The following is a 232,686-nucleotide window of genomic DNA, read 5'->3' on the forward strand; positions in this document are numbered from 1 at the left end:
TCTGTTGGTGCCTCATTAGGGGGTGTTGGTTGAATGAATTATTTAATCTTTAGGAAAAGTGCTGGGGAATATTTTCTCTTCCTGTCTAAGTGCTGATTAAAATGAATCCCAGCACTGTGGGAGGCTTATGCAGTGGAGCCTGGGCTCTGCCCATTAGCTGGGTTCCACATTGCCCCTCATTAGCCCATTTTTACAAATAAGCTTTTATGCCCTTATTTCTAGAATTTGCTCATCAGACACTTCATACCAGCCTCATGAGCCTTGCCCAAACCTGTAGAGAGTTCCAGCCTAAGCACCTCCATGGAGATATCATATAGAACAACTCCCTGAGGATGTGTAAGGGGTAGGAAGGCGGGGACCAAGGGGCATTTCCTTTACTGATTCCCCATTAAATGGTTTCCACACAAGCCATGCTGCCTTTGTGCCCTCACCCCATCCAGTTTATGACTGTGTGGCCCAGCTGCAATCTCCACTGCACTGCAGAGGCAGGGGAAAAAGATTTTGTGCAGAATGAATGATGGCTGCCCCAACTCGTGTGAACCAAGGATGCAGGTTTGTTTCTGCAGCCTGTCAGAAGATGCTGACAGGAAGCTCCTTTCTTTTCCTGTACCCTTGCAAGAGCTTAAACTCTAATGGCATCACATTCAAAATATTAATGGTATGATCACCATATATCATTAAATTTGGGTTTTGATGAGCTGACAGGACTTGTCCCAGGATATGACTGCTGTAAGCACCCTCTTGTGAAGCAATGATACACAGCCTGGGAGGATGCACTTCTTTCGTGTAAAATGGCAGAGGTGAGTGACCTGAGACAGCTGTTAGGAGCCATCCTTTTTGGATGGATCCTGGCAAATCTTTTTTCTGAGGATGGAGGAGATCTGTTTCAAAGCTTCCAGCAGTTAATGCTGGGCTCCATCTGTTTTGCCCCTGTGAGTTCCTCTGACGGGGGTCAAAACTTGGCAAAGCCAACTGACAAATAACCATGTTTTTAGAGGCTTTGCTAAGCCCTTTTTTGAAAAATAAGTCCCCAGGGGCTGTGGATAAAAGAGCTGTATCACCCCATGGGCAGGTTGTGATCAGCCTTGCCATTTGTGTTCAGAGGGTATTGCCTTTTTAATAAACCAAGATGATTTTATGGTATTTTTTTCATATAAGGAAGAAGAAAATAAATTATTGATTCTTGACTCACAAAGAGGTTGCTTTGCAGCCTCCCTGTAATACTTGCAATGATTTTGCAATATATAATGAGTTGAAAGAAGGGACAAGGACAGTTCACCTGTGCTTGTGTCCATCCTCAGCAGCGCATTATTACTGTTGTAGGAATTACACCGTTTGCCTTACAGACCTGTGGAAGGGCTGTACAAGACAAGACAGTCAGATCTTGTGCCCTTTCCCTTCTTGGCTCTCTCCCTGACTGCCTACTGCAACCCACTGCAGCAGCTCCTGGAGCTAATGTGTTATCCACCACCAGGCAAGCCTGTAGCTGCTGTGAATCAGGCACTGGCAGCGCTGGAGGAGACAGCAACTCCAACACTGGCACCTCTGCAGTATGTACCTTCAGTTTTCATGGAACAAAACTGGATCTCAGAGGTGCCTCTCCTGGTCCTGACTCAGTGATGTCCTTCATTATGGGAACCTCTCTGCCCACGCTGGATGCAGATATGCTGCAGAGTGAGCATGTTGGGGAAGGAGGTCAGCTGGGAGGTGAGAAACAGATCTGCACTTACCTGATCAATTCAGGCATGGCCTAAGCTATTTTCCACCATCAGCCAGGAAATCTGTGAGAGGAGAAGAAATTGGATTTCAGTCTCCCTGGTATGAAGCTGGGGCCCTAATCACTAACCTATCTCAGAAATGTAAATTTTGCAGAGTAACTCCTGCAGACCTGGTTTGCAGCACTCAGCAGGAGACAGACCTCTCCCTGAGATGATTAAAATCTGATTTACAAGGCACGGTGGACAGATGGCATCTGTTTTCTGCAGTCAGTGGTCCCTACAGAATAAAAGAGGCAAACTTCAAGGCCGTAGCTCTGCAAAGACAGAGAAATTATTGCCCATATCCATGCAGGCGCCTGCACTGACACATCTGCTCCCACCACGCCAGGGCTTGAATCCACCAAGCCAGCAGGTACCTGCTTTCCCCCCTTCCCCTGCCTCACAGCACCCAAATGTTCCCTATTTCCAAGCCCTTCTCCTGCCCCACATCTCCTAAAGCTAATGTGTGGGCATGCCAAGAGGTGGGCAAAACCAATTAAAACAGAAGACAGTGCCTGGCTGCTCTGTGGAGTGTACAAGAGGCAGCTCCAGCAGGCAGGGGTTGGGAAGGGATAATGCTGCAGGCATAAAAAGGGCAGCATCTACCTAGAGTAATCAAACTGCCTCAGGAAGATGAGATTTTTTAGAAGGGCAAGTGCAAAAGCATCACGAGGTGTGAGAGGCAGGGAAGGACTGAGCAGATTTTCTTCTCTGCAGCCTGGGGTGGGGCTGGAGTGGAGCCCCAGACGTGAAGCCACATTGCTCACCCAGGGGCTGTCACCATGGAAGCATGGCTGTGCCTTTTTGGAGCTTTTTCTCCCCACCTCTTGAACCATGATCAGGCTTGAAAAGGCCATGCCCAGCTGAAGTAGAGATATCTCCCACACGTTGGTTGTTTCCCATTTCTGGAAGAGGCTGCAGCTGACATGATGCCCCCACATGGGCACCGAGTGCTACCCTCCAGTTAAGCTCTTCAGCGAATTGCTCTGGCCTCGGGTAGAAGCCTTTGATCTCTGCCTTCTTAGTTTACAACTTCAGCTCAAATGGGCAGGATGACCTCTTCCCAAACACCTAATTGTGGCTCTTGCCATGTGATGCCATGTTTCATGCTCAGGTAATAAAGCAAGAAGTGTCTGACCTAACCTGTCCATTCTGTGCATAGATGTTGTACCACCTCTCCCCTATACTTCAAACCAAGTAAAACCATGTTGAATTGCCTTAAATTTAATATAATCACCAATTCCCTTCTCTCAGACTATTTACTGTTGGCAAGGAGCAGAGCTGGCAGACCCCAGTGAACTGAACAAAAGCCATTAAAAAAGATTTGTCCCAATTGTGGCCAATCTCAGCCTCCTGGTATCTTCTTGGCACCTAGAAGCCGAAATCCACAGCTCAGCTTATTAGATCCCGTTTTTTTCCCTAAGATTGGGGAAAAAGGAGCCAAGAACTTGTTTCAGGGAAGGTCAAGGCAATAAACTTCCAATTGTTTATGTACATAATGAGCCCTGGGATGTAACATGCTCTGTTTACTCCAAGCTTTCCCAGATGCCCAGAATGGGCAATTAAAACCAAACACATGCAAAAATACAGCAACATTTACAGTGTAGCCTGCGCCACTCTATCCACTCACCTCGTCCTCAATAAAAACTCCATCCCTACTTAGATACAGCCAAACATTAAATCCAAGGGAGTAAAACTCACTCAAAAAGCAGGACTGGAAGAGGTGGTACCATACCTGCTCAAGCAGAGACCCTGGCCAGCAGCACCATGGAGTCATGCTCACCTTTTGCTAGGGAAATACCCCTGCATGGGCACATCCTGTTCCATTTCTGCAGAGTCAGGGCTCAGGTTTTCCTTGGGTCTTCCCTGTACCTGGTTTGAAATATGAATGAAGATGAATACCACTATATTCCTCTGGCTTGACTGGGGACAGGATTGAACACCACTGTCCATGGAGAATTTCTGTTTGCTTTCCCAGCACCTAGTGGGAAAAAAATCTTCACCCACTCCTTTCAGGTGCTTCCTGAAGGCATCACCACAGGCTGCCTCCTCCAGACGCCTGGGGAAAGGCCAGGCAGCCCATTTGCTGCGTTAATACCTCTGCAGACTGACATACTAGTTCCTGGCATTGGCAAGACCTCTAACAGATTGAAAGAAAAGTGCTGATGTCTCAGTCCTTGCCTCTCCTCCCCTCTCCTGCCTGGTGATGCAGAGACATCACCACCTACAGCCTCCCATCCCAAAAGGAAGTAAAATGGTGAGTCCAACTGCCTACCCTGGAACTTGGACAGGGACTGAAGAGGAGAAAAAAGCTCATGTTGTATCCAAACCCAAGACATGGTCAGAAGCTGGAGGAACATGCATTGCCTCACCACCCCTTGCATGGGGGCACAAGTGGCACCCTGCCTGTACCTGGCAGCAGGGGGTCCCAGGAGGGCCCCCAGGGTGCCAGATGCAAGAAATCCCTTTGCACCCACATCATCTCTTGATTTAGTGATGCTGGGTGTGGCCACAGGAAATAAAAACTGGCTCAGCTCAGAAAAGCAGGAAAAGTGAGACAAGTCCTTCAGTCAGGAGCAAAGCTAAAAATCCCACGGAAATGCCCAAGCACCACATGGTGATAGTGCGGGGGTAGAAAACTATTCCTGTTTGGGAGAGGCTGTTCCCATCTTTGGCTTGCCTTGCTTACAAACTTCATTTGCACAAACTGGACAAACATTTCTTACAAACTGGATTTCAAAGCCCCAGAGCATGGTTGGATTTTTGTTATCTACTCGTTGGATGCACACAGCTCTAAGAGATGCATCTTTAAAAATCCATCCCAGGGACAGCTGCAGGACCTGCTCAAAATGTCCTGAACTTTATGAGTTCTCTGGAACAGAGACAATCCTACCAAAGCAGTAGCTATCCAAAATAGCTCTAGGGAAAATCTCCTGGACTTGACCACCACTTGAGATCTTCAGTCCAAAACTCCTGTGGGTGCTGTGCACCTGGATCCATATTTGGGTCCACACTAGGATGGGAAGAGCCCTGGGTGCTGTGGCATTTTGTTCTTCAAGCAGCCACTTGCTCTGTCTTGCTCCCAGCACGGAGCAATGCTCTGCTTCCATAAATCTAGATTTTTGTTAGAAAGAGAGTAATGGGCGGGGGGAAAGGTGGAGCTGGTGAAGAGATATAAAGTACAGCTGGGCGGATTAGGCTGCAAAGGAATTAGGGATTTAATGATGCTTTAGCAGCTTGAAATCTGCCAATCCAGAGATGAAACTTTTAAGACGGTCTTGGCAAGCACTGGGAAAAGACAGCCTGTCGAGCCAATGCCACCTGCTGGAGACAGCACTCAGACACCAAGATTCATGAGACCAGTTAAATTAATGGTTTTTAGTTGTCCTTGTACCCAAAATCCCTCCTCTGAAGCTTGAAAACCTGAGCCCATGTCTGGCAGAGCAGAGACCTCAGGAGCCCATAAACATGGCCCCTCTGCCATCCCGAGGAATGTTTAGTTTCTTCCAGGTTCCTTGTCTCCTTTCTTCCATTTTCCTTAGTTTCTCCCAGGTTCCTTGTCCCCTTTCTTCCATTTGCCTTATCTGGCAGGTAATTATCCTTCCAGAGGTAATTGCTGCAAGAGCCATATGGGATCCATAAGCTGCTAATGCTGGGGGATTTTTTTTACAAAGAATCATAAGACCTGTACATTATTGTTGTTGATATTGGCATGATTACCCCTGGTGTAAAAGCAGCCAAAACTGACAAAGCAGGTTGCAGAAATGGTTACAGCAGCACAGACAGAAGACAAGGTTATCTTCTCTGAAGTCTTAGGGGTTTTTAATTGGAAGGAAATCAGATGTTCACAAGCTCAAATGAGAGAGTTACATAATAAACCCAGACCTAAAGGGGTTTGGAGCGAAGGAGGAGGGAGGTGAAGCTTTAATGTGGAGACCACCCCACTGGGATTTGAGAACCACCAACAATGCAGCAGATCCGGGGGGGCTCAGCACTTCCCTGTGTGTGTACATGGTGGTTATCTAATAAGCCATTTCTTGAGCTCCAGTGATACTGCTACTTATATCATAAATTCAATGATCTTCACTTTACTGGCCATTTATCTGCTTCTTTTCCTGACAATTTTATACTCTTTTGATAAACTGTTTGTCTAACCACATGGAAGAAACAATGTCAAGAGCTGTACCTTAGGCGTTCGCCCAGCTAATGAAGAAAATCCATCACAAGGAGAGTTTATCTTTTGCTTTTCTGGATGTAAATAAAACATCAGGCTAATTTACTTCCATTAATCTCAAAGACCATTGCTACAACAATAGTCCTATGTCAGAGCAGACTTTTTTCCCCTTTTTCGCATAAATATTTAAGTAAGTACTGAAAGCATTAATAAATAGCTTTCTAAAAGCCAGATTATTTTTATATCCAGAGATTTAACAACGAATTTGGATTTACTTGCTAGCTCTTGCCTTTCAGGCAGCAGTCAGCCCACGCTTCCCCTGTGCTGCACGGGGATGGTTGGGTGGGTTTTCCAGAACACCCTGTGGGGTCTCTAAGGGGCACCTGTGACAACCCACCCTTAAGGGGAAGGAAGCACAAGGGTGGGTCATCACGTCATATCCAAGTGCCACCCCACTGGTGTCACCCCTGGCCACTGAGTGGGTTCAGTGGTTGCTGAGGCTGCTCTGTGAGGTCCATACTGGGCTGCAGAAAAGACTACTTAATGTCCTGTGTCCTGTGTCCAGCTCAAGAAGTGCAGCAAATGTGCATTTAGTTTACAGTGGGTGAGGCCGACAAAGCACTGGAGCAGGCTGCTGGGGACCACCAGCTTTGGGGGGTTAAGATCAGACCGAACAGGAGCAGTGACGTGTGTGTGTGTGTGTGTGTGTGTGCTCGGCAGGTTGGAGCCACTCTGGCCCCTGCCTTTCAACCCCCAGCCCTATTTTCTGTCAGCTGAAAGGCTGTGCACAGCCAGACAGCTGTTAAACACGGATCACGTCACTCGAATCACTGCGGAATGAAGCAGCTCCCTCCTGGCGGAGCTCCGTGGAGGTGCGTGCCCGCAAATACTGTTCTTGGAGCACATTCCAAAGTGCCAAGGGTGAGCAGAAGGGTGCCGCAGGGATTCCCCCAGTCAAGGAGTCCTTGTCTCTCCACTGCTTCTTTTTTTTTTTTTTTTCTCTCCTTATCTGTTGCTACTGCTTTTTAAAAGACGAAGCCATCCTGCAGCCAGCTTCGGCCATTTTTTTTGCGACCACAGCCCAACACGATCCATAGTGTTGGTGATGTAGAGTAAAATTTGGTAAAACAGCATCCCTGCTCAGATGAAACCTAGTTTGTCAAGCATGGCCCCATATGAATATTTATAACTGTATAGTAGTTGTAACCATAAAAGTGAGTTTATGATAGGAAATACGACACGTTGATAGCTGGAGCAAACCAAACCCAACACAACATGGTAAAGGCAGATGCAAGCAGTCCACAGGATTCCTCGGAACAGCCATGACTGCTGTTCAGAGCCTGTACTGGCTATATAGGCAAGCCCATGGAAAAATGGACTAATTAGAGAGGAATAATGATCAGTCTCAGCAAGATCTTGGCTTTTGCTTCTCTCATTTATCCATACATGGCTCTTTGTTAAATCATGAGGGATTTTTATTCACATGTATAACTGCTTACAGATGTTCCCACATGTGTTTAGCCAGCAAACTCACATTACAACCAAAGAAATGCAAAAAAACCCCCACTACCCTGTGCAAAGTTTAGGTCGAGCAGATGCAACCAGAGGCAAGGCAAAAGCTGCTGGTCCAGCTCAGCAATGTCCACAGCTTTGACCACTGCACAGAGCCCCCACCTGTCTCTTGATTCTCGGTGAGAACTTGGTTTACATGGGAAGAAAACCTCTCCTTTAATGAAATATCTCACTTTCATGACAAAAAGCAAGACTCTGAGTGATGCTGTACATCGTAACTTACGCTCTTGTTACCTCACAGTTTTTCCCAGCACATTTTTTGGATCTAATTATGTTGCATTTAATATCCTTTACTCTTACACAGCCATGCCTGGGTGTGGATTTTCATAGGACACAGGATGAGTTATTTTGTTCTCTTTCAAGCTTACAAGCTAAGCTCACCTCCCAGTAATAAATCCCCATGATTCAGGCTTTATCAGGGTTTCCATGACTGTCATCCATCTCAAGGCACAGTAAATGGGGTGATAATTCATGGGGTGGAGAGAGTGCTCAGGAAAAGGCTCTCCCTGGCAAATTGGAGGACAGGACTCCAGGAGCAAGCTGATGGCACTTTGGATGCTGCTGTGCCTGAGATGCCAAGTGCTGATGCTTCCTGAGAGCACTCGTGCTTGCTTGTTGATTCATGTCACCACCGTCTTGCTTCATCCTCTCTTCAGCAAGAGGGAAAAGGGGAAAAAAGGTAATTGCCTGTGCTTATCAGCATGGGTGTTAAAGCATCCCCTTGGAGGCTCTCAAACTGACATTGTACTGAGAAGGATGGAGCAGGCAAGGTATCCATATCCAGCTTTTCCTCCCCCACTGCATGGGTGGCCATGTTCTCCAAAGCTATTGATATGGGACAGCTGCACCATGGTGCAGCTGGGTACCCATGCCAGTTTCACTGAGACTTTCCAAAGGCACAAGTGAACTGGAGTGCCTGAAGCATGGATGCTCTGCCTGTAACACTGGAGAAATGGAGGCCTTTACAAAGCCTTCTGGTGGAGAAGCATAAACCCACAGGCCAGGAACTGACTGCTCCAGGCAAACACTGACTGCATGCCTCAGCTGGGAAACACACTGCGGGGAAAGACAGAGCCCATCCCTGTGTCTTTTTGCCTCCTGTTCATTTTGGTTTTGAATTATCTCTCAGCCCTGAAACTTGAGGAACTGCCCAGCTGGGATGCTGCTGTTCTTCATCAGAGTGGGCTGCTGGGCAAGAGCCTGAGGGGTGACAGGAACAGGATGGGCTCTGCTGGAGGTGCCAGCTTGCTCAGAAAGCATTTTGCGCTTGACTGCCTTCTGCTAAAATAGCCTGGCATTTTTGTTAAAACTTATTTCTGCAAGCCTGGGGAAGAGTTACATGCAGTCATGCACAAGAGAGCAGCCAGGAGTGCTTTTCAGAAGTGGGGTCGTTTTGCAAGCGCTGACAGTGAAGGGAAAGAGTAAACGAGAGATTTAAATCTTCAAATCTGACACTGAGAGCATTGGCAGCAGCCTAGGCCCACCAAGGCACATGCATGGATCATGGCACATGGCACACAGCATGTGGCTCCCGGTGGGGATGGTACCATGGGCTATGTGAGGGCAGCTGCTGCCCAGTGCTGCTGGGCACCAAGGTCCTGCCTAGTCTCAGCTTCAGGCAGTGGCTCACATTCACTCTCAGGCACACATCTCGTCTGCAGGGGGAAAGGCAGAGCTGAGCTCTAGTGTCTTGTCTTTGTTTAATCCACTTAGAAAGCTACCCTCTGTTTTCCCCCTGACTCTCTGTCCAGGATGTTTTTGAATTAGTGAAAGCATCATAAAAAAGGCCAGTATAAGCCACGGAAAGGCTTCCACTGCTTCTTTAACTCTTTCCAGGGTGTCTGTCAGCTGTTCAATTGTCCAAGTCTCCCGTTTTCATAGCTGCTGTGTGTGTGTGTGTGTGAGTAAAGGCACCCAAAAACCCTCACGGATGTGCCCTTCCTTTGAAAATCCATGCCGAGACCAGAACTTGATGACTGCTGCCTTTCCCAAGCAGCTGTGGGTTGTCTTAGGAGACATCTCCTCCCTGTCTTTCCTACTCCCTGTGATTCCATCTGCTTCTCCAAGTCATCCTACAAGACGAGGGGAAACACCTCGTGGAGAGCCAAGCACCAGCACAGAGCCTCACACGGTCCATGCCGAGGGCACGAGGTACCTCCATGGTTGCTGGGACAGGCAAGGCAGGCACTGTGAGCCCGCCGGAGGTCGGTTCAGGGCGGCGACTCCTCAAACACCGTCAGGTTGTGCTGTTGGATGTGGCGGAGCAGGATTTGTGCCCGCCTGTCAATGGTGTGGAGCAGGGGTCTCAGCCCCTCGGCGCCCCCCTGGCTCTCCCAGAGCTCCCGGTCCAGGCGCAGGGAGTCCAGCAGCAGGCTCTGCAATCTGCCCGACCGCAGCGTAGCCACCGCCGCCGCTGGGAAGCTGCAGGGAGGACAGGGAGGGAAGGGCTTATCCAGGGAAAGCTGAGCACAGAGTAAGGGAGCAGCGGCGCACTCGAGCAAAGATGCTTCAAGACGAAATGCATGTCTACCCCGAGGAATGCAGGACAAGGAGCCTTCTACTTAAAACTCTACCCACGGTGAACATGTGGGATAGCTCCAGCAGACACGGACTCAGACAAATTCCAAATCAAGAGGCCTCTAGCATACCAAAATGCCTCATGGGCAATGGCGCAAGAAATGCTGAAATACCTGATTATTCATTATTTTTGTGCAGCTGCCAATTAAAGAGGGGAAATAGGCTTTGGAGCCTGCCATCAGCCACCCCGAGCAGAATAAAGAGTTAGTTTCAGGGGAGGGGCACGTGGGATGTTTTTGTGAGCCTAGCCGCCCACCCTGTTCTGGTGGGAGATGGCCCCGATTCAGTGGGATGCCCCATCAGGGAGGGAAGGAGCAGCAAGAAGGTGAGCACACACAAGGCTGCTGGCATCCCCTGTGTGCCAGCTCAGCCCTCACCTGGCACGTGCACATTCCTACCTGTCTATGCCTTGCAGGAGCCTGAAGTTGAGCTTGTCCTCAGGGTGCTGTGGCCTGCCCGCGTTGTCGATGAACACCAGGCGGGACGGCGCGCTCCTCCGGACCTGCCAGCACGAAGGGAAGGAGAAGTTCACTCAATGCAGTCACCACTGTGGGGGTTTAGGCTCCTTTTTAATGTGCAGTGAGAAAACCTGAGAGTATCTGGGGGAAAGCAGATGCCGATGTCTATGTCCCTCCATGCCTGGGCGTACCTCCCACCAGGAACCCAGCATCACCATGGGACCTACATTCCCTTTGCTACCACCTGGAAGGGCCTCCCAGGTAACCTCATGTTAGCCCCAGAACAGCCCTAGGACAGCAGGGAGACATACCAGGATGTGGACCAGGACTAGCTCTGCTGGATTCCGGCACTTGTCATGGAGCATCTCCTCCACGCAGGGCTCAGAGGGATCAGGCTGAAACCCACAGCAGTAGCGGTCTAGGCGGTCATGAACCTGCAGGAGACATTTAGGGACCTTAGCAGGGACATGTGCCTGGGATGGGGACGTCCTGCTGTGAGCTGTTCTTGCACAGAGGCAAATACAACATTTCTAGGGATCCTCAGGAGACATGCCATGGAAAACTGGTGAGTGAGAGGAATGGAAGCACACACGCAAAACCCCTTTGGCATGAAGAAGGTGATGACAAAGGTGATGGTGACAGGCTTTTCTGATGGAGTTCAGATAACTGGTACCTCCACATTCTGTATCTGCACAGAGTGAAAGGGTTGTGCTTCCAGCTGAAATGAAGGGAAGATGTACATGATGATGACTGAATTAAAAAAAAACCAACAAAGCACCCAGGGAAACGTAGAGTCTGAAACCTCAAGAAGAATTTATTTTTCCGAGTGCTGGTGTTCTGTATGATGGTTTCATCTGGTTCCTGTCACATATGCAACCTTTCGTGCATCCCTACAGTAACCTGAGCAGCTCTCAACGGAAAGATGAATGGAAAAGTATTGGCAAGGGAAAAAGCAGTCTGTGCATATGCAGGGCATGTCTGACATTTAAGTTGGGCCATGGTGACTCCTTTTAGCTACATTTGTGTTTAATCATTTGCAGGTGCTGCTAAGGCTCCACGTCATCCAGGCTGTCAAACCTCCTGCTTCCCATCCCAGTTCCCTGCAGAAACCCTGGAGCTGCTTGACAACTTCCAGTGTTTCCACACCCTTGGAGGAATGATGGGCTTTTAAAAGACATAAATCTCTGTCAGACCCAGCCTCAGTATTTATGGAGCTTCCTCAGCTCTGTCAGGAGCAGCTGGTACATCCTCTGGGGTGATTTGTGGGGCAAACAGGACCTTGTTGGTTGCCAACAGATCTCCCATGGCTGTGTTGACATGGCCCTGTAGGGGAGCCACCCCACCTCCTACCGATCTCCAGGCCTGTTTACATATATATGCTCCTTTAAATACATATGAAATATATATAAAATATAAAATAAATATACTTTCTGGTTGTAGCATGAAAATGTCGGACTTGCTGATTTGCTTGGCATTGCTGATGCCAGCCCAGGAGGCAGGGCTCAGGATGCAGAGAGGCTCCTGGAGCCACTGGGAGGGCTGGAGCAGATCTCAGGTGAGCCAGACAGGATCTACAGGTGACAATGAGACAGAAGCCAAGTGACCCACAGTGGCTGCCTATTCCCTTTACCCTGGTAATTAGCACAAGTTACCAATTACTGGCTGTGCTTTGACAGAGAGTTCAGTCTGAACCCAAACACTGACCAAGCACTGGAGAAGATGCTGCAGGGAAACACAAATTGTGATCTCCATGGCCATTCCATTAATAACTCTTTGAGAAGAAGGATTAGTCTCACACTGGAGCCCCTTAAACCTCTCTGTTTCCTGAGGTTTATTGAAGCACTCAGGTCAGTATTCCTCCATTGGGAGACACTCTGGTTAAAAAGTGCTTGAGCGTCTTGTCACAAAACACATGCAAACAGAACAAAATATCACATTTCCTCCACACATCTCCTCAGTCTGCCTACCAGAGAGCTCAGCACGCCAGTTTCTCTCACCTGCTATGTTATTTTTCAGGCTGCACAGAAGGTGAAGACAACCTGAGAGAACTTACAGAGACATTAAATAGGCTCAGAGCTCCACTCACCCGCCCACGAGCACCTGTGAAAACAAGGTGGATTGGTGCTGAACCCGCAGAGGTGTGACGTGGAGGCAGATCTGGTGTCCAAGTGGAGCCCCAGGAAAGGGACCAGATGGCTGTGGAGATGCTGAAAGTGCCCTGACATGCTGACAAGCCTTCCCTCCCCTGGCCCTCCCCTGATTTTTTGGTAATAATTTCTTGTTTCCAGAACTTAAAGAGCTCTAATTCATGGGAATCTTGGTATTATTGCAAGAACATAAATACATGAGCCACACCTCCCATCCAAGCTGAAACACTACCAGAAGCTCACCTTCAGGCCCTTTTATGCCCATCCTGAGGCATCCCCTTGATAGGTTTTCCCAATTCTCATTCAGCGTTGGGGGATGGCTTCCCTTAAGTTTCCTTGCTCTCCCTCTGACTGGCAAGAGGGTGTCCCAGGGCAGGGATGTGGCTGCAGAGTTCATTTGGTTTTGGCCCTCTTTAAAATGCAGGACAAAGTCATCAGCAGCTGCCCCTTTTCTACCAGGTTCTGCATTTTTCCCCCAGTAAAACTTTGCATGTAGTGGGGGGGTACCCTTATGGCAAATACCAAGATAAATTAACATAGAAGAAGCCAAATTTTAAGAGCAATTGAAGAAAACTACCAAGATTTCAATGACAATGTACAACAGGGCTCAAATCTCACAACTTCTTCTTCCCCAGCAAAGGTGTAAGATGCTAAAGCCATTTCTGAAAGATCTTACTCCACTTCTATAATATCCTCTTTATGTGACTTTTCTGCATGGGAGGATTCCATTAGAATTATTGAGGACAACCTGTGGTTTGCCCTTGAATTTATCATTGCACTGCTTGAGTCCTTGAGGAGGAGCTCTCCTTAGAACTAGATACTTTCTTCTGCAGTCTCAGCCTTTCCACTGCACTCAGTGGTATTTTGGCCTGGGGTGGGGAAGGGGATTGGCTAATCTTCTCATTTCTCTGGTTGTTTCAGCTAAAATATTTTCAAGCCCAGCCAGAACTGCTCCACCTCTGCCAGCTATAGTTGTAAAAAAGAGCAAGAATAAGGAAAACATATTTTAGTAGTTTGGGTTTTTTTCTTTCTTTCTTTATTTGTATTAATACTTGTCCTTTCAGGCACTTTTCTCCTGTCTGATAACCAGCCCCCAGGTGCCTAAACAGGCTTTCTTTTTCTCAACAGAAATCCCTTTTGCCTCCTCACAGCTGCCCTCCAAGACCTGATAACTCTCTGGGATACTGTTGTAATCCCTTGTAGCAGCAGGGTATGATTTTCCAGACAGAAGATTAAGTGCTATTAATGCTGAGGAGGAGGAAGGCGGCGCTGTCGAAGGCAGGGCTCCTTATTTCCAATGCCAGCAGCACATCCCTGAGTTGAATGCGATGAGGCTGATGCAAGACATGCTGCTTATCCCTAAGGGATGCCCTAGGGATGTCTCTAGGGACGTCCCAAGCCTCTGCCAGCACAAAATGAAGAGCAGAAAGCTCGCCCACATGAGGACAGACTCACCACAAGCTGCCTGTGTTTCCCCTGCAAGTCCCAAGCATGGACCATATTCAGGCCAAAGTGCTTCTGGCACGAAGTTTCTGGTGCTCCCCATCAGCTGATGAGTGAAAATACATCCCAAGAAACCACAGCCTATGTGAACCCTCAGAAGGAGACCACGGTCAGACAATACAGCTGCAGGTGCAGGGGAACCCAGGTGCCACAGCTGATGGGACAGGTGGCCTCAATCACCACAACCCTACCTGGAGAAGAAAGTCAAAGAGGGCCAGGCGGCTCCATTCACTATGTGGGATGCTGGAGCAGGGAGCATCCCTGGCCACCAGCATCGGTCTGCGTGGCTGCAGCATCTCCTGGTACTGCAGCCATCCCAGGGCACAGGAGTTCTGGTCATTGTTGGCATCCTCCAGGTGCTGGAGGTCAGGAGCCCACCAGATGATGGGCCGCAGGGCGCCGTCGGTGTAGCTGTAGGGCAGGAGGCGGCTGGAGAAGCGCCGGGCCACGGCGGGCAGGCTGCGGTTCAGCCCCAGCACCCTGTCCAGGTGGAAGGCCAGCACCTCGTACAGGTCCCCGGGCCGCTTGATGAGCCCACAGCGCCCATCCTGGCAGTCTTCTGGGCTGGCTGAGGAGACATCCCCCTTGGCATCCCCCGCAGCACGCAGCCCCACTCGCAGGACTTGCCCATGGGCAGGGACACGGGCTTTGGAGACCACCTGCCCCCTGGACAGCAGCCGCATCTTCTGGAGGTCGTCAGCAGAGAGCCATGGGGGAGCGTCCCTGTCCGTCCCCCGCCGCCTCCTGCTCCGGGCAGGGGCCTGCCGCCGCCGGTGAGTGCGGGGCACGGGGAGCCTTCTCCCGTAGGCCTGTCCTCCAGACAGCGCGGCGGCCGCCGCCCTCGGGGGTCCCGGCGGGGACGCGGCCGGCAGCGGGAGCAGGGAATGGTGCGGGGCTGGGGGCAGGTGCATGAGGGCCAGCAGGGCCAGGGCCAGCAGCACCCCGACGGCTGCCGGCGCTGGGGGCTTCATCCCCGTCCTTCGCCACGGTCGCTGGGCCTGCGGGGACAGAGAGGGGGAGTGATGCCGGAGGGTTACTGCAGGCGGAGGCCTCGGCACGGTTTGCTTCAGAGGAGCAGCCCCTCTGCTTGTGTGATCCCTGCAAGAGGCGTTCCACAGCGCTGCAGCAGGAGGGTTATGGCTGGTGCCATGATTTGTGCCAGAAATTAGCTGCAGTCCCTTCAGAAGCAGATCAGAGCAAGGGCTCAAGGGCTCACTCCCCACACAGAGGTTGCCATATCTGCAGTGCGGAGGTATAGGATGACCTTATGGGCAATTAAGTTTTCACAGTCAAATATTTCGTTTTTAAAGACTCAAGAAACAAAAAAAAAAAAAAAAAAAAAAAAAAACAAACAAAAAAAAAACAAACAAACACCAAACCAGAACAAATTCCTGTCTAGATGTGAACACTTTCCAGTTCCTAAGAGGTTTTATTTTTTGGACTCTACTCTGGGCACCCTCACTGGTTCCTATTCTGGTTGCACATTGAACCCATAACTTGGATCTCTCCATGTGTGCTGAGACAAGAACTCCGGAGCTCTGCCCATCGCTGTATCTGGCAAAAGCAAGGCAGCTCCAAGTGTCAGTAAAGACCTGTGACTGGTTATGTTTCAATAAAAGGGGTGCAAACTCCTGGAGGGCAGGAACACCTCTCCTATGAAGACAGGCTGAGAATTGGGGTTGTTCTGACTGGAGAAGGCTCTGGGGAGAACTTACAGCACCTTCCTGTGCCTAAACGGAGCTGTGCATACAAGAGAGCTGGAGAGGAATTTTTTACAAGGATGTGGAGTGACAGGACAAGGGAAAAGGACATTAAACTGAAAGAGAGGTTTGGACTGGATATTAGGAAAAAATTCTTAACTGGGAGAGTGTTGAGGCATTGGAACAGGTTGCTCAGATAAGCTGTGGAGGCCCCATCCCTGCAGTGTTCAAGGCCAGATTGGATGAAACTCAGAGCAGCCTGGTCTAGTGGAAGGTGTCCTTGCCCATGATGGGTGGGTTCAAATTACATATCTTAAAGGTTCACTCCAACCCAAACCCATCTATGAGTCCATGATACAATCTATGCTACATATGAAACCTAAAGTATTCCCAGCACTAAGGAACTGCCTTTAAACAGCTGGGGCTGCCCTAAGCACAGGACATTCACATTTAGGCTGAGGTAGAGGGCAGTGGTGCAGCAGCACTGTGACACTCTCCAAGCCAATACAGTCCCTGGACCACGCTGCATCCATGCGTCATTCACTTGGGTTTGGGCAGCCTCAGACACTTCAGGAGGCTGGAGTCACAAAAAGCACCTTGGCACCATTTCTCTGCTTTCAGCAGGCAATTCCAAGCAGCTCAAACCCACACTGGAAGTCAAGGCAATGGTCAAGTGGATACATTTTTTTCCAATTATTTATTTTGGAAGCACAAGCATATCCATGGCAGACACAGCAGGACAATATATTGCCAAAGAAGGGATAAAAGACTGTTTATAAGAGGAAAAGCTTGAAAAAAAGAGCTAAAAAGCTGGGGAGGTGAGAGCCAGCAGCCAGAATGACATCCAGAAAGCAGCTGGGCAAGCAAAAGCATTTCCAGCCCCAGGGCTTTTAGGACCACAGGCTCCCACTGACCACAGGGACCCACCACCAGCACAGCTCCTGCCCCACAAGCAGCTGTCCCAGGTGACCCCAGTGCATGAGCTTATGAGCTGACATAGCCCTATCCTGAAATCCACCAGGTTTCATGTCCTCAGCTTGGGGAGACTGCTTCAGACAGCCCCCTGGTGAGGGGCCACATCCCTTGCAAAGACACTGCATCAGCTGAGGTGGGTAAGGGGAGCCACCAACTCACTGGCCTCAACCATAGGGGTGTTCCTTCCATGCCTCCCTTTCAACAACTGAGCAGATTTAATGCAGTTTATAAATGCTATTGATGGTGCACTTGGAGTGATTCAGCTTTATAGCTCTGGCTTAATTGCTTCTCTCCCAGAAACACAATGTAGTGCAGCAAAATATATCGGCTGGGCCGAATCCATTTTTCAGACAGGGTTACACCACCTGGCAGAGGTTTACACCAGCCTCTGCCAGGAACCAGGGGCTGTCTGGTACAGGGCTTTGGGACCTGCCAGGGAACCTCTGCTTTATCTCTTCCAAGAGTGGAAAGGACCTAGCCCAGGGTGAGACTGTTCAAAGAGGGATGTCCTGTCCTAGATCACCAGCAGCTTGGCATTAACTGTACCAGGCATCAAACTACATGGCTAAATTATTGTCTTAGGTGCCTTTCTGCGGAGGGGATGAGCATGAGCACCCCTAAGCACCCTGAGGGGCAGCAGGACTTCTGTCAAGAGGCTGGTTGTGATGCATCCCCAGCTCTCTCCCACTTGGATGGGATAACGAATTGCTGTGGAACCACAGCCAATGCCAAGTGACACAGGCAACACCCAAGTTCAGCAATTCAAAACCTCCATGCCCCAGATTTCAAGCAAATTCTGCAGAGTGCAGACACACATTCTTTCCCAAACACCTGCAATCCATGTCTGGCCTCCTGAGCAAGAGTTTAGGGGAGGTGCAGTGTCTAAATCCTTGTTTAACCATAGTAAAATAACTCTGTGGCCTATAAAGGGCTGAGCCTGGTATCCTGATACCCACACTCTTTCAAGTCATCACTGTAAGTGCCTAACAATCTGTTCCTCTGGCCTCAAAGTACACTGAATTAGCAGCAGTGATACCTATGGAATCAATCCCAAACGACAGGGCTAACTGTAAATCTCAGTATTCCCATCCGAATCCAGCCAAGTCCCTTCCCAATCTGTGCTTTCTTGGGCATTTTTTCCCAGCACCTCCCCTGTCCCACCCATCTGGAGAGACACAGCCAATCCCACTTGGCCCAAAAACCCCTGTAACCCTTTTCTTCAGCACAAGGATTTTCAGGGTGAATGTTTTTGTTATCCAGCTGATAATAACCCTCTGGTTGCTTATACCATCTCTGGGTATCTAAAAAGCTTGTCTGGCAAAATTCTAGTATCCTGGGGAGAGAATGCATGTGGGAGCCACATGGAGAATCTTCAAAACACTGCAGGAAAAATCCTTTTTAACCCACAGCCGGAAAGCAGAGTATGCCAAATGGATGGCAATGATTGCTGAGGTTTTAATGTCAAGTCAGTTTACAGTCCAAGTGGTTAAGGAATCACTATTGTCCAAACCCATTTTGTCTTTCTTGTCAGTGAGCTCAGGTTTGGGCATCACAAGTTAGAGCCCCATTGCTTTCCCACCCTGAACTTGAAACCCTGGGCTGTGAAGTTGGGCAAGGGCCAGGGCAGGCTCCCTTTCCCAGAGCCTTTCAGGGTTTCCCTGCCACATCAACAACAAAAAGAAACAAAAAAGGTGCAAGAACAGCCTCTGTGTTGTTTCTGGCGGTTGATATTACAAATTTAACAATAACCTAGGTGATAAAACGTGGCATAAATAATACTGTATTTACAATCCTGTGTAAATACTTTTCCAAAGAGTCTTTCTCTGAGCCCATGCTGTAAAAAAAATGCTGCAGTTTAAGCTATGGCTTCGATTCAGCCCGAAATGCAAACCATACGTACAGCTCTGCTTTTCCAGGCTGACATACTGACAGTACAGCATGTCTTTGCCAGAAATTAGGTCCTTTTCCTAGCAGGCAAAATCCATAAAAAGGCTTAAGAGGGGTACTACTTGTTCCAGGATGCCAATAAGTAAATAATATGTATTCTCACTCATCAGAGGGACATACAGCACAGCCCAGGTTCTGAAGACACAGTGGAGAGCTGTGCAGCTTTGATGCTAGGAGATAAAACTTTCTAAGTCTAGCTGAAGGTGAGGTGGGGGAGGGTTATCCTTGACATTGTATTCCCAGGACGCTTGAACCTTGGCAGAATTTGAAGCAGAGAAGCCTGTTTTCAATTTCTTTTCAAAGTGCATCAAATTGGCTTTGTCGAGCTTGAAAGAAAAGAAAAACAAACCCCAAACTTCATTATCCAAGAATGTAAGAAACAGCCCTGAGACTAGAAAGATGCCACAGAAATACGTGGCTGTTGAAAACTGGATTGATTCCTGCTTTCCTCTGGCATTCAAGAGTCCTCTCACCCCTGCACCGGCACTGCAAGACCTCTTCAGCAGTAAATCCCACTATCCCAAAGAAGTGCCCAAAGGAGCCAGGATGGTTCAGCCATTGCCATGTCACTCTTGGCCACCTGCCTGCCCTAGACTCCCAAGCTCAGAGGACTTTGCCAAAGGCAACCTGCTGATGATGATTATCAGGTTAGAGGCAGGCTTGTGCATTTATCTGGGTGCATTCTGCATGGGGGGGTGCAACACACAGGGCTGTGCTCACCCTCCCAGCTCCGTGCTCCCTGCCCGCCCAATGAACCGCAAAACCGCCTGGGCAGCAGGAGGTGCAGCCTGCCGTGACCAATTTTAACAAAGACTGCTTGGAAAACAAGTGGGAAACCTTCTCTGCCTGCCCCCCACCTCTGGGAATGTCTCCAGAGCTTTGCACCCACACATGGTGCTCGCAGCAGCTCCCGGTGCAATGGGAGAGCGGGCATGTCAATCTGGGATTGGATCAGCCTCCTCTTTTTCATATTGTGCAGGAGGTTTTTCTGGTTTGTTAAGGGCCCAGCATGTGGGCTGGAGACCCATAACTGTAATGAGGACATGGAAGGAGAAAAAACCTCTCCATCCCCGGAGTGACTCTGGGTAAGTCTGAGCAGAAGGAAATGCTTGGCAGTGTCCGTCGCCCATCCTTCAAGTGCCTTCCTATATTATCCTGCTCAGGAAAGATAGATGGCTGGCAGAGTGGGAATTTACTAAGGACAGCTATTAAATGATGATTGCCAGTCCCAAAGGTAGTTCTGGCTCAGAGTGGCTCCCCAGGAGGACAGGTCTGCTGTGTTCCCCAGCACATGGGGACAGCTCCACCAACACTCACATCGTCATGGGGCATGAAGAATAAGACAGCCCTTCATCTGGCTCATGATCCATCAAAATAGCTGAAATTCCTAGCAGACCCACACCAGCTTTGTGTCTGGGCTTTTTCCCTCCAGAGATGAAGGGGTTTTTCCTCAAAAATGCCCTTCCAGAGCGAAGAACCATGACCCCACTATATTTTGGCACTCTGCAGACACCCTGAAGACCATCCTGCTTGGTTACAGGACAGGGATGAGGCAGGTGGGCCATGCCTGCTACCTTGTCTGCTCAAGGTGCTCCTCCAGCCACACTCTCCAGACCCAGCTCAAGCCAGGCACTGAGAAAGTGGGAAAGAGGATTGCTCCCATAAATCCTATGAAACAGAGTCACAGCAAACATTGGGTCAGCTGAAGCTGGGGAGACGGAAATGTGACACATCACCACATGGTGCCGGGTCCTTCCCTGCAGAATCAGCAAAGTCTTCAGAGCTGGCACACAAACCTCCCCACCAACATGTCCAAAACCAAACTAGAAAATGACTGACTTAAATTGCCTGGGATGAAACCTTAAAACATGCTGTACTTTGCTAAATTTTGGACAGTCTGCAAAGTTTCTGGGATCATTTATAGCCTAAGTGTGAGACAAGCATGCTTTGCACTAGCAGAGGGCAGCACTCTGGCAGCAGCATAAATGGATGGAACAGTGTTGGCACCGTTCAGTCTGAGCACTGACATTGAAGGGATGATGCCAACACACCACCTTTAACCCAAACAGTGTTGCCTTCACAATTCTTCCCAGTTATCACTACGGCCTTGGGGCAGCAAATAATAAAAACCTGGAAACCTTCAAGCTCCACAGCCTCTCTCTAGTGATAACCTGGCATGTCCTTGGTTCCAGGCCCTGCATCAGGCCCTCCAGCTTTTTGCTTCCCAGGGATGAAATGTCCTGTTTCTTCCTCTAAACGACCCACCCAGACTGACTGTTTCTGTTTTTTGGGAGGCTCCTTGCCCTGGAGATTCTTCTCTGCACATCCATAGGCCGAGTATAGCCCCTTCTCACACATCCATCATCCAAAGGACCATTTTGAACAAACTCTTTGGCCATAACTGTAAACTGCTCAGTTTAACAGCGCTATTCCCATTGCACTCTCTGCCCCCAGTTGAGTTATGTGCCAAAGAAGTACAGCAGAAACACAGGCTTGCAAACTCCTTGCCCTCTCCAGGAGTAGCTTACAAGAGCAGCAACGCTCCCAGCACCCCAGATGTCCTGTTCAGTATCTCTGAAGAAGGAAGACCTGGAGCAGGAGACAGAGGACACACCTTGAAGGAAACAGATGGCCAGCACTTGGCTGGAGGACACCACACCATGGGGTACAGCTAATGCAGTCAAGGTCAGGGCTGCTGCTTGGGGGACCCAGAGGGGACGCACACCTTGTCCTGCACCTGGTGTGGACTAAAGCCCTGCAGATTACCAGCAGGGACTTGCTTGTGATGACACCGTCCTTACCCCAAAATCATGTGATTTTCACTGAGTAAAAGGAAAGATTCATAATTCTCCTCACACCCACTATGTAAATCTCAGCTTGCAGACAGTTAATACTCAGCTCTGTGTGGGATGGACAGGGAGTTTTTCATCCTGGTGCTATATACACTGCAGCTCAGGACCACTCCGGTTTAATCCCAGAAGCCAACAAAAAGCACCACAAAAATAAACAGTCTCCAGGATGCCACACTTCTGCTTAAAGTAAGCAAACTAAAAGCTTTCAGATGCCTTATCTTTCTCCTATTTAAGTTCAGAGTCAGGGCTTTTACTGCAGATTCTTGAACTTAGCTGGATCTTCTACTTCTTGGAGACACATCTCCCAAGAGATTGATGTCATACTTTCAGGACACGTCACTGAGATGCACAGGTCTGCTGTCATTCCCATGTGCAAACATTTCCCTTACTTTTCACCACTAAAAGTGATATCGACCTGCACCCAAATCATCCAGATCACTGAGGACCTGAAACAGCATTTCATGTTCACAGTGAGGACCTGGGCAGCCCTGAATGCACGACTGTCCTGCTATCCTCACGGGACAAGGGAGGTCCTCCTCATCTTCCCTCCTCTCCCTCTGCTCACTCCCCTAACATAACCCTCACACTTACATGAGAGCAGCACAACTTAGAAATTCCTGGCAGGGATGTCAAGGAGGGAAGGTAGCACTTTTGGGAGGCTATTGCTCCCTCACTCCACCACTGCCGCGCAGGCTGCTGCCAGGTTTCCCTTTTCCCCCTCCCCTCGTCCCAGTTTCCCGGCCAGACTGTTGCACTCAGCTCTGTAAGTTTTCAGAGCAGCTTTCCCATCTGCCTGCTGAACCAGCAAGTAGGGGGCCCCTTCCCCAGTGAAACAGATGTGGCTTGCCTTTGTGAAACATCTGCGCCTCATGCCCTGCTCATTTTGAACAGTCTTGCCTTTGTTTCTGAGGGGTTGTACAGGGGATGCTTTGGAGGAGGGCAGCAGCCTGTGGCCCGTGGGCTGGACTCCTTCCCTTCAAGTCCCCCACACAAACTGCCTCCAACCCCGAGTTTCTTCTGGGGAAGAAGAATATGCTTTGTTCCTGTGGCATTCTGGAACTGACAGTCCTGCTCCTCAGCAGGTTCCAGCCACAGACCGTAGCTTCGGACCCAACTCCTTTGGGATTTCCAAACCCAGGGATGTAAGAACTGGAATGTGGGAGCCATGGACCCCTTTCCTCACAACTCCCTTCACCCTGGTAGCTTCTCTTGCTGCATCTCAGGGCTGCTCACCAGCTCTGGTTTGGCATCCCTAGAGGGCTGGGCTGTGCTGCTGCAGCTGCTCTGAGCATAACAGGCAAAGAGCAGAGGTGCTACAAAGCCATGTCCCTCTTGCATGTGTTCTGGTCTGTATTTAATATGGGGAGGAATACATTACAATAAAATCACATTTTATTTCCTCCTGCTCTTGATGAGCTTGCCAATCCTGCTTGTGAGTGCCTGGACTGCTGCTAAACTCTCACACATTTTGGCATTTGGTTCAGTTTTATTTACTTTACCAGGGGTCATGTTTTTTCTGTATTTTGGGGAGGAGGGATTTTGATCCACATATTTTCAGTTTTCATTTCTAACTGGTGGACCACCACCGGGGAACAGGAATGCTTGCTTGGTGCCCACTGGGGGCTCACAAATCCCACTTTGGGGTGTTGGCAAGGAGTAGCACTGGATTCCCTTGTTGGAGTTTCAGTGTAGGTTGCCCAAGTCAGACAGTTGGGTTTCCCTGAGCTGACTGTCAGGTTTTTCGCTTCCTGGAGTGCAGAAAAGTGCATTTGTGGGATTCCAGAGGGGAGGGAGAAGGAGGAGGACAGCGGGGCCTTTCAGCCCTGTGGGCTTTCTTCAAAACAGAATTGTTCATACCAGCCCTGGCCTCAGCTGCAGAAAGGTAACCCTATTCTCCTCCTGTTAAGCCATTACATCTGGAAGAGAAAAAAAAGAAGAAAACTGCTTGCCACTTGGCTCTGAGTGCTGCATGTGTCCCACACACCCCAATCTGGGCAAAGCCTCCTGGCAGACACCCCTGCTTCTTCTCCTAGCAAGATCCATGGGATGAGCAAGAAAAGCAAATGTGGTATGAGCACTAGTGCAGCCAGGCTCACAGGAAAGGGGCTTTTCCTTCAGGACAAGGCAAGTAGCTGCAGGTGGACTGGAGTTACTGAGCACTGGCAATGGAAGGGGTAATTGAAGCATCTGGAATCTGTGCCAGAGGATTCATACAGTGTAATCAGCCCCTTGCATTTAGGGTGCCTCATACTAGGCAAACAACAGCAACTGGAAACTACTCGCTGGCAGATTGTGAAGCCAGAAGAAAGAAGATGTTTCTGTGATGCAGTCATCCCCCAGCACTCTCTGCTGTGGCAGGTCGGGCATGTGCGGCGACCAGATCCAACAAGGAGCCGGCTGCAGGTGTGCTCTCCACACCAACAGGGGAGCTCACAGCTGGCATCCCTCTGGCTTCCTGCAAGGGGTCACCCTCCCGGTGATTTGGAAAGGAGTCAAAAATCATCTTGAGCATTTTGTTTGGGGTTTTGCTGCAAATGAAGCAACAAGATGATCAGCTGGGGGCACAGCCTGGATTTATTCCTCATGACCACCACTGCCCTGCCTACAGGTACCAAGAGCAAACCCAGACTATGGGCAAAATCAAAGCAGTCAATGCAGGAGCTCACAAAGGCGAAAGGACTGCAGAAGCAGACCTTCCCTTGCCAAGCCAAAATGGAAATCCTGGCAAAAAGTGAATACCCCACTCTCACATAGGACACTACACCAGATACCCGGCTTAGGCTGTACAGGTTTTGAAAGGCTTCATAGTGAAGAAAAATGTGCAGAAAAATGTTACTGCAGACAAAAGGCTGCTATGGGGAGAGTTGCCTTGCTTTTCCCTTTTACAGGGAGGAGTTATCTCCAAACCCCAAATGGGTAACATGAGCCCCAGTCTTGTCATTTCTTTCCTGCTGCTGAAGTTCATTAAGAAACCCATAGCAGCCTATGCAAACTGTAGGAAAGTGTAAGGCATAATACTAGTGTCTCACACACAAAAACACATACTCGGGTATAGGCTGGCACACCAGCATTGTCCCCAGAGAAGCTCTGAGTCATCAGGACACTCTTGAGGACATAAAAATGCTTCAGTAACACAAATGACCAGTTTCTGGCAGCAGCACAGGCTTCTCCTCAGCTCATCTGTCACAGATTTCCAGTGCCCAACACAAGCTTGGCAAGGGCTGAGGTGGTGAAGCAGGGACAGAGCCCCCCACCCCAGTGGGCCAGGGGGTAATGCAAACTCCCTGGCATGACACCCTCCCTTTCCTCCGGTGAGGCAGGGGTAATGGAGCATAGGGGTCTATCCCAGCTCAGCTGATGTGTGCCTGCTCAGACGGGTCTGCCAAGGGATGTTCCAAACTAGAGCACTAAAACTAGATGACATGAAACACCACCCTACGGTTTGGAATACATTACAGATGTGGATAAACCTTCTGATGCTGAGGAAGCACAACATTTCTTGGGAGGGACGTGAAGTTTTCCTTTGCCAAACTGGTCGATTTTGTGGCTTTTTGATGGAAGTGCTGTGCTTTGTCTGGAACAAATGGAAAGCAAAGAGTGGCTCTTCGTGATCTGCACTTCGCTGCCTACACCTCTCGCTGTTCCCCTGCCTGAAGCAGTGCCACCTGGCCACTTAAAAGAGGTGGGTTTTGGCTGAGAGAGTGTAATTACCCCCTTGCTGACAGCAGTGCTTTAGCTACAGCAGCCCCAGGCACTGCCTTCAGGGGCACCCTGACAATCTGCTCTGTCCATCCCTAGTGCATTCTTACAATCTGCTTGATCCATCCCTAATGTTTTTAAGGACAGAAGAGTGCTGTAGTGGTTCTCTGCCTTGCTTGCCTCACCATGCTCTGACCCTCCGAGTGGTCCCGCACAAGCTGCCCCCAGAATGGAGACACCCAGGTCACGCCGTTGCACCTCATCCCATGGGGCAAAACCAGCATTGCTTCCCACTGTCAGCTCAGCACGGAAACCCCTAAATCCTACCATGTCTCGCAGCAGCCGGCGCGCTCCTCCTCATGTGCTTCACCGCCTGTGAGGGACACGGCACACGGTCACCTCCTCAGTCGGGCGCCGGCCGCCTATGGCACTTCCAGGCGACACCAGGAACACACACAAAACACCAAAAAAAAAAAAAAAATAGCAATGAAAGAAAAAAAATTATATATATATCCAGCAACTAATCAGCCCGCTTCCTCTCCCCAGGCCATTAATCACAGCCGGGGGCTGTCACCCAGAGGTGCCCCTCCGGGCTGTGCACAGCCCCTGTTGGCCAGTTCTGCATTCCAGGGGCTGCTGGGCTCCTGTCACCACACGCCAGCGGGTGCCTCCGCTCCCCCCTGGGCGGGAGGACAACCTTCAAACTTCAGCTGTGAGTTTTCAAACTCTGGCTCATCCCAGACCCACCTCCCTGTGGGGAGGGGAGTGGAGAGGCTGGGAAGGGGGGGAATAGGCATTTGAAAAGTCTCTTTTTCACAATAAAAGCCCTTCTTGTTGCTTTTTTCCTGGTTTCTTCTTCTTCTTCTTCTTCTTTTCTTTTCTTTTCTTTTTTTTTTTTTTTCCCCATACCAAAGGCAAATTTGAGCCAGAAGGAGATGAAGATACATATGCTCCTCCCAAGCCCATTTGTTCCCGGTGCCAGCCAAGTAGAGGGACCACTAGAGCCCCAGGGGCTGCAGAGACCCAGAGCCAGGAAAGCAAACCAGAGGTCTGCTCATGACTGCCCAAGAAAATGCTCTTTGCAGGTCCTTTTTAGCATTTCTTTGCCTCTCAGTAATGGTCCAGCAAAAAGCTGTGCCACATCAGTGCCTAGAGTGGACGGAGACGTGGGAGGTTTCTTATCTGCCTAAAAGGTATTAATGCATTAAAACCACTTTTAGGGTACTGAGGCACCTGTTTTTCTGGAGCACACAAAGCCTGCAGGCAGCCAGGAGAGGGGCCCAGGGGAAGAGGACCCTCACCACACCCAGCAGCACAGACTGCAGCATGCTGAGCCCTGCAGTGACCAGTGCAGTTCCCTCATCCAGCACCTGGTGTAGGGTGCATCCTAGGTGCCATTTCCTCAGGCCTTTGGGAGAAGAAGGTCTGGAGGCATTGCTCTGGAAAGCAGTGTGTTGTTTCAAGAGCCCTTCGTGGCCAAGCAAGATACACGGGCAGCTGCCAGGCTGCAAACCATTTTTATTTCATGTAACTTTCCCCTTCCAGCCCCGGGCTTCGGCCAAGCAAAACCCATCAGCCCCTCACCATGGCAGGTGACACAGCCAACTGCTCCAGCCCTGCACTGGCTTCAGCCCCAGTCAGCCCAGCTTGGGGACAGGAGAAACCCTCTGTCTCAGGTGTGGGGGCTTTCCAGATTCCTGACCTGTCCAACTACTTCCTCTAGGAAACCGTAAAACAAGCCAGGTTGATCAGCATTGTTCTTTACTGATATTTGTAATTTTAAAAAAATATGATAAAGTACAGGTTTTTGTGAGGTATAACGAAGATATGGTGGTCTAAAAAGAGAAGAGGATGAGGCTGAGGGAAACTATGCCAAGTTACTTGACCAAGGCAGCATGGGAGGATGGTGATAGACCCAGGAGGAGTCTCGTATGTTCCCATGCCTCATTCTAGCTCACTAATCATGCACAGTCCACATTTCACCTTCATTTCACAAGGTGATGCAACACATTGGGTGTAAACAATGACGGCAACTCAGTGCTCTTGCCCAGTGTGCTCTTGTGCCAGTCCCAGTGACCCAGAGCCTTCATGAGTGCACTTGGTTCACTGAGTGCATCTTATTTTAATATGGTACATCTCCTTATCCCTTCCACTGCTACTCAAAACTATAGCTGAGAAAAGTGGTTTGAAGGGTACACACCAAAGCAGTGTGCCTGCTTTTGTCTTCAGCACACCCCACTCCATGCCATCCTTGGGCAGAGGAAGAGGTGCAGAAACCAAGCCCTGCATCCTCTCCTTGCTGCCTCCACCAATCTCACTGACTCCCTCCTGTCCTGGGCGCTGCAGCATTGAACATCCTGAAACACTTCCCTTGAGGCCAGTTCCCTGGGGGCAGAGAATAGCCTAATACTTCTAATACAATTAGCAATATGCAGTAATTAGCAATAACCTACTGTGGGCCTTGGCACAGAGATGGCCTGTCCAAAGACAGAGTGAGTGCCAGGAAAGGGATCTGCAGGGCTCCAGCGGCTGAACCCTGTGAATCACAACTCATTGGTAGCACCTCATTTCGGAAGCGTTTGCTTTCATCTCCCTTCCTTAATTTTGAAATGATTCAATTTATATGCAATTTTCTGTCAAAATGATTCCTGTCAGTGCGGCGGCACCGCAAACCTTGACTGACAGGCCGAGCGCTCCGGCTGGTCCCTCCGGATTGCCTCTCCCTGCAAATAACCGCTCAAAATGCACGCCTGACATCTGAGGAATTTGACATCACAAACAGGCTTGGATGGCTGCTGTAGGCAGGCAGACTTAAGTGATCAGTGGCCAAACCAGTAAAGTAAGCCTGGTGGGCCTTGAAATAAATGCGCCGATCTTGGCATTATGAAATTTCAAAAAATTTCCCCCGCCTTCCCCTGCTTTTTAATGACATTCACCGTGCAAAAATCAGACTTAAAAAGCAGACCTAAGAACCAAGTGCACTGTAAACCAGTTTCCTGAGGAGAACTCCCCAAATCCATAGAACTGTGACTACCTTGTACCTGAGCTGGGTAGTCCTAAGCCCAACACTGCAGCCCTCAGATCCTATGAGTAGCATCCCTGCTACTGCATTCTGGAAGATCAGTGAATATGTTAAAAACTGCTTTTCTTCTCCCCCTTTTCTCTTCTATCCCCTGACCACCAGCTTAGCCAGGAGCAAGTACTTTGAAACAGGAGAGTTGAGAGCTTTCCCTAAGGTTCTCTAAGCAGGCCAAAATCCCAGGAAACCAATGGAGAGCAAAGAAGGCCGTGGGTGCTGCTGGACCCACAACAGCATCTCTGTGCTCCCTCAAATGACTGTAGGCACTAGCAAAATCTTCTGGTATTCTGGTATAACCCTGACTCCATTTCATAGAGACTGACTTGCCTTTCCACTTGCTTGTCCTCATAAAGAAATGCCTGCTGCAGAGGGATGAAAATAGGCTAATTTTTTCTTCTTCTTCTTCTTCTTTCCCAGAAATACTTCTTTCTTTCCCTTTCTGTCCCAGTGGACCTGCATTCATTTCTCCCTTGGGAACTAAAGACAGGCAGTGGAAAGGGGACAGATTTCAAGAGCTGTCAAGGAAAGCTATTCTGCCTCTCAGAAAGTAAAGCTGAAGGGTTTTTTCTTCTTTTTAGAAAAATGTGAGGCTCTAATGGGTTTGAGGTGCTATGAATATGACTTTTCACATCTGCCAAGATAATTATAAGCTCGAATGAATTTCTGATACCCAAACCCTGTCCAGATAAATCATACCTATCAAGCACTGATTAAAAACAAGCTATTCAGAAAGCCTTCAAATTTCTCTTCCCTTCCCACTCCACTATCTCCTCTATCTGTTGGTAATGGGTCTTAGTGCTTTACTAAGGAACTCTAGAGGAAACCCTGGTACGTTACCCTTTTTCTGCAGGAAGTGTGAAAGAGATGGGAAATTAGGGTTATAGGGATCAAGCAGAATGAAGAGAGATTTGGGCTCATACTGGGTCTGGCACTGGGACACAGAAGATGCTGAGAAGCAGGTAAGGTGCAAAAGTGAGTCTTGCATCTGGTTCTGAAGTGTGGCGTGAACCCGTGCCCCACTTCTCCAATCAGTATCTCTACAGGGGACAAGCAAGAGTCCCTAACTCAGAGAAAAACCTGGACGTGGGTGATTTCTTTCAGTTCACTGTGTGAGAACAACTCGTGCATCTCAGGTTTTCCTCATTGTTCACATGGAAATAAGCCCACCCAAGTCATTTATGGAATGCACTGGATTTTCATAAATATGCTGAAGAAGCTGCACACCCCCAATGCAGCAATTAGAGTAAATTAATGCTGCTGGGATGCCTTTGTCACCACTTGTCTGACTCAAGACAAAAGGCAGAGAGGTCACATCCTGAAGGAAGAGTAATCCTTTATAAGCAGTGTTTAAGATGCCAGAGAAAACAATAACATCTGTGGAGAACCACACGTTCCCTCAGTGCACAGGCTTTATGCTTCCCACAAATACCTATTGTATCCTCCTTGTTGTCATGACTCAAGCACAAGCATATGGAGGAAGGGACAAAGAGTTATTAAGTCCTTCAGAGGTGATTACTCATTCCTCCAATTTAACATTTTAGATAAACGCTACAAACCCTGAATCGCTTGTCAGAACACAGTATTGTTTTTACAGAACATGAGCTGAGTCAAATGAGTTAGGGTTCGCTTTTCATTTTTTTAATTTCTAAGGGCTATTTTTAAAACTCTCCCGTGTTCAGCCAGAAAAAAAATCCTACCACCTCTGTTCTGTGTCCAAGATATTTGCTGTGTTATTAGAGAAGAAACTTTTTCCTAGCCTGCTCCTCCAAGAAAAGCCAACCACTCTGCATCTCTAAGGCTCTCAGCCTCCATCCACCATCAGTTTTTGGAAACAATTGAACTTCAGCCCCATGTGAAAAAAGTCACTGACAGTCCAGCCATGTTGTGGCATCCCAAGTCCATGGGAGAGGCTGAACTTTCCAGGTGGCACAACATGGGTGCCCCAGCAGGGTTCCATCCCGCTGGGTTCCATTGCTCCCAGCAGCTAGTATAACAACTTGAACTTCAGCACTGACTTTCTACCTGTATTTCACCCCAGGCTCCTCTGTCCTCTTCAGGCAGTCCTTCCGAAGGCAGGGTTCCCCCTTTTTTAAGCCTTTTCTTCCTCTCTCTTTCTCCTTTCTAGATACAAACACCAGCACTCCTATGAATCTGAAACACCATTTTTTTCTGGACTGTCACCATGTAAATCAAGAGATTCAGATCTCTGTTATTTAGTGTCCCACTAATCCTGCACCATCTGCAATCTTCACTAGCAAATAAATGCGTGTGTGTCTGTGTATCCTTAACTTGATCACTGTTTGAAAATACGGGATGTTGGATGAAGAACAATTCCACCCCAGTGCATACAAAAGCTTTAGCACTGATGTCTTATTTTGAGATCTGTTCATTGTTGAGACAGTTTCTCATCCAATATGTAAAGCAGTCCCTGGAAATTATACTGCTTGCAAAATAAAAAGGGTGTATGGTGCTGTGTCCATTGCTTTGGAGACACCCAAAGGCAGATGTGCCCTGCCAGCATAGATGCTGTGCCCTCCTCGGGAAGGTCATGAGTGTGACTGACCATGAAACCACCTTAGCTGGCAATCCTTACACTCACAGCTCCTCACTTTTTCTTAACAAAGGTTTTGCCTTTGCCGTCCACTTGTGCTGATGCCTTGAGAGGCTACCTAGAACAGTGTCAAAGGAATAAAGTAGGTACTTATTTACAAGACCTTCAAAGTATACACCTTGGGCGGTACAAGAGCCTGGCTGAGGCCGCACCCAGGATGGATGATGGGTCACACATTTTCACACTTGTGTAAGTTTTGGTCCATTTACATATTTGGGTTAATTGTCCAATTACAGCTTCAGGTTATGAAGTCCCATCCTCCCAGTTTGCTCTCCTCAATTTGCTGTTGTTTACACTTTTTGGGCCTGAAGCTGCAATGGTGTCCTTGGTTCTTAGGCTGGAAAATGACTGTTTTGTCTAACTAATCTGTGAAGAGAACTTGCTAACACTTTATATGAAGTTCGCGGTTATATAGTAATGCAGGACAGAACCTGGATAACATGAAAGCTAAAACATAAGTGCTACCACAGTGCTACCACATTTATGGAAGGTGGTCAGGAAAAGTCACTGGAAACTCTATCACCACAGAAAAATTTCCTGAAGAGTTGCAAAATTAGTGCACAAGTTAGTTGGGCTTAGAGGGGCTAAGATTTAGTATTGAGGGTTCACAGAGCTGCATGGCTTGGTGAAATACAGGTAGAAAATCAGTGTTGAAGTTCAAGTTGTTACACCAGCTGCTGGGAGCAATGGAACCCAGAGGGATGGAACCCTTAGCCTCCTGAGCAGGAGTTGTTCAAGATCATCTTACTCTGGAGGTGCCTGGGGAGAGAAAAGAAGGTGTAGTGGGGCTCTGCAGGGAGCAGCTCAGCTCATCCCTGGCTGCTCTTACACCTCACAGACAAGGTGAACACAGGTTCTCCTGCACCATCCAGAGCTCCCTGCATGGCTTAAATCTGCAGGCAGCTTTCAGAAAGCCTGAAAGGGAGCACAGACAATGCCAGATGGGAGCACAAAGCATTGCTGCCTGAGATTCATGTTAGCAGCTACTGGTGCTGCATGCCCTGCCTCCCCACAGCATATGACTGTGGCTCTCCAAGACCTTACCAGAAGTCAATCCCTACCTCTGCATGTGAACAGGCCAGATTCTGGGGGCAGAGCCTGCCCTCCTGGGTTTGCTGTGTGCCAATGTCCCAAGCCCAGGGGACATCAAGCTAGAATATGATTTCGTTTTCCTCAGAGCACACCTCATTTTCCTCAGCAAACTTCCAGCTCCAACCTGCAGGATCACACAGAAACAAGAAGAAAATGAACACAGACTGATGCATGGAACATTTTCACTCCCCTAAAAAAGAGAGAAAACAAGACAGAAGCAATCTGTTTCTTTTCCTGGAAAGAGTTCTTGGCATATGCTTGAGTTGAGACCACAAAGACACTATTGGCTGTGTACATACCTTTGCACCAGGGAAAGTCCTCTGTCACTCTGATGCCAGGACGGGGGAAAGCGTATGCATTAACACATGGAGCAATCAGGCAGTATTTAATCTGAGAGCTTTGAATTGTGGCTGCTGAAAATTGGGTCTGACCAACATATGGGCTCATGAATCTTTCCTGACAACCCTGCAGTTACAGAAGCAAGAAGTAGAGCCTCCTGGTTATAAATTGGTCATGAATAAATTTAGGCTGACAATTAGAAGGTTTCTGATAATCAGAGGATTAGGTTCTGGGAACTTTCAGACAGGAGGAGTGGGCAGTGAACCTTTGTCACTCCCACTAGAGCAGCATAAGAGAAAAGAGGAGGGAACCGAACGGCGTGGAGAATTCATCCTGTCCACGACCCCAGGGATGGCTTTGTATCAGCTACTAATGGTACAAAGCATTAGCCCTGGAGCCGAATTTCTCGAAAGTTTTGAGCAGAGTGACCAGAAAGAAAGGTCAGATTGTCAGGGTCTAGCTTGTTGGGCATGTTCTCCTTCCAAGGACCGTGAAGATACCGAATTTCCTGTTTGAGCAGTGACCACCCAGGGCTGTTTGGCAGTGCCTCTGACCCTGAGCACTCTCATCCTGTGGCACCGGGACTTTCTTCTGACCACAATCTCAAATTTTCTGTAGGATGCTAGAAATTTTTTTGCACTATGGATTGTATGGATGCTTTTCAGTCTCCTGTTGGAATAATTGTTCTGTGGCACAATTGCCTGAGCTGACATTTAAATGCAGCTGTGCCTCCCACTCTAGACCTGCTGCACTGCCAGCAGAGAGCTGGCATATCCAGTATGAACACCGTTCTTTCCAAGGTCACATTCAGGTGTCTAGGAGTTGAGGAAGCCTGTTCACATCTGGGATGAGGATCTGCATGCATCACCAGCAGCAGCAGCAGCTTGTCAGCCTCTCCCTGGACCTTGAAAATGCTTTAAGCAAGCAAAAATGATGCCACTTTCAGCTAGTCAGACTTAATTTATTTCATTATGCCGTGAACTCTGATTTTTTTGCATTATCCACAGAGATTTCCAGGATGAGCTAAGACTCACAAGTGCAATGTAAATGAGACAAGCATTAGAAATAAAAGATAAACAAGGAAGAAACCCCTCCCTGTGAAGTTATTCAGGGATTCCAGAGAGGAAGAGAAGGAAGAAAGAAAAAGCCCTCAAGCCTGTTTTCCATTTCTTCTTTAGAACATTTTTACATAGCATCTGACTGTGGCAATAACACAGCTAGCAGTGGCCTCTTCTTTTGTAAATATGAGGCTCAAACAGTGGCTATAAAAAGTCTTGACTTTTATAGTTATTGTGAAAAATATTCAGATGTTGTGCTCTCCCACTGTGCGTCCTTAGGTAAAGCTCCAGCAGATCTCAAAAATAATATTCTTTCATGCTATTTAAATATGCACACCATGACTTTTTTGAAGTATCTCTCATCTTCATCAGAGCTTCCTCATAAGATCCTGCCACATAAACCTTTACTAGGGCACAGTGCTCCAAAACACCACCCGTGGCTCCCCCAGCAGCTCAAAGCAGATGTGAGGGAAGAGCTTGGCTCTGCTGAGGGCTGTGATGAGCAGGTCAGGACCTCTCCTCACTGTGTGTGAGGAACAGTTCCAGAACTAAATAATCCTGAAAAATACCCTCCAACCAGGGATCACCAGGGAAATGTTTAAAAGTACTTCCTCTGTAACAAGAACTGGATCAAGGCACTTTAGGTAGGAAGAAGTGGCTCTGTGCTGGTGGCAATGGCGTAATTTTAGTGTTGTTGACCAACACAAATAGCTGACTGCAGGTGGAAGACTTCTCTAATTTCAATGCATATAGTGGTCTGAAAGTTTATGGGGAGGTGGAGAGTTTGCCAGAAAGGTGGAGAGTTTGCCTGGAGCCCACCCAGTTTTATCATCACTGAAAGGGAGGTGAGGAAGATATGACCAACTCTTTATCTAAAAACAAGAATATATCACAGAGACAGTTCCACAAAGTGAAGGTTGGGCCACATTCCCACTTAAGGATACCATGAAGTGAAAATTGCACAGTCCCCAGGAATTAAGCTTGTGCAGGGAAAAGGGTGTGGGTACATCACCATTACACACAGGGCCAGTGTGAAGGCAAGGGACAAGGACTGCAGGACCACCAGGGGTGTTGTGTTTAGACTGGTGAAAGCTAATCTTTCTACTTCGGTGAAGGAAATGCCAGTAAAAACTCAAAAGTACCTGAGGGTAACTCAACTTCAAACTCAAAACAATATAAAAAATCCCAAATTAGACCCCAAAAAACCAACTCAGCCCCCATCCCTCCCCCCGGAATTATAGAATGAAATAACAAAACCCTGAAAACCTGAAATGAGTAGACCACACAGTCATCCCTGTAATTTGCTCCACTTACCACTTCCTTGCAAGCTGTACTCGTATACCAATAATGCTGTGAATAGAAATTAGCACCCCTTCATCTCGATAAAAGGCAGGCACGTGGAGCTTTCAGAGACACTTTATCAGTGTGCACAGAAGAAAAGCGGAGAAGCCTTACTGGGGCTGGAAACATTTAAGGGGCACTATAATTGAAGCAAGACAAAATAAATAGAGCTATAAATTAGACCAGATTCATCACAAGATCATCAGTAAATGCAGAGATTTCTCTTTCAAGTGTATTACATCTCAATGAAAAAATTGAAACGCATTCAGATGCCAAATACAGCAACAGACATGCTGGCCAAGAGCCAAAATCATGCAAATACAGTGCTTTTTCAAGAAGAAATATGCATCACCAGCAAATCAGTTGGCCCAGAACTGTGGCTGGTTCATGGTAATAGCAGATTTTACACCTTTTAACTACAGATCATGCCAAGGAGTCCAATCCTACTCCTAGAATTGCTCACGGCTCCGAGACTTTGCAGCACAGAGATTAGGACTGAGTTTGCCAAGTACTGGTATCAGTTTAGGAAATACAGCAATTATCTGCTGATCTCAGGGTTGGGGTAAATGCCCTGCTCTGCTCCCTGCAAGCCCACTACATGTTCTGTGTGAAGTGATATGAGAAAACAAACACAGGGATTTCACCTCAAGCTCTTTCTGAACAGCAGACCCCATTCCTTTATGCTCAGCTCCAGCAAGTAAATTAAGAATCATATCCATAGTCCAGCCAAGCACACCCTAATCAACTACAAAGGCAAAATGAAGAGTTGGCTAAGCATGTCCAATGCTCTCAAGTGTTTGTGCCATCCCTTTTGTTTGGCACCATTCCCTGCATGGGGAGGCAGCACAATTACCCGGCCTCAGAAGAGCCTTCTGAAGAGCAAACGTTGCCATCGTGTGGTAACCTTCAGAAATAAACTGCACTCCTGTAGCTTCTTGTATTCCCCGTAGCTTTACAAAAAGGAAGAACCAGCCCGGAGGGCTGGACAATGCCCGTGGACTGAACGTGCACTACCCACAGTACAGACCTGCAGGTTTCAGAGAGGTTTCATGAGTTGCTGAAAGGAGCACGAAATGCTGCCGATATGGAACAGCAGGTCAGAAATGCTCAGTGCAGGTACCAAACTCCAGTCTATCCCGTTATTGCTCTTTTCTCCTCTTGGCCAAACTGCAAAAAACAGTACTTTGACAGAAGCCCTGCTTGTCAGGTGTGGTGTTAGGGAACCCAGCTTTCTTTTAAGGCACAGAACGCTCCCCCTCCCCCCACCCCCAGCAGTGCCTAAATCTTTAATGCCCTGCTCTCTTGGCGCAGTGCTAGGGCAGACACAATCCTCTACGTGTGTTTTATACCACTACCAGGTCTTCAGGACAATCCCAGCTCCCAAGGATTACCGAACACCTTCTACTGTGGAAAAGTTTCAGCTGCCTCAGCAGCTGCCGAGTGGTAGGAATGAAAACACTGGATAAATTGCAGTCACAGACAAAGATGTTGTGGGGAAGACAGTACCTTTAAAAACGAGTAAGTGGTGTAGAAAGTGTTTCTGAGCTCCTTATGATTGAAGGCACGTCTATTTTCTGTACAGGCACTTTATAACCATTTTTTCCCTCAGTCTTATATAACCAAGCTTAACAGTAGTACATAAAAAAAATCACTAACTGTAAGGGACACATCTTTCACCTTAAAGGACCTCCAGGTTGATAGAACTTTGAAGTTACTTTCAAGTTAAGAGTTTTAGAGTAGGTGGATTTTATCACTTCAAAATCCAATTTAAAATCCAGGTCTCCAGACACTTGGAACACGGAGTTTTTTACATAATCTCTGCTTTTTTTTTTTCAACCCATCAACCATGTGCTTGAACTCTATTTCGAAGGGTATATAAACAGCTCGACAACACTGTATACTTTTAAGTGCTTCGGTATGCCTAATGCTGGCTGAAGTAAGCAGCACCATGTAAATGGTTAAAGCATGTTTTTAACATAACCTTATCAGTGTATTTGGCAACATATATTTGAGTATGTATATGACAATATAAAGGTCTCACAACCTTCATTCCTTAAAATACATACTCCCTCCTCCAACTTATATTTGACTGTAAAAGTAAATTGCTTTTGAATTACCAGGTACCTCACACTTAAAAGATTTCTCCATTCAATGTGAAGAAAATGTATCTTCTGTCAAAAAACTACAGGAGGAAACACAGGAAATAACATGGATGCTGGCACTGAGATTTGTAATTATTTTATAATGCAAAAATTAAATTGAGCAGTTCGGTGTTTCAGACAAACTCATTTTTAGATCCTTTTTACCTGATGGTTTTGATTAGTGGAAATTATATGTTGCACAGTTTAAGGAACTGGGAGTTAATCTCAATTCTTGACATAATATCTTAAACTTTCCAAACAGCAAACATACTGAAACATATGCCAACAATTCCCATCTTATTAATACACCACAAATTACTGTAACTGCTTACAGGGCAACTATGATGTTTGATATCTGAAGCATCCAAGTATTTCAGGTCACTACTTAAAAAATTGTGCAAGTTTTTTAGAAAATACTGTTCTGACATTCTTGTATTCTAACCAGAACACATCCTTTCAGCATATGCCTGAATTTATACAGAACTATTCGTGTAATTATTTTCACGTATTTTACACTCAAGACTGTGCAAGTAACTTCGTACATTCCCAACCAAATCCAATAGCTGACTGCTTTTAAATGTCAGGATCTGACCTACTTCAAAAATGGGAATACTATTATTTCAGCTGGCATTGGGTATAAACTACTGGGCATAGAATGGCAAAAGCATTCCTGCAGGCTCCTGGGGAATACTAGAATACAACACTCAGACATTAAAAAATGAGACAGACAACAGCTCTTGGTCAGAAATAAAAACAAATGTATGATTACAATTTAAATCAAATGTTTGTAATTTTAAAATCAGAACAAGGACACAGAGTTATACATAATGAGAAGTTAATTTTATTTCTGTGCCTTCTGTGCCTTCGGTGCTGGTGCCTTTTCGGGCTTCTTAGCCTTGGGTGCCTTCTCTGGCTTTTTGCCCTTGGCTGCCTTTACTGGTTTCCCTGGCTTCCCTGGCTTCTTGCCTTTCTTAGAAGCCAATTTCTGGAGCTTCTTCATTTCATGCTTGATGATTCTGTTCCTCTGTAAAAAAAAAGAAAATGTTTACACTTTATCAGAATGAAAACAGCGGGAGTTCAAATACTGTGCCTTAATTCAAATTCTAAGCTTCCAGATTCTGCCTCTTTTCATTATCACCCTTTACCATGCATAATATTTGAAATGTCAAATTCCACGTAAAACTGTTCCAATCTACCAAGTGGACATTATAATTCTGGCTGGTAGCTCAGACATCTCAATATTTCATATGTAATGATTTTCATTAGAGGGTGAAATACTAACAGCAACCCATCCAGAATATTTGATTTTATCAGCAAGGCAATTCCTTCCTCAGCTGCAACTTGGGAGGACTCGCAGATGGATTATACAAATTCAAGTCTGACCAACTAAAGAAGAGAAAGTGGTGACACACAAAGAAGCATGGAAAATTCAAGGCATTCACACCCAGGGTGTCACCCCATAACCCAAGCCAGCTGTGAGAGTAAGGCTACTAATACTGGATACGTTAAAAAGTGACTCTAAAGGGAAAGCTACAACCCCACCAAGAAGCAGCACTCAAACACTTACCATTTTCTTTGCTTTCATCACCTTGTAGCGATCAAAGTCAGTCATTTTGGCTTTCTGTGTGAAAAGAATCAGTCGTTAAACTGTGATAAATACAAGTAATAAAACTCAGCATTCCAAAGCATTCAGAAGTAACTGAGTAAATGAGGCTTAGCTGCACTTCTGGAAGTAGCTCATAAGTTAAGGCCTTTGCACCATCCCAAGATGCAGTAAAAGAGCAGGCAAAGAGGCTGTTACAGAAATAACTGAACAAAACCACATTCACTGTTAAAATACAGGAAGTTTAAGCTTTTAAGCTAAAAACCTATGCCTTGTCTATCTTTAATCCTAGTTTGCTATTGAAAACATGCGCCTTTAGACTGCACCTAATTTTACAAAGCAGGAGCAGTACTTGCACTCCTCATCCAGTGAAACACTGTTACCTTTTCTCGGGCTTCAATCTTCTTTGCCCATCTTGTTGCAGACCATTTTTCATTTATATTTTCCTTCTCCCAGGCAAGTCGCACGCACTTCTGACGAGCGCTGCGTTGGAACAGTCACAAAATCACATTCACAGTCTGGATTAAAAAAAGGTTCTCCCTGATGCTGGCCTCCCAAATTTCATTCAAGGGGAGATGACTCTACTACATTACTTCAGACACCTTACTTCAAGTCAATGTCACATGCATCTCTGTGGCCTAAATAACATTCTGTTGAATAAATGCTTTGGTACAACTGACAGAATCACAGAATGGGTCAGGTTGGAAGGCATCACAGTGGGGTCACCTGCTCCAACGTCCCCTGCTCAAGCAGGGCCATCCCAGAGCAGGGCACAGGATTGTGTCCAGGGGGTTCTGGAGTACCTCCAGTCAAGGGAGACTCCATCACCTCTCTGGGCAATCTGTTCCAGTGCTCAGTCACCTGAGCTCCAGGAGATGCACATCTCTCTTGCCCTGAGGAGCCCAGAACTGGACACAGCACTCCAGCTGTGGCCTCACCAGGGCAGGATCACTTTCCTCGCCCTGCTGCCTGCACTCTCCCTAATGCCCCCAGAACACCACTGGCCTTTTTGGCCACAAGGACACTGCTGGCTCAGAGCTGCTTTCCAGCAAGCTGGCCTCAAGCCTCTACAGGTGCTCAGGATTACGGTTCCCCAGCTGCAGCATCCTGCACTTGTTGAGCTTCCAAAGTTTCCTCTCTGCCCAATTTTCTAGCCTGCTGAGATCCTTTTGATTGGCAGCACAGCACTCTGGGATATCGGCCACTCCTCCCAAATTTGTGTCATCAATGAACTTGCTGAGCAATCTGCCCCTTCATCCAAGTCACTGATGAGTAAATTAAACAATACTGGGACCAGTATTGAACCCTGGGGGACACCACAGATGACAGGCCTCCAACCAGACCCTGTGCCACTGATCATGGACCTGTGGGATCTGCTCCCAATCCACCTCACTGTTCAAATGAGCAGCTACTCCTAGCACTGCTTCAGCATCAGAAGCACTGCCCTTTTTTGATTCTAAACTACAGAAAGTCACACATTAACTGAGCTAAAAGAACAGAATGAGTTCAGCCTCCTGTAATTCCAGTGTAGTTCTGTAGGCAGGGAACCTATTTAATGCCTGAAGGTGACCTAAACAGTAGCAAAAGCAAAGCTGCAGCAGCATTTACATTGCTTTGCCTCACACCACCCACCACAGAACTACCTGTGAGATGCTTTGACTGCTGTGAGACTTCCTTTGCTCCTGATCAGCCAACACTGACAATGAAAATCTAGATATATCCAACTATGATATCAGTCTGCCAAATTTTTACTGTTAATCCACTACTATTTGAACTTTCTAGACTTACCAAGGATGAGTCATCAAGTGACAGCATGGGGATTTTTTACACAGGTCAAGAAAAATGCCAACTTACCTGTGTGGGAACTTCAGGACAAAGTCAGTCAGCTGCATGCACTTGAAGGGCATGGCCTGCCTCCTGACACCACTGCAGGGGCCATCCACCAGCGCCTGAAAAAGGGAAACAAATGTGAGGGGCTTGCAGCAGTTTTACCATTGCATTTGATCTGGACAGCTGCTTTCTAATAATGTATAAACAGTATCTTGACAACACTGATCCAAAACTGAAACACATATTATGCAGACAAAAGTGGAGATTGTTAAGTCTTGCCTGTACAACTCAAGCTTTACAGAAGGAATTTTAAAGGCCTGCCTCTGAGATAAAACCAAACTGAATAAAAAAAAAAAAAAAAAGGCACACAAAACTAAGATGTGCACAGGAAGAGTCCTCTAGCCCAAATATTCACTTTACACATGCATTAATGCCATTCCATTCTTAAGTTTTAGACTCCAACTGACATCCCTTGTCCACTTTTACACCAAGGAAACACAGCAAAGAGGGGGATGTATCACTTTATCACTTGCTGGCAGGAAAATGGGTGCTCCTAAAGGTTTCAAATACAACAGCTGTTAAATCCTATCCCTTTATCAATTACTCATTTGAAAACAAAATTTCTATTGAAGTTAATACACACAGCCTCAGCATAAAAGCTTCTGTTAAGGCAGAAAGGAGGAAATACAGGTGCAGCACTCACAACTTACCCTGTTTTGGTCAATAACATCCACGATGGCCACCAGTTTCCCAGCATGTGGCCCGAAGGAGATGAAGGCAACTCTGCCGATCTCCACGAAGCGCTTGAACACCTGGGAGAGCAGGCAGGAATGCACAGAGAGTTAGGTGAGAACACACGCAAGGCCATTTTCAGATTAAAGCTTTTAAAATAGCTCCCCCCCCAAAAAAAGAATGGTTTGGGTCAGAGAGAGAGATCCTGAAGATCCCCTAGTCCCGACTGCTCTGCCGTAGGCAGAGACATCTTCCACTTCACCAGGCTGCTCAGAGCCCCAATCCAAACAAGCCTTTAACAATTCCAGAGACGGGGCATCCACAGTTTCTCTGGACAACCTGTTCCCGTGCCTCAACACGCCCATAGTAAAGCATTTTTCCTACTATCTAATCTAAACCTACTCTCTTTCGGTTTAAGCCATTCCTCCCTGCCCCGTAACCACATGCTCCTGCGAACAGTCCTACCCCATCTTTTCTAAGTTCCCTTCAGCTCCTGGAAAGCTTTCGAACTTGCACGAAGCCCCACGCTTGAGCAAAGGGGCCACGGCCCGGCCGCGCTCCGAGCCCGGTCCTGCCCGAGCCCGCACAACACGCGGAGCGCGGCCCCGGCCGAGCGCGGCCCCGGCCCAGCGCGGGCGAGGCGGGTGAGGGGGGTGCGGGCTCCCCGCCGCCGCCGCGGGTGCGGGCGCAGGGAGGCGCGGGCGGGAGCGGCGGGGCGGCGGGCGGGAGCGGCGGGGCGGCGGGCGGGAAGCGGCGGGAGCGCGGCGGGCCCGGCGGGCCGGCGGAGCGGGGCATGGCCGCACGTACCATGATGGCGGCGGCAGCAGAGAGGGCGGGGCGGCGCCGCCGGCGCCCGGAAGTCGCCTCGGCCCCGCCGCTGCGCGTGCGCGGGGCGGGGCGGCCGCGGGGACGCGCGCCGTGGCCGTGGCTCCGCCGCGCGCACGCGCTGTGGTGTCCCGCGCGCCGCTCGCGGGCGCGTTCCCGTCCCTTCCCATTGCCGTCGGTGACCTCCTGTCCTTCTGTCGGACTCCTTGCGGCAGGAGGTCTTTTCCACAAGGATCAGTTCTTCTCTAACAACCTGCAGGTCTCACCCTGCTCCGTAAGCACTGCATTAAACTGCCCCTCTCTGGGGTCCCCCAGTGCCCACCATGAGCCCCCGTGAACTGCAAAGTGTGGGATACACCAATCTCAATGGAAATTGGCTTAAATCAGAATGGTCTTGGATGTGACACGTTGTATACTTAGTGCCGCTTTCGGCTGTTTCGGCTGAACTTTGTTCACAGTGGCTTGTGTGGGGCTGTGTTTTGGATTTGTGCTGAACACAGGGCTGATAATATATAAAAGTGTGTTTGTTATTGCTGAGCAGGGTTTGCACAGAGCCAAGGCCTTTTCTGCTTTCCACACTGCCACACTGGCAAGGAATTTGGGAGTGCATGGGAGGCTGAGAGGAGACCCAGCTGGGACAGGTGACCCAGAATGACCTAAGGCATATTCCGGCCCTTATAACATCGTAAGTGTGTAAGGTGGGATAAGGCGGAAGCAGGGGGACATTTGGAGTGATGATGTTTGTGTTCCCAAGTCACCACGACGTATCATGGATCCCTGCTCTCCTGGAGAGGGCTGAACAGCAGCCTGTCCATGGGGAACAGTGAATTAATTATTCGTTTTTATTTATTTGACTGTGTGGTTTTTACTTTTCCCTATTAAACTGTCTTCATCTTAACTCAGGAGTTTCCCAGCTTTTCCCCATCCATTCTCACCCTGATCCTGTTGGTGGGGGAGTGAGCGGGCAGCTGCCTGGAGCTTGGCTGCTGGCTTGGGTGAAACTACCACAACTTTCAGGCCTTATCAGCAGGAAAGGCGACCTTATCAGTGAACAGGCAGCTTATATAGATACATAAATAATATATTTTTTAAAAATAAGAAGGTCTGCTTCTAACCATCAGGATTTCCTTGCTGAGAATGTGGCATTCAAGAGATAATGAGTCCTGTCCACTTCAGAACCTGGATCAGTTTTGTAGTTTGCAAATTTCCACTCCCTAGAACAGCATTTCAGAAATCTCTTACCGCTCTATTAACAATAGCTTTTCTACCGGCATGAAAATACTGGTAGAGGAAGGAAAAAACATAATAAAAATAAAAAGTACACCTGGCTTAACTTTTCACAATTTTATTAATCTTCATGAGCAGGCACTGAAAAGTATAAAAAGAGAAATAACCTCTGGTTTGTACACATTCCCAAGTGTTGTCATCTTCCCTGTCTCTCCCAGAGATCCTTTCTGTTCTAGACAGCAGGACAGGGATCTGGCCTGTTGATCTGGTTCCAGCTCACACTTGGGGGAGGAGTTAGCTGTGGTCACTGAAGCTGCTTGGCTGGAAGTTAAACACCCTCAGCTTTCCCATCTGAAACTGGCAGGAGAGGTACGACTGAGCAGGTGGGTATCCTGGTGACACTAAGGGAGACTAGATACATAAGGACTAGATACATAAGCACTAAAAAGCAAAACAGGTGATTCACAGGGGGAATTTGATTCTTTGAACAGATACTAGGCCTAGCCAAGTACATCAGGAAGTCCAAATGGTTTTTGAACAAATGTAATTGTTCTTTAGCTGCCAGCTCTACAGAGACTAACTTCCAAGTGTGTTCCATTTGTGTAAAACCACATCTGAATGGCCCTGCCACTCACAAAGCAAATGTTTTGTAGGGCAAGTCAATATTCCAGAATACAATTTTCCACAGAAATTTGGCAATGAAAAAAGACATTTTAATGTTTTCTCTCATCCAATTGTCTGGAGTTTTTTTCACCCATAACTGAGCTTACACATCCATCACACAAAATACCTCACACCAGCCTCTGTAATATCCATGCACTCTGAACTAAATTTTATACTTTATAACTTTGATGGCACAGAACTCTTCATAATCTTATAATACCTTTCACCTTATTGCTACTCCAGCAGGACTGACAAGACTTAGCAGTATATCAATAGGGAAGGGAAAAAGCCCTATTGATCCGCTTGAAAAATCACTTTTTTCTTTTTTTATTTAAAAAGATATTTAGCTCCCTTCAAATCATCTGTCAGCCTGTGAAAAAACACAAAAGAAAACAAAACCCCAACCCCACAACCAAACATAAGTAAGAAGGTGATAGAGAAACAAAAGACTGAAATTAAAAACATTATTTATGGTAAAAATACTGGCCACTGTTCTCCTATCTATCCCCTAATCAATACTGGCAATAGATGAAGCTGAGATAGTCCTGTGATTTAAGGGAGTGTGAGGTTTGGTGAAGAACGCCCAGGCTTTCAAGGAAGCCAGCTTGAAGGCAGCAGCACTTGTAGGGGGAAAGCTCTGGAGTCAGTATGTTTGACAGAAGCATCTGCCAGGTGGACCCCAGTGCTGCTGGAGGACAGTGGAAAGGCTGACCAAGACACTAGAGCCACGACTGCAGCTCCAGCAGTACACTCCTGAACCACAGAGAAAAGGTGTTTTGGTGGCCTGGAGACTGGCTCCTGTTTCTCTTGGCCTTGAAAGAAGGGCTTAACATGTTAATGGAATGTTCAGATCTGAGACTCTATCCGGACAGCTGAAATAATACATACATGTCAAATCAGTACAGACTGCCACTGTCTGAGACCAACACTATGTGGGGTATACAGGTCAGGGTTTCAGTATGAGAACCTACAAAAAGCGTTTCTGTGGAAGTTAGAAAAGGACACTGAAAACTCCAGTGTTTTCTAGAGGGAACTATGAGATATTTAAATTTAAGTTCAGTTACTAAAGTGTGAAAGCATTTTGTTCCACCTCCAAAGCAAATCTTATGTACCAGACCAGAGGCATTTTGGGCTCTCCATGGTACTAAAAGATAGAGCTCTGTTTAAGACAGGCTCAAGTCCTGAGAGGTGTTGACAGTTTATTTACACCTTTTTGTGATGGGGATCAATCCATTTGGAACAGCATTAAAAACAATTCTATCACAGCCCTTCCTTTCAGTTCTTGTCACTATCCAGTCCTTGTTCCAGTTTCAGAAATTAGATTACTTCAGGGCTTTTAGTGTCAGCACTGCATACAAGGACAGCTACCATGTTCCCACCTCCCACACCTGCTACTGGCTTGTTTAGTTTTATCTTAAACAACTGCCACTGTGATCAAATCCATCACTAGTTGAGCTTACCAGTTAGCACAGAGTTAATGAACAAGAAAAATAATACATACCTGGCAGGAAAATGCAAGTAATCCGTTATAAAGCAAAGTGACATATCTGCCCATGTTTTCTCTGCTGCACACTGGACAAATTAGGTTTACAGAAACAATTACCAAAATATTTCAAAAGCATTCCAATTCACCATATCACAGATTCCTTTGTGCCTCTTCCCTATTTATGCTTCTGGTCCAGGAGTCATTTTTGCTGTCTTTATTTTTGAAAAATGGGGGGCAAATTAAAGTTCTGCTTAAAAGCACTATAAAATTTTCGTTTTGTCTTCAGCAGAGTTCATTCATTCTGGAACAAACACGTGTTCAACGTGAGGGATGTTCTTCCGGTGATGCGAAACAATGCACAGGTAGAGGAGGAAGAGGAGACACAACAGTGCCATAGCTGTGAGGAAGACGAGGAGCCCAGCAAACAGAGAAGGCTTCAGAGGTAACTGGATCAGCTTGCCTTCTGCTGGAATCATGTTTGTGAGGCTTAGCATGTAACCAAGTGACCAGGCTATACTGCTGTTACCAACCTGAAATAAAGACAGAAGAGTCCTTTTCCATGGCATTTTCAGTCAAAGGAAATAGACTCCAAAAGCTCAACTGCTGGTTAATGGCAACTGTCCTTTAATTTAGCAAGGAGAAATCTTTAGTAGAATATACAAAGAAGACACAGAACCATTTTAAAATACCCTTTTTCTGTCATTCCAGAGGATGGTAATAAAATTGGTCACTGGGCTTAAAGAAGTGAGACACAGGTATTGGATGGGTACAAAGAGGTGTGGTCTATATGCAGACAGCCAGTTATCCAATTTTCTGTACAGGAAACACATTTTAAACAAACAAATAAAAACCCCATGACTACTACGCCAATTCCTAAAATTAGCCCCTCACCTTAGCCAAATCCCAGGATGCCATTTGAGTTCAAGCAAACAAAAAAATCCCACAGAGTCTCACCAACATGGACAAAGAGGAAGCCAGGATAAAGTCCCCAAAGCAGGAACTATTTATCATCTTTTGTTCTATGTTTGGTTTTGTGCCTGCAAATGAACCAAAACTAGGCTCTTCCATTTAAAAAATAAACATAAATGAAAAACTACTTCAGAACGGGTGAAACAATAGCAAAGGGAGTATGTTTATATTTGCTCCATGGTCCTCCTGCTTTGCTGTCTTAGCCCACTTCTAGTTTGAGCAACAGAATTTACCAGTTTTCCACTGCTCTTTTCATTAAGTCATTGTCCTGGCACTTAATAAGCATGGGATCAAAAGGTAAAGTGTCCTTTGTCTCCCTCTCATCATGAGGTTTAAGACTTCTAATTTTTGCCAATCATTTAGCTCTGGATCTCACCCAGATCTTAGTATTAGGCCAAGGTTCTTTTCATTGGTTGTGTTCACTAATTAAAAGGAAATAAATACTCCTAGCATAGATAAAAATCCCATCCTCCAGTCATAGTGAGACTGTTATCTCTGGGACAGCTTAGCTGATCAGCCAACATTAGATCTTACTATTTTTGCAGGAGCAGATCTAATTAAGACAATGTAGCTTTGCCTTTTGGAGGTTCATAATTACCCTAGTGAAAAATCTAGGCAACAAAGGTATTAATTTTAAATGCGTCTTTTGGGGTTTTGTTTTGCTCAGTATTTTTATAGCCTTGGCTATAAATACAAGAAAATGTTGCTGTTTATGGCTGCTCCTATCTGCTGGGGACAATGCAATATATATTTAAATATCAAGACAAATCCACACCCACGCCCCTGCTCAGTGGAGATTTAAGATCCAGGTTTTCCTGGTGGGACAACTAAAATTTGGACACTCCTCCAGAGCTGTTAGTGATTGTCCACCAGAACAAGGCAGGAAAATCCTACTTGATTCCTTAGTGCATGAGTAATAGATATAGCTGTTCAGAAAAATACTGCTTTTGATTTCTCATTCACAGCTTGGCAGCATCCTCTGCATCTAAGGGGATTTAAAAATACACCATGAACATCTACAACCTAATCTTTTTTTCGGTTTTGCATGCAAGTGCTGAAGCATTTCCAAGCTATATGGACACTGGAAAACAGTCTGGGATAGGGTTTTAGAGGAAAGCTTTGTGCAGCAGCAGAGAGGAAAATAAATGTATCTATTACAAAGATATTGTAAGCCTTCTCTCTCTGTCAGCTGAAAGGCAATAGCCCATCAAAATGCATTCTTATTCCAGAGAGCCAGATTATGGTACAGATGGATGAGCTGGGTGAGGATGAAAACTGTCCTAGTTGCTTCATCACCACTCACTGACTACAGACTGCTTTGCCAGCTCCTCCAAGGCTCTGCCAGGAGACAGCAAAGCAGAGTTCTGCTCTCTGGCTGAGCAGGGTTAGCTCAAACTGACCTTGACTGGTGAGGTGTTTTAGGCAGATCACTGCCTAGAGCAAAATACTGGGGAAATGTTTTAAACACAAGTGTTTGATCTTTGCTTAAAGCTTTTTAAAGGAATCTATGTAGCATCTCCAAGTAATGCTGCAACCCCTGAAAACAGGCTGAGATTGCTCCCGAGGTTTGAAAAGTGGCTTTGTCTTATGCCAGACATTTGACAGTCATTTATTAAGGCTGTTCACAGCCATTCTGTTTTTGCAGGCTGCTGCATCTTCTGTCTCCTCCTCAACCTCTTTGGATTAAAATGACAGTAAAAGAAAATTACTATTACTCACCTCCTTTTGAAAATGTATCTGTGGCCAAGTTTCTGCATTGAAGTTGTAACCATGTACAAGCAAGTAATAAATGAAATTGGCTGAGAAACAGTAGGATCTAGCATATATTTCTTCAAATTTAGGCAGCATAAACTGGAGCTGAAAGCAAAAGGGTTTTTTCTAAAAAACATGATAATTATAGAAAAAGCAAATGCTTTGGGGTTTCATAACTAGAGAATATTTGGGTTCTAATTAGAAGTTAGTAACATTTTTCAGAAACACCAAGTAAAGGCGTAGACAACTAGATAGAGGAATTCATAAGAAGAAAGACTCTAAAAGTGACATAGCTTATGTAGTACACAATGAAAAAAAAACATAAAACTGCACATTGAAGATGGAGGATGTAATGGTTTCTAAAATTTCCCTGTCATCTCTACAGCATGGTTAGAACTGTGAAATGAAATTTTGAAACCTATTCCAAGTATTAAGCGTGACAGAAATACTACAGGGTTTGAAGTACAGTGGAAAACCAAATGCTAGGTTGATACAGGCCTACTGAAAGGTTCTGAACACATAGCAGTCCGTATTATTTTTATATCTCTCTTTTAGAGGTTTAAAATGGAAAAGAAAAATCCCAACAGTACCAAAATCCAACCAACCCACTTACCTGTGCCCAGCTCTGTGAACAGAAAAACCACATACTTGAATTGAAGTCATCTAGGGAAAAGTGTCCAGATAAATTCAAAGCATTCATTGTATAGTAGAATCCAGAGAAAGCCTATAGAAAAGGAGTGGATTACGGGTTACTTTCAGAACTACAGAAATCAAAAGCGAGCAAGCTCAAAAAGAAATACACCGTGTTTGCAAACCTACCACAAAATTCCCTGTAGCTTTTGGCTGATGGATTCCATTAAAAGGACAGTCCTCTCTGTCTCTGCAAGCAGTGAAGTTAAACAATAAAGAAACCATCTCCTGGCACAGACCTGGGTCTCCTGTTCCATGGAAATTCACCAGCTGGTTTGGGTGGTAATTTGCTGGTCTCAGAGACTGTGTACAAAGGCTGCCAAAGAAGTACTTCATCGTTAATGCTGTGTTATAGTTCTGAGGGTAACAGGGATTATCCACATTGGCACTGGCGTTTGATTTCTGGGGGGAAAAAGAATCAAACAAAAACAAACAAGAAACCCCAAACAATAAATACTAGTCAAAAGCAAGAAGGACCTAATCTGGCATGAACTACAGGAATCTTTTTAAACTGCAGATGCATGTATTTTTGTTCACTGACATGACTGGTCAGCACAACACTGCTGATCACTATAATTCATAGAAACTCCTTTCTCCAGAATTCATTGGCAAAACCAGCAAAATATTTATAAGGCCTTTTTGTCAAATGGCACAGAACTCTCACTAATTTTTAACAAATATGAAGTTCTTTGTATGAAACCTAAGTGTGTTTGGCCACAACAAAGCACAACTGAGCTCTTACTGGGGTCCCCAGACACCAGGAAAGGGAAGAGAAAAGGAGCCTAAGACTCTGCTCACACAGTTACTGAACACTTGCAAGAGCAACATAGCAAAGGGTCTTAAACAGACCTGGAGCAGCAATGCTAAAAACCTTTTCTCAGCTTCATCTCTCCCATAGCACTGGTAGCTGTGAGTGTAGACATTGTAGTTGTAACCATACAACTTCACTTGCAAGGTGCTATTGAAGTGCTCCTCAGGGTCCTCAGGGATAAATGAAATTTGAGTGGAAGCTCCTCCAAGGTCCAGTGCACCCATAGTCTCTTTTCTGTAAGGATGGACCCATGTCCTCCAAAGGTTTCTCTACATGTAAAATTAAAAACAAGGCAAATTAGAAATATCATCTGCTTGTTCTCCCCTCAAGCTTTTCTACTCTTTACTTCTGGAAACTTACTCCCCCTCCCTTTACCTTGCAGTCTTTAAAAAAAACCAACTAACTATGAGGAAAACATGCAGATGTTTTTACATTAGAGTGATGTACTTTCATAGAATGAAATGATCTTGAAAGATGGGAAAACAAATGCAGCATAATATTCAACTCAATAGGACAGCACAATGATCAAAGAATAAGACTAGCCATAGCAATGTCTCTCCTAGAATGCAGGGAATTGAAGTTCACATACCCATGAAAACTTGAACAAATCTGGATAGAAATAATATCAAGATTTGCTTGTTTCAAGGCAAGGAGAAATATTAAAGGACTAGAATACTAAGAGATCACAGAGACAGAGAGTGAAAAGGGAGTGAAAAGAGAGTGAAAAATGCAAAAAAAGTCAGATGAAAGCTCCATCAAAGTCAAAAAACAAGGACCCTTAATCTGCACATTTCCTCCACTGAAACTGCAGTCTGATCCATTCAGATGGCCTTTTTCCCTATTAACCAAAATATTCCTCCAATTCTGTATTTGGTTTACATAGTCACAGTGCCAAATATAGGTTTTCTATGATTATCTATGTCAATATTTACCCAATGAGCATGATGAGATGAATATATACACAAGAAGGGAAACAATGGGGTTTATGGGCTAGCAAATACACTCACAATAAAATTCTATAGTGAAAAATTCCCATAAACAATCCCTCACAGAATTTGACTCTTAGCCTGTTGTCACAAAGAAAGGTGAGAATTTCTCTCTTCTACTAGTGATATTCCACATGTATTTCTTCACAGAACTCTCTAGACTAAACTGGTTTCACAGCCTCTTGCAGTCCATTTTTATGAATTTGCCACATGGAATTTGATATCTGGATTATTAAAATTCATGTGGTAGAAGACTGACACCCCCTTGAAGTTCATGATGCCATTTTTGTTGCACAAAAGGCACACAACGAGAAAAACTCCGGCAGAGTGGGTGATTCCAATACTTGTTTTCTTAACGTTGCAAGTCAACAACACATTCTCCAAGAGCTATCACTCACAGTGCCAACAAGTAATTCCTTCTTATTTAATGGCCATGATCTGGTAGAAACCACTCAGCCAGGACAGCTAGCAATACTCAGCAGTACTGAGTGAAATTCATTCCAGCCTAGTAAGACAATCTGGCAGCAGTGCTGTTGATGCTGAGGGCAGCACAATCCTGCCACGAATGCAGATGAGTGATTGCAGATCATCTTGGTTCAGCTTTTACTCTGAATGAAATCACACTGAATACCTGTACCTAAAAAGGGATCTTCCAACTCATCTGGCTCTCTCTCTGCTATGAGGCTCCTGCCTGACCCTGTTCCAAGTCTGAGAACAGCATGGGTATGTTTATATTGGTATCACTTGGTCTGCACAAGACAGTTGGTGTTGCAGCCTACTGCTCGTAGCCTGCAGCTTTTCAGCAGTCTTGGAATGAGCTGTGTATGAATGATTTCTGCCTCAGCTGAGGCATATCTGACCACCTTCAGTGCTTCAAACAGTCTTGTCTGCTTAAGACAAGTGAGCCAACAGTGCCAAACAATTTGGAGACCCCTAAGCCAGCAGGTCCTTCACCAGTAGGGCGACAGGGACAGCAAATAAGCAGAAGAAAAGATCTTGGCACCACTCTCAAGACAATCAACACCTGTGACACTTAACATATCAATTCTTTTAAGAGTGATCTAACTTTTTGGTTTTAGGTAAGGCGCACCCAATGTCATTTAGAGAAGAGCTCTTTTTTGTGAATCAACACAATTTTACCTTTGCCATATCCCATTCCCATAACAACATACTCTTTGATTTATGCTTGCCCTATTACTGCCACAAAAAGACCGTGTTAGAGACTTCAGGGGAAAACAGAATGCAACTATGACACTTCAACAGGCATGTCCCCTCAAACGTCTCATTTATAAGAGAGAAACAGTGAAAAGAAAATCATGCAGTTTTTTCCACACACCTCTAAGAAATTGCCCATTAAATAGTTGGCTGTTATCCATCCATACACCCCTTCCTCTGGCCCAGTTATGATCTGCGCACCCCTAAATTCAAAAGGTTGGGCTCTGAAGTAGTTTTGAACGCTTGCAAGGACTTCATTGGCTGCCGATTCATTTTGCAACCTAAGCAATTCACAAAACATGAGACACTGAGCATCTGGAAAGGCAATTTCATGTTTATTGTTCACTGACTAGCAATTCAAGAAAACTTCTACAATCACCTAATAAATGAAATAGACATTGTTTCCCTAAAGGGGAAGCTTATGATAGGGAACAGCCAGTATCCAGCACTGTTTCAGCAAGCAACTCCCTCAGTGTGTACCAACCTCACTCTTTATCATGCAAGTTCATGGGTGGGTTTTCTTCCCCTTATATACACCTTTATTCTTAACGAACTGAGCATTTATATGCCAGCTTCTGGTTAAAACAGTCCTGGAATCTCTCTTCCAGCTCTGTTTAGCCACAGAACAAATACAATGAAGCTAGTTTGTGTCAGAGCTAAAGCCACAGATAGACCCCAAAAGCCACATCAGAATCAGCTCACACCCACTCTCAGAATGCAGTGTCTAGCTTCAGTCTGCCTTTGCTGCCCATGGATGTGCACAAACATTATCTGTTTACATAACACTGTATTTTGTGACAGATGTGAAAGAGAAAATCAAACCCTTGCCTTCTCCTAAATAAAGCAAATTTCTTTTCAATACAGCATAATGGAGAGGTTTTATGCAGACACACTTTCACTATCAAAAAAGTTAATTAAATTAAATTGGCTGGGCTCCATTTTCTTTTGAGATGGCCAATTTCCAGTGGGTAAAAATGCATCCAGTACATTTTTACATTTTTCCTGAAAACATTCTGTTTTCACAGACTGCTATGCTAGTATGCATACAGAGTAGTTCAAGTTTCTGCCGTACCTCAGCAGTCTCATGCCAGCTGTAGCCCCCAGATAAACAGAAGTGTTTTTATGCAGATGAACTGGTATTCTCTCCTTTACTTTATTCAGACAGTCATCAAGAGGCTTGGCAAGAGCTTCAGGGCTACTCTCATAGCTGGATATACCAGGGCCTAAAAGAGAACAAGGAGATAGATTTCATTCTGCTTTGCCAACTACAAATTAGCCCAATTAGCAAACAGGTGTTAAGAGAAAGACATTTCCCCCTTCCCCCCACCACCAGAGCTGCAAACAAGGGTGGGATGGCTGAAAACTAGGAGTGCTTATGGGATAAACAATGTGGTGCCTGTGCATTTCAAGATGCACAGAAATAAATGGCTCTTGAATTCATAGAGTAGAAGTCTGCTCTGGTGCACGAACTAGTAAACAGCTTTCTGAATTTCCAGAGCCTTCAAAGAGCAGGAATGAGAGTTACACCACGCTGCCTTGCTCAACACTCCAAGGACCATCAGGATCTCAACTTATTCAGACTCAGCTTGTGTGTAAATAAAACATTCCTTACTACAATTCCCTAGCTGAGGAAGTCGCACAGGGAGCAATCCAGGCCCTGCCATGCAGCCACTGCCTCACAGAGAACAACTGCCGGTACTTCATCTACTTCTGTAACAGCCATGTCTTGCACAACCTGGTCCCAAGCTAAACAAAAGGTGGCTCTTACTGAGTTGAAATGAAAAAATATTTATGTTCAGTCGCATTACACTGATAGAAACAGAAAAAATACATAAGCCTTTACAGATTCCACACTCCAAAACTTATTTTCTGACTGTGTGAATTTAAACATAAACATTACCATGTCATCATTAGATGTTCACAGCCCTGGTTTTGAAATAAGACTTTCTGAAAGTCTTAAGTCTAGCACAAACTGCCTGAAGCTGGAAGGAAAGCTGCCACCAGAAGAAAACAGAGCAACACCATCCTCTGCAGCTGCCATTGCCTCACACTCCTTTGGTGGCTGCAATTTCCCATTTTCCAGTTTTCAGACAGAGCAGGCCACAAGGCAATGACCATTTTTTTCTGGACAACTGCCTGTTTTACAATGCCTAGAGCCTCACCAGGACTCATTAACTGCACTGTAAAGAAAGGATCTGGATCTGAGGCTGGTTCCTACACACAAGGGCAGATGTACTTAATAAAGGTGGAAATGAAATCATAAAACCACCACAGAATTCACAGAGTAGTTGATCATTTGGCCTTCGAGTTCAATAGACATGAAAATCCGCCCCTCATTATGGCCCAGAACCATCCCCCAACTTAAATGCTTAAGACTATGGTTACACGGTCACTAAAGAAACACTGACAGATGTGTTTACCACCATCACCCACAGCTTAGCTGAGGACATCTCCCATGAACCAGCCCTCTGTCTCCTGCAATGCAGAGTTATCTAAGACTAGAAGAGTATAACCTGGTGATTTGGTACACTTAGGGATGAGGAGTACTTGTCTGACCATGGCTAAGGACGTGAACCTAGACAGTTCACAGCAATTTGGACTCCTCTGTTTTGTAATTTATTTGTATTCCGTGGAGGTAAAATCTAGACCAATTCAATCAGGTTCACAAAGCACTGTTGGGTTTTTTCCGAGACAAAGAATAATGCAGTTTCTTTGTGCATGTTTCTTTCACCAGAATTGCTAAAGGCAAACATTCCTAATGAGTCAAGACCTGAGTTAGCAGAGTGTACCCCTCACTTGGGGTACAGGTTGGCTGGCCACCATTACAGCAGTCTGTAAGGACATTTCATCATTAGAGACATGACAATGCAATACTTCTGTTCACGTTACACTTGCTTTCCTTTCCTTGCTCTAGAATTGCTAAGAATTTCCACACATATGTTTAACACTGAAGACAGAAATGCAGGTGCTGTTAAGAAACCATTGCTTTCTATTCCCTGTTACTCATGGGCCTCTGTGGTTATATCTCCAGCATCTATTTCCAGACACAAAGAGAGAAGCAAGACTTTGCAAGATCATGACTGAGAGAGAAGGAAAATATTCTCTTTGAACACCACAGTTATTATCAGAGAATGAAAAACCTGATTTCTCTCCCCTACCTGGACATCTGTCTTCACAAAATGCGTGGCATTTTCATAACTTTGAAAGCTGAATCAGATGTCACTGAAGTTGACTAAGAGTTTCTATGAAGGAATCCACAACCAGCTAACCATGCTGGAGTGTGATCAGAAGTCAGCCTAGTCTGTCTCTCTGTGAGGAATTAATTCAAATCCTCAGACAAAAGACAGGGCAGGTCGCCAGTGGTACCTGTGGGACATCTTCTAGCTGCTCATAGACACAGGTCTTCCTGAGACAGAGGCCACACCTCCACATTTGATGAAATTATGACACCCTGTCAGAAACAGTTCTGCCAATTTAGCTATTTTACCCAATAATTTTATTAGCTACTTCCTAGTTCTGTAGTGTGGAGAAGCTTAATTAACATCTAATGAGAGCTAGATTCCCATTCTTCAAAAACTCTTTTTATTCCAAGCTATTTTAAAATATATAGAATACTTTTATTCTGAAAGAAATACAAGGACTAAACATTTACAGGTCCTGGCTCTCTTTAGATTGAATTCTGTCTGCACCAATCATGCACTGCCATGGAGTAAATCAAATTTTGCTACAATTTCCTTTCTCTGGTGCAATTATTAGGACGCCTTACTGTATCAGTAGGAAAAGAGCTAATGCTGACAGATACAGATATAGTCTTGACAGCCTTGCCTCCACAGCACTGCAAAGGGAACAGAGGGAAGGGAAGGGAAGGGAAGGGAAGGGAAGGGAAGGGAAGGGAAGGGAAGGGAAGGGAAGGGAAGGGAAGGGAAGGGAAGGGAAGGGAAGGGAAGGGAAGGGAAGGGAAGGGAAGGGAAGGGAAGGGAAGGGAAGGGAAGGGAAGGGAAGGGAAGGGAAGGGAAGGGAAGGGAAGGGAAATGGTACAAGCAAGGCTTAAAACAAGTCAGGAACTTTCCTTTGAGCTCACCTTTCACATTGCACTTGAAGGTTTGGCTCACTACTCCCGTGTTGTTTTCTTTTTCTGCTGGCCACTCGTAGACATAGACTGTAGTCCTAGAGGATCCAGCATCAAGGACTATTCCATACTGAGGATTAAGAAAGAATGCATTAGATGAAGAAACAAACAATGACAGCTTAAATGCCCATATGCAGCTGCACTTTACTGCACCTCCAGACATTCAGAAAATGCATGCACAGTGTATTATTTACAAGAGAGATTAATTCGAGTGTTAGGCTCTTAGGCATGAATCCAAAAGCCAAGCACAGAATGAATCTGGCTGCAAACCAAGGAACATCCTACATATCTTCAATAATTAATTCAGTGGGGATGGAGAATGCTCATCTCCTTTCAGCATCAGGTTCAAAACCCACACTGACAAATAGATAACACTGTGTTAGGACCTGATTTTGGAGCAAGTTCATTTCCCTTTATCCCAGTCCATTCCCTGAACACTGAAGGATTTGATAGCTAAGCACAGGCTTTAGATTCAAGGATGCACAAGGGATCCATGAAGCCATAAGCAAAGAGGTAAAGTACCTAACAGTCGACAGTAAGAATGATGTAACAAGTCTGGTTCTTTCCTAATTGCCCCATAAACCTCTCCCTTTGTGTGGTTTAGTCCGCCTGAGAGTTTGCCTCTGAGAACAGGCTGTGCCAGAGTACAAGACAACAAAGAGGGAAAGAGAATCAATATTACCCCATGATTATTTATAAAATAAATGAGAGATATTTAAATTACTTGCTTCAGGTCCCTTGGACTCTGGCATTATAGCACAGGTTTCTCCATCCTAACCCAAGGCTCACCAGACCAGTCTTTCTCCCTTCCACATATTTTATGGCAGGAGAAAACTGTAGTAACTGGGAAGACAATCTCATAAAGGGAAGCAAAATGCAATTTTGGTATCCTCTTTATGATCCTTGAAAGTATGTTTAGCTCTTCCAAAATCACCTAATTGGTAGGAGTCACACAGTATAGAGTTCACTTTTCTGTCAGCTTTTTTCTTTTGAAACAGACAGATGCCCAGGAGCCTGACAATACTAAGAAATGAGAGCCTCCATCTGTCTGCAAAGAAGTGAGAGCCCCTGTAGTATCCTGGGAAATTTCATCCCACTGCCTCCCTGGAGGACCAACATGGGAAGGACCAACTGGGAAGGATCACTGCTTCAGGTGGCAAAACCATTCAGCTTCCACACATGATTATTCCCAGCTTCTAATGGAATCCTAAAAACATCTGGCCAGTACAAGTCTAGCCTGTTTCATAGAGGACTGTTAAGATAATGAAAATTTCATTTATATTTATGTAGACAATATTTACCCTGATCCACTAAACTGTTAAGAGGCTCCACAGATATTATCAAACCACTACATCATCAGGTTCAGTTTCAGTAACTACTTTAGCAAAGATAATTTGAGTCTATTTCCTCTCCTTGGAAGAGATGAGCACTCTGGAGGTACATAACACAGTAATGGTCAATCTGCTCAAGGACTACTAATTAAATCTAGTCTCTGTCAGCTTAAAGTGGCAAACATAAGCTTCTAACTTAGCTAGTTTTAGAGCTAACTATCATGCCCAAGGAGAGCTGGAAGATAATGGAAACATTTTTACCTCAGTTAACTGTGGACTTTTTGAGCTACTTCCTCCTTCTCCTGCATCTCCCAACTCCCTTCTGGGAGTAAGAGATTTCCATCCCAAAAAATAGCAGTACATTTATCTGAATCAAAGTGTGACTGGCTTTTTTTTTTTCTTTCCCTCTCCCTTAAAAGAGATGCTCTTCCTTCCTAAAAGAGATGCTCATTTTCGAAAACCCTTATCCCACGGTAGCAGCTATTAAAGAACAGAAATGCTTTTTTCTCCCTTCTTTCCTTTCTACTTCAACTGTCTTGCTGAGTATTTCCATCATCTCAAAGGCCTGGTGATTCCCTAATACCCAAGAACTGCACCATCTACTTAATGGGACTAGATTAGTCAGACAAGACAGGGAGACAACATTGACTCAGAAAAGTTTCAGAGTTCTGTTTTTTTTGTCTAGAAGAAAGGGGAGAAACAAAGTGACTTGAACGAAACAGCTTATTATGGGAATATGGCTTTGTAGGTACATCCTGAAGAGTAGTAATCCCAACAGATGAGCAAGCACAAGCCCCAGGATCAATCACCTTTTCAGCCTAAGTATCATCCCAATAGGAGGAAGTAGAGATGCACAAACCATTAAAGCAGGCACAGTTAAAGCCTTGCTTGTACTGTTTCCCTTCCAATCACTTCGGAAACTGCCAGGAGAAGCTAGCAAGCTAAACCAGTTACAGGGGAGATAGAGGTCACAAAAGTGGATTTGTGCTAGATGCGTGCTTCAGTTCAGCTCCACAGGCTTGAACAACTTTTAATCAAGTACAACATCCACAAACCATGCCAAACTTCCTAAGAGCCAAAAGAGACAGGAAAAATTTAGGTATTGAAAACTGCAGCACCTCGAGGGGCAAATTAAAGAAATAATAAAGTGGGGTTTTTTTGTTGTTGGTTTTTTTTTTTTTTTTTTTTCTCTAGGGCTCACAAAACAGCAATAGACAAACAGATTTATTTTTTGGAGCTGGTACAAAGGCTTATTATGCTATCATTGTTTACAATTACAGACTTCTCCACTGAGGACATTTGTGTTTTCTTCATCACTCTTCTCACTTCATGGTGTGTATCAGTGAGTCATGAGATTTTTCAGTGCCCCTGCCTCATGCAATGGGCAGGCCCTTCCTTCACTAATCACTGGCTTAGTTTTCAGATAATCCAACCATCAAGGATCCAAAATATTCAATTTTGCAACAACAGCTTAAAACAGCAGTGGCGTAGCATGTAATGTATTTATCTTTGTGCCACAATGGATGCTCTTGACATACATCTTGGGAAAGAGCTTTTATGCCACAGGTAACACAAACAGTAGTAACAGAAGAACAAGGCAATTTACAAAAAATAAATCTGCTTTCATCATGTTGTTACCATAATTAATTTTAATCAACCATTAAGTTCAGGACACTGTCATTTCCAGGCTCCATCATATCACCCAAGTACTGGAGGGTTTCACTGGCATACCAAGGTTCTCCTTCTACCTGTGAATTTCTTGTGAATGTAAATTACTCACTGAGGACGACTCAGTGTCTCAGGAATCAAACTCAGGGTCCTCCATATCACCTGCATTAGCAGGCTCACAGCCCAAACTCAAATCCAAAGCCAAGGCACACCCAGTAGAAGAAACACCAACCTTCCTACAGAACCAGCTGTGAAGCTGCTGTGATTCAGTAAGCAAACCTCTCCACTTAAACCAGCTCCAGATGGTCCAGCAGGTTCCAATGCTTCCTCAAAGAGTAAGGTAAACAGTTTAATCATTCTGACCGTGAAACTGAATCCATGACAAACACAAGAGGTGTGTAGGCTGTCTTTTAGATAGTGGCTTCAGCCTTGTCCTGGCTTCAGCTGGGATACGTGTCAGTCCAGTCTTGCCTTGCATGAAAATTGGTGGGATGTGAGGCTGCTGCAAGCACCCGTCTGGGGCTCAACAGAGCACATTCTTGAGGCTCTGTGGTCCCATGCACTATCCCAGCACACACCCCCTGCTACACCACACAAACACATCAAATGGGTATCAGAATTACAGATTTACCCCATTGTCTGACTCCCACGCCACCAAATGATTCAGACAAAACTAAAGGTGTTTGTAATCCCATGAAGTGCAATGAGGCATTAGCCTATTGTTATCAGTATGTGAACTATCCAGTTAAATACCCATGCAGATAGAAAGGTAGAAGGGACTGAGAAGAAAAATCTGACAAGAGGATCATGGGGAAAAAAACAGAACTCCACATGGCAGGCTGCACAGCTTCTTAGAAGGGCGTTTTCTACAGCTTTTCCTCAGCTGTGTACACCTCTCATTGAAGAACCTGGACACACATTCCACAGCAGAAGGCAAAGCTTGATCTTCAGAGTATTTCAGTTTGTCTTTTGTAGTTTGCTCTGCCCCCCTTAATGAAGTTAGTTTGCTTCTGTTAATAGCCAGCAAGTCCCAACATGTGGTAAAGGATCAAGTGCATACTTAGAGCCCAAATGCTTTTGATACACAGGATGCACAATTTGCAAAACACAATTTGCAAAGATGTCAGCATAAACTTCCCAGCTGTGCTTGGGGGCAGAATTTAAACTCTAGGTATTTCCCACATCAAAATTATTTTTAACTTACTTTCAATCTCTGGCAAAACTGAAAAAAAAAAAAAAGGGAATTACATACTCTCCCCATTTGGCCTTTCAGTCCTGAAGAAGACATTGTGCAATAGCCACCACAGAGAGGGAATCAAGAAATACTTCTCCTGCTTTGCCACTGACTCTTGACTAATTCTCCTTCTCTTTCAGCTTCAGTTTTCCCACGATGATATGATTAAACATTATTTATGGCTGTAAGCTTATTTGAATCACCCCATAAAAATTAGTTTAGAGAGGCATATTATTAAATATCAAAGTTCAAAACATTGTTCTCCTTCCTGAGGTACCCTATGACTTACCTTAAGCCCTGGGGAGAGGATCTGTTGCTGATTTATCTGAATCACTGCAATAGCAATAACAAGAACTATGCTTAGAAGAAGGAACACTTGGGCAACAACACTTGGGGTTCTGGTGAGCATCCTGAAACGAAAAATGGGAAACACTTAGGGAATTTGAAAGGATTTGGCTGTTCTCTCTTAAAGCCTAAAGCCCTGAATCAGGTGAAAATCATAAAATCTGATTTCATCAACTGGATTACCTAGTGGAAATTCCATCTCCTCCTCCAGAACTGCCTGGTGTTTTTCAACCACTAACTTTTTATTGTCTGCAAAGGCTGTGTCTGTATTGCCATGCTAACAATGCCAGATTTCACCCCCACGGTGCCCTACGTGTAAGTGCCTGCTCCCACCTCCCACACCTTTGGAAAAGCAGGCTGTTGGCAGGCAGGCTGTGGTTGGTGCTCACCCAAAGCTCCCCTGTGCTCCTACAACACAAACACAACCACGGCCATGTAGACACTTGAGGGAGGCTGCTCCACTGAGTGCAGCTGGATATTTCTGCCAGAGATGCAAGGTTGGTGTCTACAAGAGATACAGGCTTCTTCAGCAGAAAAAATAAGAAAGGAGGTTGTAAAAACATTAAAGCAGGCATCTTTCCACTAACTGCTGATGAAATGTGGGTGGGTGTGTCTGCGTATTCCTATTATTATCGTTCTGTGTTGCACATAAAATATAAAATGCACACTTTAACTCAAAGATTTTGCAATGAAAAGTTACTAAATCTACGTAAATCTAACACGGTTATGTTGGACAAACCCCAAGGTGGCATGAAACATGCAAACTAACAATAAGGCTATTTATATGTTCATATCCTCCAGAAAAGTTTCCTAGAATTCAAATGCGGTTTAGTTTTCCTGGAACTTCTGTTCATCCTTTTCCATGTCCCTGTCCAGACATCTCTTAGCCCCAAGAGGCCATTCAGTACCTCTGAATACTGACAATCCACATATCAAAAAACCTTGTGCTCCCCAGGGGTTGAGGAGGAAAGAGGCAGCTGGAGGGATACGGCAAGCTTAGAAGTGTCAGAGGAATGCAACAAGGAGAACTTGCCTGCCTTTCTCATTTCAGGAACCATTTGTTTTGGCACAGAAACACCCACATAGCCTGGTGTGATCTATCCTGAGTCACATCTCCTAATTCTTCCATACTGATCGTTGAACAATCAGCAGTGGCTGCTCAGGACTGTCCTGCTATTTCAGCAGACACCAGTTCCAACCTGTGCTGAGGACAGGAGCTTAAAGGTGGTCTCCAGTCCATGGCTGAGCACACTGGGTCAGCCCCATTGTGTCTGCAACACATGATCTTGTCCTTAGCTCCAACCAGAGCCCGAGGGCTGAGGGAGAAAGCAGAATAAATGCTTCTCACGCAGTTTTCCTTTTCTAAACCCCATGGGCTCTTCATCCTGGGTACTCATGGTCCAACATATGTTCACATTCAAAAGAGAAGAAAGAAATTTGTTTTGTTCTGGGACTAGCTTCACACTGAGCTTTGCCCACAGCTACTGTTTCCCTTCTTTGTCTTGCTATTTCTGTTGTGAAAACTGTCTCAGATTGGCTTTTAAAAACTCTTTACACATCTTACTTCCAAAATACCAATTTTTGCATTCATTAACTCCCTTTTCTAGATCCATAATCCATATAGGCTTCTTTTTTATTACCTATCTACTCTTCCAATGCCTTCTTTCTTGCTTGGTAACAGCTTTATCATCTTAATCATCAGTCAGTTTAAAGAGAAAATCAACAGCCACATTGGTGATCTATTTACTTCTCTCCATTGAGAAGGTTGAAACATTTGAGACATTGAAACATCATGCACACAGTGCACAAATGATAGAAGGAAATCTTTATTTTACAATTACAAAATATGTTAACACCTATACTGTAACCTGCAGTGCTTAGCTGAGTATCAAAACCCAGTTGCATTCAGTTATTAAGACATCATCCATGAAGCAAGAAAGAGCATTAATACATATTTTCCACACCAAGTTAATCATACTGGGTCGCACAGGAAGGATCACTTTCTTCACCTCACCTGCAAGCAAAAAGAATTCCTGCCTGCAAAGGAAAACACACTTGACTTCTCCATGCCACCAACATTTTAACTAAATTAAATGCACACCAATAAAAATGACTGGGCTGAAATTCCTTTTCCCAAGTAACCTGAAACACCAAACCACTTCTTTTAAGTACTGACCTGTGTTGTTCAAAGGGTGGGTAAGCATGCACCTTTCTTCACACAACAACCTGAGAGATACAGACACTTTCCCATTTATTTCAGACGAGGTCGACAGGTGAATGTTTTAAGTGCTGTGGGGGGAAAAAAAATTTAAAAACCCAAAACAACAACAACAAAACCTCAAACAAACAAAAAACCCCCCACGAAACAAACCCCATAGCACTAAAACCCCGAGAGCCACAGCACTTTAAACCCCATGATGAAAACCTGCGAGGAGGTTTCACACGCCTCACTTCGGATGAGAGATGAGGTGAAAACAAGCACATGGACACCAAACTGTGGGTGAAGCTTTCCCTCAGCTCACCGCCGTCCCGGATGAGAAAGCTTCACACGATGACTGCGATTTGCGAGAAAACACCAAATTATCCCCCAAAATAAGGTCGGAGAGACAGAGCGATACCCTCGCCCACCCCCGACCTCAGCCCGGCCGCGGTGCGGGATCCCGGCCCCCAGCACAGCCCGAGGTACCTCCGCCAGCCGGGCCCGGCCGCCCGCTCCCGGGATGAGGAATGCCGGCAGCCGGCTGCGCCCTCGGAGCGCCTGCGAGCGCCGCTTTCTCTCCCGGGGGGATTTGTGGGGAGTCACCGCCTTGGTGCCCGCCCTCCACTCCTCTATGTCCGAATCGATGGAAAACAAACAAGCGAAAAAAGCAACTTCTTGCAGGTTTAAAAAAAAAAAAAAAAAAAAAAAAAAAAAAAAAAAAAAAGAGAGAGAGAGAGAGAGAGAAAAGAAATCCGGGTGAACTGACTGAAGTGGAGGGAGGAGATCTGCGGCGAGCGCACGCACCCGAGGCGTCACGGCCGCGGGAGATGCGGCGGGGGCCGTGCCCGGCGCGGGATGCAGCGGGAGCGGGGCTGGGAGGCCCCGAGTGTCCGCAGCAGAACCCCCGGGCACGGCCGTGCCTCCCGCCCCCTCCCCCGGCGGCTCCCCGCCCGGGGTTTGCAGCTGGCGCGGCACGGTGTGGCTGGCCGCCCCCGAATCGCGGTCCTCAGTTCCCTCCCGAAGCGGGGGCTTTGTCTAGATGTGGGTGAAAGAATCCCTGAGTCTTCCAAAAGGAACGGGTGCTTTCTCAGGAAGGCATTCCTCAGACCCCAGAAATCAGCAGTCCCTCCGCTCTTAGGGCTGCCTTTCCATCCAGGTTTTAGCGTACAGGCACCAGTTATTTTGTAGTTTTACCGGAGTTCTTGCCTAACCTGGGCTGCTCAGTGGACCTAGCACATTCCCAGAAGCACCATCACACATCCTGCCCCGTCCAACCTGTGTGATCAGCTACAGCCAAGGATCATCCTACAGCCTGAAGGATGGGTTTGCCAGGGACACGAGCTCTGGAATCACAGCGAGACACTTCAGCTGCTCTGCCACCATTTGCTCATTGCTCTAGGATTCAGAGTCCCATAATGTAAAAACCCAAATGCACCTCTTTGATTCGTTTTCTCACAAAGATCTTGAAGAATTACGGCATGTTTGATTTTTGAATAAAGGAGAACGAGAAAACCAGCTGCAGGCTTGTGAACGATCTGTAAGCATCTTTTCATAATCTACTCGTTTTGGGAGTAGAGGCAATTTTCTCTTTTTGATGACAACACATTATTAAATCTGATTTAATGATGATCTTGGGAGATCAGTTCAGTTATTTCTAGCACATAAAGACAAAGCCTCCCATCCCTCCTGATTGCCTGTCTTTTGCATGTAATTTATTTCTTTTGTATAATTTCCATTCATGTGGCATATTTTTCTTCCCCCGTCCAAATGTATTTAAAGCCCAAATGTATTTAAGTCCAACTGACTGCATTGGTCAGCCACCTGCATCTGCTCAGGTGTCATTTTAAAAGGACAAGTGAGCTGGATTGCTTACCACATGGCAAAGCTTATTATTTTTACACAATCGAACACGAACATTTTGAAACAGAAAGTAAAATGTCAACCAGTCCTACACCAGTGACTAAAATTTAATGCTTGCAAAGACAGGAAACCCTCTCTTCTATATCATCTACTTCTATAAAAACAGACATACAAGATTGTTTTCTTTCTGCACCATTTCCAAGAGCTGGGCTGTTGCATGAGCTGCTCTTCTTGTGGCTATTACTGCCACTCTAAAATCAGGATAGAAGCACAAGTGATATATAAAATCTCCCAGCTGGCTTGAAGTTCAGGACAGTGCTCCAAAATCAAATGGAGTAGGAACAAGATTCCCCTCCAGGCATGCCCAGTGGCTGTGTTTCATTGGTTCTTCTGCTTCAACCCAGGGGACCCACCTTAGATCCACTGCTTTATCTTCTTGTTTTCCTAAGCCCTCTTCTTTGGCTTACTTCAGTTTCCTCCTCAGCCTGGTCCACCCTTTTATAGTTCTCTTCTCCTGATCCTCCATCCCTTCCTTACTCCCAAGGCATAGATTAGGCTGGGTGCCATTTTCTCAGCCTGCAGCACACACAACTCTCCATAATTTTCTTTGCTGCAGCACCTTTTCCTTCTCTCCCTTCAGATATCCTTGTTCAAATGCACTTAGTGTAACTAATCGTATTGATTTGTTTTGCTTGGACAGAATCTACCCCAGGTGTCCATTTAAAAATGACAAATGAGCTGGATTGCCAACAGTGTCAAGGAAAAATTTATTGCTTTTGCTGCCATCGAGCAGGAGTATGTGGAGTAAAAATACAATTACTGATATTGGCAGATTCATACATGAATACCAGTGTCTATGATCAATAGCAAGTCTCTAGAAACTAAAACATTATGGATATGAATAAAGTATTTGTTACAGACACATTTCTGCATTGCATTTATGGTATCATGCTTACACAGGACCCACAGCAGATTCCCTGCCCCATTTCCCTGTGGAGTGACAGCAGCAGGAGTGACTGGAGAGGAGATGGATGATTATACATCCCAAGAACTGCATCAGTTCCTTGTGTAATGCTCATCCAGCATTGGATGCTGGAATATCAAGAGGCCTCAAAGCATCCTCTGATGAGACAGCAAAGGGTGAAATGGGGAGAAATCTTAATGTAGAAAATGGAGGTAAGAAGACGTTGGTGGCTCCAATGAGAGAAGCTTGCTGTCTTGCATTGTAGTTTGCCAGTTCATAGAGATAAGATCCATCCCTCATTTCTGTGCATTCTTTGCAAGGTCCAGTAAACAGAAGGCTTCTCCTCTTCATCCTAAGCTTTTTGCACCATTTGTGTTGCTTTTTGCACATCATTTTCCACCGGTTGTGCTGTCAGCAGGTTGGTGTGATGCCCTTCAATTCAACTTATCACTTCCATCGATCTTCCTGGATACTTTCCTCCTGGGATTTTATCTCAGTGTTGACAAAGAGCCTCCATTCACAATTTCTGCTCCCAAAGACCTCCTACCTTCATGTTCACCTCTTCACCTCAGGATCATCTGTGACAAATGGCAGTGCAGGCAGAGCTGTCTAAAGAATTTGGAGCCCTCTGGGCCAGCATAAATCAGGACATTAAAATTAGGCCTTTTTTGTGACTAACATCTTATTCCAAGGCAAAAAGCATTTATTCTATTTGTTTCAGGCAAACATTCTACATATTATGCATCCAAAGCGTTGCAACAAAGCTGGTGAAGGGTCTGGAGCACGAGTACTGTGAGGAGCAGCTGGGGGATCTGGGGTTGTTTAGCCTGGAGAAAAAGAGGGTGAGACCTTATTGCTCTCTAGAACCACCTGAAATAGGAAGGTGTAGCCAGGTGGGTGTCGGTCTCTTCTCCCAAGGAACAAGTGATAGGGCAAGAGGAAATGATCTCAAGTTGTGCCAGGGGAGATTTAGATTGGATAAGAGGAAAAATTTCTTCATTGAAGGGGCTGTCAAGCACTGGAACAGGCTGCACAGGGAAGTGGTTGAGTCACCATCCCTGGAGGTATTTAAAAAACCTGTGGATGTGGTGCTTAGGGACGTGGTTTAGTGGTGGATGTGGCAGTGCTGGGTTAACAGAAGGACTCAATGATATTAAACATGTTTCCAGTCTGAGTGATTCTGTGATTATAGCAGCATACTGTGTGAATTGTCAAATTTAGGAAGATAGCTCTCCAGGCTTTCAAGCAAGGAAGTCACAAACCACATGTGGACTCTACATTTAGAAGAATGTTAGATGCAATTCTTTTCAGAGATCATGAACACAGGCTGGGTTTTTTTAGACCGTTGCAAAACTGATTTTTAATAGTCTTAAAGCATCTGCTGCCCTATAGTTTTCTATAGTACTGACAACCACCACCACCATACCCCCATAAAGATCCCGTAAAGTAAATTCATAGCTGTGGCATTAGAAATTCAGTTTGTGTAGTGCTCATACGTTCTCACACATTGCTCATGAGATATTCTCATTGTTTTGGGTAATGGCTGGATACAGACATTGCCTTGTTTCTTTCAGCATTTGACTGATGGCTTCTTTGAAGTACCTTAGACAGCTATTTTGTTGGTTTATGCTTTTATTCCTGTACTGGAGCACTAAAGCTAATGATGTGTCTGAGATTTATTTTCTCATACATATGACTCTGTACTGTAGTAACAGTTTTCTGATCCACATCATCTTGGGAGGCCTTGAAATAAATAAAAAATTTCATTCTGAGGCTGAAGCAAAATATTTTCTAATTTATTTACTTCCCTTCCCGAGGCTTAGAGCTTTATACCTTGCTTCTCTTGTCCTAAGAATCAAGAACTGCTTCAATCAGTTGAAAATCCTCAGGAACAGCCTTCATCACATGGTTATGAGCCAGCACAAGTTGTAGGCACGTAATTAGGGCAGCAGATTGCTGGGGCAGCAGAAAAAGACAGCCCCTTTGTCTGTTTTGCTGTGCCCGAGTTTTGGCAAGCCAAACGAGCTGCCGCGGCAGGAGAGGGCGTGTGCCACGCTGTGCTGCTGAAAGGAGCGCTGCTTTCCAGGAGTAACAGTGGCTGCTCCCATTCCTTTCCTCCCTGCCCTTCAACTGCAAACCAAGCTCGTGGAGCTTTTCAGCAAACTCGTCCCGGATTTTTTTAGCCATGCCTGTGAATTTATATGCTATGTCCCGACTCATCTATCTATCCCATTGTCATAAAACCAGACACAGGAATCTGACAAAGAAATACCATTCTCTTACAAGAAATTCACTATTGGACTTGAAGACATGAACCACCACCTCCAGTGAATGCGGATAAATGTACAGAATCTACTCCTTAGGATTTAATCCTTTAAAAATTGCTGCTTGGAAAACTGCTCAACTCAGAGGATATCTGTGCAGTTGACAACTCTAAATGAATGCTTCGCTTTCCATGGCTCAGAAGTAATTGCTGACAAACTGCCGGTGCAGGAGAAGAGATTCAGCCCCTATGTTTTCAAAAAGTATGTAGTCGTCCTTATAGCAATATTTCTGTCACGTTTTTGTGCTCTTCCAGGAATGGATCAAATCAGCTGAATAATTTTAAAATTCCTATATAAAATTATTTCCATTGCAACTCCATATAGGTCAGGTTATCTCTCTGACTAGATCTGTGGATGAAATAAGTTCTATTACAGCTCCTTCCAAGTTCACCTGCCAGTACTGTTATTCATGTGTTGCCTTGTTTCCCTAACTCCATGCTAATATAACAAGTTATTTTTTCGCTTTCCATTCACTAACATTAAACTGCAGTTGTTTGGGACCCTTCACAGGCTCAGAAATGCAGCTGTAGCCATTAAAGTCAGTTGTACGGAACAAGAAGCCTGTGGGAGAAAACAAGCAGCACACGGAAGAGTAGAATGATCCCTATAATAGTGATTCTAACAACCATTCCTAATTTACAGACTCACCCTTGTGTAGTTCCTGCTCGAAAATAGCCTGCACTGGACAGCTTGTTTTCTCACTAACTGAACAAATACAGAGACACTTAATTAGATGCCTGGTTTGATTCCAACAGATTGAAAAGCTTTTTCTTATCCAGTATGGTGGAAGAGAACTTCTTGCTAAATGAAGTGCAATGCTGTGTTTGGTGGAAGGCAGGAAGGGCACATTGATTGGAATGTTCCTACAACCTTGACTGTGTTTCATTATCTTTTTTCACCTTTGCAGCCACGAGTACAGTATCATCTCTTTAAGTTCATGGTAGTAATAGTAAATGCACCTGATGTGAAAAATGCCTCCAGTTTTTGGTATATCTGTGAAATTTTTTTTCATTCCTTTTGTCTCCATTCTGGTGCCCTGAGTGTTTATGATCTACAGAAGACCATTTCACACACACCATTTTCGCACTGACTGACGGCTCTGTGAACCTTCCAGGGAGCGCCTCAGGCGGGTTTGTGCCTTGACTCAGCCCTGGGCGAAAGTGAGTGCCAGAAACAATCTAACATCGAAACGACAGAGGTCCTGCCTGCAGCTCGAGTCTGTTATGGTGGTCCTGAGCAGTCAGCCCTGCCAGCCACAGGATTTGTTGTGCGTGCACAGTAAAGCCAGACATGTTAAAGGCAGCTGCTGCATTGGCCAGCCCCTCATAAGAGTCTCTGTCTCTTCAATGTCAACGCTGAAGTTTGTTGCTTGCCCATATCAGTCCTATAAGCACAAAATAAAAAGGGTGATGATTTCATATGGATGCTTTGAAAGCTGGTGTCAGTTTGCCCAGGTGTTTTTTTCTTTTCCTCCCCCAGTCAGATTTCCTAATGGTATCCTATCCTACCGTTCTCCCTCCTAAGCCAAATCCACTGTTTGGTCCCTCAGCATAGCAGTCATCCTGCACCATCTTACCTGTCTTGCTTTGATCCTTGCTCAGGCTTCTTCAGCTCTTCCCACTGGTTTTGATGTTCTGGTTTTCCTCCTCAAATGACTCACACATATAAGACCTCTCTTCAACCTACCAGTGGTAGCAGTTTCCTTTAGATAAATTCAGGATGGAAAAAAAAATCCTCTCCTTAAAAAAGCATATGCATACATATATGAATAATCTGTGCCAACAGACAGGGCACTCTCCTTTGATCTTCCTCATGTCATGGTCTGTGCAGAGAGCTCTCTGAGGGAGGGATTATCTCTAAAGTGGCAGAGGCGTGGTGCCAGGAACAGTGGAGCCCTCATTTGGCCAGGGTACAAGACTCAGCCGTGACAAAATGCATTAATCATCATAAACCTGGAATGGGGCTTCATGAAACCACACATGCTTTTAGTCCAGCTGACTTCGATTAAGATCCACGAGCACAAAAGCTGACCTCCCTGGGGTCGCTTCACATCAGTGCAAACAATTATCACTCACAGGAAAACAAATCACTTCTCTGTGGTTTCCAATCTATTTTATTTGCCAAGAACAGATTAGATTCATTTTGCACTCTATATACACAGCTTTTTACATAAACCTGTATATGCAAGGTTTTACATGTGAGAGGCTGCCAGACAGGCATTTTCATTTTGACTTCTATCTGCTGAGCAAGGTCAGCAGTATTTTAGGAGTGTGCCTCTGCTTACTTTAATACTGTATTTCCCAGTTTGCTTCTCTTTCTTCAACACAGTAATTTAACCCCACTTTCCAAGACTAATACTAAAGAACTAACAGATGTACGAGATCAGACAGAAGGTAGATGTGCCTTCTTTTTAAGGATCAGTAGGAGCAGATGTTGATGAGAAGGCTGTTGGGACAGGGCTACCACATGTGGATAATTTCTCTGAAATACCCTCTCAATTGCTGCCATCTCAGGCCTTAGAGACCGCTTGAGCCAGATGTTATATCTGGTCTAATAGCACCTCATGGACCTCTCTGCCCCTGAATGTATTTGATGGCTTTTTGAGCAAATGCTTGTGCAGCAGGCAAATTCACAAGGTGCCTGTCTGTTTCTTATGGAGCTTGAATGCCAGAAGGGATCTGATTTAACCAGCTTGGCTCTCTCAGCAAGCTCCAGATTTGCACAGAGAAACATCCAAAAATTTCTTTTTTTTTTTTTCTGTTCTCTGAGACATGCTTAATTCTTTCATAAACTTAGATGCTTATCCACTTTTTTAACTGTTGGGGCGTTTTTTAGGGTATATTTATATTTGCCTACTGCTTATGATAGGGTTATTAGTTTTAGCGTAGAGATGAAAAATGAAATCATTAATTGCCCTAATGTCACTGCTTTAAATTCTTAAGTCTGTTTGTGAGCCCAAGACTAGAAAAGTCTGTACACTAATAATTTGATATTGAACTTTAAACCACCCTCATGGATTATCTAAAGGAGCCTGGTCAGAGAACAGTGGACTCCAACAGCATCACAGACAAAATCTCAGTGTGTGTATGTGGCCTTTGCTGTGTGTGAAATGTCTTTTCATGGGGTGTATATAGCAACAAAAAGAGCTTAATGGGAGTGTGATGGGGTACAGAGGCTTTCTGCTGGCTCCCTGCACAAGCTGGATTTCATCAGTACAAAACTGTCTCATAATCAGCTTAATTACATGGATCAGTTTTACAGCTGTACCTGGGCAGAGCTTTCTTACCCAAATGTGAATTTCAAATCTAACCTCTTTTTAGGAGTCTGACTGTCAGCACTTGCCCTGGGCGTGATCTGTGACCCACATGCCACCTCCTGCAGGTCCCTCTGACCACTCCTTCATGCTTCTAGCAGACTTCAGTTCAAGACTTTTAGACAATAAAAAACATGAGAAAACCATGGGAATTAGGACCTCTCAGGACCAGAATTTAACAACCAGCAAGAGTTAAAGTCTCAACCTATGCACTCTGAGAAACATAAGATTCACTTTTGCATTAAATTATATACATTTGCATGACTCGGCACAGACTTTTAGAACAACCTGATCTTATGAGGAAATTGCATCTGTTCCTGAATACAGTTATAAGAAAAATCTAGCAGGAGAACTGGACTGTTACTGCCACCTCATCCTAGTAACAAACAAAAAAAATAGAGAAAGAAAGTTCAAACATTCAAGCAATCCCACAATCTTTCCATTCTGGTCTCCTTCAGAAAAGGAGTTTGCTGAGAAGGGTCAAATATTAAGAAACATGACACCTACTGCGGTCCTGTGTGCCTGCAGTGATCATCCACATTTAAACCACTATTCACCAAAGGTGACAGACTGGAAACTAAGGGACTGCACAAATGAGAAATGCTCTCCTGACTCACCAGGCTCCAGTGAAATACATTGAGTCAGACTCAGAGACAGCTTGGAGAAATGAGGCCAGTGTCAGCTCTCCATTGCTGACACAATGCACATGTTTACTGAAGAAGCAAGTGGGAATAGAAGTAGTACAGCATGCCCAGGGCAAAGAAAAGCATGTTTGTGCTCAGCACATCAGACAGATCACCAAATAATTGTTCTGTGAAGATATGACCTCTGTACTGCCACCAAGGGCATGGAAGCATGGTATTATGAGAGCAGCTCTCATTAAGCACCTCATATTTCTATAAGACAAAAATGACAGAAAATGCCCAGCAAATTTGTTGCCCTCAGTTATTTCAGCTGTTTTCATTCCACTTCCCAACAATACCTGTCTCATCCCTTTTACCTGGAGACATCCCAATACATTTTCCAAGTCAGTAGCAATTTCGCCTCATTTAGATCTGGGTACATGAAACAGAAAACCCAGACGTGAAAGAATGTAATATTCTCTAAAGCTTCTGTTAGGGTTGTTTACAGTTATCCCTGTTTTCCAGAGCAAATGCACTTGATTTTTAGGAACTGACAGCCCACGGACAAAATGGTCTGTTGAGATCATGGGTTATTCATTCTTTTGAAGCCAAATTATCTATTGATTCAATTCCACTGAATTCATTGAATTCTGTAGTCATAAATTTTACAAAGCTAAACTTCACAGACAAAATTCTCCCATTCTTTGCAGATTGTTTTCATACACAGAAAGCAACAGTGTGAACTAATTAGTTTATGCAACAAATTCATATAACTCTTTTTCTTTACTGATAGTTAAAGTTGCTTCTGGATACATTCTTTCCCTAAGACTGGAAATGAGAAACAAAAGAAGAATCTTATGTATTCTTTTCACTTGTAACAAAAATGACATTGATGTCTCTTCATAAAATGAAAATTTCATTACTGACTACTGACTCTGCTCTCTGCAGAGACTTTAAAAAACCTCATCACCTAAAAGTGTTTTTAGAAATCAGTCTGCTGCTAGGAGGTGAAAATTTGTCAATAGGATTGGCAATTTTTTGATCAAAATTTTCATTGCAAATCGAAAGTATCCTTTTCAGCAAAAATGACATTAAATCAGTCCACAAACACAATGGTGAAAATGCAAGAAGGGGCTGAGTCCAACAGGAAAGACTGAAAGTGCTTCCCCAACCCTCCCCTCACAATAGTTAATTGCCTGTTGGTCCCAACATTTTGTGGGAAATTGAGAGTGTGTATGTCAATCCTTACTGAAAGAGACAAGAACTAGATCTGGGTCTCTCATGCCATGGAAGAGACCTTTCAACAGACATTATTTTTGGCAAAAAGGATAAAACACCTGCCATCTGCTTAGCTTCAATGGGTGATTTTCCTTTGCCAATTCCCAAAGAAATACCTTGATACCCATTTGGAGGAAAAGAGGACAAGCCACTCATCCTGAATGGAACAAGGTGGTTCTCTGTGACACAAAGTTAGGCTCTTCCGTCCTGGAGGCAAACAGGAACTAAGACTTACTCCTCTGTATTTTCCTCTCTGTTTTCCATGGCTGTCATTTCTGAGGAGGATGTCATGGAGTTGCCTGTTTGGAGGCACTTCTCTGCCTCCATGCACAATCTAGAGAGCCACAGGGACTAGCTGATGGCTGTGCTCTTCATCACGAGATAAATGTGTGGGAGATACCTATTTTCTCTCGTAGGTGTGGACTTCTACCCTCAACCATCAACTGAGTTAAAGACAGTAAAGGTTTCACCACAGTATTTTGTCTCTGGATACAGGTAGCAAGGAAATAGCCAAGGCAAAAACCTCATTTCCTTCCCAGGGTTTGTGGTCAAGGCTCTTGGATTAGGCTGGTTTTCCCAGCTAATCCCACCCTGAAAGGCAATAAAACGTGGTCTGAGCAAAGAGGAAAAAACACTTATTTTTAAAAAAGTGAGCAAGATTTTGTCTCCTAAAAATTACAAGCATTTCTTCCCAGGGTCTTTTTATGAATGCATTAGCCTTATATCTAGACCTTCAGTACAAGACTACATGGAGCAAGGAGAGAACTGTGGCTCTGTGAACACCTGAGACCAGTTATTTCATAGTCTTTGCAAATCAGAAGAGTGTTTCCATTCTTTAAATATTTTTCCAGTTTTAAAATGGTAGCTCCAGTTTGCTTAGAATACAGCCAAGCTATCCACAACACTGCCTGCATTGTGACCTGCCAGGCTGGGGATGGAAATGGGGGAAGAAAAAATGTTTCAAAGGGGGGAAGAACAAACATAGGTTGGATGGTGATCCAAGAAACACAAAGATTTTACTTCTTTCCAGGTAGTTTCCCTGCTGGTTTTAGAATGTAATTTAGACTGAGATGTTTGGGTCAGTTTGAAAAAAAAATTCCTTCGTATGTTCCCAACAGGTGAAAGACCTGCCATGTCTTGCATCGAACCACTGGTGGACTCTAATTCACTTGGTGAAACCTGCTCTCAGGTGCACAAATACTGAGAAACTCGTGAGAGCATATTCAGATACAAAAAGGATCCCAGAACATTTTCCCACAGCTCTTGGAAGCTTCTATTAACTTCATGCCAGTAACACTCTAAAGTATAAAATCTACCCCTTCCAGGAAGAAAGAGAAGATTTAAATCAGAACAGGGCCTGTTATACAATACAACATTGCATTAGCACAGAGACAGCTACTTAAGATTTGGCAGCTTGTGATTAATACCAAGCTTAGTCCATGTCCAAGAAAGATATTTTCCAGTTGATTTCTAGGGGTTTTGGCTGAGGCCCACATTGCACATGCTGTGAATTGTTCCTCTCATCCTAGGCTCTCAGAAGTAGTAAATGAATAGGAATAAACTTAGAAGGGTCCCAGTTTTTCCCTATTTTTGCATGGATCAATTCTATGGGACTAGGTAACTTCCTGATATCCTCTAATTTGATATTTTTTTCACAGTTTTGAGAGTAGTACCATGACACATTTGAAACATTCATTCTCTCATGCCCGACCGGCTTAGAAACCATAAGTAATAACCCTGTTCCATTGAGGTGCAGTAAAAATACACAAAAGCTGCAATTTCTCTGATTACACACCACTACTGTTAAAACAGTGGAAAGACCAAAGTCTTCTGTAGAAAAAAAAAAAAAAAAGAAAAGCAGATGAATTTTAAATTTTCTATATTGCTGCTGCTTACTGAAATTTCCTTCTGACAGCAGTTCAATGGTAACAAAATAGAGCAATATGCTCCACAGGAAAAGATAACAAAGAATCGATGTCTAAACAATTTCAGAATCATCTCTGAATTTGATGTCCAGCAGATTAGTTTGTATCATAATGGTTCCTTGGTCCTATTTTAAGCATCTTAGAGAAGAACACTGTGTAACCCAGTTAAAATGTTCCTTATCAGACAGAAATCAATATCCAACAGGAAGCAATGACCTCTCCCAAATTTTATTAATGCTCACTATGGGAGCACTTAAAATATTAATCCCAGGGAATCCACTGCAAAATTGAGCAAGTTTTAGATAATCCAGGTTGGCAAAAGGAGCTTCTAACAATTCATTGAGAGAAAATAAGGTTTCTTCTTCCTGGGAAGAGCCTGGGAAAAAAAGACTGCCTGTTCTTCCTTCCTTCACACAGACTGACTAGTTCTGGGTGGCTGTGCCTGTTTGACTTGGTCTTGAGACAAGACAACTCTCAACAGCTCTTGGAAATATAAGAGAATAGTTCATATATATCTCATACATATATGCACACACACACACACATATATATGTATGTCTATTCTTCACAGACATACTTATATATATATATATATTCCTGTGTGCATTGGGTACCCTCACCTGTGTTTTTGGAGTAGGGCTCCTAGGACAGTGTTGTGCTTGATTCCACGCATGGCACATAGATCTTCATTGTAGTGACTGGACATATGAACAGTACAGCTACAGGCACATTAAACAGTGGCCAATACTGAGAAGCACATACTGACAAGCTGAGGAGTATTGCACACAGCTCTCTTGGATTGAATCATCTTTGATTTGATTTCATCCTTCATTATACTCATTCTTCTTAACATTTTGCTAAAGCCTACTTTCCTTCTACTTACAACTTTCTGATCCTCATATTGTTGACCCTCATCAGCTGGTGGTTTTTTTAATTCAGAGCAGCTCCAGTTACCTCTGTTACTCTGCAGATATGCATTCTAACTTACCTCTATTCTCATGTCTTTGGGGTTCATTCAGTGCACTCCTCTTTCCTAGCTATCCATAAGGGTAGCTGGACCTACAACACCTCAGTGAAGTTGTGTTCCTACCTTCCAGGACCTTATATCCAGTATAGCAAAACAATGTCTTTAGCTATTTGAAAAAATCCTCCCTCTCTTTTCCTGATGCACCTGAACAGGGCACCATCTGACTATCAGTCTCCTAGTCTCAGCAAAAGCCAATACAGGAAAGAAAAATGAAGGCAAACTGGAAGAGAGGGATGTGGTCTGAGTCAAGCATAAAGACGCTCACAACAGCTTGAAGAAGAATGGAAGAAATTATCTGCTTTGTTGATGTAACAGACCAAAACCTATTCATCTTGCATGGCCTTTGCACAGCGAAGTGCTCACAAGGGGAATGCTTCTCATCCCTCTCCCTCTCTCAACCGGAATGGATGGGTCATTCTCCTGCCAACATTGCAGGAATAAAAATGGGATTCTCCTGTCCTGATAGGCCAAGTACATTTTTATCTGTGGCAGCAGAAAAAATTAAGCGCTGGAAAAAGTATTGCACAAACTGCAACTTAGGGGGCTTCACAATCACTCTTGTTTATTACCAATTGTTCCAGTGGATCACTGGAATCACTGATGGAATGGGGAATAAAAGGAATGATTGTGTCACGTGCTTGAGAGAAAAAAGGTACGTAGATTTACCTACTTGATTTTCCAGGACAGGCACTGAGAAATTTTGTAGTGCCTAATTTAGAAACAGACAGACTTTGGTCTTTTTTCTCAGTTGCAAGGGTGATTAAATTCTGAGATAATTAAACTGCATAGTAATTACCTGCCTTGTTTTAATGTGTCCTCTAAAAATTGTACCACTGTATTTGTCATACTGATGAGTGCTTATAAAATACTTCCCTTTTTTTGCTGCTGCTGTTCAGAAGGAACTCCTGGGGGTTCCAACACTTGCGTCCTTTGCTGCTCAGACCCTTTTCTGCTGGGCAAAAAAGAAGCTGCAAGCACCAGTCAGGAATGGAGACACTCCCAGAAAACCTGAAGAGAAGGAAGTTAGTGACCAAATAAAATTCTCCTGTTCAGTTGATGAATCTGGAAATAGCAAGAGAAGAATGTTGTCTTCATGAGGAGGCAACTGTGTGTGTCCTGGTGGAAGGTGAGCTTGTGGCTTTGGCTGCCTGGCCCATGCAGCTGCAAGGCTCGTGTGGGATTGTTTGGATGGCTCCACTGGCTGTCACACCCTGTGCCTGGAGCAGAGTGTCTGAGCAACAAGGACCATGGCTTGTCCTTGTCCTCCCCCTTGCTATCTTTTGCCCAGGTGATGACCACAGGGCTGGGAGGGCAGAGGGGGAGAATACCAGCCACTTCCAACGCGTCACCCGCTCTCTCCTCTCACAGGGAAGTGAGTAAGAGCGTTTTCACACTCTCCCTGCTTATATCTTTGTTTGCATTTCTTCTGCAAGTCATCCCACACAAAACCAGCTCTTCCTCGGGCAACACCACCCTTCCTTCAGAGGTAGTTTGAGTGGAAACGGAGTAACAATCCACATTTGGATTATAGTTGTGGGAAAACAACTTCATCCTCACAAAAGTTTGGTTATAACCACGTTTTCATACTGGCAAGCTATTTAAAGCATAAAAGAAAATGTCTCTCTTCCGCTCAGCTGTGGTATCTTAGGCTTCCAGTCAAGGAGTGCCTGATAAAGACTCTGTATTTTTCCATTAATTAAGATGCTTTAATTAATTGGGTTAGCTAATTTGAATTAGCTCTAGGAATAAGTATAGCCCTCAAGAGAGCAAAGAACAATGACTGCAGTTAATTCAGAATAGATAAGGGAAAGCTGTGCTTTAGGAGAGGCATTCAACCCTATAGACCAAAGCATCAGTGGATGCACAGCTGGTCATTTAAATGCACCAGGTTGGTTTGTTTGGTTTTGTTTGGGTTTGTTTGAGTTTTTCACTGACAGTGCTTGCTGGTCCTTTCAGGAGTTACAGTCACTGGGATTTTCCCCATGATGTGATCACATCTAGGTTTTTGCCTGGACAAAAAAGATACTTTTGATAACCCTGTATTGCCTTCATATGACACTAGAACTAGAAAGAACACCCAGGCTGTGTCTTTCTGGTGCTGGCACACTGCATTGCCCCCAGCCCTGGGGGATGAGCAATTCTTTCCATTATTGTCTTTCTGTCATCATACTGAGGGATCACATGTGAAAAACCAACACTGATGGCACCATACCAGGGTCACCCAGCTTGTTAAAGCAGGGAGCAGGGGTGGAAGATGAGATCAGAAGCCTCTGAAGGAGAAGGAGATCCAGGGCTAATTCCGTAGATGATTCCTGATTCAGAATGGGCAAAGAGCCTTTCCAAAGAGGCAAGCTGGACTAGGCATGCAGAAAACAATCAGAGGTATTTGTTTTCTCGTTTGCACAAGCACACTTCTTTCGGGAAGAGAGGTGAGAGAGAAAAACAAAGTGCAAATTTTTATCAGCCAGTGTGATTATTTGAGCAATAGCTTTGCATTTGGCAAAGTTTTTAGCATGTTCATCACTGCAGGAAGAACTTGTTCTGCAGAACAGGTAGGTCTGTCTGCAGGTGCAATCATCTATAGATGATTGTTCTCTACACTGAAACACACCAGTAGGCTGGCCTGTAGAAGGATTTTGATGCTAGATACTAAGCAGAAAGTGTTCAGTCCAGATTGAAATGTTCTAGTAAACCAAAAACTGCCACAGCCAGGATAGAGTCCTTATCACTGGCACAGGTGTGTGAATAACAGAGGCCTCCAAGCCCAACAAAATGCCACTGTTTTAGAAACAGCAGCAACTTCTCCTCCTTGTACAAACAGCTGCAGTTGGACATTGTTGAAAAGGCCACAGCATACTTGCTTTTTTCCCACTCTGACATGAATCCTTTACATCAGATATGAAGCAGGATCCCAAGCCAATGACTTGGATTTCTTGAGACTGTGATTCTTTTTTTCCCAATACTCAATGGAAATACCAATTTGAGCTCAACAAACACATCACCCTGTCCTAAGAGAAGCATGGGTTCTGCAGGACATGCATGTAAAACATAAGACAGCAGATTAAAATCTTTCCTAAGGTTTCTGAGGATCAGCTGATCCAGTTTTCTCCAGGGAGCACATCAGAACAATAACATGAAAATGTGCTTGCAAAAGTCTCCATGGGGATAACCACCCTAGATTCAAATAAGGGCATTGCATTCCCCCTTTTTCAACCTGTAAATATTGTGGACTCCTATTAACCCTAAAGGAGGTACCTCACTTGCTACCTGAAGGACCCCAAAGAGCTGGCCAGCATCAACATGAGACTGACAGTTTTCAACAGATTTTTCAGTTCATCATTTTTCCAGAAAACTTGGATTTGTTTGGGTGTTCCTTTGCTGATGGGGGGTAGCATTTTTAGCTCTTTTGTTTAAAAATAGCAATCTATTAAAAAACCTGATTGCTGCTAAATACACCAGGAAGGCTCTTTCAAGTAAACAATTAAACAATTACAATAGGAGATATTAAAATAAGGTTTCTGCGATATGATGAGATTGATTTAAGAGGGTTACAGGAAGCTGGAGCCTGCTGTTCTGTGACAAATGATTTCCCTGAGAAAACTCAGTAAGGAAAACATAATCACATAATGGAATTGATCTTGAAATATCACTAGCTCCTGGGTTTGGAAATCAGCAGCCCCCAGTGACCTTGTATTTGACATCTTTATTCATGAACTAGGAAGAGAAAAGGTAAACACATAAAGGATAAACCAGTAGACAAGAAGGGCAATGTCAGGCTTGTTTAGTCCATGGGGAACTCAAATGGAAAGAGATCTGATTAGAGAAGTGAATTGGGATGTTACAGGCTACCTAAGAAAACAAGTCTAATGAGTCATTTAAGGGCAGGACAGAATGGAGACCTGCAGAAAGATAGAAGCCAGACAAGCAGAAGGCAAAACAGAACTTATTAAAGTGAATTTGGGTTACATCAGGAGTACACTCGGTGCCCATCTGACCTTAAGAGCTCTAGAAGCCCTTTGTTTCTCAAACACTACTGCACTCAAACATCAGCCCTGATCACCAAAACAAAACAAAACAAAACAAAACAAAAATCAAGAGTGGAAGTGCAAATTGTGCTTCCCACTCCCTTCATCTTGAAAAATGTTGTTTATGGCATACCATCACAGCCTGTCCCCTGGAGCCACTGATAATCAGTTAGCCTTTGGGACAATTCTCATAGTGGCAAGCAGGTGGGAAAATCTGCTTCTGTCCATGAAAACCAGTGTACTTGGAAGACTGGCAGTGGCTGTGGCTCCAGGAGGGATTGATTTCATTCAGGAGTGAACATGAGGACCAGGGAATGCCAGGACCCTGTTCCCTAGGACACAGAAAAGTGTGCCCACAAGATGAGCAAAATCAGGAAGGCTGTGTGGTGGAAACCTCAGGCTTGAATTCCGTGGCCAAAACTGAAGGGGCAACTCTTGCACTTAAAGCAACTACAGAATCTTTGTTCGGTGCTAAATAACTCCACAGGGTGTTCATCAGGATGTGGGCTGGAGGAAGCACCAACTTCTCCCCTGTACGGCAAAATGAGGAGATGGTCAAAGAGGCTGCAGCCTTCTCAAGCAGCAGCTTTCCGTCTCCATTCCTGCCTCCCTGTGCAAAAACGCTGCTGGCAAACAAATGTAGACCAGGGTGAGTGGTACTCACGGTTTTCCAGCATCCTCCTTACTGAAGGATGGGGAGAAGCTGCTGTCCCAGCTACGTCGAGCCGGTAGGAGAATCCAGGGACAGACACAGTGAGTGATGGTTGCCCGATTCGGCTTTTCCTGCCAACGGTGCCCAGCCCTAGAGTCTCCTCGCATTCCCCGTGGAGCCAGAGTGGCACCTGCTGGTCACATCGCCCTCGCACTAGCCAGACGGATTTTTTTATTACTATTTTTTTTTTTTTTTTTTTTTTTTTTTTAGTGTTTGGTAGAGTGAAAATGACGGAGGAGCACTCGGTGTAAAGCAGTCGCGATTAACGAGATCAGTGACAAGCGTTGGCTGCAATTAGTTCTGTTACTCATTATTTTCCAACGCCCCCTGTCATTCAAGTACAATTGTTTATGTAACACACCCACTGCACGAGCCTCCCTGCCCGCTCGTTATGCTCCTGGGAGTGGAAAGGAAGGAATGAAGACCTGTCCTAGCTTGCTGAAAACATAAAACATAATTTTTTTAATTTTTTTTTCCCCTGGCTTCTTAAAAAAAAAAAAATTCAGGGCTTTCTATGTAGGGAGAAATAAAATAAGTCTGTTTCCAATCAGCTACCAAATGCACATCCCTAGAGATTCTCAGGGCCACATGTGCCTTGAAAGAAAATATTGTTATTCTCCTTCTGTCTGTCATTGAGACATTCTGTGCCTCGGCAGGACATGACTTCTGCATATCCCTGCACACTGCAAACCCTGTGAATAATAGATGTGCTCTGAGGCAGAACTTCTGCCAAGGTTGCTCCTGACATCATTAACTTGTCTGGCAAGCTGAATTTTTGGTGCAAAAGTGCTCTGTCTGAGAGATGAACAGAAAAACGAGCCCATACAAAGCACCGAACCTAAGACAACTTGCTTCCATTGTATTCAGATCTTTTGGCCGAGTGATTTTTGTATGACTGAAGGGTGAGTGCTTCATTAGAAATCAGATTGATGGATTGTCTGTCTCTTTACTTCAGACAAACCAATTCCTATTGAAAGTTTTTATGTAGCTGAGCCCCTCTCTCTCTCCTGGGCAGTGCCTTTGTTGTCTAAGAGCAGCTTGCTCAAACTGCTGCCTTTTCCCGCTTGAGACTTATCTTTTCCCCAGCTGCATCTTTCCTAGAATTCACAGGAACACGCGGTCTCAGAGATCGGAGCCTGTCTGCAGGCTTGGTAGGAGTTGCCCAATGTGTTCAGCAGCCACCAGGATGGGCAGTGAAGGATGCATAAAGTGGTGTGGGCACACAGTGTGACAGCATGAGCTACACTTCCTTAGGAAAACAGACTACAAGACTTGGGACTGCATGAAACAAAACCCATCTCTCCATAACTGTTGTTCTGCAAAGAAATTACAACAGCAAAAATGAGGCAATTATACAGCAACTGCCACAGTATGGAAGCTGCCAGGGCTGGCTTTCCTGTGTGCCAGGGTCACCTTCCCAAGCACCATAACTGCACGCAGAGAGGGATGTCCACCTCTCTGGTGCTGCTCCAGCACAGGCAGCAACTGGAAAAAAGGTGGCTTTATGTGAACATTGCTATCCATTTTAATGAAGAGTGGGATGTGCAGGTACAGCCTGAGGATGGCTTTTTTAACATCAAAGACACTCAAGGTAACAGAAATGGTACATGATGTATCTCGGATGTATCCCAGAAGGTTCTTCTGGTGAAGAAAACAACAAAGTGCCAGTACCCTTCCCACCAGCAAGTTTCTTCTCCTGTTCTACTCCAGGGGTTACATCCCTGATGCAAGGGCAGAGGTTGTGGAAGAAGGAGCAAAATTAGGGAAGAGAGCTTGTAGGCAAAGTGCTCCATCACTGGGAATAAGTGGTATGAATATAGTCATTAAAAGGCAACAATGTAGAAGTGCAAGATGAAAAGAAAACAGCTTTGAGAGACAAAGGATTTACTGCTTCTCGTTTCTCATTGAAGTATGCCCATAAATGGCAGAGGGGCATTAATATTCTTGCCCCAATGTCTCCTGAGATACAGAACTTGCTGCTCTCTCTGTTCCACTCTTGGTTTTGCATTGTATCATAATCATCATCGAATCATAGAACAGTTTGGGTTGGACAAGACCTAAAAGATCATCTAGTTTCAATCCCCTGCCATGAACAAGGACACCTTCCTCTACAGCAAGTAGGTCCTAGCCCCATCCAACCTGGCAGTGAACAATCTCAGAGCTGGGGCATCCACAACTTCTCTAACAACCTGTTCCAGTGTTTCACCACCCTAACAGTAAAGAATTTCTTACTAATTTCTAATCTGAGCCTAACTCTAAGCCAAATCGCCCTTGTCCTGATACTACATGCTCTTGGCATAAAGTTTCTCTCCATCTTTCTTGTCAACTCTGTTCAAGTACCAAGACTTCAAGTACTACAGTAAGGTCACCCCAGACCATTCTCATCTCCAGGCTAAACAATCCCAATTCTTTCAGCATTTTTTCATACAAGGAGTGCTCTAATCATCTTAGTGGTCCATCTCTGGACTTGCTCCAACAAGTGAGGAAAGAGAGGAAAATAGTGCCAACCCCCTGACCCCAGTCAAGTTCTGTGCAGCTGAGCTGGACCAGGTCTTGTCACCAGTTCAGTGATCTGCTTACATAGAGGAGCAGAGCAATGGCAAGGCACAGCGTGAGCTCAAACTACTGTTTTCCCACCAATGCAATGCTCAGGGTCTTTTTCTGACACACAGGGATTTTTCTGGTTTAGCTTATGTCATGCTAAAATGAGTTTAAAACAAATGAAAAAACAGTGCCGCCTTTATTCCACAACAAAAGCACCCACACAGGCCACCAGCCCAGTGGAAGGACTGAATTGGATTTACCAGTAATTGTTACTTTTCTGCTCAGAATCGCTCAGTGGGGACCTGCACCGTGTTTTGTAAGGTCTGTGCAGAACTAGGAGGAACAGTACAACCAGGGCCTGTTTTGACAGCCATGTCATATGCTCCTGCAACTGTTCTAGCACTGCTCTTACAAACAGGGAAATACTACTGCCTTTCTCCATCCCAACATCTCATAGTTGCACTTTAGAGTTCAAGAAGTTCAGTGATGTTGCTTCTGGGAAAGGAGGTGGCTATGAGACACATTCCTGCATCGTGGCTGGAGCCATGTGATGTCTTCTGCAGGCTAAAGGTTTGCAGCACAGAAATTATTACAGACATGGCAGTGCAAAAGGGGAAGTATCAACTCTGTGTGAAATACACTACAGGGTTCAACTGTAAAGCCATAGGGTTAATACAGGACTGGAAAACACCATCTGGAACTGACTTTATTTTATAATTTTTCTGTGTGGGAAGAGAATAAAAGGATAAGTAAACACAAGTGCCCTCAACCTAACAGAACGTAAAAGGATGGGAATAAAGCAAATTAACATTAACCTGTAAATAATACTAAGTATTAAAGATAATTTTAAAAACCAAAACCAGAAGCACATTGTAAAAATAACACTAAATTGCAAACCTGCGGGATACAGCTTTTTCATCTGCTGGTCTGCATTTGGTAGTCATAACTTTCATGGGGAAAAAGGCTCAAGCACTTGACAGACTTGAGAGAAAACCTGTTTGGTATTTGGTGAAACACAAGTCCCTGCCAGAGGCAGATGGCAATGTGAACTGCTTCTCTGGAAGGAGCAATCACTTCTCTGGTGGGAGAAGATAATGCACCCTGAGACAACAGGACACAGAAACATCACACTGACAAATCTTCTTGACACAGCAAACTAAGAGATTTCATTATCAAGGCACTGAGAAAACCTCCCGTAACCATTTGTGTCATATCAGTAGAGAGCTGCTATCATTCAGAAGAGTTTTACAATGAGGGAAGTTAAACACTAGTTCCTAGGAAAAAAAGACTGATTTAGAATGTACTTACACACACAAAGGTGATCAGGGTCAACCTCTTTTTCTGATGCACAGGGATTTTTTCTTGTTGTTCCCACTATTAAGTTGTTCCCACTGTACATTCATACACGAGATAAAAACACTGGGTGCCAGGTACAGTCTCTGCAGTACAATGCAGCATTTTTCCTTTGAAACAAAATGTTATTTGGCAAGATTTATTAACCAGTTGCTCAAGTCACACTTGCAAGTACCTGTAGGCATCAGATGGCACCAATGACATCTCAGAACCACACCGAGTGTGCAGCAGCCAGGGAAAGCTCAGGGCTGTCCTAGCATGGGCACAAAACTCACTTTGGCATTGGGCAGAACCAAAAAACAAAATAAGGCAGGTGGCACAGACCCAGCCATTTTAATAGTTCCTCTCCTAAATGACTGCACTATTTGTGGGAACATATGAGAAACAGAATTTCAAAATGAATGATGGATATTTCTCCTGGTTATCAGTGGGGCTAAGCCACAAGATGCATGGGTTAGTGGCTATTCTGTCAAGCAGGGCAGGGAAGGAGGCTGAGTTTCTGCAGGACAGCATGGTCGCTGTATTGTAGGGAAAGAACAAGCACAGCAACATCATGACACCTTGTAAAATCATTTGCATTCATTTGCATGAACATGAAATCTCTGCAGACCCCCAGACCTTTCACACTGTATTAAGAAGCTACCACCAGCTGTAACCATCTCGCAGCAAAAAGGTATCATTTTAATGAAATACTAATTGCAGAGCACATCCTACTAAAGCTCCTCAGGGAGGAGTGAAAAGCTGTGGGGAGGACTGCACACGCACTTCATTTGCATCAGTTGTCCTTATTATTCCTCCAGGTTCTCTTTTCTTTCTTCAACATCAATTATGGCTCATGCTGTGACAACCATGGGGTGTAAAGGGAGCGATGGGGAGGCACATTGAGTGACTGGCAGACATTTCAGGTGGTTTAACTTATCCCACTGCATCTCATTTTTTCCCTAATTCCTTATTTTTCCCTAATTTCCTTTTTCTCCTCCCTAAAAACCTACGGTAGGATATGCTCAGGAATATATTGCATCTAGGCAAAAAACCTGATGGAAACTAATTCCTGCTTTCTTAGCATAAATAACCCTGTTGATCTCCTCCACAGACAATGCACAAATAGCTGTGGATATCCAGAGCTTTCGCCCATGTTTAGGAAGGTCCCGAACGGGAGGCGTATTCCTGACTGCTTACTCTGCGCCGGTTTTGTAGCGACAGGCAATGGGGAAACAATGCTCCCAAATTGTTTGGGGCTTCAAACAGGTTAACACAGGTTTCATGTCAGCTGCTCTGGAGATCACCTAGAACTGACTGAACTCCAAAAAAACCCCCAGGATTTAATTTAGCACACTCCTCTCCCAGAGAGTTAATTTTCATCTGAAAGATCATGAAGCAGAAGTATGAAATCTTGTAGCACCATCAAAGCCTGGCAGATTTCTACTCAAATTCCTACAGGAAAGGTCCTTCTCCCTGTTTTAGCTGTTGTAAACTTGGTTTCCAAGCGAGGTCTACCCATAGTGCCCAAGTATTTCCCTATACACGTAAAACCATTTGGTCGTCATTTGGACACACATCAGCAGAAAGACTTGCAAAGCTTTCACTCCAGAGCAAATTCACTTCCCTCCCATGCTGCCTTGCCATCTGACTGGCCAGCTGGGAAGAAATGGATTTTAGAAGTGCAAACTGATTGAATTGGTTTCAGAAAAATAATTACCATAGATCTAAAATTTACCTAGGTAGTTCAAATAGCACCTGAGTTAGCATCATGTTATGTCTAGACACCATGCATACCAAACCCACGCTCCTGGAAATATTGGCTCATGTTTCTTGGTAAGAGAATAGGCTTCATATTCAGTACAGACTGCAGAAAATGGAAATCTCACAAGACTTTAATTTGAAAAGGCCTTTTTGAATGATGAAATACTTGGAATTGTAAGTGGCAGTGTTTTAAACTGATTATCTTTCCAAAAATTTGATGGTAATTTTTCTAGCTGCCTTTCCTAACAGAGGCTTTCTGGTGTACACACCCAGCCATGAGATCAGGGGCTCCATCTCCTCATTTGTCAATCATCTGACTTGGCTCATAACATTGAGATCTTGATTTTAACTGCATGGAAAAGAACAAAACCTTTAGGAGAAAAGCTTCACCATGTTCCAAATCCACATGCTTTTTGACTGAAAAATTATCCCAATTGTTGTTTAAACTCTGAGTGTTGATAAAAATAATGGCTTTTTTTGAGTAGAACATCAAAAATTTTAATAACCTAGAAAGTGTTATGAAAGGCTGGTTGGGGCTTTTTTTAGAAAATAATTTTGAGATTAAAGAGTAACAATTGTTACGTGTTTCACTGCAATTCCAATATAAGATCTTTCTGTTGGTAAGAAATGTCCACCTCGGCTCACAAGGGACAGCTCATATAAAGCCCAAATATGTAGTGCAGCAAGCACAAGGCTGGAAAACCTGTTCACAAGCAGGCTTAGTCCCTTGGGCTTTACAGGCCCCTCTAGAAGCTTCCCTTGTGGGATCCCCACTGTCTCACAGCCATCCTCTTGACTCTTTCCTTGAGATCAGCAGAAACTTAGATATCTTTGAAACCCTTTGCTTTCAGGTTGAAATTAGGCAACAGTCCAAAAGCTGATGGAAGAAGAGAGAGAGACACTTCTCATGGAGCTTGCATGTCCTTAGGGAAAAGGGACTAAAAGCATATACCAGAAGCAGGTTTTCAAAAGACAGACTCAGCTACTGGTTGTTGTAAGGAGTGAGAGTGAGGGAGTTTTGCTGTTTTCCTATGACCTCTGTAATCCCTCTCACTTTAAAATACTTGGATCCTACAAAAGAAAAATAATCCCTAAAAATTGAAAGATACTAGTCAAGAAGGATCAGAATCACTTTTTATCACTTTACATGCTTCATGGTGATTCTGTCTTTCCCAACGCCTGTGTTGGGAAAACGAAAGCGGGGACTTGAATGGAGTACTGAACACATCATTGAAGGAAGGAGATGCGTTCTGTTCTATATTGCAGGATGAGGATGGCCCAGAGAGGCTGGGCACTGTGCTGCCAGGGATCCTGTGCTAAATCCTGCAGCAGCTGCCTCAGCTCAGGAAGCCAACTTGCACTGAGGGCTACTTTAACTGCATCTATGAGTGATATCTCACCATTAATGGTTACACTATTGTTAATTACAGCCTTCCATGGCGGTGTTATACATACATACATACATACATATATATATATCTTTAGCAGCCAGCAATAAGGGCTCCTCCTGTCCCATTCCAGCATTGCTTATTCAGGGAAGGAAAGGAAGTGCCTCTGTATATGGGTGTGCAGCTTCTGCCTGCCCATACCAGCATCTTCTCATCTTTTAGCTTTGCACATTCCCATCTTACTCTGCTCTGAGCCCTCCCAGCTGCTCTACTTTACTTCTCATGGAATGTATTTACAAATCGGGACTGTTTATCTCAGACGTGGCCAGGATGCTTTTTTGGGTACCAGGGGCTGCAGGCGCTGCTCACTGACGGTCTATTCCTCCCCACAGAGGATGGCCCTCAGGAAGCAGCAGAGATGCTGGAACAGGTAGGTTTTCCAGGTGTTAGTTCATGCTGTGCTACAGGTTCGGGCTTTCTCTGAGCTGCTCCTTGCAAGCTGAGGTGGATATTTCTTTCTCAATAGAAAAATCTACACGTAGGAATTATAATGAAGTGCATAGCACCTGCTACTCTTTTGTGTCAAAATGCCACTCTTCTAAAAGAAAGCCAACCAGCTTTTCCTAACACTTTCAAAATTATTGGAACTTTCGATATTCTACACACACGCAAAAAAACCAAAACAACCAAAACAAACAAACAACAGGAAAAAAAAGAAACAAAACCAAACCAAACTTAAAAAAAGCCCACCAAAACAAACAAACAAGAACCCCCCTCGTTTTTCTCAGCACCCATGTAGCTTCTGAACAAGGTGAAAGTTCTCTCTTAAAACGTGGGTTCTTTCCCACGCTGTTCAAACCGAGAGTGCAATGTTACGAGCTAAGCCAGAAGAAGGCGAGCACTGAGCCCCCGAACTCAGGGCTGGGTTCGTGCGCCTCAGCCCCGCGGCCCTGCCAGCGGCGGGGAACCCGGCTGGACGGACGGACGGATGGATGGATGGGTGGATGGGTGGATGAACGGATGGACGGATGGACTGATGGATGGGTGGAGGGCGGAGCGCTGCTCTGCCGCCACCGCCCGCCGGGAGCTCTCCCGACGCCTTCCAGAGGCGCTGCCGCCGCCCTGCGTCACGGCCCCGCTCGGCGCCGGCTCCCGCCCGGCGGCGGAAGCAGCGGGGAAGGCGGGGCGGGAGGGCGGCGTTAAAGCGGCGGCGGGGCCGTGCCGGGCCGGGCCGGGCCGATGGAGCCGGGCGGCGAGGGCGGCTGCTGGTTCCTGTACTTCGCCTACGGCAGCAACCTGCTGCGGGAGCGGCTGCTGCTGCAAAACCCCTCGGCCGCGCTGTGCGCCCCGGCGCGCCTGCAGGTGCGTGAGGGGGCGGCCGCGGGGGCGGGGGGAGCCCGGCATTCCCGCAGGGAGCACGGCTGCGTGCCCGGGGAGCTGCCCGCGGTCCGGGGCTGCAGCCCGTCCGTCCCGCCCGCGGGGGAGGGCCCAGCACGGCGCAGGCGGCGGGGTCTCGACAAGACGATGGTGGCAGGATCTGTACCGTGGTGCCCAGTGACAGGACAAGGAGCGATGGACGTAAACTAAACCGGAAGAAGTTTCACCTCAGCATGGGGAGTAACTTCTTTACCCTGAAGGAGGCAGGGCACTGAACAGGCTGCCCAGGAAGGTTGTGGAGTTTCCCTCTCTGGAGACTTTCCAAACCCACCTGGACGCGTCCCTGTGTCATGTGCTTGAGGTGACTCTGCCTTGGCGGGAGGGGTTGGACAGATGATCTCGGGAGCCCCTTCCAGCCCTGGCTGTCCTGTGCTTCTTGACCCAGGGCCCGCTGCCGGGGCTGCCCACAGCAGAAGGGATGTTTGTGGTAGTCCCACTGCTGTGGGGTTATCCGACAGGGTTTAACCTTCCAGGCTGCCTGCCATGACCCACGGCCCGGCGCGTAAAGCGCTATGGACTTTGAAACGTAACGTAGCAGGAAGAAATTCTTCACCGCGAGGGTGGTGAGGCCCTGGAACAGGTTGCCCAGAGAGGTTGTGGATGCCCCATCCCTGGTAATGTTCAAGAGCAGGTTGGATGGGGCTTTGAGCAAACCAGTCTAGTGGGAGGTGTCTCCGGTACAGGCGAGGAGCTCTCCCTGCGCTGTGTGACAGGCAGATGGGAGCTTTCACCCAGCTCTGCACGTCTGCAGTTAACGCCTTCATACACCCTACGGGGCAGTTCTCTCCCTGCCAGGGTTATTAAATGCATTTGTATCAGCTTGGCTTTAGTGTAGGCTTGGAAACCCGAGTTTGTGGCCATTAAAGCTGTTGAAATACAGATCTGTGCATCTAGAGAGAGGGATGCTTAGGGGAGCAGAGCATCAGCTGATACCACTTAAAGATGACTTGAAGTTTCCCTTGGGGTAACTGGCAGGAAATTATCTATATTAGAGTGTATGAAGAAATTCCAAAACCTTGTCATTAATAAACTCCCCATAGTCAGCTACTTGGTGCTTCTTGGGGCTGTCAACCTGGCAGCTGAGGCCTGCTCCTGTAAAGTGTGAGGAACTTGCAGCTACCCCTCCACTGAACGTGCTAAGAGCCCAGCTCCTTGCAGGATCAGACCTTGAGGGCAGGGAGAAAGGCTCTAGTAGTGTGTGCTTATCTTCTAATAGAAGCAAGCTTCAGCTCACCTGGCTCTCAGATCGATTTCCCGGTTAGTCAGTAAGCACCTCTTGCCCCACTGCAGGTTGGCTGCCTTCTCTAACTGGCCTTTGACCGATTGCTGTGTTCGCTGCCGACACCGGGTGGCTTCACTCCCTTGCTTCTAGCTGGAAAATCACTGATGCTAGGGACTAGAAAGACTGCAGGAAGGTTGGAGCTGTTTCCTATTCATTGCTCTGTGATAGGGCCAATTGGGCTTAAAAAAAGGAGAAACAGCCTGTAGTCAGAGTACTTTGGATCCTAAACTAAAGTAAAAACTTTAGTTAAACTTCAGCTAAACTTCCCTCTAATGTTACTTTTTAAAGCTTTGTTAATCTTCAGCCAAAAGCTGTTAAGAAATAGGATGTGTAACAAGCACAGAAAGAGTATTACACTGGTACTTAGAAGGACCAAAGACCAATCCCTTGACCCAAGAAAGTATCTGCTGTGTTTTTTCCCATCCTCCCAGCAGTCCCTGACGCAGTTGCACACATGGGTAACTTAGAATTTCCTGCTTCCAGAACCAGAGTGAACTGTGCTGTTTCTGTGTGATCTCTGTTGCTGGTTTTTGGGTGGTGCCTGATGAATTTATACAGCTCCTTGCAGCTATTCAGTGCAGGTCACGTCCAAGAAAATATAACTGGAGGAATAAAGTAAAAATTAAAATTGGTAGGGTTTTTTACCCTTTGTCTCTCCTTTTTTTAAGTGAGACTGCAGTGAGAGTACTTGATTCTATCCAGGTATTTCCTTGGGGCTGCCCTGCAATTACTTGTTCTTATCTGTAACTTCAGTTTATGACTTGACTGGACTATTGTGCAAATAACTTGGTGCGTTTAAGTAAACCTTTTTCTAGTGAAACTGGTTAAATAGGGGACATTTTATGGGGCAGGAAGATGACTCTGTTGATGGAGTAAACAGTGTGACTTTGCCAAGCTGATGTCACTTATGCACACACACAAAAATTGATTTGTCTTCTGATTAGTGTTGTTTTTCTGTGTGTAAGCCTCCAACTGTTTCTTTTCTTTTTTTTTTTCCCAACCTTTTTCCTACATCTATTAGGACATATTACAAGAGAGTGATGTGCCTCAGTGGGAATATTAATGTGTACATGTGTATGTTTCAAATCAAAATCATAGCTTCAAGAGGGTGGTCAGAAGAAATACACAAAGCTGTGGGGCTGCATAGGTTTGGGTTTTATTTTTGTTGTTGTTAAGCAGGTAGTCTTCCTTAAAGCTTGATGGTTTGGATTTTGAGGGGAGGGAGAGAGGGCTTGTTCCCTTCTGTACTGCTTGGGAAGAATCTACAAATTGGCTAATAAATAGGAGAGGATACTGAGTGTATTGAGTCAGGTGAGAAATTACATTGATACCATTCAATAACCCATTATTCTCTTTTTCATATATACTAATAGTTGATATTACTTGTAAGAAAAAGTGATACTTGTTTTCTAAAAGAGTGTTTTAGTTGTAAAAACCTGAATAAGGTCACTGAAGAAGACATATGCCTTGACTTAAAAATACCCAAGAATGTTCCAGTTGAGTGATGAGATGGCACAAAACATTGTAAAATAGAAGAGATGGTATTTTATAATTGGGTAGTCTTATTAGTGGCGGAGGACAAGGCCCAGAGCTCACCATCTCATAGACTTCTTTACTATTTTCCTGGATCCTGCACAGTGGCATTTAAGTCTTACCACAAAAACCTGCAAAGGATTTGGCACCAGGTAGGTGGCATCAGGTGGCACCTGTCTGTTCTTCCTTCTCCAACTGCCTACATGTACTACTGTCCTTTGGCTGCCCCTTTCATGTCAAGGACAGCCAACAGCCCTTATTTTAAGTGGAAATTGATTCTCTGCGTTGCTTTCATTTGCAGGATTTTAAGCTCGAGTTTGGCCACCATCAAGGCAGAACAAGCTCTGTCTGGCATGGAGGTACAGCTACCATTGCTCAGAGCCCTGGAGATGAAGTGTGGGGAATAGTGTGGAAAATGAACACTTGCAATTTAAGTTCGCTGGATAAGTAGGTGACTTAACTTTTGCTGTCTTCTTCTAGAGAGCAATTGAAAATTAGTTAATTTTTGGTCAAGAGCTGTGTGGAAACTATGATGTTAGAATCACGAAGATAATTTTTATTTTAATATGTGAATTCTATTTCACAGTATTGACTTCTGACACTCCTGTGATTAAAAGTGCTTTGTTTTCAAGCTAAAGCTACTTTTAGAGGTATTTTAACAATCTGTGGATCTTGGCTTGAAGTCAATAGGTCATGCTCCTTTTTCTTTTTTTTTAACCTGTCTTCCCAATGTCCTGTCTCTTATAAGATTCTAAAATCTGTATTTTGTCCTATGGTGTTTTTCCCATTACTTTAGGGAGAATTTCCTTTGAGACTGTCTTATCCATGTTTCTCTGTATACATCTGCAGACTCCAGCAGAAAAGAAAGGGATAAGGACAAGATTGCAGAAGAGAGATTTGTTAATACAGGCAAAGGGACCTTTTGAGGAAATTATTTAACATGTCTTTTCTAAGGATGTAAACTTCTGTGAGCTTGAGGAGCATCCAAGCAGAGAGCTGGGGTGTTATTGTTTCCCCATTTGAATGGGAGAGCCTGATTGCACCTTTACAGTGTGTGGGGGAGAATGTTCTACCTGTGCCTGGTAATTAAGAGACATTCAAGGAACCCTGAGCAAGTTGCTTCCAGGCTGAAGTCTAAAAGACCACCTGGTTAAATAAAGCAAGGAATAGCATGACTCCTTGCAGGGTCTAATTCAGGGCTTAGAATCTCCAAAACTTTGTCTGCTGCCATGTGGTTGTTGCAGCTTTTGAGATGTGCCTGCACATCGTGGTGCTTCTGGTACACAAGGATTGTTTGTTCAGAGCAGTTCATCACTGACAATTCCAGTAGAAATCTAGGCTGATGAAAACAAGGCAGCAGGGCATAGTAAACCCAGTGAAAGCACTACCTCAATACTGTTCTCCTGCCTCTGGTACTGTTGCAATTTCACTGTGTAAACATGTCCTTAAAACTCTGGCTGTGAAACTTGGTTCCAGTATGCTTTTTGTTGCCTAGGGTGAACCTGAAATACAATAAACTGTTGCCCTAGTTCTGTTTGCACCTTATGGTAATGGCCACTCTGAGCACTCTTGTCCTGGCTGGGAGTGTTAGCCTCAAGCAAGAGGACATGGGCCTTTAGCTGGCACACTTATGCTTGCGGACAGCTTCAAATGTACCTGCTTTTCCATCTCCTGAGCGCCTCTGCTCTTGCTTACAGTAGCACTTAAACATCCTGACCCCCTTCTGCTGACCTTGACTTTAAACTCCTGATTTACCATTCTTTCCTAAAGCATGAACTTCCTAAGTATGATGGTCCTGTCTGACAGCATCTGCCTTTGTGTTTCCCCTCCATGGGGACAGTATTTTGGACTTTGACTTCCATAAGTGTTTACACACTGTTTACAGTTGACATAGTGTAGGAATTGCAAGTCCCTGGTGTTTGTTTGATAGGGGATAAATTTCAATGCTTGCTAAGGTACTAGAGACTTGAGTGCTGGAACACTACCAGAATCTGCAGCATGGACTCTAGCACTACAGATTACTTTGACCCAGTTGCCTCAATGATGTAATGGAGGTGAACTGGAAATGGGATGTGCTCTTGGTTTTTATAATCACAGTCAACAGTGCTCCTCTAAGAATTGCTTCTAACCCACTCAAATGAGCTTGTAGGTGCTCCTGCTGAAGGTCTTGGGATCCTTTGGCTGCTTGCAAGCTCATATATTTGTAGGTTCGCCCCCAAGTTATTTCCTGAAATTACCATGTATCAAAAAAAAAAACAACAACAAAAAAAAACAAAAAACGCCCACCTTTTTTCTTTTTGTTGTTGTTGTTTTTGTTTTGTTTTTTTTACCTCTCCTAATCTGGGGTAAAGTAGCTGTGCTTTGTTATCCAGGAGCAGAGGAGGGAATGTGTAATTGAGGCTAATAAGTTGAAATACTAACAAAACAATGCAATATATAGAAAAAAAATATGGGAGGGGAACGTTTTTGCTTAGATGGCAGAAGCCTTTGGCTTCAAATTTTTTTTTTTTTTTTTTTTTGCTGTCTCATAGTCACTTCTGTGGGTTTTTTCTTTGTCCCTTGTACTTCACAAATCTGTAAGTTACAGAATAAATCATGACTTTGCCTCATAGAGTCTAGCAGTGGATGTTACTAAACAGTTTTCTGGCTCTCACACAACCATGTAACTTATTTTGTAGTCTATTGGCTTTGAATCTGCAGTTAGCTTCCAGTCTGTACTTGCACTTAACCTAGTTACTCACCTAACATGGCCCACATTATGTATGTTAAATAACTTGAAATGGTAGCAAGTCTTTGAAAAAAAGATGAGTTCTCAAATTTATACTGGACAAGCAGGGTTAAAACCATGTTATGACTCGTAGCTGAAGTACCTCTAAAGTTAATTGTGCTATAAAGTCTCCTGTATTGCTTAAGCTTCTCATGTACTTCCTACTGTTTCTTCAAATTTTTATTAGTGGCTAAATGCCAGTGGTTCAGGACAATAAATAGCCTTGGTTTTGAGTTTTTGTTTTTTGAAGCATGATTTTGCTAATTAAAAAAGTTGTGGGGTTGTTTTTTTTTTTTTTTTCTTTTTTTTTTTTTTTCCCCTCACCTAGCTCATTACTGCTCTGTATGTCTTGTGCAAGTTAAAAGGTGTCTTGGATTATTCATTGGAAAGTGCATTGCACAAGCTGTGCAAATTTCCCCTTGTTAAAATGTAACATAATGGGCAAGATAAAACTTTGCAATTGTTTCTTTATCTGGGTGGCAGTTAAGGAACATGTGTCTGGTTCATCAGTTCTGATAATCTTGCTTGTGTTTTTCTTTCAGACAACCTGTCTTCCACAGTAATTAGTTTAGGAGTATTCCCTTTCTGACTTTGCAGGTTAATCACAAGTCATCATTTCTTACAGAGCTGAAATGATAAAAGTGAATGCTGCTGGTTCTCTAGAAACATTTCTTTTAATATGAAACAAGTTTGCACAAAAAGCACTGAAATGTGTTTTGCTTTATTTGTTTTTCTTAAAGTATATTAAAGCACAGACCAGTGTCCTGTCTTGAATTCTCTTATAATACACCTGTATGTTTAATTGCATGGTTGGTTTGAAAGATGGATCAGTTAATTGACATGAAAGGAATATATGTGTTTTACAGGCAGGAGGGAGTTGAGGATGGCATTTATATCCCAATAGAAGTTAATGTCCACACTCAAGCAGGAAAGGTACTGACCTGTCGGAGCTACCAGATGAAGGACTATGTCTCTGGTCCCCCTTCTCCACAGTATAAAAAGGTAGGCGTTGCATCACTTCGATTTTGGGAGAGCATACAGAAGTTTATAATGCAGTACTTCTGTGCTATTTAATAAGTACTTTAATTACAGGGGACGGAAAGCATGACTACTGGAAAGGTATAACAGTCCTTGTGCAACATAGTGCTGTAATGATGCTCACAGGAGATTGCTAGCTCTTACAGGCCTGTTAAATCACTGTGGGGTTTTTGGTTTAGTTATACTTTACAGGAAGCCCCTATTTAACTTGTGAATTAGCTATGATTGACACAAGGCTTTCTGGAGGATGTTGTTCACATATATGCAGCACTTCTGTGTTTGAAAAATTAATGTACTCCACTGAAAGGACAGAGGGAAGCTTCTGTGGGGAAAATACAGCACCTGGCTTGTAGTTTCCAGGACGTGGATTACCCTTACTGTCTTGGGAAGTACTTGCTATCACTTAATACAGGAGTGCATGTCTCCTTTTACCAGACACATCAGCAGCACATCACAGGAGCCCAGCAGCACTGCAGAGCACTGCAGGGTTCCCCCTTGATGGCTGGTGAGGCAGAAGTGTTTCAACACTGTTCTGCAACCCTGACTCGGCAGAGACACATGATGCAGTCACGCAGCAGGCCTGACCTGCTTAGCCCCGTGAGATCTGTGCAGGCCCAGGCTGGGCTGGTGTGGCTGTGTGTCTGTCTGACACACAGTGCTGCAGCTTCGCTGCTGCTACACAGACATCACTGCAGCTGGCTTTTCCTGCCTGAAGTAAAGAAACCAGGAGTGAGCCTGTTAAATCCCAAGTGTGCTGCCTTCTCCAAACTAAGGAGCTCACTCCTGTGAGTTGACTTTCAGGAGCACAGCTAAGGCCAGCTACTGTGGGACTGCTGAAGAGAGGGCTTGCTTAGAAAGCAGGCTCTACTTTTCCACAAACCTCTTCCCTGCCAACCCACCTCGTGGCAAGGCGGGTCTTCAGGGCTTTTCAGGGAGTTAATACATAGTCTGCTGCTCTGTGTCAGCTCTCATTGGTATGCTGTAAGTGCAGACCTCTACTATTGGCAGCTTTATCATTCCCTCCTGGTCCTGTAAGGAGCAATTGTTAGTTCTGTTCTTCTCCTCTGCCCCTAGCTTTTTTTTTAAGTTAACCAGGCAGGAGAGCTAAAAATTTAAAAAGATTACTGCATCAGCACACAGTCATTTAACTACATCCATCTACTGTTATGTACTTTTTGTGGCAAAATTCATTCTTTCTAGACACCTCATCCTTGAGGTCTTTCTAGACATTTCATCCATGTTAAATGCATGAAAGCATACTTAGAATGTTCATTTCTATATGCAGGCTTGCTTGGTGTCTCCTTTAAGCTGTGTTCCTACAACTTCCTTTTTGCCTTTCATTTTGCATCTTTTCTTCTGCACCAATACTTCAATTTATTTTATGTATGAAAGGAAAGCTGCAGTAACAAACTAAGGAATCTCTTCTTTTTCACTGAGTTAAGTGTCTGTTTCTGTTATTCCTTTACCCTATCTAGGTACTTGTTGTTGTCTTTTAGACAGCTTAGTTTTAAAAATAACTGCTCTTTAAATCTTTAGCCAACTTTAGTGTCACACCTGAGTGAGAAGCAGCATATATTATTGAAGTTATCATCCTGTCTGGAAGAAAGAATGGAATAACTAGTAACAGCTTAATTACAGAGTCATGTGCGCTTCAGTAATGCATCAGAATCTCAGGGGTAGTTAAAAGCCTTTTCAGAGTAATTTTGTTCGTGCTGTTCTGGCCTTCTGTGGTCTCCCAGAAGACTTTGGCTATCCTTGGGTACAAATAGCACTATTTGAGATAAATTTTCTGGGTAACTTAAATGGTTTTTCCTACTCAAGTGATTGTTTGGAGGAGTCTGTCTTTTCTATTACTGAAGGCTCTTTTTTTTTTCCCCCTTTTAATTACAGGTTATCTGCATGGGTGCAAAACAGAATGGCTTGCCGACTGATTATCAGGAGAAATTAGAAGCTATTGAAACTAATAACTATGCAGGACTGGTGCCAATCATGGAAGAGATTGAAGCTGCTATTAAAGCAGAGAAAATAAAGTCTGCATAGAATGCCTCTGCATTTTCTTGGCCATTCACCTTGACTTAGATACCTCTCCTCACTGTGCTGATCAGCAATTTCTTTATTTATTAAGAAAAGATGAGTTTGCTATGCATCTACAGTAAACCATTAGACATAACTTGCAGTCTGAAGACACGCTGACATTGGTAACTTATTTTTGTATGTATAGCTTGGGTACATGCTGAAAGTACATTGCAGATTTAGAAATTATCCTTCTGTAATTGTCATGTAGTGCTGCATGCAAATTAGTGCTTCATGTCCAGTTTACTGATCTTTTTAAAAGCAAAAGACCATCTTCATGAGTTTTGGCACCTGTTGCCTTCTGAGGAATAAGGGCTGCAGGATCAGGTCATCTGTTTGTTAAAGTTGTATGTGTACATGACTGCATTTGTTAGATGCAAAGTAAACTCAAAACTCTAAGGCTAAACCCTTTTCTCTGCTACTTCTCTTAATGGTTTAAAGCCCAACCTATCTGATGCTATGGAGTTCCTGTTCCTGTTTTATTTTTAAGGAAAAAAAAAAGAAAAATAGCATTTTTTAAAATTCTTTCCATGTTTTAAAGCATAAGTCCAAAAGGCAGCCTGGGCCTGAAGACAACATTCAGCAAAGCATCTCATTCAAACCATCATAGCTTCCTCCTTTCAATGTCTAGTGATTGTCGTAGGTGAACTGGTTAGCTATAACCAAGAGATTTTTAAAGAATTCATTTTAATTTGATATTTCCATGGGTTTCTTTTAATTACCCTTTTGACTGGCTTGTTTGCCTATCTAGGCCTTGGTCCGGTGAAATCAGAAGGTCTCCTTTGAGCCCTAGCATATTTATTCTGTGGTTTTGTTTGTCTCTTAAACCTTAAATGAACAGACTTGACTACTTGTATTTTTTGTTTGTTTGTTTCTTCTCCCAACAGCTCTGACAATCCAATGCAAAACTGGAGGCTTTTGTAACATGCTTATTTTCATGGTACTTTGCAACGCCTGCAATTAGTCTATGGGGGAAAAATTGACAACCTGGAAGATGTCAAATCACTGAGATTTGGCTTATCTTCTCTACAGTGTATTTTTTTCTCTTGATGTACAGAGAGGTGTAAGCTACAATTGATGTCACTGTGTGACTGCTTAGGTAAACAAATGATAAAATAACAGACTCTCCATGTCTTCTCTGTATAAAAGGTTTTCTCTAAACATCTGCCAGGTACGTGTAGCTGCTGTCCTGATGTAATATGCGTGTCTCCAGAGCTGGGCACGGTGACTGCTGGAAAACACTGTACTTACTGTGTTAGCACTGTCTAGTTTGAGTAAATAAAATTGAGATTACCAAACCTCTGCCATGCCTGTTCAGTGTGCATCCCTCAAGAATATCACAGGTTGTTAAGGTTGGAAGGGACCTCTGGAGCTGATCCAGTCCAACACCGTGTCAAGGCAGGGTCACCTCGAGCAGGGGACACAGGAACACGGCCAGGTGCGTTTGGAATGTCTCTGGAGAGGGAGACTTCACGACCTCCCTCTGCAGACTGCGTTGCTTATGTAAGTAAAAACTGGTGGTGTAGAAATGCAGCTGAAGCCTCCATCGGCTGTTCGTGTTTTTTAATGGATGTAATGTCAGTGGGGGGCGCAAAACTATGCGTGAAACACTCCTCTGTATCAGCAGCACTTCTTTCGCCTTGCCCCTTTGGGCTTTTCAACCTTTAAATGAGTGAAGAAAACAGAAATAATACCCCGGCAGTATCCTTGCGCGGGGGGAGCTTGACTGAGGGAAATGGTCGCTGCCGAGGGACCCCTGGCACCTCTCGGGGGAGGAGGGATGCGTGCGGAGGAGAATGCGATGCCGCTGAATAGGAAACCTTCGGCCATTCCTGCGCGGGGAGGAGCCGCTTCCCGCTGGGGAGGAGAGATCGTGTGTGGGGCGGGAGGGGGTGAGGGAAGCGCCCGTGGGCTCCTCCCTTGGCCTCCGTCCCTCGGCCGCCGCGGTGAGTGCCGGGGAAGGGCCGGGGGGCTGCCGGGGGAGAGGGCTGCGGGTGTGAGCTCCGCTGTCTGCTTTCTGTAAAGCAAAGTTTCTGCGGTACCGCCTGAAAGGCTTGCAAGGTGGGAGGGGAAGGGCTGCGCCGCTCCTGAGCTGGAAACTTCGGCGCTCCTTCGTGTTTCCTCAGGAGGGTCCCTCCCGGCCGGCGCTGTGTGACAGGGAGCGGGCAGGGCAGCAGCGCCCGCAGCTCCTGGGCGTGGGGACAGCGCCTTCGTAGGAAACTCAGCAGTGCTGCCCGGCGTAAACCGTGTTCCAGATGCTGGCGAGGATGTGCTGTTCCTGAGGGCTGCTGGCGAAGGGCGGCGAGGTCCCGGGGAGGGAGGAAGGTGGGAGGAATGCCTCGCTCCCCTCCTGCGCTGGCGCCCGCCCGGCTGCCCCGAGAGCGGCGGTAGCGAGGTGCAGTGAGCCATTTGCTTCCCCGAAAGCCGGAGCGGAGATCCCAGTCCATGCGCGGACTCAGGCGGCACTCGCTTAGGCCCCCGTGCTTTGCTCACCTAACGCGAAAGCGGCTGGAAGAGCGGGAGGCGGGGGCGGTTCGCAGGGCGGGATGGTGCCCGTGGCCTCTGCATCAGTTTCGTGATTCCATCAGGTGCAACTTTCCAGTGTAGGATTCACTGCTGGTTGAATGTGAAAACAGTAAACACCTAAAAGCAGTTCCATGTTTATAGACAGCAGTAAATTGCCCCCTCTTCCTCTGTCTCCTAAAAAAAAATTCCTAAGATTTCTCTGGTTGGACAAAGTTTTTTTTTTGCTTTCTAGTAGTGGCTTTTATTATTTATTGATCTTTTCCCATCGGAAAGGAGTTACAAGGAAGCTGCATAAAGTCTTCTTGACAGGGGCTTCTTAATGCATCCAAACAACTATATATAAAGTTCTCTTTCTACACAAAGGAATCTGTTATGATATGTAGGAATAAAACCTGTGAGGGATGCGAATATTTCTGTCAAAGTCTGTGCCTTTTAAAGAAAAGCTTGTCATTTTACCAGATGAAGGCAGAAATAATTTCTTCTGTATTCTTTTCGATCTATTGCTCTTCAAATAACTAGGGATGCTTACAAAAGCTTATGCTACAGTCAGAAGAGAGAGAGAGAAGGGAGGGAGGAAAAAACACTGAAAGATGCTGATCTCTGTGACCCCAGAGCAATGCAAGAGGACGTGAGTTGTAATGGATTTACAGGAACATGATGTTAACATGTGGCTCCCTGGGCATTTATTGATGTATGTAGCATCAGTGATGATAGTTAGAGATTGTGAAGTGGGGTGTGATGAGTATGCTTTCATTCACACAAACAGAATAATTTAAGATCTGCACAGGGACTCTGTACAAGCTCTACCAATGCACCATTTTTGCTATAATAATAAAAGGCTATTTTTTAGCACCTTTGGGAATACACTGCATTGCTTCTCATCAAACTTGCAGACCTTTTGTGTAGCATATGTGCCCATTTGCCTCTGATTTCTGCATATTTTTTACTGTTCTTGAACTAAGTAAAATAGCTGAAGTTCTTTTAAATGTGGGAGCTGCTGTGTGGATATAGTGTTTTCTTCACTTATTATAGTCATAGACTGACTGCTGTTGCATGCATGACATAAGATGTGGAAAATCAGTCCCTTTTCTGTCTTTCCCAATGATAGCAAAAAGTCGATTTTATACTGGCCTGACAGAGTCCAGATTACCAAGCATAGCAAAGTTTCCAGTTCTCCTCTTGCTGTAATGACCGTAGTGAGGAACTGGCACTGTAAAATAGCTTTTCTCGGGAAACAAAATTGACTTGGAGAGACAAAGGGCATAGGGCACCATTTCATGTGAAATGGAGCATAGTTTTCATACAGCCACCTCTGGAAGAGTGATTGTGTTTTCAATGCTACAGACAGAAGGCTGTGCTGGTGGGGACTCCCTTAGCCCTGGGCTGGCACTCAGGTCTCTATGCTTCACTGTTGTCCTGCCAGAGCTGGCTACTAGGTGCTGTGCAAATCCTGAAGATATTCCAGCTACTGTTCGCAGGTAAACTAGGTAAGTAGCACAGAACTTTATTTCACAGGCAGTTTAGAGGAACAGTTCTTGTCAGAATAGCAAGACTGTAGAAGAAGTACTATTGACTGAGTTTTCAGCTCTTCAGAAATATTCTAGATTGGTCTCAAATCAGTTGCTTTAAGGGACAGTTCTTAATTAAGTTGCTCCTTGTATTGCCTTTACTGCCTCATCCTACACAGTGTCCTTGCGAGCAGCCAGCTCAATAAGGACTCAATTCCCTAGCTGACCCAAAAGTTGAAATGTTTTTTAGCTGTTCTGTAAGATCTTTCAGACCTTTTATCTACAGCATTTACCTTTGACAAGACCTCATTGCAATAAACCAGCTCATTCTTTGCTGCCAGGGGTCTTGCAGCCCTGGAACTGGAACAGGCACTGCAGTTTTGTTGGAAGAAAGAGCTAGGAGATCTTGGTAAAAAGAGGATGTGAGGAGGGCAGGGCCAGGAAAAGTTGCACAATGCTGAGAGTAGAGGGAACTCAGAGGAGACACTAGATAAGAGTGCCAGTGCCTTCATGCAGAAGACATTGGCACCACTGCAGCTTATTGACATGGATTGTACAAAACCTTGCTGGAAATACTGATGCTTTTACTGTACCTCTTACTATGACAAATTTCATTTCCCTTTTTCATTTCCCTCCTTATTCCTGGCCTGATCCCCATCTTGCTTCCTCTTTTTATTCTCAGTTGCACAGGTTTATGATAGCATTGCTTGCCACACTTGCTCTTGCTTCTCATATAATTTCAGTCCCCATCAACATTTCATTTGGCCAAGACCCTGTCTTCCCTTTCTTCTTGGCTTTTACAGCTGGTGGGTAAGTATTCTGCTCTCAGGTTCTTTTTAATTCTTTCTGCCTTCTTCATCTGATTAACTTTGCTGGCCTCAGAGTGGTTCATTGCATTTTTTCCCCAACATCATTGGCAACGTCTTAAGTAAGTAATTGGCTTTTTTTATTTTTCCTCTTAGGAACAAGAAGTCGATTCTGTTACCAGCTAGAAAGCTTTTCCCCATGAGTGTTTGTCCTGTTTGTCTCCCCATACCAGACTGCTACTTCACTCAGGCATCATCTGTCTTGTCTGTCTCCATTCCTTCTTAGGTGTTCTGCTGTTTCAGCTACTCTGTCAAGTTTGCAAATCTTTCACTTTTTCTTGCTCATATCTCCAAATAGATGTGTTCACAAGCTGTTGCTGTTGGAAGAGGTGATCTGTCTTGACCATAACTTGTAAGAGCCTTAAGGTGTCTTTCAGAAATACGATTTTATTCACTTTAGCCCTTTCAGAAATGGATGGCAGTACACTGAGGTGTCTCACATTAATGTATGTTTCAGTCTTTTCTAACAGCATCCCCATGACTGATGCAACATCAGTCACACAAATTGCACTGGAATTGAATCCAGCATCTGGAGGGCCCAAGATAAGGCAAAGAACACTGTATGCACTCTAGTAAGGAAGTGCTTTCAATGCCTATTTATAAGCTGCATAAGCATTTACCATTAGACATACCAGATGTGTAACCTAGCATTGTAAAACTGACAGATCCTTCCACAAGAGACATAGTAACCTTGTGTTCCCTCACTGTAAAACTCATTGAAGCACTAAGGAAGCTGGGACTCTTTCCCGAAAGAGAGGTGATGGGCTTGCAGATAAGCTGGAGGCCTCATGTTGTCACACACTGGCCTCACATTTTTAAAAACACCGCCAAAAAAACCTCAACTGTAAAAAACACCCCCACAACACAAAGCCCTAGTGAAACAGAATCGTGTGTCAAGTTTCTTCATACAGCTGGTACACTTTGCTATGAATTCATGTAGCAGGAAGTCTTTCTGTTCCAGCACCATTTAAAGTTTGAAGTGTTCAGCTCTTTATCTGGTATGGAGTTTCTTAGTCTGTGAATGGTAGAAATTTTTATTTTTCGTACTAAAAAAGACTCATGAAAAGTACTAAGTAGTACTGGATGGTGTGAGGTTTTGCATTAAATTTAATATTTTCATTGAAAATGTCACTGAGTCGCATTGCCAGTCCTGACTTCCCTGCTTGGCATTTTTGTTCTTTCTCCTTCTCTCCCTGATGTTTAGCCTCACTTTATACTCCTTTTTGCTTGGTTTCTTGTTTCTCCATTCTCCTGCAGATCACCCTGTGTGAAAGGGAACATGCTCTGTCCTGCAGCATTTGTACACACACCCCTTCCAGTAACAACCATGATTTGTGCTGACTTGGATGTACTTAGATGCAGGGCAGACATCTTTAAGACCTTCTGGTCATTCCATATTTTTCATGTTCTGTCTTGCTACTGTATTTCTTCTTCCCTTTCTTATGCTCTTTGTACATGGAACTGAAATAGTGAAGAAAATACTTCTGTTTGGTTTGTTGGTTCATTCTTATGTCTTTCTGAATATTTGCCTCAGTTCTTCTTACAAAGTATGAAGAAAGAATATGCATTAGAATAATGTGGTCCTAGAATAGCCAAAGCAAGCAGGGAATGTTGGGTGGATGCAGTATCTTGAAAGAATAGGGTTAATATTTTTATTGCATGTTTTAAGATGATGCTATCTCTTTAACTAAAGCCCACAAAGATGTAAGATTAAATTATGTTTTCAACATGCTTGGAATGAGCTTTCTTGAACAAAGAGATGTGCCAGTGTGGCTTCTAGGAAGCTGAGTGACTCAGAAATAAGCCACTTCCTTGGGTGGGTCATCTGAATGGGGTAATGAAAGGTTGATTTGTCTGAGTAGATGCAGTCACTTACTGGTGTGGTAAGAAATTCAGATCACTTGGTTACATTCCGTTTGTTTGAAACAATTTTGCCATTTGGGGAGTTGGCTGTGACCCAGAACAGTTATGCTGGGGATTTGCCAGGTCTCAGCCTTTGGAGAGCCCAATTCTTAATGCAGTTATCTGCATCCATGCAGGTCAGCAGCTGTAAGTTGGGACCTGCTGGGAAATCAGAGGAGCTAAAGCTGGTTTGCCCTGCTGGTTTGAGTGTAGATAGTTAGTATCACTAAAATGCAGTAGCATAAACTGTGTCTTTCTCCAGCATCAAGCAGGAAGAGCTTCACTGATGCAGACAGCAGCTTCTGATATAGAAAACCCATAGAAGTGAGATTGTTCCAGTAGCAGGTCACTTAGAATAATCTGTGAGCTGGCAGGGCTTGACAGTGGAGTGCTGGGGAGCATTTGAAAAAGTTTGCCATCACTGCAAATATCTTGGGAAATTATGAGAATTTTGTAGCAGCAGAGTTGGCACATTTACAGAATTGTTGAAGGGTTTTGTCTTTTGGTTTTGTTGAGATGACTGTAATCAGAATCTAAGAACATTCTTCCAGATATCCCTTGACCTGCTGGAACAAAAGTATGTTTTAACTTTTACCGGGGCTTGTCAGACATTTGTGTTGATCATGCAGATTCTCACTGTCTGTGTGGAAGTGATTCAGTCATGATGTTGGCAAAAAATTAGTTTCTTACATGGGAAATCATATGTGCAAGTTTGTACCTAAATAGTACCTGAATGAACTTACTGTTGAATTGTTATTACAGCATAACTTCATGCCTACTGTATGGTGGGCACATTAACTACAATTACAAGAAGCCCTGCTTTAGTAATACAATACTGAGCAGACTGATCCTGATTCCTCTTGCTTTATGCCTTGTAGAGAAAAATAGGAATAAGTGGACATCTAAAAAGAGCTGCCAAGAGGTGGTCTAGAGAACAAAGGCATACACTGTGCATACCTATATTTGCAGACAAAGAGAGAGCATTCAGGCTAGAGTATGGCTTCAAAATAACATTCTTCCTGGTGTAGGTGAACCTGGAGTCCTGAAGCTAAACTCTTTTCCCTAGTTTGGCTAAAACTGTCTCAGAGTTCACAAGGCCTTGCTTGCAGGAACAGGTATTATATTTGCAGCACTTTAGACAGTCTCTTGTTGTAACAATAAAAAAGCAGCATGAATTGCTACTATAAATTAATTCTTCCCACAAAATTAATTGCTATGAAGTGTAATTTTATTCCATTTATTTCCTTGTCCAGATTATGTTTGGACAGATGCCCTGCTTTGTCTACTGAAACATGAAAAGCTAATAAAAAATATTAAATTATGCACTAGGAATAGGCAGTTAATAAAGCAGATACCAGTGGTGGTGTTTGAGGTAAGCTAGAGTAAAATATTGGTACAGGAGGGAGACTGCCTTTTGTAGATATTTTATTTTTCAAAACCTGAACAAGTAAGTGGAAGTACCTGAGGAAGAAATGTTATTAAAAAGTTTGCCATATTACACAGAATTTGGGAGTATTCTGTGATGTCTAATTGAAGGATGTATGTGCATAAAATGAGGTTTAAACTGAGGTTCTGTACAATTACTTTTTGCAGGCTCAGTGATATGAAGGACAGATTTCTTGTTTGTCTGAAGTTAAATCCAAGCTGACCTGTCACTACAAATGGACAGTTTTTCAAAGATGAGGCTTGGTGGAGCAGCTTCTTGGTATCTCAACTATGGAAGGCCAGCTTTGTGCTAATATGGACATTTCTGTGAAGAAACCTCCGGGAGCAAGCCCTCAGTCCTTCATTGCTTTGCTGAAGGTTCACCGAGAGCTTCTGGTCAGTAGGATCCGAAACACACAGTGTTTGATTGATAACTTGATTAAGAATGACTACTTCTCCACTGAAGATGCAGAAATTGTTGTCCAGTTTCCTACTCAAGCAGATAAGGTATATATTTTTTCTCTCTAGCCAGTGAACCTTTTAATTACTTTCAGTTTATCACGAGATTTTAACGGTTTATCTGAAAATTTTACATCTAGTGTGTTTTCTAATCTTTGTTATTTTGGAGTTTTCCCACCCCATTGCTCCTGGATGAGTGTCTCCAGCACATCCCTTTCCAGCAGGGCTGGCACTGCTGGTTATGCCCGTTGGCAGCTATAAGAATTTAGCAGGGTGATAATTGCTGTTCTGTCCCTCCCAGCTGCAGCTTTGTCCTCTGATAAAGTGGTGGCCACATGGTTGTTAGAGTACAGCAAGAAAAATCTGCTTTAGGATACTGTGGGACAGATCATCCTGCTTTCGGAGAGACAGAAATGAAATGTTTTAGAAGTTAATGGTTGCTTGTTGTCTGCATGAACACCTTCCTTTCTCTTTAAAGACCTACGTATGTTGTAAATCTTTCTATGGAAAACTGATGTACCCTGGCATATATAAACCTGGGGTTTTAATTCATCTTTGGACATCAGTAGCAAAAATTATTTCCTTTTGTTAGGAGAAAATTAGCATGTACACAGTTGGTCTTTGCAACATAACTTGAAACAGCTGAGGAGATTGTTTCCCAGACCAACCAATCAGGCAGCTTCAGAACCCTGTCACAGTTAGGGGCAGGCAAACCATAAAAAATTCAAAGACCTTGGACTTCACCAACAGTGCAGATTTTCATAAAATAATCATTCTTGCTGGCATGTTGAAATGGTAACACAGTGCTCACACTGTGTGTAGGGTCAAAGCTGAATAAATGCATGCTGTATGATGATCTCAATTTCTTATTGTTCAGCATAATATGCTTGGTTGTTGTACCAAAGCTGAGGGGGAGGCCATGCATCAGGAGCCTAAGCAGAGACAGAGAGCAGGCCACAGTAGTGTAAGTGAAGTGGACTCTGTGGGAGCTCCTCTGGGAGGCATAAAATTGCTTTTTAGAGCATACAAATTGTCAGAAATAGCTCCGTGTGTTTGTTGTGCTGCATGTACATCACCCTGATTTAAGCTCACAAGAGATCACAGTCTCTGGAAACCCTTTGGTTTAGAACGGCATTCTTCATTCATTTCTAGCAAGAGGATCCCGACATTCAAAATGTGCCCCTGGATGATTGCTCTGTCTTGCAGAGGGTTTTGTACTTGTAAAGACTGCCTTGTACTGATGCACAGAGATCACCCTATGCTTTGCCCATGGAGGTGGCACTTTGTGCTGAACTGCTCCAGCCACTGCCTGGTAGCCATCAGTTTTGGCAATCACTGCAGGCAATGGGGCCATTGTACAGAAAGCCTGGAGAATTGAGTTGCTGGGTTGGAAGGAAAAGTTTTAGGGTTTTGGCTCAGTGTTAAGATCCAGGCAGGGATTCAACCTATTCTGCTCTGGACCTGGCTGTATCCTGAGGTAAATCCAAATGTGACTGGAGTATTTACAAAACAGAGGGTGAATTTAGGGCACTGAGAAACCACCTCTGTTTTCATTTTAAACAGCACAGGATTTAAAACACACTATCTAGCGAAGCTGAGGGAATCCTTTGGGTTCCCTCTTGAGGAGTGGTATTTATCCATTTTGTTTCTGGTTAGTGAGATTGAGCTACAGGTTCATTCCTTACCTTGTAGAACCAACTCTCTCGCAGCATTCAAACAAACAGCAGTTGAGTTTTGTGATGGCTCCAGTTCAGAACTAGATTTTCATTTCACCTTTTTGAAGCACCAGTTTTGATGTTGGCCCCCTGCTCCAGTCCAGAAAGGATCCTAAAGCGGTTGACAAGCATTACTGTGATAAAAAAATGCTGTGTACCAATCATCTTTCCTGTGGTGTCTCTTCAGGTTCGCAAAATTCTAGACTTGGTTCAAAGCAAGGGAGAAGAAGTTTCGGAATATTTCATCTATGTCCTGCAGAAAGTCACTGATGCTTACTATGAATTTCAGCCTTGGCTGGATGAAATAGGCTACAAGGCTTCAGAGAATATTTGTAGTAAACTTGTGGTAAATACAGATCCAGGTAAGGGTAAGGTCATACACCTCTATCCCTTCCCTTGGAATTTCCCTGCTATGTAGGAAGTTCCAGCCAGGTGGCAGGAGAGTAGGAGTTCAGGCAGGCACAGCCAGGGAAAATAACTGTGTGCTTGCTAGCAGTGGTAGCCAAATTAAAAGGCCCACTGTATAACACAAGGGTGATGTTGATAAATTACATCCTGTTTTGTTAAACTCAGGCTCTTTCTGCATTTGTTTGTGGGTGTGTAATACAATGGCAGAACCACCTTGTGCCAGCTCTAGTATTTTCTAGGCCTCTACTACAATTTATTAGCAACACTATGATGTTTTGGCCATGGACTAGCCAGTTTTTCATGATGAGAACAGTCAAGCAATGAGGCAGGTTGCCCAGGGAGGCTATGCACTTTCCATGCTTGGGGGTTTTCAAGATCCAACTAGACAAAGCCCTGTGTAACCACATCTGATGTCAGAAATGATCCTGTTCTCAGCAGGAGGTGAGACTAGACCTTCTGAAGTCCCTTCCAACCAGAATTATTCTGTCATCCTAAATGATGATTTTTAGCAACCCTAAAAATCAGAGTTTAAGTATTGCAGAAATTATTTCCTCTGGAGAGGTTTTTCCATACTACATAAATATAGAAATCACTTTATCCCCATCTGAAGCAAAGTTTCTGTTGAAAAACAAGCCAACATTGCACAATAACTGAGATTCTCGCTTTTTCTGTCATCTTAAAAAAATCTTCAGAGGTGCATGGCACTTGGTTTCTAAAATGCATGGCTTCTACTTGGAATAATATAAATTACCAAAGAAGTTAGAAAAGAGTAACCTCTTAACTGTTAGAACTGTGGGTAGGATGTAAGTACAGTGAAATCAGTGACCAACAACTCCAACAAGCCTTTGCAGAGTGTTAAGCAGCCTTTAACAAAGGGTCAGGGGCTTGGCTTTGAGTCTCAGGTGAAGGATAGCAGCCCCTTATACCAATGCAGCATCAGTACTGGCTTTCAGGAAGTGGTGGCTCACCTTTCTTTAGCACCTGAATTTCCCACATGAGTGATGATGGCAGCATAAATAGAATTAATCTGCCAAAGAACCCTTTTCACATTAGAATGACTTTTGTGTACTACCCTCTCTGAATTCCCAAAGAGGTGGGTCATTGTATACATGGGTTTTTAAATAACAGTTTCTTTAATAATAGTTCACTGTCTTTTTAGTTAGCAGGTATTGCCAGAAACTCAGACATGAACTGGGACGGGACTCCAAGTTTGTTATGTCGTACGCTCAGAAGGAGGAGATGCTGCTTGAAGAAATCTACTCCAACAGCATTATGGAGCTGGTCAGTTTTACCAATGAGAGTCTTGGCCAGGTGGGTCAATTAGAAACCCTTTTTGATGATGCAGTTGGGCTAATTAATGAAGATGGAGAGACTGTTTATGTCTATGGTGATGCAGGAATTGGAAAATCCATCTTGCTGCAAAAGATACAAAACCTGTGGGCCAGAAAAGAATTGGACATAGGGGCCAAGTTTTTCTTCCGTTTTCGGTGTAGGATGTTTAGCTGCTTCAAGGAAGATGAAGCCATATGTTTGAAAGACCTCCTCTTCAAATATAATTGCTACCCAGACCAGGACCCCACAGAAGTGTTCCGTCACATCTTGCAGTTCCCTCATACAGTTCTTTTCACTTTTGATGGCTTTGATGAGATCTATTCCAACTTTGATCTCAGCGGCATACCTGAGATATGCTCACCCACTGAACCCATCCACCCCCTGGCGCTGCTCGTAAGCCTTCTCAGAGGAAAGCTTCTTAAGGGATCCAAGAAAATTCTTACTGCCAGGACAGGAACTGAGATCCAAAAAAACATCATTAGGAAGAAAGTATTGCTCCGTGGTTTCTCCAGGAATAACTTGAAGGAATACACAGCTATGTTTTTCAAAGATGAGCGGCAACGAGCACTGGTATCAGACCAGTTGGAAGCTAACCCAAATCTCTGCAGTTTGTGTTCAGTGCCTTTATTTTGCTGGATTATCTTTAAAGGCTTTGAGCACTTCCATTCCATGTTTGACAGCCACGAGCTTCCAGACAGTTCTGTTACATTAACAGATGTATTTTTGCTCATGATTGAAGTCCACCTGAACCGATCTGTGAAAACAAGTTTGCTGAAGAGCAATGTCAGGAGCCAAGCAGAGATGTTCAAATCAAGAAAGGAAAGTCTTCTAGCTTTGGGCAAAATGGCATACAAAGGGATGGAGAACTCTTCCTTTATCTTTGAGCAGGAGGAAGTCTCATCGGCAAACATCTCTGAAGAAGATCTGCAATTGGGCTTTCTCAGGACAGTTAAAGGTTATAGTGGCTGTGACAGTCAAGCCACTTATGAGTTCTTGCACTTAACCCTCCAGTCTTTTTTCACAGCTTTGTTCTTAGTGATGGAGGAGAAGGTGGGTGCCAAGGAGTTACTCGAGTTTTTCAATGAATGTTCTTCCATGGACACTGCCCAGCCTACTTGCCTTCGTATCCCCTGGCTGAAGAAACAACTAGCAGGGGAGGATCCTTTCCAAAATAAAGAACACTTCAATTTTATCAACATGTTTCTTTGCGGCCTACTTTCTGGACCCAGGCAGAAGCTCTTCAGACATTTAGTTTCGCCTACTGTCATTAAGAGGAAGAGAAAAACACTCATCACATACCTTGGGAAGAGCATGAAATCCCACCTGAAAGGCTACACTCGGTCCAGGCTAAAAAGCTACAACCAGGTGCAGGTGCAGCCCAACTTTGTGTGGATGCTGAGGTGCCTGTACGAGACGCAGAGTGAACAGGTGGGGAGGATGGCAGCCCGCCGCATGCACGCCAACTACATCAAGCTGGCCTACTGCAACGCCTGCTCTGCCGACTGCAGCGCCATCTCCTTTGTTGTGCACCACTTCCAAAAGCGCCTGGCTCTGGATTTGGACAACAACAACATCAATGACTATGGAATAAAACAGCTGCAGCCTTGTTTCAGCAAGCTTGCAGTGATCAGGTAGGAGTCCCTGTGTGTAAGCACGTCCTTGCGTATTCTTCGTTTATTCCTCAAACTGGTGGGCTGAAGGAAATGACCTCGCAAGTGGAGAAAGATGAGGATTAGTGCTGCTGGAAATTAATGTTTCAGATCTTCTGAAATCTTTGTTTGTTTAGTCACAGGAGCAGACATAAGCTGTGAATTTGGAAACCAAAATGAAAAGGGTGGTAAGAAGTCCTTAGAAGCACAGACTATTTAAACCTGTAGGATTAGTCAGCTCCATCTCAAATTATTTTGTCTCAGAAGAGGATTTTTATGAGAGAAGGTGCTTAAGGGGAAAAGGAAACCTAAGAGCATCCTCCATTATCTGAAGATTGCCTGAGGCCATCTCTGCCCTTGATCATAAGGGGTAAGGGAGGATCTCCTATTCACAATAACCCTTGATCAGAAGCTCTGCATCTCTTGCTTTTGCATCCTGTCAAAATGTCTGGCTTTCATAGGACAAAAGCTATCATGTACATCCATGGAAAGATGTAGTTGATGCCTTCAGATGTGGTATTTCCCTGAGGTGATGTGAAGGGAGGGCATGGCTTGGCGTGAACAGGGGGAACTAACTCCACCTCCAGCATCACAGGCCAGATTGTTTCACCTGCAACCCTTTGAGGCTGTACCATGTACCATCTTATTTGTCCAAACATTTAGGTGCAGAAAATCAGGAACTTCATATATATCTTTTTTAAAGCTCCTTCAGCCTCATGAGATTTTTTTTTTTAACAACTGGATTTACTACTTCTGTTTGGCTGTGCCTTGCCTTGTTTTCCTCTAGGAATAAATCAAAGCCAGTGACTTGTTTTGTTTTCCCAGTTATTTGCAAATTGACTGACCTCCCAAGAGAAAGCAATAAGGAAACTCCTGGGGAAAATGCATAAGTATGTAAGACAAAACAAAGAGGAAAACGCCAGCCTTTCATTCTCTGTTTCTGTCGTGATCATGTGCCATAACACGGTGTGATCCTAACAGCATCCCCAGCACCAAAACAGTCTTTTAGGTTGCCCTTTTTTTTTTTTTTTTAATGGATCTTCAGATGCTGGAACTTTTATTTCTAATGAGCAATTTCTGCAGGTCAGGAAATGTTGTTTCCAACAGCTTAACCATCCCTTTCAAAGAAGCAGACTGTTCTGATCTGCAGAAATTGGCTGATCTCTCCTGTGTGCTGGTGGATTCCAAAGGGACCAGGTTGCTGACTAACAAAGGCTAGGAAGGCTGTTGGTGATAAGGGACTCTCAGCAGGAAAGCCTCAGCTACTGAGTTTGTGTGCAAACTAAATGTGGTTAAAATCTTTTCATAGGGACAGCTTTATCCAGAAAATGTGATTTGTGGCATTTGGAATGCTTCACTTAGACCTGTCCATTTAGTGAAGGTGAAAATGCTTGAGAAGTTATAAAAGGAAAAAAAAACCCAAAACAAACAAACAAACAAACAAACCAATAACACCCCCCCCCAAAAAAAAAAAAACCAAAACAAAAACCACCAAAAAACACCACCAAAAAACACCAACAAAACCAAAGCAACAACAACAAAACCCCCACCTCAAAACAACTGTGAGAAAAAGCCTTTTTATTCTGTGAATGACTGACATTGATTTGTTTCGTGTCTGGCTGGGACAATAAAATTAGAAACATCTAGCACACCCATGGGAGCACAGTTCTGTTTTCTGACTAGGGCTTTTCACAACCTTTATTTGGTGAAGCCTGAATGTGTTGTGACTTTCAAGATGCCTGGCTTTCACTGCATACTCAGAAGATTGCAAGACTAGTAGTTTGGACAGCTTGCTTTTGCTGGGGTGTTAAGCAGACTTTCTTCCTGAAATCACAGTAAGCACAGGAGGAGGGTGAGATGTTTATCTGATGGCTGACTTCCTACATTTTATTGTTCTCAGTTCCGTGGACAGCTTCCAGGGCATTACCTAGGAGATCTGGGGCTCTCTGATTTAATCGGTTTTGGAGTGAGCCACATGAAGCTGAGCTCACATTTCCCTTAACAGCTTTTAATATGTGGAATAAGGACCTGTTAAAATATCAAAGGAAAATGCATAGGCCTCCAGTTATTTGTTAACTCAGGGGTTATGAACATTTGTAAGATGTATTGATTCAGACTTTGCATTCCCATCTTTCCAGGCTCAGTGTCAATCAGGTCACAGATCACGGTGTAAGGATCTTGTATGAAGAACTCTCCAAGTACCAAATTGTGTCTTTCTTGGGGTATGTACCAGGTTGGGAGCAAAACACTCAGCAGTGATACTAGATAATAAAACTGATGCTGTCAGTACTGGCACAGCAGAGATGGGGTGGGAACTGCAGTTACCTCCTCATTTAAACAAAGCAGCTTTTTGTGTCAGAAATGGTTCTGTAACAGTTCACTGGGACCACAGCTTCCTCTCCCATCACACTACCTCACAGCCTCCTTCCTGTTGGCATCAAACCCTTCTGTGACAGTGTGGACCACTGTCAGGTTACTGAACTGTGTGAGCATGCTAATTTTTATACCAACATCCTTCTGCTGTGGAAGGGATAGACTGCAAGCAAGAGAGCATGTGTAGTTATAGCCTGCTGTTTTCTCTGCTGTAAACTGATTTATTTCAACTATGCAAAGCAGATACAGCTTGGTAGAGACTAGTGTCAGGAACATGCAGTTTCAAGTGTCATGTTCATGATACCAATTTCTTTCAAGAGCTTAATTAGTTCTTGATGAAGTTGAAGCTGGAAGGCATGTTAGCTTTGACTTCCTGCTCTTGGTTTAAGTAGCTACATAAAAATGACTTTTTGAAAGGTGAACATGAATACCAAGAATAGCTTTTTTCCTCCAGTGCCCTAATGTAAGTACAACTGCTCAGGTATCTGCTCTTCAGTAATATTTGCAAGGGGATTTTATGACTTTTAAAAGACCAAAAGTACATTATGGTGTTTTGTCTTTTGACTTACCTTCTGGCAATATTATTTCTGTACTAGCACAGGAATAAAGGGAAGCTTTGTTTGCTTGTGGAGAACATGTATTTAAAAAATTATATAAATATTCATGATTTGCAGTCTGGTCTCCTTATATTTTTTATCTAGCCCATCACAATATGAATTATATATCAAAACAGAAATACCAGCAACTCTGAATATGTACAAAGCCGTACAGAAAAGATAGATGCTATGTGTGCATCATAAAACATTCAGGTTGTAAATATTTAACAGCAGTAATAACCTATTTTTACCAATGTGATTTTTCTTAAAGCTTATACAACAACCAAATCACTGATGTTGGAGCCCAATATGTTGCAAAACTAATTGAAGAGTGTTCAAGCCTGGAATATGTTAAGTATGTTGGATTTTTTTTTCCTTTCTGTACTATCCTAATTAAGGTTAACCAACTTGAAAGGGGAGGAAGAGTAAAAAAAATATTAAAATTGTATTTGGAATGAAATATAATTTAGGTTGCAGTTGTATATTTATTTTGCAGGAGTCTAGCAGTGGATGGCAGCAGGTGAAACTATTGAATCTATAGTCTTTTCTGGAATATAGCAGTGAGTTAAAGGAGTGCATGAGACCTGTTCTTTACCTAAATCCAGTCTGAGCACCTGAGCAAGGCTTAAGTTGTGCATGGACCTTGCTGCTGCTTCCAGCAGGCAAATTCCCTTGGATTTAGTACCAAGCTTTTTAGTGTCTGATCTTTTATGGGCCATTGGGGTCAGGCTGTGCTGGTGTCATACCTCAACTCTGGAATTCCCCAAATTCACTTGGTGAGTTGTTCCCTTGAATTCCTGGAACTGCCCCCGATAAGAGTGTGTGGCCATGCACATTGGTTGGACATAAAGGTAGATCATTAACCAATGGTTTAATTATGACCATAGCAGAAACCAGAGGTAACTGCAGCAATGTCAGCTTTTGGAGGGAATGTAGGAACTGTCAGCCAGGGACTCCTGGGTTCTAGTCCTTGCTCTACCTCTGACTTGGTTTGGAACCCCACTCTAGCCATATCTTTCCTACTTGAAATATTTAGAAACCCAGGAGCACTCTGATTCTTTCACTGCTTTGCCAGTGCTTTGCTTATTTAATGTAGCTTTAACAAAAAAAAGCCTGTTGAAAGATGATTGCTTTCAGGCTACATAGTAACCCTAGAGATTATTTTGAGATAGAGTGAATGTTCATGTGCCGAAGTCAGCCAAACAAGACAGATTTATGTAAATGTAGTGACATGGGGGATTTGGGTTTGGTCTGTTCTTTAAATCAATCTATATGCAATTATTTCTCCCTTGAACTCCAGCCATTTGATATCCACATAGGCCAAAAATAGAAAAGCCTTTGTGTAATATGCCAGCCAGAGACTGACTGCTGCCCTGACCTATGCCACTGCCTAGAGCCTGTGCTTACAACAGAAAGACTTGAAATTATTGCAGTCTGTGCTTATGAGCTGCAGTCTCCTCTGGAAACACACAGTCAAGAAATATTCTGTTCCCTGTGGCATCATGAAACATGCTGCATGTAATTCATGAGCTCTGTAGCAATTGCTGATACTATGAATTATATTAAAAACAAGACTGGGATCCTTACCCTGAGGATCAGTTCCTAAAGCTCATTTCTAACATACTGAGCACCAAACCCAAGACTCTACTGCAATACTTCTGATTTGGAGGGCTGACATGCAAAATATGCAAAAGACAATATAAAATCACGTCTTTTAGTCAAAGGTCAAGTGCCTGCAGTATTTTTTCACTCTGGGTTTATCTTTGATAACTGCAGGTAGCCTCCAGACTTAATTAGCCTTAAGTACTTGTGTGGCTCCCTGAACTGGTGTTCTGATAGCTGCGCAGTTGTAAGGGATGCACCTCATCAATTTATGTATTTTGTGCAGAATAGGAGCAAACAAAATAACGAGTGAAGGAGGGAAGTGCCTTGCCCAGGCCATCCAGAAGAGCAAGACAATGTTTGAAATTGGGTAAGTTCAGTGCTAAGGAGCAGAACTTAGGACTTGATCTTGGTCAGGCACCTGTAAATCCCTTAGGATTTTTTTTTTTCATGCTTACCTTCTCTCTTCAACAGCAGCATTAGAACAAATAAGTGTAGAGTCACAGCCATGTTTTCCATGGAAAAGGAGGGCTGCTTAGTTTTTCTTCAGTTCACACAACATTTGTTTTGGGTTTTGGCATCTGCTTTTTTCTTTCTCACTGTTCTGACAGAACCTTAAAAGAGAAACAAATAAACAAGAGGACAGTATGTAAAGCTAGCCACTTTCTTTATGGCAGCACAGCTCCTCTAGAGATACTTGGTTATTTTTAAGTCTGTATGGTTTTATGACAATTGGCACTGCAGCTAGTTATTGAGTGTCATTGTTACAACTGTCAAACCTTCTGTATCACATCCTGATAAAGTTGTGAGCTGGGAGAAGAAAAAGGAATTCACATCATCCTTTTCTCTTAGTCTATCCCTAACTGAAGAGAGATATTATTGGAGAGAAGCCTGAATGTACTCCAAACCTCTTTCTCAGCAAAGGTGCTAGGTTTGATTTATTTTATTTATTTTTCTGCCCCCTCTGGCAGTTTTTCACTCTACAGGAGGGCACATTTCTTAAAATTTAGTACTTGAATACATGGAATTAAAATCTCTGCTTGGCCATTGTGAAAATCACAGTAGCCATGAAACATGAAAATCAGATTTGTACAATCAGATTTCTGGCCTTTAATTTTGTTGTTCCACAACATTTCACAAATACAGTGAGCAACCTGCACACGTCCATATAGCTGGGTCTGCTGTGCTGTACTTGCTGTAATTTCAGTGAAGGACTACTATTTTCTCCTGTGGAGGAAATGATCACTTCAATGGACTTAGGATAGCTTGGACAGAAATGTTTAAATAGCAAACTGCACTGGCTCTGAAGGACAAGGAAGTTCTGGGGGACTTACTGGAAGTCCATGTGTTTAGATACCACAGAGCTCAATTGATTTTAAAAGAGCTGCCAACTAATTACCCATAATCTGAGTGTGGCTCTGAATCATCAAGCCAGGAACCTGGTAAAAAAACCAAACAGTGTAGACTTCAGCAGAGGTGTTTTCAAACCTCATAATGCAGGGTGAATTTTCAAAGTGGTTAATCTGCACAGAAAGCATTTGTCCAGGTACTCCTAGTAAATGTCAGTCAGATCTCTCCAGCTTGTACCATGTTACCTTCTCTCACAAAATAACCCTTTGTGTAATCAAGGGTTCTTTTGCCATTGGAAATACTATTTCTTACCGGTGTGCAGCAAGGTGATCCCAAAAGCACTCCTGCTGCACCAGGCTGTCTCCTAGAGCTGCCTCTGTGCTGTGGCCTGAGGGTACTGGTGAGTCAGCAGAGGTTACTGATGTGATGTGCAGGGAGTGGAGCACACCTGCCTCAGTGGGGAGCGTACCTGCCAGGTTTCTCACAAGCCTGAAAGACTGTGAAGTCATCAGGAGGGAGGGAAGGGGAGAGAAACAGGGAGAATGCACTGCCACAAGTCAGTAGGGCAGCACAACTGATATCTCCTATTCTCCTCTCTTCATTAGGATGTGGGGTAACCAAGTTGGAGACGAAGGAGCAAAGGCATTTGCAGAGGCCCTGAGGAACCACCCCAAGTTAACAAACGTGAGGTAAAACACTGGCAGAGCCAAGCTCAGTGTAGGGCTGGCTTTTCCATCCTGATGTGAAGCAATGACTCTTTCTACCAAGTGTTGGCCTAGAACGTCATCTGGTATTGCAGCCTTTGCTGTGCGACCAAGAGGTCCCTGGTGCAAGCAAGAGGCCAGACTCTCTCAAAGAGCCCTGTGCAGCCTTTAGGCAAGTTAAAAATACCACAGGACTGGCATTCTTTCCTCTGTGTGCACCTCCTCCCCTCATGCTGCACACAGTTCTGGCATTTGTGAAGGCACATGGTCAGTGGATGCCATTTTGATCTGGGAGCATTAGCAGAAGGAGGCACCAGCTGTCACAGAACTGGGCTCCCAGTGAGCTCAGTATTAATAGTTTCTATTGAGAAAGTGCAGCAGCCTTTACCAAAGTACTTTTTAGGCCATAATATGCTTGGGTAGGGCTGGGACATTCTTACATTTGGGCTCATCCTGGGCTCCAGTGGAGCTACACCACCACAATATTCAGTGCTAGTGAGATGTCACCCTCACTGGAGTTCAGGGATGGATCTCAAACCAGCCTTTGGGGAGTTATAACATAGGTGAGGTTGGAAGCACAGCAGAAACCAGCAGTGTTATACAGCCCATCTCTGCTAGACTTTCAAATTCTGGCTGGATTTAAAGATGTTTTGGAGTCCTTCCACACAGCTGGAGCACTGGGTTCATGGGGACCCTTTCCATTTGTCTCTCAGTTCTACTGGCCTCCACCGTGAGGGAGCAGGCAAGGCTCCGTAGTTTCCCCACAAGGTGGCAGATGGCACTAGTTTCTTCGGAAATACTCTGGGAGTTCGGGGATCTCTGGAGAGTTTATTGCTGCCACTTCAGATCCAGGGATTTCAGAGCTGGTGCCTTGTCCTCTTTTCTGCAAGTGAGTAGTCAAGCTTAAAAATTAAAAGCTGTACAGGTGCAGTGACCTAGATATATTTAAACTTAAAAGCCATCTGAAATAGCCATCTTCCCAAAATTGCACAATCCACCCAGACGCATCAGACTTGCAGACTTGCGTTTTTCAAAAGAAAACATTTTGAACTTGAATCAGAGCTCAGGGATTCTCAGACAAGGGCAAATATGCTGAGGAATGTGGTTGCAGAAATAAAGAGGAGTAACTGTGGTGTCTTGAGCTCGGGTTTGCTGGCACTTGTGCAGGGTGAATCCTCTGCTCTGCAGTGTACTTGCTCTTGGTTTTGTTTCTTATCTCCCACTGGCTAATCCTGCTCCATGATTTGAATTCATATTAAGCACCTGTGGTAGCTCTGAGTGGAGACCAAGGGAAGATAATCCCTACTACATCAGTTTACTTTATTTGCCCTTTTTAGGCCCAGTCATGATGAACTGAGAATATCCAGTTTAAGCTGAGGCTAGGAAGGACTCATGCCGATACGTACTTGTGCCATTGCTCTGTTTGGTTTCCCTTTCTACCTTTTCTGAGGCCTTGCATTATTTTGAGGGGGGAGATACTTTTTGAATTCTGAAAGCCCAGAGCTTAACTTTAACTGGATGATTTTGCCAATGTCTATTCAAAGAATGAAGGGCAGACTAAGAAATGGTTTTGGTTTGCAGTGGAAAGCATTTACAAGCTCATCTCTCCATACACAACAGAAGATGTTGTATTTGGAAGAAGAATGAGGTCTTTAGATGCCTGAAGGACTTAAAGGACAAAGTGCCCAGTTTCTACAGGGATGATAAATGCATCTAAAAACCTGTGTACTGCTAAGCACAGCTCTTTGTCCTTGTTAAAAGCCTAACTCTGAAAGTTACTGGGTGCAACTGCTGTCAGCCCCAAGAGCAAACCTTGTGGACTGTATGACAGACCTGCACTCAGGCTGCAGCCTTTGAGCTGCTCTTACTTGTAAAACTTGTAAGGGCTCAGTGGTTTGTGAAGTAGGTGAGCCTTTGAAACACAGAAATGCTGAGCTGTACAACTGGGAAGCAGATCATCCAGGATGTTGCCTTGTATTTGGCAGTGGGAGGGCCAAGTGGTGCTGCTTCTTAGACATTTGTGTCTTTACTTCACAGTCTTGCATTCAATGGCATCACAACAGAGGGAGGCAAAAGTATTGCTGAAGCTATGCAACACAACAACTCCGTGAGGATATTCTGGTAATTGACAGTGTGGTCTCTTTCTCCTCTGCTTCCTTTTCCAGAGCAAAAAGGTGTTCTATTTCCTCCAATCCCATTGCCCTTCCTAATCTCCCCTCTTCCTTCTCTCCCTCCCCTCATCCCCTATGCTTTTACTACCAGCAAGGTACAAGATACACCTTTGGAAGAATATGGACATGAGTAATGGATCAGCAGCACCATGTCCTTTGGGATACATTCCAGTGACCCAATGTCATGCCTCGCTCTGCTCCCTCCATCTTGCTTTCCCCATCTTCTCCCCTTTCCATCATCTGAGGCCAAGTTCTTTGTCCTCAGTTTTTGCACCTCTTCAGTGATGTCTGTACCTTTTCCCACTACACCTCATCTACCTTCTAAACACTAAAGCATCATCAGAAAGCATCACTACAACATTGCTCAGAGGAAAAAAGGTCTGATACTCTTGTCTCTTTTACCTCCAGGGCTTCTCTTCAATATCTCTTTGTGTCCAGCCTTTACAAATGCTGAGGGCAGGAACAGCACATCCCCCTTTGGCTGTCTAAAGCTAAGTCACAGACAAGCCGAAAAAACAGGGGGCTGAAAAATAAAGTCAGCATCCCAAGTGAACATTTTCTCTCCCACTTAGGTTGACTAAAAATGAGCTGGATGATGAGGCAGCAATGAGTTTTGCAGAGATGCTGAAGGTCAACAAGAAACTGGTGCATTTATGGTGAGTTACATTCCACAGTGGCACACGCTCTTTGGCAGACACTACATTAAAGCTTCACCTTCCAAGTCTATGTAGGTCACAGTAACAGCTTCTGTGCATGGTCTGGATGCAGCTGACTGCTCGTAGACAGTTCTAATGGGAAGTTAATAAAGCTGCTGTCTAGCTGCTTTCATACAGGGAAAAGTTCAAACTGTTTCTGGTAACTTTCAAGCTAATGATTGATTTTATTTCTCATTAGGGGAGCAGTATCAGCCTGGAAACCAAAAGTTTGAAAAAAAAAAAACCAACCGAAAAACAAAACCCCAAGCAGACAGCTAGAATAGAATAAGGTTATTACAATTCTGTTCATCATCATGCTATGAAAGTAACTCTTCAACCAAGAACCTACATGACAGACACTTAAATACATGTCACATTTGCCCAACACTTTCTTTTCGGGCTAGCAGTACCCTGATGCAAGACATACATCTCCAAGGCATCAATCCCCAGGAAACTAGGGATTATTTCTAGCAATCACAGTGAGACCTTTTACACTTCTAAGAAAAAGCAGCATTGGCTTTTTTTAATCCAGAGATTGCCAATGGATGGGGCTGGGCAGATGTGGGCTGTAAAAAAAAAGCCATCCATTCATTTCAAGTGATCAAGGCAACATCAGACATGGAGTCTCTTTACATGCTTCACAAAGACTTGGCTGACCATACTGTAGCCACTCCCTGTATTAATCCTAGTTCCAGCCCCTTAGGAAGCATGCTGGCCGTCATGAGTGCCAAGTACTTGTAGCCTCTTTTGAAAGCAGCAGAAGCTGTGGTGCCCATCACCCTGAAAATTAAAAGGAGGTGGGGGAAGTGCTTGATTTCTTTGTGCACAGCTGCAGATCTAATTCACTGAGCAGTTTGGGTTGAATTCATAATAAAACTTAGCCCAGCCAAAGCAGGCATAGTAATCGAGATAAATGTCTTTGTCATGGCTCAGTATTGTCCAAGGGTGTCTGCCAGTGGAAAAATTTATATCCAGCTTTGTTGATTACACTAGTGGATACCTCCAAAAGGTGGTGACCTCTATAGATAGTTGAGCTTGAGGCTGAGTTTAAGTCTTCTTCCAGTACCTGAAATATTCTACTTGCATTTTGATCCCTTTGCATTTTGATTCATACACCAAGTGCAGAAACTCCTTTAATGGGAATACCTCCTTCCCTCCCTCCCTAAGAGATTGTTCAGTATACTCCAATTTTCAGCCTCATCCTGAATCCTGAGGGATTCATGCAACCAGTCACATGGGTGGTACAGCTATGGGGCTCACTATGGCACACTGAAAGGTGAGTATTGAATTAAGCTAGGCTGACGAGTATTTTTATACTCATGCAGATGAGTGGCCTTTGTTCATCTTTAGCTAGTGGTCTGCAGTGGTTAATAAGTTACCTACTGCTTCATCAGTTTCACTGCTTGAGGATATTTATGTACGCTTTTTTTTTTTCTTCCCTAAGCTCAGATGAGATATAATTTACAGCTGGTAAGTTGGCTTCACTGAGACTTGCACCTGCTTATACCAGAGTCAAGATCAGTGCTTCATTTTTCAAAGATCTTGTTGGTCTGATAAGCAAGACTAGATGATTTGGCAGCTTCTAGATCATAACTGCTAAAACACTAGGCCTACACAGGGTCTGTACTCCAGAATTTTCTGTACATCACTTAAAAGTGTCTCGCAGTCTTCTTAGTAAGAAAGCAGAACTGAGAGGTTTGTCTGTCTCAGTCCAAATACCACAATCCCATACCACTAGTGAACAGTTCATAGCAGAAATTTGTCAGCTGTGTAATTGAAATTGCTCAGTATCTCCAAGAATGCAACCACATGCAAGATTAAAAGAAAAAGATAATACTCTGAGCTCTGTTTCTGAAAGTACATGTGGGGCATTTGACCAATACTGTGTACTATTTTCACAGATAAAATCACAGTCATTTTCTTGAGGCAGACAGCTTTGCTCCTTGATGTCAAGTAGAGCATAGATTGTGCATGTGCTGCAAAATAGTTCTCATGTTAGATTGATTTGAAATGCTTTTTTTTTTTAGGCTTATCCAGAATCAAATTACAGCCAAAGGGGTGAAGTACCTCAGTGAAGCTCTCAAGGAGAACACGACTATTCAAGAAATCTGGTAAAGGTCTCTTTGTCAAAGGCTCACTTTGTAAACTTTCTTTCCCTTTAAAAACCCTACTGGCCTTACTACTTCCCAGCCTAAAAAATTCAGAGCAAGTTTATGTGAGGCAGGGGTTGTAATTCAGCTCTGGATTTCAAACCGGGAAAAAGCCACTGCCACTGAAACATTTCCTTGTGTGTTCTGAATGTCAGACAGTTTTCCTGGTTCACATCTGTCTGTACCACTGATTTGCACAACGTGTGTGTTTGAAGAATCAGGGCCTGAATTTATAGACCAAGTTTTGCTTGTTGCTTTTATTTTTAAACTTCTGCACATGTTCATACTTTTCAGGACCTAAATGCCAAACAAGCAGGAGATGGTTACCTTTAATCAGCATTGCTAGTCTGGGTCACAGAATTTGTGCTTGGATTTTTTTTGGTCTGGGCTCCAAACATACTGAAAGTGCTAAGCTACAAGGGGATTAACTTTTTGTAGGATTTGTTTGTTTTAGATTAGGTGGGCATCACATAGTCCCACGTGTATATTTAAGGCAGAAAGCCAAATACCACATTCCTTCCCTCACCTCAGGGAGCTCAGGAGTCAATAGAATTGAGCTGGTTTTAGCACTGCTGCTTTATTATTGAACATGAAATTTATTTTTAAATATAAGTATTTGTTTTAGTGAAAGGACACTGAATTTTTGCTTAGAAAGACAATGACTCAGTGTCTGACTAGCATGTTCCCTGGAGATGTGGAAGAGGTACTTTTTTGAAAAGCCACTGTCAGCTTTCGTCTTACAGAAGAGACATCAATTCCCCCTTAGATCATTCTGAATCTTCAGACTGAAATCTGTCTTTTGATTCTGGCCTGAATGTTCAGAGGCGTTCATTAACCCAAGTAGTTTCATTTATCTGAATGGTTTAATGGCTTTCAACATTTCTCAGAGCAGCACTTAACCACGCTGCTCATTTTCAGGGGTGTAAGTATCAATGTAGATTATCTTTACATAGCCAGAATTGAAAATTTTGTTCTTGGTCATTTCACAATATTAATGCCTGAGTACTTCACTGAATTTTCTTCCCATGTTGTCATGGAAGACACAAGATGCTCTGGAGACTTTAAATGTCTTTAAACCAGCCCACTGCACAGTAAGAACCTTTGTCAGCTATGTGCTGCTCGCTGAGATGCAAACAGCTGGGTTTCCAATGCCGAGTTCAATTACTGGAGCTTACTTGTGTGTTCAGGTTTTATTTCTGAGGGAGAAACCTTGTTCTTTGGATGTGCAGTGGGAACAGCAGTGCTGTATCCTAACACCCATTCCCAGTTAAGAAGCATGCAGACCACGTGGCATTGCAAACCTCTGTACCAAAGCCGTGGAAAAATAGAAGATGGGCAACACTCACTGCCTTACTTTCACTCACATCCCTTTTGTTGTGTTCCTCCAGCTTGAACGGGAACCTGATAAGCCAAGAAGAGGCCAAGGCTTTTGAAAATGAAGAGCGGATCATTTGCTTTTGAATGAGGATTTCCCATTTTGCTGAGCTGGTGTTAACAGAGGTTACTCCTACACTTGGACTGCAAAGTTTATAAAGGCATAAATCTACAGTTGCTCGTGGCAGGAGAGAGATACACAATAAGCTGCCTTTTTATGAACACAGTGCACTCCCTCAGCTCCATCCCTTACCCTGCCTGTTATTCTTAATCCTTTTGGTGAGTGGGAAGTTGCCTGGATAAATAATTAACGTTTGTTTGGTGCTTTGAAGATGAAATGCAAAGTGTTAACAGACTAAATTCACTGGCAGGTGTATGCATTTTGATAACTGAGTCTAGATCTATTCTGTACAGTGATGTAAATAATCTCTTAACTTATTTATATACATAAATAAAGACAAGTATACATATGCAGGAAAGGGTGCAAGATGCACAAACTCCACCAGCTCTGAGTATTACCTCCCTCAGAACTGAAAATGAATATATACACAGCTTTACCAGAAATGGTATCTATAGTAGTTGCTTGGTGTCAGTGTTTTGAACATTAATTCCTTCTTCCCGCCTAGAAATTAGGTCCCTATTTCTCCACTGACTACAGGCAGCATCATAGACACTGCTTTTTTTTGCTGTTGTTGGGTTTTTTTGGATGGGTAGAAATGGATGCATCGAGCTCAAATTACTTTCAGTAATCTTTTTTTCCCATATCGAAGCCAATCCATTTTCGTTCATGCAACCAGAAGTCCTTCCTGCCATCCCTGTAAAACCATAACACAGGCAGTAAAACCACTTCTGCTTCAAATTTCCAGAGGGCTGCATATAATCAATTGCCTCCTGTTTCCACAGTGTTTGTTCTGGGGAGGGGGTCTGGAGAGAAATGTGAACAATTAATCAGCAGGCTGTTCATTGCCTTGGCTCCTGGCCTAGGCACCGTGCTGGTAGCACTACACCAACATCACGTTGCCCAGCATCAGTGGGGAGAAAGGACAATTGAAAATCAACTGTGTCAAGTAGAAATCCCTTCTCCCAGGAACAGGCGAGTACACAGGAGGACTGAGATGGGCTTGGAAAGCTTTTACTCTATGCTTGAATCAGTGGACAGAGCAAGGCAAGGGGCAATAGTAATAATAAGGACCAGCAAGAAAACATTATCCTCCCCCAAAATTATTACTGTTTAGGGAGTGTAACTTCAGAGGCTTTAAAAGAAACCAGTTAGAAAAGGAGTGGGGTATTTGATTATTTTTTGTGGGAGCTTTATAAACTCAAACTCTACCCCACAGTGTAGGGGGTGGAGTTTGAGTTTATAAACCTAAAATGGAAAAGTGTGAGCCATTTTCCTTCCTTCCCCCGTATTATCACCCCCCGCACCCCAAATTCTGAGAAACAATTCTCCAGCTGCTGACTAACCCACAAAGCCTTTCTAGGTTGGAAGAAGATCTCCAGTTAAAATGCCAAACCAATGAACCCTCACCTCCTCATCTCTTATATCTGCCCCTTGAAGCAAAGAAAATCCTTGCTTTGCAGGTCAGAGCTTCTCCATTTCCTATGTGGTAGCAAACCTTTCCCAGCCTTCAATTCCGTCTACTCCCTTCAGCTACCTAACACATTTTAAAATACTCATAGGGCTTCTCACAAAACCTGCAGTTACAAAGGAAATAAAGGGGGAAAAAACCAACTTAGGTATTTTTCAGTGGCTTTTCCTCTGTGCCTGTGGTATCAACACTGATTTTTCACAGGGAGACAGATGAGGTTTTTCAACCGTGCCAGAGGGAACTCAGCTAACTTGAATGATTTCTGCACCTGAGCCATTTGTTTACTGAAGCAAAAGGGCACACACTTACAGATGAGCTGGATTTCAATTGCCAAAACATCTGCCAAAGCAAAGCCTTTAAAGACTTCTCGGTGACTTTAACAAATCAGAGACTCGTGCACCCTGTCAAAGTGTGTTTTGCCAGCCTACTCTGATGGAAGGGAGAAGGTGTAAAGGAAGGGCCTTCATCAGAGGTGTAATTTGCCTGTGTTTGAGGAAGTGTGCTCCTACTTTGCTCTAATCACAGAATTATTTGTTCATTTACCAGGTAGAAAATACGTTTAAAACTGTAGTTCCTGTCCTCATTTCACTAGTTGACTAAAACAGCTCCCCCCAAGCTTACCAGTGCAGTCACATCTGCCCCCTTTTTGGGCTTAGAGCAGCCTTTGGCATTGTTTGTAGTGACAAGCTCAGCTCTGTTGCAAATCTTGCTCCATACCTGGTTACAAGCCTGGGCATCCAGGGGGTGTTTTCAGGGACAGCAGCATTTACAGGCCTGCAGCAGCATTTACAGGGCTGCAGCAGCTAAATGCAGCCTCAGGGTAAGTGATGGCAGGATCAAGCCCAGCTCCACAGGGTTTGGCACTGAACAAGATTACAGTGCCAAACAGAGCCAGTCACAGCCACTCCTTCCAGAGGTGGTTTTGGGCAGCAAACACTTGTTTGGACTGGGCTGAAGGTCTGAGCACAGCTCACTCTGGGCTTGACAAAACCAAGGGATTTCATAGCATCCTGCTCCCAGCTCACCCAGAGCAGCAGCTCTGCTCCCACAGCTCTGGGAGTCGTGCTGGGTAAACTGGTTGCTGCTCTGGGAGCAGCCGGACATCCCTTGTTTATCTACACAGCATTTCTGGCTGAAGCTCTTCCTAGTCTTACCAGCCTCTTTGTAAGGGGCATTGGAGCAACACTTCTGCAGCTTGCAGTGAGAGCCTTGTTTACTCAGACACAACTGTAACTTTTTTAAGACTTGTTTGTAATTTGCTGAAGCCTTCTCTGTACACTGCGTCATGTTTTTCCACTCATCCACTGTGATAATAAACAGCTTTTTAAAGAACAAGCTGCCTGCAAGTGCTCGGGCTTTGCTGAAGCCCTGTCAAACAGATGCTTGGCTGGATCAAGATGGGAGAGTGACACCCCAATTAATTCTGGCTACAGATAGAGGAGTTGCCGCAGCTGGAGAAGGCCTTTCACAGCTGCCACTGCCCATGAGGGGCCCTTCCAGCAGCAGGTGCCAATCCAGTTAGGGGCGGCGAGGGAAAGCACAGTGGTGCCTCAGGGATGTGCTGCAGCCATGCTGTGCCCTGCAGTCCTCCCACCACACCGACTGCAGGAGCTCGTTGCATTTCCACCTGCTGCTGCTGGGGGCAAAGACTTGCTGGCTTGAGGTGTTACTACTTGTGTTTGGCTGGTGCAAGCTGAGTGTGTTTACTGGTGCCAGATGACACAGCAGCCCTCAAGGAAGCCCTGCCATGACACAGTGCAGTCCTGCTCTAGTCACACACTGCTGGTCCTCAGGAAAAGGTGTTTGTCTGAGCCTGGTGTCACACGTGTCTCCAGGTGCCAGGCTGCAGTTTATGACTTCCAGGGTGGACAAGCAAGGCCACACAGCCTTTGCTCTTCAACCACAGCCAGTGCAGGATCTCAATCCCACCATCCCATGCCGAGGGAGCAGTACTGATGCTGAAAGAAAGCAAGACACCCATGCCTGCTTTTCTGTGCCTTCATTCTCCTCCCTTACCTTGCTTCAGCAGACAAAAACAGGAGCTCACCACAAAGCTGTACAAATGGCTGCAGTCAGGCTGCATCAGAGCCAGGTGAACAGCAGTGAGGGATGGGTTTGCCTTGAGGAAGGAGAGGTCACTGCAGAAACCTGTCGGGCACAAAAAAGCTGCAGCTGTACACAAAAACCTGAACTGCTGCTTTAGTAGGTAGAAACAAAACAGCAGGATTGTGCTAGATGAAAATGAAGGCCAGGCTGGGAGCTGCCAGCTGCGCTCAAGGACTCCAAATTTACTCACAGGAGGAGGTTTCTCCTTGCTTGCTGGAGGTTCTCAGTTGCTCTGTGGGATAGGTCAGCCTTCTAAAAACACAGCAGAGCAACTGGGGCAAGTCCTTCCTCACTTGCTGGGGTGGGAACAAAAGGTAAGAGGATGCAGGGAGTGCCACAGGTGCTAGGAGAGCCCCTCTTTCATCCTGGGAAATTGTTGATTGGATCCCCTGTGAATCTCGACAGGGCTGAGGTCAGCCAGTATTCATTCTCCACTCCTAAAGGTAAATGAGAGCTGATGGCACAAGCTGCAGACGTTTGAAATAGCTGCCTACAGGTTCATAGGGGGACGTGAAAACAGGGATGATACTTCAGAGAAAACAGCAGCTTCAGCTTCAGGAGCATCAAGGCATGAGAGGTCACAGCAGGTGGGTTAAGGAATAAAAACTGGTCTTACTCAGCCAGAGGCAAAAACTACAGTCATTGCTTTATCCTGGGAAAGCAGGAAATGTCCTTTGCCTTTTGCAGACAGGGAGTCTGGGTGATGCACTGGAAAACAGCAGGTTTTGGGCAGTGCTGATGCCACCTCACCCACTCGATGTCAGCACCTGCAGGGCTCAAGCACCCCGTTAGGGTGGGGATCCATAAATTCCTGCCACACACGGGGCCTGCAGCTGCTGCTGGCACCAGGGCTGCTGGCAGGGGTCTCCCTGCAGTCCCAAGAGGCTGCCCATGGTGCGGTGCTGGTCTGAGAACGGTGCCAAGCTTGCCCATCCCAGCGCCCACACAGGCGGCTGGCTCAGGGGACACGGCTGAAGGGACATTTCCAACACCGCGGCCAGTGGCTGTGCCCGACAGCAAACCAGCCCTGGTGCAGAACTGTCCCCCTAGCTCCCCCGGGGCGGCTCCAGCTCCAGCAAACCCCTTGCAGACAACTAAACTCTGCCCAGCCCCTCCTGTCTGGGGATTCCCCTTACACACTGACGGCAGCAACTTAATGATCTGAAGCCGGGAGACTCGGACCTCAGAGACTGGAGCCAATGAAGCCGTCAAGCTTTCATGCTCCCATTACCTGCCAGACACTTTAATCCCGAGTTCAGCAGCTGTTAATCCTGGCCCGGGTGGCTCGTGAGGAGGAAAGCCGCTCCCCGGACAAGGGGCCGGGCCGGCGGGGGCGCGGCTGAGGCCCGCAGCCGGGCGGGAACAGCCCACGGGGGTCACGGCGCTCGGTGACAGCGCCCGGCGGGCTCGGGGCGGGCCTGGCAGCTTCCTCTGCCTTCTGCTCGGAAACAGCCAGCAGGGAAGGGAGGGGGGAGGTTCTGTTAAAATGTAAACGCACGTTCAAACAAAGCAATCTGTAAACAGGAAGGAACGAAAGTAGGGCAGAAGCTCGGCGCAAAATATGGCTGCGGAGATAACGGGCCAAACGCGGGGAGGCACAGAGCACCTGCGGCTGCCGAGGCTGTGTCCCTGCGCCTCAGGTCTGCCTCCTCTGCGCTCTTGCCCTTACGAGCCGTGAGTCATCTTGCGTCAGCTGAGGATGGGCTTTATGCAATTATTTATGTCAAACCCTCCTCCCTGCCACCATGCAGCCCTGATCTCATCCCCCTCAGAAAACACGCTTTATTACATGAGGGCTGGAAAACTCCATCTCACTTGGCTTTTGCTGAGGCTCCTTGTTTCCCAGTGGCTGGCTGGCAAGGAGACGGCAGGAATGAGCTGCACAGCACCTCACAGGCAGCGTGCTCTACGGCCTTGTTCTGCTTTTTGGACACCCGGCAGCCCTCTCCCTGCAGGGTGGGATGGAGCTGGGAGCCTCCTCTACTGAACAAACATGCTGGGGGATGTTTGCAGACAGCAGCAGGCTCCAGCCCGCATCCCCCCGGGCACAGACATTGTTCAGGTGTTGTAGCCTCAGAAGGAGAACGAGATCTTACAGGGCACTCAAAAGCCAGGGGAGGGAGTTCCCTGTTCAGCTCCTGCTGCTGCAGGGGACTCTTCCCACCTTCTTGTTGTCTTTGCTGCAGGCTGTGTGTTGTTTCCCTCTTTCTGCACAGCATCCAGAAGTGGACATGCACCACTGGCTGTACCAAACAACAGCGTGTGGTAGGGCCAGACACAAACACACACGTGTACAACATCACCTACTGCTGACAGTTCCCAGGAACACCCTGGGGCCAGCACAGCATCCCAGATCCTACAAAACTACCAAGTTGGGGCAGAGGTAGCATGTCCCTTGTCCCAACCATAAGGGAGGAAGGTAGGATGTGATACCAACAGATGTCACTAATTTAAATTTCATGCATGAAATCCTGTACCTACTGAACTGGAATGACTTCCAGCAGATTTTTCTGATTCAAAGCCAAACTCGGCTCTAACCGGTTATCAATTGCTTCCATAACACAGCTCAAGACTGAGGAGGAAAATACAGAAATAACCAGCAGTTAAGGAATTCCAGAAGGCGACTGGGAGGAGCGGCTGGGGAAGTGGGGAGGGGTGGTGGAAAATAAGTTACTCTGACAAATGATAGTAACATGTTCCTCAGTTATTACATCCAACTGTTTCTGGGTGCAGACTTGAATAATTCATGCATTAGAACTATCATCTCCCACAGAGAGAATTGTGATGGTCCAGTTGTCACTGTGCTTTAGCAATGGGTTCAGCTACGCTCAGCCACGCCAAAAGGCTTATCTCAAAAATGGAGCAAGCAAGGACGGACACACAGCTGTGGGGGAACCTGTGCCATAAATCCGTGCATCACATTCCATCAGCAGGTATTACCGGCCTGCACAAGTCCCCCTGGCTGGGAGCAGCACCAAAGGAGCATCTCCTGCCTGGAGACTGAACTCCTTTCATTTTCCCTGACATCCTCCACATAATTTCGGTGAAATGCACTTGGATTTACCCAGAGCACCCACAGTTCCACTCCCAACTGGTGTAGGGGGAGAGGTGTAAAATCACGCCTTCCCCGCAGCAGACTTACCCTGTACACTATCCAAAACCACACGGCTCATCTGTGCTCCTGTCCTCATCTCACTTTACATTCAGCACAAGAGCTGCAGCTCCCCAGCTGCTCCCAGGCCAGGCAGGAAGGTTTGGAGTCGTAACACAGCCAGCCAGATCTCTCACATGCACACCTACCTGCTGCAGGTGACCTGACTTGCAGAGCTGCAGCCACTGCCCCAGGAGGAAGTTTCCAGGCAGTCGGTCTGATCTGTCCGTGCCGGGATGCTTCACTGGAGAACAGTTTAACATCCTCAGTGGCTCTGGGCAGAAATTCCCCCCTCCAGCAACATGTCTCTGCAGGAGCCTGTGATAGTAGCCTCCTTCCAGCCGTTTAGGGACAGATGAGAGTGCTGGTAACCACTGGGGACAAAGAAATCCATACACTGCCCAGCCACAGGTATGCTGTCAGTGAATCAGTTTTAAAGAAGCAACCATGAAGTGTTTGAGGAGGAAGCTAAAGTGGTATTTGGGTTTAAGGAAACTGAAGGAAAGAGCAGTTACTGGGTTACTTTGATCCTCTGATGAAGGTTCCCAGACTCAAGATGGTGAGAATGGACTTTGCTACCATCTTCACCCCATATTCTTTTTTTTTTTTTTTTTTTTTTCTTTTCTTTTGAAACCACCCATGAGTTTCCCTACCTCCTGACCTGGCAGCTCTAATTTATGCTAACCTTGAAGGCCATCATGTCTGCTGAAGATCTACAGAGGATGCATTAACCAGAGATATCCCACGTCCAGCCTCCAGCCACCCCCACAAAACAGCAGCTACCTCAGCTCTTTTCTGATGAGACCTTCCCTGGCAGACAGATGCAAGCTTGTCACATCACTGCTTGAGGGACAGGTGAAGAGTGAGAGCGGCTCAGAGGGGCCAGAGGCTGGCCCAGAGGGTTGCACTCCCACCTACAGGACTGCAGATAGGTGAGATGTCAAGCTGCTTTTCCGGCTGCAACTCTAAAGCATGTACTGCTTTTCCTTCCTCTGCTCCAGCTCAGACTGCAGCACATACAGAATTCTGTCCCACAGCATTGCCTCTTTGATCAATACTTAAAAAATAACCTGGAAGTGTGAGGAAAACTGTGCTTCAAAAGATTTATTACATATATTTGTACATATTTTACATGAATGGAATGTTAAACATACAACCTAAAAATCAATAAAAAAATATTTTCATTCGTGATTATGTACTGGCAAACCACTGAAAAGAGTACCTTAGAACAACTTAAGTCAACTTGCAATCACACTGCTCAATTAAAAAAAAAAAAAAGAAAAAAAAAAACCAAAACAAACAAATGTTTTACATTTACATTAGACATTGCAAATTACATTCCGATTTCTGCTCCGGGTAATGAAAGAAGGTATCTTGTCCATTACCACTGCACCTACAGGTGGCATTTCAGAAGCTAGCATGGATTTCCTTCTAACTCACTGTGGGCAAGGTTAGCTCTGTAGGAAGAGGCATATAAAAAAAGGGAGTACACACTCTGCTCCCTACCAGCAGGTATCTGCCAAAGGGTAGGAAGAGCCAGGATGAGATTTGTAATCAAGGGATAAAGGTTAACGCTGGATCACCACTCATTCAGTGCCACACTGCAGCTCTTAAAATTTGTTACAAGTAGTTTTTACATAGTTCATTAAAGCATCCCCTCTGCAGCTAAGCCACCTCCCTTCTTCCTTGAAAGTTACAGTGCTTTGGCAATATCAGCCAGGGGAGAATTCTTCACTATATGGTAACGAATATTCCAGCTTCATCTGAATATATACAAGAGCACAGAATCAAGCTTTGATGTTTCTTCCTCTTAGAACTTCACACCTTGAGAGCTTGTGACCAGTCATGTTGAGAAGTGTTTACTATGAAATACAACATATCAGCAGTAAAAGGGACAGATGTAAAGGAAAACAAGAGGAACAGGATTCAGCAACAGATTATGTTCTTGCAACGTCGGGTTACTTACACTTGAAACTCTGCCAAATCGAGCAAATCCTATTTATTGTTGCAAAATCTTTGCCAAAGCACACCCAAGGGCAAAAGTCTCTCAAACAAACACATATAGATTAAAAGCTGCCAGAAAGATCAGTGAGTGGGCTGGCTGCCTTCTACTTCTTGTACACTGGCAACTTATTAGATCCAAAACAGAACCAAGGCCAGCCTTTTTCAGGTGCAGGATATTCCTATGGTGGTTAACCTGAGCAAGTCTTCAACATCTAATAATGCCCCACAGTGAGGTCATTTTACAGCTTATCCCATCATCAGCTCTGATGTACTAATTGAGACATGACTTTACAAAACACAGGCAGCTTGGGAAGCCAGCCTACAATTGTGGAGTAAGATAACCAAATGTAATTTGAGAGTATGGACTGGGTTGGGTTTTTTAACCCCCAACAGGCTAAGACATCTCCCACTTGATTTTTAGAAGCAGGTTAACTTGTGTGGAGAAACAGAAACATCACAAATTTTCCATTCAGGAAACAAATCCTGGACCATGGCTCTGTTGTGAATTTCTCGCACAGAGTCTTTTGAATAACAAAAAGTTAAGTGGTAGGAGCTGCATGAAAGAAAACCCGTGACAAGCCTTCTCTTACAGTTACAACCTCTTACATCACTCCTGCTGATGCCAATGGAAAGCCTATTCATATGGGAATACGGCCTAACATATATCTCATCTTTAGCTAGGCAGAGAAGAAATTGATACTAAAATGACTTTTATAAGCTAGAAAGGGTGGAAAGTGAATCATTAAATATAGCACTCATCAAAAAAAGAGATAATTCTTCACTGGCAAAGGTGAGCTGGAAGATCCCATGGTAGCACTTGTGCACTCCCAGGTGTGTGGTAGTCTCTCGGCAGGAAACTCCCAAGTGCACAGCAGAATTAGTACCAAATTTGCACACAAATACTGTTTCAATATAGGAAAGTGGCGAAAAGCCACAGAAATTCAGAGAGATCACTGCCTCTATCAAAACCAACATGTTTTGCCACCATTTACAAAGAGAGTAATAGTAACACTCAAGTGCCAAGTTCCTTGCTTTTGGTGGAACATGGAAGAAATGGCACAATTTTCTAAAGCCCTCACATAAAAAAGGCAGTGCACTAAAAATGTTCTTAAGCACATGTCACGTATTAGACATACCCCTCCAGAAACACCAAAGATCCATATTTCTGAATAAAAATGATCTTTCCCATATTTGCTGAGATTTCAGTCTCCTGGGAGTCTGTTTTACCAGCTCTCCAGCCTTTCAGCAAGGCTTAATTAAAAACCCAGTGTTCCTAAAATTAAGACGTAGGATAAGATAATCTTGAGATTCAGTCATAAACCTCCCTTTACATCATAAGGGGGGAAGCAGGGAAAAAACCAAGGTCACAAGTATCCACCCACACTTTTGTACATCACCTACATGTTTTCCATTCCAAATTACCCCAGTACACTTACCCTTGATTATGACAACTAACTTGACTACAAGTAATATAAGACCATCTGTTTTTGGCTTTATCCCTCCCAAAAATAAAATACCAATAATTTATGGTGTGCTTTGTATTTTTGCTTTTACATCCCACTCAACTCATTGCTGAATGTATACGCTGAAAGAAAATGAGCTACCTCCCTCCAAAGTGAAGCATTTACTTCACTTTGACTTATAAGTGACTTATAAGAGCCAGGACAAAAGGGTGTCCTGTGCTGACAGCAGTTCTGACTCCCTTGTTATTGTACAGGGTATGGTTATATACAATCCAACTCGCAGCCACCTCCACTATGAACTTCAAAACACACATGAGTTGCTACTGAAGAGACATGGGTATGCTACAAGTTCAGAAAAATCACACATTTCAAGACAGTGTCAAATCTACTCTTCCCCTGCTGGCAAGCAGCATGTTTATGGCAGACCTGAGTATGGGAATTATTTCACACCCTTACATACTTAGGGAAGATATAGGCCAGATGACAGAAAATACTCTGAAACAGCACAGAATTGGCAATCTCAAGATATTTACAGGCAAAGAAGCATATCGCACCAAAATTGAAGTTATTGCTTCTTGTGGACAAGTGTGGTGTTCCTTGTTTGAGACACAGGACTTGTTTGGTGTTTATTTTTCCCTTCTGAAGCACAGTGAGTTGACACCCCTGTGAGGATATTTTCAAAATGAAGGTGTTGTCTGTGACTGGAGCTGTGCCTACAGCATGGTCATCACCAGCTGATGGTGACAGAAAGCTTACCTAGGTGAGTTTCCACAGGTGTTTTCAAACCCAAGCATCACTCTCATGTTTCCAGGGTCATTCCAGGCTTGGTCTACGTTACAGGTATACAAAAAACCTCCCATAGTCTTTCAGAAGAGATTTATGGATCAAGAACATCAAACTAAGGCTGACCTTATATCAGTTCCTCAAATAATCCAAGGAATTGCTGCTCTACTGTGCTGATGGAAGCAGTGATGGACACTTGCCTGCAAAAGCATCACCAGTGTAATGACTTAGTGACCTGCTTTTCCAACGCTGTTCCTAAACGTGAGACAACAGTCCTAACTGCTGGGTCTTTAAATCAGCTACTTCCATCTGAACACAGAAAATGATGGGTTTTAAGAAAACAGTAAGTGAACTAGAAGTATGAACTACCAAAACTGAGCTCAAGTTGTAAACAGATTTATGTTTGTTGTTTACCTACTTAACCCTCAAGCCAAAGACTATCTATAACCTCAGAGCACAGGACATCAAAACACCAACCTACCCCCTCTTACATGACTACAGGTGAGTTTCTGTAGGCATGAAGCCAACAGCAAACATTAAATCAATGCAAATGGAAATATTTTACTTTCAGAAGATATCAGGAGTTTAAAACATTGGGAAAATGGGCCTGCAGGCAACACCACTATTTGAGTATTACAGGTGCAGTAATTCTTCATCCCCTCCCTCCCTCCCCCAAGATAATACAAGGCAACACAAATATTCTCATTGAAAAAGGACTCTGTACAGGGAATGACTGTACATTTGCTGTGACTACAGAATCAAACGTGTGACAAACTTATTCTGCTCCCACTGAAAAAGAGAACTCAACAGGGCCCCCATAGCTTACAGGTTCAGCTAAAACCAGTGATGCAAGCCCAAAAGTGTAGAAACTGCACTGGCAATTACAACAATTATCTAGTTTGGACTCCTTTAGATTTGCAGCGTAACAAAGGCATTTTACAGAGCAACATTCAAGAGAAAATGTTATCCAGGGAAAAACTGCTCTTTAAACAAGACGGGAGAGTTTAGGAACATGCACTGCACTTGTTCTCCAGATAGCAGCAGTTGCTCCTGTTCTTTGCCCTTTCTGATATAAATAACAGCAGCAACAGAGAGAAATGTGTACTGAAACAAACAAACAAACAAAAAACAAAGCCCCCAAAAAAAAGAAAAAAAAAAAAAAAAGAAAACCAAACAAAAATAACCAAAGACAAGACCAGAATTATTTATGTACAAGACAAACATTTGCAGTGTTGTGCAACTTATTTTAAGTATTGAAACTCACTAAGAATACTGTTGCTAATAAATATTCATAAACTCTTCCCTGTGTTGTAAAATTCAGAAACTACTACAATTAATTCTCGATATGAAAAGTATGCCTCTCAACCCTGATATCTTTTCCAGTTTATTGGCTCTTTTAAAAAAAAAAAAAAATAATTAACTGTGATACTTTTTGGGAACTAATACATATCCACAGTTTTACTCAGTGTACCCACCCAGAGACATCCTGTGTTCCTGTGTTTTGTGGAGCTCTGGTATACCAATATATTACAGTAAAATACTAATAAATTAAACAAATGCAGATGCACTAAAAAAAAAAAAAAAAAAAAAAAAAAAAAAAAAAAAAAAAAAGGGAAAAAAGAAAGAACCCAAACTAAATGAAAACCCACACTGTCAAATGCTGGTCTCCACACGAAGACACCAAGGGTTTAGATGCAAAGTACTACAGATCCTGCCACCAAAAAAACCATTCAAACAAGGAAACAAACTTGTGCATGTTCGAAAAATAAACACAAATCCCACCTCAATGTTCTCTCGCCCATGCCTATAAAAACTTCTCCCTGTGCCCACATTTGTAGTTATTCATTCACACCTCAGGAGGCACCCTGGAGATGAGAGTAGTACAACAAAATAATTACCTGAAACATCTTTAAAAAAATACCCGTTAAACAAATTACCTTAACTGGCAGCACTTAAAATTGGTAATTCTTTTCTTTTTCCTATTTTAAAAAAAGTTGCATAGCTGTAAGATTTTGCTTTGCTGCATTTCTTTCTGTAGTTTTGACTCACAAGCAGTAAAAGAGATGTTTTAGTTACTTAAATAGCAATACAGTGTGCAGATTTCAACAATCTCCATAGCTTGATCAATATAAATTAGTTACCTGTCTTGGTTTTACTCTTTGGACTGCATTGTGACAAAGGTTTAGTTACAAAACTCTGAAATTCCTACGCGGAGCGGTTTATGTTTTCTGTTCTTGAAAAAAGTGAAGAACGTAAAATAGGGTGTGAATTCAGTAAATTAAGGTCACACTGTTAAGATTTTATTTAGTTTGCCATTAACTGTTCTTCAGCCAACGAGAAGGTGAAAACGTTCCCACTCAAATCTGGGGCCGTCCCCCTGCGAGGGTCTCAGACAGCAGGTATCGAACGTCTCCGCTTCCACTGGAGGCAGTAGGAAACATGTCCAATAACTCGCTTCTTCACAGAACCAGAAGTTAGGCTGAAACTAGGAACTTTGGCCTTCGATACAAAATAGTGTCAGTAATGTCTCTGGGGAGTCGATTGTTACAGGATGTGCAGCATTTTCAAAATCCCTGTGTGTCCTTTGCATGAGTGTTTGGTATACTGAGCACTACTGGCAAGTAACAGTGTCTGCAATGCTTTCTCTGTGTTGCTGTCCATCTTTGCCTTTTTCAGCCACAAAGAACTAAGTCTCAAGCCAGGCACGCTGTGTTCAGCAAGGGAACCTCACATCTCCTATGTTTTCTGATCAGTGGAAGCAGCTGTTGGAAAAGCAGAAGACAAAATAAGATCATTTTAGTACAGAAACCACCCAAGCAGCATGAGCACGACCACTGAGTTTTTCTTCCCCTTTTTTCCTGAGCCCCCAGTTATCACCATCTCTGCTGTGGAAAAAGCAAATAGAATTTAACATGAGGCTGGACAGCCATGAGCATGTACAGAGACAGACATGCAGCCTTCTGCCACACCCAGAGATTGGGAGCAATATAGGAAATGTGTTTGTTTATGAATTTTGCCTAACACCGCCCTGAGGTTAAAACAATTATCTCTGTAGCAGGGCATTTTCCTTGTGGTTTTCTTTACTACCCCTACAACACAGACACATGAAACAAATGCACAAATAAATGCTAGTCATGAGTACTCCAGACATTTTCTTTTAATTTCCCTCACAACAAAACCAAACTCTCAGCTACCAGACAGAATTTCAGGTGTCTCTATTTCTCTAAGAATTATGATGATTGTTGGTGTGCTTCATAAGGCTTAGGGGCAATTGTTTAATGTAAGATAAAACTGCTGACTTAGTCAACTAAAGAATAAAACTATCCTTTAAACTTTTAACACAGGTTGCAGATCTGCAATCATTAACACAACATAAGCTGGAAAAATGTGAACTTCTGTGAGATGGGATGGATAGAAACACATCAACATTTTTTATTTATTTCTATCCTTTAAACATTCTGGAATGCATTAACATTAAAGTAGTTTTGAAAATACCTAGCTTCAACCTTTTCATATAATTCCAAAGGCCTTCTGTCAGAAATACATGCCAGTACTCATGGAACAATCCAAAATAACACAGTTTTTGTGCAATTATTTAAATTTTGTTTCATTTCTATGGAAAAGTACTCTTAGAAAGTTAATGCTAAAGGTTTCTTGACACTGAATTGCCACTTTCCAGTACTAAAACTGGAAAGACCATGCCATGCAAGGACGTAGAAATCTTTAGCCTATATTGCAATATACATCAATCCTTACTGATTAATACTGTAGTTCTGACACAGAGTAGCAAATTCACAATTGAAAAGAAACAGTACAGTTATTTCAGATAATCAAGATATTTATTGTTAGAACATAAACAAACATTACCTAAAAATATGAATCTTGTCTTAATCTGATGGATGCTCAGGGCAAGATCTATTTACTTCAAACCATTCGTCTATGCAGCTGTTGGATACAAGACAAAAAATGAAAACAACTGACATGAATGCCAGTAACATTTAGCCGTAGGATATGAATATAAATTGGCTTCTCAATTTCAATAACTTCTAGAATTTTATATTATACAAAGAAGTATATGCATATACACGCATCACTGGAAAAATTAATAACCCCAAACCACTGTAATATTTGTATTAAACACTGTTGAAAACCTAAATTTCTTAAGTGTTAAAATTTTCAAAGGAAGCATTTTACAAATTACAGATTTTATACAGGCTAATTCACTATTAACATTATCATCTTGCTTATATCATTAATTGACATTTTACTTTCTGTAAAGTACAGACACTTATAAAAGAATATGAAACAGGTTAAAAAAGCACCACTCCTTCTCCCTGCCCAACTCTATTAGCATTTGACAAAACTTAACCCCACATGACTTAAGCTCCACAGCCATGATACACATTCCTTCCCCATCCAGGTGATTTTCCAAGAATGAGAAGCTTGTAGTAGGGAAAATCAACTTCAAATACATTTGGTAGAGATGCAGAAAGATGTAATTTAAAAAACATCTTTAAGGTTGCTACTGCTGTTTCTTTGTTGGTATTAAGTGCAAAAAGCAACTAAGTTTAAGCACTTCTTTAAGCACCCTTTAAGAGTCACCCCATAAATGCTTCCTCCTGAAATTTTATATCCATCCTAAGGAATACTTGCCCTTTATGATATATGCAGAGGCAAGGCAGCCGTGCTATAGTATCTCCTTGCTGCAGGTCTTCCAGGCATATTGCACACTCCCCAGCATCTTTACTCAGCACATCCTCTGAGGAAAGAGCCCAAAGTGAAATGGTTAAGAATCAGACTACTACAAGCAAAATGTACTTCATCACGGACAGCTACAGAAGAAGGTTTGTTTTGTCCTGCAGAAAGATAAGGATCAGTGACACACCAGCTGACTGAAGAATCATGATGAGAACCCATGCTCAGTCTTCAACATGAAGGTTAAGTTCAAGCCTCAACATACCATTTCTCTGACAAGGTACTGTAGGTAAGTAACTAGGTAAAGGTTTTCCTAGCTTCTAAACACTTAGCCTATTATTTGATTTTTCTACTCTCCTACTCTGTATCTCTCTTCTTTACATCTGGCCTTCTTTGACCAGCCTTGCTGGTAACTCGTATTTCACACCTTCAACATCTTCTCACCATGCCAGCATGTTCTACATCACATCCACCTTTTTCTCAGTGTAAAGAAACTGTTAACTGTAGGAATGTGAGATTTCCATGAAGTAAAGATCACTGCTGTATGGCTTCAATGACTCCCAGAGACACTGAATTTTTTGCAGTATTACCAAGTCCCGGAACAAAGGAAGAAAAAGTAAATTACTAGGAATGCAAAGGAGTTGGCTTTCACTAAGAAGTTTCTGGGAAAACATATTATTTTTAATAAAAACCTTCTCTCTTGATCACTTCTCTTAGCCAGAATGTGGGATGTAAAATTCAGTCTTAACACGAAGCAAAACAGAAGATCACATAAGGCCCTGTCTGCCAGATGCAGATTAGAAGTCCCAGTTAGACACAACCTCACACAGTCTAAAGGGCACTCCCAACAAGAGACCACGTAGCAACTATACCAGCAGATCAGAAAGGCACACACTTGGCACAAAATAAAGTCCACATGTTCAAGTTTCCACGGTTTCATGAGAAAAGCTTCCCCTTCTTTGCATAAAGGTACCTCATGTGGTTGCTTATGGAGAGTAGCTTTTGCAGCTATGTCTGAGACACCAGCAGGTCTATGCTGTTCTCTCCTGTGGCTTCATCACCATTGGCATTCCAAACACAGAGAATGACAGACAACTAGAAAGCTACCAAGGCAGCAAGAAAGTAAAAGGAAATTAGGTCTACATTGTTTCCATTAAATGACAGCCAGCTGTCTTGAAGGTGCTTGGGTTTCTAAAGCAGTGCTTATTTCAGTCTCCACTATATTCACTGGTTAGGCTAATATAATGCCGTATGTGTAACACCTTCATGGAGATGTGAAAAATATCTAGCAGAAATTGAACTATTACAAAGAAAAATATTCAAAACAAAATAATAAACAATATACATCCACCACAAAAAAGAACATTTTAAAATTTAAACTCCAATCAGAGTTTATCAACTCAGTAAACTTCAATCAGAAGCTGTAAGCTTCTCAGAACATTAGAGATACTGAGGAGACAAGGTAATTTAAAACAATACAAAAGATTTCAAGAACTCTTACCTGTCAACTTGCCCAGAAGAGGGTGCTAAGGATAAATACTTCCTTGAGGTTGGATTTTGGTATTTGGTTGTTTGGGTTTTTGTTGGTTTTTTTTTTAATACAAAAGTATTCTAATATCTGACACCAGTAGGCAAACTCTCCAGACACTGTCCAGCTACAGAGATATCAATCTGTGTCTGACCCTGTCAGACTTCATCCTCCTGGACCACCTCTTTGCACAACTTTACAAGAACTCCTGTGAGCAGTTCTCTTCTCACAGTTAGGCTGTAGGAAGCATCATCATCAATAATTCAAGCATGTATCATACACACAGAGTATACTCAATAAAAGTAACTTTTTCCACAGAGTCCCTTTATCAGATCAGCAGCTTCTACCCAAACCAAAATGGGACTAAGATATCTCTAGTGAATTAAATCCCACATCTCACTCCCTCAAGCACTCTTGAGAGGGGAGCATTTAGTCAAGCTTTGATAACAGAAATTAAAAAGCTGTCTGATAAAAATACAGTTTATAAAAGAATGCATTCATGTGAACAGCTTTCCCATCGTTCTCTATTGTACATGTCTGGCTTATCCTGCACTCCCCAGACTGCATAATGCTTGGGTCTGAACTCCCACTGAGCAATTTAGCAAGGTTCTGCACCTTTTGGCTAACATTAGGGCATGACGCCAATTTAAACAGTTGTATCTCCCACCAGCCCTGGCGTAAGTGTCTGACACTCCTTTATTTTCCCTCCAGTATTCCTGCACTGTCCCTCTTGCCAGCACTGGCCCTACTGCACAAGTCCCTGGCAAACAGCTTGCTGCCCTCCCTGGCTTCACCCCAGGCTTCCCAACTGGCCTGAGCCACCAGGCACACACTGGGCTTTGGCCAGCCATGCCAGAGGGAGCTGGTGGGAATGACGGCTGGCACAGACTGCACCTCAGGAACAGGGAGCAGCTCTGCCACCCCTGCAGGAGACCTTCGGTTCACAGGACTCAATGCTCCTCTTCCTCTGAAATAATGAGGAATCAGCATTCCCTACTTGTGTAAACCTCATGAATCCTACCTAAGGCTCTTGTGCATAAATACTGAAGGTATGAGTACAAAAAAACAACTGCTGTAAATGCCCATGTGTAACTTGCACGTTAACATACTTCATACCCATATAATTAAGCTCATAATTAATTACACCCATAGAGCAATGACAGCAAAACCAATCCTTCACGGACTTATGACACCTTGGATCTGACTACCTTTTGACCATTTTAGTGATTCAGATCATCAATCTCAGACAAAGAAAAAGGAGTGAATAATCCTGTTAGACCTGGATCCGGTCAGATTTTGTTCTGTGTTTGTTTTATCCAGCAGTTTCCTTCAACAACATTGGCTGTATCAGATGGAAGTCAGTTTAAGAGCCATTTAACAATGACTTTTAAACATATTTCTTACAGAAAAATCTGTATGCAATTTTGCACAGAACCACTGTAGTCAAGAGGTTTTGTTTTCTTTTCCTGCAGCAGAGTGATTCAGCAGATAGATTTTATTTTATAATTTTTCCCTTTAAAAAACCCAAACAAACAAACAACAAAACATATAAACCAAAAGAAAGAGTAGAGCAGCTTAAAACTTTATCAATGCTACGATTAAAACATTTGTATCAGTGTATGACCTAAATGGAAGTGGAAAGAGGAAGTAAGCCCCATTTTTCCATTTCGCCCACATGTGGGTACATACACAAATACCACACCCCCACATCCACATACACTGCACTCAACAGGAGGTAAACATTCCTCCACCTTCCCAGCTGCTTGAACAAGTACTTACTAGCCAAAGACTGGTGTCAAAGATGAAATCTTGGAAAAGAGCATTGTATTTCCATCCTGAGTCTGCTCAAGTACTTCTTTGTCTTCTCCTCTATCCCTAGTTACTACTGTTTTTACTTTGAGTTGTCAGTAATTTTTCCTCCTAAATTTCTGCTTTTATCTTTACTGGAAAATTAATTCTACTTCATTTCTGCATTTACAGCAAAATAGGTGGTAGAGGACTAAAAACCAGGCATTCTGGCAACTTTGCACATACTTTACCAATTAAAGGTTTCTTTGACATTACAGCTGGTTTTGTGTATTCTGGCTGCCACAAGAGGAATACTCTTGATTCTCTAGGGATTATTCTTGGATGATGAGGTCAGCCATCCACTGCTGCTCAAAAGTTGAGGCAGAAAGACACTCTGAAGGAGAGATGATTCTTAGGTGCTCAGAGCTCCCAACAGAAGGAGGAACATCATTCAGTTGTCACTGCAGATGCTTATTTTGCCACTCAGCTTTCACAGCTATAGGGTCAGTCAGCAGACTGAGCAAGTCAGAGCTGAAGCCATTAGCTTCACTCATGAAGCTTGTGCCTTCACAGACAGAAGTGGAACTTCACTACCCTCAGCAGGAAACACACCTTCTGAAGAAGCAGTGGGTTCCTAACTAGAAACCTCTTTTTGCTCTAGTATAAGCCACCTCCTCTGATCAGATGTAAAAGGGAAGATATTTAACATCCAATGTTTTAACTTGTACCACAGCTAAGCAGTTTTCAGGATCCACAATGCCACAAAGTTGAGCAGGTGGGAATTCAGTATTCAGCTCCTCTGAGTAACTTTAAACCACATTCCCTTTTATGCTGCTGAAAAAGCCCAATATCCTTGTGCTGATCAAACAAGCACAGGCAGTTTTGTGGATACAATAACCCCAAACACCACTGTAGGACTCGTGGTAATACCTAGAACTTAAGCAATCCACAAATAAGTTCCCAGCCACAATATACAAAACCCAAACCTCTCTACAGCAAGCTAACAAGCTACAACAAATGTAACACTTCATCAAATACTGACAAAGTGCTTGATAAATTGCTGAGTTGGAGGTGTGGTGATGTTGTTTGGCATCTCGCTCTTCACCCCTTGCAACATGGCAGCCCATTACAATTTCTTACTCTAAGTCCAAGCATTTTCTTTGTTTTCCCCAATCCCTCTCACCTCGGTGTTGGTCCAGGACTGAGACAGCTAATCTACAAACAGATATCCATCATTAAAGACTTCCTGCACACACACATTGTCTACAGTCTTTGGTGCTCCCTCTTCTTAAAACACAAAGGTAAAGGGGAGGGAGTGCACAAAACAAAGGGAAAGTCACACAAGAAAAATATTTGCAGAATGAGGCCTAAGTAGCAATATTCGAGTCGCAACACCAGACTGAGATGGAAGGAGATGGCTGCAGAAGTTTTATGGTTTCTTAGCTAACCCACATTTGAAGAACTGGATTTAAATTTTTGTAGGACATTCTGAGCTCAGTAAATTCTGAGAAACAGCTAGATGCTTCCTGTTCAGACAGATAGCAATCGGGTTTATGGCAGAGAAAAACTACTTCTGGTTAGAGAAAGATAAAAACTGAAATAGTAGTGATAGAAATACATTTTAGGGAGCAGGAGTAAAAAGGGCTGTGTTGTGTAGTCCTAGTTTACCTAAACAGAATTGTATCCAGGTAGCTAATTAATATAGAAAGCAAAAGCATTTGCACACTGAGGAAAACTGAATTCTTTTGTAGAAAGATTTAGCTTCAGCAACAAGGGAAACCTAGCTGGAGCTATACAGGGTGCCAAAACAAGTTATGGTTCTGAGAAAAAGCAAACTAATCAAATCCCAAGTATAAATAACACAGGTTTGATACAATGTCCAATTAGGGTATCTTACTCACAAAGTCAAGTTTGCACCTCAGGGCTCCCAGTGAAAAGCTAGGCTTTGCAAAAAATGCCAAGTAGTCGGTGAAATAAAGCTCCTCACTGCCAAGTATCAACAGCCACAGTCATTCCTGCGCCACTGTTATCAGTGCACCAGCTTTCTCAGTCCATATTTACACTTCTGGCAGAAAGTGTTGGGGTGAAATAGGTATTCATATTAGATAAATTCTATTAGCCCAACTGGACATTAAATGTCTTATCCTCCCATTTTGAGATTTATTGCCAGTTACAATGCCTTTCTACAGTAATTCAAGATTTGCTCTCAATACAATTATTTGACTGACTTTAAAACTTCTGCTCGAGTCTTACGACATCTGTTTAATCAATCTGACTGCAGTTTAAGATGCCTTTGGACATTAAATAATCTCAAGATAGATAAATAACTTTCTCCTGTTGCACTGATTTCTAAAGGTAAGTTCCATTATCACATTTATAAGTACCATGTCTTTAAATTGTTAAATTTTAGTCTAGGTATGGGCCAAAGAGCTGCACCTGTTCATAAATGAACCACAAATAAACAGTCCTGTCGTCCAGAACACGATGTAAAAAGACTTTTTATCAGCCTTAGCCATCTGTACTACGTCCCCACTTCAAGTGAACTGACATATATTTGTTTTTTGAAGGACCCGAGGGGTTCCTTGTTCTTGAAGTCTTCCTTGGCATGTTATATTTTGTCCCAAGGCTTACCCCACTCCTGTCAGAAACATTGCTTCTGGGAGACAACACTTCTAAATATTGTCTTCTCAGGAGGTGATTTGGTGAAAAAGTCTTGAATGCAGCCATAGCAAACTTGTGCCTCATGTGAAATCCCACCATGAATGGGGTACCCATAGCACATGCTGTCTGAAACAAAGCTGCTCATTGCAGCACATGGAATAAGGAAGCTGCCTTCGGGCTGTTTTCTTGGTTTTTCATCAGTATTACATGACCTCCCAGGTTATCTCGTGTTAATCCTGAATGTCAGGAGTTAAAAGCAGCATGTAAAAAGGGGCAAACCCACAAGAAACAAAACAGCAGCAAAACAAGACACCTTAGGAAACAGCATAAAGAAAGAATCACTTGGGGAATACATCCTCCTTGACTCCGTGAGGTAAGGATGATTTACACTTCTCAAGGCTGAGTTTACCATCAAAAAAAATCTTACACCACAAGTATGCTACAAAGGGAGTGGTTGATTAAATGGCCAGAGGCAACCAGAATGCATTGCTGAGAGTCTGCTGCATTTGGAAGGGATAGTTTCTTACAGGGAGCTGGAGATAGAGCTGTGATGAAGGAAATTTACAGAAGCAGGGAAGAAAGAAGTGTGGGATCCACACATGCAGATCTTTTATAATTTTTGTTTCAGTTTTGCTTGTTCAGTAGTAAAGCAAAGCAAAATATTTAAGTGCTGCTTATGTGTACCCATCAATCCATACTAGTACTAAGAAACTGCTATGATAGATGAAAAATCAACTTATGTCTATTGAAAACTTGGGATTTCAATCCAGAAGGTTAAAATGTGGGTAAGCCATACAGTTTCCACTTAAGCAATGGTCAGGGTTACCAAGCAGGGTTGGCTCAAGAAAAATGAGAGACCTCAACTCCAGTTCATCTTGCATAGGAGATAACTACCAAAGGTTAAAAAAAAACAAAACAAAACAAAAACCCACAAACAAACAAACTCAAACTCAAACAAACATAAACCCAAATACACCAAAAAAACAACCACTCAACCAACTAACCAAAACAACAACCCCCTCTCCCACCACAAGCAGCCAGGCATAAAACCCCAAGAATACTTATCTATAAAAGCTTTTTCTGGTAGTAAATCACTCAGCTATCTGAGTTAATGATTTCATGAAGAAAAGCTACCACTGTGATCAGAAGAAGGGTGAAGAATTCCTTCCAGATAAAGTGCAGAGACAGGTCTCTTCCCATAACTTTACAGTAAAAAGGAAGACTTTGTTCAGGTGCTCTAAGTCTGTTAAAATGAGCAACTTTTCCAGATTAAGACTGGATGCTATCACCAACAGCGCTCTTAGAAACTTGGCAGGTAAGGCATGGATGTGGCAGGGGAAACAACAGTAGATGACTGTCTGATCAAGCTGAAGGAAAGATCTAAGTTGGATAATACCTCAAAAGTGCAGGATGTTGATGTGGCTGTTCAAAAAGATCCCCACTGAGTTTAGGAAATCCCTTTTGCTTTGTCAGCTTTTTAAAGTGACTAAATTTATTTCATCCCCAACACAAAAGAAGACCTAAAAGACTGCAGAGAACAGTTTTCCAAATAGCAAGTCTTCAACTGTTCACCATCACTGAAACTACAGCCAGAAGCCAGAGAAATTGCTTTGCAAAGATTTTCAAATCAGAGGTTTCATTCTTCATGGTCTGCAATGAGCCAGGAGTGTGATGAGGACACAGTGGCCTAATGAAATGTATGACAACTCTCACCTGACAGAAGGCAGATAAAAGAAGCACATTAGAAAACTTCACAGAAGGAAAGGGTAGAGCAGTAAGTGTCCCTGAACAACAGCGGCAGAGAGCAGGAATGAAGAGAAGCAGCTGAGATGAAGTTATCTATTCTGTTAGTCTGGACAATATGGGTTACTTTAATGGTGACTTGTTTTGAAGTTGGATGAAGGACTTGATTCCATGTTTTGTTTACTTTGTCCTTTTTCAGATTCATATTCCAGGCTTCCTACAGGTGCCCTGAGCACAATGAGTTTTGCCAAGTCTTTTTTCCAGTCTTTAAACATTGGCCAAGTAACTGACTCATTGCAAGCAGAGGAGTTTGGTTTGATCTGATGCAAAATGAGTGCACAGGGAGATGGCATGAAAGATGAAACTATGAGCCTAAGGTAAAACAGGAGCGGAGGGAGAAAAAGCAGGTGTGTGTGTGACTAAGACACTATTCTTAGGGAAGATAGGATGCATTACTAAGCAACACACAATGAAAACACTGGTGCCAAAACTCAGTGTGCATAAAGTCTGGCTTATTAACCCCAGTGCCAGGTGGTGCTAGGCCTAGAAGGTACTTTTCCCAGCAGGCTCCAGATCAGCTCTCTCCAGATTAACACAACGTCTGGTGTTAACGTGCATACATGGGACGAGGATATAAATCACCACATAATTTTTACTTGTCTGTCTTTTCTGTTCATAGCAGACAGACTGCTTTTTACAAGCTATTCCTATTTTAAATGCAATTATCCTTGTGATATAGATGGAATGCAAAACATGTCTGAATGCAAAAGGTTCTGATAATATCAGCTATTGAGTCAGGCCTTTCAAAGTTATCTCAGTTTTTCAATTCTACACTAACCCATTATCCAGTATTATAATTTATTGCACCAAGCATAGAAATACAGAATTTCTGGTGCTAACAGGTACCTACAGGTTATTACTATCCCAGTGAGATACTGAGTATGTAGGCATTGAATCGCAAGAGGAGGAAAAAAAAAAAAAAAAAAAGAAACCATCAATAAACCTTCCTTTAAATCTTAAAGTAACCAAGTGAAATAAAAACCAAGCACAATTCCAACAGTACTCAGCCATCATGACCATTCACGAACAATAACACAAAAATATTAACGTGGAAGGTGTGCTTAAAAAACCCAAAAGTCCCAAAAGACACTTCTCCAGTATTTGTTCCATGCTACATGCCCATAATCTGGCAGTATATTTCTATAGCCATATTAAAGTTTTATTTTTCTCGGTTTTTTTCAATTTAGAGGTTACCAAAACTATTGAACACCATTATGACATCATTTCAGGTAACAAAGCCATAGATAAAAATAGACTTCCTTGGAACTGGGAGAAGAAAAAAGGTAAGCGTTAATCAAACTATTCCTTCCTCCACCTCTTCGTTCCAAACAAATAAACAGTATTTATGGGCTAAAAATTAACAGTGAATACTACGTTCTTGCTTAGCTACACAGGGGCTATCAAATACCTAACACTACACACGAATAGTACCTAATGAAACCTCACAGAAGGAGAAGGGCACGAGGAACATGGTCATAATGATGAAAACTGATACGGCTTCAAATTACAGATAGCTGTTAGTGCAGGGTTAAAATGGAAGTTGAGGTTTTTATGAGGAAATTTTAACAAGGTTTCATGAGTGTTAATATAACTCAGCACTAAACACCAGTGAAGTTTCTTCTGTTTCAGCTGGGTGGTAGAACTTGGGGTTATTTCTGAAGCTGAGCAAATCTGTAGCCACATGAGATAAAGTTACACAAACTCTAGGGAGCAAGGAGGTTCCCCCAGGGAGGATGGAATAGGCAAGTCGAGTATTTTGTACCTCTATCAGTAGGTGTTTTACATCCTTGTTCTAGAATCACTGGATTTTGTTTAAAATACAAGAAACTGGTAATTTTTTCCCCTGTGTAAGCAGTGATAATAATCCCCAGTTTAAAAGTGTGAGTACTCTATCACACCAGCAGTGTTCTCAACCTAATTGTTTCTGAAGAGTTTGGCTTCTTGTATCACTGAAAAAGCTGGATTGACTTATTTTGTCCCTATTGAAGGGCTGAGTTTGCAGCTCAGAAGCACAGGACTATTTAAGTAATCAAAGAGTAGCAGGTTTTGAAGCAAGATTTTAATCTGAAGAAAAAAAAAAATTACAAATGATGTTTCAGGCAGTACTTTCAAACTGATCTGCCCTCAGGGCAGCTTCTGAGCCAGAAGAAGTGCCTCTTTTTCTTTTATACTTCTTTAGGGGAAAAAAAAAAAAAGGAGAAAGTCCTGATCTGCAAATAATCTGTATTAGTTCCTGCAAAACAGTGAGAAATTTAGGGAAGGAAATACCTTGAAATTCCTACACAGATGATTTAATCTCAGTGAGATGCATTCTGGCATCTATTTTTTAAAACCTAATGATTTCAAGTAGTTTTATTTCAAAATCCAGCAAATGAAATCAAATCCATTTTTTATGATTTGAAAAGGGATATTTTCAAGGTTTCATCTCCACAGGGCAACTAAGGGAAAAAAAAAAAAAAAAGGAAAAAAAAAAAGGCATACTGCTGCTAGCAAATGAGTAAAATCTTAAGGTTTTTAGAGGTAGCAGCTTTAAAGACTGCAGAATTACCATCCACAACCAGCAAAACTAGGAGCACTATTTCCCCCGGAGGCAGGAGTCACAAGACTGCAGCAGTTGCAGCCGAGCTTTATGCCATCCTCTGCATGACCTCTCCGAGCTGCAGATCGATTAAGCCCAGGCAGGGAAGGTGGCTGCTGTCCGCCCGCGTCACATGCCGCCGAGTCACAGCAGGGCGGGCGGGCAGCGCTGTCCCCGGCCCCGCCGCGCTGCCATGATCCAGCGGGGCCGGTCCCCTCCTCCCGGCACCTGCACACGTTCCTTGCGGCACTGGTTCACAGGTGTATCTGGCGTTTTCTAGGACAACAATTGTCATTTGGCTTCAGCGGCACTGCCAGTGCAACAGCAAGACAACGGTGGTAGCTGAGGTTAAGGAGTAGCTTATAAGCAAAAAAGGTATAGCTGTCAAAAGCTTTACTGTATTTATCCAGTGCTCCATATAAAATTTTCCCATGGCACAGGTATGGATTTAAATAAAGGCGATTCCACTTTACTAAGAAAAAAAAAAAAAAAAAGTTGTCCTGCTCTCGAGAACTGAATTAAGTAGGAGGTGACACTGACATATTTGGCCATGGCTTTGTCACAGGAAGTTCGGTCTAGTAGATCTAGACCTGGCTGAAGGTAAAGTGTGCAGAAAATACTTCTCTCCAAAAGGTCTGTTAAAAGAGAAAGTCACATGCACAACAAATCAGAAAAAAAAGTTTAAGATATTAATGGGTGTGATCTCTGCAGTGTGCCCTTCTGAGCAGGATCCAGCATGTCAACTTTATTTCATTACGGTAGAAAGAAAATCCAGCATCATCTATTGAGCATTTCCAACCTGAACCATGAAAGTGAGCTGTCATAGCTTGCTTCCTTACAAATCTATACCCCACCTTTTCCCTTGCATGAAAAGTAAAATAGTAAGCAATATTGATACTTCAACCACCACCACTACATCTCCATGAGTAAGTATATCTTGCAGAGATAAATGGGGCAGTCTGCAGTTCTGGGAATTGCTGCTCCAGACATTCAAAGTACTTCCCTGTCAGTTACCCCATGTTCCCATTTGACGAGCTTTCTTCACAGCCGTACCAGTACAAACACACAGCTTACTTTATTGGCTCCAAAGCAAAGGGTTGACAGTTTGTGGGTGTGGAGGCAAGATAAGAGACTGCAGCTTCTAAAGTGCTGCAACTCCACACTGTAAGAGACTGACCCAGTTCATCCGGTGACTGAGGCTGGAATGGGGTCACTGAAGCAGGTCCTACCTCCTCCTCCTTTAGGAGGCAGGCACAGGCTGCACAAGTTGAACTAGAGTGGTTTTATTTAGTGACATTTATCAGCGTTACTCTTGAAGATGAACAACCTCCCTTCCCAACAAACTTGAAATGTAACAGACTGCTTTCACAGTGATGCTCTTCTGTGAGGTACCCAAAACTGCTGAAGGAGAGATTTGGGATGGCGGGAAGGAAATACAGCTTTACTGAACAAAGGGAGGAAGAAATTAAGTTTGCCATTGTTCTTCTTGGCAGTCTGGTTTGGACAAGTTGCTGTCTTTGGCCTAGACTGGTGAACATAGGTAAAAGTTTGCTCTAGTTCAAACATTATCAACAATTCTTAAAGGGAGAAAATAGAAACCAGTCAATGTATTTTAATCAATCATTACTTCAAACAGAATTTCTCTTCTGAAAATGACAATTCCCTCCTCAAATTTAACAATGATTTGCAAGACAAGTTATGAAAAGTCTGGGCCAATATTATATTAATTCACAGAAGAACATCTGTGCAAATGTCTGAGATGAAAATTTTATTTACCATAATAATGCTCTACTGTCACCACATTAAACAAAACCTTAAAGTTCAACAATTCTTTATATTTTCAAGAACTACTAAAGAAAACAGTTTTAAAGCATTAGGGAAACTGAATGAACCTCCTACATACTCTGGAGGATGTTCACAAGTACACAAGATCAAAAGAAAGAGTAAATACCACTATTTTAACTGCAGGAAGGGGATAAGTGTCTTTTTATATGTTCTGTTAAACTATCTTTTAAAATATGCTCTTCTGCCCCCCCCAGCATCCCTGAGGACAGAGTACAGAGCCATCTAGGGCAGAGTAAGAAGTTAGAAACTTTTAGCCAAGAATCCTGTTAAACTTTTAAAATTATAGAATCAAGAAATCCTATGGAGAATTTTACACCTTGGATAAAGTGAAATGAAATAACTGATCTGCCTTAGCATTATTTTGTACTGCTCTGCTAAAAGTCTAGTCCTATTAAAGGATGATGACAAGGAGGAAGGCTTAAGCTTTTCCAGGCAGACTGGCAAGATGCCCTTTTGCAAGGTCTTTCAGGGTATGATCTCAGGAACCCTGGCAGAGAAATTACCTTTAAGTTAATAATTCTTTTCATTCCTGAAGTTTCGAGTGCATCAGTCAAAATGATTGAAGCATCAGCCCTGCTGAATAAATAACTCCCTTGGTGCACAGAAGTGACCAAGTAAGTCAAGTCATTGCAGTGGGCAGGACTACCAGAACATGCATTTTGGTGCTTCAAATATTAGGTTAAGGTGCATAGTTTTTCTTTTCTTCTACTGAGCAATATGAACTCAACAAGTTCTGGTGTAGGTATCTCATCCCAAAGACGCTGAAACAGGCAGCAATCAACAAAGGTTGCAACTTGTGTTATTAAAAATTAGGTCAGCTCCATTCAAAAAGAATGTTTCCAAAACATTTTTATTTAGTCCTTTAGGTGATTCATGCCAGTATTTAAATCTCTGCTCCTGATCAAAATGCATGTTTATGGTCATCATTTCAATGCTGAAAACTCCTCTAGAAGGATCATTGCTTACACAGATTCCAGCTCAAAATTCTGACACTTGCTCACCTGCCGGCCTCAGCATATGGCAGTCCCAGCAAGAAATGCATTCCTCACAGGACAAGACTTGATGCAACACCTCAAACTGATTTAGAAAAAAAATCAGTGTGTTTAAATCATGACAAACCCCTGCTTTGCATCCTTGCTCCTCTGAATCAATTGCACTGTTGTGGCCCAAGTCAACTGGAGACGGGCTCAGTTGGTCAGAGCATGGTGCTAATAACACCAAGGTTGTGGGTTCAATCCCCGTGTGCTTCATGCACTTAGGAGCTGGACTCAGTGATCCTTGTGTGCCCCTTCCAACTCAGAATATCCTATGATTCTGTGAATTTGATTAGAAAGCATGGGAACATTCCAGTATTTGTGCCTGGTGATGGACCAAACACCCCAGAAAACAAAGTACGTTGCTGGACAGGAAGAGCACATTGAGTTCCACTCCTGTTTTCCCTTCTGGTGCCCATACCTTAATTTTTAATATTCTGTCTACAACAGTTTTCCCCATAGTAACTCTCCTTTTCAAAGAAACTGGATAAACTCATAAAATCGTATCTGTAATCCCTTCTATCTGTGATGTCAGATCTCCTGCTGGTTTTAATATAGTAAGTCTAAAAAATTCATTTGTAATTTAAACAGAAAAATTACGAAGTCCTTACTTCAAGCAAGGCAAAAAAACCTTCAGCAGTTCACGCACTGGATGTCTCAACACTCTTCCTCTCTCTGAATTACACCAGTCAAAGCTTTTCCCCTTAAAACAAACCTGCGTAAATACGTTGGCCAACAGCTGGACCCACTGGCACACGTGAATTAAATGCAGAGCGCTCTGAGCGAGAGCAGCACTGATGTCAAAGCAGAACCACCCCTGAGCGAGCGACTTTGAGGAGATCGGCTTAGAAAGTTTCCAGTAGAACACCATTCCAACAGAAAGTGCTGACTTGATGAAACCCAAAATATTCCACAGGAATGTGCTAATTCAGTCAAAACTTTAGAAAGAGGACAGGCCGGCTCGCCAAGCCAGCCAACCAGTCTAGTGAGCTGACTGGCTGTCCCCAGCTCTCCAGGGTCACTGGCTTCCCCATCTGGCCAGGTGCCAGGCTGCTATCCCTGCCCTCTGAGGGGCCCTCTAACAATAATAAAAATAATGGAGTCTTACATAGTGTGCTGAGAAGCAAACAAAAGAATTTAAAAATGAAAACCAGAATCATTTCAGAGCCAACTGGAGGGTTTCATCAGAAGGAATTGGGTACATTTGTTGCAAAGCATCTAAAGTCACAATTCTCTCCTGTGTGAAACATCTTCCAGTGAAAAAGAGCTATATCAATATTGCAACAACACAAAATAAGCAATAATTATAATCAAACCCCAAACTTCACCAGGCACCTGTAATTATCAGCAAGGAGTTTAAGGTAAGTTGCTTTCAAAGCACTGAAGAAATTCACATAAATGCCAGTACCTGATCAAAACACAGGGCTACAGTGTAAGCAACACTTCACAGAGCAGCCCCTAAGTGGGCTCCCTGCTTGTCACCACGACAAATTTGAACAAGATGGTGCAAAGGGCCTCATTTAACACTCTGGAGAAGCTCAAAGGAATACGTATGGTTACACAATATTTTAGCAGTCTTTAAAAAAAACCAACCCTGTCAACTAGCAAGCAACCCACTTTCTTCAAAAACTGGCTGTTGGCAACCTGTGGTTAACCAGTGCATGGGACCTAGTCTGACTCCTCAGCAACTCAGCAAGTAACAGTAGTTGCTAATTGCTAGGAAAGGTTTTTAAAGACCACGTCACCAAACACCATGATGGTCTTTGCACAATACCATTCACTTAACCAGCTTCGTAGAAAAATGCCTAGATATTGGTTCATGTGTGAACACCACAAGTAGTTTAAAAAAATGTGGAACAAAGTTTCACAGAAAAAGCAGAAAGAGCTCTTTTTAAATGCTAAATTGAGTCAGCAATGAGATCTCTGTTGCAGGAAAGTCACATGATTTTGAAAGAATAAGGCTAATAAAATGTACTGATATATTTATATGAAAATCAGCACAACTTACAGCATAGAACTGAGACAACTTTGTGACCACTCTTTCAGAAAACACATGTAAATCAGACAGCTGCCCGAGTTTGCAGTTCACTGACCCTTTCAAATGCCAAAAGCAATGCACAAAGGTAGCTCAGAAAGCAATTAGAGATTGGCTGGGAGGACTCATTAATTTATTTAAACTTCAAATCACAGCTAAGCAGTCTTGTAACATTTTTCTGAGGAGACTGTATGCCTCAGACTCATATTTAAAAAGAAAGGTTTGTCTTCTCAGAATGACAAAATACATACACAATTTGTTCCCTGGTGTTTCTTAGAACAACTAATACATTTACAGTACCGTGAGGAAACACATCCACAACAGGAAACACAAAAGAACAGTCCCATTCAACTGCTCAATCTCTAAATATTTCTGCACCTGCAAAATCTAAGGCTCCCTTCAACCACTTGCAAGATAAACCTCAGAGACAAAAGGTGATGAGAAAAAAAAAGGAAGAAAAAAGCTATTTTTCCTTCTAGTGATAATAGGACTGGGAAATATCAGTGACCAACACAAGCAAATGATGCCTGGTTGGCTCTGTTCTAGTATATATGGCATGAGGCCAAGATAACAATGAGAAAGTAAAGCATAAAGAGCTGTCTTTCCTTTTGGAAGCAGGTATCAAAAGTTGACAGAAGCATCTTCTCTCAAACAAAACTTGAGATGCCCTTGGCCTATGGCAATAAAGCAGATTCATCACTGATCTCATGATGAAACACAGCAGAACAGACAGGGAAAAAAATGCATGCATATAGACAGTCATATGCAGGTCTGGGCCTGAAATCAGGGCAGCATTAAGTTACCAATCTGCTAGTTAATTTTCTTTCATTAGCCTCATTAAAGGGACCACAACTATAACACAAAGTAACAACTGAGCACTGCACAACTCTGAAGCCATATCCTCAATTTCTTCATGCTGCAGTAATTTAAACAGGCAGCTATAGGCCACAATTTAAGATTTAGTCCATGACTCCAGGAGCTAACCAACTGGAGCCACAAGGAGCAATGCACACTTCTCTGAAGTGTCTATGAAAATGAGACCATACTTCTAAGTATCTCTCTCAAACCAGCCTACCTCATTTGATAATATCCTTATTTCACATTTACATAACCATTTCCTAGACTCAGTTTCTGAGGCTCACTTTACAGAAGACACACTCCTAAAGCAAGATGATAATCCTGCTGTTAACTTATTTTGCAGTGCCCACATCCACTTTTGTCATGCTGCATATTATCCAGAGTGGCTTCAGGTGCCACTCACAGATTTTACTTCTGCTTGTTTGTTGACTTAAAAAACTGTACAAAGGTAACAAGATGGCCCAAAGGAGCTCCAACCAGCAGTGCATAAGCTGAGACAACGCATGAAGGAAAAAGGAGGCTGAATATGGCACCACTGTGATTCAAACAAACATCATAAATGATACTGAGAGTTTACATTAGGTAATTGCTGTCTCTTTGAACAAAAGTTAGTCAGCTGAGTGCACTCATATATAGATGTAGGGAGAAGCAGGGGAAAAGGATTTCAGTCAGTCAAATTTGTGCACACCCCATCAGATGGATTAGTGCCAGGGCTTGTTCTCTACCAGTCTGACTCCTCCTGCTCCACCCTGACTGATCCCAAGTGCATTTTCCTGCCCTTCACTGGGGTGACTAGCATGTTTTTCTTCTCTCCAGCATCCCTCAGTACACAACTTATCTTGGAAAATGCTCAGACCTGAATTTAAAAAGGAAAAGTAGAGAGAAAAAAAAGTCCTCTCTGTTAGATGAAATCAACCTTCTCCAATATGTGTGGTAACACCAGGAAGAAAAAAGAAATATTTACTTTTCTAAGTACTGTGCTTTCAAATGGATGTCACAACTCTAAGCACATGTTTTAAAATTATTTTTGCAATAAAGGACTAGTAGTATTGGATAACATTATGCTATCCAAAAAATAAGATGGGCCAAACCATTCTTCAAGACTTGTTTCAACAAAATGGTCCAGCGCAGAGATACCCTAACAGCAAGGTGCCTGGAGGGTCAAAGAGCCCATGACACTGCAGGTTATTTATGTAGGAAATAACCAGAGTTGGAAGAGACCTCTGGTGATCTTCTGGTCCAGCCCCTCACTCAAAGCATGACCAAGTTAAACTAAATTGCTCAAGGATGGAGGTTGCACAACCTCTTTGAGTGCCTTGACCCCCCTCATTATGTGACATTTCTACTTAACACTGAATCAGATTTTTCCCTGCTGTAACTTGTGAGCACCAACTTTCAGCTTCTTGCTGTTCACCTACAAAAATGTCCAGCTCCCTCTCCTCTCTACAATCCCTTTCTAACTGCATTCTGTTCTGACATCTGATGACTGGTGGGCAATAATCTCATTGAAGATTTTCTGCCAAAGCAGGCACTAAAATTTCAGTAAGATTTTCTAATTCCTGGTTTCCTCAAACCTTTTTGTGTGCTTGCCATTGAACTGTCAGCCTAAGCCACAGTGATAGAAAGGTTTGACCCCAGTGGCAAAATTCCTGTTTGCCTTGCATTAAAGCATGCCTAGAAGGAGAGCTTAGCAGTAGGGAAAAAAACCCAGTAAAACTACAGGTGATTCATTTGATATTGGCCAGTTTGATTAAAATAACAAAAACATATAACCAATCTTTATGAAGTATCACATATGGAATCAACTGAAGAAGGAGAAGTTTTTTTAGTTCCTTCCAGAAAGTGTACTTTCTTGAATAATGTGCAAATGCACAGCACGTCAAGTAACAGTCCTTAATAAAGTCCCCAGGAGACTCAATCCCATCTCAATGTCATAAGCAATGTCATACTCGATGTCATAAGATGAAAGGATGTATAAACTACACATATCTCAACTGGACAATAAACACACACACTAACCAGTGGTCAAAAAATGGAATAAACATATTTAAATAAGAATAATCTTATATTTGCAGGACACAGGACAAATTATACTGGCATGCAGTGCATAAAGATCAAATTCTTAGGAATTAATTTGAATAAATAAACTACAAGCAAAAAATCCACATAATTTCTGAGTCCACCAAACTAGTTACCAGAGTTACCAGAATATCTTATTAAGTAAAGGATTATTATCACACCGATGTTTAAAATGAATAAATAATTATCAGCTTACTTCTTTCTTACCATTGTAGGTTATCCTTGGTTTTGTCAAGCACATCACAAGATGTAAATCCATTTCGTCAGAAGATACAAATTTTGAACATACAGGGCACTTGAATCCTATGGAAAATAAAAATATGTAAGTGTGAGCATACTCAACCATGTAGCACATATATATATTCAAGCCAAAAAGCTATTCTGCACACATAAAAATAAAGAAGAAAGAAATCCTGAAGGCTTTTCAGTTTTGACCTGACATTTCTTACATAAATACGATTCCTTTGATTTCAAAAGATCTCAAAATAGACCATTGTTTCTGGAACTCATTCTGTTGACAATTGCAAACCTTGTCAGCACCTCTGGAACACAAACTTTCTCAATAACTTACGAACAGTTTAGGGCAGGAGCAAGAGGATCATATGACTCTACTAAAACAGAAATTACAAATGTGTAGAGGACATCGCCATTAAAATTTGAACTTGGGCAGGAATCTTGAATTACCATGTTCATTGTTACCAGGAATTGCACTGAAACTTTAACCAAGGATCTTGGTTTTACATCTCATCATACAAGCTGCAGCATCTTTTACCAGTCTGGGACACTGGGAAAATATTAACTCAGGGGTGTTGCCTCACCTACTGAATCACTAATACTTCCTGTAGCTCTGAATTTGTCTGACTGCTCTCATCCTAGCCAAGCACGACCTTGTTTAGCTTTTGAGGTCACTGCCTCAGGCAACATGGGGTAAAGAATAATTAAGGCAGTCTGGATTGTGATGCAACTGCATAACAGTCTATGACAAAAGTGCTTAATACCTTAATTTCTGTCATTGCCAAAGACAGCAGTCTTCCAGTTAAAGGACAAGATCAGCTGGACAACTTTTACAGTTCACAGAAGAGCCTGATTGATTTTGATCTGCTGAATAATTAACACACAAGTGAGAGACAAAAAAACCACCAACAGGGATCTCGATGCGTAATAATTGTTAAGGAGTACACCTACAGGTAAATTGTCCAATAGGACAACATTTGGCAAAAATATCTAATCTACATCCATCTCAGCACAAAGACACAACTTTTTCTCTGATGCTGTGAAGAGTAATGATGCAGGCCTGTAAAAAAGGTCACTGTACCTTCCACCAGCATGCCCATGTGGGCCCGCTCCCACATGTTTTAGTTTGTTGCCTCTTGCTTTTTACTTCTAACCTTGGGAGCCCACAATAAACTGAGTCAGTCAAGGATGACAAGCAACTTGATGCTGCGCTTTCAAATAACTGATGCCTGAGAATTTCCACCTTTACTGTTAATTATTACCCAGATGTAGATCAAGCAACTAACCTGAAGCATTAGCACTTGATACAAGTACTGCACTTCCTTTATCAAGAAAATGATTTATTTCTTACTGGCAGCTCATAGGAAGCAAGTCAAAGAGGACAGCTAGTAACAACCATAAGGAACTCAGGGCAGCAGCTGAACATGTGCTAGAAACCACTTCCTGAGATGAAGTACAGTTCTGCTTCCTCCAGTATTAGTCATATCTATTTCTTCTTTGTGTCAATCTTACACTTCAGTTTAAATATTGCTCTTCTCTCCCTAATTTTATTCCTCCTCCCCCAACCCACATTTTTACAAACAACAGATCAATAAGCATAGCACAGCCAAACATGTCTTAATACTTGAAAGCATTAATTTACTTGTTGAAAGCTTTATCAGTGACCTTTCAGCCACCATGTAGCCTCCTTCACTCAGGCTAGACCTCAACATGACTAAAAATCAGAATTAGTCTGTCCTACAAACATCCACCCAGCCATTACTGTTCTGTTACGGTTTCTTCAAAAACTGACCCAGGGTAAATTTTCTTTCCATCTTTATCACCCTTTTGCTGCTGATTACTAGGTTTTGACTAGACTTAAGACCCATACATTATTCTCATTTATATGCTTCTGTAAGGCACACTTGACAACACAGTTTGACGTGAGAAAGCCTCTAACTTGCTTATATGCTTCCTGCTGTGACAGAAAGGAGTGTTTGTATTACAGCAAGTTAACTTTTATGTTCATGGCTAGTTAAGCACTGAGACAGTCATTAACAAGTTCCCTCGACTTTCTGGACAGAACTCTTCTAGCTTACTCCCAAGAGTCATGAGCACATGTGATTGGGAGTGACAGGGGACATGGACAACAATCAACAGGTCCTTAGAACCATTGTTTAAGGTAACAGTGTTAAGAAGGTACTATCCTAGCAATTCTGGAGGAAATATTTTAAACAAAAAATCAATCAACCAACCAACCCACAAAACAAAACAAAAACAAAAACCCCGCAAAAAAACCAAAACAAACGAAAAACCCCCACAAACTCCAAAACAAAACAAAAAACCCCACCAAAAAAAAAAAAAAAAAACAAAAACAAAAAACCCCCAAAATCCAAAAAAAGAGGAGAGCTTGATTGAATAATAATGATAATTTAATAATAATAATACTGCTTTTACTTAAAACCATGGTTGAAGATAGACAGCTGTGAAAAATCTTTCAAGTTATCCACCTAGAGTATTCAGATGAATATGCTTTTACTACTATGCACCTGCCCTTCAACCTAGTAAATAATCCATGTTCTAGCAATATACTAAGTATTTTAACATTACATTTTGTTGTGGCTTGTCTTGTGTCAGGGGGGATGTGAAGGTAATGGTTAAAGGACTACAAACATCCTCCTGACACAGCAAGTCTGGGATCCCTGCCGGCTGTAGCTCTACTCAGTGTGCAGAACTGAAGAACCCAAAGAACAGAGGCCATCGCGCTTAACAAAGCTTTAAGGAACAACTTAGCTGAGAGAAGTAAAACGTGTATTTGTGGAAAATATGTTTTTCCAATAACCACAATCAGCTGTATGCCAGAGACTAGCATAATAGGAGAAAAAGAGCCTTGGGCTCACAACACTTGCTGAAACATTCCTCAAACACAAGTGAAATCCGATTTCTCATTCCTTCACAATGTCCTGGATTTAGCCATCTTCCCCAGCAGATGCACAGTCTAAGTTTTGTGTAAAGGAAATTACCATTTCCAACTCCTTTCAGAAATCCCAAAGAACAATTATTTTGAGTATAGACTAAATATTTACTTTAGTCTAAATGTATTTGAAAAATGTAAATAAGCGAACCATCTACAATGTCCACAAGCCAATTGAAGGTCCTTAAAAAAGCTCATCTTTTCCTACCTTTCCTCAAATCAGAAGGCAATAGTTTCATGACCCAGTTTGCAATTAAGTACTGGGTAAGAACAAAGACTCCACTGTACCCCTGCCCAGCAGGCTAACAACATTTTATAGCCTATGTTTGTTTTTGCCATTTTCTCAAAGAACAATTCCAATTACTTAAAGAAAGTCTCACATGACTTTAACAATCAGCAGTGGGTCAGAAATAACTTGCTCTCTACATGACTTGTTCTACTAAGTTTTGTAGATAATTCATAGACATTTGGACAAAAAAGCAGAAGCAGTTATCAGATGAGGTAGCATCACATGAAGTGTCTTCCAAAAACCTATGAAACTCAATCAACTGCTTTCTCACTCTCTTTACAAGGAGAGCACAACACAGAGATAATATACAGTTCTAGGTAAAAATCCAGCTCTTAGGAAGGTGATGATTTCACAGCATCCCTTATTTTGTCCCAGATGACAACTATCACCTCTGTATTAGACTGTCAGTACATCACTGCAAAGTTGTCCTTCCTACTCCCATAGTAGAGAACTCAGCCTTGTGACACATCCTAAATCAGCTAAAGAACCTCCTCTCACCTCATTACCTGTGTACAGAAGTACAGCACTTCTGAGTGAGCACCAAGACTGAGCAAACACACACCTCTAGCTGACTTCTACAACTGCATCCTTAGGAGGGCAGGGAGCCAAATTCTTACAGGCTCCCACCATCTAGTTTCACAACCCTGACTACAATAGTGAAAGTAACACATGACTTAAAACACAACAAAAAAAAATTACAATTACAAGAAATGGAAACAGAACAGAAAGTTGCAGTACAGCTACTAGAAAATCCCAAGGTGACACAGAAAATCTGAAATAACTAAACCTGCTTAAGTATCAGGACTTACATCAGAGGTGAATTCTGTCTCTCATTCTCTCTTTAATGTGTATTGCTTTCTTCAAGCTCTGCTACCTTTTGCAAATGAACCTCCAGTTAGCTAAGAAATCCCATCTTCTCTCACATCCATCTACCAAACTCACATTTTTCATCTCTCGCAGACTTGGGAACTACCCACAGGGACAGGTTGATTGGTGGCCACTCACTCTATGGGCACCAATTTCAACCTTTTAGGGATACCTTACTGTGTTTGCCTTGTTTTGCAAACATCAGACTGCTTAACTTGCACTTCAGTGCACAACAGAGCAAACATCAAACACCCAATGAAAAACAAATTCCCAGATTGATTTTTACAAAATCATGCCGGCCCTTTTTCTGGAATATCTACTTTGTGGTGAAAAAAAAAAAAAAAAAAAAAAAAAAAAAAAAAGAACTGCTAAGAGCTTCCAGACAACACAGCAGAGTGTCACAGAATTGCACATAAAGAAACACGTTAGACTCGCACAGAAGGGTAGATGATCCTTCCAGTCAATATTAAACAGTTGTAGCAAGAAATAAGCACAAATAAAACCTGCACCAATACAAAAGATTGAAGCAGCCTGATCAGAGTAACTTTTCAGCAGAAAACATCAACTGGAACACTGCCAAAGCTAAACTAAAAGTAGAATGGGAGCAGCTGCTCTTTTAAAGTATGCAGCAAATTACTGTTCTAAATCTTTGTATCTTCATGTTTTCAAATAAGATGGATAATGCACCTTGTTTTGCATTTAAAGAAGTCATAAGACAAACCCTTGCATCCACTGACTTTTTTTTCAGGTGAATTTCAGAATAAGATGCCTGACAAATGTTACTTACATATTCACACATGTTCTGTGGTACTTAGAAAAAGAAATACAGACAATCTGGAAACACAGCATCCAGTAAATCTGATGGTATCAGGGTGGTGTGCAAAATTACTATCACACAAAGGAAGTCTGCATAATGATGCTCAAAAGGAAACAACACAACACAAAAAAAAAAGAGTTGGTTACTTCTTACATGTTCAGTAGACATGGAAAATAGTAACTCCACTCAGTATAAAACAGAAGCAGACACTGGGAAGTGTGAGTCCTTTATTTTTTTCCCAGTCTAAAAAAACCTAGGATACTCTAATCTTTCCTCACAAGCCCTAGTACGTAAACCTTTCATTGCTCTTGTTGTCCTCTGGCCTCTCTCCAATCTTACCATAGTACACTGCCAAGAACTGGGCACAGCTTTCAGGCTAAGACTTCACAAGTCCTAAGCAGAAATTAATACTTACCTATGACATTGCTCCATCACACTAGGTGTTAGTATATATAGACCTATCTATACACAGCGATATGTCTTTGATGGGTGTATATATAGGTAAGTACATTTTAAACAAACCAACAGGTGATGGGCTCATTCCTCTCATGTCTCACAACAACCCCTATATCTTCAGCAGAACTGCTGCCACCCAAGCCTATTTTTAGTGTTGTATTTCTGCTCCCATTTATTAACTCTTATCTGTCTTTTTTTAATCCATTATTAGCACTCTTTTAACTTGTTAAAAAAATTATGAACGTAAATTTTACTCTCTATAGTGCTAATAAGTTTAGCATTTTATTTAGTTTCTTCAAGTGCCCAGCCTCCAAAAAAGAAGTTGACTGAAAAGAGACCCAAAGCAGACCACTGTGATATTTGATTTGAATTGCTTTCCTAAAGCAGCTGTAGGATTTTTTCCCCAACTACTTTTTCACCTAGACCAAATTCTCTAAGTTGGCTTATAAGAATATACATCAAAATAGCATAAATATTTTAAAGTCAAAGCATAATGCCTCTTTTTCTTCCACTTCTTCCTTTTCTGTTTAACTGTGTAGAAGACTATGAAGTGAAATTTTAAGAACAGCAGAAAAATAAATGGAAATAATTCAGCTTCTCGGTGAAGTAACATTTCTGATGAAGATAAAATTCTATTACTCCCTTCCTCTAAAACTAATTTGTAAAATTTGAAGAAGTTTAAAAAAGAAAAAATAAGCTGTCCAGTAAAGACCACATGGTCTATCACAGTTATATGGTCACAGAATTCTCTCTTCTCCTCAGACAGCTGAAATGGAAAAACAGAATGAGTAATTCTATAAGCTCAAAACCACGAAGCTTTGTACATGAAAGCATATTGCTTTAACACAGCTAACATCTTGCCTGGCAAGTTTACCCTAACCATCAAAGAGAATATGAAAATTATTTCACACTAAATTCAAGAACAAAGAACTGACATTTTAAAAAGTCTAAGTTAGAAAGCAAAAGTAAAAAAGAGCATTACCAATTCTCAGGGAACCTTCTACAGGAAAATTTCTAGGTGGTGTAGCAGACAATACAAATGGCTACTCAGAGAAAGTTTGCCATTTTATGGACATAAGTTTTTTGTTAATGAAGAAAATGTCTCAGTGAAAAATCACATCTAGTTCTGTACCTTTCATCCTTCCTTATGCTGACAATTGTCTAAGCCAGGAGAACGCAGCATCACCTGGAAAGACTTCTGGAGATGAAATACTCCCCTCACTTTGGGAGAATATGGAACCGAACAGAAATAAGGCACACAATACAAACATTCTAAACTCTGTCTTTTTTAGAAAACTGAGTCACAGTAAGAACAAAAAAGCACTTATTGATTTCAGGTTTATAATCTAGTGGGCTTTTCTTCTCCATTTTTGTGCCATAACACTTTTTGTTAAAAATAAACAAACGCATGAATTTCTTGAGGGAAATGAGGGATTTTCTCTTGTATTTTCTGATTTAAATGTCCCACAGAACTCAGTGGGAAAGAGGGATATATAAAGCGGAGGATAAAAACAAACCTGGACTATTTTAGTTAAGAGTCCACAGAATAATTAGAAAATACATGTTTGGATAATACTTTATCTCCTAAGCAAAAAGTTATGAAAGGCAGGATCTTATTACATAACTTCTTCAGGTCCCTTCATCTTCGTAAGTGGGAAAGTTAGATCTTCAGTAGCAATCGCTGAAAAATAATGCAGTACAGAATGAAGAGGAGAAATTGAACAAGACATTTTCTGACTCATAAACAAAGCCTTTATCAACTACACAACTTCAGATGTCTAATATCAACGTAAAAGTATCACGTGATGTTGATTATAATTGACAGCTTCACACTTTTAGAAACTGAAGGAACACAACCATTAAGAGAGAAAAGAAGTTCAATTTTAACATATCTTGCAAACTAGAAGATGAAATTACAGAAAGGATAGACCTATGGAAAGACTGAAATTAACTTCAAATTGAAAAATAAGAACAGCTGTTATTAGAGGAACGGCCTTTTAAGATTGACATTTCAGATCGATGCAAGCACCCAACAAAGGGAGAAGACCTTTTTAGCTCCACCTGTTCTGCAGGTCAGTGTTACCGTCCCATCATCCACAGGGATCTGTAGTTAAGCCAAATGAGAGATTGCTCGAGTCTCCATCACCCAAAGTCCTGGAGTAGCTGCACTTTCAAATAGACAAGCATATAAACAAGAACAGCTTTTCAAGTGACCTGTAAGCCATTAATGCACTCTTTAACTTACTACTTCATTACCTGCGTATCAGACACATCACACCCTTCCCATCCCGGACCTATACCACAAGTTTCTCAATGGATCTGAAGTAGCTGAACACTGACAAATGTGAATATAAACGTTGGTTGGGAGCAAGCCACAGTTTTTATAAAAAAGGCTCCACCCACACCCTAAACCCATAAGATTTTAGCTTTTGGTTTACAATGCTCTAGAAACACATTTTCAACTAGCAACCAAAAACTCCACTTAACAGTGAGACTTTGCCCAGAAGAGTATCTTTCACTTCCATTGCATTTCCCCAAGGGAGGGGGACAGGGGAGAGAACCCAAGGAAACATAGTTCTCTTTTCCATGTAGGTGTGATGACTCCCTTCCAAAATCTGACTCAAGGACAAGAAAAGAAAGACACTTTTCTTCTCCCTCATGTCCCTCCATCATCAGATCTTTGACAAGCAGAGACAAGAGCAAGGTGCCCCTCTAGCCTCACCAGCAGGGTAACATAAGGAGTATGGGAAGAACTAACTCCATCACCATTTCAGAGGCTTCTACACAAGTGGGGCCACTTGCCACTCGGGTGAAGCTTTGTGGAGCTGAGCTGTGGTCTGAATATGAAGTTCAGCCAGGGTGGACTCATTTTCGAGCCCGAATGACTACCTTCTTCAGAAAACAAGTAGCCAGAAAGCACAGTCAATAGTTCAGGGCACAAAAGTATTTTATTTACATTCAGCAGGCAAGATCAACCTGTCTAACTGGCTCAGTTATGAAGACAACTCACTGCAGGCCAGCTTGGAAGTCTGAAAACTTTTACATAAATGAAATGCCTGAAAACTCTTACTTAGAGATACCCCATACTCCCATTGCTTTTTTCTTCTTAACTCGCCTACTACACTTCAAAGAGGAAGAATTCTGTCTCATTCCCAGTCTCTCCTGAACGTATACAATTGCTTTTTTTCTTTTTTCTTGAATTTTGCTACTCCCTCAATTTTCTCTTATTGCCTGGAGCAACATTTTTCTCAAACACCTGAAAAAGGTCTTTTCACTCATCATTCTGCAATACAAGTGGAGGAAGACAGACAGGACAACTGTGTTCTGTTGACAGAGGAAGGCACTTCTTGAGCAACTGAGTAATTTGGCAAGACAACTACAAATTTTTAAGTGCAGGGAACCAGTTTGTCTACACTCCCCTGCCCTACTTCACACTGTCAATAAAGTCATTACTTTCAAAAACATACCAGGGTTAAAGAAATTTTTCCATTAGAAATCACATCATTGAGAAGAGAGTGTAGGAAGAGCTGCTCCAAGTTCAGAAAGATCAAGTCCTATTTTTTTCAAAATGCACAGGCATAAATATCTCAAAAATTTGTACTGTACAGTGCAACAAATCTGATCAAAATTACAGGAAGCACGATAACAAGAGAGGAGAGGGTGGCTTTACCATGCTGAGAATATATTTAATGATAGCTAAAAGGGAAGAGGTATGATGTGAAAATGGCTGAATAATGGTTGACGAGGACGACTAAACCGAACACTGTGAAACAGAGCATCTTGTTGGACGCAGAGGAATCTTCTGAGCAAACTGGCCAAAATGCATACGAGGTCTTATGAAAAAAAAGAAATGGGAGAGACAAAGTAAACACTGCACTTGAAACGCAGCAGACAGGAACAAAGGAGCAAGCCCCAGGAGAAGGCAGCATCTTAGAAGACGGCACAGATAATGATGCTGCTTGAAAGCATGCAGAAGACAAAGTCTCTCGGAAAATCTGAGAACTATTAGTCTACTACACAAACAAGGCGATAATGGAGACCTGAGAAAGCACAGCATTTACAGACAATTAGTCTGTTGTCTACAAAGTTTTTACCAAAGTAAGTGAGGGTAAAAAAGAAAAAAAAAAAAGTCCTCACTAAGGCAAAACTTTGTAAAGTCTGATTTGGTCGAAATACTTACCAATAACCTACGTGTTCCTGCAGAAATAGAGGTAGCAGTGACAAAAAAAAAAAAAAAAAAAAAAAAGGGAAAACCAATCAATGACAAAAAAGCCAGAGTACAAAATAAAAAGATTACATCTGGGAAGAATATATGTAAGTAAAATGTTAAGTTATTATGTGGGATGTTCCCAGGAGTTTATATATTCATTCTAAACAGAAAAATTATTCATTTTTTGACAGTAACATTAAATTATATACCAAAAGTATTTAGTATTACATTTATCACTCAGTACAACAGGAAAATTTTATCTATTACAGTTTAAAGAAAGTCAAGAACAAAGGTTTTAAAGCATACTTTTCTTGTGCTTCTCATCTATTTTTTCATCACACATACAATAATTTTTATTACTTAAGCACGACAGCAGATTATCCTGTATTATACTCTATATTTCCCCCATTATCTCTCCAAAATAGCAGTCCTCCAGAGATGACATAATTTATCAATTCAGCAGGGAAATATCTAACCAATGCCCTCATTTACTTTTATTTACTTTGAAACTGGTGAGAGTTGAGTAAATAAGGCTGGTTGGCTGGTAATTTGAATTTGTTGTGGAGATGTTGTTTGGGGGTTTGAAGGATGGCTTTTTGTGGGTTTTGTTTGTTTGGCTTGATTTTTTTCCAGTGTAGGAGTATGGCCTATGAATAAAAACAAAACTTATTGGAAAAATCTGGCTTAAAAATACTGTTCATTGTCAGAACAAAGGAATTTTCTTTTTATTCAAAAGTACCGACATTCTGTGCTTACCTTAAAACAGCCTTTTATTTTTAAACTGAACATTCAGCTAAAAGAAGTTCACTGTCCACTGACCCACCTATTCTTCCAGCTTGGAGAATATTTACTTTAAAGTACAGACTATTGGCCAGACTAGGGTGTTGGACCACAAGAAGCCAGACATTTAAGAAAACTAAAGAGAATTTTACAAAATACAGAGATGTTCAAGGGTTGGTTACAAAACACATTATTTTCAAGTGTACGCTGGAATGAGACCATTAAATTCCTCAGTATAAACATAATTAAAGTGTTTAACATGAGGAACATACAAACTTTGGGAAAATGTGTTTTGGGAAAATGTGTTGCTGAAGTTTCAATAATACATCTGTGTAGTGCAACCACTAGTTTTGCATAAGTTCCTACGTCTAAGAAGCTTTTAAGAGCATTTGGGAATGCACCATTGTGAAGAAAGCATCCAAAATGCCTAATAACAGTAAAGAAGATGCATAATTACTTCAGAAAAAGACAGAACTGAAGTCAAAAAGATATAACCCCCCTAACTATTGTCAGTAAAAAGCGAAGAAAAGCTATTGAGTTACGTGTTTTAAACATATCAGTGAGAATTTTGTCTATATTTAGTCTTTCACCTCTATTAAGAGAGTACACAGCATTCATAACATATTCTGCAAAACCTTTAAGAACATCCGTAAATCCTGAACCAACCAAACTTCCAAATGATGTTACATCACTACTACCACAGCAACTAAGGCAGAAACATAATTCTTGGTTTTTTCACAGCTAAGACATCACCATTTGAACAAACTGTTCTTATCCTCTGTATCACTCATATTTTAAATATCCCTTGGGAATAGGGGAAATGCTATTTCCTATTTTTTTTTCCTATTTCCTGAGCATTTCCTATTTTTTTTTTTTTTGCTGCTTATAACTGCTGCATTGGTCTATCAGTCAAACTGTTGAGAAATTTGATTAGTTACCCATTTTAAACATCTGTGTGTAGAAAAGAACCATCTTGTTTACATTAACCAGATCATGCTAATAAGATGCACATATGCGTGCATACGCACACAGAGCATAGACTCTAAATAAATTTTAACAGGGATCTGCAGTTGGAAAAAAATAGATTGAATGATAGTTTGACTTTTCAGCATTTTGAAAAAACAACACGGTAACTCAAATGTTTTTACTTATCTAATTACACCTTTCACACAGGGTGTTACATGCTTTCATTGCTCTACTCATCCATAAGGCTACTGAAGGTAAGAAAACCTACACCTAAACTTAAGAGATATTTTTTTTTCCTTCACTCTTCAAAGAAAATCATGACCTGTCTTTGATATACATAAGCAATACTCATTTAAAAAAAGGAGACACTGTTTTGAGTTTGAAAACTGAGAGAGCATGACACTGCTAATGAATTATACTTTAATAAGAAAGGGTTTTCTTGGTTTTTTTAATATGCAAGCGACTACAGAGAAATCATAGTCAGTAATCCTGTTTCAGGAGTGTCCTTATTAGATCAGAATCACAGCATGCCAAGCGGTAAAAATATGTTTGATCACATATATGTATTAGTCCCTCCTCCAAAGAGCTTACCCTACAAAACAGACAAGAATAAGCAATGGTTACAATGGGAGCAATGTCTCCATTATACACTCGAGAAAGACTAAAAAGAAACTAGTCTTACCTTACACAGAAAGTCAAACAAATCTCCTAAGTGTCTGGCTGTCACCTTATATAAAAATGCCTATTTGCCCACAATGACACTGACACAAGGGTCACAGAAAAAGCAAATTAGTGACAGAAATTTGCTCTGCCTTTCTGTGTAGCGCTGCCTTCTTAACCAGCACCTTACCTAATGAGTTAGCAAGGCTCTACCACAGGTCCCTAAATCCAGTGACTGCGTAGTTTAAACATAAATAATAAAATGCTCATTAAAAAAAAAAATCATGTTTTGAAAGAATTAAAAAGCTTTTTAGAACAGTTCTTGATGGCAGCATAAAAAAATGCCAGAGTTTGAGCCTGCACTCCTCCCAGCTCATTTACATATCCATCCCTTCACCTTCCTTCCCCACTGTATTAGCCAGTTTGGAGACTGACAAGACCAAAACAGCAGCCAGAGGGCAAAGACCAATAAGGTGCATCCAAATAAATCCTTCCACGACATAAAAAACTCTAAACAAACAGTTCAATAAACCCCATGCTAAAAAACTGTGGACTTGCAGAACAAGAGACAAGCTAATGAAAGAAGTGCCCCAAATGCATACTATACATATATTTTACCAGCAAACAACTTACTTACAGAAAAACATCTTCCATGACACACATTAAATAACCCAACACCTGGGATGTAATTCTCTTCAGAGAGGAACTCATAATTTATTTTTAGTGCCCTCACGCATTTTAACAGGGATCTGCAGTTGGAAAAAAACAGACTGAATGATAGTTTGACTTTTCAGCATTAAAAGCCCTGAGATAGACTAGTCTGGAAAACTATTACTACCCCAGTGTCAGAATCATTAGAGACACAGATTTGTATCTGCTTTCCCATAGTAGCCTTTCATTCTAGGTTGAAATTCCTAACTTTCCAAAATAGTCTGTGAAAGAAACAATAGTTCTCAAAAGGCACTTTTATTTAAGCAAACCATTGCCCAAGCAAGAAAGATTTCACACTGCTAAGTGTTCAGGCAGTGAACTGTCTCATCGTTAATTCTAACACTTAACATAATTTATAGGCATTTTTCTTTTTCAAATTAAATCTCCTCCTTTATCTAAGAGGAACATTAGCACCTCAAAAATACTTCTGTTTCAGTAGACAGGACATGTATTTTCAATGTCTTATGAAATAAAAACCCTATGATAGTTTTAAGTATAAATCTCTCACACTTCAACTGTTATCAATTTTTTAAAAAGCTTTCTTATTCTGGATTTTAGGAGAAGTCAAGGGAGCTGTTTCCCACATAGACACAAGTTTAAATCCACTCCTTTCATTGTGGAAGAAGCCTTCAGAAGGCAAGTGAGTCCACTGCACGCAGATGAGTGTAAGAGCAAGTGTGATGAATTTCACCGTACAGCCAGACAGAGGATAGTGAGATTAAGCCTGGTGTAAAGACAGACTTGTTCCAGTTCTTCCACAGCAAACTCTACCTGTGTTTAAGACTACTGAGAAGTAAGTGATAGGCATGTAAAGGACAGCCTCTGCCTCCAGGCTTTCTGGGTTTATCAAGTAACCTTTTTTAAAAGCTGCCTTTAACTACCCTTTTTGGGAACACTTAATAAAAGCTCCTAAGGGAAGCCTGCCATTCCTGCCAGTCACCACAAAAGCACAGTCTTCTCTCTAGAGGATGCCTTGCCATACCTGTCCTTTATAGCAGTTGTATCAAATCAGAAATCAGTAAACCAAGAGATGTGCCACTAAGAGAAACCTCTTTTTATTGGCTTTTATTTTTTTTTTTCCCCTTGAAATGAAGCAATACTCAATACAATTCCTGGCTTTCTGCAGTGCAAATGCCATTTAAACCACTTATGTCTCTTCTTTCCAGAACTGTACACACATTGTACCAATTCTATTAATCCTGTAAGCTACAAGAGCAGTTTCTGGTCTGGAAGATCTCTCTGCAGGGCAGTGGACATGCTACAGAAACTAACATGTCTCTAATCCTTCATGGAGTTCCTCCAGCTCCAGGTTGCAAAATGAGTAAATGCTGAACTTGTTCTGTGAACAGAAGACTTCAGCCTGTGCCCTCTGTCAGGTGCTTTGCCCAGAACATGGTAGGATGGACTGAAATTCTGCTTCTGGTGTAAAACTGTTGCTTAGCTAAAAACCACATCATAACAAACCAGAAACTGGCCGAAGAGGAAAAAATGGATGCAGTTCGAAGGGTTATGTCATATATACGGGAATAGAATTCTTTTATACATGAGAATACATTTCTGGGTAGAAGTCAAAACCAAGAAAATTGCCCTTCTCCAGTCCTGTGTAAATAGGACAATTCTTATTGACATCAGAGATATTCAAAACAACATTGGAAATTAAACTCTTACTTAAGGAAGGACATTCACAGCACTTAACATCTACACAATAATTTCCATAAGAAAAATAAAAACTCATTTACCACAACTCATAATTATCTCGTAACTCATCATATTGCAAGTGTCTACCTGCAATAAAATTAATATGGGTTGCACTAAATCTTGAAAGGGACTGATCTTGTTACACTGTCACCTAGTTTACTCTAGAGCCATCTTCAAGGGGAAACAGGTGATCTACGCTCAGAAAAACAAAATCAAATGTGTGTCAATTCACTGTATTACCAGCCTACATCACGGGTGGGACTATAGCTGCTGCAGGGCCTTATTGTTGTTCTTGGCCTGGCCTGGTTTGTCACAGAGTTGAGTGCAGTGCTATCCACAAAATAACACAGCAAGCCTTCCGGAATCAATTCCAAATATTTAAAGAATAATACAGTATTCTAATCTATTAGTACCTGGCAAGAACATGAGTACACAAATCAGAGTCTTTAAAACCAATTTACACAAAAATTCTGACCTCAGATGTATTAATACAGACAGCTACAAAGCTGCCTTATTTTTCACAGACAAATGGCTCATACACAAGCAATTTACAGAAGATACAGGAACATCTTCTAAAGTGCCACTTATGACAACTTGTATTATCAAGCAACTGTCCCTCAGGGACAGTTTTACAGAAAAGAAACTGAAAATTAAGCAAGGAAAAAAAAAAACCCACATAAAACTGCTAGCTTAAAGTAGGCTTTAAATTTATTTAATGTAAATGTAGATGACAGGTTCCACCCCCAACCAAGTAAATACAAATAGCATTTTATCTATTGTCCAATCCCTATATTTCTATAACTATTCAGGGAAAAAACTGTTCTTATACCAAACCTAAGAAATCAGAATACCAAGGAAATAACTCCTAGAATGTGACTTCAGCAAAAAACCTTGACTTATAAATAAAATCACATTATATATCATCTCCCAACTGAAGAAGGATTAAGGGGAAGAAGAAAAAATAATACTGAAAGGTAGAATGCAGCCCTGGAAATCACCCAACAACTTGCCAGAGTTCCCAGATATATGGCAGGGGTCCAACTTACACAAAGCAAAGTTACCCATAACTTAGGGACAAGTGATTTGCAAACACATCTTTTCCAGGACAATATGAAAACTCTAATATTAATTTTGTTTAATGATGGATTTCCGTTTTTCGTTTAGAAAATACACTCCAACAACCGAAACAGCAAAACCAGTTAATTTTCTTTTCCTCTTGAAATTCACCTTATTTCTTCCAGTAGGAAGGGAGTGCATAAAATGCACATGGGTTACTTTTTTGTTTGTTCAGCAGCAAACTGAATAATGCTACCAATGTTCTTACAGAACCTGATGTAATGATATAGTAGTAGACCCAAAAGGTCTTCAGCATAAAAAGGAATTCATAATTACTTAGGATTCACACCCCTGAGGCAAATCCTGCAATACTTTGCTAAAAAGATGACAGTTAAGTAGGGAAAAAAGCACATACTGTCTTAAATAAACTACACTTAACAATATTAAAAAATATATTCAAACCACATAGCTCTCTGCAGCGGGGTCATAAAAAGACAGGGGAAAGGTCACTAAAGTATTTACAAAACTTGTTTTCACACAGGAATCGAAGCATTACCATGTTTTCCATCTTGGCTTTGAAAGCCATTAAATGAAATTAATTATTCACGTTTTGTTCTTTTTCCTCCAAACACAAGATAGATCTTGTCTGGTTACCTCAGTATTACTGGATGCAAAGCTCTCCCTTTTAAAAAGTAAGTATTTCAGAATACCACCTTGTAGATTTTATCCTCTTACCAAGAAAAACTAGTATTATTTCTAAAGGTTAATCTTTCAGTGAGCCTCCCACTGCTTTAGGCATCTTTCTAATACCAACTCAAAACATATCAGAGGTTTCTCCAGTTTTTTAAACATTTAAGGTAAAATATTTTAATCCTCTCTTTTTCAAAACAGTGAGGTCACAGAGGGTAAAACAGACAGTGAGAACAGCAAGGATCTGCATAACTTTTTCTTTTCTACTTCCACTTACTGTAAAGTAGGGAAGTCCAGCTGAAACCACAAGCCTACCGAAACTTTCAGCAGAAAATGAGAACTAGCTCCAGAAAGTCCTAAAACCACGTGAAAAAATGAACAACGGAGATGAAACTAAGAACAAGGAAGCTGGTGGTTTAGCAATGTTTTGGAAAGCTGTGACAGAAACCTATTTTCTAAGATAAAAGTGAACAAGTAGATAAACTTCTGATTTAAAAAAGAAAATAACTGCAGGCCCGTGAGTCACACTTGGAAAGAACACCAAAGAGCCTTCCAGGGAAGAGCGCCTACTCTAGGCTCAAGGCTGTGAAAGCTGGGGCACAGGAGAGCCTGTGTGTTTCAGCAGCAGGCTGTGGGGCAGGGCGGCGGGCTCAGCCGCGGGAGCGCCCGGCGGCGCCGCTCCGCCTGCGCTGTCCAGGGCGCCGGTGCTGAACGGGCTCCGCCGCCACCCGCCCGCCGGCTTCTCCTCTCCTCGGCCCCCACTGAGCCGGCATCGACCTCAAACAATCCGCCCTTCAGTACCGGTCTTTTGTTCGCCCTGCTATTCGCTGCAGTCAGCCAAATACCACAGGAATGACACAAACATTAATATGTGACGCCTGTCTTCTGCATCCACGCCCCTTTAGGTTTTACTCTCAGCCTCTGGCCAAGATTCATGGCTTAAAGATAAAAAATTCAGTTTGTGTAGCAGGATGATGAGGTACATGCAAGTGTAAGAAAACCCCTGAAATGCTCTATTTATACAGCTCGAGTGCCAGTTTGTATAAACAGTCACAATGGTACTTTCATATGTGTTACAGAAACGTCTTTTTTAAAGCCCAAACAGCTGCTTTTTAGTTTTAAAGAATAATTGCTGCTGGCTTTCTTGTTTATACAAGAAGCAGCAGCTTCAAGTTGACTAGCTAACACAAACAGTAACACTAGATAACTCTATACACAAGCCTGTTTTCAAAGAATTCTCTTATCAATCTACCCTCCTGAATCTCACTAGGCAGGCGGCCACTGACAGAAACAAACCACCTATATTTTTAAAGACAGTAACTTCATTGTTAAATGTTGTCTTCCTCATTACCACCCTGGTCCTTTTTTCAGACACATCTCAACAAATTAGAGCTTTCCACAAGCCTGATTCAAGGTAAGAGGCTATTAAAAATCGAGAGATACTAAGTGCAATAAATGTCCTTTCAATTACATTTCAAGGCTATATGCATCATTGAAATTGTAGCTAATAGCTAGCAAGAGTCAAGTACAATTAGAAAGGAAGAAAAGAGCCCTTCATGATTGTAGTGAGAAATGAACTGTCTGTTTAAAAAAATGCATCAATTGCAAATTTCTGCATTTAAAATTGGAAATCAGTAGCAAAATAGTACGAGTAGTTTGCTTATTAGGAATTTTTCTAATGGTAAAATTAGTTGTCAAAATAAAATACCAGAGAAATTAGACAGTTTTCCACCAAGAAATTAAGAAAGAAGAAACATCATCTGCTTGGAAGGGGCTAAACCCAGCTGATCCCATATTCCAGTGCCAGTAGGAACCCCAAGGTCTCTTCATGCGCTATGAACATCAGAGACTTTCGCCCACACATCACTCATTAGAATTAAATCTGTCCTCACAAGTCGTTTTGCATAAAGTTTTTGGAAGAAAAGTAACTGTATGCATAATAAGCTAAATATGGTAATGAAAAATTTTAAATGATGGATTATTTTCCAAAACACTCTGTGAGAAAGGAAAAAAACAATGTTTAAGTACTGCTTACAACAACAGCTGACTGAAACTTCTGGCTAAGTATCTTTCCTCCTACACTTACCTCTCTCCATAGAAGTACTTGTGGTGATATTTGTAATCCTCAGTCCGAGGGTTCAATTGCCACAGTATTCACTGATTGCCAGGGTTAGGAAAGAACCATTAAAATTTGCTTACAATTTATGAGTTTCTGCAGAAGGTTACAAAAATTAAGGAGCGTGAATACCGAGACCGCAGAAAGAGCTCCTTCCCCTCCAGCAGAGGAAAAAATCCTTGCCAGTTATAGATGACAATTCCTGACAAATGGGATTATGCCCTTCAAGGTAGATTTGTGAGCAAACAAAAAGTTCTGCACGAGCAAGAGCCACTGACTGGAGTAAAGCTGCCCTCACAGTGTTTTAGCTGTACCAATAGCTCAAAAACATTGTACCTAGTACATTCATCATCATCGCCTGAAGGAGCATGAGACTTAGTATGTCAGAGAGAAACTACAGGAGGGAAAATAAAAGTAAAATAAGGTCCTGTCTTGAGGCTTTTCTTCCTTTCTTATTTCTATCTGAAATTTCACATGTCTGAAATCAAATTACAAGTGTGTAATTTTGTAAATTTACAAATCCTTAAGGCATAAACAGAAAACCAATAGGATTAGAATTTAATATGTTGACATTTAAATTCCAGGCTATAGTGCCTTGTGCTAGAAGTACAGCCTGTTTACATGGTTAGCTCTTTGAGGGAGCAAATTTTATCCGTTTTAACTCATGTGCTTCAAACACTGCTAACAAAAAGCAAAATTTACCTCACAATTTTCAAGTTTGGGGAAATACAAGTTAGAAAAATTGGAATTCAAAGAAATACTTATGAACAGATACTCTAAATTAAATAATTTAATCAAAACAGCCTCTTCTCTTTGATACAGACCTAATTATCTATCTCAGTAGGTTTCTCTTCAGCATTATTTCTCCATTAATACTACTGATACAGTATCGCTAGATAAAACCAGGATATTAAAGTTAAAATCCAAATTATAATATATAATACCCTAAATTACGTCTTTTAAGAAAACCAAAGAAACAAGTCCTAAACTCAAATACTGATCTTCTTTCTAAATGTGAGTATTTTTAAGATCCAGCTAAGTCAGTATTTCTGCATATTTATTTTTGTTTTCAATAGCACTACAGTTACTAATAAAGGTGCTGCAAGTAAGATGACTCATCCACAGAAAACAGCAAAAGGCCAGGGAAAAGGAAGACAAAGGGAGAAGCTCTCAATAAGTGACACAGCACTTTAGTGCCACAGGACCACAGTTTAAGAGATACAAACAACTGCATTAGTACTCACTCATATCCCTGCACCCCAATTCCCTCTAAATAAGAATGCAATGAACATACATACAGACCTTTCCTTCCCTACAGACCATTCCATACAGACCTTTCCTTCCCTCTTGCTTACAAATCCGGCATCCTTGCCAGATGATTTCTTTTGAGGTTAACATTTCTTGGGGTGCTTACATTTTTCACTCACTTTAATTCTGCATCTTTGTGAATAATGCTGGGCCAACAACACGTTGAATACAAACATTTGTTTATAAGCACACTTCAAAGAATGCTTGCAGCCTACAGCTAACAGAGTTTCAGGCTGCCATGGGACACAGCTATTTAACAGCCCAGAGGTAGTGCAAATCCATGACTGAACAATGATGAAAACCAGGAGTACCTAGAGGTGCACCTTATAACCAGTATTTTGCAGCACCTTGGAAAATACAGGAATATTGGCAAGCTGTAGTTTTGACCACTGGCTAAATAATTATTTCAAAAATTGGTTAAATATTTACCCTTTTAACTTGTTTGTTTAAGCATCAGAGCAAAAGATTTCAAGGACCTTTACTGTGGTCCTTGCTTTTAGAATAATAAAAACTAATTTCTGCTATTTCTTTCAACTCCTGGCAAAAATTATACTCTGAGTAGTTTTATCAATGCTAAGTATGCCTTGCCTTATATTTGTTGTCACAAATTTCTCTGCAACTTGCTTATTGGCTAACCAATCCCTAAATGAGAACCAACAATGGCCAGAATTTTCAAAATTGAATGTTTCTGACAACCACTCCCTGGCCTGACATTCCATTACCACATAAATCTGTGTGGATAGGAACAATCTCAACATTGCTGTCAGTCCAAGCTCTTTTCAGAGAGCTTAATTCCAGCTCACTTTTCACAAATTAATGGATTTCCCCAACATATTAAACAGTTTAATGTCAAGAAATTACATCATCCAAGCTGACAATGCTTTTAAACATTTCTTCTAAAGAAAACTTTTAAGCAAAATGCACAATGATTAAATACATGCAAAAGGCAGGTGGCCCACACACCTCTGGAGAAGTCACATATACCAGCCCAGCCCACTAGGAGGAATTTTTGCCAAATGTGTTCATCATTTCCTCTGACTTCACCAGCTGAACACAACTGTGTGCTTTACAACTGGAGAGGCCAAGTGGAGACACACAGGGAATAACCTGGGCTGAACACGTCATCCTTTCCCCCCCCCGCCTTGCACTCTGTAAAACACATTATTTGCATTAGCTTTCTTATCCCTTTGTTTGCAGCAAAACTAGTCCCACATTTCCAAGGAACATTTCCTCCACTCCCTAGTTCTGTGCTGTCACTGGATCTCGATCTTATCAAGTGCATGAAAACCAGTTTATTTTAGTACATGGTTTATTATTCTAGCAATGGCATCTGCATTTCCTCCAAACCAGAAGCTATTTCAGTACCCTACTTATTTCAATAGTATTTTCAACACTTTTGGGTTTTCACAGCCATGGTTATGGAGAAGCTCAGTAGCATGTGTCTTTGAAAACGTTATCACTTCAAAACACACAAATTCACAGATATGGCACACTGGGATATTAACTAATCCAACAGCCAAGCTATACATGCATTACTCTTCAATTAATTTTAATTGTATTTCAGTCCTTAAAAAGCAAGGCAATGCCTCCACACTTGTCATCTGGTATATTAATATTAGATATCTAGTATGCAAATGTTAGGACAGCTGAATTAGATATTCAAAAGGTTCTTTAATAGCATGCAGCCCTTTCCCATATGTGAATTTCATGCTGTTTTCATTCATGTGCTGTTTTAGTAGATCATTTCTCTTCAGCCAGCAACAGCTTTATGGCACTACTGCATGGGTGGACCAGGTCATTTTATTTCTTTACACAGCACTTTAAAAACATAGAAATAGTTTTACAATTATGTTTTATTATTTTGGAATTGTAATTTGTTTATAGATTGCTAGAGCTTTAACAAAAAAATCAGGTCATCTTTGCTCTGCTTTGTACTCAGGCAACCAATCTACTTGTCCTTCACTGAGTAATACTCTCAATGTAAAAATAAAACAAATATCTATCCAAACTGATCTGCCTGCCTCTAACTATACCCATATAGCTAAAAGAGTGAAAAAACCCCTGAAACTCAAACATTCAAACCAGCTCTAAATTTACAACTGAGTTTGAAAAAATCACAGCATTGAAAAATAAGAAGGAAAGTTGCATAGCCAACCCTGTATTAGGGCACTTCACACCTGAACTCAGCCACACCACCTTTTAGAAAACTTCACCAAAATCAGCTCTGAAGATGAATCATGATTATCCAGTGTAAGATATTATAGGAGCCCTGAGTCACTCATACACATGCAAACTATGCCTTCCAATATTCAGAACACAGGTGTGTGATTTTAAACTCATTCTTCCCAAAGGACAACACCACACACAAGAAAATTAACAGCAAATTCTCAAGTCTGGCATCTTAGGCTACTTCAGTCCTCCTTGCTGATGCAGCAAAGACAGTGAGAAGAAAGAGAACTGCCTCATAGTGAAAGCAGAGAAGTTAAATGACCACAGAGAACCACATTTTACTATTGTCACTGTTCTTTATGTTCTGGAGATTGTCCACCATTATCTCTCTGACATTCACTTAATTGATGATGCTCTGATCTATTTGGTAGGGCCACAGCATTTTCTTTAGAGAAGCAAGATTCTTTTTCCCCAAACTGGAACTTTTATTCATATTCACACTGAAGAATAAAAGAGGAGTGATGTTCTTCATTCTACAGTAAGTAAAACTTCTGATAGCTGCAGGAAATCAGGATTCAAAGTAACGTGATTTTCAGAGAACTATCTAAGATTCTTGACAGGATGACAATCTAATTTGTTAATTTTTCTAAGTTTTCTGAAGGACTATCACCAGATTGGTCCAGATTTCATTATAAAAAAAAAACTAAGATTCTCAAAATACTGCTTATGTGTTCAGGCAATCTGCAGAAACACCTCTGAGCAGTCACGTCTGTTAGTGCATGCTATGACAGTTTTTATTTTAGCAGTACAGAACAACTGCATTTAGGTAACAGTTCAATTCAGCAAGAATCCATCCTTCAATTCTGTGTCAATTACAACACTCAGAGACAAATGCACCTGTATTTTAATAAGACATGGGATCCTCCCCTTCCTGCACTGAAGTGCTCTAAGTGCCTTAACTCTATTTCAACTCAAGAAATTGCATATACACTTACACTTTAGGGAAAAAAATTCCAGGAAAGGCATAACTAAGCTTCATTTTTTTACCAAAGAATAACCTTTATGGAATATGCTAGTATTGGCATAAAAATACTGTAATTTACTAGTATTGACAGTATTCCAGATGCTCAAGTAACCTCTCATATGTAAAAATGCCACCTTCAACATTTAAAACCATAATGAAAATGCAGTATAAATCAATCTGACGTGAGGACTAATTATGGGAGGGCAACTAGGAAGTGTTCTGGAATACCACTAGTTTAAAAAGCCATTTACAGTTAAAATGTTACTAAATAATTGCTTCATATAAATGATACTTTGTATGGAAAGCCAAACAAATCGTAACAGCTTGCTTCTCCTTGCCATTACTCTTAGGTGAATTTATTATAAGTTACTAGAAGACACGCAAAGTGCATGCCAGATGAGAACTCTGTATTTATAGCGCACTAAGTCAGTCAGCAAACAGAATCTACTAAAAATATCCCTGATGGTATGCAGCACACCCACCCTTTTGGGACTGTACACAGGCTGTGGTGGTCTGATTTTGAGACAGAGCAGACTAGCAAGAAAACACCCAGCTAGGTCAGTCCCTGAGGAAGACAACTGAGGGTGAGAGAGTCAAATCCCACACAACACTTGGTATTCTGCTTGGCAGGCAGTCAGACACCTCCAGGCCTGTGAGATTTTCCTGCGTGCTTCCTGATCTCTCCAGGTCAATACTACTCAATTTCCATGCAGAAAATAGAAGCATGTCCTGAGTGAAAGGGAGAACCAGCCTCATTCGTTCTATGGCTTACCCTTCCCTTTTTGTAAGCACCGGGAATTTGAAGCCTTTCAAACAACAGAGGTCAAAACCTCTGGAGGCACACTGAGATATCCTCATGAAAGTCACGATGATCATTTACAAAGGAAAGGTGGTCTTGGGAACACAGGCACTTGTTTAGGGAATATCTATCCAGATAGTAGACAACAAAATCCACTCTCCTAGATGCTTAAGATATGCAGTTCTGGTTTTACTCAGGTAGCTGTGGTTTTATACAAATTGTTTTCTTTTGATTGGAAAGATGCATGTCATTAAAGGTGCTCCAAAATAAAAACTCGGAGCACTCAAGGATGTCTCACTTTCTTTTCATGGGCTAAACAGCAGCAAGAACAACATGCTCCATTACCACAGCAAATGAACACAATCTGTTGAAATGACCATATACATCTCCTGAAACTAATTAAGCCATTAATGGGTAGTAGACACACTGCAGAAAAATCTTGAAAATAATATAAAACTGGTTGCATGCAAGCAGCATGGTAAACCTACCCAAATTTTTTCGCCTACCCAAAATGCTATTCAAAACCTAAAACTTTCCTGCGAGGCTAAGAGAGCAATTCAAGAACGTTTGTATGATGAAGCTTTCATGAGCAGCTGGCAAGAACAAGGGAGGAGAACTTACCCAAACAGATGCATAGGCAATGTGTTTTAAAAATAGTTTTGAATTTCTAGCAGTGACAAAAGGCTTTTTTGCAAGACAAAGAAATTACTTGGGAGACTGTTGGAGACTAGTCTGCAATTACGTGACAGAACATAAGGAGAGACACTGTCAGAATATCAGGGCTGCATAGGTATTCAGAAGACATTAAATATGAGGTAGGCCTTTGTTTGAACTGGCACTGCAAAGGTTCAATCAGGTATTATCACCACCTTGATAGCCAAAAGAAATATTTATATATGCCATTACAATTAGGCTGTTTCCTTTTCTTCAGACGGTTAACTATTTACATCTCTCCCACAAATGCAGTGCTGCCATTTCTTACTATTTGGCTTCTCCTAAACCCTTTTGCTTACCAAGCAGGAAGAGGGAAGAAGAAGAAAAAAAAAAAAAAAAAAAAGCCCTTCAAAAAAACAAAAAAAGCCGTTCAAAGATCCCATATCCCTCACCTCAGTCTTTACTTCACTTCCCCAAGCTACTCATCACAGAGACTGTTCTCCAACTGAAGGAAATGAAAGATGACTCCCAGAGACTTCATGAGCATCACCAGAAGACACAAACAGTTCTTCCTTCAGCTCACTTTGTCCAAACATTTAACATTTGAGACTATAAGCACTCTCTTGACTGAGCTGGAGCAGGGAGCTGCTGGTGTGGGATTTTTGCTACTTTTTCTTGTCCCTGACTCAAGAGGGTTTACACCTTTGCTGCCAAACCAGGAACTGTATATTGCCCACGGAATGTACACAGGAGCAGAGAAGCCCAACTAAAGACTGGAACAGTGAGACTCTGCAAAGGGACTGGATTCCTCAAACTCATCAGTAAGAACAGACCTTCTAAAGCTCATTATAAATAGGACTTGGACTTAACCTTGGCCTGCTCTCCTAGCACAATGTATTTTTCAATCTGTGTTTTGGTGAAGGGGATGCTAACGCATCTACAAAATCCTCCGTATCTTTAGAAACTGCAAAAGTGACTCCTCTCTCACTCTGTAGTCAACTCACTGATGTAATGGAACATAACGATCCCTTGCCCCCAGCATCCCAACAGTCTCATTGCAAGGCACACTTCCCAGCCTTTCTCCCAATACAGGGGGCAAAGACCTCAGAGTGCCCCTTTGGCTGGCAAAAGTCTAAAGTGTCTCAGAGTTTCATAATTTCTCAAAGCAATAGTACTCATGTCATACTGGAAGAGAAGTGCAAGGAAATGACCAAAAGACAGCTGAACCTCAAAAATATATCCAAATGTACCATATAACTAAACAGATCTGATGGGAAACAAAACAAGATGTGGCCTTCTAGGTACTGTGAGAGATATTGAAAAAACTCTGCTGAGAGTTCACATCATTCTTCTACTGTTATCTGCTTCCCACAATTCAACTAGGAATTCACGATCCTGAGGCTCTCAAAACCTTTCTTTTATAGAATGAAGAACTCATTCATTACTTCTATTATTACAAACAGATGCTACTATAATATACCGACAAGGTTCTACCCATACTGAATTATGTACGTTCAGTAGCTGGTGATAACTCCTGCACTGTAAAGTACTTCATAAAGAAAGTCTGATCATTATTTGGCTTAAGAAGAATGTAACAAACTTCCTTCTCCTAATACAGCTGAACAGATGCCACTTAATCTCCAAATCATTACTCCCCGTCTTGACATGAAGACTGTCAGCCGTATCTGACAACACTATACATTTAAAAATCTACCTACAAAAACATCATATGACATTGTATATGACCATATACAACACAAATTCAGATTTTGTGTAATACCTGTACAGTCTGCTCAATCATCTTGAAAGAAGAGCTGATGTGAAAAATTTAAAAAACTCAGTATGTTTGAGTTCCTACTACCTTCATCTGAATTTTAATGTTATTCCCTAAGAGACTCATAATGACAAAACAAAACAAAAACAAAATAGTTTAATGGCACTATTGTCTTATAGCAACATCCCCGCATTTGAACACCAGAAGGATACTCACACTAGGTGTTTTTGCCAAGAAGTCTCCCAGTTATGACCACCCAGAAACAGGAACATAAACATGAAGAGGGTTCTGAGGAGCTGTCAACACTTTAAGTGATGGAAGTAACACATCAGCAGCTACCCAAAGCAAAGACTATCCCCAAAGTCCATTTTTAGCTGAACCAATTCCATCACTGACAAAAACAAGCTATATTGTAACCACACGGGTAGCTTTGCTGCAGTACTGATGAGTATGTGATCTCTAAAAACACAGTGGAAAAACTAATGTGAATCTGGCCCCATGGTCCTCAGGGCCAACTGTTCTACACACAACAGAAGGTAAGAATATTTACTTTGGGGCTGGAGGAGAGGGGAAGTCCCATTCACTGAGGAACAGAGCAGGGAAATTACTGGTCAAAATTCCCGATAAGTGTTATCACCTTAAAGGAGGCTGGAACTTGGCACTGTGTTGCAAGAAGGCCCTTGAATGTCATGCACAGGTTTGGCCTCTCTGGGAGTGCCGTAAGATCTTATGGAATTTGGGTCTCACTCTACTTAACGCCCTAAGCCTACTTCAGGCATGCTCACAGCACAAAGTTAAACACACACACACATATATATACACACCTTTTTTTTTTTTTTTTTTTTTTTTTTTTTGTGAGACCAAGGCTCTGATTATTGAGTGAGCTGAACTCCCCCTGAGATAAGAAAAAGCTACAAAAGCTACACAGCAGTATTTACTCCACTATATGTTGTTCATAAAAGTGCCTTAGCCTGAGGTCAGACGGGAACATGAGACCTTCAGAGTCAGGAAAGGCTGTTAATACTACAGTTCCTACTAAAGGAACACAGGCATGAACTGAACACACTTGCCAATACATTAACATAATTTTTATATTCTCATTCAAATGGTGCATTAACAAGCTTAGTATATATTTAAGCACGTTACATCAGAGGGTTAATACTTATACATTACTTCAGCATGCAAAACAGCTCAGTAAAAGTGACAGTAGAGTGTAATTCACTAAAGGCAAATTAATTACAGTAATTTAACAAATGCACCACCCACGTGTCACTGACTGATGAAGCCAAGCAGTATGCCTAAAAACATAAATAGCTGGAGATTCAGTTCAACTTACAGGAGGTAGTCTTGTTCTTTTTTATTTTAATTTTCACAGAATTGCTATGCTAATCCTCACAACTAATTTTGGCAGTTTTCAGGATAAAAAGAAATAATTCAGCTAATTTGCAAGTTACAAAACAAGGGAGGGGACTTCAAGCATGCTCAAGATACACAAGATAAAGGCCAGATACCACACCTAGACAAGCTTGAGCTAGTTATCACCAGGACAAAAACAATGCTTCAAGTTATTTTTCAGAATGCTGATGCTATTAGTGCATGATCTCCAGTTGGGCTACTTTTCCCAAGCATGTAGTTATTACAAGGAATCAAGAAAACACAAAGCACGCAACTAGAAAAGGATGGCAACACTGAGTGGGATGTGGAGTAATGTATCACCAACATCACAAAATATTTAAATTGCCAGAAAGAATAATGCTTCAAGTGAGGCCTTCTTCACAGGTGTTGCAGTATTATGATTAAGCAGTTATTCATCTCGCTATGATACACTGTCTTTATGTGGTCACAAGACAGTCAGGAATCTATTTGCTTCTTCACTAAATATCTTTATGTATCTTGAAACTTCCCAGTTATATTCCTAACATAAGGCAGTCCTTATCTATTAAGGAGTAGATTAAGACAATGTACCTTTCCTGGCACTTCTCCTGCACTGGTAAAAGCAACAAGCTTTGCATCACTCCAAGGACAAAACACAGTGTAGTACAGCAATTAAAAAATTATTACATGTCATAGAAAAGTAAGAATAACTCAAATTCAGAGTTATTCTGAAGAGACCTTCCTGCATCTGAATACAGCTTCCTAGGTTATTTATCCTCATCACTCCATTTACATGGAGTAATGGAAGGAGTGAATTAAATATAGGACTTAGGATAGGCTGCTCGTAAATATACAGCCTATTTACATTTACATTGCTTTGAGAAATTATGAATTTAATCCACTCCTTCCTGGCACCAAGGCAAGTTGCAGCACAGTGTTTTAAGCAAGGAGGGGGAACAGAAGAGTTTTACCTTTGAGCAACACATTCTAATGACTCCCTTGTGCTTAGCAGGAGCTGTACAGTACTCCATGATAGCACATCCTTTCATCACTAGAAGAAACACATGCACCACCTTCTTCCTCAAGATACTCTGATGGTGTAATCAGTATCCTTGCAACAAAGCATGCCTGTTGAGCAGCTTGGTACTATGAGAAGAGTCATGTTTCCTTTCTTAGAAAAAAATATTATTATAATAGAGTTTGACAGCTTTCTGTTAATGTTCAGCCGCTGGGACGAGGCAGTTTTAGATATAGGAAGTCAGAGCTATGCTGTCTTGAGGTCAGCACGCCAGAGGCGGCAGGCCATGTGACAGAAACCTCGTGTACCCGGCGACGGTCAGGCTGCACACAGCTCTGCCTCGGCTGAAAGTGGGTGAATTACTGAAAACAAGAAAGCCAACCTGCTACAAACAGCTTTCATAAACGGGTTAATAAGAATACAGAAATGTAGGCATTTTACACTAGCCTCTTCTTTTCCCCCCAGATAAAAGCTGTGGGGTATTAAGTTTCTATAGGTAGCTATATTTATATATATTAATGTATATGCATGTATTAAAAATACCAGTTGAAGAATACATCTATTAAAAAATAAAAATTGCTCATTGTTTGACCTACATGAACAGCCTTTAGAATGAGCAGTACTTAAAGGAGTCAGCAACTTTGAAAGCAGTTGGCAACTAACAAGATGGTTTTCAACTTCAAGGTGAAAAACACAGGCAGTAAAATGCTCGTCCTATACAGCCTATTAATCTCGGCAGAGCAAGACAGACAAAAAAAACCTACAACGTGCTCCACGTTTAATGTGCTTCTCAAAGGGCCTCAGCTTCCTGGTTATTTTCGAGTTCAGCTGAGCGTTCCTCCTGCCTCAAGAGCACATGTGCCCATCCTCAAGGCTACAGGGCACCGCTGCTGCAAGCCCGTACTCCAGCGGCAGGGACAGCTATCCGGCCCCGCTCACCTCCTACGGGGGGCATTAACAGAGAAACTCATTTTAACTTCTGTTTTCCTGAGGAAAGAGCACTTTCTGAACAGAGAACCCGAGAACTCAGAAAGAGGAACAAGCATCAGCCACACATTAATCAGCGCCTAAAGAGGAGTTTGGTCCGATTTTAGAATAAACGGCGGAGACGCATGATCCAATTAAATTCTAATTATGTAAGTAGCAGGCAAGAGTATTTACACAGGCACTGATTACAGCTATTAGAGTCTAAAGTCGCCGGCCGGAGAGGCTCCGCTTCCTCCCCGCCGCCGGGCTCGTTTCATTTTTAACCTCCCCTTTCGCAGCTCTCCTGACAGACAATAGGAGACGCCGGCCCGACAGCCCCGTCTCCGAGTCCGGACGCCAGCCTGGAGGAGCCGCAGCTCCCCCGGAGTGATGATTCATTGCCCGTCCCACCCCGGAGCCGGGGAAAGACCCCCCAGAGCCCATCCCACCGCCCGCAACCCCGGCCCCGCAGCGCCGGGACCCTCCCCGCCCCGCCCGTGGCCCTTACCTCCGAACAGGTGCGGAGAGAGGTGCGCGGGCAGCGAGCCGATCACCAGCCGGGGCCCGCCGGAGGAGCCGCCGCCGCCGCCCCCCGCGGGCCGCTCCCGGCCGCCCTCCTCCGGGGTGCTGCTGACCGAGTCCTGCGAGCCGTAGGGGCCGCTGCTGTGGGGGATGTTGAAGGCGGACTGCGCCGCCCGGGCCCCGGAGGCCGTGCCCCCACCCAAGGACCTGCTCCGGGGCGCCGACCCCGCGGCACTCCCCGCCGCCGCCGCCGCTCCTCCGGCCGCCGCGGCCGCCGCGCCGCCGGGAGCAGCGTGAGGCGCCGCCGCCAGGTGCGCGTAGCGCCCGCCGCCGCCTGCCGAGCGCCCGCCGGTCCCGTTAGCGCCGCCGCTGCTGCTGCTGCTGGAGGAAGGCAGATCCCCGCCCGAGTACGCCCGGGTGCGGCCATTGGCGGCGGTGGGGCTGCTCTGCTTCGCGCCCATGGTCCCGCCGCCGCCTGGCGCTGCCCGGTGCCCTTCGCAGCCGCCGCCTTCCCCGCGGCGCCCGGGGGTGGTCGCAGTCCGGCCCCGGCGGGGGCGATCCGAGGCGCGGGTCGCGCCGGAGAGGGGGGAGAGGGAGAGCCGGGGAAAGGGGACGGGTCGCTCGGTGGGTCGGTGTGGAGAGGGGAGAGCCGCCCGCCGGGATCCGGCTCAGCTGGCGGCCCCGGCGCGGCCGCTGCTGGCGGGTCTGGGGCGCCACCATGAGCTGCTCGGGACGGTGCTGGCTCCCGCCGCGCGGCCGCTCGGCCCCGCCGCCGCTGCTGCTGCCGCCGCTGTGCCCGCCGCCGCCGCCGCCGCCACCGCCATCCTCCTCCTCGTCCGCCGCCGCTCAGCCCTGTGCGGGGCACCGGCGGCAGCAGCGCCGCCGAGGCCGCTCGCTCGCCCGCGGCGCGCCGTGCCTGTGCCGAGGAGGCGGGAGGGGGCGGTCGCCCCGGCGCAGCCGCTCCTCTACCGTGTCGCCATGCTGGGGGCGGCACCAGCGGGCGGGATGGGGAGCGGTTACGGCGGGCGGGGGCCGCCGCCTCGCCTTCCCCCCGCGCCCGGCGGGAGACCGGCCCCCGGCGGCGGCGGCGGCGCAACGGGCCGGGCCCACCGCTCGCCCCGCCTCCCGCGCCGCCTCCCGCAAGGTGCGGGACAGCGCCAGGTGGGGCCCGCGTGGCTCCGGCCGCGCCCGCCTCGGCTGCAGGCAGAGTTCCCGCCACGGGCCCGCCGCCGGGACGCACGGACACACACAGACACACACATGAGGGGAGCTCGCTGCGCCCTCGCCCGCGGGCAGCCCCGCTGCTGGCGGAAGGCGAGCAGCCGTGCTCGGGGCCGGCCGGCGGCGGCCGCTGCGTCCGCGCTGCGTTCGAGCCCCGGCAGGTGAAGGCGAGGAGCGGCGGCTCTGCGGGGCGGGCAGGGCCGCGGTGGCCGTGCCCTCCTGTGCCCTCCTGTGCCCTCCTGTGCCCTCCTGCCGCGCCGCCGCTCGCTTCTCCGCCCCTGCGGCTCCAGCGAACGCCCGGATGGCCGAGCTCTCGCCCGGGGCCGCTCCCGGCTGCCCGCCTGGAACGCGGCTCGGCGGGACGCTGCGGGTAGGGGCCGCTTGGCCGCCTTGGGAGCTCCCCCGGGTCGGCGACTTCAGCGCTGACGGTTCGCTGCCAGTCTCTGTTCTCCGAGAACCTGGACGTACCAGGAGACATGTGAACATATCGGGAAACGAGACAAGAAAGATGAAAATCTCTGACATCTTTGGTTCACAGGTGATACAGGAAAATCCTGTATACCTCAGTCTCTACTCAAAGTCATGGTTTTCTTACACGAGGATTAACTAGGCTGAAAATTTTATCCCAGTGAATAATACCCATGTGGATAGCAGGCTCAGTTTGCTCATGACAAAACATTCAGAGGCATAAAACCCTTTTGTGCCTTGTTTGATACTGAATGTCACATACACCGAATTAATATAAACATGATTCCTACACTCGGTCATCTGAGGAAAACTGCTTGTTTTTATGGATTATTGCCTGCTCTAAAATAGACTGTCACCATGAAGCAGTGCTTCAGGACTCTCCATCGTACTGTCTCAGTAGGGATTCCAGCTACATTCCTGCCTATGTCACAGTGGCACAGTACCCGAGCCATGTTGTAATTAATACCATAAAACCGATCCAAAACTTAATTAAAATACAAAGTGTTATGGAGCATTAAATTTACACTTGTGGCATCTTCGATGCTCCTCCTCAGATGTGAAAGGCCTCCTGTTCCCCCTCCTTTTGCCGTGCCCCTTACAACTGCATGTGGCATCACATTCTGGCATCACTGCAGCTCACAGCTGGGTCTGCAAGAAGAGGTACCATCGTTGGGGGTGGCACCGGAGGTTACTAGCACTAACTCTTCATTCCAACACCACTTTTCTGGATAGCTGAGACGCTCTGTGTCTCAGACCCCATTTAGAGACTGCTGGTGTAAACTGTTTGCCCGTTTCAGCAAGAGGCAGTGATTCCACAGCTGTCTCATCAAGAGGCTTTTGTGTGCTGGGTGTTGGGCAGACAGCTGGGGTCGATAATCTGCCGTCCCAAGCTATGTCATCCCCACTTATGAATTATAAGCTTCAGTCTCTGCTAGCACTGGTAGATACTCCAAAGTAGATCAATCATGAGCACTTTCTAGTTCAATTCCCTGCAGAAAGAAAAAAAAAATCAGTGTGGATATTCTGTCTGCTCTGCCACTGGTTACTTTTTAAATCCTTGTCCAGCTTCAGCCACCTCTCTGAGAGACATTAACAGTATAGAAAATAAGTGGTTATGTAGAAGATAAAGATTCTAATGTTCCCACAGAAAGGAAAGCTACCATAGGAATTCCTATCCTGCTAGATTCCAGGAATCTGCTTGGGCAAAGGATGTTGCAAACATGACTCATAATTTCTGCTGCTCACAGAATGCCTCTGGCATGTTGAGCCCTATTGGAGCAGGGTTAGAGGGAGCATGCTCAGAGTTTTATGGAGTTTTTAAAATTTCCACTGCTGAGTGTTAGGAGAGCTGTTCAGCTGCTAGAATAAACAGCATTTTGAAAATAGTACATGGCTACACAGGATCACAGCACTTTGTATATTTTTTTAACAGTGGATTTAAGAATTGAGCAGGTATTAAATACAGATAATAATTGACTGTGAAAAATATTTTATTCAATTTAGGATTAAATTATTAAGCTTATGGTGGAAAAAAAGCCCTACAAAAAAAGACATACATTTTCTCAGTCTTACAGTCAGAAAGTTACATTTAACAGCATAGGATATTTTACAGAAAAGAATTCACAACAGGACAGCCTGTGTTCCCTTCTCAGAGAGCATGACTGCTCCCAATGCAATATGATTTTCTTTTTTTCTTTTCTTTTTTTTAATAGGCTTCAGTTTTTGTTTTGCATCTATGACATATTTGCAGCTCTCTCACTATCAAGTGTGAGTCTAAACAAAACATGTCTCTCAAATAACACCTACATGTTCAGAAAAAAAAAAAAAAGTGCCATGACTTTGAGCCAGCTTTCTCCCCTCAATTCTTCCTGGTCTCTCTGAAAAATGAATAGAATTTTTTCTGGATGTTAAAATTTGCTTTATATAAGCAACAGTACAGTTAGGTTTTCAAGCTAACATTTCTTCTAACAAGTGTCTATTAGCTGTCTTGTCTTGTAGAGGCAAGTACCTGGCACTGTAACCTCCATTCATTTGTTCATGTTTGCATAAAACTTTTTAAGTTACAGAAGATAGTCACTAGTGACAAGAGGAAGCATTGCAGAGGGAAAATAGAGTATCTTGCTGGTGACCATACTTCTACAGATTTCAAGAATTCAGTGGAAAAGCAGATAAGTTTTATAAAAATGAACTTCTGTAGGTGTATATGGGTGAATGCTGCTTTTATTCCTGTAGAAACATACCTAGGGAATCACAGTCATACTTAAATAAGCACTACTTGTTCCTTGTCCAGGACAGTGGGGAAAAAACTGGTTTAGACAGGCAAATAAACTCACTGTTCTTTGTTGCAAGCTGCATACCTCCATTTCAGTTCTGGTTATACCACCTTGTCTATCAGCAAGTGAAAATAACAAACGTGATTCTTGACCAGTTTCCTTGAACATACCAGGTGGCAGGTGTGCCCTAAGCATACAAAATTAGGTGTAAATTCATAATATTGCACATTTTGGGAAATGTGTGCTGATAAATGGAACAGAGGCCTGCATTTTGCTTGACAGTGAGCTATGCAAACTTCCCCTCTCCCCTCTTGCCTCCATCTGTGCTGGCTTTTAAAGGGACACTGAAACAAGGATTTAAGCAAGGTTTCATTACTGACAGAAGCATCTGACCCTGAACTAATAAAGCCAGCCAGAGTTTCATTCTGTTGTGAACCAATCAGATAATCTTTTCTAAAGGAGAAAGATTTAAAAAGTAATGGCATACCCTCATAAGCGTAATTTTATAATAACTAGTGTGGGCTTCTAAAACCTTCTAAAAAAGGTTTAGCCAACTGGATTTTCTGAGCAGGTACCAGGCTAGAAGTGCACATTGTGATTGGAAGAGGTCAGTCAGTGCAGTTTTTACATTACTGTGTATTTCATCTGTTTGAAAGAAATAGCTCTGCACACCACTTCTGCACAGACAACTGAAAATAGAGGTTTCTGATGTGTTCAGTTGCTCGTAGGGAAGGCAAAACAGAACTGTTTTATCCCCCTGAAATAAGACGTGTAAAATGCACATGCCTTACATCTGTAGCTAGAGTAAGCCATCCAGCAGACAAGGCTGTTTTATGTTCACATCTGTACACTGAGGGAAGCAAGTCCCATATAATCCCTCTCAGTGTGACTACAAAGAATACATAAACCTATTGTAGGAATCCCTTTAGATAGATTTTGGTGTCAGTGATGCTCCAGCTGGTGTCTGGTGTTTTTATAGATGCAGGAGACCCCATTATCCAGATTTAGATTTTTATTTCTATTGAATAACTATACATATTGATGTTAATCATATGAAGATTTAGGCACTGACATACGAAAAACAATTCTGCAACATGTTGGGATCAATCTCCATGGAATAATAAAATCAAGCTGCTTGTGAAACTCAAGGTTTGGTTTCTGAAATTGTTTTGGAAATTTGTGGTGATACTCACAAGGGTAAGGAAGTTCATCCTCGCTTTATAAAATTTCTGTTTAAAGCCTCCTATCTTTTGTTTGAAGTTTATGCTTTTCTGAAGTTTCTATCACACTGCAAACAATATGCTGTATTTTGTACTCTAGAGTTGCCCATAGAGAAAACTGATCTTCACAAAGAAGATAACTTAATCTTGAAAATAAACTGACATTTTGACTGGACTTATTGATTGACCATTTTGTACAGGAAGAAATACTTGGAAATAACATACTTGATGAAATGGCAATTTGTGCTGTGCACTTCATTACCACATGCTATAAAGTAGTGCTTGAAATATACTTCAGTCCAAGATTGGAAAGGGTATTCACCCTAATAATTTCTACGCTGTCCTACACTCAGAGTTATATTATCATAGCCACTGAGTACCTGTGTAGGTAACCAGAGGCAATACCAAATGCTATTCATATGAATTTGCCTTTTTGGTACATGATCAGGCCAGTGCTGTTACTGGTTCTCCCATAAACTGTATTCGTTTTACTTGTTGGTGGGGGTTTTCTTGTTGTCGGCTTTGCACTAATCACCTCTCTGTGTAGCTTCCTGATCTTTCATGCAGTTATAGCCCCCCCAACCCTCATTTTTATTACATGCCTGAGAAACAATTGAAGACAAATAGCTGCTTAGGCTATGCCCATTTCTATGCTGGAGGCGTCTGCAGCATTCCATTAATGAAGTGACATCGATGCAGGTTTATCTGGGCAAGGCATGACACACATCTGTGGGTATGCGGGTCTGGGGCATACAAGCGGACATATAAAAGTGCCATCCAGCTCATTTTCCTGTTTCTGTGACTTCTAAGAGGGGGTGGAGGACAAACTAACAGATGGGAAGCATGTTTACTATCTCTTGTTTTAGATCTCCTGTGTCGGTACCCATCAATGCCAGCAGAGCCTGAGTTTGGGAGTCGGGGGAGGACGATTGGTCACCTTAAACTCTCTCTGCTTGGGCAGGGGCAAATAATGGTAGTCTTTTAGGATATATCCCTGAATTACACTGATTTGTTTTTCAATGCAGGGTGGGACCACAAAACCGCTCTGCACCTACAGAGGCAGCTGGCTTAACAAAGAGCTTTATCAAGAGCACTTTGTGATAGTTAATAATAAGGAAGACAATTCAAGTCATGACACAGTGAGAATTGCACAGGTAAATCAATCTTCAGAAGCTGATTGCAGGTAAAACTCTTTTACAGGATACATCTTTCATTATTAATACTAATTCTTTGAACGCCAGACATCTATAGAAAGAGGTAAGTAAATGGAAAACAGTATTACAGAAAAATAACGGCAAAAAATATAGGAATGGAAGCAGGTGGTAGAGCCATGTGACATCAGGCTTGCCAAGTACAATCTGTGTTCTCTCAGGTTCTCTGTTATCCACCAAGTCTTACCTTAACTTCTCAGAGCCCAGAAGAATAAATGCCTTTGTCCTTATTTTTGCACAATATTTGTTAATGCTTTATATTAATTATTAATATTCTACAGCCCCCTACTTGCATAAGCCTAATAATGAGAAACAAAACCACACAGGAATGTCAAGCACAGCTGCTTTGGCAGTCACATGTGTCACAGTGACTTTGTGCAGTAGGAGGCAAAGGGACAGTACCAGCCATAAGGTATAATAAAAGTGAGGCACACTAATGTATCTATCAGGATAATACCTTATTAGTGAAGAATACAAAGGCATGTAACTGGGTTTTTCTGAAGGCCTAGATCACAGCTACAACACTACCGAGTCAGGAGGATGTCAGAGAGCTCCACACTCTCTGCCAGAAACGTTTTCTGCCTTGGCTTCTGTGCATCACGCCTGGTGTAAACCAAGCATGAGGGTGGTGTAAAAGGCTCCATCTGTCGTGTTGGCTCAGATCCACTCGACAGAAGCCAAAACCCATGAACATAAGAGATGAGAAATCAGAATTGTGAACCCACTTCCTCCTCACTCTGCTTTGCCTTTCCCCAGTTTGTACTTCTCCAGGAGCAAGAGGAGCTGTGTCTTGTTCTAGATTGCTGCTTGCAAAATGAGGGGACTCAGGGTTCATCCATCTTCCTCAGCCTTCCCGTAACAACACAGGAAATGAGGGACTTAAATTTCTTAAAGAAGCAAAATGTTTTCTGAAAGTGGTGGAAACTAGTCATTTCATCAGTTCAGAAAGACAACATACACTTCCTGGCTGATTGCTCTGCCCCAAGCTGGTTTCAGTTCAATATTCAGAAAATGCCAGGCAAATAGTAAATCAAGTGCAAGTTAGAACAGTCCTTGCAATTGCCTGGTGTAGCAAAACACTTCAAGATGATGCAGTATCTTTCTAGGCAGTAGGAATGCAAAGACTCAATCTTGTCAGTAGGTTCTTGTTGGATGGGAACTCAGTTGCAGGATTAACAATCCCCATGGACCACCTGTGCAATGCTTTCTTAGCAGGGTCACAAATCATCAAGATAATTCAGAACCATTTATTTTTCTTTATTATTTTCTAAACAAAGCTTTTTCTCTGGACTCATGAAAACTCCTCTTAACTCAGTCATGATATGATCACAATTTAGATAGGGTCCTTTTCCAACCATATTAATTCCAGTCAAGGACAAAAAGCAGTTCTACACTTTCCACGTGGAGTTTAAACAGAAAAAAAAGACCTATTTTGTACAAAGCATATGATGAGGCTGGGGAGGCTTGGATTAATTCTGGATAGCGATTCTTTCTCTGTTGTTAAATAAAACTTACAGAGCAGTCTGGTATTGCAAGTCCACACTGACATCTAGTGCTGAAAAAATTGCACTAACCAGTGAGGAAACAAAGAAGGAAAAAGGTGTTGCATTGGGAATGAAAAGCCTAAAAATATAGCTAAGCATCCTTCCTGCTTTTTGAAAATGCCTGGTGGTTTGTGGGTCTGTCCTATGGGCAGGAGGTGCTCTGTCTCCATGAACTTGGGTGCTGAGGGGGCATCCCTTGGAGAAATGCACAGGATACTGGGTCTGACAGACAACAGCAAGCCCTGGCTGCTCCTGAAAGCTGCTCTGGAGGTCATGAGGAATCTTGAGTTGTGACTTATTTTAAGTTTGTTTTGTAGCCACTGCTACTGTTGGTGTTGGTCCAGATTAGCATAACTACTAGAGAACTGCTGCCAATGGCCCAGTAGTCTTGATGTTATAAACAAAAGACTTCACAAGATTAAAATGTTCTCACCTTCCAATCTGACAAGAGAATTTCCTGGTGCTTTGGAAAGATTCCCTCTCTGAGCTGTTTCTAGGGAAGAGGTGTGTGCCTTTTTTTTTTTCCTTTTCTTTTTTTTTTTATTTTATTTTATTTTATTTTTATCCAGTGGCTTTTAGTTCTTGGCGTTCTCTTACCTCCCATTTCAATACAAAACATTCTCATCATTTTTATGCACACAAAAAATTTGCACTTTAAAATATTTGACTGTGCCTTTGCCTTTAAGGGCAAGCAAAGATTGTAAAACAAAATATTTTTGATTTTTTAAATTGCAATTTCTACCTTCCGTGGGGAAGTAAAAAGTAATAATAATATACAGAATAATGAATGTTTTTCAGTGTCTTGGCTGCCAGCACAGTTCCTTCCCTGTCACCAGGGAAGTGGTGAGATTAAAACCATGTGCTCTGCGTGCTTCAGAAGTGAAATATGCATGTCAGTGTTGTATAAATCATCAAAGGAGACGAGCAAAAGGACAGATCCAAAGCCACCAAGATCAATGGACTTTTTTTTCCCCATTAAATCCCACGAGCTTTGGATCAGGTCCCGGCGGATGTCAGAGCTCTGCCAACCCCACTGAGAAACTGTAGTCCAAACGCTGGTGTGCTGTTGGCAAGCCACAGCTGTGAGGTTGGCAGATGTATCCTTCGTGGAGAGAATCCTGGTGTTGATGAGCAGGATTTCACAGTGGGACCCAGCACAGGGGAGTTCTTGTTTCTCTGCATGGAGGCAAAGCTGGGCCTACCCTACCAGTGGTTGCTGTGTGTGAGGGCATCCTCTTCCTTCAGACACACACTGAGGTGTGCACACCAGCAAGCTGCATCTCCTGGTGCTGCCTGGGGAGCACCTCTTTCCTCCTCCTTCTCCTCCACAGCACAGCAAGCAACAACTGGCAGGATTTAGCCCTTACTGCCTTGCCAGTGTGAAAGCCTCAGAAGAAAATGTGCCTTTTGTCCTGCACGTAGTACCCTTCCTCCTCTCATAATCAGAACCAGCCTAGGTGCTCAGACATAATTTCTTCTGTCAGGTTTTGCAAATTTTTATATTTTTTTCTGGGAAATAATGATACAGAAGTAAGCATGTTGTCACAGCTAGGCTGCATTTTTTTGCCCCCTCCCTGTATCTTGTCATCAACAACAGGATGCAGATTTTAGAAATGTTTTCAGACTTTTGTGTCTGGGCTGGACAGATTGGGATTTGAGCGGAAGATTGGCAGACCCAATTAGACAATAAATAGCGTGAGTAGCTGTCAAAAAATAAGGCTAAAGCAAGAGAAAGCATGTGGCATCTCTCACTAGATAAACTAGAATGATTGGCATATTCAGTCAGAAACAGTCATTTTCTGATTTAATGGGGGCTTAAGACAAATTGTCTTGCAGCTGAGACCATGCAAATCAATCATTAAAATGTCAGGTTAGAGCCCAATGTCAGTTAAAATTCCATTATTATATCAGTAAAATTGCACCAAGTTTATCCACCCAAATTTATAGGGTGCAGAAATTGACCCATAATTATTATTAGGAGCACAAGCATGCAAAACTGTGTCACATGTCTAGAATTTTCTTGAAATACAAAGTAATAGAATAGTAAAGCCAAGAATGTATAATAGACTAGAGTAAAAAAGAAAAAGAAGGAAAAGGAAAAGGAAAAGGAAAAGGAAAAGGAAAAGGAAAAGGAAAAGGAAAAGGAAAAGGAAAAGGAAAAGGAAAAGGAAAAGGAAAAGGAAGGGGACAATGGAAAGAAGAAAGAAAAAGGGAAAGAGAATGAAAGACTGAAAGAAATGCCAAGAAAAGAATGCAGCAAATTTCCCTGAGGAACTTTTAAAACATGGGGGAAAATCCAAATGTATATTAATAACATTGAATTAAATCACTTCAACATTACTGTCATCATATCATGTTCATATTCATTCTTTCCCTTTCTGCTCCCAAGAAAACCCAAAGGAAGCCCATGAAATCTGGTGGCAGTGATTTATTCAAGAAGGCGCCATTATCATTTTAAAGGTGACTAGTTTGCAGAGCATATTTGGTGCAGTGTTTGAGCACCCGGTACAAACACAGTCAGCTGACATTAGTTCCTAAGCCTTTAGGAACATTCCGAATGTGTGGAAATCAACGTTTTTTCAGTGTGGTGCTAGGCAATAAGTGATACATTCCCAACTAAGAGCACTGGCTTGCTTTGTGCAGAGCAACGATCTGTTTGAATTTCAAACACTTGGGGGGAGGCAGCGAGTTAGGCTGAATGGTAATAACTCAGTATTCGGTGCTTAATATTAAATCTCCCACTTGATCCTTTGCCTTCTGCTTAGGAGTGGGGTTCAGTGAAGGGAACACTCCTGTTCATACACACAGCGTGAGATGGGGCTACACCCACAACCCAGCTCAGAGGGCCTCCATGGGACCTCCTGGTGATTCAGGACTTTGACAAATCCCCAATCTGGGTTGAAAGAATAACTTTTGTAAGGTACTAGATTGGTTTTACAAACACTAGCTGCCCAGAAGACAGGAATGACAGAGTTTTGGCAGTGTACAGACCCATGCAGCAGCAGATCAAGCTGGGGTGGCTGACACAAGTCCCAACCTTGCCTCATCATGCTGCCCTTATCAGAGAGGCTGGCATCCTTGCCTGGAAGCTGACAGAAGGATACAGACAGCTTGACATGTTAGAGTAAAGCAAAAAATATGTCAGTCAGGAACAGAGGCAGTTCAGGAGCAGCTGTGTGACCCATCAACACCCTCCCCTGCGAGGCTGGGAGAAGGGGTGGGACAGCCCTGCTTTAATCCATTGCCACATCCAAGTTAATATCCTGATACTTCAGAATTTGGCTATGAACAGCTTCTAATTCATGCTGGCTCTCCTCAGCAACAAAGAAAAATGTAAATGCATAATGGCAGTTATGCAGCATGATGTGTTAGACAGTGACAACAGAGGAAAAGAATGCTTTAGAAAATTCACAAATAGGTAGTAAAACCCCTAGAATTGAGGAAGGTGAGGAGCATTTTGGTTTTATTTTTTTAGCTCCTTCATTATATTTGGAGTAATTCTCCTTGCCTTTATCTGAAAATGGTTCTTTCCAGAATCCTTTTAGACTTCAGACTTCATTTGAAATCATATTTGATGATCTGATAGTTTGCTCTGTCTGATAATATGACAGTGCAGGTTCCAACAGCTGTAACCCAGCTGAGCTGATGTGCCTCTACTAATAGTGTTCAAACCAGGGCTTCGATTCAGGTCCCTATTTGCAGTGGAGACTGAAGGAGAAATGTTAATGCAATTCTATTATTATGAAGGGCATTTTCAAAGGGAAGAGAAAAAGTCAAACTGAATAAGAATGCTAAAAATTATTAAAAATATGTTGTTAAATCAAAAATTATTTACCTGAAGGATATCTTCCCAGTGGAAGAAAACTGGAAAGACACTATGTTTTCCCAAAAGAAAAGGAACAGAAGGAAAGAGGGTACAATGCTTGAAGAGAAGCAGCATAGGTCAGAAGAAAACTCGTCCTTGTTTTTCAGCTCTCAGGCTTAATTATTTGGGCAACTTATAAGTCAGTCTAGTCTCTAGCTGATTCTGTTCCTCCCTTTCTACTCCCTACCTCTTTATCATTTTGTCAGGATAAAACACATTACAAATTGCAAGAAGCTCAAGCAGTAAGTAAAAGCATATTAATAGGCACAGAAGGTCAATACATTTTGTACTATATCCTTATGATAAGGAGAGCTTAGGAAACACAGAACTTTAAGGGAACTCATAGTATCCAAGTTATGGAAATGCCAGTCACAAAAAACCCATGTCACTAATGCTCACCTGCTAAGCAGAGCTATGAAGCACAGAACATGCAATAAATATTTCTGCAAAAATATCTTTTAAGTTCATATACAGCAGGATATCTCTGAAAAAATGAGTCAGAGAAATACATTGTCGTGTAGAGATTGTAGCAGCCTGAGAAGCCACTTTTGAATTCACCTGGTGATTTATAGATAAGACCTGTACAAGAGGAAAAGAGATAAATATTTTTTCCTGATCAGCAGCTGACATAAACCAAATGTATTTACTGTCAGTGCTGCACAATTAATCAAAAAATCCCAGAAATCAGATGGTACAGAATCTATTGGGTTTTTGCTAATATTGCTGTATGGTACATATTAGGGCTTTCTCAGGTAAGAAATTAATTCTTACTAAAAAGTCTTGTGGGCATCAAAACAGAAGTGATCAGACAAGAATTAGCTGGGAGTCCAGAGGCAAATGGAGTGGGGAGGTCTAAATAGAACAGCTCCTTAATAAACAGTAGGTGAATACTCATGAGAAAGAAGGAGGATGCCAAATGGAACCAGTTTTGTCTATTGCCTGAACAGTCTCACCCCATTTTTAGAGAGGTAGGGTGAAACATTGTCAAGGCTGATCTGTCTCACAGACAGGCAGTAAAGAACTTGGTCTGTCTCTTTATTAGTTTGCTAGCTGAGCTGACTGCCAATTCAGACCACTGGTGGAAGTTTAATTATCATCCCTGTTGTTTTCATTATAAACTGCTGTTCTTTGGTGGTTTATCACTTTGGTTTTTAAGGCCTTTCTGTGTGTGGTTTGGTCACAGAAGTAGCAGAGCTAGATTGATTTAGAAACAGATTTAACCAGACTGGTGGTGAAATTGTGGTTAAACTAGCCTGATATATTTCTTCACTTCTTTCTGTAACACACATGCTAAAAAACCTGCCCTTATATTTACCAGAATTAAACATAACTGAAATTACATCAGTAGTCTTTGCAGAAAAATCTCACTAAGATGCCTCTTTGAGAGGCATATGATTAATCTGGAATCTCTTAATGAGACTACAGCCTGGCTAACATCCAAGGTGCAGGTCAATTGATCAACATTTGCAAGAAATCATGAATTATATTCCAAATTTTGTTTTTTCACAGAGCTCAGAAGATCTTTCCCCTATCCTCTCGCAGATCAGGGATATGACAGTATTACAGTTCTATTGGTTAGTAAAGATCTGAAAGCATAGTGTTACTGAGAGGCTTACATGTGTTTCACGTACCAGCAAATATGCCTGAAAAGTGAGAACCTGAGAGGACATAAAGCAGATTTCTGTAGGCAGTATTGCCTTATGCTGGTTTTCAAAGAAACATGATGGATTTTAAGGGGTTTTTCCCCCTCCATAAATCAAAGAGGTTACAGAAAGGGTGATTAGTTCCTCTTCTTCTCCACACCAGACTGTGCTTTTGAAGATCTTCTAGAGTACTTGCCAAAAAAAAAGTGTTTATTACTGTTCAGGTCTTTAGAGGGCAAGAATATATTATTTTGGAAGGTGTAATTATCTGGTTACAAATCCAGCATGCTGTGTGGCTATTGGTATAGGCAGACATTATAAAATGCTTCCAGAAAAGAGACAACAATAAAAGACTCAATAAAAGAGTTGGAATTGATGAACTGGGTTTTCCCAGGCCAGATTGTTCAGCTCTTGCCCATTAGAATCTGTCTCCACTCTGGGTCTAATTCAAGTGAGCAGCAGGCCCAGCCAGAGCCTGTGCAGCCACGCTGGAGGGCTGCATTCAAGTGCCATCACCCATCTCCATTCTAGAGTGCCTTCCCGAGAGAGAGGAGGGCAGGAAGACAGAGGTGGAAGAACTGCACAAGCACTTTGGTTATCATTTGTGTTTGGTGTCAGAGCTGAGGGGTTTGACCCCAAAGGCACGTGTGGCCCTTCCCCCTCTGATCTGTTTTCTGCAAACCTCTAAGGGCAGTTGGAGGGACACAGACTTTGCCTCAATATCGTCTTCCTCCTGAACACCCCTGTCCAGAAATGCTGGATTTAAACAGCCCAGGTGAGGAGCTCCCCAGTTTCCGGAGTACGGACAGCTCTGAATTAACTCCATTTGTGGCCTCTTTTTGCTGTCAGATCTGCTTTCACTTTTTATTTCCTCCCACACATGACCCGGATACTTACAACTTCAGAAGTGTAAGTTTAAGTAACTTCAGGAAATTTAGAGATTAGCAGTCTCGATTGAGAAGTGTGTGACTTTCCCAAATGTCCCGAGCTCTTTTTCTTCCTTACAAATCTCTTTCTTTCTTACAATTAATTCCTTATCTTGCACATGTGACATCCCATCTCATGTTCATCCAGGAGCATGTTCTCACCAGTCAAACCTTTTTTTTTAAATATGCTGTTACTATTCACATACCAGTAAAGCTACAGAATTCATACACTCATATAAAATGGACTTTTTACAGTGTTTTTTATATACTATTTTCACTAAGCAAAAGGTCAGATTATATTTCACCAAAGGCACTTTAAAACCAGGTTTTTCTGTTCTTGAACACACCAGTTACCCAGCATTTTTCTCTCCTACCCAAAGCAAGTTTTGATAATTGAGAGTCTTCTTGCTTGACACAAACCTCCAAACACCATTAATGTTGGATGACTGGCCTTTGAGTCACACGCACACAGATGTCTCGTACACAGATGTCTCATCTTTCGACGTTTAGCCTGAACCAGGGCAACAGACAAACGGGGCATCATCTCCTCTCCTCATCTGTCTTCTTGTCACGGCTTGCTGCCCTGCTGATACAGGTTACTACCCAGATCCGTCCACCATGCCCCAGGCAGTGCCCCTATCTCAAGAGGCATCTATGAATCATTTGCAGATCCAAAGCGAATCCATTTTCTCGTATACACGGATACGCGTTATCCAGCCTGCCCAGGGTGAATTTTAACTGGTGCATAAGCGCTGTGTAATCATTGTTTTGTGCGCTATTTCGGCATGTTTTATAAAGATACCGCCCTCTGCATGGCTGGGGTGTTGCTCCATTTGTATGGAAATGAATCAGTGTGAAGGGGGCCTTTTCTGCTCCGCTCCTTGCCCGGCCCTGGTCCCTCTGATAGCTGAGCAAGGCCCCCAACAGCAGAGCCGCTAATGAAGGTAGGCGAGATGAGGACAAAGAGCCTCGCCGTACCTATTCATGGAGAAATCTGCATCTGAAAGTGCCTGCTGGAAATGGGCAAGATGCCAAACAGCAAGGGAGAAGGGGGGCGCGCTGGAATAGAAAGGAGGGCATACCATTATCTTTTTTTGTCTTTAAGTCACTGATTAGTCGTTTAAAATAAAATAAAATAAAACCCACAACAACAAGGCGGACGGCTTGATTTGGCATCTGGGCATTTTATAGCCACAATCCAGCAAATGTAACACCTTTTCTCCCACCAACCTGTTTCCTGCTGCTACTCTTCTATTACTGCAATTCTCCTCTTCCACGTCTCCACAGCCGTTCTCCCGTCCCGTCTCTCCGTAAGAGTCCCTCCCAAGAGCTGATGAATGTGCTGATCTACACTTGCCCCAGGATGCAGCAGTTCGGGCTGTGCATTCTGTGCATACAGGTGACCTAAGCACTCGTTTTCAGGGATCGCTTTCTTCTGGGGAGTGTGGGTTATGCAGCTGAGCACGATGCCCACAGCTCAGGTCACAGCAACCACCAGCAGCCTTTGCTATTCCATTCTAATGAATGGGTTTTGTTTTGCACTTCTGCCTCCACCCATGCCTACTCCCCTCCCGTGGTCTTCCCCACTGTAGTCCCTCTGCATGCCCTGCTGCCTCCAAGGAAAGAAAGCTTTCTCCAAAAGACCGTACGTGCCTTCAGGTCCTGAAGTTTAATGGCATCCCCTGCTGAACTCAGGTCAAAACACACAGCTCACATCAGAGGAGAAAGTGGGAAGCAGATCAGCAGAAGGTTTATCAGTACTCACATTCACAGGGGACAAACTGCAGCAGGAGCCTGCATGACAGGTAGGAATGGCATAGTCAGCATCAGTGGATAGCATAATGCATAATACTGGAGCAAAAGCTTGTGGGCTACCTCCCCTACATTCCTTTTGGTAGCTAGGCTGGTTAATAGGCAACAGCCCTCTCTCTGAAAAAAAAAAAAAAATGGGGTGGGGGATTATGTATAGGCCTACAGTGAAAGAGTTCAACTGGGAAAGACCATCTTCTAGCAACGAATAAATTATGCTGAGCTGTAAACCCGGAGTTCAGCATGGTGGGAGGAAACCTTCAGGCCCCTCAGTGCAGGTTTGATAACAGTGTGTGAATCACTTGCCAGGGGACCTGGGCTGAGAACCTGCTACCTAAATCTCAGCTTCCCCAGTGCCAGAAGCACCCCAGCTGAGGCTCATGCTGGATTCATCTGCAAAGACTAAGAAAGAGAAGGAGCAGTGATTGACATGGTAATACAGCATCTCCCATGGAAAACGGCCCTCAACCCCCTCCAACATTTTCATAACCAAATACACACCTTGTTTTGCACTGTAAAGAGCATGGGAATGAAATGTGATAATGAGACATAATGAGATGTATGTATAAGACAAGCTGTGGACAGGCAATGAACATAAAAAGAGACATGTACATGTGCACATACGGAAGAAGTGGCAGATAGGCACTTTCTTATAATCTGGCAACAATAATCATGACAATAACTGTTTTAATTTTCATCCTCCCTGCACTTTTGTGTCTCTCGAGAAAAGAAGCAAATGACCAAATTGCAAATGGTCATTTGCAATGAGAAAATGACCAAGAGCAAATGAGGTTTTCTATTCAGATTCTCGTAACTAGAACTCAGTGAGCCTGTCAAAAATGTCCACTAATATGCACTTATATGATCAGGCAATTCTATTTCATCTGTCTTCCTGCCCCTTGTAGTCAGTATTTTTTTATTTATTGAAAAGAAGAATGCTGCATGGAAAACCTACTAGAATGCATTTTACAGAGAATATTGAAAATATCAATTCAGAATTCCCTTTTCATAATCTATGGCACACCCACTGCTAAAAGCTGCTTCCACTTTATCAGAAATCAGAACCAATGCCAGACCTGCCTCTGTTTCTTACATCTGCAAAATTAATACCAGTAAGCTTCATCTCAGAAAGGACTTTGAGAGATTGTCTGGCAGATATTTTCAAATGATAAATATTAGGGGGGAAACAATATTCTCTGGACAGTGTACCGGCTGAAAAAGAGGCAATATTGGTTCACTAAAATCTTTTCTTACTATTGACATACTCCAACTACTCAGCATGAGAGGCAAAAAAAAAAAAAAAAAAAAAAAAAAAAAAAAAAAAAAAAAAAAAAAAAGTTAAAATCTATCCATGTCCTCCTCTTTTTGCACTGTTCCTGGTACTAATTTCAGCAGAGGAGCACTCTGGACTGAAATCCTCTGACTTTTCTACTTAAAGAAACTCAAAGGCTGCACAAAATGTTGCAGAATTTCTGATTTTTTTTGCAATAATACTTTTGTCCTTTTGCCTTTTTGTGAGGTGAGGGATCCACAGCAACAGCCCTTTAGCTGAAAGCCTGTTGCAAACTGAACCAACAGTAGCAGATGCAGAAACATATTTCCCTTGGGAAATAATGTCAAGTCAGTCTGACAGCTGTAGTGGCAAGTACTAGCAATGTTCATTGCCCTTGTAAATCTTGGGGATAAACACCCCTAACATGTCAATGACTGATAGTGGAGACTGAGTGGAGGGTAGGTGTTGTAGTACACAGTGTACATTCCTGTGCTCTCACTGTGCAAAAATGGCAGTGAAGGATCATTTATATTGGGCAGGGTGTAATTATCTGCGCTGTGTCACAGAGCTCGTGGGCAGGCAGTGCTGGGGTGAGTACAGAAAACACGTCATGATGCTCAGAGTTCATTGATTCTTTTACTCCCTTCTATTTGTTGCTGTCCAGGTGAATGCTTCCTCTTACTGAAGCAGAAATTGTTTATGCACAGTGCAGTGCCAAGAGCCGTGCAAACATTAAAATGTGGATATGATTCATTCCTGCTGATGGAAGCAAACCCATGGCATAAGAGAAGGAAATTATTCTGTTTCTTTCCACCATGGCATGGATGTCTGTAACAGACTTGAGGGATTTCTAGTCTTGCAGGAGAAGTTAGGCTGGCTGCACATCCTCTTCTGGGCTGAGACTTGTGCCTGTCTCATGACAATGATGCCTCCCCCAAGGCAAAGTTTTCCTCTCAGCCAACCTTCTGGATACCATCTTTTTGCCCTTTTTGCATTAGACAACAAGGAAATTACTGATGGTACATCAACAACGAAGGGAATTTCATTGGCAAAACCAGCAACCAGCTTTTCATTGTTAGTTTTTACTCATGCCTGGATCATCTTGCAGTGGTTTCTATGACAACAGAAAAGTTATTTCTTAACATAAATCAAGTTTGTCAGACTTATACTTGTGCATTGCACTTGCTGGAGGCTAGAAAAGCAATTCTGAGACCGAAAGGAGACAAACTAATAGTCTCTATGAAAATGGAGCTACCAAGGATCTAAAATAGAAAAGATTCCCTGTTTTCCTAGGGAAATTTCCTCTTAGTATTGCATTGTTGTGGTTCTTTTATATTTTGAGAAAGAAAAGCATGGGAATAGTGAATATCATAAGTAATACACTTATATTTCAAATGCAGACACTTTGGGACAAAGCAGCTGTCTTTCTAAGAAAAGAAGTGTGAATATTCAGTACAGAAACAACATAGGAAAAAGAAAAGAAGGTTCATAGGGGCTCCTTTTCAGACAAATGTAAAGAGGTTTCTGAAAATCACATTCTGTGCCTGTTTGATGGACAGGTAGTGATAGTAGTCCTTGGTAATTTGGTCCCCAGAATGCAGAAACAATTACTTTCACCTTGTTTCTCATCTTGTCCTCTGGCATCTTTTTTTAGCCCCTAAAAGAATAGTTAGCATTGGCAGATCTCAACAACTGTTTTGCAGGCAGTTCGTCCCTATGCCACGTGTTTCTGCTGCACAGTGATTAGCCTTTTAAAATAGTTTGAAATTTTTTACAGACTGAGTGATGAATGGTCTCACTCACCATGATATGGAGCACCCCATATCTGTTGAATCTAAAATGATCATAATTTTTAGTTATGGCAAAACCCTTCCAGAAGCTTAGTGCAGTTTGCGGTATAATCTATTTGTTCTAAGCAGCGAGTTTCTCTTGGTAATCTAAAATGGGTGGTTAACAGGCTGTTTCAGCTGAGCTGTCTCTGACCAAGGGGTATCCTGTTCATGCTCTGGAAGAGAAGAAACTCCACCCCTGGATATCAGAATGGGCTATGGTATGAGTATGGACAAGCATATTACCTTCTGTCTATAGCACAGCTCCTGTTTGTCTCAAAGAGAGCTCCATAGAATGAACAAAGGCAAAGCCTCACCTTTTGCTGCAGAAGGTAATGGATTATTATCCCTTCACTCCTTTGGTATTTGATTCAGTGAAACTCAGTAGGAGTGATTTCCCTTCCTTCCCATCTTCCTTTCTCTCTTTCTGCTCTACTTCCTTCTTGGCATTTCTCCTTTCTTCATCCTTCTCCTTCCAGCAATTCCAAGCCCAGCCTCAACTGTATCTTGGCTTCATTTCTATTCCTCTCCATCTGCTAAAATATATTCACGTATTATGTATCAAATGTTGACATTTATAATGTTGTCAATAAGGTTTTGAGTCAAAGCCTGAATAGAAACAAGCAAATTGGGCAGAATTTATATCTCATCAGTATAATTTCAGACTATTTTTGGACCAAAGAAAGGAAACACTGCACAGTTTGGACCTTCTAGGAAGATTTTCTGAACAACCATGATAGATAAGAGCAATTTTTGTACTTTAATGGAAGCATAAATGCTAAAAATATGGTGGTTCTCTGTGGTTAACTCATGAATCAAGGTGACCCAGCGTTTCAAGAATCCTGTATCAAAGTAAACATAGGCCACTGCAGTGAAGTGAATGTGCAGTCCTTTTGGAACAACCACATACACACACATGCATGACTGGGAGTGGGGTTGTGTTCTTAAAGCTGAAATTCCACAGCAGTTTGGTGTATGATCTAAAGTGAGGTTGCCCTCCGCCTTTCCTTACGCGCTTTCTCCATTCTTCTCTTCTCTTTGTGTGATCATACAGAGAGCCAGTTAAGGGGGAGAAATGAGCAAATAATTTCATGAGGTGTGCAGAGAGGAAAAGAAGCATTTCCTTCCAGTTTAGCTCTCCAACTCACTGCAGGATTAGGTATGGTTTTTGCCAGTGTGAGGGAGAGGTGAAAAATCCAGTCAGCAGTATCATGGGGCAGAGGGGCAGGTAGTAAAGAGGTAACAGCAGCCTTGGTCAGCCTAGACTCTGACAGAACTGCAGATCCGAGTGGGGATTTTGAAGATCTCAGGCATGACTTTGCTGTATCCACAAAAGCATAAGAGGTGTGTCAAACTTGCTTCAAAAGCATTGTGGCATTCGGCATACTTCAATTTACAGCCCTGTTTCCCATTCCTTGTATCTTATGTATTGATTGCTACTCTTCCTCCAAGCTGTTTGCTATGCATCACACTTTGATTTTAGGAGATGTCTCAGAGAGGTCGGGATATCTGGATAAGATAAATTTCTCCAGCTCTACAGATTTATTTGATTTATGTTTACAGGGTGCCCATATCTGACTGCTTGGATATGAATTCCATATACACCAGAATTATTTGATTGCAAGTTCCATAGGTCTTCCAATTACAAGATGCTACAATCATATGGAGGCAAAATATGAAATAGGATCAGGCACAGCACCAGTCAATACTTATTTTTCCCAAAATGCAATTTTTTTTTCTATTTCATTCAATAAAAGTTCAGCATTTGGAAGAAATGGAACAAAATATGATAGAAATCCTTACATGTGATTTCCTCTTGGAAAAAAACAACTGAAATGAGCTGAAAATCAGCTTCTCCTAAGAACTAGGCAAGGTAGACTAACAAGTGCATGGCTGAATCTGGAAGGAACAGAGGTGAAAGAGATTATAAGTGAAAAGAGAAAAAACAATCATTTTCTGAATGCCTCAGTTAGTCAAAGCCCCGAACAAATGCCAAGCTAGGTGAACTGTGTCCCCTTTACTCTCTGATCTTCGTCTGCAAATGATTCATGGCATTCACTGATCCACTGCACCAGCTTTCCAGTCAGTTATTAGGGAATCACAGTCTCTCTTTTTTGCATTCCATCCTTGATTTTACTTCATTCAGGTCATCTCTCAGTGGTGTATTTGCAAGTGTGAAAGAAGCAGCAGTGAAATGCAAAAGAGCTCTCCCTCTGTGTATGGCCCTTCTGCCACCCTGTCTTTTTGCTTTAATGTTTTCTCTTGTGTTTGGTTCTTGCTAGCCCCGGTCTTTTTAAATATACCTCATTTTCTCTAATCATTTTACAAACACAGACTCAACCAAAGGACACCCTCCAGGGCAGAAAAGGTTCTGTTTTATTTGCTCTTAGAGGTCACCTACCCTGAATATTATATTCACAATTTATTTTAAAATTGTTGTTTATCCATTCTAAGTGGTTCAACCCATACATAATGTCCTAATAACAAAAAAAAAGACCTGGTTTTGAAACACTCTAGAGACCACCCAAGAATTGCTGAGCACTTCCCACTTCCATGAGAACTGAAGGCTCAAAGTAACCTCCTGTGCTGAGCCTTAACTCTTCTGGCAGAACAAGACTGTGAGGCTTCACCCTGATGCTTCTGCTTCCCACCTTTCCTGTTTGCTAAGCATCAGCTGACAGGCACCAGTACCTGTGGTTGCATTTCTTCAGGTGTGTCTCAAAGAGAGAAGAGCTTAGCAGCACTTTTTCATAATTAGAACAACCTCTTGTAGCGATTCAGTCAAAGGAAACCAAATGTGGGAATATTTGCAGGAAAAGTCCAAACCTCACACCTCAGCAGGTGAGCACAAGCATTTTTGGGAGAACATGTTTTGTATCAATCACAAAGAGTTTACAGATTAAATTCTGGTCATTCTGGTGTATGTGACAACCATGACTTTTCATCCACTACAGGATGATCCTGTGCCATTGCAGGATGATACCTGTCTGTCCTAAAAATGAGGCAAACCTTCTTCTCTCAGGAGGTGAATTCCAAAATGGAGTAGTGTATTATTTAGTTTCCCTTTATTATTTATAGTCACCAGGACCCATTAAAGCTGTGAAGATGCACAAATGTTTGCCAAACTGGAGCTGTAGTCTTTTAACGCATAGTGCATCTGGCAGCACAATCCAACATCTCATAATAGAAACCTGAGGGTATTGTCAGGGGGAAAGAAAGAGTTGTGAAGTGATTTCAAGAGGAATCAGAAGTGTTCAGTCATGAAGCTAATATTTGGCAAGGGAAAAGTGACAGTTTGCAGAGAACAGAAAATGTATTTTCAGAGGATAGTGAATGGAGAAGGATATAAGAAAGTTGTGCCAGATGGCAGAACCACCAAATGAGAAAATAAACTGTACCACTCACCAGAATTTTACATGGCAATACATCATCTAATGTGCTGTAATCTCAGCTAGGTAGGCTGGAATAACTCCATTAAAATCAATGAACTCAGCAAGTCCAACTGGCGACACGGAGAAAGATGTGCCTTTAGCAAGTCTTTTTGTTTAAGTCACACTTCGGTGCTTACTATGCTTTTGTTTTCCTCTTTAACACACTAAGGGCCAAATTCATTTTCCAAGGTTGTCCAGCACCCAACCCTATCAGCATCATTGCTGCTCCTGTCAAAACCAGCACATGGAAAGCCCAGCAGATTGGAGCAAGATGCCTGTGCTGGGCAGTGGTAACAAATGGTAGCAGACAGGAACGGACTAGAGCCTCAAAGCAGCCCTCTGAGCTGGCCTGCCCCTGCCTGGACCGGCAGGACAGCCCAGGACTGGCAGGGCCAGGGGCACTTGGGCAGGCAGCGCTCCCAGGGAGATGTTACGCCTCATCTCCTCTGCAGACCAGCTGCTTCTGCTCCTCCATTGTTTCCAAAGGAGCCAGGAACAGGCAATTACAAACCTGCACACAGGCTGGCCAATCTGTTGTCCCATTATGTCCCTTGATCTGCCCTCTCTATGTCTAATGGAGTAGTGAAGTCAGACACAGGGCACTCTGCATTCACACCACGTGAGCAATTTTAAAGGAAAAGCAAAGCTTTTGACAAGAAAGAACTTTGAGGGAGCTAAAAATTTTAATTTATGGCATGTAAAACACATGCTTGTGATGAAATGACCTAGTCATATGCAACAGACAACTTGCAGAAAAACACCAGTGCTAAGAATAGAGCAATTTGAAAGGAAACAGGTCTCCTGTGAGTTTTTGCAGCTTTTGCTTATATTTCCCTTTGGCAGCATGGATGCAAGAGAGAAAAACCACCTGTTTTGTTTTTCCCTCCAACTTATCTTCCCAGACCTCTGCAAGTCAGAACCCACCACAGACAAAATTCTGGGGCAAAGATCAGCAACATCAGACCTCCAGGTAAATGGATACCTTAGCTCAGAAAGCTCACTGTTCTCAAAATGAGTCACTCTTGTTATTCCCTCCCTCAGACTGCAAATGACAGTTATTGAGATTTTTTTCTTTATTTTTTACCCATCATCAAATGACCTTTAGCTATGTGGGCAACACCAAATAAATATGACCCTGTCATATTATGGTTAAAGAGAAAAGGCCTAGAAGAAAAGCAAGGGTTGACATTAAGTACACTGCCAAGCAGCCCATGTATCCATCAAGGAATCTCAGACAAGCCTCCTGAGATGTTTATCAAGTCAAATGCTCAATTCCTTTCCTTCTTTTCCCATTTTTCCTGCTGCCTTTGTATTTGCTACCTATCCAGAATAGTTGTCTGGGTAAATAGGAGTACTTTGGAACAACATGCTGGCTCTTCTGGCTAACTTTTTCAGAACTATTCCATTCCTGAGCACTGCAGTACAGTAGCAAAGCATTACGAATTGAAGTTTAATGAGTACGTTATTCAACTCCTCTCTAGATACAAGATGTCCTAATTTATGAACAGTTGCTGAGTTTTTTGGCATAATGAGGGCCTCTCTCTGGTCTTCCTCACTATGATCATAACCTAAAACCCCACGAATATTAAGGACCTGTTAGTTTTCCAACATTTTTCTGCAACACTCTCAGAAGTCACCAGGAGCATCTATTTTCCAGTGAAAAATCCCTTATTGCTGTCAGTAGGGAACCAATGAATTGTTTCTCTGACTTGGCAGTGAAAAGCGACACAGGAATAACTTCAAAAGCAATTTTAGGTATTTTTTCTGTACTTTTTAGGGCAGTATAGATGTATGTCCTAAATGTTCTCTTCACGTTAGCTATGCCCATTTGTGTTTGTGCTGGAATTGCTAAAGCAGTACCGCATGTGGGCAGGAGTTATTAACCTCAGAGAGGATACAGAAGAAAAGCCTCTGATGGCAGGTTGTAGCCTGAACCTCCTGCCACCTGTCTGTGCCTGCTACAGCAGAAGGGACCTTGAGAGAAGGACAGAAGGCATCTGGATTTCATTAAGTCACTTTTCTGTGGCACTGTGGAAATCCTTTTTTTAGAGCTTGTGGAGAGAATAGACTTGAGCAGGCTGGTCAGCTCTCCTTCCTCACTCCAGAGGTACCTGAGGACCTCAAGAAAACTGGGAAATTTGAGAAGAAACTCTGTTTCAAGTGGTTTTGAAAAGCTCTGGGCAAGGAAGTCTCTTTTGTACTCTCTTTTCTCTACATGAGCATTTATCTTGTGATACAGGCTGGAATTATAAATCTTAGTCAGAAAAGTAGACTTTTGAATGAAAATCAGTCCTGAGACTAAGGAGGAAAAGGTTGGCATCCTCCACTTAGTGAATGGTTGAAGATAGGTATCTTCCAAAAGCCTTTCAGCCCACCAAGCTTACACTCCTTTTTTAGGATGTGATAATTGCCCCCAGTGGTGGACAACTCTGTCAAGGTTTGTGTAGATGCTTGGTATCTAGAAGACTAAATTTGGTTAAAATGAATATTCTCCTAGATCATAAGATTTTGTTAGTACTTTGGACTTAATCACCAGAGATTGCACCCAGCTTGGTCACTGTAATGCCTCATTTGATATTGCAGCCTCTGTTTCTCAGGCATTTCCTTTCTCCAATGATGTTTTAAGAAGCCTAAGGTTGGCCATTTTGGATTACAGAAGTCAAAACCTGTCTTTCCTTTCTCTCCTTCAAATGACCAGGGCTGTCAAACCTTGTGTTGGAGATAGCATTTTAACCCCAAAATATTTTTCATTTTTTATTTAAACATACATTTATTTACCTCCATTCAAGCTGCCTGTATGTCAGATTTTGGCAACCATGACACGAAAAGAACTGTGTGGGACTGGGACTAGAAGAGGTTGCTGTGCCACAAGAGGAGTCATGAGTGTCTTAGGGACAAGTCAAGCTCCTTGGAGGTAACTGGGTTCACCAATTCTGCTGGAACATGGTAAGACAGGGATGGGTGTTCCCAGCACTTGGAGCCAGATTTGTGATATATATTTAATTTCATGACACCCAGACTTCATTTGCCACTGAGAGGTATCCTATCCATGCCTATATAATTTATGAGTTTAATCTTTAAAGCTTAACTTTTAAAAATAGCTATCTCCTCCAGCCCCAGTGACTAAAATTGTACTTTGGGGGATTTACTTCCTGTGAATTCTGAAATAATTGCTCTATTGATTACAGAAGGGGAAAACGCTGCTGTATGTAAGAGCTGGAGGATTGGAGTCTTGAGGGTTAAGATTCTCCTGACTGTGATCATCTTCCCTGTTTGGTCAGCTCCAACAAATTGAAGACAAGCAGAACATCAGCACACAATACACAATTATATTTCTGACATGTTGCATCTTGCTATGCTATCTCTTCTTAAATCAGAACCTGTTTTCACTCTTATAATTTAATAGAGCATGATGTGAAGCCTAGAATAGAATGCATTTCTTTAAAATTTGACTAAATATAGCTTTCCTTCCACAGTGAGCTCGTGTCTTTTTTGCTTTGTTTTATGGTCAGTTGACTTCCATTTCACACATACACATATTTTATGAAGGGAATTCGTACAAATGAGATCTCTGAATCATTAATTTACTTTGTGATTTATTTTAATAGTTTCCTTGTATGAGTTCTCAGAAAAAGAGTTGGCTGTTATGTAAATGGACTTTGGCAAACATAGCAACTCATCCTGACCATAAACACAATCAAGTATATACTTTTATGGTTTTCATTTGAAAAGCAGTACAGTTAGTGGCTGCTGAGGAAGAGTTTAGATTACATACTTTTGTTACCTTTGGGCTTTGTTAATCTCTGTGACTGTAGGTTTGAAAAATAAAATGTATACATTTGTTTACCAGACACAACATAAGGCCCTGTATTAAGAAAAAACTGGATTCTGTTCCTACTGAGTTAGGTACCTGGAATGAAGCTGTGGGAAGAACTCTATTTTTTTTTTCAGCCATGTAAGATAACAGGGCTTCACGGCCTAACTACATTATCTATTGCTTCCCAAGCTTTTCTGTTAACTCTGGGAAATGGACATCTGCTGGGAAATGGACATCTGCTGGGAACTGTCTGTATAACTCCTGGCCCCTTCATGCTCCACTTATGTCTTAAATCCCTTTTCTGTGTACAGTGCAATTGGGTTTCTTGTCCCAGCATGGATTGTCCATTTTTATGACTACACTTTGCAGCACGAAACCTGGGCATTCTTGCAGGCAAATGTTCATTATAAAGTACTGTTTTAAAGAGGGCTGTATGTCTCCAGAGTTTCTCTGCCATATCTGTCAAAAACCAAACTGCTTGAGGAGGATGAGAAGGGAATTTGCATTCCTAAAGTTCAGTCAAAGAAAAAAGCCCTGCTCATGCTGCCTCATTAGCCTGGCATTGGTTTGTGGACAGAGGACCAGCAGGGCAGATGTTTGTTCAAGGAAGCTGTGACTGATTATCAACAATGATGGGCCTGATTACTCCCAGGGCCTGAGGAGACCTGCAGGGGGATTAACATTGGAGGACAGAAAAATGCTCTTGGCAAAAATTATCTCATTAGAACATGTATTGGTGTAAAGAAGACAAATTTGAAGGTGTCAGTTATTCTTCGAGGAAAACCCCTTTGTGACATGATGCTTCAAGAGCACAAGACCTTTAGCATATTTACTCTGTTAAGGATATTCACGACCAATGCATTAAATGTGGTGATGAAAACAAATAAGGAGGTTTGAAAAAAAGGAAAGAAAAGGATAAGTAGGAACCAAGCTTGGATTTCATGTATGTTAGAAGCTCTGCCTATTGGCTTAAAAAGCTGTAACATCAATTAAAGGGATTCTGAGCTTGTTTGCAGAAGGATACGCTTTCAACAGACTTGCAGAAATCTGAAATATTAGAGTGACATTAAGACCACTAGGTTACACCTCACCATATCAACATGACTTTTCACAAAGCATTTGTTAGAATGTCAAGAATCTGCTGAACAACAGGGTTCAAATATTTCCTCTCACGATTAGGTCACTATGACTGAAAAAAGAGAAAAAAAAAAAAAAGAAAAAAAAGAAAAAGAAAAGAAAAAAGAAAAAGAGGAAGCAAATCAAATCTTGGTATTCTTTGCAGTTTAGCAGGATGGCCAAAGAACATCTGGTGAATGGCAGAGGTTGAGCCATGGATTCCTTTGTTTATTAATCAAAGGCAAAACCATGGGAAGAGATGTCCTGTTACACTGTTGCACAGTAGCTAATATTTTGTAGCTTGCACTTGAAAGGAGACCTGATACTCATCTTCACAGTAAACCTGATCTCTAGAGACCTCCACAGAAGGTATAAGCACTGAGCTTATACTCAAAAACTCTAAATCCTGCAAGACAATTAAGATGCCTGATTTCATCACAAGGTGATAGAGCCAGTCTGTCAGCACTACAATCAGCAGTATGTAATCACCAAAACAAGAGTCTCAGGCAAGCCATCCCTCATGACGGACATAGTCAGAGATACCTCAGGAGGTAGGAAAATTCCAGTTGACTCAACAGCATGAAGCTTCCTTCAAGTTACAGCTAACTTCTGCTGAAGGCGTGGTTTTGCTTTAAAGGAAACCTAACAAAGAAGTTGTGTTTCATAGAAACATCCCACCTAACATTGAGAAAATGGAATGGAGCACCATGACTGAACACTGGAATTGTCAGTGTTACAACCTTAACCCTGTCCCTTGATCCATCACAGTACCAGTCTGGCAGGGCATACTTTAGGCAGGCTGAAAGGAAATTTCAATCTGTAGCTTCCACCACTGTGTATCTTAAACTATTTTTCCCAGCATCTCTGAAGCCCCTCCCAAGCCAGTGGTCTTTTGTGTGTCCCACCCCATCATCATTCTCCCCTCCCTCCCAACTGCCAAACAACTCTCTTTCTCTTCTGATACCTCTTTCCTGTGGAGTCTGAGGGAGGGGAAATTCTGCTCCTTCTCTGTAAATCCCCCATTTACTCTGAGAAAGACACTATCAGATTTATTATCAGCAAAGCATTACCTGGTTCAGGTGATTCCTGAAGACTATAGGAGGTGACAGTTTAGAGAACAGCTCTACTACCATATTTGGATTATATCTTTTTCCTGCTCCAAAGGGCAGCAGGAATGTAACAAACGTTCTCTTTTCACTGCTGTTAAATTGTGGCCAAGAATGCTACAACTGCAAGTTCATCAGCTTAATCAATATTAACAGTAATCAAAAGAAAATTTCTATAGGTAAAATGGGAAATGTTTTCATTTCAGATGAAGACCTTCAACCAGTACTTCAACCATGAAGTAGATGTCTGCTGGTTGCTCATAATTTTGTTATATTTTAATTCTCATTTATAACTGGGTTGTATTTTTTTGGACAGAAAAAAAAAAAAAAACCTCCAGAATATAAAGTTCTCCTGTTCTTGGTGGTGAATATTTTGCTGTATGGCTCATGACATTGGAATGTACATATATACTACCTGAACAGAAAATCTATTTCCAGTTCCTCACCAAACATTAATAATGTTGTTGTTAACCAATACCCAAGTACTGTATCATAAACTGAGCTGATTTTTACTCCTTGCAGGCTGCAGATACCCATAACTTGGGGGGGGGAAAGGGGTGTTATGTAGGTGACTGTCTCCATTAATTAAGCTATTCAAATCTAATTAGCTTTTTCTAGAGGGTACTTTATCTCATTACAGTTCTCTTAACTTAAACAATAAAACAAACAAGCAGAAATTACAAACCCAATCTCGCTGTTCCCCATGTCACAATCAGTTAATGTCCTGCTGGCCAGCAAGCGAGCAGTGATCCTAACACATCTAGTCAAGCCTGCTCCTGCCTTCATCTAAGATGGGGAGCAATGCTGATGTTCATTAGAGACACTCATCACTGTCACAAGAGAATGGCAAGTCACATCACAGCAGTAGTGGCCCACCATGGTCCGCATATTCCAGCAGCAAGAAACTTTTGGATGTAACTTGTTTTGTAGGCAATAATAAGCCTAGCTACTGCATGTAAAGGTGAGGCCAAAGTTCTATTCTTGATTCAAAAGGCATTGCCTGTGTGCTGAGAGTGTAGCATGTGTGAGGATTTCCAGGACTGAGGCTCAACATTGTTGTTTCTCACACAGGATTTCACCCAGCCATGTGGAAGTGAAATGCTACACACACCAAGTTGCTCTGCCATCTGGACACTGCAGGAAGCATTTTGGTTCTCATAAACAGACTGAGATCATCTTTCCTCATTAGCTAGGTCACTGAATGGCTAGCTATCGTGCCGTGTTATAACATGCATACTCCAATGCCTAATCACTTCAGACCAATAGCCTCTAAAACACAAAAATAAGGACAGATCCATAATTTAACATTTCTTTGGTGAAAGATGCCCCAAACTCATGTTCAGTGCTACTCAGCAGTGTGAATGAGCACCATTCAGGTCATTTACTCAGCAGTGACAGTGATTGGCAGCTCTAAGAGAAATACCCAGATGTTCCTGTTCATTTCTTGCCACCTTGCAGGACTCTGGCAGCTGATCGTAATCCAAGCAAGGACTCGTAAAACCAGAAAGAGGGGGTAATAAAGGCCAGATATGTTGGGAAGCCCATGAGAACAGGGAACAAGATGTTCTGTCAGTGACGCAGAAGCAACCTCCTCCCTTAGGAATAATTTTATGGTTTTTTTTGTTAGAGGACAGAATTTGAATTAATGAGAGGCTTGATGGATATAAGTAATAATATTTCTATTTGGGAACTTGCATAGTCAAGAAAAACAATCTAAACAATCCATGAGTGCTCATAAAAAAAGATAATCCCTGAACTAGAGCTATGTAGGATTGGCAAGTTGGATCTCTGAACCCTTTTGCCCATAGTAGGTGCAACTGCTGGCATGCAGGTGGAACTTAGTAGTTGCCAGGGTTGAAGCAAACGGAGAATTGGTTTCAACACTGAACGTTACCAGCAAGCCTGAGAGAGAGAAAAAAAAAATGCCAAAGTAGTTTTAAATTAGAGGATTTCAAAACACTTGTAATTGATATGAAAAGGGACAATTTGGCACACAGCTCCTTTCCTCCTCTGGTCTCTGAGGTAAAGCCTTTGTGTCTGCAGTGTTGTTTTGTACCATATCAGATTCTGCAGTAGTGCAAAATCGCATGTGTTGGCCCTTCCTTCTGTGTTGGCCCTTCTTCAACAAGTAGTGAAAATGCAAACTATATGGATAAACAGCAATTTAGAGATCAGCTCTCTCTAATCCTAGTTTCCTTCAGTGCATGGACTCAGAAGGGACAGCATCATAGACCTTGCTACTTTATCAGATGACCTGGGTGGAAGATGGGAGTGCTGTGGAGGGCATAGCTGGAGGCAAATGAGGGGAAATAGGACAAAAATCTGTAGGAATTCAATATCTATTTGTTCTGCTTCTGACAGAGCAACGTGTTTGCACAAGACAACACTTGCAGCAAACTTCAGCACCAGGGTATGCTTTGTAAGGCTGCTGAACCCTAACAGCAGAATTTCCCTGTGATGTTTGAATGGTTAAACAGGTTTTGTTTCAGAAACTAGAGGAAGTATTACAAATATTATTATGATTAATGGATGTTGTTATACTGCCCATTTCGTAGATATGTTGTAGCTAATTTTAGATAACATGCATCAACCCTTCATGGAGTCACAAAGTCATTGGTTATGAAAGCACACAATCTCTAAGGAATGCGCAGAGCTACAAGATGGGCACGTGAATTTTAGATGCCTGAGACAGAGTCTCAGTGTCAATGACATGTCCATGCAACACATACCCAGAACTCAGTATGGGCAATATTTGGGGGAACTGAGTTGGGCAACTCTACAGAGCCCAAAATAACCATTGGGGAGGAGAGCAAAATTAACATGCATCAGACATGCACTCATTTTGGCTGAGCCCTGAATCCTTCATCCATTCCAAAGACAACTTTGTAGAGGACTAAATGACAGGTTTGCTTTTGGAATGGAGCATTTACTGCTGATTTGAAGGGATAGTGCCACAACTGATAAACTTGACAACACCTATTTAGCTGGCCTCTAGGGAGATTGTGACCCTGGGGGAAGATGGTTTTTGCGATACTTAAGATTAGGTTGAGCTCCTGAGTGATGCTACAGAGGTTGCCTCCTAAGCATGTGATGGTGTTAACAGTCACCAATAAACAGGAGTTTCTGGATGATCTCTTCAGAGATCCTTGCAGCTGGATCTCAGTTGCTGTGGATGAACCAGTGACCACTGTCACCGTTTGTCATAGTCTGAGGAGGAGAAGGCCTGATGACTGAAGATGGGGGGTTGAAAAAGGGAACTACTTGGTCCTGTCTTAATTCTGAAAACCTGCTGCCTTGCTGATATTCCTGTTCCTACACAATGTACTTGTGTGTCTGCTTGCATGGTTCTTGGAGATGCTCAGACTAAAATTAACCACTACAGCCACCGATTGTTATGCATCTGAACTATTGCATAATCTGAGCCACAGGGTTTAACCCACAACCTTGCCCCTGCTAAACTGATCCAGGCACTCACTTCTGTAATGCAGAAGCATAGTAGAAGAGATCTGAGTAGATGGTGAATTTCTTCTCTAGCTGGTGTACACTGATGTGAGAAAGCAATCAGACACAAGATTGCTCATTCCAGTTAACATACCATACACGTGCTGAGCAGTCTGTCTCTTGTTCTTCATCTGACTTCAGGTTTTGCATCAGTAATGTCCCAAGTCAAGGTGGGAGTCATCTCATCTGACATCAGATGTCTCTGTCTGAGCTGGCCTTTATCATCAGTGAAGTAGGTACTTTTAGGCATGAGTCATCTGGCCTCTTCAAAATGTCTGCACTGGGGTGAGATGACTCATGCTCTTACCATTTACTACAAAGGAAGCTCAAACCCAAGCTCAGATAACATCTCAAGATATCAAGACTAGCCAAGCTTTATTCTTAATATCTTGAAGTGTGTATGGTGGCCCAGTGAACTCCTGGCCTGTCCTTTCTAAATAAAACAAAGCATTTGCCCTGAGAATGATGTGTTGAATTCATGCCTAGTTAAGTGGGCACTCTCAAACTGGAAATAGCCCAGTTTCAAGTAAAGTGTAAATATCATGGAAATATCTCCTGTCCCTGGCTTCTATAAAGCCAGCTGGTAGCCAGCTATATTTTGTTAATGTTTTACATTCACATCTTGCTGTTATCTTTTAAATTATGTTTCTCCAAATACCTTCTACTCCTGATAAGCTACTACTGAGACACCAAATAAAGCACACAAAAAGGGGACACAGCAAAGAGAGAAGCTAAGACATACAAATAATTCTGCCAGCTATATGAAAAAAAGCGATTGACCAAAAGATTTTTTCACTCCTGTCCCTTTTCTTTTTTCAAAAAAAAGTTACTTATAACAGCAATAGAGACTTCTCCAATAGAGTGATCTTAGTGGGCAGTGTCCATTTAAATTAAATTTTTCTAATCAAATAGCTAACTTCATCAAGCATCCAAAATCAATTCTTTATATTAGACACGGACTCAAACTCATTAAGGCTTTATTATTCAAGCATGCACCTCCCTTCAGCTTTTATCTCCCCTCAAGGGTTTTCATAGTAAAGCAGGCTTTTTTTTTTTTTTAATTAGCCCTTCTGCCCTGCAGTCTTCTATTTGATTTTCCAGTATCCAGGGAAGTATTGTTTTTTTTTAACTACTCAATTCTTGAATAGAAAATTTTGCCTCTTAGTTCTACATTATCAGTGATAATAAAGCTTTGTGGAAGACATTTTGATAATGCAGAGAGAGAAGTGCACAAAGGCAAAGCGACACTTCAAAGGAGCATTAGCTCTGATACTGGAATCTCATTTATCTAACTTGCTCCTAAAGGACAAGTTAGCAATTCACGAGGGTGCAGTTCACACGCACACATGAAGTGGCATGCAAAGCCTTTCACTTCAGCAGAGCTGCCTGATCCCAGTGCCCTTGAGCGTGTGGAGCTTTATGAATGCTGTAGTTGTATTTTTATTTTCCCTCGACTTTCTTTATTTTCATATGGAGAACCAACTGCTTGTTTGGCTGTTTCTGCACGTCCTGTGTGGGACCTGGAAATGGTTGTATAAGGATTATGGTTATTGTACGGGGTGTAATATGCAGGTTTGCTGCCTTCCCATGTATGCTGCTCCCCAGTCCATGACTGCCCATTCAGGTACATGTCTCGGTGTCAAGGATGCTTTGTCTTTGCTGCTTAACGTTGCATATCTCATAGACAGGATAACTACAATGCTCACATAGCAGGACGTTATTAATCAATGTTTGTGCATTCAGTGGGGATGAGTATATGTCTTACCCACTGGAAATACCACATGCACCTATTCAGGAACTATAAATTTATTAATAAGGGCATTAGAGCATGTTGTCCAAGGGACTTCTCAAAGCTCAATCCACATGCTGGACCAGATTGCTGTCAGTGACTGGTGAATCTGTAGGGTGGGTACCGCTCCATAGGAGCACCAGTGAACCTGGATCTGCTCACAGGGGCTCACCCCAGCATGCTGTCATCAAGACAGAAGGGCTCATCCGCTGTAGCAGTCAGGGCTCCCAGAATACAAAGAGGTCGAAAACTGCTGTCACCTTTTCTATTATTTCCATCCTTTTCACAATAACTCACTGTGTGCCAGCCCTGAGTGCCAAGGCAGACATTGCACATCTGTGGCACAAAACAATCTGGTGCTGAGCTGAGTCAGACAGACACACCCCTGGTAAATTTCCATTCTGGCAGGTAGCTAATGCATCTGTCTCCTTCCCTTTATCAAAGGTTTACACTTACCTTACTTCCATGCTTGACAACTGCCAAAGTCTCCATACCTTGCTGAAAAACTGGGATGTCAAAACAGACCAAGAAGTGAAAGCTTTCAGCAAGAGACAAGCTCAGGAGCCAGTGTAACAGGGAACAAGGCATTTGGTGAAGTTTTACCTCAGTTATTTTCAAACTAACCATCGTCACATGAAGAAAATTCAATGTGAACTGTCAGCAAATTGTTCTCCAAAGCATGAGACACTTTCAGGAAGTAACTTGGAAAGGAAACGGTTCTACTTCTTTTAGTGAAAGAAATGTCTGCAAGTAGCCATTTAAATGTCTATGCAAATTAATTCATTCAGTGATCATTTTGCTCCTGCTAATGAGTTTATCCATATTCTCCAAAAATCCCCAAGGCCTGGGGAATTTAAGGCTGTGCACTGTTTGGGGGAAAACCACAATAATAGGAGATGAAAAATGGAATTTGTTGAAACAGTGTCAAAGAACAGAAATTGGCCTGAAATGGCTGTCAGACTGAACATTTTTGCCTCACTTTCTTGGTCCGATCAGCTAATTTTCAAAATTAATTGCTTCTTAGTGTAAGCTTGTCAGAAGCAAGCCCCCAGCACAGAGGGCTCTGAATTGTGCATTAATTTTCATACAAACTCTGTATGTTTTCATATTTAAATCACGTTGCCACAGAATTCCTGATCCATCCTGCCATAACTTTCCCAACAAAAGAAGACTTAAGGCAGAGCTTAGCACCATCCTACTCCCCACATGGGTTTGGAGATAGTGTTTTCTTCATTCTGCATCACCAGCATGGGAGATAATTTCCCCTACGTTGTCCATGCTTCTCTGTCTCTCATTCCTGCAGGATCCACACCTGAAGGGAGAGGGCTGGCAGCACAAGGAGGTGGCTGGCTTTGCAGTGTCCCATGTGCACTTATTTCTTTGTTCTTCTATCTTTTTGTTCTCAATTTTTCCATGAGTCTCACTTTAGCAGTGGATTTTGGCATGTTGCCTCATCTCAACCTCTGTGATTTTGGTGAGCACAGTAAGCAAAGCCAGGCTAGCACATGCTCTTCTGGAAAGTTCTGTACCGTACTGGACAATAACTGGAAGTCTCCAGAGTGGAGTGTCCCTGGTGCTTATTCCAGCCTGTGATGGGGATTCCCAACCCCTCTGACTTGACATCTTACCTGCATGTGTAAGCACTTCGAGCCCTGGTCAAAGCCACGCAAAGCTGCTTCTTGTCATAAATCACAGATCCTTGGTAACTTAAGGAGCCCATGGGGATGCAGGTTTCATAAATGTGTGACCCAAGGATTTAAAGTGCTCCGTGTTCAGAAGGTGGCTGGCTGGCAAACTGAAGAATATGCTGCTTTTAAAATACGTGCCATGAATAGCATTTTTAATACAAATAATTTGCTTGGAACATTGCTAGTTGACTGAAAGGGAAGTCTCTCTTTTTAGGCAGACCATGATTAAGACCATGCCAAATATACCAGCTATGCTTGGTATTAAAAACAAATACTTAGCTCTCAGGAACTCTTTAGATCATTAGCATATCTAAAAGTGCTCAGGCCTTTAGTATCCACCTAGTCTACCATTCTGCTCCATGATAGAATCAATTAGAAGTAAACTAGATTTTTGACAAGAGTTTTTCTAGTCTGCTCTTAGAAACCTTTAACAACAGAGACTAAATAAACACCTAGGCAATCTCCCCCAGTGTTTCACAATGCCTGGAGTTAGGAAACTGAATTTTCTGGTCTATGTCTCCCTTGCTGTAGTTTAAGTTCACTTTTCCTTGTCCTGCCTGTGGTGGAAAGACTGTCCCCTGCCCATCAGCAACAGCATGTTTAAGGGCTGCAGTCCTCACTCTAAACTGTCTGTTTTTCTTTCTGGTCTTACTAAGCACTGCCCATTTGTACAGTCTTTTCTTATTGGTAGTGTTATTTACACAGTTCTATGCCCTTGCTTTCCTTTGAATACTGAAAATATATCAAGTGCTTTTGTTTTGGTGAGCTGGTAGATGCCAAATACAGGTCTCCCGCAGAGCTGTGGTGCTCCCAGTGTCTTATGGACAACACTTACCTGAGTGAATCGAATGTCTCCCACACATTTTCACTGCAGTGTGTTAACATCAATTGGAAAGTGTCACCCTTAGGTCTTTCTGCAGAGCTTCTGGTGGCTAGGAACACCAAGAGCTACAGAGGTAAAATGGCTCGAGCAGTCCCCTCCAGATCAGAGGCAGGCGTGGGAACAGGCAAGAGGAGGTTGGTTTTAGAGAAGAACTGTGTGAAAAGCAGGGAAAGAACAGAATGTGGGAATGCAAGTGTCAAGGGTTCACAGGGATCCCCTCATCAGAGTTGCAGCCAGTTCCCAAATCACTCTCCTGCATTTCAGCCCATCCTTGAGTTTTCTCTGTTTGCCCCAGACAAGCCAAAGAAGTTAATCTAGCACTTGCAGCCTTAAAGATGTCCACGAGGTGGTGAAGGCCATACAATATCAAATTCAGATACACACCTGGAGTCTTCCATGAGTGCCAGAGCACGGTTCAGAAGTGAAAGCAGCCAGCAAAGCAAACACTCGGTTCTGTAAGGGTGTGTCAGGCTCACTGCAGTCTCCACAGCACAGTGGCACGTCTGGGCTGAGCACAGCCCTGTCCCTCTCTCACTGACACAGCGATGGGGCAGGGGGGTACAGGGCTGCATTCAGAGAGCTCACAGCGCAGTGTGGTGACAGCGTCAAGGCAGGGTCAGAGCACAGGAAGGATGACTGATGCAAGCAAGGTGATAGGGTGGGGAATGAAAAAACAGAACCTGAAAAGCTCTGAGCACATTGCGCTTTCTTGTTAGCAATTTTCATTTGCATTGAGAAGGCAGGTTTTTTTCTAACCATCACCAGCACAGGGCCTATTTCCTGACTATTTGGAATGGTCCAATCAGGTAAGATGTTCTCATTGAAAGCTATATTGCTTGGAAATAAGAAAGTCTGTGTTAGAAGAAGGCCACCATTTTGTTTTTCCTTGATGCCCTATTGTTTGTCAGGCACTGACAATGCTCGATGCCATGTACACAGCATCCCTGCCTGGAAGGAAGGTGCAAGGCTGTCATCCTGGCTGCAGAGAAACAAAAGCTCCAGGAGGCACTGCTGTCAGGAGCAGAGGGGACACGGAGCCTCACAGCTGTCACCCTCTGACTGAAGCTCCCTATTCACTCACCTCCTGCCATCCAGCCTCATTGGGGCTCCAGATATTCCCCCCTCCCTCTATTTGTCACTCATGAGCCCCCAGGGATGCTAATGCCATCCCTTTCCCCTGCAGCATGAACAAGAAGCTCTATTCTGAAGTTGGTTTACTAGGAAGCCTCACAGCAGTAATTAGAAAAGATTCAGGATTTGGTTGGGGTTTTGTTGTCTGTCTTGTTGTGGGTCTGCAGCAATGAGCCGGCTCCCGTGTCCCCAGCATAATTATTTATGAATGTTCCACAGAGACCAGGTCCTGTCAAGAATTGATGAAGCCAAATGCTCGCTGGCTGCACCACTTGGCTGTTGTGGCAGTCATCGTCAGTGATCACTGGCAGAACAGGATACTGCCCTTATTAAAACAGACTACCTAATTGCCTCCTCAGGGAAAGAAAGAATCCAAAATCCAAATCCTCATCTGCTTGGAAAGTGGACACAAAATTCCTGTTTATATCTTTATAAAAATACATACATAGGTGTTCACATGACTGTAGTTAATGCATACACACTGGCATGTGCACACAGGCATCAGAGAAAGGTGATAATGACATCTTGAGATTTCCTGCATTGTGTGAAGCAGTGGGCAGCTGATAGGGTGGTAGGTGGATCTCACCAGGCATCACAGAGATGACAGCTCAGTACAGCTGAGCTGTGTAAGGAGAGAGAGCCAAGTAGCTGGGTCTCTTCACACTGGCCCCTGATGGATAGTCCCTCCCTTGCTGCCCCCTTTGCAACACCAGTGTCACAGACCTTCTCCCAGTTTGTGGGAACAGGCCAACAGCAGAAGAGAGACTTACCACTCTGTATTTACAATATTTTGTAGTATTTGGACTCTAAAAAAAAGCAGGAGCACAGCTTACCCGGTGTCTTGGAGCACTGCTATCAGTACTTGGCCCACAGATTCATATTTCTGCAGAGTGCTGAGACTGGTGAGTAGTGTGACCACCTCAAACCTACATCTCCTATCAGTCATATATCCTAGACACCTGATGTGGTGTGATCAGTGCCCTGATGAGGATAGGAGTGGATAAAGATGGACAAGGAGGAGACACTGACCCAGTGCTTGTCTTCTGCTGTGCAGTAAGTGCTAACATCAGAAGTTTCAATATGTGATGGAGATGTATGTTTTCTCATATGAACTTTTGTTTCCCTGTCTGACAGGTCTCTCCTGTTCAGGACTCAATGCAGCTCCCATTCTGATGGCTGCATACCACTTCTCTGCTACTAAAAAGAAATTAGGCTAAAAAGAAAAGGGGAAGAACGGCACTACAGCCATTTCTGGTCCCCCCCAGATATCTGTTCTTCCAGAAATACGAACTGAGTGAAATTTTGGGCATCCACATCCTGTATTAAGTAACATATTCCAGCACTTGAGTACATTTTGGTGAAGAATTTAATTGAACCTGCCTTCTGCTAGTTTTATTTCATTTTCTCCTCCTCCTGTATTGGAGAAGAAAGTTAAAACCTTTTTCCTATTCTCTATGGTCACATCACTTATGACTTCACAGACCTTCAGCATCTTCCCTCCACATTTTCTCTTTTGCAAGAAAAAGAGTCCCAGAAACATTTATCGATGTTAAGTTTTATCTGCCATTTCATCACCTGTTCCCCTTGCAACTCTTTATTTGGTTTTGATTTTATTACATCTATTAATTCATTTTCCTACAGCTATTAACTTGAACTTTCACAGATGAAGAATGCGTATATCCTGGAGCCATGGCTCATGAACATCACAAGTGAGAGTCCTTCTGCTGTGTTGGAAGGGCTCTTCAAAGCAGGCAGCCTTGGATCTCATTTATGGTGTCTCCAAGGAGAGCTTAATTTGTAACTCCTGAAAAGAAATTCCTAAAGATTTCAGAAGCATTTAGCCCCACTCTGCTGGCTGAACCTCATGCCTTGAAACAGAGAGGACCCACTCCTGGTAGCTGATACCTTTGGAGAGGTGCAAGGCATTGACTGATGTAACTGAATATATGTTCTACTCTGCTGTGGTGAAAGGACAGAGCTTGGTGAGGCATGCAGGGTCTTGTTTTAACCCAGTTTTCAGAGGAAAGAGGCAGCTTGCTGCTCTGCCACCGGTCTGTAGTTTTTAAAAACCTTAAAACACTGGTAGCAAAGGGCAGCTGTCCATGGGTAAGATACAAAAATAACTCCTTTTGACCTAGAATGATAGAATGAAGTTCCTCTCTTCCTAGTTTCACTAGTTTTACATCATCATGTGCCACCAGAGAAAAAGGATTTGTAAAAGCTTATAAATAAAACGTTTACAAAAAAAAAAAAAAAAAAAAAAAAAAGGCCAGCTGCACTTCCACAAGCCTCTGCTTCTCTCTGCCATAGACACATCCCTCACGTGCCCAAAAGATGGGTGAGGTGAATGAGGTAAATGCTGAGCTGTGAATTCCTGAGCCACCCAGCCTGTTACTAATTACCATGATTAAATATTGACACAGTGACTGCACACAGGCCTCCCAGGCAGAGATCAGTACCCCTCTCTGGTGGCAGCAGAGAAATCCAGACAAAGAAGTAGTTGCCCAAGCACTTATACTGCAAGACCCTATCCTACAATTATCATCCCTTGTGGACCGGCAGCATGTGTGAGAGCTTGCAGAGCTCTAGCAAGAGGCAGATGGGGGTCAGGAGGTTTCTGACCCCAAATCATTGCCTTTGGGACTGCCTTTGTTGCAGCCTCCAGCAGCTGGATAGGGCAAGCAGGATGAGGCAGCACAGAGGGATCTGCTTCCCTGCAGCAAACACAGGCTGTTACTTAGAAGAATAATAGGGCCCTGCTGCTCTGGCTGCCAACCCCAGGGCATCCTCAGGGAAGCTCCCAGACTGACCTCCCAGTCCCACTTGGCTGCCGCACTGTTCACCTGCCCAGGCTGGCAAGCCTGCTAATTGCATCCCCCCACATGCTCCCTCAAGCATCTTATGCCCTGTCCTTTCATGGGCCCCAGTCAGAGATCAGGACACAAGCTTGTGAATCTGCACTTGAGAGTGGTCCTGTTCAGGAAAATGTCTAATCATACGTCTGAGTGTCCTGTACAGGGAAGCACAAACACACCCAAAACGGGAAGACATTTCCCTAGAGACTCTCACTGCAAGAACACAGAAGCCTGTGGAGGCTGTAGCTCCTTATTCTCTCTCCTCCTCTTCCCCAACACTTCTGGTTAATGTGCTGGGCTGTGTGCCAGGGGAGCAGATGTACTACAGCATGGTTTTTACTCCCATATCGTAGCCGTGTCCAGCACTGATTTTGACCATGGTCATTTTTTAATACAGCAGCTGACTTGGCCACAAGTGAAAAATAAAATATGATCCCTTGCAACTGCAAACTGCCCAAAGCTATCTGAGCTCCTTCTCCTCTGGGAACAAGAAGCAGTATCTGTGAAACTCCTCTGTATCCAGTGCATCTACCAGCCCAAACTCCATTCCTTCTTCGTTAGATTTTCAATCTTTTACCTCTTCAAATCATACAGGGCAGCTGCAGAGGCCAGGATGAATTTGTGCCAGGTTAGCACTTGTAAAGCAGCAGAATATTAAGTTTCTCAGCTTGACCCTGCTCTAGTGCTAAGGTTTTTAATGAATGCTGCCCATTGCTTGTGTTAAGAACAATCACTTCAAAGTCTGAAGCTCTAAGAAGTATTTGCTTTGTGGCTGAGCTTTCTCATCCTGATGCCAGACAGAAAAGTATATTTTATTTCAAAAATGATGATGACACAGGTAGCTTCCGAGATTATATTTGCAGGGAAACAACTAAGACACAGCTTGTATATTGATACAAAATGTTGCAAAGCACAAATTTCTCCATTCCCCTGGTTTCACACTGCAGCATCCAACAGCTTTGCCCCTGCAGGGTGAAAGGCTACAGCTGCTGCAGCTGCTGTGGGGCTGGATGGGACCACCCTGGCTCCAGCTTCCCTCCTTGCTCTCCCAAGAGCAATGAGGATGAGAGGAAAGAGAGAGGAAGTTATGCTGCAGCTTCTTTCCCCATGGAGTGTCAAAGGCTGAAAAGACAGAGAGAGGCAAGGGGCCAGAGAAGGGATTAAGATAGTTGTTTGTGATGGTTGCTTATCCCCTTTCAATGTACCTTCTGCTGAGGATAGCTCACGTTCAGGAGCCAATGGCAGTCCTGAAAAGCACTCACAAAACCTACTTATTTGGGATGGGGAGAGGAAGAGGAGAAGACAGGACACAATGTATTTATTATTCACCCCAGACATAAACAACAAGCTGTTAACTACCACACTGTAACACATACAGCTGTAGCATACGTGGTTTATACTGGAAACTGTGGTTTAAAGAAAGTATGAAGGATGATATTCCTTTGGCTTCTGTTTTGCCTGTATAGAGCATGTTGCTTGGTACTTTAGTACATGCCTGGTACATTTCCAGTTAACCAGAACTTAGCTGGGAAGAAGCCTGAGACATTCCCCAAGTTTGCAGATGGTCTGGGAGAGGGGTCAGGGAAGCTCAATTTTGTTCCACTCCACTTCAGACCTTTCCCCTGTGTTCAGGGAAGATGCTGGGGCTGAGGGGGTCATTCTAACCTAGGTGTAGGTCCCAGACATCTGGCCTGATTTAATTGGGTTTTAGCAGCTGAGAGCTGCTCAGAGTTCAGCACTAGAGAAGGGTTTATCCAGTGGGAATGAAGGGGAGGGTGATGTGGGAATTTGCAGAGAAGGAAACACAATTTGTCCTGATTTCTCCTGGTACTTTTGTAACCTTGAGATGCGTGAAAGGAGCTTCTGTTCTGTTCTTCCACTTTGATGATATTTTAAGAGTCATTAATTAACACAGTTGTGCATTCAAGTACTTGAACACTCATGGTTCAGGTGTAACTTCAACCAGCAATGAGGATTGGGATGAACATGGTGGTCCACAGCCAAACAGCTGTGAAGCACCTACACAAGAAGTGACACGCCACCATCTCAGGCAGTCATTTGACTCATTACTTTCAGCTGTAGCTTCTTTTCTTGCTATTCCCTAACCCCTTAAGAATCCACACTTGTCACTCCATTGTCTCCAGATTTGGAGCCAAAAGGTGAACCAGCCTGGGTTAGAAATAACTTCATCTGTATGGAGGTTGTTTTCAACACAAATCAAGTCCTCAGTCTCTTCATTGCGTGTCCTGGCAAATAGTCTCACTGACACGACTGAGAGAGCAGGGCTGCAAAGAAATGAGTGGGCAAATGCAGAATGAAGTCTCACTTGGGCTAGATCTCCTCCACAAGTGTGCATGCCATCCAGATGCTATCTCCTGCTCATACTGCTGATGCTGTGCACAGGGGCTGCCTGTTGCTCACACTCCTCAGAACCTGTGTGGGCAGCACAGTGGTAAATGCACTCTAAATGTGAGTATCAGCAACTGTGTTACTTCTACTGAAGAGCTGAATGTGCAATAGAGAAGGCATTAGTTCAAGTGGTAGTCCCAAGTCTTGCTGCTGTTGGTTCCTCAGCAACTCTTCCCTAGTTCTTGTTTTTTTCTAGCTCTACTTCCATTTCATACATTAAAACACATAACAAAGAATTTCTGTTCTTGTTTATGCAAATTTGTAGCCAGAACTTCAGTTATGGAGAAAATAGCATGGACTTGTGTACAATTGGTCTAAATTTTCTGATTAAATTAATCCAGATTTTCCCCCCTTCCTGAGAACAACTAAATACGTGGTGGTAACTTATACCTCTACAAATCAAGTACTTATTGTCCATCTAAATTTTTTCAGCTTCTTTCAAATCACTTTGTCTCCTGCTTTCCAGAAGAGAAAACTTCAAGTGCCTGAGTTCAGCCTGTAAAAGTTGTTCATGAGTTGGCACAGAGTGTGAGCTGAGACAAATGTTGTCCCAGGCTATCTGTCACTTCAAAAGCCATCAATCCGAAAAACCAGAAGTTGGTATTACATTAAGGCATCCATGGCACATCTGGTCCTGTAAATACATCATAGTGGAGACTTCTATAGGTTGTTAAGGGACAGGTTTGTATTTATGGCACCCAATGAATAAAAAGAGGGAAAATTAATTTCCTGTTTTGAAATGAGTCTCAATTTTATCATAGGGAAAACTACATCACGAAGCTGACTGCAATTTAATGTACACAGCTTTCCTATTTAGCCACTAAGCAGATTATTC

At 43.0% G+C, this 232,686-nt stretch overlaps 6 protein-coding genes and 1 long non-coding RNA gene across 12 annotated transcripts; 3 read left to right on the forward strand and 4 right to left on the reverse strand.

Annotated features, from left to right (window-relative positions):
* Window positions 1–9,394: 9,394 nt before the first annotated feature.
* GASK1A (golgi associated kinase 1A) lies at window positions 9,395–25,624 on the reverse strand. The gene is made up of 5 exons (XM_066324249.1): window positions 25,547–25,624; window positions 14,380–15,186; window positions 10,850–10,972; window positions 10,479–10,582; window positions 9,395–9,924 (listed from the first exon to the last, which is right to left on the reverse strand). Exons 1-5 carry the CDS (start codon window positions 25,622–25,624, stop codon window positions 9,714–9,716), a joined length of 1,323 nt encoding a protein of 440 aa, XP_066180346.1. The 3' UTR covers window positions 9,395–9,713.
* Window positions 25,625–37,840: 12,216 nt separating this feature from the next.
* RPL14 (ribosomal protein L14) lies at window positions 37,841–42,065 on the reverse strand. Its single transcript, XM_066320465.1, has 6 exons — window positions 41,995–42,065; window positions 41,166–41,267; window positions 40,480–40,574; window positions 39,009–39,108; window positions 38,590–38,643; window positions 37,841–38,046 (listed from the first exon to the last, which is right to left on the reverse strand). Exons 1-6 carry the CDS (start codon window positions 41,995–41,997, stop codon window positions 37,864–37,866), a joined length of 537 nt encoding a protein of 178 aa, XP_066176562.1. The 5' UTR covers window positions 41,998–42,065; the 3' UTR covers window positions 37,841–37,863.
* A 316-nt stretch (window positions 42,066–42,381) lies between these two features.
* On the forward strand, window positions 42,382–48,089 carry LOC136362171 (uncharacterized). 2 transcript variants are annotated; one of them, XR_010743749.1, is made up of 4 exons: window positions 42,382–42,422; window positions 43,460–43,622; window positions 45,675–45,830; window positions 48,003–48,089. It is a non-coding gene; the product is annotated as an uncharacterized lncRNA (long non-coding RNA). The 2 variants fall into 2 exon arrangements; XR_010743748.1 differs by having other exon boundaries at window positions 45,678–45,830.
* On the reverse strand, window positions 44,512–60,757 carry ENTPD3 (ectonucleoside triphosphate diphosphohydrolase 3). Its single transcript, XM_066320475.1, has 10 exons — window positions 60,702–60,757; window positions 60,463–60,583; window positions 55,893–56,010; window positions 52,884–53,034; window positions 51,933–52,092; window positions 49,649–49,879; window positions 48,929–49,201; window positions 48,723–48,833; window positions 48,077–48,214; window positions 44,512–45,918 (listed from the first exon to the last, which is right to left on the reverse strand). The coding sequence occupies exons 2-10, from the start codon at window positions 60,580–60,582 to the stop codon at window positions 45,685–45,687; spliced, it is 1,536 nt and encodes a 511-aa protein (XP_066176572.1). The 5' UTR covers window position 60,583; window positions 60,702–60,757; the 3' UTR covers window positions 44,512–45,684.
* A 28,229-nt stretch (window positions 60,758–88,986) lies between these two features.
* Window positions 88,987–99,229, forward strand: GGCT (gamma-glutamylcyclotransferase). Its single transcript, XM_066320497.1, has 4 exons — window positions 88,987–89,159; window positions 92,351–92,496; window positions 95,683–95,818; window positions 97,745–99,229. The coding sequence occupies exons 1-4, from the start codon at window positions 89,037–89,039 to the stop codon at window positions 97,892–97,894; spliced, it is 555 nt and encodes a 184-aa protein (XP_066176594.1). The 5' UTR covers window positions 88,987–89,036; the 3' UTR covers window positions 97,895–99,229.
* A 7,087-nt stretch (window positions 99,230–106,316) lies between these two features.
* Window positions 106,317–127,656, forward strand: NOD1 (nucleotide binding oligomerization domain containing 1). 5 transcript variants are annotated; one of them, XM_066320512.1, is made up of 11 exons: window positions 106,317–106,661; window positions 108,516–108,690; window positions 109,896–111,699; window positions 113,856–113,939; window positions 114,958–115,041; window positions 116,575–116,658; window positions 118,244–118,327; window positions 120,380–120,463; window positions 121,086–121,169; window positions 123,236–123,319; window positions 124,747–127,656. In XM_066320512.1, exons 1-11 carry the CDS (start codon window positions 106,446–106,448, stop codon window positions 124,817–124,819), a joined length of 2,856 nt encoding a protein of 951 aa, XP_066176609.1. In that variant the 5' UTR covers window positions 106,317–106,445; the 3' UTR covers window positions 124,820–127,656. The 5 variants fall into 5 exon arrangements, 4 of the variants coding, with proteins under 4 accessions (XP_066176609.1, XP_066176617.1, XP_066176626.1 ...); XM_066320520.1 differs by having other exon boundaries at window positions 123,236–123,325; window positions 124,747–124,825; XM_066320529.1 differs by lacking the exons at window positions 123,236–123,319; window positions 124,747–127,656 and adding an exon at window positions 122,404–123,227.
* Window positions 127,657–138,106: 10,450 nt separating this feature from the next.
* Window positions 138,107–189,940, reverse strand: ZNRF2 (zinc and ring finger 2). Its single transcript, XM_066320553.1, is given in 6 exon segments — window positions 138,107–138,590; window positions 139,696–139,773; window positions 140,482–140,587; window positions 158,940–159,035; window positions 188,830–189,370; window positions 189,372–189,940. Coding segments are annotated over 5 exon segments (993 nt in total). The 5' UTR covers window positions 189,564–189,940; the 3' UTR covers window positions 138,107–138,590; window positions 139,696–139,715.
* Between the last annotated feature and the right edge of the window lie 42,746 nt (window positions 189,941–232,686).

Source organism: Sylvia atricapilla, chromosome 1 (assembly GCF_009819655.1).
Source record: "Sylvia atricapilla isolate bSylAtr1 chromosome 1, bSylAtr1.pri, whole genome shotgun sequence".
Lineage (NCBI taxonomy): Eukaryota > Metazoa > Chordata > Aves > Passeriformes > Sylviidae > Sylvia > Sylvia atricapilla.

Bases quoted from the DNA above. Each gene is read 5' to 3' on its own strand.
- NOD1 (XM_066320512.1), top strand. From the start codon at position 106,446: ATGGAAGGCCAGCTTTGTGCTAATATGGACATTTCTGTGAAGAAACCT. The intron at 106,662-108,515 runs GTATATATTTTT...GTGTCTCTTCAG, and splicing joins TTCCTACTCAAGCAGATAAG to GTTCGCAAAATTCTAGACTT. The intron at 113,940-114,957 runs GTATGTACCAGG...TTTTTCTTAAAG, and splicing joins CAAATTGTGTCTTTCTTGGG to CTTATACAACAACCAAATCA.
- GASK1A (XM_066324249.1), bottom strand. From the start codon at position 25,624: ATGAGGTGCAACGGCGTGACCTGGGTGTCTCCATTCTGGGGGCAGCTT. The intron at 15,187-25,546 runs GTGAGGCAAGCA...CTGTCCCCGCAG, and splicing joins ACTCGGAGGGTCAGAGCATG to GCCCAGCGACCGTGGCGAAG. The intron at 9,925-10,478 runs GTAGGAATGTGC...TCCTCCCTGCAG, and splicing joins CTCCTGCAAGGCATAGACAG to CTTCCCAGCGGCGGCGGTGG.
- RPL14 (XM_066320465.1), bottom strand. The intron at 40,575-41,165 runs GTAAGTTGTGAG...TCCCTTTTTCAG, and splicing joins ATGTTATTGACCAAAACAGG to GCGCTGGTGGATGGCCCCTG. The intron at 39,109-40,479 runs GTAAGTTGGCAT...GTTCCAACGCAG, and splicing joins GTCCTGAAGTTCCCACACAG to CGCTCGTCAGAAGTGCGTGC.
- ENTPD3 (XM_066320475.1), bottom strand. From the start codon at position 60,582: ATGCTCACCAGAACCCCAAGTGTTGTTGCCCAAGTGTTCCTTCTTCTA. The intron at 49,880-51,932 runs GTGTGTGGAAAA...TTTTACATGTAG, and splicing joins TAATGGGCAATTTCTTAGAG to AGAAACCTTTGGAGGACATG. The intron at 48,834-48,928 runs GTAGGTTTGCAA...CCTTTTCTATAG, and splicing joins AAGCTACAGGGAATTTTGTG to GCTTTCTCTGGATTCTACTA.
- GGCT (XM_066320497.1), top strand. From the start codon at position 89,037: ATGGAGCCGGGCGGCGAGGGCGGCTGCTGGTTCCTGTACTTCGCCTAC. The intron at 89,160-92,350 runs GTGCGTGAGGGG...TTTCATTTGCAG, and splicing joins GCGCCCCGGCGCGCCTGCAG to GATTTTAAGCTCGAGTTTGG. The intron at 95,819-97,744 runs GTAGGCGTTGCA...TTTTAATTACAG, and splicing joins CTTCTCCACAGTATAAAAAG to GTTATCTGCATGGGTGCAAA.